The 288,358-nt window shown below is 41.5% G+C and overlaps 3 protein-coding genes and 1 long non-coding RNA gene across 10 annotated transcripts; 2 read left to right on the forward strand and 2 right to left on the reverse strand.

Moving 5' to 3' along the window:
* On the reverse strand, positions 10,966-117,591 carry LOC100624094 (spermatogenesis- and oogenesis-specific basic helix-loop-helix-containing protein 2). The gene is given in 20 exon segments (XM_021065387.1): positions 10,966-11,869; positions 13,278-13,534; positions 16,803-16,924; positions 17,568-17,659; positions 17,822-17,969; positions 40,416-40,526; positions 42,507-42,615; positions 44,172-44,276; positions 44,357-44,418; positions 53,617-53,831; positions 63,156-63,361; positions 63,431-63,555; positions 76,056-76,151; positions 83,583-83,659; positions 89,279-89,332; positions 89,822-89,920; positions 106,025-106,065; positions 106,173-106,283; positions 114,735-114,814; positions 117,355-117,591. Coding segments are annotated over 20 exon segments (2,214 nt in total). The 5' UTR covers positions 117,438-117,591; the 3' UTR covers positions 10,966-11,848.
* SPG20 (spastic paraplegia 20 (Troyer syndrome)) lies at positions 121,077-154,092 on the reverse strand. The gene is given in 11 exon segments (XM_021065568.1): positions 121,077-122,513; positions 122,516-122,685; positions 131,081-131,138; positions 131,141-131,170; positions 131,248-131,406; positions 132,419-132,613; positions 137,650-137,773; positions 139,900-140,064; positions 140,875-141,072; positions 145,636-146,447; positions 153,914-154,092. Coding segments are annotated over 11 exon segments (2,019 nt in total). The 5' UTR covers positions 153,921-154,092; the 3' UTR covers positions 121,077-122,412.
* On the forward strand, positions 151,426-169,503 carry LOC110255803. 4 transcript variants are annotated; one of them, XR_002336655.1, is made up of 6 exons: positions 151,426-153,181; positions 154,967-155,262; positions 158,482-158,541; positions 158,718-158,782; positions 163,745-163,893; positions 164,292-169,503. It is a non-coding gene; the product is annotated as an uncharacterized LOC110255803 (long non-coding RNA). The 4 variants fall into 4 exon arrangements; XR_002336657.1 differs by having other exon boundaries at positions 151,427-153,181; positions 154,967-155,037; XR_002336656.1 differs by lacking the exon at positions 158,718-158,782.
* Positions 204,015-213,223, forward strand: CCNA1 (cyclin A1). 4 transcript variants are annotated; one of them, XM_005668339.3, is made up of 9 exons: positions 204,015-204,191; positions 204,647-204,835; positions 207,690-207,936; positions 208,123-208,247; positions 208,700-208,923; positions 210,448-210,652; positions 211,552-211,665; positions 212,510-212,643; positions 212,957-213,223. In XM_005668339.3, exons 2-9 carry the CDS (start codon positions 204,671-204,673, stop codon positions 213,006-213,008), a joined length of 1,266 nt encoding a protein of 421 aa, XP_005668396.1. In that variant the 5' UTR covers positions 204,015-204,191; positions 204,647-204,670; the 3' UTR covers positions 213,009-213,223. The 4 variants fall into 4 exon arrangements, with proteins under 4 accessions (XP_005668396.1, XP_013835904.1, XP_005668398.1 ...); XM_013980450.2 differs by having other exon boundaries at positions 204,041-204,191; positions 204,650-204,835; XM_005668341.3 differs by having other exon boundaries at positions 204,043-204,355.

Here is a 288,358-nt window from a genome sequence, read left to right on the forward strand (position 1 = left end):
TCCCTTAGCAACATGACTGAAGCTACTCCCTTATCTGGCCATTGGAAAGAATCTTACGGAAACAATTCAGATACAATGTATGCCAATGTATTTGTTTTCTGGGAAGTTCCAACGTATGGGATTCTCAGTGGCTGAGGAGGCTGGATAAAGGCCTTGGTGTGGTTACTGATGTATGTGTCCTTCATCAATGGCCTTGCATAATCACAGGTTACTTTTCCACAAATGAGAAAGCATTCTTGTCATGACACCAGTAACAGCACTCTCCATGCCCACCATCCCGAGTCGCCCCTCTCTAGCCCTACATCTGCTCTTACCCCCACCTTTGTCCTGTCTCTCTGCTCTACCTGGTGCTTTAATGCCAACAATTTCCTAACCACAGGACCAAGACCTCGATCTACGGATCCCCCGGACTGTGCCCTCCCTGCCCTCCTTCTAGCCAAGATTCTCTGATTCTTTGTTAGAACGACTCCCTTGCACATTCCCTGGACGCTTCAGCCCCGACCTTCCATGTCGAAAGTGCTCAGGGCAACTCCAATGAACTCTCTGCCACCTCGAACTGGCATCCAGGCAGCTGAATCTGACTGGAGAAAAACACACACGCACATGCTGGCTGGTCTCACTTTAGATTCATGACCATGTTCTCCAAGGGAGCTCTCGCGTGCCCAGCAAGCCCACACTGCCAGGGCTTCTTCCTCTCCTGTGCGCCTAGAAAATCACCTTAAACTTCCTCCTCTTTCTCCAGCCTCCCATAACTCCCACTCTCACATGGGGCATCTCCCACGGGGCTGCACGCTCTCATCTGACAACCCGCTGGCTTCCAGGAACAGCTGCTCCAGCGAGCACCCCCTGTTTCTTTGCAGTGTACGTCTCTCCTCCTTCACAGGACTCTCCCCTATCATAAACCTCCCTCTCCTAACTCCGCATATCCCCAGCAACCGCTCCATGCCTCGACACCCCCTTCATTGCAAAACCCCGGCAAGAGCTGATGTCCTCGCTGTCTCTCCATCTTCTCCCATTTTCTCATGGACCCTCCAATGAGGCTTGTATCCTCACCAGGCCTCCAAAACCATGATTTTCAATAGCTCCTTTCACCAACCCAAATAAGGCACCATCATCCATTGCCTAGATTGCTTACAGGGCGTTCTGACGGATCTACTTCTGCTCCTGTCCCCAGTCTCTGCTCTGCCCTTTCAAAATGCATGTTGGGTCTGAGATTCCTCTCCCTTCATCAGGAAGAACCTAAGTCCTAACGGTGGCCTCCGCTGCTCCCCATCCTCCCCCCACCCCACACCAAGCCCAGTGGCCGCCTGGCCGCTCTTCACACACGCCGAGCTCATTCCCACCTACAGCCTTTGCGAGTCCTTGCCTCTTACCTGGAACACTCTCTGCCCAGGTCACGGAACAGCCTGCTCTCATTTTGGTCAATCTTCTTCCAAGTTCCCACTTCCCAGAGAACCTCTCCAGACCTCCGTGTCTAAAATAGCTTCCCAGCACCACCCCGTTTCTGCTTCCTTCCTCCCTTCGGGGATTTATCACGGCTCACGGCCAGCTGATACAGAATTTTTAGTTATTTTATGTACTCCCCCCTTAAACCTAAGCTCCTTGAACTTAGGGAGTTTGCTAGAACAGTGCCTGTTACATTGAGGGTAGCCAATAATCTTGTCGGCTGAATGTATCACGCAGATATATTTTCACGACTCTTCAAAGGTACAAGTGGTATTTACTGTAGTGTTGTTTATAAAAATAAAAAATGGAAAAAAATCCCTAAACCTATGTCATTGGGAAATTACTTAAATGTATTTTGAGGTAGTCTTAAAAAATAAAATACAATGTCAGCTATTACAGAAGGATGAGGTCTTGACATCCTGATGTGGAAAGTGTCCATACATGAATTAAGTGTGTGTGTGTGTGGGGGGGAATACGTGCAGAACAGTAGACTATGATCCCAAAGCTGTAGGAAGTTTAAATGTCTCTCCGTGTGCAGGGCTGCTGTTTTTGCCTGCATAAACCCAGAAAGAAACTCACCCATTTGTTAAGAGTGGTTACCTCCAAAGAGCAAGATTTCAAGGGAAGGGAGAGAGAGTTTTACTTTATACAATTTTGTTTTGTTTAAATTGTATAAACCCATATCACTGTAATATTACAAATTAAAATATCTTCCAAAATATGCCCATGATGAATGTTTGTTGATGGCATCTTGGCAAGAGAGGCAGGAAAGCGAAGGTTGTGGGGGTGGTGATGGGTGGATGCTGCCTGCTTTTAGCAAAGCGGGGATGGAGCAAAGCTCGTGCAGAAGGGCGGGAGCAAGGACGGTGAACAGTGTGTTCACTGGGCTCCCGCCATAGGAAAGGTGCTATCCTTCATGACACATCGTGTGCGTTCTCTCAAATCCTCAGAACGAACTTGCAAGTTGGATATTAGCTCTGCAAATGAGAACAATGAGGCCCAGAGAAACTGATTTCTCAAGAGCGCTGAGTAAAGCCCAGAAGCACTGGGGACGGGGTTCACATCTACGCTGTCTCACTCGGACGAGCCCCTGTGCCTGGGGTGTGAGGGCAGAGTCACCAACCTGGGAGTGGGCTCCTTGGCAACCCCGGCAGCACATGGAGAAGCCACACTTTTCCTCCCTCCCTGCGCCAGAAATGCTTCCACCGACGCGGGTGGCAAGAGGAAGCTCAAGGCAGGCGCTCTGCACTGTGGGGTGGAGAGTCGGCTCCACCACTCACGTCAGGGGCTAGCGAGCCCCGGCACCCTCACTCTTCAGCATCCGACACAACCGGAAAGCGGGCCAGGCATGATGCCACCCCCGCCTGGGGGGGGGGCGGGTAGACAGTGTCGCGGTCAGCAGAGGCTGCAGGAGAGGGGGCAGCACGCTCATTGCAGGTACCTTACGGGGAGGGTCTACTGCGGGCCAGGGCTCTTATAAACCCGATCTTCAATCCTCAGAACCGCAAGAAGTAAATGAATAAGGTGACCTCCGTTTTACGGCAGAGGAAGCAGGTGTAAGGGGGGAATAATAATAAGCATATTCGGCTGATAAGCGTCGGAACTAAGATGGAAGCTTCTGGCCTCTAACCTCATGCTCTTTCCCAGACACTGAGGCTGCATCTCCCGGGGGCAGAGGGCCCACGTGTAAGGTTCGCAGTGCCCAGAGCTGAAGGGTGAGTGGAGCCTCCAGGCTCTGAGGAGGAGGAGAGGAGGAGGTAAAGGCTTGGGGAACCTAAGAGTGAATAGCCTGCGAGGACACAGTCGCCGGGGGCTTCGCCCTGCCTTTGTGTAGGTGGTAGCAGAATACCCATGTGTAGACAGTGAAAAATATTTTTCAGCTGGAAGCCTGCTGTGACGGGCTTGGCTTGGCCAGTGGGATCTGATTAGTATTCTTGAACTTTCATTAGCATTTGAAGAAAAGACCCAAATGACACAAAGCTAATCCTAGTAGCTGAGACATTTTAACTCCATTTCTCTGTCGCAGTTTTCGCAAACCACTTTGGGCCTCAATAAGCAAACCATTTATACAAGCACCTCACAGCCACCCCACTGAAACCCGGCCAGAAGACGTGGCTCTTTGTCGAGGGAATTTACATCGCTGGCTGCAGGGCTGGAGGAGTGGGCGTCTTTTTCCCAGCCTTGGCTGGACCAGGGCCAAAGGTATAAGTGCAAATCTCTTAACATGATCTCCCTGGAACTGCCTCCCGGGCTGACACGGCCCTGCCCCGAGAGCAGCATTTTACTGCATCCTTTGTTGTAGATTTTCCATTTTAGGGAGAACTGATAGCAAGACCAAGAATAAACACATTCTCTGCCAGGCAGATTCTGGGGCGAGGGTTTTTTTTCAAGGGACCTGGCCAGCAATAATATTTATATTGAAACTCAGCCCTTGCTTCACAGGGCGAGGGCACTGATGGTCAAGGAAGGCATTCCCTTCTCATATACAATTCTTCTCACGTGTCTCGGGAAAGCAGAGGATGTGTGGAGCTCAGACTAGACCCGGAGTTAGTTTCTCGGTTGCCAAAGATTAGAATTAACCCTTGAAAAAGTCTTTTTCTGCCAAGACAATATGTTCATATTTGAATTTTTCAAAACTCTATGTTTTTGCTTCTAAAGAAAATACAATTATTTAATTGCTATCTCACCTCTTTCTCTTTCCCTTAACTTCCATCAAAGGCTTAGAGGATTTTGTCCATGTCCTGACTCACGAACCCTATAAAAGAGTTTAACTTCTTGTTACACTGGAAAGAAACAAACAAAACTGAAACAAACAACATACCCTAGCAGTCTGAAGTGTTTCCTTTTTTTTTTTTTTTTCGTCTTTTGTCTTTTAGGGCCGCACCTGCGGCATATGGAGGTTCCCAGGCTAGGGGTCTAATAGGAGCTGTTGCTGCCAGCCTACGCCAGAGCCACAGCAATGCCAGATCTGAGCCGAGTCCATGACCTACACCACAGCTCACAGCATGCCTGGATCCTCAACCCACTGAGAAAGGCCAGGGATCGAACCCGCAACCCCATGGTTCCTAGTCGGATTCGTTCCCTCTGCGCCACAACGGGAACTCCTGAAATGTCTCCTTTAACAAGATATTTTAAATTATTATTTTACCAGCTACATGGCATAAAGGGTAGTTCAGTAACAGTGCTCCAGTAGGAGAAAAAATCAATGCTTCACCACGTTGGTCTTCTCTTTTATCATAATAAACAAAATCTAAGAATATTAAAGATAACAAGTAATCCTGCAGGGAAATGAATCCTATGGGTTTTCCCACTAACTTATTGCTTTAGAAACAACAGATGCAGGAATAGTAGAATAACACAACGCGAGACAACTAGTATTAGTCCAAAGCAGTAGGGGGAAAAAAATCAGTGAATAAACTTTGTTTCTTTGCCCCTATCCTAACGTACACATGGCCAAAAGTCCACATACCAAGTAGGAGCGGGTTTACGTTGTCAAGGTGGGGAACGCTCAACTCGGCAACACGGTGCCAGTTTCTGCGGTCTGGTCATGGTTCTCTTTCCTCGCAAATTAACAACATCTAAAATGAAATTTTATTTGCCTTAGCATATAATCCAGCTAATGTTCAAGTTTTGAGATACACATGGCTATGGGAGAGATTTTCTACTTCCCAACAGTTTCCAGTTCCAACACTGGGATTAACTCCAGGTCTATGGGGAAAACCACCTGTGAGTTTTCACAGGGCTGGAAAAGTTGAGACCTGCTATTGGGGGTTTAAAAGTGGCATGGATAAAAATTAAATTGCATGGAGTCTCATAAATCCTAAGCCACAGAATTATTTGGAAAAAAAGCTGGCCATTATTTTGAAGAACATCAGAAAATAGCCTGAAACAGGATGCAGCAGGAAGAGGGCAGTGTTTTAGAAAACACACCACTCCCAACACCCTCACTTCGCTTACCTGGGAAAGAAAGAAGCGGGCAGGAACACCTGTCTGCAAGAACTTCTTGGGACAGATGGTGAGCAGGCCCCTTCTCAGAACAAGTTCATCTGTGCACTTTAGAAGTCCATTTTCCTGCACCACTCAAGCCTATCTAGTTTACAATCTGACGTCTAGAAATTCTTGCTTTGAGCAAAAATGAAAAATATTTTTTTTCTAGAGTCTGTTGAGTAAAATTGAGCAGCATACAACACACTGTGTAACGTAATTGTTTATGTACGCGTATCTTCCTATTTTGTTGTTGTTTTCAGAAAGGATGTTATTCTGGGATGTTAAAATCCACCTTGAAAAACAGAGAGATGAGAGCTTTCTCTGTCTTCCCTAGGGGTGTCATGTTTCCATGGTGATGAAAGCAGCCCTTGATATCCTATTAACCCAGGAGATTCCCTGGCTTCCTGCTTCCTCATTCCATGTAACAGGGAGACGGAGACAGGCAGGCAGAAAGGGAAAACCAACCGAGTGCCAGAAAGTTGGAGAGAAAATGGCTCAGAGGCTCAGGTTTGGTCTTAAGATTTTGTTGATGACAAGGACTCAGAGAAATGACATGTTTTCTGTTGGTTGTTATATTGCAAAAGTGGCTTCTGGCTTTTAACAATCCCTGTAATTTAACAAACAGGAAAATTTGCTAAGTGTGAGAAAGCGTCTCTTGCCATACAGGCAGTTTTTACTGCCACCCACAGAAACAAAAGTGAGTCAAGCAGCCCCCCCCCCACCCCTGACTTCACTCTTCTGAGCTATTCCTTCTGGAAACTCCCTGGGTCCTGTCCTACTTCTCAGTTTCCCCACAGCCCTGCTCTGGTTGGGCCTAGGAATGTTTTCAGCTAATCCTCTTGCTTACCAAAGTAGTTTCTGAAATTCACCTCCTTGGCCAAACCCTTCTCAGCCGGCGGGCGGGTGGGCGGGCGGCCCGTGGGGCAGCAGTGATCCTCGCCTGCGGCTGCGCTCCTCCTGCATCAGCTCCTGGCTAATCACTCTCAAAATACTAGTGATGGATGAGCACGTTACATGTCTAACGGCAGCTCCCAACCTGGCTGCACATCAGAATCATTCTCTGCAGGCTGCAGGGCCCTGTTCTAGAATTATAAAGTCAGAACCTCTGAGATAGGAGCCCTGAAGGCCCCTAAATCTACAAGCGCTTCAGGTCAGTGACATACGGTTTGAGTTTGCGTCTATTCTGTCTTTGTGTTCCCTCTGGGCATCTGCATCTATTTATGTGCTGGGTGTTTTTTAAGGAGGATAATCAGATGCCTGCAATGCCTCGGGCAGTGTTTGTTAAAATGTGGATTCCTGGGTACCGGCTCCCACCAAGCCTTCCAATATGACCCTGAGGGGCACGGCCTGGGAATCTGCATTTCAACACATTGCCACTTTCCATCCGCAAGTGACTCGTGCCTAGTGGACAAACTGGAACACCTAAGGGGACCAGGCAAGTCATTTCAATGGAGGAGGCAAGCTGGGTGGGCCGTCACCAGGGGGACACACATAAAGAACTCGGTACTGCTTACCTGAGCCGTGGGTTGCTCTTTTGCTGCAGCAGAAAGAGAGCCAGTATTGCCTATGTTTTGAATTTTTCAGAAATTAGAAAGTCAGGGACATTTACTTTCTCACAGGCATTGGGGGAGGGGGAATGGGTTGAAGGTGGTTTAAAAAGGTAAAACTTCCGGTTACAAGATAACTAAGTACTAGAGATATAACGTACAGCCTGAGTCACAAAATTAACACTGCCGTACGTTATATGTGAACGTTAAGAGAGTAGATCCCAAGACTTGTCATCACACATAAAAACATTGTTCTCTTTTCCTTGATTTTTGTATCTCTGTGAGATGATGGATGCTCCCTAAACGTATCAGGGTCATCACTTCACCACGTCGGAAAGCAAAGTCACCACGCTGCCCACCTTAAACGGATACAGTTCTGCGTATCAATTACATCTCAATAAGACTTGAAGGAAAAAAGGCAGCAGTTCCCACTGTGGCTCAGTGGGTTGAGAACCTGACAAAGTGTCCACGAGGATGTAGGTGAGCCCCGGCCTCACTCCGTGGGTTAAGGATCCGGCGTTGCCACAAGCTGCGGTTGGGTCGAAGATGGAGCTCGGATCTGGCATTGCCATGGCTGTGGTGCAGGCCTGCAGGTGCAGCTCCAATTTGACCCCTGGCCTGGGAACTTCCATATGCTGTAGGTGCGCCCCTAAAAAGAGAAAGAAAAAACACACAAACAAATAACAACAGTAACCAAACACAGCTGCCACTGGCAAGTGTGGCCGCTGCCTTAGAGGGCCCTACCCACAGATCTCAAATCTCTGGTAACTTCCAGTGTCACGTGACACTAGGGGCCTGACCAAGGGACTTCTTACGATGAACCATAATAGAATTGCAGGTCATTCAGGGGTGGGTCATGCAGGCCAATCCCTTTTTCTTTTCTTTTTTTGGGGGGAGTCACCCTGAAGCATGTAGAGTTTCCAGGCCAGGGATCAGATCCGAGCCGTTGTCATGACCTAAGCCACAGCCGGATCCTTAAACACTGCGCTGGGTGGGGGATCAAACCTGTGTCCTAGCACTCCCCAAATGCCGCCCATGCCACTGCGCCCCAGCGGGGCTTCCCCAATCCCATTTTAATAACTGAACCCTCCACTTGAACGTTCCCCCACCCCAGGCCAAAGACTCCCCAAACGCACCCCACTGCCTCGTCCAGTTCCCTCACCTGTGCTGCACCGAGGCGTGTCCTGGCGATCTTCGCGACTAGCATACCCGACAAATACCCGACGACACCATCATCACGCAGCACCATCCTTCCAAATGCTCTTGTGCTCCCTGGGGAGCAGCAGTAGGATCGGTCCGGTCACCGGAGCCAGAAAAACCTGGGTGTGATCCTTACTACTCGGCCCTTCACAACCTCTATGTGGGATCGGCTACCAACTCTTACTAATGTCTCCCCCCTGCACGCGACCAAGTTTTCTCTGCATCACCACGGCCAAGAACCTGTTTCAGGCCACCTCTTGTCTGAATCACTGGAATGACCACGCCTTCTCTGAAGCTGGGTTTAGCCCCCTTCAATTCATTCTGCCTTTAATTCACAGAAACCAGAGCGGTCACCCTACAATGCAAATCTGATTACATCAACACCATGACAGCGGTGAGGTACCTTTTAAAGTTCAAACAGGGCGACATCATATCGTGTGCCCGCCTGCCGCTCGGTGCTCCTGCCTCTCTCCCTCCCCCCACACCGGGACTCTGTGCACAACCACGTGGCACCACCTTCCCTCCTCCAGAGGGCTTCTGCTGTGCTTTCCTTGTTTCCTTTGCAAATGCCGTCTCTCTGCCTGAAAACTCATCCCCTAACCAGTCCCCAAATCTCCACCTCTTGGCTTCCTTTATGCCTACTAGTCCTTAAACTCTCAGTTTAATCGCTGTTGTAATTGTGGTGGTGATGCTGATAACGATAATACCACGTATTAAATGCTTACTACGTGCCAGGCACTGTTCTAAGAGCCTTTACGTGTCTCATTTAACCTTCCCAACAACCTGGAGGCAACTACTGTCGTCACCAGGTTTAGAGTTGAGGGAGGGCAGCAGATGTCACAACCAGAGTCTCCCATGCACCCCCAGAGGGGTGTGCGGGACACTTCTGAGTGCCAGGCGGGCCTTCACATCCGCCCCCTTCATGGCACTCACCAAAGCCCACCGCAGTTCCATCCTACCTGTCTCTCCCTGTAGCTGCTAAGCTCTCAGACAGAGAAAGGAAAAAAAAGATGGTGCTTTACACAGAGCTGTTTTCCTGGCATTCAGGACAGTGCCTCACTATCAAATACTTACTGAATGAATTAAGAAATAACTAAATGGTTCTTGAGTTTTTTAACATTTGCCTGTTTTTCACTGAACACACAACAGTTTGATTATACACATAACCAATTACTGTCATTTCTGCCATGCTGGCAGACCATCCAACTCCTGTATGAGAAAAGCATGTGAGGGACAGGAAACAGGTGTAAAGAGAGTGACACTATCACTAAAAACTGTAACAATAGGGAGTTCCTGCTGTGGCTCAGTGGTAATGACCCTGATGATCACGAGGATGCGGGTATGATCCCCGGCCTTGCTCAGTGAGTTAAGGACCTGGCGTTACTGTGAGCTGTGGTGTAGGCTGGCAACTGTAGCTCCCATTCGACCCCTAGCCTGGGGCCTTCCATACGCCTTGGGTGTGGTCCTTAAAAAACAAAAAACAATAGTCACGGATAGCCAAGTATCCAGTATCTCTCTCTTCCTTCTCTCTTGACTTCCAGTGGGTCCCTAAGTGCTGGAGCACGTCTTCCCCTTTCCTTTCTCACAGGCATCACCCATGTTCAGATGCTTACTTCTTGGTCCCCCATTCCCCCAGGTACCCATCCAAACACCTGCACATCCAGCCAGCCAGCCAGCAAGACGGCTGACACTGAGGGTGGGACAATGAGTCATTTGCTTAGGCCGTGGAAAGGGCTCCATAAATAATTGTTTCTGCCCCCAGTCCCTGCTTGGACAGGGACAGGGACTGGGATCACCACCACTGTGAAACCTGCAAGCTGCCACCTTTCCTAGACAATCTCTTTACACCCTTTTCATTGTGAAAACAACTGCAACTGTCTCGTGACCAGCCAACCTGCTTTTTGAAGGAAAAATCCTGTTCTCTTCTATGGGCTGAGGCCCAACTAACCTTTCCTTCCTGGCTGAGAGCTAAACTGACTTGGAAGAGTATAGTTTATTAAAAACTAAATTCTAGTATTAGAAATGAATTTGGGAGTTCCCACTGTGGCTCAGCAGATTAAGAACCCAAAATAGTGTCCGTAAGGATGCAAGTTTGATCCCTGGTCTCACTCGGTGGGGTAAGAACCTGGCAGCGGCATAGGTTGCAGATGTCGCTCAGATCCGGTGTTGCTGTGGCTGTGGTGTAGGCCGGCAGCTGCAGCTCTGATTCGACCCATAGCCTGGGAACTTCCATATGCTGCAGGAGTGGCCCTAAAAAGAAAAAAAAAGAAAGAAAAGAATCTGGACACTTGCATGAAGTTCAGGATCATGGGAACCAGCGGTGGAAAAAAGATGGATCCGGCAGCCTCCTCTTCATGTTGAAAGCACAAAGGGGATGCTAAGAGTGAGCAGAAAGGACCCCTGGGTCACCTCTCCAGGCTGAATTCCCACAGGCTGTCTCTCGTGGTCCACGTGTGGGTTTAGGGAAATGCTGATGCAAAGAAAAAGTCCCGGGAGAAATCAAGGCCAACTGTGAACACAGAAAACACCTCAACAGGTTCTCCAACAAATGTCAACGCAGTTTCTCCTACCAAAGGCAAGGGTCAAAGGCACATTTATAATGAGCATAGCATCTTACTCGGAAACTTCCAGTTCCTTGAAAGAGTTTGTCAGAATCTACAAATTCCATCATCATGGCATCCTCAGAGAAAAATTACACAATTTGACATGAAAATCAGGCTATGCCCAAAGTAATTTTGAAACTTTTCAATCAGGTAAAATTAAACTCCCTGCATGACACTACTAAAAGAGGGAACACATATTTATTAAGCAGAACAAAAATGGGTTAACATTTTCAGAGTCAAAATTGTTTTTTTTAACAATAAACTTATACATAAGAACATTTCAGTGAAATATAAAACAAATATTTTCCTCCCTTTATCTTCATCTTTTCTAATATCTATAGGGAGATTATAAGGAGACAAAAAACAAAAAAGGACCTGCTAATCTGTAACTAAAGATCCAGAAAGAAAGATCTATTAGCTATTAAAGATCCAGAAAGAAAGACCTATTAGTTATTATTTCACTCAAGGGATGGTGAAATACAAAAACCAACACATCAATTTATTCATTGTAGTCAAGTGAGGATGTCAACACCTCTTTCAAACTAAGCTTTTTTAGTTTGAATGGTGCATAATGAAGGGAGCTCTCTAAAATGTCAAATCTAGAAAAGATATTACCTAGACGTAAGCGGCAATAATTCACAGTGATACTAAATGCCAGAATCAAGTTGCAATACCTGTACTCAGTGATGCCAGCGCATCGATGCACTTTATCAAGCCCGTGCCAATCTTCCTTAGAGGGGACTTTTTGCATAATCTGTGGAATACTTTTTAAGAACAAGTGTCTAGGTCACCTAGGCCATTTGTCCTTTTGGCGCCCTGGCTGCGGGAAATGCACGTGTGTGTGTATATACGTGTGAGGATGAGCGAACGCCGAGGCCTGCGCTTTCGCTGCCTGTCTTTCTATCTGCAGAGGCTTTTAGCACATTTATCAGAAGTCACACAATGCGAACTCTTTTGATAGTAGGTCTCTGGGTGTAGCTTTCAAGATCATCCTTTGTTCCATTCCTCCTGTATTGTCAAACGGCACCCACCAGGGGGTCTAGAGGGTGAATTTCAAACGTGCTATTAATACGCCCAAAAGTGTTGCTGCAAAGGTGAAAAAAAAAGCATGAATCGAATAATCCTGGTCCGTTCTTAACATTTTCTCTGTCCTAAAGCAATAGGACATGATTTGTAAATCATGTGAAATCTTTAGGTGAATACACCTACAGGTTTTAAAGTAGGTGTGATTTATGGCTATTAAAAGTAACAATTCTCCAACAAAAACCATATACAGTACGTGCAGGTCACACACACACACACACACACACACAAATGCTACAATCTCCCCCCTCCCCGCCCCTTGTCACCTGGCTTCCTGTTGCTGCTATACCCATGATTTCCAGCAACAGCATTATATCTGTAGACATGTCATGTTTTAAAATTTCCTTCTAATTCTTTTTAGAATATTTTTCTCATCAGCGTTTTTTTGGGAAAGTCACTATCATTCTCATTTCACAGAGGCCACGTAGAAGTAAGAGTACCGACCTCAAAGGACTGTGTCGAGGTCATTCGATTCACCACATCGAGTACACAGGGTGTCGAGCCCGTTATTTACTGAGGGCTCAAAACACCTTAACTGTTAGTAACATGCAAAGCACCGGTGATCACAAAGAAGCTGCCTGCTTCTTCCATCTGAGCAGGCCGAGCTGCTGTGAGTCTCCCTCCGGAACTGGGCAGGTCTTCCCCAAAATGAAGACTGTGATGTCTACATACGCCGAGCCTTCTGCCTGGAAGGCCTTTCCCGCCTCACCTCCCAACTTCTAACCACTCTTCTGGGCTAACTCTTTCCTTCACATCTCAGCTTAGATGCACTTCTTCCAGTGTAAGCAGGCCCCAATCTCGCCCTAATACATCTGCATTACCCTCTACACTCTGGGGTACTCGTCTTAGGCGCCCCAGGGCATGTCACACCTGCCTGCTTCCTGGGAGACTCGGCTTCATGAGGGCAGGGAGCAAGGTCTACCTTTAGATACCGCATCCTAAGTGATCAGCACAAAGCTAGAACACAGGTGCTCAGTAAATATCTCGTAGGAGGACATCTGGGATCTGAAAGCAGCCTGTTTGGTGCTGGAAGAACAGGGTTTCATACAGTGCAAGGGACGGCTGCCAGCCTAAGAGACAGAGCCGCAGCCGGCCACGGGGCCAGGGCAGGGGGAGGCTGCTGGGATGGGATGTGGCAGCTTGGACATGGAAGGGCCGCCTGGGGGGAGTCCGGGGGAGATTAAGTTCCACTGGGTCACTTCCGGCCATAGCAGCAGAGCCACACCCAGACCCCATCTCTGGACATCTCAAGAGCAGTCCTGCAGCACTGGGAACGCGAGCCTGGGCTGACTCCCCTGGTCCCAGTCCAAGAGATTTCGAACCAGAGGACCAACCACAAAGGGCAGGCCAGGGACCCCAGCCGGCTGGGATGGAAGAGCCTGATCTGACCCACAGAGCCCAGAAGACTTACCAGGCAGTTGGGATGTGCTGTGCATGTCTGGCCCAACACAGAATTGCAGTGCTGAGGAAGGAACTTGGAGACTTTGGGCACAGCTGTTGGAAAATGAACAGGAGTGTTCTGATTTGCCACGGCAGCGGCATCATAGGAAGGGATGACTTTAGAATAATATGTGACAGCATGGAAGGAATTGAGAGCAAGCGCCGTGCTGGGAACTCGAGCCTTGCACCCGTCACCCAGAGCACCCTCTGACGTGGAGCCAGACTGACCTTCAGGAACAAAGAAAGCAAATGTCCGTCAGTATCCGCGAACTGAAAACTTTGTGTCTAAAATAAATTGCCTTCTATTCCATTTCCTCACAGTGCAAACCTACGCTACTGCTACACTCAAATGCTGATGAAACACGAGGTGAACTTTCTGGTGGTGACATTTAGTGCCATCCACACCCTACAAATCAGTGTTCACATGTCATTAAAAGAGATTTTAGAGAAGCATCAGATCTGTTTGGTCCTTGCGTAGCCTTCATTGTAATAAAGCCTGTGACTGTCCCTATGAAACAAGGAAGAATGTTGGGAAGAACTCCATTCAGCCACAAATAAAGTCTGCTCATTGATTTTCTATCAGTAAAGTGGGCTATATTGTTATATAGCTATATTCTGTACAGTAACTAGAAGGCGGAAAAAAAATTTTAATATATAAAGAATGTTAATGTAATCTCAACTGTGAATACCTATTTACTTCCTTCTGAAGGTAATTAAAGTAAAATAACTCTTTTTTTTTTTTTTTTTTTTGGTCTTTTTAGGCTGAAACTGCAGCATATGGAGGTTCCCAGAGTAGGGGTCAATTCGGAGATGCAGCCGCCAGCCTACACTCCAGCCATAGCAACTCGGGATCTGAGCCGCATCTGCAACCTACACCACAGCTCACGGCAGTGCCGGATCTTTAACCCACTGAGCAAGGCTAGGGATCCAACCTGCATCCTCATAGAAGCTAGTCAGATTAATTTCCTCTGAGTCATGACGGGAACTCCCAAAGTAACACATTTTTATATCTACTTTAAAATACAAAGGTGTCTGGAATATGTGTGAAAAATTATTTCAGCAAAACTGTACAGTGAGGAGTTCCCACTGTGGCACAGCAGAAACGAATCTGACTAGAATCCAGGAGGATGCAGGTTCAATTTCTGGCCTTGCTCAGTGGGTCGGGGATCTGGTGTTGCGGTGAGCTGTGATGTAGGTCGCAGACGTGGCTTGGATCTGACGCTGTGGCTGTGGTGTAGGCTGGCAGCTGCAGCTCCAATTGGACCCCTAGCCTGGGAACCTCCATGTGCCATGAGTGCAGCCCTAAAATGCAAAAAAAAAAAAAAAAAAAAGTGTACAGAGAGTTATGGGAAAGGGCGGGTAAGGGCAGCTTAATGACGTCCACACGCTGAACGAGATCAGCACTCCTGGGGTGCAGATCAGATTCAGCACAGAAACCAGGAGACCACAGGAGGCCACTTAACTTCTCCAGCCTTCGATTTACTGGCAATGTACTGGCCGAGGTGGTGAAAGTGAAATCTGAAAGACTTATTAACTGATTTCAACTGTTCCAATCCCCTTTCAAAAAACCATTTGGCAACATGCATTGCCAACTACATGTGTGCTCACGGCCTCAAACTCATTCATCACACACTTCCAGGCAACCAGCCCAAGGAAAAGTCCAAAACAGAGGAAAATCTATACGTGGCGACATATTTCCTATCATATTATATATAGAATCACTCTCCCCACAAAACTGGAAACACTAAATGTAGCTAAGAAACCCCCCAAAAAACCTATTCTCTAAATCATTTGATAAACTACTAATACCATTAAAATGGTGATGAGGGTGGCATAATACAAAATTAAAGTATATGGGACAGAATGTTCAATAAAAAAGCCTGAGGCAAAAATCAGAGGTCCAATATGATTACAGCTATATTATTACCACAGAAAACTATGTATAGAAAAAGACTTGAAGGAAATACAGTAAAAATGAGGACAGCTATTATTTTAATTGGGTTTTAGCACAAGACAAATACTGCTTTTCAAATGGAAAAATGTATATAAAAAAATAAAATTAAAATGGGGGTTTTGGCTCAATGACCTTCAGCCTCTCTACTCTGAACCTGCCTTAAGACTATGGCCCCCGTGTATTTGTTTCTTCCCAACAACAGCAGTCACTGGGTCACCCAGTCACTCTGGGTGATGCAAAACCAAGACACCCTGGGCACAAAAAGGCCTAAACTCACAACCCCGCAGACAAGAGTCTGTAGGATACAATAGTGAGAATGCGGAATTAAGTACCGTGCAGAAAGAAGTAACCCTGACAGGAGTTCCCATTGTGGCGCAGTGGTTAACGAATCCGACTAGGAACCATGAGGTTGGGGGTTTGGTCCCTGCCCTTGCTCAGTGGGTTAAGGATTCAGCATAGCCATGAGCTGTGGTGCGGGTCGCAGACACAGCTTGGATCCTGTGTTGGTGTGGGCGTGGGCGGTGGCTACAGCTCCGATTAGAACTCTAGCCTGGGAACTCCATGTGCTAAGGGAGCAGCCCTAGAAAAGGCAAAAAGACCAAAAAAAAAAAAAAAAAAAAAAAAAAGTAACACTGACAAGCTTGTGCCTGTGGCCTGATCTCTGATTTAATCTGGGCTGATTTAATCATTCTTTGTGACATTCAGCCACAGCTACTTTAAGTAGATTAACCATGGCTCCTGGCTACTTTTTATCTATTCTCCTCCCCTCTCCCTTAAGTCAGGGGAAAAGTCTGAATTGACTAATAAACACCCTGAGGCTGATTTGATGACCTGAAGGAAGAAGGTAATGTCCTACTTGGGGCCCCTTTCTCTTTTGACTTTAGACACCAACCCCAGAGATCGTGTTTGTTCCATGGTTTCTACTAGGTCCCCATAACACGCAGGGTACCTCGACAGCTTCAGATGACACAGGAATCACGATGGTTGGCATTTTATAGCAGTAAAGTCTTTTTTTAATTAAAGTACGTATATTGGTTTTTTGGACATAATGCTACCGCACACTTAATGGGCTATGGTACGTATAACATAACTTTTACATTCACTGGGAAACCAAAAAATGTGTATGACTTGCTTTACTGTGCTATTTGCCTTGCTGCAGTGGTCCGGAGCAGAACTCACATCTCTGAGATGTGCCTGTTCGTTGTTAGTACTGAATTAATATGAATACGTCCCTTCCCTCTAGATGCTTTTCACGTAACACACAACGTCACCCGTGTGCCATCATCTGTCAGGAAGATGAGTTTTCTGGTAATGATAGTCGATTTTGAGCCCCGTTTCTGAGATCACACCATTTAAATGCAGGTGGGCAGCTGTGTACTTCCCGTAGACAGCCCCAGAGGACCCAGGTGCCATCTCCCATCTAGTCTCCCTCCCCTGGTTAGAGCAGTGACTGCACAGGAGCCGGCGAGGCAGGGTGAGCAGGACAGGCCCCGGGCGCAGGCACACATCCGCCGCACACATGTGGCGGCAGCCAGAGCTCACCTCTCACGGCTTCATCCGAGCAGCCCCCGGAGGCAGGGACAGAGTACACGTTCAAGCACTTATTAGCCAGGAACCTGATGCCTCTCGTAGGTGAGTAGGTGCTTGTCAACACGCTGCTTTCCCTTAAAAGGACAGAAAACATTCTTCAGGCATTTCTCAAGGAAGACCACAGGAACACTGCTGAGCTGAACTGCTCTTCCGTCATTCAAGTTCTGAAAAGCACAGACAGAGCCTACACTCTGGATTATATATAAGAACAAGCTGCAGAACAGGACTCATGATGGTTCTTGAGAATGTGGACGAATGATTTACTTTGCCTTTAGGGTCTTTCTTGGTTTAACACATTCTAATAAATTTGAATGAGGAAGCATTCATTTAACACATCACCTTTTATATAGCAATTGCTTTAAGGGCTCCCAACGGACAGGGGCTGGACCGCTCCAGGGCCCATGACCTCAGTGAATACTAGGTCCATCGGCCTGGGCCCTGGGTGCGCGGCCACAGTCACAACAGGCCCTTGCAAAGCCCCTTTTTAAGATCCTCAGAAACACCAGAAGAAGGAAGAGAGTCAAATGGTCAAAGGAGCACAGGCCTGAGACTATTACATATTTTATCACTGCAATTAAATGATACACATCAGCAATGGGAAAAGGTCACTGCTTCTTATGAAATTAATGGGTGATTTCAGCGCCAGTCGCGTTTTCAGCATTAGCATCAGAGGAAAATAACAAGCTGACTTCAGATTCACAAGGGCCCTTGTCATACCTCTGTGCCCTGATGGTGCCTGGGATGGACAGCTGGATGGGCATTTGCTGTTTCTTACAAAACCTCCCATTGCTCTGAAGCGCTTCTGTTATCTGAGAGAGAGAGAGAGAGAGAGCGCACTACTTAGATTGTGTGAGATGTTTTTTCACATATACAAACATATATTTTCAACTGTAAAAACCGGAAAGAAACAAAACTGTAGCATTCGAGCGCCGTCTATGAGGATAAAGCTCAAGGGCCCGACGGCTGACTACCTGGCTCAGGACGGCGGGAGGGATCTTCTCGCGGACGAACTTCACGTAATCAACCGTCGCTTCGAGAACCGAGGCCGCGTCATTCTTTCTCCCCTTGACGTAGGGCAGCAGGGCGCGCAGCTGCTCACAGCAATACTTGATCCGTTCTCTGAGCGAAGAATCATAACAAATAAGGAGCAGTTGGTCTGTTTTCTTCCTTGCGCACGAGGACAAACAATCCTTCCTCCTGGGTTTGACCATAAAGGAACTGCCCCTCCCTTCCCGGCCCCCATTTCAGAGGAAGGCCGAGGCCCTGGAATCACAGCTTCCTGGCAATCACGCTGCTGCCAAGGGTCTTGCCGACGGTGGCCCGGCTCACCGGCCCGGCAAGTGTGCAGGTTACCCAGACCCGGAGCAGCCCCGCAGCCAGGGAGAGACTCAGACGCTGTTTACAGAAGTCCTTCTGTGATGCACCTAGAGACTCAGGATGCGCCTGTCACTGTGACCTGCACCACGTCCAGCAACACACCCATTAGCATCTTGTGATACACGGGCTCTACCTGTGACTCCACATTCTGAGCCAGAGGAAAATCAGAAGCTCGCTTCCTTTGCATGAGACAGAACAAATAAACCAATATGCAAATGAGAACATCACCATCCAGGTTCGTATCCCTCGGTTCTGAAGGGAAATGCGCAGGGAACGAAAGCCTAAACTGCTCCAAGCCCCGAGGACCTTCCTTATCCACGTGTCCGCTTGATAAACGCTGTGAGATACCTGCTTTTCACCCAGCACTGCCTTGACAGTCAAGGGGCGGCTCTGCCAATTACTAACGGGACCTTCGGCAAGTTACTCGACCTCTGAACCTTAGAGTGACAAAAATAAATGGACTTTAAAAACCTACTTTAACATATAGCCAGAGAATAACTCAAATATTCCAGATCAGTGGGTGGTATTTTAATTGGACTTTGAGATGCTCTGGGGGTTCTGTGGAAACGTCTCAGGGATCATTCTGTAGAAGGGATGCAAGAGTCAATAATTTGACATGTGTATGAGGGGCTTTGAAACTTCATACACCCTCTGCCATGGTATTCTCACTCACGAGGATCTCAAACACAGCACAAACTTTCTGTAAAATGATAGCCATGATAGCAGTCTATCAGTAAAATATGAAAAATAATCGAAACACACAAAATAAGTGGATGCTTAATTGAACTCTAGCATAATAGTTCAGCAGAATGTTACCTGGCAGTGGAAATGAACTGTTATAAAGCTTACTGGGAAAAAGTAGGATATTTCTACAGGATACAACTATAAGACAACATATAAAATATGATGACAAGTATTTAGACGAAACTAAGGCAAAAAAAAAAAAAAGACTGAATGTAAAAATGCCCAGTAATCACTATTTTTGCATGGTTGGACTATAGAAAGTATTATTTTGTCCTTTTACTTTCTACATTTTCCAAATATCTTTGTGGGGCATATATTAATTTCACGACAAATCCTATTAAACATTTTTCTAACTTTCATTAGGAGAATCTTTAAACATATAGGAAGACTGACAGCATTAAGAATTCTTAAACCTTGGAGTTCCCGTTGGGGTGCAGCGGAAATGAATCAGACTAGGAACCATGAGGTCGCGGGTTCGATCCCTCGCCTTGCTCAGTGGGTTAAGAACCCGGCATTGCCGTGAGCTGTGGTGTAGGTCGCAGACGTGGCTCTGATCCCATGTTGCTGTGGCTGTGGTGTAGGCCGACAGCAACAGTTCCAATTAGACCCCTACCCTGGGAACCCCCATATGCCGCAGGTGCAGCCCTAAAAAGACAAAAAGACAAACAAACAAACAAACCCAAAGAATTCTTAAACCTTAAAAGTTGAAAGAATTAAGAATTTGTGCAGGGAACACGACGTGGGTCTATAATAAGCATTCCCTGTCCTTGCTTTGTCACATATGAATCAACCTATAGCCACACTGTCAATCCACTGAAGTATTTCAAAGTGCGTTGCTGACTTCAGTATATTAACTCCCTAAAGATAACAGCATTAGTTATGGCTCAAATTATTTTATTTTTAGGTGAAAGTTAGAAAGAATCAAATGTGCAAATCTAAGGGTACCACTTTTTGAGTTCTGACAAATGCACAAAAGCATGTTGTGTATTTGTCAACATTCTCACAACCCCAGAAAGTTTCTTATCTTCCGTCTTGGTCAATCTCATCCTCCGTAAGAGGCAACCACCTTCCTGATAGTTTTCCATCTCCCACTGCTTTTGCCCCACCTGAACTTGACAGGAATCACATCTTACATGTGCCCTTTTAGGGAAGGTGTCTTCCAACTGCATTCTGTTTTTGAGATGTATCCATGGGGCTTATGTAAGTTATTTGTTCCTTTTTTATTAATAGTATTCTGAAGTATAAATATCCACAGCGTATTTATCCATTCTTTCACTGATTAGCAGATTGGCTGTTTCCAATTTTTGGTCATTATGAACAAAACTGCTAGACCTTGTGTATATCTTTTTGTGAATGCATGTGTTTATTTCTCTGAGGTAAATACCTAGGAATATAATTGTAATGGCTTGTTTTAAAAAATTTAGAAGGAACTGGCAGAACTTTCCCCAAAATAGCATCATTTTACACTCCAACCACTGACTTATGAGAATTCTTGTTGTTCCAAATGTTTGATGACATTTAATATTGTCAGTTTCAATGTTAAGACGTTGGCCTTTCTTTTTTCTTTTTTTTTCCCCGCCGTTTCTAGGGCCGCTCCTGCGGCATTTGGAGGTTCCCAGGCTAGGGGTTCAATCGGAGCTGTAGCCACTGGCCTACGCCAGAGCCACAGCAACGTGGGATCTGAGCCATGTCTGCAACCTACACCACAGCTCACGGCAACACTGGATCCTTAACCCACTGAGCAAGGGCAGGGACCGAACCCTCAACCTCATGGTTCCTAGTTGGATTCGTTAACCACTGTGCCACGACAGGAACTCCATGACGTTGGCCTTTCTGAGGTGGATGTGGTGGTGTCTCATGCTTTAATTTGCATTTCTATGATAAGTTATGTTGAGCACTTGTTCTGCTGCTTACTGGGTACTTGTATATCTTCCTTTGTGAGGTGTCTGTTCAAGGACTTTACCTACATTTTAACTGCACTTTATTAGTGTTGAACTTTAGGAGTTGTTTAGGCATCCTTAATGCCAGTATTTTGTCAGTATGTTTCTTTTGCAGGTACTTTCTCCCAGTCTGTATTTTGCCTGTTTTTCTTCTGCTTAGTCATGTCTTATGTAAACAAAAGTTGCAAATTTTGATGAGTCTAATTCACCTACTCCTTTTATGGTTAGCGCTTTCTGTGGCCTAAGGAATAGCTGCCTACTTCATTCAGCTTGTGAAAACTGTTTCTTCTAGAACTGCAGTGTTCAGTGCAGTAGCCACTGGCCATGAGTTTATTGAAATAAACTTCATTAAAAATTAAATAAAAATTTAAACTTATTTCCTAACTTGCAACAGTCATGTTTCAAACACTCAATATATGACTAGCAGCTACCTTACCGCATGATGAGATACAGGCCATTTCTAACAGTGCTGCAAGTTAGACTGAATCATCCTTTCCTAGAAGCTTTAGAGTATAGCCCTGTCTATGCTCCACACTGAATTATTTTTTATATGGTATGAGTAAGGGGTCAAAGTTTCATGCTTTTTTTTCTATATGGATATCCAGTTATTCCAGCACCATTTACAGAACACATTTTTTTTTTTTTGCCCAAGTTGTTTGCTCTGGTGATTTGTTGAAAATTAAGTGACCATACTATGTGTGTCCAGTACTGGGCTACCATGTTCTATCACCTATTGCTCAACCTCCCTGTTAGTAATTCACTGATTATTGTAGCTGTGTACTAAGTTCTAAAGTCAGACAGTGTAAGTCCCCAACTTTGTTGTACTTTTTCCAAGTCTGCTTTATTCTAAATCCTTTTTGGAGTTCCCGTAGTGACTCAGTGGAAATGAATCTGACTAGTATCCATGAGGATGCAGGTTTGATTCCTGGCCTCGCTCAGCGGGTTAAGGATCAGGCATTGCCATGAGCTGTGGTGTAGGTTGCAGATGCGGCTCGGATTTGGTGTGACTGTGGCGTAGGCCAGCAGCTACAGCTCTGATTCGACCCTTAGCCTGGGAACTTCCATATGCTGTGGGTGAGGCCCTAAAAAAAAAAAAAATACTTTTATATTCTCAGTCCTTTCCAGTTTTCAATTAGACTGTCATTTTTTACAAAAAAAAAAAAAAAGCCTATAAAGTATTATTATTTAAATTTGAATAAAGTTATCTTTCAATTTAGTAAGAACTGACATCTTAACAGTTTCAATCTTTCAATTCATAATTGTGACATAATGCATGATTTAGGTTTTCTTTAGTTTATCACAGTAATATTTTGAGTGACCACTATATAGACATTTTGTATCTTTTTACATTTTTGTCCCTAAGTATTCTAAGTTTTTTTCACTGTTAATATAATTATTTTCAAATTTTCATTTTCTAATTGTTTGCTGCTAATATAGAAAAATACAAGTGACATTTGTATATTAGCTTTATATCCTGCAACTTTGCTATATTCACCTTTTGGTTCTAGGATTTATTTTGTAGGTATCCTAGAACTTTATACATAAACAATCATGCCATCTATAAATAAAAGTTGTACTTTTTCTTTCTAAATTGTATGTTTTTTATCTCTTCTTCTTTACATAATTGCAATGGCTAGGACAGCTTTTCAATGATGAATACAAGTGGTAAAACAGGCACCCTGACTTTGTTTCACATAGTTTTTAGGAACAAATGGTCAAAATCTCACCATTCAGTAGAGTGTTAGCTATAGGTTTTCATAACTGCCCCTTACTCAATTTAGGAGGCCCTTTTCTATACCTATTCTGCTGAAAGATTGTTTTGTTTGTTTTTTAAGGATCAACTGCATGTTGTGAAATAATATTCAGAATCTGTTCATCTGTGCTTTTTTCTCTTTTATTCTATTTAATGTAGTGAATCATATTTATTGATTGATTTTTTTTTTTTTTTTTTTTTTTTTGCTTTTTAGGGCCACACCTGGGGCAAATGGAGGTTTCCAGGCGAGGGGTTGAATCGGAGCTACAGCTGCTGGCCTACACCACAGTCACAGCAATGCAGGATCTGAGCCAATACAGGATCTGAGCCGCATCTACAACCTACACCACAGCTCCCGGCAACACCGGATCCTTAGTCAACTGAGTGAGGCCAGGGATCGAACCTGCAACCTCATGTTCCTAGTAGGATTCCTTTCTGCTGCACCACAACAGGAACTCCCATACTGATTGATTTTTGAATGCTGCATCAGCTTTCTAGGATAATCCTGGTGTGGTCATGATATATTAGAGCTTTATTATTTACTTGATTTGATTTGTTAATTTTTTTTTTTTGTCTTTTGTCTTTTTAGGGTTGCATCTGTGGCATATGGAGGTTCTAAGGCTAGTGGTTTAATTGGAGCTGTAGCTGCTGGCCACAGCCACAGCAATGCAAGATCTGAGCCGCATCTGCAAACCTACACCACAGCTCAGAGCATCGCTGGATCCCTAACCCACTGAGCAAGGCCAGGCATCAAACCCAAAACCTCATGGTTCCTAGTCGGATTCGTTAACCACTGCGCCACGACGGGAACTCTGCATTTCACAAATTTTTAAATGCTCTATTTTCATAATCATTCAATTTGCAATATTTTCTAATTTTTCTTGTGATTTTTTTTTACCAATGGATTATTTAGAAGTATGTTTTTAAATTCCCAGATAGTTGAGGTTTTCCTTTAATTGAGTTCTTATGGATTTGAAATTTAATTGTAGACAGGAAACACACTCCTTGTGAATTCAACTCTTTTTGTACTGCATCCCCCAGCATACAGTTTATGGAAGTGAATGTACCACATGACTCTGAAGAGCCTAGATAGCCTGCCACGGTGGCGGGTAGAGTGTTCTGTAGATGTCTGAGTCAAGGTGACCAATACTGGTCACAGCTTCTACGGTCTACTGACGTCGTGAGTCCAGCTGCTGTATCGATTGTGAAGAGAGGGATGTGAAATCTCTAACAATGCTTGTCAGAATCTGTCCCTTTAATTCTGTGAATCTGTACCTCAAATACGTAGTCATGGACTATTCGTGACTGTCACATCATTCTGATAAGCTGACACTTTCATCATTATGAATTGCGCTCTTTACCTCGAGCCATACTGTTTGTCTTAAAGTCTATTTATTTATTTAATCTCATTTTTGTCTTTTTAGGGCTGCACCCCCGCATATGGAGATTCACAGGCTGGGGGTCGAATCGGAGCTTCAGTCACTAGCCTACTCGAGAGCCACAGCAACGAGGGATCAGAGCCGTGTCTGCGACCCACACCACAGCTCATGGCAATGCCGGATCCTTAACCCACTGAGCAAGGCCAGGGATCGAACCCGTATCCTCATGGATGCTAGTTGGGTTCACTGAGCCACAATAGGAGCTCCTTAAAGTCTGTTTAGTAGTAACATAGCCAGTGTAGTCATCTTATATGTACTGTTTCATGGTATACACCTTTCTACTAATTTACCTTACTGTGTCTATTTACAGTTGGTTTCTTACAGACACCAGACAGAGGGTATTGTTTTTTTGTCATTACCCATTCTGATAATATCTTTCTGTAAGCTGGATAAAGATACACCATTTTACTATGTTTTCCTGTAGTCTCTTTGGCTTGTTTTTCTATTCTTCCTTTCTTGACTTCTTTGTGAATAAATTTTTAAATCCAATTTTAATGTGTCTATTGGCTTCATAGCTATGCCTTTTGTAACATCTCTGTAGAGCTGCTCTATGTATATGTATAAACATACATATGTATTATGTATACATATTATAATATATATGTACCCATAACTGCTCAATATGCATCTTCAACTAGTCTATTTGCACTTAATTTTTTTTATTTATTTTTTTATTTTTTTGTCATTTTGCTATTTCTTGGGCTGCTCCCGTGGTATATGGAGGTTCCCAGGCTAGGGGTCGAATCGGAGCTGTACCCGCCAGCCTACGCCTGAGCCACAGCAACGCGGGATCCGAGCCGCGTCTGCAACCTACACCACAGCTCACGGCAATGCCAGATTGTTAACCCACTGAGCAAGGGCAGGGACTGAACTCGCAACCTCATCGTTCCTCATTAGTCGGAATCGTTAACCACTGCGCCACGATGGGAACTCCTGCAGTTAATCTTTTATGACATCACATAAAACATATTAACGCCGCAATCACATAAGTACATTTTTCTCACTCATTCTTCATGCCGCAGTTGTCATATGTACTACATTTACATGTATGCTACAAATCACAATTTCATAGCACAATGCTATAATTTTTATGTATAAACAGTCTGTATTATTTTAAATAAATGAAGAGGTAAAATATTTGTTTTCTAGTATTTACTCACCTTATCTACACTTCTGATGTTATTTCGTCCTTCCTGGAGACCCGAGTTTCCACTTGTTATCATTTCCCTCCAGCTAAAGAATTTCTTCTAGGGAGTTCCCATTGTGGCTGAGCAGGTTAAGAACCTGACTAATATCCACAAGGACCCAGGTTTGATCCCTGGCCTCTCTCAGTGGGTTAAGGATCCGGCATGGCCATGAGCTGTGGTGTAGGTCACGGACATAGCTCAGATCTCACGTTGCTGTGGCTGTGGTGCAGGCCAGCAGCTACAGCTCTGATTCAACCCCTAGCATGGGAATTTCACATGTTGTAGGCATGACCCTAAATTTCTTCTAGACTGCTTATCCTGCAGGTCTGCTGTGGTCAAAATCTCTAAAAGTGGCTTCCTTTCACTATTTGCTGCTGGGAAATAATACCTAATAGAATATGATTTATACAAAAAAGTGAAGAATGTCAGACATGACAAATATGGTGGCATACATAAGAGACTAACTTTCCAATTTATTAACATTTTAAATACCAAAAGTATGCATTTCTTTGACAGACTTGGAATGGTATGTCTGCTGCTAAGGTTTTTGCTACAGATGCAAGAGCAAAGAGTTCTTGTACTTTCCACCTGTCTGATGATAGCAATCACGGATGGGAGAACACAAGAGAAAAGCATGGTAATACAGAGAAAACATGGAGAGAGAATTTTTACAACCTAAAAGTAGCTTTGTAAATAGCAAAGGGCCTGTTTTTCTAAATAAATAAAAACAAAAAACAAAACAAAACAACACCCTTAAAATTTGAGTTAAAGAAAGCCCACCGGGAGTTCCTGTCACGGGTCAGTGGTTAATGAACCTTGAGCTACGGTATAGGTCACAGATGTGGCTCAGATACCGCGTTGCTGTGGCATAGGCCGGCAGCTACAGCTCTGATTCACTCCTAGCCTGGGAACTTCCACGTGCTGTGGGTGTGGCCCTAAAAAGACAAAAGACAGAAAAACAAACAAAAAAAGTAGTTACAGATATTTTAATCTGATATTTTCACCTAGTTTTAGACTAGAATTACTTATCATTTCTCTAATAAAGATAAAGGTCTATCCTCTCCTTGAATCTCTGACAGCCTGTACCTGCTTTAACCAAATGCTATCTGGAGAAGAATCCACAACAGTTCTGGGAACAGTGTTTAAGAAGACATAGCTTGTTAATCCCAAACTCCAAATTTATCTCCACACACCTGTCCCCCCGACTCCACTGCTATCCCCTTTGGTAACCACGAGTTTATTTTCTATGCCTGTGAGCCTATTTTTGATTTGCAATTAAGCTCATTTGTATCATTTTTTAGATTCCACATAAAAATGATACCATACGGTATTTGTCTTTCTCTGTCTGGTCTACCTCACTTCATATGAGAATCTCTAGTTGCATCCATGTTGCTGCAAGTAGAATTATTTTCTTCTTTTTTATGGCCAAGTAGCACTGTGTGTACACATACACACACACACACACACACACACACATCTTTATCCGTTCATTGTCGATGGACATTTAGGTTGCTTCCATGCCTCGGCTATTGTGAATAGTGCTGCAATGTACATTGGGTTCATGAATCTTTTCAAATTAGAGTCCTCTCTGTATATAAGCCCAGGATTAGTGTTGCAGGATCATGTAGTAACTCCATTTTTAGTTGTTTTAAGGAATCTATCCATACTGTTCTGCATCAGCTTACACTTCTAAGAACAGTGTACGAAGGTCCCTTTTTCTCTACACACGCGCCAGCATTTATTATTTGTAGATTTTTTTAATGACAGCCATTCCTCATTGTAGTTTGACTCGCACTGAGTATTTTTTCTTGTGCCTTTTGGCCATCTGAATGTCTTCTTTGGAGAAATGTCTATTTAGATTATTGGTCTCTTTTTTGATTGGGTTGGTTGACTGTTTGATATATTAAGCTATATGAGCTGTTTGAGTATTTTGGAAATTAATCCCTTGTAGGTAGCATCATTTGCAAATATTTTTTCAGTCCATAGGTTGTCTTTTCATTTTGTTTATGGTTTTGTTTACAGTATCTTTTGCTGTTCAAAAGCTTTTAGGTTTAATTATATACCATTTGTTTACTTTTCAAAAAATTTCTTCTACTCTAAGAGATGGATCCAAAAAAGTACTGGTGTGGTTTATGTCAGAGAGCATTCTGCCTACCTTTTCCTACAGGAGTTTTATGGTATCCAGTCTTACATTTAGGCCTTTAATCCATTAATCCATTCTGAATTTATTTTTGCATATGATGTTGGAAAATCTTCTAATTTCATTCTTTTACACGGCGCTGTCGAGTTTTCCCAGCACCACTTACTGAAGAGATTGTCGTTTCTCTATTGCATATTCTTGCCTCCTTTGTCTTAGATTAATTGACTACAGGTGTGTGGGATTATTTCTGGGCTTTCTATCCTGTTCCATTGATCTATATGCCTGTTTTTGTGCCAGTACCATACTTCTTTTTTGGTCTTTTTTTAGGGCTACACCTGTGGCATATGAAAGTTCCCTGGCTAGGGGTAGAATGAGAGCTATAGCGACCAAACTACACCACAGCTGCAGCAACGCCAGATCCGGACTGCATGTGTGACCTACTCCACAGCTCATGGCAATACTGGAACCTTAAGCCACTGAGAGAGACCAGGGATCAAACCCATGTCCTCATGGATACTAGTTGGGTTCATTACTGCTGAGCCATGACAGGAACTCCATGTATCATACTGTTTTGATTTCTGTAGCTATAAACACACTACTATGTATAAAATAGATAAACAACCCAGACCTAGTGTATAGCACGGTATTCAATATCTTTTAAAAACCTATAATGGAAAAGAATCTGAAAGGAATAGTAGATAGACAGACATAGAACTCAATCACTTTGCTATATACCTGAAACTAACACAACATTGTAATGTAACAACACTTTGATTTTAAAAAATGGTTTGAAAGAAGAAGACATGGCTTAGACGCTGGTCTCATGAAAACCTAAGTGGTCTTATAAGACGTCTGTCTAGCTTGCTGAAGAGACCGTGTAGAGAGGTGGAGACCAAAGGGAAGGAGAGTAGCCCATAGAGCACAACCTTCCACTGTCTCCACCAAGAGACCATCTGAATGCAAGACGCTACACTGGGCCCTCCAGACAGGCCCTTTGCCAGCTGAACATCATGGAGAAGCCACCGTAAAGGCCACATGGAGAAGAATTACAGAGTCAATTATTGAGGACCCATAAAATTATGAGATGTGATAGATAGGTTCTTATTGTAAGCCACTAAATTTTGGAATAATGTGTTACATAGCAATAGATAACTGAAACAAGAGCTCACTGTTTAAAGCAGAAATAGCAACAATGGGAGTTCCTATTGTGGCGCAGTGGTTAACGAATCTGACTAGGAACCATGAGGTTGCGGGGTCGGTCCCTGCCCTTGCTCAGTGGGTTAATGATCCGGCGTTGCGGTGAGCTGTGGTGTAGGTTGCAGACTCGGCTCAGATCCCGCATTGCTGTGGCTCTGGTGTAGGCCGGGGGCTACAGCTCCGATTTGACCCCTAGCCTGGGAACCTCCATATGCCACAGGAGCGGCCCGAGAAATAGCAAAAAAAAGACAAAAAAAAAAAAAAAAAGGAAAAGAAAAGAAATACTAACAATGTGGGAATGATAATGTGAAAGTAAAATGACAGCACTAACAAAAAATAGGAGAGGCTAAGTAGAAATACACAGTTGTTTGTTAAGCAGCATAACAGCAATGTGAGGTAGGCTATAATAAGTTACAACCCAAGAGCAACCACCTTCAAAAAGTTTCAGCTGAAAAGCCAATAGAGGAGATGAAAAGGAGTGTTAAAACATACTTGATCAGTCCAAAAGAAGGCAGGCAACAAGGAAAAAACAAGGAAAAGAAAGTTGTGGCCTAAAAATCCAGCTTGACAGTAATTATATTATATGATATGTAAATACACTAAGCACTCTAAATGAAGAGATTGTCAGAATAGAAAAATAAAAAGATTCAACTACGTGCTGTTTATAAGAGGTAATCTTTAGATATAAAGACGTATGTAGATTACAAGAAAACCATGCAAACATTAATCACAAGAAAGCTATATGAGTAGCAAACCAGATTTTAAGACAAGAAGTATTAGTATTGATAAATGGTCACTTCATAAAGAAAAAACACTTAACAACAAGTTTTGAAATACAAGAAGCCAACACTGAAAGGAATAAAGTGCAAAACAGACCAATCTATAATCATCACTGAAGAGTTTCACCATCCAAAAAACCAGTAAGGATACAGAATATAGGAAAAACACTGCCAATCAACTCTACCCAATTAATATTTATAGAACACTATACCCCTAAACAGCAGAACTGACATTCTTTTCTAGTACACACGGACTACTCATCAAGGGAGACCATACTTTGGGTCACAAAACAGAAAATATCAGAGGACAGAAAGCTCACAGAGTTCTCAGATGACAGCTATAATTAAATTATAAGTCACCATAATTAAATTAAATTACTGGAAAATCTCCAAACATTTGGAAATGAAGCCATACATTTCTAAATAATCATTGGTCGAAGAAAAAAAAATCACAATGAACTGTTAGAAAAATTTATAGCTTTAAATGCTTATATTAGAAAAAGGGAGGAATCCCTTGTGACACCGCAGGTTAAATCTCCAACACAGTTACTGCAGTGGCCCAGGTTCCATCCCTGGCTCAGGAACTTCCACATGTCACAGGTGTGGCCCAAAAAAGGAAAAGAAAAGGAGAAAAGGTTAAAAATGATGATCTAAGTCACCACCTAAGAAGAAAGAAAAAAGAGTAAAGTACTGAAAAAGGGCAATGACAAAGAACAGAAATGAATGAAATAAGAAAATGGGCAAATAAGAGAGAAAATTCAATAAATAAAAATGTGGTTCATTGAAAAAAAATCAGTGAAACTGATAAATACCTTGCTGAATTGATCAAGGAAAAAAGAGAGAAAACACAAATTATCAGTATAGGAATGAAAGAGGAAACATCATCAGAAACTTACGGACGTAAGAAGAGAATATCATGAACCTAAAGCTGTTCAAAACATCTGACAACTTGGATTAAATGGACACATTTCTTGAAGACATAAATTAAACCAAACTGACATAGGAAAAACATAGAAAATATAATCCTATAATCGTGAAAGAAACTGAATTTTTTTTTTTTTAAGGCTGCACTCAGAGCATATGGAAGTTCCCAGGCTAGGGGTGGGAACTTCCATAGCTGACAGCCTGCATCACAGCCACACCAGATCCGAGCTGCGTCTGTGGTCTACACCACAGCTCACATCCACTCCAGATCCTTAACCCACTGAACCAGGCCAGGGAGCAAGCCCAAGTCCTCATGGATGCTCGTCGGGTTTGTTACCACTGAGCCACAATGGGAACTACCGAAAGAAATTGAATTTGTCATTAAAACCCTCTCACTGAGAAAAAAATTTCAAGCCTAGATGACTTCACTGTTGAATTCTATCGAATGTAGCAATCTTAAATAAACTCGTTCAGAAAATAAAAGAAAGCCTTTAATTTTATGAGGTCAGCATTTCACTGATCCCAAAATCCAATAAAAACATTATAGGAAATCTACAGACCAATATATTTCATGAACACAGATGAAAAAATTTTAAACAAAATATTAGCAAATCTAATCCAGCAATAAATAAAAAGGGTAATATGTAAGTAGGGGATAGCATTCTAAAAAAATAATAATAAAAGTAATTACTGCATTAACAGAAAAAGGGAGAAAAATCATATACCATCTTAACAGACACAGAAAACATACTGACAAAATTTTATATCCATTCATAATAAATACCTGAACTAGGAATAAAAGAAAACTTTCTTAAGCTAATTAAAGACATGTATAAAACTTAGTTTATTTCCAATGTAATGATAAGACTTTCCCTCTAAAATTGGAAACAAGGCAAGATTATATACCATCACCTCTAATTAAAAATTTTTACTGGTGCACCTATCCAGGATGTTAAGGCAAGAAACAGCAATAAAAGCCATAAAGGAATAAAGGCCACAAACGTTGTAAAGGAAAATGTAAGTTGTTTTTATTCAGAGACGACATACTTGTATAGGTAGAAAATCCTCAGGAATCTGTAACAAATGACCAGAAGAAGAACAGATACAGCAAGGTCACAGGATGCGAGGCCAACATACGAAATAAATTTAATTCTGAGTTCTAGTAATGAAAATTTCAGGACTACTAATGGAGAAGAATATTGTTTACCAAAAAACATTTCAAAACCCACAAAACATTCAGGAACAAACTCAACTACAAAATACTGCTGAAATTAAAGAAGACCTTTAAAAACGGAGAGACTGACCAGAAGCATCGATATTGCTCACTATCAAGTTTCTGCCAAACTGACCCACTGATTCAACACAATCCTAGTCACTATCGCAGCAGGGATTTTTAAAAGAAGAAACTGATACGCTTATTCAAAAACTTACATGAGAAGTTAAAGGACCTTTACCATCCAAAGCAATTTGAAAACGGAGAACAAAGTTGGAGGACTGTATCTAATTTCAAGACTTACTGTAAACCTACAGCGATCACAGTGTACTATTTGAGGGAACAGGACAGATAAACAGATCAACAGATCACTGGAACAGAATAAGGAGTCCATGAATATAGCGATAACTTAACATGATTGACTTTTAGGGAAGTATCAAGCAATTCACCAGAGAATGGAAAATGTTTTCAGCAAAATCTTGAAAATATACATCTGGAAAAAAAAGCAAAGAAACACCTCAACACCTAGGTCATGACAAACCCATTGAGAAGAATAAAACAGTCGCAGAAGCTATAAAACTTCTTGTAGACAACACAGGGACAGACTGTGACTGGCTGGTAGGCAATAATTTCTAATACAGGGTAGGAAAAGCATGTGACATATTTTTAAGTATTGATATGTCAGAATTCATCAAACTGTTAACAACAACGAAAAAACCTGCTCATCAGGAGACACTGCAACAAAAATGAACAATGATCCATAGACCAGAAGAAACAGCTCAAGACATAAATCTAACAAAGGATTTGAATCTAGAATATTAGGGAGCTCATCAAACTCACTAATAAAAACATGAGTAGCCAACTTTTTTAATGGGCAAAAGACTTGAACAGACTGTTCATAAAAGAAGACATAAAAATGGCCAAAAGTGAGGCATTCCCACTGCGGCTCTCGGCAGAAACGAATCTGACCAGCATCCATGAGGATGCAAGTTCTATCCTGGCCTTGCTCAGTGAGTTAAGGATCTGGTGTTGCTGTGAGCTGTAGTGTAGGTTGCAGACGTGGTTTGGATCCTGTGTTGCTGTGGCTGTGGTGTAGGCTGGCACCTGTAGCTCTGATTTGATTCCTAGCCTGGGAACTTCCATATGCTGTGGGTATGGCCCTAGAAAGACGAAAAAAAGAAAAAAAGAAGAAGAAAAAAGGCCAAAAGGCCAGTTAAAATGAAAAGGACTCATACCACCAAATGCTGGTGAGAACATGGAACAGCTAGTACTCAGATTGCTGGTGGGGCTACAAAATGGTGCTACTGTTTTGGAGATCTGCTTGTAAGTTTCCTAAAAAGAGAAACCTACACCCATCTTCTGATGTGCAAATTCTATTTCTTGGTATGTACTCAAGAGAATGGAAATCTAGGTTTACAAAACATACATAAAAGAAAGTTTACAGCAGCTTTATTTCGAATAGAGGAAACCCAGGGAAGGAATAACCAAAACATGGTATGTTTATGCAGTGGAATTCTCAACAATAAAAAGGAACAAACTATTGATACGTATAACATAAATGAATCTCAAAGCATTTGCTGGGCGAAAGAAAGCAGATATAAGTGTACATGATTGATGGATCCATTTATATAAAGTTCTAGAACAAGCAAAACAAATCTATGGTAGTAGAAATCAGAACAGTAGCTGACTCTGGGGGATGGGAGAGGCTAGACCAGGAGACAGAACAGTGCGACTTAAACTGTGGATTTTATTACCATTCAGAAACGGCGAGGCCAAGAGATTAGGAGACAGATGACTGCCATTAAAAGATAGTTTGTTACTCACTCACAGTTCTGAGAGGAGGGGCACAGCATGCCATGCAGGATCTCCTGGGGAAGCACCAGCGGCGGTTAGGCCGAAGGAATGAGAGAAAACGTGGGCGAGAGCCGTTATTGTGGCTTTGAGGGGAGGAATGGGCAAGGAGGGTGAGCAGGCCTAGGCTTGTCTAGCTGAGTAACTTCAGCAGGCTCTGGGGTCCAGGGGCTGTCCCAAGTTGTCCGAGGTGGTTAGGACAGGGGACTATTGGCTTGGAATATAAAAGCTAACAGAGGGCAGAGTGGGGTAGTACCTAGATGTGTTGGTTTGCATATGAAAGGTGTGCTCACAGGTAAATCTTTTACTACATCCAGAAACCGGCCAGCCCTGGGAGTGCCAGTCTCCCCAAGGTCAGGAAGATCCCCGAGGTCAAAACATCGGAATAAAAAGACATGCTTAATATACAAGGGAACAGGCTAATAGGCCGGAACTGTGGTTGACGGGTAAAAGCATCTGTCTGCCTCCTGACCTGCACCGGTTCCTCCTGTGGCCCTGAGTGTCGTGGTCCAACTCCACACCCCCTCCCTGGGAACTGAGTGACAAACCATCTTTTCAAAACTCATCAATCCATACACTTAGACACGTGTCATTTATCTCTTACAAACACTAATTTAATCTTATGATATCTACTAAGAGTAACTCTTTTCCCTAAAGTCTCCAATATTCCTGAATCTCTGAAGTGTATTTGCAAACACTACAGATCTAGACTCATTCACTGCTTCTCAAATCTTTCTGGTTCCCACATCAGGGTTAGGAACTTGAGGCCGGGACATGGCTGGGCAATATGCGACCTGTATCCTTAAGTGAAAGTGGACAAATACTTAAGTTTCATCCTTTGGGGCATAACCCAAAGTGACCTCCTCAGAGCAGAATTTCATTCAAGTTTTACGTATTGGCTTTAAATAGGTATATGTCAACACAAGCTCTGAGAGAAGGTATCTGCAATATGGACATTTGGCCAAGGGCTAGTTTCTAGAAAATACAATGAACTTCTAAAAATCAATAGAGGAAAAAAAAAAAAAAAACCTATAAAAAAATCCAGTAAAAGGGTAGACAAAAAATGATCACTTAACCAAAGAGATTTCTTTTATTTATTTATTTTTGCCATTTCTTGGACCACAACCACAGCATATGGAAGATTTCCAGGCTAGGGGTCAAATCAGAGCCATAGCCGCTGGCCTACGCCAGAGCCACAGCAACGTGGGATCCAAGCCACGTCTGCAACCTACACCACAGCTCACGGCAACGCCGAATCCTTAACCCACTGAGCAAGGCCAGGGATCGAACCCACAACCTCATGGTTCCTAGTCGGATTCGTTAACCACTAAGCTACGACGGGAACTCCTACCAAAGAGATTTTAAAAACCATACATTTAAGACTTCACTATATGTTAATGTCATTGCATGTTAATTACGCCACAATTTTAAAAACAAACAGAAACAAGAAACAACGAGAAGGAAATATTGCGAAACTTTGTGAAGGATGTTAATGTTGGCTCCAAAAAGTAGGATCCGTAGCTCAGGGACCTCAGAGGAGGCTGTCATTTTCATTTTCCTTTGTATGTGGAAGCAGCAAAAGGCAACAAGAGGCCAAAGAACATGTTTTGTTTTTGTCATGTACCACAGGAGCCAGCTTGGTTATGACCCAGTCCAAAGAAATCAGGGGAAGAACCAGTCTGGTTTCATTCTTCTTCAGTTAAAAGTGATTCTGAGAGACTGAATGGCATCTGACGACAAAGGTCTCCTCAGTCCAAACTACGTCCTTGGTCTCCCCTCTATGTGACTGTGTCTCCAGCAGACAGGAATCCATGGATAAAATCACAACCACAGTGCACTACCACCTCACACGGGTCAGAATGGCCCTCTTTAACAAGCCGACAAATAACAAGTGCTGGAGGGGGTGTGGAGAAAAGGGAACCCTCCTGCACCGCTGGTGGGAACGTAAACTGGTACAACCACTATGGAAAACAGTATGGAGGTACCTCAGAAAAATAAATATAGAACCATGATAGGACCCAGCAGTCCCTCTCCTGGGCATAAATCCATACAAAACTTTCACTGAAAAAGATAAAAGCACTATTCACAATAGCTAAGACATGGAAACAGCCTAAATGTCCACTGACAAAGGAATGGATTAAGAAGATGTTGTACACACACACAATGGAAATACTACTCAGCTATACAGAAAAAAAAAAAAAAATGGCATTTGCAGCAACATAGATGGAACTAGAGACTCTTCTACTATGTGAAGTAAACCAGAAAGAGAAAGGCAAATACCATATATCAGTTATATCTGGAATCTAATACATGGCACAAACAAACCTATCTACAGAAAAGAAACGAACTCATGGACTTGGAAAACAGACCCATGATTGCCAAGGGGATGGGGGAGGGAATGGGATGGACGGGGAGTTTGGGGTTAATAGATGTAAACTATTGCACTTGGAGTGGATAAGCACTGACATCCTGCTGTAGAGCACAGGGAACTATATCCAGTCATTTGTGATGGAATATGACAGAGGAGAATGTGAGAAAAAGAATGTGTGTGTGTGTGTGCACGCATGTGTATAATGTGAGAAAAAGAACGTGTGTGTGTGTGTGTGTGTGTGTGTGTGTATGACTGGTTCACTTTGCTGTACAGCAGAAATTGACAGACATTGAAAACCAACTATAATAGAAAAATAAAATGGAAAAAAAATTCATAGAGAGAGAGATCTCTGGGCTTCATATAACTTAAGGCTCTCTGAAAACTTACTATTCAACCTTCTTTGAAATTCTAAGACTTGACCAGCCCTGGAAAAGCCTTTTGCTGTGCAATATTGCAGCAAAACTGACTTTCACTTCTTCTCAAATGAGTGAAATCCTGAAAATGATTAAACCACCATTTTGGACTCACAGATACAGAAACAAAATGAGGGTATCATGTTGAAAAGTACACACCTTATCAAGATAAAGACATTTATATATTGAAAACATGAATAGTAAAAGGGAATTAACTAAGAATATAAGAATTAGGGAGTTCTGTTGTGGCACAGTGGTTAACAAATCGGACTAGGAACCATGAGGTTGCAGGTTCGGTCCCTGCCCTTGCTCAGTGGGTTAACGATCTGGTGTTGCCATGAGCTGTGGTGTAGGTTACAGACGCGGCTTGGATTCTGCGTTGCTGTGGCGTAGGCTGGAGGCTACAGCTCTGATTGGACCCCCTAGCCTGGGAACCTCCATATGCCACGGGAGCGGCCCAAGAAAAGGCAAGACGAGAAAAAAAAAAAAAAGAATTAGCTAATTTTTATTAATCTGTTCTAATAAAGAAACCAGAGATGTTAGAGGAGTTTATAAAAAAAGAAATTCCAAATACAAATATTCAAAACCATCAGGTGGGATCATTATTTCCTCACATTAGCAAATACGTTACTCTATGCAGCTCAAAACCAAAAAGAAAGACAAAACCATATGTAAAGCAGCTGATTGAGAGAAGGAGGTGAAGGAGGAAGCGAAATAGACTAGAAACACTTATTTTAAGATTCAGGCATAATCAGAGGGGTCAAGAGGAGAAAACAGCAAAAAATAATTAGGGATGGATTGTTACTTTCTAGTATCTCCTAAGCAAAGTCTAAGTGGGGGTGAGGGTGGGGGTGAGGAGCTGCGTTTCTGGTTACAGCTTTTCTTTTTGGGAAACAAAGATTTCTAAGTCCCCAAAATATCCTTGTAATTCTCTAGATTAGCGGTTCTCAGATTTTCATTTTCATCAACCGCTAGCATTAAATAAGGGAAACAACAGAACTTTGGAGGACCGATAAAGGATTGCTAGCATTCACAATGGCCATGAAAAATAATGTAAGAAAGGTACCATCTCCCAATAACAATTTGTTGTAACCATTTACTAGTATCAGCATGATTTTAACACTAAATAAAGGAAGACATAATCTTAGCATGTGTTATAAAACCTATAGCTTTACAAATAGTCATGGCACTGTATTTTTCTCATTTCGCTACAGGTCAGCGATGTATAGAACAGCCTGGCAGCAGGCCCCGCGTCTTCACGTGGCCAGAGCAGCAGACCTGTGAGTAAAGGCCTTTTGGACCCACTAGCCCATCGACCAGCCCATCTCATCCAGTCCCAAACCCCACGATTTTCCCACTCATCTTCAGCAGACAATGAAGCCCACCCGGCAGAACTCAGTCACGTTTCTCCTCCTTTCCAGCCCCATCAACAGATTCATCTTCATCCGTTTAGCTCCCTCTCTCCATTTCCAGTAGGAGAAGTTCTTGATCCATAGCCTTCTGCCCCCGGAGAGACGCTAACGCTATCACCAGTGTCCCTTCCCACCCGAACGGGACTAAAATCCTTTGGCAGCCCTCCCACTAAGAGAAGAAGTCTACATACTCCTCCCTCAAACCCTGGTAGGCTCTGTGACTGCTGCAACGCACAGCATGTGGTAGAAGCGGCACCAGGCCGGTTTCTGGGCCCAGGCCCCCGGAGATCGGCAGCTTCCTCCCCATCCCCGGGACCTGCGTTGCCGTGAAGAAGTCCGACAGCTCTGAGAGGGCCACGCTGGGGAGCCCCAGCTGCGCTCAACCTTCCACTCACCCCTGCAAAGGCTCTGGACCCTCCGGACCAGACCACCCTCCAGCTCAACGCTACTAAGTGACCCCATGATGTCATATGGGCAGAACAGCAGCCCCGCTGAGCCCTGCTCAGACTGCTAACCCACAAACCAGGTATCAAGTCAATTCGTTTTGGTTTCATGTCCGAACAGCCAGAGGTAACTGAAACACGAGTGTCTTCAAGACCTCTGGCTCTCTTCTGGCTGTTTTCTTTTTGAAGGTAAATATGAACAGATTCAAGTCCAACCCGGCCTTATCAAAATTTTTCATTTCCCCTAAATGTCCTTTTACATCTCATCTGTGTTCCTGCCTTTCCTTTTCCATCTTTCCGTGATGGCACTTCTTCCCTAATTCTTCTTGGCCGATTTTTGCCAAGATCAGTGACTTCTGCTAAATACCAATAGTCCATCGTCAGCTCCTAGCTTTCTTGATCTCAGGGTCACAGGACCCTCCTGCACGCTGACTCCTTCAGGAAACTCTCTTCTCCCCCGTCTCCTCTTTCCCACTCCCTCCTGGTTTTCATCTCTTCCTAGGAACTCTGTATCCCTGATCTTTTCTCACCCGCCTGGGCCTTAAATACTGAGATTTTCCCCAAGGTTCTCTTCTCCACTTGTCTCTTCCCGACATGATTTTCAAAGCCGTCATATCCACCTCCATCCGCTGCTTCAAACAGATGCTGTGTCCTGATAGCTCTTAGCCTCTACTTCCAGCCTAGCTCTTCGCTAGAACCAAAGGGCCAGCTGCTTTGGGAAGCGCCAGTCAAACTCAGCAAGAGCAAAAACCACTGCCCCCTAACCCCCCGCCAGCCTGCCATCTACCATCTACTTGGAAGGCACACCTGACTTCTCCTTCATCCACGCTCACAACCAGTTCTCCGCCTTTGCTATTTTTCCCTATCCCAGGTCTAACGCCATGGTTCAGGATTTCATCCCTTCTGATTACAGACTGCCCTGGGCTCCAGATTCAGTCCACTCTCTAACATCCTGCTAGTGTGTTCATTCTAAGGAACAGATACTACCATTTTACTCCTGTGCTAAACTCCTTAAGTGTCTCCACAGCAGTTCAGGAGGAATCTCAAATTCCTTAACGCCCTTACCCACTACCTCTCATCTCTTGCCCCCACCCCCTGTGCCCTTTTGGCCAACTCTATGAGAACACCTGCAGTTCTGCAAATCCAGTGTACTTTCTTTTCTTTTCTTTTTTTTTTTTGTCTTTTTGTCATTTCTTGGGCCGCTCCCATGGCATATGGAGATTCCCAGGCTAGGGGTCGAATCGGAGCCATAGCCGCCAGCCTACACCAGAGCCACCCAATGAGGGATCTGAGCCGCATCTGAAACCTACACCACAGCTCACAGCAATGCTGGATCACCAAACCACTGTGCAAGGCCAGGGATCGAACCCGCAACCTCATGGTTCCTAGTCGGAGTCGTTAACCACTGAGCCACAACGGGAACTCCCCACTGTACTTTCTTACACCCCCGGCCTTCTACACCTGCTGCTCCTGCCACATGAACATCCTTCCCTGATTTCTATGCCAAATTGATAGTAACTTTTTGTTTAAAGCTCGATTTAGCTATCATCTCCTCAAGAAAGCCTCCCTTGCCCCTTGTTTGGTCTTAGTAACTTTCTTAGGGGGCTCTGTGTTCTCTTCTATCATGATGGTTATGAAAACATAATTTCCTACTTCGTAGTCTACATAGAAGTCTGTCTGAGCACTGGACTAAGACCTCCTTGAAGGCAAAAATTCATTTATTTACTTTTACTTTTTTTGTTGTTTTCATTTTCTTGGCCATCGTGTGGCATACTGAGTTCCTGGGCCAGGGATCAGATCTGAGCCACAGCTGTGGCAACACCAGATCCTTTAACTGTTGGGCTGGGGATTGAACCTGCGTCCTGGTGCTATAGAGATGCCGCCAATTCCATTGCACTACAGCAGGAACTCCAAATTAGTGATTTATTTTTGCTTTTTCAGGCTGTACCCATGGCATATGGAGGTTCCTAGGCCAGGGGTCGAATTGGAGGTACAGCTGCCGGCCTATGCACAGTCACGGCCTGGATCCGAGCCGAGTCTGTGACCTACACCACAGCTCACAGCAATGTGGGATCCCTGACCCATTGAGCAAGGCCAGGGATCGAACACGCATCCTTGTAGATACTATTTGGATTCCGTTTCCGCTGCGCCACGATGGGAACTCCTCCAATTTATTTTTTATCTTGATTTTCCAATCATATTCTGGCACATAAGACACCTGTCTATTTGTTGAATGACTGAATGAATGAGTAGCATATACACAGTTGCCAGACTTACTAGTTTCACATTGACTTTTTATAATACTATAAAAAATTATGAAATTCATGATAGTAAATTCTCCCTACAAAGAAATAATACTAACATGGCTGTATCAAAATTTACCTTCTCAGCTTTTCCTTGCTTGAATGAAGAAGAGAGATCCTTTTGCTTCTCTCGAAATCTGACAATGAAGCCTTTAATTCAAGTCCAATGTCATTTCTTAGCGATTCAGAACTAGAAAAAAGAGAAAATCATACTATATATTTAAAAAGAGGAAAACTGTTAGGCAATCAAAAACAATAAGCACCAATACATGAATCAAAGGATGCTTCTTTCTCTATGTCCCTAGCTTTAGATAAAAGTGCAGTAAATATCAAAGTATTTTACCTTATGCATTTGGTGCAGAATATTTTATTTCAAATTTCCAAAAGGGTGTATTATCAAGATCATCATAAATTAAATGACTGATCAAAATTCTAAAATATACTAATAAAGAATAACAGATACAAGCAGGATTAAAATACTCTAACCTTTCTGATTATGAGTATTCCAAATTACGACTCTATCTAAAGGTACATTACAACACACACACACACACACACACACACACACACACACACACACACACAAAGGATTAGAGGGCCAAGATATACTGTCCAGCTTGATCAGCAAATGGCAGTTTCCTTCCATGTAAAAATTTGTCATTTAATGGACATTTTCTAGCTCTACCATTTTTCTAGAACGTCTTCAAGGCATTCTGACTGCTTTTTTTAAAAAAAAATTTCCATAAGAAATTTATAAATTAATATTATTTCCTTTATCCCAAGGGATATAACTTGTCTTAAAAATTTTATTTATAGTTGTAGGATTCTGAATAAAAGCAAGATACAAGATGAGTAGGGCTCAAAAAGAGGTTGCATGTAACACAAGAAAATCACAGAGCTTTTCACAATCCTTCCTAACCTCATATCCTAGATAAAGCTTAATACAGTAAACTTCTTTGAGGTTAAAATGTTTAATAAGATGAAGACAGCTGTTTCTGTCTCTGCTACTTAAGTAAGTGCATCTTTGGTTTAATCATGCTTATTGGCCGTCAAGTCTCTTCCTTGTTCAAAACAGTAGATGGTCACATTTCTATGAAGAGCTAACGGTCACATTCTACAAATTCTGGAAGTAATTGACTCAAAATTCTCACCATCATCACCTATGTCCTCAGCACTTATGTCCATTCTTTATAGCTCTATGCTCTATTTAAAATCTCCTTGGAACTCGGCTTAAAATGAAACAAAGAAATTCACAAAAACAGAATTTTACAAGCATACAATGTTAGAATTGAAAGAGTCTGAATGACCCGCAGTTCAATGGCCCATCCAATGCGGGTCAGAATACCAATTCTAATATCTGAGAGACAGACAGAGATAAAGAGGTCATTTTTCAAGGGATGTTTTCAATAATTTGGGGGGATAAGTTCATGAGTCACAGAAGACATCAGGGAGTTCCCATCGTGGCACAGTGGAAACAAATCCGACTAGGAACCATGAGGTTGCAGGTTTGATCGCTGGCCTCACTCAGTGGGTTAAGGATCTGGTGTTGCCATGAGCTGTGGTGTAGGTCATGGATGCGGCTTGGATCCTGCGTTGCTATGGCTGTGGCACAGGCCAGCAGCTATAGCTCTGATTTGACCCCTTGGCTGGGAACCTCCATATGTCATGGGTGTGGCCCTAAAAAAAAAAAAAAGACATCAGGGGGAAGCTTAGTGGCAAATGGGTAACAACTGAGGATGCTTCTATCTGTTAAATATTGGGGTTACATGTACAATTTTTGTGTGAAGGAAAGATTCCATTGTTTTAAAAATCTGAACACCACTTCTTGTATCTAACCCAGAATCTACTTTAACATGTCCAGTGATGGGTAACTTCCTTCCTTACATTCAACCGGCTCCATTGTGAATAACTGTGACTGCTATGACTTCCTTGCACTGACTCGAATCCTTCCCTAATGTGGACTCACAGTGCCAGCTCAGGATTCTGAAATACACAACAAGCTACATCCCTTTGCCACAAAACAGCTATTTTCTTTTGCATCACCCCCCGCACCTGAGCTGGTAGTGTTCCACAACCGATAAGTCCTTCAGAAAAAAACTGTCAGAAAATGAACAGAGTAAAAACTGCTATTATTAAAAACAGAAGAAGAAGAAGAAGAAGAAGAACTAACCAAGCAAATAGATCAGTAGAAAAATATCCCAGGTGTTCACTGCAGGACTTCTGCAGGGGCAATTCAGGTTCTTCGGACTTCACAGAAATTTCATTCTTAACTGCAAGTGCTGAAAGGAGAGCATTTTAATTCTAAAATCATCACACATAACAAGCACTAATCAAAAGCAATTGTCATGTTTCACCCAACAGATCTTACAAAGCAGTATTTTGTAAATAAAAAGCAATGTATAGGTTTCAGTCTGGAAAGGCTGAAACTACCCAGGTGAGAAAGCAAAATTAAAATACTACATCCAATTCACTTCAGGACATCCTTTTTCAACCAGATTCTACCAACTTAGGGACAGGTATGCTTAAAATGCACTCAACTGAGTTTTTTACAAAGTTATTTATAGGGAAATGTCAGAGACAGAAAATGAGTATGAGTCTTCAGCAAGCAGCTGCACTGTCAAAATAACGCATCTGATGGTTGTGCTGGGTTTTGGTGTTTGGTTTTTCTTTTTTTTTTTCTTCTCAGCTGCTCATCCGCAGAGCTGAGATGGCTGGATGAGATGTGGTTATGACTAACAGGAAGGGTGCCAGACAGGTGGTGATGAGCAGCTGCTCTGTTCCCACTGAGGGACAAAATGGGAAGAGGTTGCAAAAGGACTCTGGTCAAGATGGTTGGTTATCTACTTCATTTCCAGGAGGAACTCTGAAACATGCAGGGCTGGGAGCCACTGGAATGTCACAAAACATACTCGCATACTCGCTCATCTTCCCTAAATACCGGAAAAGAACATTTAAAAAAAAAAGGAAGAGTGTGCTGTAATCCTGTATCTTCTGGAGTTATGAGCCTTATACATGATAATCTCAACAGTGTTTTGCAGGCCTGATTTAAGAAAAATCACGTAATTTTCAAAGATTTCCTACTAGTAACCCAGGCCTAGAAAAATCATAAGTGGTCACTGACCAACAATGATTTCCAGTAGAATTTAATTTCAGAGATTGGAATCTGTCCTTTTACAAGCCAGATTAAAGCTAATTTAATTATCTCAAGTGTTTAGAGGCAGGCAATACACATAATACAATATAGGTGAAGAGTTTAGAAATGGGAGGTCTCACTGAGGCACTGACACTAATTATCTGGGTCTAAAAGTCGAAAAGAGAGAGGATAGCCACTCTACTAACGGAAGCAAAATAATTTATACGCAAGTGCTTTGCAAAGCCCAAGGATTCAAGGTTAATGGCCCTAGCTTTTAGACAATCACACAATGACAAAGCAGGAATAATTCCATTTAAATGACTAAGAAATGGGGGTAGTAGTTTAGGCTACAAAAAAACAAAAACAAAACAAAACAAAAAAACAAACAACAACCAAAAACAACAACAACAATCCTGGGCTTAGCCAAAACTTTGTATGTGTCCTGTGCGATGCATTTTAAACCTTTGTAGACCAACTCTTTCTCCACAAGCAGAGAACACATCTGTCCCTTTATTTTATTCATACCTGCTTCACACTCTATTTCCCACTGAGATTAACAGAGACTTACAGTATACAGCATACAGCTAATCCTTCATAGATAAAAGGCCTAAGTGGAAAATCGACTTAAAAATGTACAAATACAGTTTTCATAGAATTTTAATTAGAATTTTTCAAACCTTTGGAAATTTGTTTTTCACTCACCAGTATTTGAGAAATATGTTTTCCAGTATTTGACCACAACACTCATTTTTTCCATTGTCAGCGGCTCAGTTAAAGTAATATCAGCTCCGTGCCCTGAAATACAACCTAAGAATCTTTGTATTAAATATTGACCTTATGATTTCTGTTTGGAGAAAAAACAAATAATATATCCAACAGGCATATACCTTTAAAATTCTCAGGGATTATAAAAACAAATAGCAAATGTGTATTTTTTTTCTTGCCAAATCTGAAAAGGAAAAAAAAAATGTTAAAATGAAGCAAAATCATCATTTGAAAAACTGGGATTCAGAAATTTAGCTTACTAGGAACTAAATGCACTAGAGAGATTTTCTTCACTTCATTTGAATTTTAAGTGGTGGTATTAATGTGGAAACTTAGTGACAACAGCTGCTCAAATCAGTTAGGGAAAAGAGTGATCCATTTTTTTTTAAACAATTTATAATTGTATTTTTATTTCATGCAATTGCAAGGAGAAGATTCTGAAGTGTGTGGCTGGGGTGGACAGTACAGTTACAGATTCTCTGAAAAATACAATGGAAGGGGATACTCTCCTGAAACTAACATTTACTCTCTTTACAGCTTTATCTATAATAAATGCTTCAGCTTCTTTGTCTCCACTTAATGGGCAAAAAAATCCAAATTCTGAGTCTTGAGTCAAACCCCTGGCTTTTCTGAGCAGGAGTTCATTCCATTAATAAGAATAGTCTTTTAGGGGTTCCCGTCTCGGCTCAGTGGTTATCAAATCTGACTAAGAACCATGGTTGCGGATTTGATCCCTGGCCTTGCTCAGTGGTTAAGGATCCTGCGTTGCCACGAGCTGTGGTGTAGGTCGCAGACGCGGCTCAGATCCCACATTGCTGTGGCTGTGGTGTAGGCCGGCAGCTACAGCTCTGATTGTACCCCTAGCCTGGGAACCTCCATATGCCGCAGGTACGGCTCTAAAAAGACCAAAAAAAAAGAAAAATAAAAAAGAATAGTCTTTTAATGATTCACTGCTATGGCAACCACTAATGTGTACTCTTTACAACTGGGGAAGGGGTAAGGGAGAGAATAGATGACTTTTTAAAAATAAACTTTTAATTTTAGAATAATTTTGTATTTACAGAAAAATATATGAGCATTGCAGAGTTCCCATATATCCCAAACCCAGTTCCTTGTATTGCTAGCATCTTCTATTAGTTTGGCAAATTTCTTACAACTAGTGAGCCAATACTGAAACATTATAATTAATTTAAGTTCATTCTTTATTCTAATATCCTTAGTTTTTCTTAACGGACCTTTTTGCTATGTCAGGATCCCATCCAGGATCCTACTATTATATTCAGCCATTACATCTCCCTTAGGCTCCTCTTCGTTGTAACATTTTTTACTGATTTTTTGCTGATTTTGACAATTTTGGAATACTGCTCAGGTACTAGAATGTATGATGAACCACTTTTATTCTGACTTTTTAAAAAATGAGTCCAAATTTTATCAAGAATAACCACAAATTCACAAAAAAATTAAGGAAAAGAGGAATATTTTAAAGAATGTTATGAGGATGAAATCAGTAAAATCCAGAATGTGGGAATTTCTATAAGACAAATGACCCCTTTGTAAAACCTATAAGAACAAGACCAAAAAAAAAAAAAAAAATCAAAATCAAAGGGCAGGGAAACAATTCTAATTGGCATAAACTCACAGTTCAAAGAAGAAATCCTGACATAAACAAGAGAAATCTGAACACTGATGGGATATTTGATAATATTAAGGGATTGCTATTAATTTTTAGGTGCCATATTGGTATTGTGGTTATCTTTTGAAGACTCCTTATGTTAAAGAGGGACTTACTCAAGTAAATTAGGAATAAAAGGAAATGATGTTTTAGATTTGCTTTAAAATAATGCACAGAGAGCAGGGGTGGAAGAGAGGAAACCGGGCGTGGGAGAGGGTAAAGATGAAATGAGATCAGCCACCTGTTGTTAACTATTCAAGCTGCATTATGGGCACATGGAAGGAAGTTCATTATGCTCTTCTCTCAACCTTCATACGCTTGAACATTCCCAGACTAAAAATGTCCAGTTCAGTAAGTTGGAAATTCTCATAGTTTGATGGATACTGAACTAATATTAGCTCCAGTATGACGTTAGCTACAAGAAAATGTTTTTCCAAGGAGAACAGCTAAACCTGCCTAAGACAAGCAAACTATTTTATACATTAAGCATCATTTATTAGTATGTGGTCATATATACAGGTATTATTTATTCTGTAAAAAAAGACGTGAACCCCCACTACATAATATTGTTCAGTTATCTTATACACGCATGTGAAAGTAAATACACCTGAGCCTATATTCCAAATGACATAATTAATGTCATGACATAATTAATAGACATAATTAATCGACCTGAGTCATACATACTGAGGACTTGCCATGGGCCAGACTCTACTGGGCTCTGCAGGATATCATGAACAGACAGAAAGACAAGTCCTTACTATCACAGAGTCAACACTTTGTTCAGGAGGACAGACCCTAAACCAACTAATGAGGATGAGTAAGTCAGTGGCCGACTCTGTGCCCCAGTGTGGTGAAGGAAAGCCGTGGAGCCCAAGGCGGGCACCTGCCTGGGCACCAGCCAGCTCTGCAGCCTCAGGGAGGCTCCCAGGCAGAAGTGCCCCAGCCGCTGGCTGGGAGGTACCCTGTGAAAGGCAAGGGCGGGGGGGGGGGGGGGGGAGACAGGAAGCAGACAAACAGCAAGGTGCATTCTGGGCAAAGGGAACTGCAGGTGTCCAGGCTTTGGGTTGCAGTGAACAGGTGAGTTCAAGAAAGCAAGAGAAGTCCAAAATGGCTTTAGCACTGAGCACTGATGAGAGACACCCAAGGGGAGGCTGTAGAGTAGGCAGGGCTGGAGTCTGACTACATCTGGCCTTTTAGGCCAAGTTAATGATGTGGTATTTCATGAAAACAGGCCATGGGAAAGCTTGCGATAATACGGTTATATCTGCATTCTAGAAAGACCTCTCTGCCTATGATGGGATGGAATGACAGAAGGTGGCTAAGGGGACCTTTGAGAGATGGTGGAGAAAAGCAGACATGCCGGAGAACTTTCTTTAAAAAATCAATGATTTAGAACATAAAGTTAATTATGTCAAACAAGCAAGATCTTGCTAAGATGTGACATTCATCCAAATGAAGTCGTCAGGCTTGATTCTGGCTCTACGAACTCTGAAAGATAATTTGGGCTGAAAGCAACGAAAGGAAAGAACGTATGGTATCTATGAGGAAAGGAGAAACGCAGGCAGCAATGCGACCATCAAAACAGGTGCAAGCGGGAGGGAGGATGGGCTCCGACCGGCAGACTGATGCGGTGGGAAGGAGGCCCACGAGCACAGGGCGGGGTGGACGGCGGGAGTGGACAGGGAGAAGGACACCGGCCCCAATGCCAGCATTTATTCCACATCTACCTTGTAAGCGATACACAAGTGCGGTGTATGACGGTGGAGGGGCAACAGGAGGAGGAAACAGAGTTGGGAGGGACAAACAGACTGAACGGAGAGAAACGTACTGGCTCATTCAGTCCAACTTTTGAGATAAAAAAAAATAATTTGTGGATTCACGAAATATCATAAGTTAAAATAGTCTAGGAGTTCCCGTCATGGCTCAGTGGTTACCCAATCCGACTAGGAGCCATGAGGTGGCAGGTTCGATCCCTGGCCTTGCTCAGTGGGTTAAGGATCCAGCGTTGCCATGAGCTGTGGTGTAGGTGGCAGATGTGGCTCGGATCCCGCATTGCTGTGGCTGTGGCGCAGGCTGGTGGCTACAGCTCCGATTCGACCCCTAGCCTGGGAACCTCCATATGCTGCAGGTGCGGCCCTAGAAAAAAAAAAAAGACACAAAAATAAAATAAAATATTCTAGAATTAAAGAATTGAAAAAAACCAGATTCTTTACTTTTGGAAATAATCTTGCATCTATTTTTTAAAATTTTATAAATTGACTGTACCACCAAGAAAATAGATTTGATTTGGATATGTGGATTTTTAGACTCTGATGACTTTCAAATTTCAGGCTTTACACCAGACAGAGTTGGAATTTCTGGATTTTTATCATTAGTACAGAACCAATCGCCAACCCAAACACGTCTCTTGCTAGCGAAACCCTCACTGTGCAGGAACTCCAGCAATCAATAGAGTTCCCAGAATCCAACCCCCTGGTCTAGAGCTCCCTTCTCATTCACATCTGGTACAATCAATAAGCTAAAAGTTTCTAGTTTCCAGGATCACCAAAAAAGATCCTCTAATGAATGAATACTCCTTCAAACACAACTAAGCAACACTAAAACACCACAAAATTTTCCTTTATCCACCCCAACCGATCCCACCTCTTTCATGTACCAAAACCCCAAACTGCAGGTTCTGAGACCTTATGAGCACGTGCTCAGCTGAGGTCTCCTGGGTGTAAAAATTCACAGTTCTCTGGGGAGCAATTTATTTCTCCTCACATTTTACAGAATACACTGTTTAAAGGCCATGATGGTTCCTGAGACTATACTTCACACATGAGACTGGATAATGAAATTCCTACATCTTTCTCCATGTGCTCCAGCACTGGAGGCTGCCCTAAGCTCAAATGGCAGCAGTGCCCATCCCTAGCCCTGCCCCATCCCCTAGTCTGGTCCCTGGTAGCTGGGGTGGGGGGTGGGGGGGACAAAAGAGCATACAAAAGTGCTTTGAGATGAGTTGTACACTCTGATGATCAAAGAACCTCAGGAAAGCCCTGGCTGGCCTCTGAAATCTACCATCTAATAAGAGGACCAAAAGGTTCTTAAAAGTCCCTATGAAGCCAGGGGAATTTCTAAATACACTTCCTTTATACCACAAGGATTTCAAAGGACAGGAGCTGGTGTCATCTGGGGATTTCAGCCTTCCTGAGTACTGTTACCCATTATGCTACCTGTGAGCCCAACAGAGCCAGACTAAGCTGGTGTGCGTTATTTGGGACTGGCAGCAAATAATATCCTTTATTAATTACTTAATTAATTACAAACTTTTTTCTTTTAGTGAGAAAATTGAGTTTTACTATAAATATGAAAACAGTAAATTCATCTGCTACTAACAGTGCACCTGTGGAGTTCCCGAGTGGCTCAGCAGGTTAAGTATCCAGCACGGTCACTGCAGTGGCTTGGGTCACTGCTGTGGTGCCGGTTGCATCCCTGGCCCTGGAACTTCCACATGCTCTGGGGGCAGCCACAAAAATAAACAAATAAATAAGGCACCTGCGATAAAATGCAGCAATTGTGAATTTATTCTGGTCGATAGTGAAGGTTGGTGTGCCCTGCCTCCACCCCGTTTTTTGTTAGAAGAGTTTCGAGCATGACCCTCCCAAGTCAGGTTCTCCACGTGACGCGATGCTAGGAAGGATAAACGTCTTGGTCCTCAGTTCCTGTTTACTGAACGATGTTTTCAGTAAGACCACTGGGACGTTTTGCTGTTATAGCGTTTACTGTCAAGTGTTCCAGTCATGCAAACTGGCTAATCAGATGTACTGAGCTGCAGAGTGAAGCCAAGGATGTTGTGGAATTGGGGACATAACAGGACAACATGTTAGATCCCTGTGGCTCACGAGATTGGGTTTTTTTCTTTTTGTTTTAATGGCCTCACCCATGGCACATGGAAATTCTCAGCCTAGGGATCAAACCCAAACCTCTACAGTGACCCAAGCCACTGCAGTCAGATTCTTTGGTTTGTTTGTCTTTTTAGGGCTGCAACCGCAGCATATGGAGGTCCACTGCCCTTGCTCAGTGGGTTAACGATCCAGCGTTGCCGTGAGCTGTGGTGTAGGTTGCAGACGCGGCTCGGATCCCGTGTTGCTGTGGCTCTGGCGTAGGCCAGCGGCTATAGCTCCGATTCAACCCCTAGCCTGGGAACCTCCATATGCCGCGGGAGCGGCCCAAGAAATAGCAACAACAACAACAACAAAAGACCAAAAAAAAAAAAAAGAGAGAGAGAATCACAATGCCAGACAGGGTCTGTACACTGTGGATGAGTTTGAAACGCACTCTAATGTTCTGTATGACGAAGTGTCAAGATGCATCTGAACTATAAGTATCTGCCCTTTGACTGTGGCTCAGTTCTGAGAACTGATCTAAGCCAAGGGTCAAATACTCCTGGAATTCTTGCACCAAGCATATGAATCCTAAAACCATCTTAAAATATTTTACCACTGGGTGGTATGTGAGTTTGTCTGGCTCAATAAAAATGTATTCATGAAATTATATCAAATTAGGGAGTTCTACCAGCGATGTCAACCTATAATGGAGACATGCCGTAATTCTCAACAACATCAGGCTATAAAGTATCATTATTTTTACGAATGCCTAAAACTGATTAATGATAAGCTCTAATCTGAAACCACAGTTTTTTTGAAAGAATAAATTTTAAAATCTTTTTTAAGGAGATTGCTTACATTTTACCCTAAAAGAAGCTTAGTATAACTAGCAGACTATACTTCATTCTTCTTTTCTTTTCTTTTTTTTTTTTTTTTTTTTTTTGGTCTTTTCATCTTTTCTAGGGCTGCTCCCGCGGCATATGGAGGTTCCCAGCCTAGGGGTCTGCAACTTTATGGTTCCTAGTCGGATTCGTTAACCACTGCGCCACGACAGGAACTCCTCATTCTTATTTTCAATAGAAATTCACTATATTTACATAAAATCAAGTGCTCTGATACTGAAAATAAATGTGGACCTCTTTTACTCTATAGTAAGTTCTTCATTCACTGGCAGGACACATAAATTCCACAAAGAGAGAAGAGTAAGGTAAATACTTGTATATTTTCCTGAACCTATCCAGATTTTGAGATATTACAAAACCACAGCAAAGATCTAAGAGGGGAAAATCTAAAATACAACATACAAAACTAAGGCAAGATTCTTCATCTTGACTTAGTCATTAAATGTTAGCCAAAACTCAAAATATAGACTGCTCTAGGAAAGGTAAAGGTTTAAAATGCCTCATAAATGGGTAGTGTTTTTATGACTCATTGTACTAAGAAAAATCATAGCCTCAAAATATAAACATGCTCCACAGGGTTTAAATAATTCATAAGGCATAAACTCATAACAGCTTGAAGGCAAGAAAGGGAATTTTAGCCTCTGAGGCCAGCATCACAAAAGGCAACGCTTCTACAGAGAAAGCTTTGTCACTTTCGCAGGAACACAGAAGCTAGAACACACCATCGGCCCTAGAACGGCATTTCTCCCACTGGTCTGCTCTCACCCGCCCACACCTAGAGCAAGGGATTGAATACCTGCTGTTCTCCAAGACTGATACTGGACACTGGAAACTGTAATGAGATCAAAAAAGGAAAGAAAGAAAAGAGAACCACATCCAGGTGTATTCCACAAATTATCCTTTTTCTCTTTTCTAACAAATGCTTTCTACAGCAAAACAACCGAAGCCCCGTATGCGTGTGTGAACGTGTAGTTTCTTCCTCTACCGTGTGTCTGCCAGCTCAGCTTAAGCCACGTTATTCCGAGCAAGAGGGGCAGCTGTGGGGAGAATCCAGAGGCGAGTGGATCAGACGGAGGTTCTCACCTCCATCCTCCCCGCTTTTCCTAACTGCGACTGGACCGAAAGCGTGTTACCGAACAAGACCCCAGTCGTCTCCTGTTCAAGACCTGGCCTCGATCAGGAGCAAACACAAAGGCTTTACCACATCTGGAGAAGCTCGGCTGTGATTCTACTCTCGCAGTAGAGAGAGATCAGGCACACGGGCTTGCTCAGGGTTCTTACAAAACGACGTGGTGAGTTTATGCTAAGGTTGCCGTCTATGGGATCTCGGAGGTGTAAAAAGGGCTTCGATACAGACGCCAAATAGTTACAGGCCGTTAGAAAGACCACAAAGAGAAGGGTAAAGAGGTCTAGTCCGAGTTTTGTGAAAACAAGCCCCGTGGTCTCAGGCAAGTCACTTGGGCCTCAGGTTTGTGACCTGCCGAGCAGGGAGGACGAAGGCCTGCTCTACCGCCCTCATGTGGCTGCTGCCAAATGTAACCACTCCATATATGAGACCTTATTAGGAGCCTGCACCGAGAGGCACCCTACAGGAGTTTTTCAAGAGAGGATTACTAAAACAGGCGCATCTTCAGAGGGGAGACAGTTCACAACATATTTTAGAAGTGAAATCCACTTGCAGTAGTTTTCCTGGTTTGTCTAGAGTTCATATTCCCAGGAGAAACCCAAAGAAATGCAGAAGACCAAATGTCCTAAGCGGCGTACTGCCTGCCTGTCTGTCTGTCTGTCTTGGACAAGGAGCGCAGCAGCTCCGGCTTCTTCCCAGTCCCACCTTTACCTTCCCCTGACGTAATACGCTTGCTCTTTTTATTCTGGGATCACAATATTGCTCTGAACTTCCTCCTTTCATCTAGAAAGCCCTTCCACAATTATAAGAAGTCTGTCTTCTTTTCTTTTTTTGTCTTTTTGTCTTTGAGGACTGCACCCTTGGCACACGGAGGTTCCCAGGTTAGGTGTTGAATTGGAGCTGTAGCCGCCAGCCTACACCACAGCCACAAAAACACCAGACCCGAGCCACATCTGTGACCTACACCAAAGCTCATGGTAACACCAGATCCTCAAGCCACTGAGTGAGGCCAGGGATCGAACCTGAGTCCTCATGGATGCTAGTCGGGTCCGTGAACCACTGAGCCACAACGGGAACTCCCATAAAAAGTCTTTCTATATTCCAATATTATCTACAATTACCCTTCATCAAGTCCTTTTATAGAAGGGAAATACATTTGATCTCCCCTAGCCCTGTCTAAAATCATCCTAAATGGCTCAAAACCCTATATTAATCAGGCAAGAAAGAACCTACTTCCACTACTAGACTCAAGATCTCCAGAGCTGAGGGGCTCAAATAGAAGTAGAGCTTCTGTGGAACTACTGGATGGAACAAGAACCATGGATGGGCAGTGACCAGGTCTCAGCGGGTCCAGAGAGCCTCGTGGCTCCTTCACACGAGGACGTCTCTTAAAACAGACCCGTTCAGCCCACAGCTATCATGACACAGACCTACGAGCGCTCACCAGCTTCAGCATCAGCTGTAACAATGAATGAGCTCTGAAAAGACAGGCCATTGTAATGAGATGGTTATTAAAAAAGGAGTCTCCATGGAATTAAGGGAAGCATCACATACCAAATACATTTCTATGACCAATTAATTCTTATATCCTCACCCACAACCTCTTACTTTTTAAGTTAAAATGATTATTCTTATAACCGTATGTCAAACTGGCAGTAAAAACAAAGACATAGATGGAGATTCTGCCCTTGAACACATTCCTCATCTTAAACATGGAAGTAGAAAGAGTATCATTTTTTTAAGGATTTTTAAAAGTAGGCTTTAATAAAAACTCTTCTAAAGGTAAAGTGTCGAGATTTTTGGAGGTTACCTAATTAGTCTGACAGCTTCCAGCTCTTCGGCAGTTGGTAAAGCAGTTAACTTCAGGAAAACCATGTTGAACGTGCAATTATCCACCAGCGCTGCTGCCTTCTGCACATCGCTGATGGTGACGGTGACTTTGGCGATGCTTGAAAAGAATTTCTGTACGATGCTAGCCAGGCACTGAACAGCGACATCGCCAACTAATAAGAGGTCTATCTTTGCCTGAAAGAGAAGGAAAGAAGCAGAAGCACCACACACTTAACATCTGGGCATAGGGAACATGCCATGTGTGAGAAGATGAAATAAATAAAAGTTAGAAATGACCAATGTTGACCGCACAGTCGGACGGAACGGTCAACTATAAACGCACCTCAAGGGCAGGAACCATTCATCTCATGTCCTCAGAACCCAAGGGAGTGAATGGATCTGAAAGTGATGCTTTTTTCTTTTTTTTTAAGTTTTACCTACTGCAGTTTCCCTGCAAGTTTCTTTCTCATTCTATGAACAGTAGGTAGGATGCTTATGGTTTCCGAATCACCCACCCTGCTGGTCAACCAACCTGTTCCCTGATGAGAGCACCAAGCTGAGACCTCTCCCACACGATTTATTTTGATGAAACACACATTCCAGAGCACTGTGAAAGATTATGTCCCCTGATCCTAGGAAATAATCAAATCAAGTCCTTTCTTTGAACACACGTTATTCAAATCCCAACATCAGGAACCAAAAGACCCTTTATTTCCATTTGGGGATACTTTTAAGCACATTCGATGACAACAAACATATAACTTCCATTTGCCTCTTTTGTTTTGTTTCCTTCAGCGATTGAACACAGTCCACTGAAAATGCCAAAGGATAGCATTATTGAACAAGCTAAACTTCTCTTAGTAGTTTCAAACGCCATATATATGTATGCATGGATGGATGGATGGGTGTCAGCATGGGGGTTTCACTCTGCTCTATTTGCTCTACTCCTGGTTAACAGCACTGTAATTACTAGCTCTTTATCTTTTATATTTGCTAGGGCATATGGTTCCTTCCCTTGCCTTTTTTTTTTGTCTTTCTAGGGCCTCACCTGCAGCATATGGAGGTTCCTAGGCTAGGGGTCAAATCGGAGCTATAGCTGCCCGCCTAACACCACATCAGAGCAAAGCCAGATCCAAGCCGCATGTGTGACCTACATCACAGCTCACGGCAACACCGGATCCTTAACCCACTAAACGTGGCCAGGGACTGAACCTGTGTCCTCATGGATACTAGTCAGATTCATTTCTGCTGAGCCACAAAAGGAACTCCGCCTCCTTGCTATTTTTCAGTTTGGTTCTTAGATATTTTCCCACGCTGACGCTTCTGATAGAATTTTATCATCAGCTTGTCAAGTTCCACAATGAACCCTGTTAAAACTCTGATTATGGTTGCATTTATTTTAAAGATTAATTAGGGAATATCACCATGGTATTAAATCTCCCTATTTATGAAGTATGACTCCGAAAAATCAGATCTTTTCATGTCATTAAGTTTTATAGTTACCTTCATATAAATGTTGCTTGTGTCTTCACACATTGAGTCCTAGATTTTTCAAAATTTCAAGATTTTGTGAAGGGGATATCTTTTCTCACTACATTTTCTGATTGATTATAACTGACATAGAGAAGCGCTATTGATTTCTGTACCAGGAATGTGCTTCAAGTATTTTATGGCACTCTTCATTTAGTTCCAATACTTTTTAATTGATTCTTCTGCATTTACTAAATAGGTAATCATACAGTTTTCAAAAATGACATTTTTGCCCCGAATTTATGCCTTTCACTCACTAATCTTAAAGCACTGCCCAGGACAGTCAAAACAATGGTAAATGTGAAATGAAATTCTTGCCTTGTTCCTGACTTTAGTGGGAATATTTCAAATGTTTTTAGCACTGCATATGAAACTGAAGGCTTCTGGTCAATACCTCTTATTGAGTTAAAGACGTTTCTCTCTATATGGAGGCCAAGAATTTTAACTCAGATATGGGTGTTAAAATTTACCAAATGTTTTTTAGTGTCAACATGGTCTATTTTCCCTTTTCTTTAGTCTGGTCAGGAGTGAATTACATTGATAAATTTCCTAATGTCAGGCTATCACTGCATTACTAGGATAAGCCTATACGAATAGATTCAGTTTTATTTTATTTTATTTTGGATTCAATGTTGCTTTACTGTACTGTCTTACCTGGTTTGGGTATCAGGGTTATGATAGCTTTAAAGAAATAGAAAAGTTTCAAGGTTATTCTATGGTCTTATATATTTTATAAAATAAATTATCGGCTTTTTGAAGTTCAGGCAAAACTTATCCGAAATCTGGGCCTAGAACCATCTATAGAGGTAGGTTTAAAACTAATTTTTACAGTTCTGTAATGCTTACTAGTAAATTTAATTGTTCTACCTTCCCTTAAGTAAATTTTGTTCACATATATTTTAAAAAACCCATTTATCTTTTCCTTTTCTTTAAATTTTTGTTATTATTATTTTTTGTCTTTCTCTCTTTTTAGGACCACACCCACAGCACCCACCAGGTCTCTCAGGCTGGAGGTCCAATCGGAGCTGTAGCCTCCAGCCTACACCAGGGCCACACCATCGCGGGATCTGAGCCACATCTACGACCTAGACCACAGCTCATGGCAACACCGGATCCTTAACCCACTGAGCGAGGCCAGGGATGGAACCTGCGTCCTCATGGATGCCAATCAGGTTCCTTAACCACTGAGCCATGATGGGAACTCCCCATTTATCTTTTCCAGTGTATTAATTTTTAAATGTATATAATATTTATTACAATATTGATTTCATCTTGCTTTCTAATTAGAAGTCAACTTATAATTAATTTTTTTCTATCTTCTTTTTCTGGTAATGCTTTACTAGAGACTATAGAAATGTGTGGTCTAAAATGCGGTCATTTAAATTTATGTTAATTAACATTAAAGTGTGGGAGTTCCCACGGAGACTCAGTGGTAACAAACCCGATGCGTCCATGAGGACGCGGGTTCCATCCCTGGCCCAGCTCTGTGGTTAAGGATCCAGCATAGCTGTGAGCTCTGGCGTAGGTCGCAGACGCAGCTCAGATCCTGCGTTGCTGTGGCTGTGGTGTAGGCCAGTGGCTACAGCTCCAATTCGACCCTTAGCTTGGGAATTTCCATATGCCTCAGGGGCGGTTCTGAAAAGACAAAAAAAAAAAAATTAAAGTGTGAAATTCAGTTCAGTTACGCTAGCCATATTTTAAGTGCTCACAATCCACATATGGCAAGTGGCTACCATTTCAGCATGATTATAGAGCATTTTCATCATTGCAGATAGTTCCACTGAATGTAGAAGTCAGATTCGTTTTCGCTGTGCCACGATGGGAACTCTGAAAAGTAACGACATCTTTTCTTAGATGTTTAATGTAAGCTTTAGGTTAAAATGGAAATATATAAACTGAAATTATATTGTGAAGGAACATGAACACAATGCATATCAAAATCTGTAGGGTACAAGTCCCATTTGGATGATTAAAAAAAAAGACAAAAAAAGGCAAAAAACAAGATGTTACTTTTCAAGAGAATACTGGGGCTTTTTTGGCTCTTGATTAGTTGTTCATTTCTTACTTCAGTGCATTGTCAACAGTGGGTGTGCCCTACACAACTTCTACTTTTTAGAATCGGTTGATATTTTCTTTGTGGCTTAACATAGTCAATTTTTAATGTTCCATAGATAACTTGAAAAGAATGTGTATTTTCCATTGGGCATATATTCTCCATGCAGCTTTTAGACTGAACTTGTTCACTGCTTTCTTACTTGCTTTAAGCCTACTTCATCTTTCATTTTATGAGACAGATGTGTTAAAAATATTCACTAATTATGGTTTGTCAATTTATCAATTTCTCTAACTATAGACTCTATTTCTGACTATGGATTAGGTATATAAAGTTTCATGACAATTACACCTATTCATATAAATACATAACTGTAATATTTAATATATGCTATATCATGATCTATATGTTTCTACAGTATATATTAATATCATATATTGATAACAATATAGAAAGGAAACTTTATATATAAAATATACCTCTGTCCTTTTTAAAGCTTTTCATCTGAATTTTTTTCAGATATAGAGCACTTAGTTTTTTATATCCTTTTGAAATTTTCTGTATCATTTTGATTTTGTATGTATGAATTTTGTAAATAACACATACTTGAATTTTTAGGGTTTTTTCCCACAATCTGATATTTCAGTCTTCAATGCAGAAATTTAAGTAATTAATTACGTTAATGGCATGACCTAATGAACATTAACGCATATCATCAATGTAATTAATTAACCAGTAGTAATTATGAAACAAAAGGGCAGTAGTCTTATTCCCTTCATTACTGTGTTTCTTTTTTCCCATGCCTCTGTTAGGGTAATCAAATCTTCCTTTTTCCTTCCTGCTGCTCCTACACTTTGGGAAGTAAACCCTTTATGTATGTTCTTTAAGCAACACTAGGGCTCACAATTCAGTGCTAGTTTTATGGTCAAAATACTCGACAGTCAAAATTTCTTTGTCTCTGAACTTTGACGATATTGGGCCATTTTCTTCTCTCCTGCTTTGTTCTTCTTTTGGTGCTTTTCTCTCAGGCTGTGGATTCTGATAGTTTCCTAGGACGTGTCTGGGAATGGATCTCGGCCTACCTGGCACTCAGTGGACCTTCGGCCTGGGAAATTTCCTTCTATTATTTATTTGATTATTTCCTCCTCTCTGGTCTATTTGTCTGTCCTTGAAAATCTTCTATTAGATGCTGGACATCCTAAATTAATCCTTTACGTTCTCCAGTTCTAAGAGACTTCTTGAAGTTTATTGTTCATGTCACTAGCCAGGCTTCAGCCCTAAAGATTTTTACAATGCATTAACTTAATGCGAATTGCTCATTTCTAAGATTTTTTTTCCCTCTCTTTTGGTAATTTATCATAACCCACTATTTTTAGGATGACATCCTCTCTGAAGATACCAATTAGAAATTTCAAAAATTATTTCTATCCCCTTAATAATCTGTCCCTGGAATAGGTGGCTGGCGATCCTGTTATCCAAACATAAGAATGAATAAAGGACTAAGTCAAAGCATGTGAGCAGTTTCCCCTGAAGCTGGGGTGGTCTGCTCTTTCAGTCGCTGTTTCTTTTAAAGGGATCACAATCTATGGGTTTGGTGTGGGAGCCGGGGGGACTGTGCAAGCAAAGGCTGGAGAGCAAAGAGGCTGGGACTAGCTACTTGTCAAAAAAAAAAAAAAAAGGCAGACTTTACTCTGCAAACCATGTGCTTTGGTGCATTTCCCTCCTGGGCAGAGCTGCCCTCCCTTTAATTCTTGTCGGATGTCGAGGTCTGGAAATCACCACTTCCAGGAGCCCGGCTTCCAAGTACAGCTCTTTTTCTTTGGAAAGAACAGCTCCTGGACTGACCCCTCGGTGAAAACCTGGTTGCTCTGGCTGTAGTAGCCATGAGCTGGGAGAGTCCGGGGGTAAAGCAACCCAGGGCTGCGCTGGCCCAGGCACTGCGTGGGCAGCTAAGGCTTTAGCAGGGGCGCCCTCAGGTCCGGTTCAGCTTTGTTTCCACTAACATTCTGCCTGGACTATCGCCAGAATTTTTGTATCTCCGCATTTCTTCTCCATGTTTTTTAAGCTGTGTTTTTTCTCCTTTAGTTTTACTGGCAATTTGACCCCATCTGCTTTCTAACTTTCAAGCTTTCCCGGGGATTTATTTTGTAATATTCAGAGAGAGCTGCTTTGTTCAAAGCCAGATCCCATTAAGGACTACGTACTGTACTCGGTTGTAACATGTCTCCTTGGACTTTTAATTTAGAATACCCTTTTCTTCTTTTCAATAATATTTACTTGCCGAAGGTTAAGAATCTCCTGCCACGGAAACAGGGGTGGCTGGAGCGCTGACAGGTGTGCCTACTCATCACCACGTGCCAACCCCACTCACCGGGCCCGCCCCATTTTAAACAGAATTCTAACTCCTCAGCATGGCTTCTCTCATGGCCTAAGAGCCACCCTGTCACCAGCCTCATCTCCTTCCACATTCTAAGAAGACCTTGTAACACTCTGAAATGAGCTTTTGAAATCGGGAATTTCTGCAGTCGAGAGGATCAGGTCCCTTCGAAAGTGTTTCCTTTTCATTCTCAGTGGTACCTTGGGAGCAGGTGGGACTCTAAGCCTTCGTGATGCTCTGGAGGGAAGGCCGTTTGGGAATCTCCACTAGGGCACAGGATTTCTTCTGTACCATTACATTCCCTTGGGAGCCAAACACCAGGCACTGAAACAGTCATTAACAAGTGGCCGTAAAAGGACTGAGTCTATTTTTGCTTTGTAAAACCAGGTTAACTGAAGCAACCTATGCATGTCCAAAAATAACCTACCTGCTACAGATGGGGTGATCATTTAATTTCCCTTCCAAACTGAAACACTTGAGAATGATAGGGGTATAATAATTCATAACAGTATTAATTATTAATATTTAGTATTAGTAATACTAAAAAACCACATATAAACCGGGATGTCCTGGACTTTGAGTCATTTGTGGACCTTTCTACCAGAAAGGTTTATTTTCTTTTTCCTTTAAAACCCAGCACGTTTGTGCATCTGTTTAAATATGCTTGATGTTAACGCGCTGTCCTCTCCACCACACATATTCCCCTGGGACCCTCCCTCCCCAGGGCAGACGGTGCTGGGAATTCAAAGTGCACAGACAAGCTCCCTGCCCTCAGGGGGCTTACATGCTTACATTTTAGGAACCTTTTTTTTTTTTTCTTTTTTGGCTGATAAGAAAGCATGGCTTTCAATCCTTGGAGCACAGGGAAAACAGTGTAGGAGCCTCAGTCATACCAAAGCTCCTGCTGATCCTTTTTTTTAACAGCTTGGCGCAGTGGGAAGAGGCCAAAGGCTTTTGAGGTGCGTGGGACAGCTTCTGCGGCCTCCTTCAGCCACTTATTTCTGTGATCCTCATCTGGGGAGTAATAATACTTATATCCCAAGACCATACACTGCCCTGTAGGTGGTCGTTATTGCCACGTGTAGGCAGAACTGGAAGGACCATGTGTCCACGCCAGGCAGGGAACCCGCCCTAAGCCAGAGTGCTCCCTGCATTACCAAGCTGCCCTCCAGGCCTGGGGAAACAGGGCCTACTGAGGAGCAAAGGAAAGTTATGAACAACAGGCATCAGCTGCTAACTCGAACCCTTGCCTAGCTGGCACCTGGCGCCTCTATTCCCCGCAGAGGCCTAGTTCCCAAATTCTCCCAAGTCTCACAGATAGTGTCCTGGAGCAAATCAAGAGCTGGGCTCGGAGGGGAGAATTCAGGTTCTGGGGAGTGGGGTGAAACTGAAAGGAGGTGGAAGGAGACCCAGAGGGGCGTGGGGATGCGGCAGGGCAGCAGCACTGCGTCTAAAGCCTCCAGTGCTTGAAACCAGACACAGGGCTCAGGGCAGAAACGAGGCAGCTCTCGAAAGAACCGATTTGCTCTCCTGCCAAAGGCTTCCTTCCCTGTCCTACAAAATCAGCACCAGAGCACACCAGGAGTGCTCCTAATCAGACAATCAGAACACCGCCCTAGTCCACCATCCCCAACTCCAATTAACTGAATAGCTTCTAATCAACCTAAATTTGAATATTTATACAGTTAAAAATATCTTGTTGATGGTGTGACATGAGCACAGGTGATGAGAAGGAGCCACTCATAAGAATAAAAGGAAAACGGCTAAAACTCTCCAGCACAGTCACCTCTGGAAAGCTGCGTTTAAGTCCCTCGAAGATTTTCACCTGTGATCATCTCGACTTGAATCTATGCTAGACTACATTTGGTGGAAATTCTTTCCTATCTGAATGGCTTACTGCACCTTTAAAAAAAAATAAATAAAACCAATTTCATCGTGAGAGACTGGAAAATTCAAAAACTCTAAAGAGAAAGTAAAAGGCATCTGTAATTCCACCACTCAGGGATAAACACTACTACCTACAGCTTGCTGGGGATCTGTTGAGTGTGGACAGTTTTTACCAGGCGATGTCATTGTCACCAAGGCTCTTTAGCCACCCCGCTGGATTTCTGAGGTCAAAAATCTCAGGTAACACGCAGGGCGCTCCTGTCTCTGCCATTTTTTCAACACCGGATTTCCATTTGCAATCTGTGGCGGGCTAAACCCTTAATTAGTAACGGCAGGTGCTGCTGCGCTTGAAGCAAATCCCTCCTTCAGTTTAGTGAGCTGTTATTTACGTCACTCTTATCACCGGGAGCAGTGCTGACAATCACGGCAGCAGCTGCACAGGCTGATGCCCTCACTGGGCGTTGCTGCCTCCAGTTTCCCCAGGAGTCAGGGGCTTTAAGCAGCTCTATCTGGAGAAACTGAGCAAGCTGCTCTTCTGCTGCAAACAAAAGGTTCTGCTGGGGCTTCAGACTCTCGAGGGTGGGACGCCGTAATTATTGACGTACTACTCAATCACGAGACATTTTATTCAGCTGTTCCATTTTGTACAGCTTTGCCTAATCCTACAGCACAAATGACTGTTTTTTCCTTGGAGTTTAAATGAGGGCCACCATTTTGAAATAATTATAAAGCCTTTTAAATAAACTTCGTCCACGTTAGTGGTAGTGATTGGTTCAGACAGCTTGTGAGTGAGGCGATGTAAGTATACATTCTCAGGGGCACCGTCTCACCCTTCCTAGGGAACTACTCAGTAAGGAGAAAGCCAACACCAGCTTGTCTTTCTGGGGTTGATGGGCTTTAGGGTTCCTTCCTAGTGGGCTGCTAACATCTTTTCATTTTTATCTAAAACGGTCACAAAAAGGACTCTGTGCTTCTGTCAACAGGTTGATAAGTCAGCTGTCTCCAAAAGAGGCCAGTGGCCTTTCTGATTCCAAGGCGGGTGGGACGAGGTGTAAAGAGGGCGCACCGGCTTTCCCGCCAAAGGGCGACGGTTTTCGACACGCGTCTGCCCGCTCTGCTGTCAGGGCGGGAAGGGCCGTGCCAGGACCCTGTGGGAAATAAGGTCGCCAGGCCAGTTCGCAAAGTGAAGAAACGAACGCCGAATTGTGCCGACAAGAAAGCGGACGATCAACTTTCCCACATGCAGACTAAAACCAACATTGTCATCCCGCTTTACCAGGCTACCAGCCCGCAAACCGAACCCACGACGTCTCGCTCCGAGGTCGCCCCACCAAGGTTCGGGGGTGGGAAGATGAGCCTGGGTGAGGCGAGCGTCAAGAGCTGGAGGGGCTGACTTGACACAGTCCAGTCCCCTTCCCTGCTGGGCCTGGGCCCCTGGGGTGCCTAGCGCGTCCCCCACCTCGACCCCGGCAGGCGCCCAGCGGGGGCCCCCAGGAGCGCGGCGGGGCGCCCGGGCGGCAGCAGGGCTGGCTCGCGCCCCGCAGTGGCCCCAGGCGGTGCCTGCGCCGAGCAGGTGAGCGCCCGGCCCGCCCCCGCCTCCCGACCGGGTCCCCGCGCCGCCCGCGCCGTTATAAACGCAGCTGCCTCCGTTTCCTCCTCCGCCGCCTCTTACCTGCCCAGGAGTTAGGCCGAGGTTCGGGCAGACAATTGAGGCCGCCATGGCCCGTTGCCCACGTGCGGGTCCCGGGGCAGCCGTGCCGCGGGAGGAGCTCGGCAGCCCACCCGCCGCGTCCGCGGTCCGCCCGGCGCGAATGGCTCCCAGCCCGCAGCGGAGGGGCGCGCACCCCCGGCCCGCCCTTAAAGTGGCCCTGCCGCCTGCTGCTCAGAGGGTCTCTGTAGGACCCGGGCCGGGGGAGGAGAGGGGGACTTCCGGGGGAGGGTACCCGCGGGAAAGAGATGGGCCGCCCACGGTGCCCTGCAGGTCCTTGGGGGAGACCCCGTCATTGGCACGCTGCCCAACCAAAGTTCCAGTCTGTGCGCAGCCCAGATCGCGTCTAGAACTGACACACCGCCTGCAAAGAGGGCTTGTCTAAAAAGTCTTCAGAGTGTCTTTTGGGCATGCTTTCAAGTTTAAATATTAGAAATTAGCTAATTAGCTTTTTTTGCTTTTTGGGTTTTTTTTTTCAAAGACAAACTTGAAAGAATAGGGAAGGCGAGGGCTGTTAAGGTGCTTCCCTTCCGAACTACTAAGAAATTAAAAATTTTATAAGGGTTTCATTTTGTTCTGTGAGTCCATCAATACTGTCCATTTTCTCATGCGAAAAAGTCAGCAGGTGGCTGCTGCTGTGTAACCCACTTTGTTCAGTTTGCTATTATTTCTTTGCCATCTAACGCGTGCCAGGGTCTGTAGGGGATCCTTCCTGCTTTACTACTGTTCTTGATTCCTTCGGTTGCCGAAAGATGTTGGGGCGAGGGGGTGATGGTATCTTATGGTATTTGTCACTTTGGATTTGCCTAGACTCTTGATCTTACTTGAACACATAATAAATACATGCTCTACTTGAACCACCATCTCTGATCTCTGGGCAAGCCTCCTGTTTCCTGAGCAGGTGGCAGCGGGTTGATTTAGATCATGACAGCATGCAAAAATATTACTGGTTGTCTAAGCTTTTCATGGGAAGAAAAGCGAAAATAAATTTCTGGTGTGCTTATTCTGCATTATCTTCAGAAGTAAATGCACACATTTTAACAGATATGAATTTTGGCTCTTTATCGCTTTTCCATCTAATCAGGAGCTGAGTGTCTGGCTAAATGTCTGTGAAGCAGTTAAGTTTTGCTCAACAATATCAGCAGAGGTGAAGTCACAGCCAGGCGCAGGGGTGGGTGTGAATTGAGGCAGTTTAGAGTATTTCCCCTATATGGTAATCAGGTTTGCATTGACCTAAAGGCCTAGATTAGCAAGTCTGATGCGGATAGTGACAAAGACATTGTGGAAACTGACAGACTCATTGCTTTTAAATTTGAGTGGATCATGCCCCTAATTTTATGTGAGAGGAAGTAATTCCTGTGTTAGAGGAAGCAGGAAGATAATAGAGCTCTTCAGTATTGAGCATATAAGATTCCAAGCTCCATAAGAATCAAATTAGGTATCTGAAGAGTTCCCAATCTCCTGAAAGAAAAAGAAAGCTTGCTTTGTAAACGAACAGGCATCTACTATAAACTCTCACTAGGGGTGATTTTTGTCCCCAAGAGACATTTGCCAATGTCTGAAGACATTTTTTTCATCATCACAACTGGCATCTAGAGCGTAGAGGTCAAGGATGCTGCCAAACATCATACAATGCACAGGACAGCCTCCCACGACAGAGAATTAATTATCTGTTCCAAATGTCATTAGTGCTGAGGTTGAGAAGCTCTACTATAAACCTTCTGAATTATAATATAGAATTATTAACCATTTAATTTCTTTATCCACCTTTGACACTCTTAAATCGTGCTCATTTTTTTTTTTAAATTGCAGACAAATGGACAGATGGACTCTTTCTGTGGTTCCCAAGAGTAACAATATGTTGCTTGAGCTTTTGATGGAAAACTGAATACTAAGAATTATAAACTATGGCAAGAATATATTTAAAAAATGGCAAATTTGAATTTAAAAATTCAAACTGCCTCTTAGAAAATAGTTCTCCAGTAATTTAAAATCATTAGCATTCATAGATATGCTTTATATTTTTCCCCAAATTAAATTATAATTATGTATTTTTCACAATACACAAATTACAAATAGGTTGATAAGTAACACAGTACACATGGGCTCTTCAAATGAACTCGGAATCTAAGTTTAAAATGTTTGGAAATTTTCCACCCACCTATTTTAACGGAACTGTCCTATATAAGCTATGTCCAGTATTGCTGGTTACCTGGCTTGTTCTCAGAATCACAGAAATTGATTATTCAATTTCTAATTATCCTTTCCTTCCAAAGCTGTTCATTATTCTTAGCATAATTATTCTTTCCTTTCAAAGCTGCTGAGGCCCGAAGAATGTTATTGTAGTAGGTAGGACTATAACCATGGAAGTTAAAAGCCAGAGAATTAAGAGAGTTCAATCATATTTACTAACAACTTTTTACAATTCCTAATGCACTAAATTACCTTTAAAGTACATATACTTTTAAACGCCGTGATTGCAATGTTTTTGGAATATTAAATCCAAGCGTTTACTATAGCTTGACTCTGCTTAACAAATTATGCTCTCGTGCAGTGTGGCAGTAGGGTCCACAGTATCTCGCCCCTATCTGGCTTTCTAGATTCAGGTTTTATCAAGTCAGCTAGATCAGACTAAATCGAGTCAACAGGATTCCCTGATAGTGTCCTGGATTCTCCCCAGCAGTCCCCGGTGCAGGATCCCCATAACCAGACGGAGGAACCTCCTTCTTGGGACTGTAGTGCTGAGGGGATGAATTGCCTGCAGCCTGGAGAAGTGCAGAGCGACCTTCAAAGGCTAGGATAAAACCGGCCAGCAACTCCCTGTGAGCACAGTTCATTGATTTGGAAACTGCCCTGGATATTTCCTCTGATCCTCCCCAGCTGCCAGCTCACTTATCCCTTGGTCTTCGTTGGTTCTGATTTCAGCCTGAAAACGTTTCCTGTCCTGTCGTCTCTGCATCAAGGAGGATAGGACCCTGCCAACCCCCCTCCCCATTCACATGCCTCCTTTCTGACTCTGGCTCAGTTCTAACATGGCTGTTCAGCTCTGACAACTGCATAATGTGAGGTTCAGCACATTTACTCCTGAACATTCTTATTCATCCCGGCTTGGGGCCTCTCCCACACTACCCTCTGACTTACACTTTCCTTTTGTGGTTAATGTGGAAAGACAACAGGAAAATTCCCAAGGTAGTCTCAATTCCATTTCACATCTCTGCTTCAACAATTAGAATTCACTTTAAGTAGCATGGTAAGGCAGAGACTGTCTTAACTATGCTTCATATCCCAGGTTCCCGCATATAGAGGATGAGCAATAAATATGTTTTCCCCAGTGAGTTAGGAACCACTGCCCTTGGGCAACGATGAAAGTCAAGGAATGGCTCCAACTTCTAATGATGCCCTGCAGCCAAGTACACTAAGATGTGACAGTTTTCTCATCATCCAATACAGCAATTCACTTTCAACAACAGGGTTTAGTTCTACTGAATTACAATGAGGCAGATCTGCCTCATTTTAACCATAAGTCTTTACTCGGAAATGTGGAGCTAAGCCAAAGTGACACTAGAACTGCAGATGAGGGGGGCTGTGTCACTCAAGGGAAGCGAGGCCAGGTGCTGCCACGTTGATCAATTCCGAGGGCATCCTCCCAGGTGACCACAGAGCAGAACCCTTAGAAGCAGCTCCCCTGGAGTCATTGATTCTGGCGCCACTGCCAGAGGAGGTCAGTAGTTACAAAGTCACCCATTCTCCTTAAGCCGCAAGGACTGCCCACTGGAGGTCAGATGAAATTTCTACATCACCATCAAGTCAGACCCTCTTAAAAGAAAGAAGGCTCTTCTCTGTGAAGGCGGAGGATGAGGTGAAGGAGAAAAAACGATGTTCACATTTTCCTTGTAAATACTTAGATATCTATTTACTACCACGATTTAAAAGTCAGCTAGAGAAATTTTTATTTTTTCATTATGAAAAATTTTATACCTATGCAAGAGTATATACATAATAGATGTACATTATGAAGTATATGTGTCTAGGCACCCAGCCTAACAGACACTACCGATTTTTAAAGTATTTTATGGGCCTCTGCCATTCCCAGTCTCTCTCCTTTCTCTTTTAAGATATAAAGGTTACTTATCCTTTTTTTTCTTTCTTTTTTTTTTTTTTTTTTTTTTTTTTTTTTAGGGCTGCACTTGCGGCATATGGAAGTTCCCAGGCTAGGTGTTGAAGCTGAGCTGCATTTGCTGGCTTATGCCACAGTCATAGCAAAGCTGGATCTGAGCCCTGTCTGCGACCCACACCACAGCTCATGGCAACACCAGATCCTTAACTCCCTGCGTGGGTGGCCAGGGATCAAACCTGCATCCTCATGGATACTAGTCAGGTTTGTTACTGCTGAGCCACAATGGGAATTCCTGGAGTTGTTTCTAATAGTCATGATGCAGATGTTGGTAACCTGAGTTAGGTGCTGAATTAACAAAATACTAAAACAAGTGGCATGGTGTTAACATAGTAGGTCTGCAGTGGGAGCAGTGGGAGGCAGGGACACAGGTGTGAAGGTGGAAGCCTGGAGATTCCTATTATGCCATAGCAGACCAAGAGCTCACCAAAGCTGTGGGACAAAGAAAAGATGCCCCCCAAAAAACCCATAATAATAATAATGTCAGCTTAATGTTACTGGCTGCCTTAGACAAGGCAGAAGAAGAAAATGAGCTTGGGATATAATCAGCCAGTTTGCAAGGAAAAAGGAATACGGAGAGTGAGTCTAAGGGAGAATCAAGAAATTTGGGGCATCGGTGGGCATGAAAGGGTTGGAAAGGCCAACTGCTTCTAGGCCCAAAAAGCAAGAGATAAGACCAAGAAGGATACTGAGCAAGAAGAGACCCACTAAGACAGCCTTGTGGCAAAGATCAGATTATGAGTATTAACTTTATACCCTAACCTATTATTGCAGATAGCTGCAAGGTAGCTGCCATTAGGTAGAAACAGATACAGGCCAAAGAAATAAATGACACTCTAAAATTATCATTATTATACATGGAATTGACTACCACTTTGATGGAGTTACATTATCCAAGAAACCATAAACTTGGTCCAAAATGCTATCGATGGTTTGAACTATGAAGCCATCACCTGTGGGAACCCAAGTTTGTTCAAACAGAAAATGAGTTATAAAAGCTGTGCATCCCCAAAGGAGGGCCTAACCTTCAATGCCCACTTCGAATATGAGCAAGAAGACTGAAACGAAAGAAACTCCCAGGGAGTAGAATTAGAAACCGTTGAGAAAAATAAACAAGAACCTTCCCACCAGGAAGCAGAATCAGAGCTTGACCCACCCCATTCCCAGGAAAGAGGGCTTCCACCAGGTCTGCCCAATGGGACTCCATAAACACTGTGGACCAGCGGTGCTGTGCGGTCTTCCTTTTCCGGGTAAGTGATTACGGGGATCCTCCCCTCTCAGACACAGATTGGTACCATGGTTGTTTGGGCCCAGCCTGTATTTGGCTCAGACTATACAGCATTCGCACAAGGCTTTAAAGAGTAGTATCCTAGAAACACACTGATGAAAAATCAAGAGGTTCTGTTTCGTTATATATATAATGAATATATTCTGGTTATGTTCAGCAGACCAGAAAATACACTGAGTTAGAAGCACTTTAAAAATATCAATTGAAATTCTAGATTCTGACTCAATGAGGCAGGCAGGCCAGGGGCCATCACTGTCAACGAACAGCTGAATTTCTCTCTCCGTAGTTTCAAAGAAGGATAGCATTATCTACTGAACACAATATCCAAAGATTTGTAAGCCTTACTAAAAATATTATTTGATACTATAGAGTGAGCATAGGCTGCTTCAACAAATAAAACACAAATGTCAGTAATTTAACACACACCCACTCATAAAAAACTTACTTTTCACATACACCACAATCAAATGAGGGCTAGCAAGGGAAGAGAAATGGGTCTGCTATATATGCAATGATTCAGATACCTAAGTTCCTTCCATCTTGTGGCTCTTCTCTCCCCTGGGGCACTGGCAATTACTTCTAGACCCTCCACTCATCAACTGAGACTGAAAAAGAGGAGACCCAAGAAGGATCACCTGGGAGATGTTTATGGGCCAGTCACAGAAATGCCATACATCATGTCTGCCTGTATTGTATTGACCTGAGGTCAGGCACAGGCCCACACCTAGCTGCATGGTGTTTCACAAATAAACCTCTAAACGCCATAGCATACATCCCACACACTACTAACCAGTGTTTCACACATAGATACCACCCAACAAAGTAGTGTGTGCACCATGCACTGTTAAAATATATCACACATGGAAACTGTAGCCTAGGTTTGCATCTCATAAAAAAAAGAGTCTGGTAGGCATAAAGAAGTCTGCCACAGTCCATCAAATTTGTTCACCAAATATCCTTTTGCTCCTTTCTTGCCAAAATATACTTACCAGCCCCACCAAGGAAAACAAGACAAAGCTGTGTCCATTCATTTTGTTCATGCAAATCTGAGCAATTAAGTTGAGAAAAATATATTTGGGTCATATAAAGAAAATGTTACAGACTCAAAGTAAAATCAATTTTTATATTGAATTTAAAAACATTTTGTTTGCTGTTTTGATGCTTTAAATTTAAATGGATGGACCCTTTGCTCTTGGCCTTCATAGAGTATCAGGGTGAGATATACCCTCTTGCCTGAAGAAACAGAAAATTGGACAAAAATATACAAAACACTTGTTTGCAGACATTGAGAAACATGCACCGTGAGAATGTGATCCATAAGAGAAATAAAGTGAGCCCTGCTCTTTCTCACATTTCTGTCTTGAGGTACATTCCAGGCCTCAGGGCAGGGAGGGGACCCCAGGAAAGCAAAGTAGTTTTAAACAGTGGAGGAGACAGAGACAGAGTTCAGGGAGACAAAAGATGTCGCAGGGCAGAGGAAGAAGTATACGAATCTCAACTCCACGTGGGGGCCTCTGGAGTCTTGGATGGACACTAAGATGCCTAAGTTCAGAGAGAAAGCCTACACGGTGGGGCAGGGTGCTCACACAGGGCTAAGAGGCATCTGAGCTCCAACCAGCGAGAGGTGGGTATCCAGTTGATCACAAAACATGTAACGAAGACCCCAACAGCTATGCCTTAGTAACAGGGCTAAACTCCCTCTAGACCTACCCTAACAAAGGCCCGAAAAGACTGAACTGTGAGTAACTTAACTGCCTATAAGAACAAAGCCCAGTGAAAATCTGTAACCAACAACATAAAATCACCAATGTCTAGTATTGAATAAAAAATTAATAAACAAAAAGCAGGAAATGAGACCCCAACCAGGAAAAAATAAACCAATCACTAGAAACAGACCAAGAAATTACAGATAAAGGAATTAGCAAAAAAGCATGTTAAAATAGCTACCATAATATATATCCAATAATTTAAAGGAAAACATAAAAGAAATAGATATAAAAAGAATCAAAAGGAACAGATAAATGCATCTGTATAACTGATTTACTTTGCTGTTCACCTGAAACTAACACCATTTCCTAAGTCAACTATACTCCAATAAAATTTATTTTTTTAAAAAAAGTAAAGGACCGAGTGGAATGACATCAAGTGGTCTACCTCAGGTTGCAATTAAAGTCTTGAAAAGAGAGAAAGGGATAGAAAAGGAACTTGAAAAAAAATGACCAACATTTTTCCAAACTTGATGAAAATTTAAAATCCAGACATCCAAGAAGTGCATGACGAGGATAAACACAAAATCACACTAGGGCTCATTATTTGTTTAAAATGTTATAAACAATTCCTGAAAACTAGTAATAGAAAATCTTAAAACCAGCCACTTATAAAAGCCACATTATGTACAAAGAAACAAAGAAAACTGCACACTTCTCATCAGAAACTGGATGCCATGAGACACAGGAATGGGATCTTTAATGTACTGAAAAACTAAAAGTGACAACCTAGCATGTTACCTCCTGTTCCAGAAGGATTCTTCCTCTCCCTCTCCTCTGAAGCCTGGAATCATCATTTGGGCCCACTCTTCTTCCCAGTGGAGCTGGCCATTAAACTGAATACGCCAGAGAAAATATGTGTCAAAAATGAAGGTGAAATAAAGACTTCCAGACAAACAAAAGTACAGGAAATTCATTGCCAGCATACTTGCACTTCGAATGATTTTAAGGCAGTTCTTCAAGTGGAAAGAAAATAGTGCCAGATGAAAACTTGGATCCACTTAAAGGACGAAAGAATGTCAGAAATGACAAACATGTGAGTATAAATTAAAATGGATAGACTCCAAAAGGCAAGTTATTGTGGTTTATTAGAATAGTGGGGTCAAAGTTAATCAAAAAAGCGAAAGCAGTAGTACCTCACATTGGATTAGACTTAAGAGTTTACAAGCATTTTCACACAGATCAGTTGATTATGTCCTTACAAAATCCAGACGATAGGTATTTCACTGGATGGATGTGTAGTGAAGAATTAACCTTACCAAAGAGAGGTCTGCCTGACTTTTGCTCTTGGCTGCTGGGAGGTGATCTCCGGGTCCTTAAAACAGTTTGCCTGATACGAGCGTCTTTATTTGCCTGGTGGTTTTGACCACCAGGTAGTCTAACAATGCGATTTTTTTTTTTTTTTTTTTTTTTTTTTAATAATCACACCCTTGGCACATGGAAGTTCCTGGGCCAGGAACTGAATCTAAGCTGCAGCCACAACCTACACCACCGCTGTGGCCAGGACGGATCCTTTAACTCACTGCACTGGACCGGGGATCAAACCCATGCCTCCATAGCAGCCAGAGGTGCTGCAACTGGATTCTTAATCCCACTATCCCACAGCAGGAACTCCCAACAATGTGATTTATGATAGGGGTTTTTGGTCATGTGATATCAGCTCTGTCATGTGGAGACTAAGCATCAGCCTTGTAGGGAGTGTGTGATGGGGAGTTATGTGAACCCCAATAAAAACTCTGAACACCTAGGATCAAGCGAGTTTCCCTAGTTAACAACACGCCATGCATGTTGTCACATATCATGGCTGGAAGAGCTATAACTGGCCAAGACCTAATGAGACGGGGACGATTGGAAGATCCGTGTTCGGAGCCCTCCTGGAGTCTGCCCTATGCGTGTCTCCTCTCAGCTGATTTTAAACTCTCTCTTTTCTGTGTAATAAACAGTAACTACAAGAGTAACAGCTTAAAGAGTTCTATGAACACTTCTAGATTACTGAATGTGTAGGTGGTTATGGCAACCCCCTGAATTTGCAGTTGGTGACCGAAATGAGGCAGTCTTCTGTGTACTACTATCTCCTTTAACTTCGCAGGTGGCTGTAGACACATTAGCAGTCCTTCTCCATACCCACCTTTCAGGCAGCCCTGCCAGCCTTCAGCAACTACTGTTAATCTGCTTTCTGTCTATATGGATTTGCTTATGCTGGACATTTCATATAAATGGAATTATACAGTATGTGATCACTCGTGAACGGCTTGTGTCACTCAGGATAATGTTTTCAAGGTCCATCCATGTTGTAGCCTATGTCAGTACTTTATCTCTTTTTACTGTTGAGTAATATTCCGTTGTTTGTATATACTACAATTTGTTTATCCATTCATCAGTTGATGGATATCTGGGTTGGTTCCACATTTTAGCTATTATGAATAATAGTGCTGTAAACATTTGTGTACATATTTTTATGCGCACCTAGGAGTGGAATTGCTAGGTCACATGGTAACTCGACGTTTAACCTTTTGAGCAATGGACAGACTATTTTCCGAGTGGTGGTGCTGGGGGAAGGGCAGGGGGTTGGGTTCTTTTGTTTCATTTTTGGGTTTTGGGTGTGCCCATGACCTGTGGAAGTTCCTGGGCCTGGGATCAAAACTGAGGCACAGCAGTGACAACAGTGAATCCTTAACTACTAGGCCACCAGGGAACTCCCGTGTGGTACTGTGTTACACCCCACCAGCAGTGTAGGAGGGTTCTAATTTCTCCACATCTGCATTATTTTTTATTTTTAAATTTTTTTTTTTGTCTTTTTGCCATTTCTTGAGCCACTCCCATGGCATATGGATTTTCCCAGGCTAGGAGTCTAATTGGAGCTGCAGCCACCAGCCTATGCCAGAGCCACAGCAACATGGGATCCGAGCTGCGTCTGTGACCTACACCACAGCTCACGGCAACGCTGGATCCTTAACCCACTGAGCAAGGCCAGGGATCGAACCTGCAACCTCATGGTTCCTAGTCGGATGCGCTAACCACTGAGCCACGATGGAAACACCCACATCTGCATTATTACTCATTAATATCTGTCTTTTTTTTTTTTTTTTGCTTTTTAGGGCCGCACCTGTGGCATATGGAGGTTGACAGGCTAGGGGTCCAATTGGAGCTACAGGTGCCAGCCTACATACACCACAACCACAGCAACGCTGGATCTGAGCCACGTCTGCAACCTACACCACAGCTCATGGCAATACTGGATCCTTAACCCACTGAGTGAGGCCAGGGATAGAACCCACAACCTCATGGTTCCTAGTCAGATTCGCTTCCACTGAGGCAGGATGGGAACGCCAATATCTGTCTTTTTTGATTATAGCAACATGTTTTTATAAATGGTACTTTTTATATTTTATAATATATTTGGACATTAAAAAATTTAAATATATTAAATATTCACTGATTTTCTGCTTTATGAATTCTGAACTCTTCAAAACAATCCAAATCCAAATACTGATATTAATACATATTTAAATATTAAACAAAGACCCCAAACTATCACTTTAGCACTAGCTATTTCAATACATAACTGCAACTTCTTATAAAACTTTCCATGAAAAATTGCCTTCAGAGCTTAGAATTTGATACAACTTTTTCTCTACTTGTATATTCCCTCTACAAAAAAAAAAAAAAAAAAAAAGGCTGTATAACTCATTCCTTGTGCTGATTACTAGAAAGCTTAAAGGTGGAGCTTTTCTTAGTTGGGAATCTTGCAAAACTTTAACTTTTATTTTTTATTTTTATTTATTTGCTTTTGAGGGCCACACCTACGGCATATGGAGGTTCCCAGGTTAGGGGTCCAATCGGAGCTAAAGCTGCCGGCCTACACCATAGCCACAGCAAGGCAGGATCCCAGCCATGTCTGCAACCTACACCACAGCTCATGGCAATGCCAGATCCTTAACCCACTGAACAAAGCCAGGGATCGAACCCACAACCTCGTTTTCTAGTTGGATTCATTTCTGCTGTGCCATGAGGGGAACTCCTTTACTTTTATTTTTATCTTTTATCTTCTTGGTATTGTTTTTATAGCTCTATATTTAGTAAAAGATAATACAACCCTCTTTAAAGGGAAATAGGGTATAAAGAAGTAAACAACTAAATAAGTAGTATCTAGTAATTATTTAATAACATGAGTCATGACACCTCATATCTATAATTAACTTAAACAGGGAAAAAGAATTCCAAACAGTTCCCATTTGGAATAATTTATAGGAAGTTACTTTATATTTCTCTGCATTACTTTTTAAAGATGTCACATTAAAATTTAAAATCACACTAAAAATCATTTGTCTATGTGAAATGTATGAATTCTTAAAAAAAGAAAGTGAATATCTGGAGTTCCCATTGTGGCTTATACTGGGTTAAGAACCCGATTAGTATCCACGAGAATGTGGGTCTGCTCCCTGGGCTCACTCAGTGGGTTAAGGATCCAGTGTTGACACAAGCTGCAGTGTAGGTCGTGGATGCAACTTGATCTGGCATTGCTGTGGTGTCGGCCAGCAGCTGCAGCTCCAATTCGACCTCTAGCGAGGGAACGTCTATATGCCGCAAAGGGGACCCTAAAGAGAATTTAAAAAGAAAAAGAAAGAAAGAAAAAGAAAGTAAATATCCCTAAGTACCTACAGAAATGCATTTGACATTCACTACTGATCATTCTGAATAGAATTTAGGTTTTAGTGCCAGATATAAGGTGAGAACACCATAAGCCGGAAACTATACTTACCTCTGAGTGATTTCTATAAAATTAAAGTCCAATAATTTCACTTATTAAGTTGGGATAATAAATCACATGCATCTTCCAAACCTAGCTGACAATTATAAAACAATCTAAACATAAAGAGGAGGACTCGATAAAAATGTTTATGCCTTAAAAGAACATGTCTCTTACCCTCCTTCTAGCTCCACTCTTGACTTGTGAACCCTTGGCAAAGTTTGGTCCAAAGAATTAGGCCATAACTACAAATTAATAAACATCATAAAATGACTAACATTACCAAGTGCTGAGTGGCAGGACCTTGTAGTTGAATAAGTATTGGATTTCTAGAATGGTAAGAAGTCTTAGAAATTGTGTGGTTTGCCTCAGTCATTTTACAGATGTGGGAAATGAAGATGAGGTGAAAGAACTTGCCCCAAGTCTCTTAAGTTGAAAGCAGTGTGAGAACTACACCCAAGCTGATTCCTGATTGAAGGCTGTTTCCACAACACCGTGATAGTTCAAAAGAGCTTAAAATGCATCTGATTTGCAGCTTTGTTTAAACTTTGTGTTTTAAAAAGCCGAACATGACATATCCTAAAATAGCAGTGAGTTCCAATGCACTCTAGCACTGTTACTATCAGAGCAGATAATGGGTATATTATTAAAAGCAAGTGTAATGAAGTGTAAAAATATCTGGGATATTTTTTAAATTGTAAGCGTGCTTTTAAAATCACTTTCATACAGACAAAGGAACAAACTTCTAGAAGAGCTAAAGAGAGGTTTGATAGCTCTATCTTATCTATTTCATTCCCTGGAAAGTGTGTGGAACATTAACGTCACAAGTTAAATATCACAGATGAAAAAGCGGAAGAAATAGTAAGCAATCCTCTTCTAGAATCACAGGTTGCGTCTTGGAAGATGGTTTGATCTTGAAAGCTTTTTTACTGGTCCTCTCATGGCATTCATTGTCTTCTGATTAAGTGAATTACATCTTCCTCTGAAATAAAATAAGTTTCAGTCATGATTGTTCTGTCACTATCGTGTACAACAAAAGCATTGTGTGTTATGTGGGAAGAGCTGTTTATTTCACCTAGTTCCCCCAGCCCTCAGTCCTTCACAAGGAATCTCTTTATGTAATTTTTTTTGCTTACCATATAATGTTATACCACATCATCTCCTCAAGCTAGAGAGGCAGCTAGCTCAAGGACAGATATTCCAAAGGCCTGGAAGCAGCCTGTGAGGTGGTCTAATGTAGAAAGTTTTGTCCAAAGAGCAATGAGATGGGCCATTCTGATATTGCCTGTGGAAATGTGAATTAAAGCTAAGAAAATACATGGAGAGAGGCCATGAGGACAAGAGCAGGGACAAGATGGAAAGAAGGATCAAGTTAAAAATTACAGTAAAATTGAAACTATGATATACCAAAATCTGTGATAGAAAAGTGGTATAGAAAGTGAAGATGGCAGTTGGTAATGAGAAGAAAATGAAGTGGAGAATAAACCAGTGGTCCATTATTCTACAAACGACAGCAGCAACATTTTTATAGTGCATCGTCTATGTCAGGGACTACTCTAAATTTTATTTATTTACTAATATCGACTTCATAAAATACCTATCATGTGGATAAATCATTAGCTCTGTTAGAAGAAAAGAAACAAGGTGATAAAGTTAAAGTATATCTGGAATTGAATACAGGAAGTATGAGTTCAAAGTCTGTGCCTTTAATGACCACTTTACATGGCAAACCACTAAAGCGGTGATGTGTGAACATCTGCTGAGGTCTTTAAAGCTTCCCTGAGTTCTAATTCTAATATCTGTCAGTCCAGTTCCATTGGAATTCCTGTTCTTGCATTACCATGGGATATTCTTTCCCTCATTGACTTATAAATCTTTATAAAACCAACTTCCCCATGTGCTCACTTGATATAGTAAGAGCCAGCTTCAATTCTTTGCAAGAAGCTTTAAAAAATATTTTACTCAGGGAGTGATGTCAGCAAAAATGACAGAAGAGGGGCTCCAACAATTATTTCCTCCATAAAAGCAATGAGAAAATTGGCAAAAATGGTCAGAAGCAACTTTTTCAAAAATATAGAAATTAACCAAAGGCTTGCAGCAATCCTGAAAATTTAATCACACACACACACACACACACACACACACACACACACACACACACACACAGCTGAAACTCAGCAAGAACAATGAGCTCTGCAGCCTTTTAACTTGCCCTACCCTGCTTTCCCCAGCTCTGTGGTATTCCTGTGAAGAAACTGGACAAATTAGTCCTGAGGTTCATAGGGAAAATAAAAGAACTGTGAAAAACCAAAACAATCTTGTAAAAAAGAAGAATAAAGTTGAAGGACTCTCACACTTACTGATTTCAAAACTTTCTGAAGAGCTATAGTCACCAAGACAGCATGGTACTGGTATAAGGACCGACTTATAGATCAAAGGAATAGAAGTGAGAGTCTAGAAATAAGCTCATATGTTTACAGTTAATTTTTAAAAGGGTGCCAAGGTAATTCAACTGAGGAAGAACAGTCTCTTCAGCAAATGGCGCTAGGACAACTGAATAAACACGTGCAAAAGACTGAAACTGGACACTTATACCATATACAAAAATTAACTTACAATGGATCAAAAAGGAACTAAAATTATAAAACTCTTAGAAGGAAGCATGTGTAAATCCTTGTGTTCTTGGATTAGTCAATGATTACTTAGATCTGATACCCAAATTACAAGTAACTGAGGAGAAAAAAAATTCTAGGAAGCCAAGATCTACTGGAGTTCATCAAAATCAAACTTTTATGCTTCAAAGAATATAATCAAGAAAGAAAAAATGGGAGAAATATTTGCAAATCATATATCTGATAAGGTCTGGTAACCAGAATATATAAACACAACAAAAATTAGACAAACAAAATAGTTAAAAATGGGCAAAGGACTTGAATAGATATTTCGCTGAAAATGATATACAAATGGCCAGCAAATACATGAAAAGAAGCTCAACATCATTAGTCCTTAGGGAAGTGCAAATCAAAACTACAATGAGATACCACTTCACATCCACTAGGATGGATAAAAAACACCCGAACAATAACATTGACAAGTATGTGGAGAAACTGGAACCCTCACACATTCCTACTGGGAATATAAAATGGTACAGCCACTTAGGTAAAAAGTTTAGCAGTTCCTTAAAAAGATAAACAGTTACCAATCGACCAACAATTCCATTCCCTACCATGTACCCAATAGAACTGAAAACACACATGCACAAAAACTTGTGCACGAATGTTCATGGCAGCATTATTCATAGTAGTCAAAACATGCAAATGACTCAAAGGTCCATCAACTGATAAATGGATAAATGAAATGTGGTATATCCAAAACTGAAATTTTTATTCAGCCCCTCAAAAAAAGAATAAAGTACTAATACACACCCCCTACAAGGATGAGCCTTGAAAACATTACGCTGAGTGACAAAGTCAGACACATAAGACCACATATCATTTGCTTCCATTTATATGAAATAACAAGAATAGATAAATCCACAGAGACAGAAGGTAGATTAGTGATTGCCAGGGGCTGGGGGGAGAGAGGGATGGAGAGTTACTGCTGATGGGTGCAGGGCTTTTACTTTTTGGTGCAATAAAAATGTTCTGGAACTATATAGTAGTAATTGCACAGCCTTGTGAATACACTAAAAATCAACAAGTTGCACACTTCAAAAGGGTAAATTTTTAATGTGAATTATATATCATTATTATAATTTAAAAATGTACTTTTGGAATAAACTATTTCCTATGTTAAGTTTTTAAAATTCAAATCATGTTTTAGTATAAATTTCATCTTCTAGTATAATATGGAATTAACCATAAAAATTCAATTATATCATATTTAATAGTTCCTAAATGTGAACTATTGCTATAAGATCCAACTTACCAATCATCAAAGTGAAATGCATCACTCTAAGAACACGTTTAATCTCCTAGACATCTTTTAGAGTAATGCTTTTCGAGATGAAGAAGGCAACTCAACTCAGTGGACTGATTCAGTGAATTACATCAGTATAAAAACGAAGCAGAACAGGAAACACCAGCACGCATACGCACAGTAAGGGTAAATACTGCTTCATAATTCAGTTGTACTTTAATATGTATGTGGGTATACTGGGCCACAACAGGGTCTAACTTATGGTCAGCAAAGTTTAGAAACCATTTTACAGTCCTAAGTATTGCAAGATTATGTCACATATCACTGCTGTGGATGTGCCACTTGCTGTTTCTAATTATTGTCATGTGTCCTACTCTCTTCCTAAAAATCACCTTTATTACTTTGCTGATTCCTTATAGTCAACAAAGTACCATACACTGAAGAAGAGGCGCTAACAATTATTGATTTTTCAACAATCTTTAATTCTCCTACTAACCATTCAGTTTGGGTTTCATCATCATTTTTATAGGTAAGCCTGAAAAAGTTACTTATATGAAGTCATGTTCAATAATAAGTGGCAGAAGCAAAATAGATTCAAGTTTATCTGCTTCTAAGGCAGTGTCAATTTCCATTTACCACCTTTGTTCTTAACTATTTTTTTAAAAAAATACTGTACTGTGTTTACAGTGTTATTTTGACTTGAGAATTTCCTTAGTCTACCTAATACGTATACATCTTTTGAACTTCTCCTTTAATAAAGTTATTAAAATGAGTACAAAGTATATATATTCTCCTAGAAAATACTAAAAAGTGCTAATAGAAATCATCTGACCAGGGCCCAGACCCTCGGATGTAAGGGCCTGGTCACTTCATCAGAGGAAAAGCGATGAACCAACCACACGTGGTTCACTGCTGAACCGGCTTGGCCTGTGTGACGGCAGCTGCACTGTGGTCCTCCTCCCTCTGCCCCAGCTGCTGCCTTCCCTTCCCTCTAGCGGCACTGAGTCCGAGTGCTCATGGGTAAACTGCCTGCGTGCTCTTTTCCACCTCAGGGGCTCCTCTTGAGAGCTCCGACCTATGTCTGTGTTCAAGGAAAAACCAAACTGCCCTCGGAGACCTACAGTCTAATAATATTTATGTGTATGTGTGTTAATATAGGATTAGAATAAAGAAGCTTTTTTTATTTCAAAATATTTCTCCCTCCAGTATTTAAATAAATCTTAACAAGAGAGGTGAAGAAATGTGAACTAGAAGATAAATATACAAATCAAAAATAAATATTTAGGATGATCACAAAAAGAGTTTAACACAGCAGGGCTGAGACTGCTACCTTAGAAAGAGCTGCTTATAAGACTGGAAACTTAGTGGTAAATGGCTTCCTACACTGACATAAAACTTTCCTTAAAGAAGAAGAATGTAGGGTCTGGGGGTAGGGAATTGGAGGAAGGTGGTCAAAGGTATCAATTTCTAGTTATAGCTAAGTAAGTACTAGGGATCCAATGCACACCATGAGGACCACGCTTAACGCTGCTGTAGATACACAGGAGAGTTACTAAAGAGGGTAAATCCCAGCGTTCTCTACTGGCCTAATGGGTTAAGGATCTGGCATTGTCATGACTGGGGCTCAGGTCACTGCTGTGGCTTGGGTTCAATCCCCGGCCTGGGAACTTCTGCATGCTGTGGGCAGTCAAAAAAAATAAAAAAGAGGAAATACTAAGAATTCTCATTACAAGGAGAACATTTTTTTTCTCATTTCTTTCTATTATATCTAACTAAGATGACGGATGTTAGCTGAATTGATCATGGAAATCATTTCATAGTATAAACAAATCAAACCATCATGCTGTGTGCCTTACCTGTCTATCAATTATTTATCAATTAAACTGGAAAAAACCTTTGAGTACTAAGCATCTAATGAGGGTCCCTAGAATAGAAAAGTTCACACATTGTCACAAATCATCGCTGGAGGAACTAAGTATTGTCCTATGCGACTCCACTGGGGGACATTTAGAAGCTTGTACCGGGTTTCCTCCGAACTTCAACTTTTTTTTTTTTTTTCCCACTGTACAGCAAGGGGGTCAGGTTATCCTTACATGTATACATTACAATTACAGTTTTTCCCCCACCCTTTCTTCTGTTGCAACATGAGTATCTAGACATAGTTCTCAATGCTATTCAGCAGGATCTCCTTATAAATCTATTCTAGGTTGTGTCTGATAAGCCCAAGCTCCCGATCCCTCCCACTCCCTCCCCCTCCCATCAGGCAACCACAAGTCTCTTCTCCAAGTCCATGATTTTCTTTTCTGAGGAGATGTTCATTTGTGCTGGATATTAGATTCCAGTTATAAGTGATATCATATGGTATTTGTCTTTGTCTTTCTGGCTCATTTCACTCAGGATGAGATTCTCTAGTTCCATCCATGTTGCTGCAAATGGCATGATGTCATCCTTTTTTATGGCTGAGTAGTATTCCATTGTGTATATATACCACATCTTCTGAATCCAATCATCTGTCGATGGACATTTGGATTGTTTCCATGTCCTAGCTATTGTGAATAGTGCTGCAATGAACATGCAGGTACATGTGTCTCTTTTGAGTAGAGCTTTGTCCGGATAGATGCCCAAGAGTGGGATTTCAGGGTCATATGGAACGAACTTCATCTTATACACCTTTTCCTTGAAGATTTTGCTGCGCATCCTTCTGCTGTAATAAATCTTAGCTGCGTGCACAAATAGATCTGCATCCTGTGAGTTGTTCTGGCGAATCACTGAACATGGGAGTCATCTCGAGGCCCTTCCAACAGAGTTGCAGAGGGAAGGCCTTCTCCAGAATTTACTTTCATGTTTTCACTACATTTTATTTCCACTGATTAAAAAAATACAAAGATAATGAATTATCTTTGTAATGAATTATATTTTAAAGTATTTGACTACTCAAGGAAGAATATGTTTTTATCCATCTAGCCAAATATTGAAGAAAATGTCCCAGGAATTTTCAGAAGAAACCTGCTATATTGCATGCACCCTGAGTGCCTGTATTTGAAAAGGATTCTGATTCATAGCTAAGTTATACCTTCATTTACAACTTTTATACTGTTATGTATGAATATATCCCCTACGTGAAATAAAGTTATAAAAGACAAGGATTAGAGATGGCTACAACATTGTAAATCAACTATCCAAAAAAGAAAAAAAGACAAAGATTGCCTGAATAATTCTTTTATACTTAATGGAGGATCAAGAAAAATCATGTGTAGATATAGCTTCCGAGACTCATAAAATATTCCTCTGGGTTGGTTTTTTTTTTCCATTTTTTTTTATTACTCAAATGAATTTATCGCATCCGTAGTTGTATAATGATCATAACAATCTGACTTCACAGGATTTCCATCCCACAGCCCAGGCACATCCCCCCACCCCCCAAACTGTCTCCTCCGGAGACCAGAAGTTTTTCAATGTCTGTGAGTAAGCATCTGTTCTGCAAAGAAGTTCCGTCTGTCCTTTTTTCAGATTCCACATGTCAGTGAAAGCACTGGATTGTAAATTGGTGCAACCACTGTGGAAAGCAGTATGGAGGTTCCTCAGAAAACTAAACAGAGAACTACCATTTGATCCAGCAATCCCACTCCTGGGCATCTACCCAGAGAAAACCACAACTCACAAAGACACACGTACTCCAGTGTTCACTGCAGCACTATTTGCAATAGCCAAGACATGGAAACAACCTAAATGTCCATGGACAGAGGAGTGGATCAAGAAGAGGTGGTACATATACACAATGGAATATTACTCAGCCATTAAAAAGAACACAATACCAGCATTTTTTGCAACATGGATGGACCTAGAAACTATCATGCTAAGTGAAGTCAGCCATACAATGAGACTCCTCTGGGTTTTTTTGTTTTGTTTTGTTTTGTGTTTGGCCACCCTGAGGATATGGAGTTCCAGGCCAGAGATCAGATCTGAGCCACAGTTGTGACCTCAGGGATGGAACCTGCATCCCAGCGCTGCAGAGGTGCCATGGTTTCTGTTGTGCCACAGCAGGAACTCCTATTCCTGTTCTTTATTCATCCTAAATGTTTTTTGTTGTTGTTTTTGTTTACACAGGAAAACATGATTTAAACTGCACTGTCATCTATGTTTATTTCAGTGTCCATATTTCCTCATTAAAAAGGTCAAGACTGATATATTGCTTGCATTTATATTGTTGTTAATGATGGAGTTTTAAGCTTTCCTTGGAAACAATAGTATTTTAGCATTAAAAAATAAGATCTTACCATGTTTGAGGAAGAAATATATTCCTGGGACCTAAAGAATGTATTTAAATAATGAATGGAGAGTACAAACTTCTTTAAGTTCTCTTACCATCTGCTATTTTATATTATTGCTATAAAATCTAGAAGTTCAACTTCCAAAATTAGGGGACACCTGTTTTGTCAGTACCAGTCACATGTGCATATAATTAATTAGAAAGGAAAGCTATAGTTAGGCTTACGTTTTCACTAGATTCTCTTTCATCCTAGGCAGTTAATCCATCTGTTGCCTTTTAGAAACTTGGTTTGAGCCAGAGACCTGAAATACAAAAAGTTGAGCATTTACCCTCTTATTTCATGACTGACTTCAGAGATAAGAAATAAGTTAACTTTCAGAGATAAGTTACTTCCCAATTAACTCTTTCCTAACCAGACCCTTCTGTAGCATATATAAGAGAAGCTGAAGAATAATGTGAAATGCCGGACTTCTCCAGTATTAACAGGTTTCTAAAGATGCTGGAAACCCCTCTATCTCAATCCCACAGTCCATGGTGATTTTTTTTCTTCTTTTTAGGGCCGTGCCTATGGCATATGGAGGTTCCCAGGCTAGGGGTCAAATCGGAGCTGCAGCTCTGGGCCTACGCCACAGCCACAGCCACAGCAACGTGGGATCCAAGCCATGTCTGTAACCTATACCACGGCTCATGGCAACGCTGGATCCTTAACCCACTGAGCAAGGCCGGGGGTCAAATCCACATCCTCATGGATAATGGTTAGGTTCTTAACCTGCTGAGCAATGATGGGAACTCCAGTCCATGTGCTTTTTAACATAAATATAGAAGAAATTACGAAAATCATATCATTCATGTGATACAGACGATTAAAAGTTTTTATAGATACTAAATATTAATAATATATAAACTCTGCCATTAAGGTAGACAAAACAATAGAAGCTGTAGCTGTCTTGAAATGAAGAGACAAGATCATATTTTCATTTATGTCTATTTTAAAATTTCTCCAAGATACAAAAGTGGACACTTCTGTGGGTGGTGTGAATACAGTCTGCAATACAGGAAAAACTGAAGCTGATGTTCTTAGTGATGGCGACTGCAGCCAGGAGAAAATGAGACCATTTGTTAAGAGTAGCTAGAGAAGTAAGAGAGTTGCTGATATAAACTTTGAAAAGCAACTTTTAAGGGATAGGAGAATCGCTAAAGATAGAGCCTCCATTTAAATAATTGGAAGGAGTTCCCGTTGTGGCGCAGTGGTTAACGAATCCAACCAAGAACCATGAGGTTGCAGGTTCGATCCCTGGCCTTGCTCAGCGGGTTAAGGATCTGGCGTTGCTGTGAGCTGTGGTGTAGGCCGGAGATGAGGCTCGGATCCCGAGTTGCTGTGGCTGTGGTACAGGCTGGCGGCTACAGCTCTGATTGGACCCCTAGCCTGGGAACCTCCATATGCCAAGGGAGCGGCCCAAGAAAAGACAAAAATAAATAAATAAATGGAAAACCTAGAAAAATATATGGTCATATGTGTTGAGGGGGTTAGTCTTAAAAAGTGAGCATAGTTAGCAGTATGAAATGCCTCAGAGATGCCTATTACCAGGAGGCTTGAATTTGGTTTATTGTAGTCATTATATTTGGTTTATTGAGAAACAAATTGTGGCCGAGCCCAGTGCAGGGGCAGAAGGCAGCCGAAAGAGGTCCCGGAGTAAACAGCAAAGGCAGTGAGTGTATTCACTCCTTCAGGAAGTTTGGCTGAGGAAAAGAAAACTAAGGTAGCAGTTTTATGAAGATGCAGCATAACAGGCCAAATAAAGGTGGTTTTTGTAGAAGAGATGAGCATGTCACAGACACAGGACACGGCACAGCCAGTGGAAGACAGGTAGGAATTACAAAATAAGTCTTAGATGCAACAGACAGACTTGGGAAGAAGTATGGGATCCTTTTTCTTCAAGGCAGGAGGAGGAACAGGAAAGGTGGATAAAGATGTGACTACATCTGAAGGTAAAGGGATGACAGTTGGACTTCACACCTGATGAATTCTTTGCTTTGTGAAGCAGTATGTTAGAGCATTTCCTGAAAGTGGCAACTGTGGGCATGTTGGATCAGCAGACGGAATCCACTCATTTATTCACTCAGGAAACGTTACTGAGCATCTTCTGTGTGCCACGGCCAGATCAGGCCCTGGAGTACAAAGCTAAGTCACGGTTCTTACAAGCTACTGGGGAAACAGCAAAATAAATAGACTGTATAATGTGCTGCCTCGGCAGAGGCTTACATAGGTGCTTTGCAAGCATACAGAAGACACGACTAATTCAGGCTGTAGTGGGAGCCACACAGAAGGGTAGTCAGTTAAGAACCAGAGAAAGGACATTGTAGGTAGAGGGAACAGCACAGGCATAAAAGTATAAAGCAGAGGAGTTCCTGCTGTGGCGCAATAGGTTAAGGATCTGGCATGGCTGCATAGGTCACAACTGTGGCTAGGATTTGATCCCTGGCCCAGAAAATTCCATAGGCCACGGGTGCCGGCAGTTGTGGGGAGTATAGAGCAGATGAAACCACTGAGCAGCTTTGCTGAAATCCTTTGGAACGCAAAGTCGCTGAAGATGCTACACTGGGAACACCACCATATCTATATTTCAGAATGATGACTCCGAAAGCAGAGAAGAAAAATAAGTATGGTGGGGACAAGACTTTAAGAGCTGTGCTGCTGGGATTCTCTCTCAAGTCTAGATTTAAACCTGGGGAGTTCTATCTTTAAAGAAGCATTAATAAAATAGAGTTGTCCAAAAAGGCAACAGAAATAGCCGAATAGTCTGGCACCTATGTCATAAGAAATGGCTAATACAACTTAATATTTTAGCTTAAGGAAAAAAAAATTATGAGAAGATCGAGAGCTGTTTTCAAGTCTTTGGAAAGCTGTTACATAGGAAAAGTATAGACTTTCTCTTCAGAGGATGGAATTAAAACCAATGGGTTTTAAGGAATTTTCAAGGAAAAAGAAGGAGCAGAGGTTTCAAGGAAGAAAAATAAGGAGTTGACACATGAATAAGACTAACTATTAGAATTGCCTTACAATCAGAATGGCAAGCCATGAGGTCCCACTGTACATACAGCACAGCGGACTATATCCACCCTCTTAGGCGAGAACACGACGGAAGACAGGATGAGGAAAAGAATGTATATGTATACGTACATAATGTGTGTGTGTGAGAGAGAGAAGAGAGAGACTGGGCCTCTATGCTGTACAGTAGAAACTGGCACAACACTGTAAATCAACTATAATAAAAATAGAATTAAAAAACTTATTTGTAAATCCAAACTAAAAAAATGTCCCAGGCAAGAGAGAAGATACATGCAAATTAACTGATGTTTTTGGATCTCTCCAAAAGAGTGTTTTGCTCTTGCCTGTATCCTTTGAATTATTAGTAGAAAAAACAAAATTTAAAAGAAAAATAAGAAGGGAATGGCCTCAGGTTCCTTGTCTGTAAAGCAAAGCATTATATTCAACAATTCTCAGATCCATTGCTAGAATTCTGTTTGTAGGAATAGAAGTTAGGTTTACCATATGTTGCAACAAGCTCCAGTCAGTCTTTTTGCCTGACTTTTTAAAGCTTTTCTAAATGTTTTATTAAAGTAGAGTTGATTTACAATATTGTGCTTTTAATTTAAAAAAATTTTAATTACAGTATTCTGCCTGACTCTTAACTGAAGTATAGCTGATATACAATATTCTATAAGTTACAGGCATACAACAGAGTGACTGATGATTTTTAAAGGTTACATTTCATTTATAGTTATTATAAAATATTGGCTATAATGCCTGTAGAATCTTAAAAAGCAATGTCCGTACTACTCATACACTGTAAATCAGAAGAATCCTGAGATGTGGAAACTCAGTTTAAGTCTAAACAGTGAAGCCAGCAGAAATATAAAGAGCAGACTCAGCAAATAGCTCTGGTTATCTATGAAAGAATCAATTATTTATGTATTCAGCAGGGAAAGAACAGCAAATCGTTAACCGACCTTTCCAGTCACCACAGTATCCACGTGGTCAGAACCATCTTTAACTACAACGATTAACAATTTACTCTAGAGTGAAAATCCTTATTAACATTTATACAGGCAAACAGGATTAGCATCTTCCTGGGAAGCTGTTAAAACAGGCTTTGATTGTATGTTCAGTGAGCCTGTATAATGAGAGTCGGAACCACTCTACCGAAATGATTTATTTTTAGATAAACAAGGATAAAGGAGGAAAGCTAAGACAAGCAGAAATTCTGATGCCCCGTCACAGGAGAGGGGCGAGCGAGATCAGGAAGGAAAAACAGGAAAACAGTGTTCCCCAGAAAATCTACTGGAATTTAGAACCAATTATGTGCCAGGCATTTCACTCAGCACTTTACATGCATTGTATCTCTAAAGCACGTGAATCCCATGCAAAATACTGCAGCTATTTCCCTTTCCCAGAGGAAAGAAATGAAGGCCCCCAAAGGTCGCGCCCCAGTAGGTACAAATCTGCGATTCAAATCCAAATTTGCAATGATTTCGAAGTCTGTGGTCTTTCATCACATCACGGCCTCACAGAGGAGGCAGCAGTTTGCTACACCTTGAGGGAAGCAGCCCCGGCATGTAAGGGAAGCAGCGTGTTCCAAGCAGAGCACACGGTCTGGGGAAAGGCGTGTGGGTGCCGGTGCTGCGGGAGGAAGCAGTGCTTCCAGCCCAGGCTCCAGGCCCCAGTTTGCACTGGCTGTCCACGTCGCAGGTAAGAGCGACAGGCAGTGAAGCCACGCGGTCTCGGTCTCCTACTTACCTCAGTTGGCACGAGGAGTCAGGCCCCCTTTTCCCACGGCTGCCCTGACGTTCCTCCGCCGGTTGTTCTCTGGATACCCCCTGATGGGCGCCAGTCCTCCCACTGACCCTCCGAGACTCCAGATCAGTGATTAGCTGATGACCTTTACGTCAAAACCAGCCCTCAGGTGCTCCACCTGCTTGCCTCGCCTACTGTGTCCTGGGCACTCCAACCCTCCACCTGGCCCTTCTTCCCTTGACCGCTACTGCTACAGCTCTGCAGAGCTATACCTTAGACTGTCTCTTCTTGCCCTGTGTATCCTCCCTGGTGCATTTCATTTGTTCACATGATGCATTTACTCTCCATATGCTACTAAAAGTTCTAAACCCTTATCTTCAATCCTGATCTTTTTTTTTTTTTTTTTCCCTGAGATTCATATACTCAACTGCTTTTTGGACATTTCCATCTGGATAATGCACATCCAAAAGTGAATTCATATATTCATATCTTAACCTTAAAACATATGCCAAAATAAAGTTAATAAGGATTAAACATTTAAATGTCCAATACTAAGCCATATAAGTACTAAAAAGAACTATGACATAAGAAGAAGTCATACATAAAAGATAGCTCTGACAACACCAAAACCAAAACTCTCTAATGCCAACAACTTCATAAACAAACTGGTAAGGCAAATGAAAAACCGTGGAAAACATGGGCACCGTCTTTCCGAATTCACTGAACACTTTCCTACCCTGTCATTTGTGAGCACACCCTTTCCACCAATAGAAATGCTGGGTCCCTTAGACCTCACCATGCATAACTGTGCCTTGAACTTCACAACAGCACGGGGATAAGTGCTTATTTGTTTGGAGTTTAGCAATTATAAGTCAAACTAAAAGGACAAATGAGGAAGCAACTACGCAAAACACTCTCTTAATTTGGGAAACTTTTACCTCTGTTTTACCTTTTTATAAATGTTACATATTTTCCTCTTCATGGACCCTCTATAGAAACTTGGTACCTTGTCTCCCCTAAGTCCAACATCTGTTTCTCCACCAAACCAAACTAATCGAAAAGTGAAAAACATAGTTTATAGTAAGAGAAAACTCTTAGAACTTGGAAGTGAAAAAGCAAAAGTTACCTGAGACGTTTCGGCTAGGTATGTACGGCGCTCATTGCTGGTCTTATGGTAAGCCTGGACAAGACCAGAGAGAATCTGATGTCAGAGAAGACTGGCAACACTAACGAGACTATTGCTAAGTCGAGTCTGTCTCTGCTTTTTTAATAGTGTAGAAAATAGTTTTGTAAATATTTTGTGATAATTACGTAGTAGTAGGTTTGTAGATAACATACCAGAAGTCATGGCAGCTCCAAAGGAATTTCTTAGTACAGAATAAAAACAAAACTTTGATTCATTTCTTTTTTCTTTTTTTCTTTTTGCCTTTTCTAGGGCCGCTTCCGTGGCATATGGAGGTTCCCAGGCTGGGGGTCTAATCGGAGCTGTAGCCGCTGGCCTACACCGGAGCCACAGCAACTCGGGATCCGAGCCGCGTCTGCGACCTACACCACAGCTCACAGCAACACCGAATCCTTAACCCACTGAGAAAGGGCAGGGACCGAACCCGCAACTTCATGGTTCCTAGTCGGATTCTTTAATCACTGTGCCATGACGGAAACTCCAAACCTTTGATTCTTGTTCCAGTCTCAGTGCATAATCTTTCACTTGACTTTCCAGACTCCTTTTTTCTTTCTCTAGTTGCTTAAGTACTGCATTTAAGGATTCCTGAAAGTATAAACAGTAAATGTTTACATGTGCTCACATTCTAAACAACAATAAATATGACCATCAATTTCTTCACTGGCAAATTCCTTCTATCCCAAATCATTTGTGATTTCAAAATTCTATAAAATGTACCTTTTCAGTAACGGTAATAATAATAGTTTCAATACTGGAGTTCCTGCTGCGGCACAAAGGGATCAGTGGCAACGCTGGAGCCCTGGGATGCAAGTTCAATTCCCTGCCTGACAGAGGGGGTTAAGGGCCTGGCATTGCTGCTGCTGCGGCATAGGTAGCAACTGTAGCTCCAATGTGATCCCTGGCCTGGGAACTCCATATGCTGTGGGACAACCAAAAAAGAAAAGAAAAAACTTACAGTGTTTATTGAACCTTAACAATATGCCATGTACTGTGCTAAGTGCTTTTCACAGATTATTCCTTTCATCCTTATTTTAGCCATGGAGATGCTAATATATTTATTTCCATTTTACTGTAGAGAAAATTGCACCCCAAAGAAGTTAGATAACTTGCCCAAAGGCCCGTGGTTAATAAATGGTAGAGCTGGAATGAGAACACAAGTAATCTGACTCCAAAAAGACACACGCTAAACAATTATTATATGTGTATTCATAGATTGCTACAGGGGTAACAAAAGTAGAGTATTAGAACAGGCAACAGGTTGATAGCAGGGGAACTGTGAGACTACTGTAGAGGAGGACAGTTCTGGAAACTAACACGTCAATCCAGACACCCCTCATGGCAAATAGCTGAAGTCAAGGAGAAGAGAAGGTGAGCCAAGTGCCAGAGCAAATTGGATTAAAATTTTAATTCCTAAAATAATAACTGATCTTTTTTCAGTATCTCCAATTATTTCCCATATTCTTACACATTAAATTTTAAAATCTTCAAGTCAAAGTCTACACAACTTTTGTTGGTCATTATCTAGGTCACTGAGTCTATTAAAAGAAACATTCAACTAAAAATGGAAGCAGCTGATTTAAATCTCCACAAAACAAAACTGCAAGAAATTTTAGAGTTCATATCTTCCTCCTGAAATATAGCTCATTCTCTAAAAACTTTATTTATTCTTTCTTAAATATCTGTTAATAATTATGAGAAGTGTAAAAATTGTATTGTAGGAATCGTTAGGTCAGCTGGAACAGCAAGTACTAGTCTCTAAAAATGACAGCAGTGATCAAACAAACTTTGCAAGTGGCAGCTCTCCACTGTGTATATTTGCTGAACATCCCTGTTGAACCTCAGTCAGTGATATTTCTCAGGCAGGCATTATTTGTCTTTAAAAAGTATGCACTGGCATCCTAAACGGTTTTCAACCCCCGTCCTCCAAATATAAACTTGCTCCAGAAGAAAATCAATGAAAGCCCTATAAACAGAGGAGGATAAACTGAGTTCTCTACAGAAAACCAAACCCTTACAAAATAAACCACTGCTCAAGTATGAGAGTTTCTGAAGGGACAATCAGGGTAGTGATGAATGTAGTTTAAAATTTTGCTGTATACACCCTTGCTCCAAGGATTCCAAGCTCAGCCTTCCACGGTAAAATGGTTCACCTGCATCATTGTTGAATACATTTTTTTTGGCCACGCCTGTGGCATGTGAAAATTCTCAGGCCAGGGATTGAACCCACATCACAGCAGTGACCAGAGTGACAGCAGTAACAACGCTGGATCTTTAACCTGCTGTGCCACGAGGGAACTCCTAAAGACATTTTTATAGATGTGCAAGAGAATCTAACCATTTTTAACATGGTGTCAGTGGGAAAACACATTCCAAATGCCAGAAATAAACCCTGACACCTATGGTCAATTAATCTTTGACAAAGGAGGCAAGAATATAAAATGGGAAAAAGACAGTCTATTCAGCAAGAATTGCTGGGAAACCTCGACAGCTGCATGCAAATCAATGAAACTAGAACACACCCTCACACCATGCACCAAAATAAACTCAAAATGGCTGAAAGATTTAGATATAAGACACGACACCATCAAACTCCTGGAAGAGAACATAGGCAAAACACTCTCTGACATCAACCTTACAAATGTTTTCTCGGGTCAGTCTCCGAAAACAACAGAATATAAAAGCAAAAATAAACCAATGGGATCTAATCAAACTGACAAGCTTTTACACAGCAAAGGAAACCAAAAAGAACACAAAAAGACAACTTACAGAATGGGAGAAAATAGTTTCAAACGATGCAACTGACAAGGGCTTAATCTCTAAAATATACAAACAACCTATACAACTCATCAGCAAAAAAGCCAACCACCCAAATGAAAAATGGGCAGAAGACCTGAACAGACAGTTCTCCAAGGAAGATGTGCAGATGGCCAACAAGCACATGAAAAAATGCTCAACATCCCTGACTATTAGAGAAATGCAAAACAAAACTACCATGAGATACCACCTCACACCACTCAGAATGGCCATCATTAATAAGCCCACAAATAACAAATGCTGGAGGGGGTGTGGAGAAAAGGGAACCCTCCTGCACTGTTGGTGAGAATGTAAGCTGGTACAACCACTATGGAGAACAGTATGCAGGTACCTTAGAAATCTATACATAGAACTACCATATGACCCAGCAATCCCACTCTTGGGCATACATCCGGACAAAACATTCCTTAAAAAAGACACATGCACCTGCATGTTCATCGCAGCTTTATTCACAATAGCCAAATTCTAAAAGAAATTGATTTATAAACAGCTGGAATACAAATTATTTTTGTATTAAAGATGACCTGAATGTGCTATTGTCCAAAACTCTAGGAGCTTATACTAGAAGTGCAGATGGGAAATAGGTAAATTCAAGAGCTGAAACAAAATGTGTGAGCAATAAAGAGGCAAGGGAAGATGACTAAGGGAGGCCCTGGCTGGAGAAGGATTAGAATGCTGCTCTCAGGAGTCAAAACATTGGGAGCTACTGGAAGTTATGAAAGACGGTGAGGGCAGGGTAGGAATATTAATCAAAGACAGTTTCTATGACAAAGGGATAATTTCTTTTTGTGGTATGGATATGCAGTTTTAACCTTTAAACATTTTTAATACACCTTCCTTGGGTTAGACTGTATCTTGCTGCTACTCCAAATACATGCTGACTGGATTCCATGCCTTGTGTCCTAATTTTACAATCCACTTTTTCAAAAAAAATATTCAAGCACCTACTACGTGCCCAGCATTGTGCTTGGGATGCCACAGTGAGAACTACAAACCCAGACCCTGCCTTCGCAAAGCTCAGAGCCTAACGCCGTGCCCAGAACGTGGTTTATGTTGATGAATATTACACATAAGCTTAAGAAGAATCTTTATTCTGCTGTTGTTGGATGGAATATTCTATGGAGTCAAAGATGGAGCTGATGTATAGTTCAGGTCGACTATATCTTTACTGTTTTTTCTGATTTTTTGATCTCCCGACTATTGACGGGGGGTGGGTGTTAAGTCTCCAACTTTAATAAAGGATTTGCCTATTCTTCCTCCAGTAATTCATCAAAATTACCATCTAAGTGCTCCTATCAGTTTGTGTTTGCAGCAGCTTCTCTGTTCCAGGTTAAGCAGATCTCAATGATTATCTGGATTTGTCTGTTTATACAGATGTCAGGGTGGGAATTCGTCCTGCAAATTCAGTTTGCCAGTGAGTCAGGAAGAGTCATCAATTTTCAGGTTATCCGCTTCTTGTTGTTACTGTAACGACAAGACTGATGACTTCCAAGCACTGTGTATTCATTGGAGCTGAAACCAGACATCACAACCTGTGCATGATGCTCTTTTCTAACTGGAATGAAAAGAGCTCACTCTCCACAGCAATGGCTGCACACCCTCCACTGCAGACTCACTAGTTGGCTCTAGCAGTGACACCACATCTGGCAACACAGTTGGGTTCCTAAGTGGCTCAGTCTGCAGTAGCCTACAATTGTTCTCCAAGATACATCCAGGCTGTGCAGGGGCCGGACTGGCAAGTTAAACAGAGCCATGTCAGGCCTTCTGTTGTCCTCCCTGGGATAATAAATTGCTTTTCTTTGACAATGTTGGCTCTGGATGGGGAAAGCGCATTTTGCAACATTTCCATTCGGCTTTCTGCACCGTGACAGCTCTTACTTCAGAGATGAGGGCCCAATGTGGGGTCAACCTCAGTTACGTCAACTTGAGTCAGGCACCCAGGGGGTTGGGGAATGATCCCTGCAGGGGCAGGGGATTCTGTGCCCAGGTGGGGCCCAGCATGATCTGTGCTTTAGGCATAGGTTCTCATTCTCAGAGCTCAAAGTGTCTGGTTACTTCCTTCCCCACAGCATGCGGTCCCCATAAGTGGAGGTCTCTTTAGGGGAAGACTGGAAATATTGTCATGATATATACACTTGGACTGATATTGCAGGGTCCTTCCTTCTAGGAACCCAACCACCTCTTTGGTCAGTGATTTCTGGGTCTGAAAATTGGTTCAGGTCTGGGAAATAAGCAAAGAATTATGCTTTCTATGAGGTCAGCAGTCCTCAGCCTCTGCTCCCCCTTCTCAGTTTTTGCTAAATTATAAAGTTGAACAGCATTCTCATCCGTTGGCTTGGCAGCCAGGAGAGAAGGTGGGGCAGCTCCTGAGGGCGACACTGGCTGCCTTGTCGGAGAGAGGCCCGTGCAGGAGCTTCAGGACAGTGAGTGCTCTAGCTCCCACTCAAGCTACAGGTCAGCCGCCTCTGCCCACCCAGGGGGTCAGCACAGTTGTAAACATCATCACCAGCATCCGTCCAGATCCCCTGTCAGTTTTAGGACGGCGGGTTATCGCTGTCAGGCCCTGCCCTTCACATAACAGCCTGGCCTGGAATGGTAACCCCCACAATCGGATCTTCAGCCTCGCTTTTCTACTGTGGCTGCCCTTTCTACTGGAAAAGATGGCCTCTTTAGAGGCTACACCAAGGCTCTTTGATCTTCACTCTTAGATTTAAGTGCTTGCTAACTATTCTCAGCCTCTCACCATCCTTATGCAGGATGACAATACCGCTTAGCAATAATCCCATATTTTCCATATGCCTGCATTGCGGCTTCTTCCACAGTATTCCCTCCACGAGAACACTTTGCAGGGTCACCACAGTGGAGTCTTTCACAACTGAACCACCACACTGAGCCACAATCTACTGGAGCCACATCTGCTATCAAGGCACCGCGCCTGCCATGCAGTGAGTGAGCCAGTCCCAAATCCCATCTTACCTCCTGTTCTCCTACATCGCTCCCAGTACCTCTAGCTGTAGATGTGATCCTCTGAGAAGCAGACACCACGATGGGATGAAAAGTGAAAAGACCGTGTTATTAGAAATGCCTCCGTGAAGGGAAATCGGGAAGGAGCAGGAGAAGGCTGGAAAATCGTCCATTACAATGCAGATCTGACCCCCAGTGAAGGGGAGAGGCAGAGAAGCTTGGGTGGAAGCGGGAAGCATCCCAGGCTGGCCTGCAGCCTGAGGACAGTTTGGCAAAGTCATTAGGGAATCTTTAAGCCAAGGTCACCATCAACGGAGTCCCATGTACAGGTCTGCTTTAGTATCCGCACTGCACCTGACCATGGGCGCAGTATAGCCCATAGGCGGTGCAGTGCAGTCTTGATACAAAAGCAGTGATGGATTTTGAAGCCCAACACAGAGTGTCCTCAATTAACCTCTCTGTCCTGGGACATCTGTGACATGCATTCTCCAGGTGGCCCCACTGACTGCTCTTAAGAGCATTTCAGTTTTTTAAGTGAAGAACCTCCAATTTCCTACTCTGAGAGGTTTACTCCTGGCTGCTGGTTTTTTGGGAGTAGGGCAAGAGGGGATGGCGGGGGGTGGGGGGGAGAGCTGGGAGATTGTGCAGACTGCATGTGTTCATTTAATTCCATCATTTTTAGACCTGTATCTCACTCTTACCCCCTCTCTATTCCTGAAGGCCAAAGTTCAGACCTATTGCAGCTTAATTTTTCCAGAAAATAGGCGACTGACTGAAGGAGAGAATCCTGACTACGTGGGGTGGCCGAGGGGTCCCAGCAGCCAACTGCTCCACGGATACATGTTCGACTAACCTCCCAGCTTCCGCCTCCTTCCCCACCTCCAGCTCCTTCAGTACCTGGTGCTGCCAAGTCCTAAGGAGTAAGCAGGTCTGGAGAGTGACTGCTTTGTTTTGACTGATATTCCTCTCGGCAGGCACTTTGCTATTGCCTCCTCAACTCTCAAGTCAGTGACTATTCCTTCAACTGAGGGTTTTCCAAAACATTTATACATTTGACCAAGTCCACAGAATGTACAACACCAAGAGTGAACCTTAGGGTAAACTATGGCCTTTGGGTGATTATGATGTGTCAGTGTAGGTTCATTCTGATGAGTGATGCTGGTAAGGGGATTGCATGTGTGGGAAATCTCTGTACCTTCCTCTCAATTTTGTTGTGAATCTAAGACTGCTCAAAAAAAAAATTGATTCATTAATTAACTTTAAAAATTGCCTTGAGAGAAAATGAGAACACATTTTTAATTTTGTGAAAACTGTATTAGTCATTAAATACCCTGGACTATTAAAAGCAAGATATTTGTGATTTCATTTATAAGTTATTATACACATCAGAAATCCTTTAAAATTATAAAATCACACTTCAATAACTTTAAGGTTCATTTTAGATTTGGATTATTTATTTTACTGAACTAGTAAAATAGTAATGTAGAATTAGTAAATAAACTAGTATTTTATTTTATGCCTTTTTTTTTTTTTTTTTTTTTAGGTCTGCACCCACAGCATATGGAGGTTCCCAGGCTAGGGGTCTAATCGGAACTATAGCTGCCAGCCTGTACCACAGCCACAGCAACGTCAGATCCCAGCAGTGTCTGCAATCTACACCACAGCTCATGGCAACACCAGATCCTTAACCCACTGGGTGAGGCCAGGGATCGAACCTGCAACCTCATGGTTCCTAGTTGGATTTGTTTCCGCTGGGCCACTACTCCAGAACTAGTATTTTAAAGATGATTTTATCAAAGGCACAAAGTCTCTCATTCCATTACTTCCAATTCATTGGGAGACCCACAACTTAAAGTTCTTGGTCTTCCCAAGGAGCTGGTTTTATCTGATTATATACTCAGTGGTCACATACTAGAAAAGTGCAGCCTGGACAGATGTACCAAAATCTAGAGCTAAATGAAAGACTCAACAGGAAATTAAACCTCAAAAAAAATTACATACACAAAATTAATTCTTCCACTATCACAGAAGAGTTGTTTTTGAAACTATTCAGTTCTTCACATTTCAAGCTGTAGCATACTTCACATATGCTTATGTCTTTTTGTCCCTTTTTTTTTTTTTTTTTTTCCCTTTCTAGGGCCGCTCCCTCAGCATATGGAGGTTCCCAGGCTAGGGGGTCTAATCAGAGCTGTTGCTGCTGGCCTTACACCAGAGCCACCGCAACGCAGGATCTGAGCCGTGTCTGCGACCTACACCACAGCTCGTGGCAACACTGGATCCTTAACACTGAGCAAGGCCAGGGATCAAACCTGCAACCTCATGGTAGTCGGATTCGTTAACCACTGAGCCACGACGGGAACTCCACATATGTTTATGTCTTAATTGTAAAAAGTCACCTTCCAACAGGAGATTGAAACAAAAGGATAAGAATAAGAAATTTCAGGATAATATTTACATAGCTAAAATCAAATATACTTTTTTTTTAAAGCCCCTTTCCTTTATTCCAAGTAGAAAGTAAGCTCTATTACCATCTATTTTTTAAAACAATGGTAATTGCTATACTAAAGAACACATAAAATCTACAAGTTAAAAAACCCTTCTATTGAATGCTTACAAGAGAAAAACCGAGAATGTAATTAATCACAGCTCCCGGATATGTGGTACTTCTCAGTGAAGGCAGTTGGAACAATGAATGAGCGCAGCCTTCTGCAGGCTTAAATGCCGGGTACCCCCTTGTGGACACCACTATTATTACATTTATATACAAAATGTGTTCACTTTTCTCTGAGTTGAGCCTATATCTATCTCCAAATTAACCATTCTGATCTTTGGGGAGAACACACATCCGGTGATACTTATGACAGAATACCTCATATTGATTCAACAGACTTAGTTTTTAACAAATTGAACCTTCCTTTGAACGCCTTAGGATTATATTTATAAGCACGCATTAAAGGATTTAGATGTCGGCAAATTGGCTTTCTATGAATTAATTTTCTACAAATTGACCAGGAGTCTTGCAGAGGACATTTGAGGTGAGACTAAAAATCTTCCTAAAGAATGTCTTTCTGTTTCTACACCTCCTCTCTCATGCCTCCCACCACCGGCTAGTCTTGTTGGTTTTAGAAGGATCTACGCTCTAACTGTCTGATGGACAGAACATGGGTGCTGGTGAGAGGTTTCCTTGAAGGGCCAAGCTGTCTGGGTGTGGAGGAAAACAGCAGAGAGTGCACTGACAGGAAAATGAGACGCAGAGAGGAACAGGAGTGCTATGGTCTGAATTTTAGTGTCTCCCTCCACCCCTAAGTTCATACACTGAAATCCCAATGCCTGATGTCATGGCCTCGGGAGACGAGGCCTTTGGGAGATGCTTAGGTCATGCGAGCGGAGCCCTCATGAGCAGGATTGATGTTCTTACAAGACAGACCCCACACAGCCCTTCACACCTTCCCCCACGCGTGGACACAGCAAAAGGCACTGTCTCCGAACCAGAAAGCCCTCACAAAACACTGAATCCACTGGCATCATAATCCTGGACATCTCAGCCTCTAGAACTGTGACAAATACATTTCTGTTGTTTACAAGCCACCCAGTCTGTGTTTTTGGTTTTTGTTTTTTGTTTTTGTTTTTGTTTTTTTTCATAGCAGCCCAAACAGACTGAGATAAGGGATAATTTTTTTTTTTTTTATCATTCCAGCTGACTCAAGGCCCAGGATTTCCACTTTGCGATAGAGTTGAACACAGGGAAATGGTGGAACTTAATGATAAAAGACTTTATACTAACACTTGTCATAAGAAAGGCTCTCTTGCACATCATTCTCTGGGGGTATAAATTCTCTAAATTTTTTTCCCCCCAAAATGTGCTCTGTAATAGAACCTACTTATTTTTTAATTTTTTGTCTTTTTGCCTTTTCTAGGGCCACTTCTCGTGGCATATGGAGGTTTCCAGGCTAGGGGTCTAATCAGAGCTGTTGCTTCTGGCCTTACACCAGAGCCACCGCAACGCAGGATCCGAGCCTCGTCCGCGACCTACACCACAGCTCACGGCAACGCCAGATCCTTAACCCACTGAGCAAGGCCAAGGATCGAACCCACAAACTCATGGTTCCTAGTCGGATTCGTTAACCACTGCACCACGACAGGAACTCCAATAGAACCTATTTAGATGCCTGCTAACATTATCAATCTCCAGGCTTTACCCTACTGATGAAGCAAGCCCAGAATGTACACTTTCAATAAATTATCACTTGATTCTTATAGAGTTTGAAAATTAAAGAACCAAAACTTGACAGACTGACCAGCAACTAAGGATGTGGCAGGGCTGGACAGCTGGGAAACTGGAAAGCAGAGGTGCTAATCATCTTTCCTGCTTGTGTCAAAGGTACTAAGGTTGACTTGGCCTAAACACGCTCATCTAGGAAAGGAGACAGGCTAGTGTTAGGAGTAACAGGAAAGCTCGGGACGCTGACTCAGAATATTGCTGGGCTGCACAGTGGGAGCCACCACGCTGATAAAGAACTCAGCATCCTTAGCGCCTTCACCCAACTACCTGACTGGAGATTAATGAAGAGGCCAAAGGAACAGGTCAGAACCTGAGAAACAGCTATTGCTCATCGGAGATGAAACAGTCTAATTAGCCTTAACTTTTAATTATCTGGAACCTTAAAACAGTTAAACAGTTCTCATCTTCCAGGGCAGCACACACCTGGAAATTCTTAGAACATTGGGGAGGCTCTAGGTTCTTTTTCTGGGGGACACAAACAGAAGGGCTAGAAGCAACTGTACACCCAGATAGCTCATTTTTATTTATTTATTTATTTTTATTTATTTATTTATCTTGTTTGTTTGTTTATTTTGGTGTAACCACCAGCATATGGAGGTTCTGGGGCCAGAGATCAAACCTGTGCCACCACTGTGACCTGAGCCACAGCTGTGACAATGCCAGATCCTTAAACCACTGAGCCACCAGGGAACTCCAAAGGTTCTGTGCTTTTTATCAAAAGATTAAAACCCTGTGGAAGCCCCTGCTTTCTGGGTGGGGTATGAAGAAACACAAAATTCTACGATAGCTTTAAGAAAGTACAAGAAGATTCACAACTTGTGTAACAGCAGAGGTCAATAATTCAGACTGCACATTTCTGGGCCTCGCCTTTGCCCTTAGTCCTTCCAAATGGATTAAGGTTAATTTCACAACAGACTTGTTTTAGTGAAATTTTACTTCTTTATCAGGTGAAGGAAGGGAACGAGCATGCATGCTGCTCGCTCTGTCAGGCACTATGCTGGTTGCTTTACTCATCTTTAGCAGTTTTCATGGCAACCTTTCCTCATTTTACAGATGAGGAAATTAAGCCTCAGAGACGAAATAACTTCCTTCACGTCCCACAGTCTGAATCTGAACCAGAACAGTCTAACTCCAAAAGCCCGGTTTCCAGGGTTTCCAGGGAAAAGAGGTTACACTGGATCCATTTTCTCCCCCCCCCCACACCACTTTTTCTCCCAGCATCCTCTCTTCTGCTCAGCACCTGCTTCCTTCCTTTGTTTGTGAATAACGGGCCGTGTGCTTCACCCACACTGCACGGGCAGCGCAGGCAGCTTCCTGGAGAACACGCCTCTGCGGGCGCGCGCAGCCCTTCTTCCCCTCGGCTCCTGGGAGGCCACTCTTGCCTGGTCTCCCCCTCATCCTTTTTTGATAGTTTTCCTCTGTGACTTATCTTCAATCGCAGTATTCCCCAGGGTTCAAGGCTCCGTCCTATTTGTCAGACTCGATATTTTTGCCTGAGCAATCTCTTACACTTTCACGACTTCAAGCAACACTGATGACTCCACGGTCTCCATTTTCAGAGAGACAATGTTCTATAGTCTAAAACTGTTTCCAGCTGCTTAGTGACCACTGTTATCTGCGTAACACACACAACACTGAAGTTTTCCTAATAGCCCCACTAGTTCTGATTTCTAGAGTCCTGCTCATTGTAATCCATAGTTATTCAAGCCTGACTGTCCTTAAATCCTCTCCCACTCTCACCCCAGTATCCAAATATTCATGGAATCCCCATTCCTAAATATCTCTTCAATCTGTTCTGTCCCTAAATACCACCCTCCAAGCTGAAAAACACCTTCCCTTACTTCCGTTAGTACAAGGGCATCCTACTTGGTTTCCCCACCTCAGGTTTCACCCACCCTTGGGGAATCCTGGGGTGTGGGGTAGGGGAGGACTTTGAATTCTCTATAAAATCTATCAATAGCTTCCCATCACATACAAAAGGTCACACCCCCTAACATGGATCAAAATCCTTTGTTAGCTTGTCATATATTTCCAGGCTCATCTCCCATCACTTCTGTTTCCAGACATACTGAGCTGGGGTGTCTTTGGTACGATTAATCCAGACTTTATTTTCTTTCTTTTTTTTTTTTTTTTGTCTTTTTGCTATTTCTTGGGCTGCTCCCGCAGCATATGGAAGTTTCCAGGCTAGGGGTCTAATCGGAGCCATAGCCACCAGCCTATGCCAGAGCCACAGCAACGCAGGATCTGAGCCGCGTCTGCAACCTACACCACAGCTCACGGCAACGCCAGATCGTTAACCCACTGAGCAAGGGCAGGGACCAAACCTGCAACCTCATGGTTCCCAGTCAGATTCGTTAACCACTGCGCCACGACGGGAACTCCCAGACTTTATTTTCATTTGAACATGTGCATTTCGCATGATCTAAAACCTCTCCTATAAGTGTGCTAGAGCAGCACTCAAACTTTGGTGTGTATTTGAGTTTCCCGAGAGTTGTTACAGACCACAGAGGTGGCAAGCTGGATAACGGATGGGGCTGGACTTGGTATTTTTATGAAGTTCTCGAGGTGATTCTGTTACCTCCCAAAGTTTAAGGGCTATTGCCCTAAAATCAGTGCCAGCCAACTACAGCCTGGAGACCAAATCCAGCCGCAGGCTGTTTTTGTAAGGGAAGATGTGTTTGAACACAGGCCCACTTATCTTTTCGGTATTGTCTATGGATCCACAACAGCGAGCTGAGTAGTTGCAGGGAAGATCGGTGACCTGTAAGGCTGAAATTATCTACTCTTTAGCCCCTGGAGCAAAGTGAGCCAAGCCCAGAGGACCCTCTGTACCAGAAGACATTTATGAGGATGTTTACCTTGGCAATGCTTGTCACCCCAAGATTTTGAAAAATTTCCAATGTATTGAAATAGGTGAATACACAAATAAATTAGGATATATATATATATATAAAACGGAACATTTATAGCAGATAAAATTTACTAGATCTTTAGGTATTAACAACAATAGAATAAAAAAAATAGAAGAATGTTATGTAGTATGTTATTTTTATATGAATTTTTTTTAGACACAATATATGTAGAAAAGCATTTAAAAATAAACTGGAATGGCTTATATCAAATCCATGATAGCCTTGCCCAGACTATATAAATTATTATCATTAAAACATCTAAAGCCGAACAGCGACAAAAATCTGAAAATTTGAAAACAGTAGAACATATTTTTACCATACTATCCGCTGTGGGTTTTGTTGTATTCAAAACTGAAACCAGAGATAACCTAACCTGTTAAACTACAGGGGAAAGCAAATGAACATTGGAATATAGTATAGCCCTTAAAAATGTACATGAAGAAAATATAATATAAAAAATAATTGATTTGTCTGTGATTAATATAAAATAGATGGGAGTTCTTTGGTGACCTAGCAGTTAAAGGATCCAGCATTGTCACTGCTGTGGCATGGGCTTGATCCCTGGTCCAGGAACTTCTGCATGCTATGGATGTGGCCAAAAAAAGAGAGAGAGAGAATACAAAATTGCCCTTGAAATAAGGTTACAATTATATATATATTATATATATATATATAATTTATATATATATATATATTTTTTAAGTGTAGTCTTTTTTTTGTTCCTTTCTTTTTTCTTTTTTGCTGTTTTATTTATTGAATTTGTTTTGTTTTGGTTTGGTTTGGTTTTGGCTGTGTCTGCATACATTCCCAGGCCAGGGATGGAACTTGAGCCACATAGTAACAATACTAAATCCTTCACTGCCAGGCCACCAGGGAACTCCTTGAGCTGTCCTTCTTAGTCAATATATATACATACAAAAACTACTAAGAAGACAACAGTAGTCATGTTTGTAATATTTTTCTTCCTTTTTTACTTTCCAAGTAATAATAAATAAACATATATTACTTTAAAATGAAATGTGGAAGACAGTTTGTGTGGTGGATAGAGTTAATTGCACACCCAGTATCCATTCTCCCCTTTGTCCCATGATGCTCAGTTAAAACACTACATCTCCCAGGCTTTCTTGGAAATATGGTTGCCGTCTGATACAGTTCTACCCAATGAGATAGAAAGCGAAATTGCTCGCTGCTGCTCTTTAATAGAAAGCTGACTTGACTGGCCTTCACCTTCGCCCTTTTCCCTTCACCTACATCTCTCCTTGAATGAAAATGTGAAGCAGGCGAGACGCCCTCTTGTGAGCAGGGGGACAAAGCCACACACTAAAGGATGGCAGAGTGAAAGCCAGGAGGCATCCGGATTGCTGAAGGCGTGAGAACCACCACACCAACCCTGCACCGCATACCTTCAACACTTCCTGTTACATGAGGAAAAAGCCCCCAAATACCTTACTCTTTTAAGCTCATAAGCAAACCTGCAATTCAAAGTTACTTAAAATTAGTATTCAAGCTAATCAGTTTCTTACATATATGTGTTACTCCTAAAGACTGAGCAATCTATAGCAAGGATACAGAATCAGTCAATTTACAAACAGTGTTTGAATTCATACTCTAGCTCATAGAAACAACTAATTTAAACCCTTTTCCCTAATTATCAACCTAACAGAAAGTCAAAAATGTTTGCATTACACAAAACAAGGCATGTCTGAATCTCGCAAATATTGTTTTTATATAAAGAAGAAGACTACCTCTTTTGTGCTTAGATAAGAGCGATTTCTTGACTGGTCATAGGATTGCTGGATCCCAGTGCTTTTTGGTCAGTAGTTGGCTACTTTCATCACTAACTCTCTGGCTAGATCCCTCATCCCTGCTCTGAAAACTCTTCCCAGATTCCGCAGTGTAAGAAAAACCCCCAATACTCAGGGCATCTGCCCAGAGAATACAGAGGACCAGTTCCTTAGACTCTGAAATCTCAGTATCTTTCGCTATTTTCCCCATATGTTAGTATGTAGCCCCACTTTTGGTTCTTCTAATATTTCTTTTCTCCTTTACTGAAGAGACATATAATTCTCTGCCTCCAGATCTAAACCTCTTAGAGAATCACATTTTGTTCAAGGGGAATAAGTGTATTTTTTTTTTGTTAACATGAACATATTACAGAGTCTGAGGCAGCAGGGAGAAAGCTGATTAAATGCATCTTAGAGGCGCCATAAAGTCTTTTCTTATGTCACAGAAGCACTTGTTGCTGGTCTTCATGAGACTAGATGGCCCAAGTTTTGAGCTGGGATCAGGGATGGGTTATCAAGAAGCAGGAAGCCAGAGTATTATATATTCTGTAGGTAGTAGTAAAATTCTACCTACAGTTAAGAAACACCTAGCTTCAAACAACCCTTAGCTTGCAGTAATTTCTAAACACCACAAGATGGTGACATGACTCCATGGCAGAAGAAAAAAACTACTACTTTTGCAATTAAAAACAAACACATGTTATTTTCCTGACTTTCCAAGACATACACATTTCTGGGTTACAAATAACAGAGAGGTATGCAAAACAGTTTATTTCTCCTCAGTTCATTAACAAAAATACAAGATTTTTTGGTATCTTTCACTAAAGGTTTGCCGTGATTCAAAGAGCACACTCTGTAAATGCTCAGGTCTTCTGTGAGCACCACAGGCAGCTCAGTGCTCTACTTGCAGCTACTAAGAAAACATCATTTCTGATCAGCGGTACCAAAGGGCTGTTGGTGAGGCAGAGTTAAAGGGCACAGGTTTAAGAGGGAGAGAATCTGACTCCACATTTCCACACCGTGTGAAATTGATAAACCAACTCCATCTCTTTCAGCTTAGAATTACATGTATTGAAAGGAATAATATTAAATTTTAAGTTTTATGTCATGGGATTGTTTCAGGATTGAAATAACATACATGAAATTAATTTGTATTGATATATATGTTTAATGAAGGACAAGTTATTATTAGCAGTAGTATAATGTTAAGTCCCGCCAATTCAGCTGAGTATTGAGTTTTTATTTCTATACATAATACTCTAAATTTTTTTTACAAGATTTCCATGTTTTTCTGGGTATTTTTGAAATAAAAATCCAGTAAGAGTTCAGCATAAGTCATAATTTGGGCCTCTTCTACATTTTAAAGGACAAATATTTGAATGGATGAAAAAAAAATCAAAGTGCTTTGTAAAGTATAAAACATAAATGTATCTATTAGATTAAAACTGACTAGCAGGTAAAGCAGCCCAGGCAGTTTTACAGGTTCTCTGCTGCTAAGATTTTTACACATATTATGTGTGTGCATGAATGCAGGTGAACGTGTGTCTATCTGTGCCTGCGTGTGTGTATATACCAGAGGAACTAGAAAGGAACTGTTTTAGAGATGGGTCTGAGAGAGGTATTTCTGGGTTAAAGAGGCTCCTTAAGGGTGCAAGGACACGCTCAGGTCTCCTCCAAGCTGGACCACTGAGATCCTTTTACCTGTGTGTTGTTGGTATAGACAGAATCCCTGCCCGGCTTTATAAAGAAGACACCTGGCTGAAGGCCTCGTTGATGGGATTCCTTACATCCTAGGAACAGCTCCCCTGAACAAAGTATTTTATTTGGACCTTGCCACAGTCTTCAAACTTCTGTTTAGAATCAGTGGGGAAATATATATATATATATATAATTTCCTTCAATTATTCCTTTTGTTTAACCATCTTTTACTCACCACTGGCATCTGTTCATAGACTTGAATAGAAGACAATCTGTCTATAATAAAGCAAATATAAGCAATTAAGGTTTTATCAGGTTTTTTTTTTTTTTGGTTTTATCAGTTTTAACTCAAATTATAAACATATATACAGTTGCTTCTGTACCTGAAGGAGTTCCACAGATTTTCTCCAATTTCTCTTTGAGGGAAACAATTTGCTTTTCTAGTTGATCATTCAGTTCAAGCTGTGTCTCGTAACGGGTTTTCCATTCACCACCTGAGTGAAGGGGGGCGGGGATCAAGATCACCTGACCACCTTTCAATTATTCATGAAAACAACACGAATCAGCTCAGCCCTGCTCTGTTACTATGCTGGACTTCATCACTAACACAAGAACCAGAGTGTTAGTGAGAAAGTCACTGACCTAATGCCTCTGTTAGGGTCTCTGCAGACACCAGACTCACAGATTTCCACCCAGTGCAACCTCAGTGTCACTACTGTGATGCCTGGTCTTCTCCCTCCCCACCTTCTTCTCTTGTGTATCCTTATCAGCAATTTCATTAGAGGAAATTTCAGGAATACATTTCTTTCCTCAGAACTTGAATTATCCATATACTACAGCCTAAGCAGTATTAGCCTCCCATCCAATGTCACATCCATTTTTTTCCCTTTGCAAAAGAATTCCAAAGTCCATTTAACAACTACCAATTATGTGTCTGCTATGTTAAAAGGACACAACGCCTTAATATACTAACTAATTTAATCCTTATTTACAAAAACTTAGTTACCCATTTTACAGATGAGGAAACCAAGGCTCAGAGATGTCAAATAACATTATTAACATGACAAAGGTAATAAATGGGGAACTGGGATTTCAAGCTAGTTTGTTCCAGACTTGTAAGTGTGTCCCTTTTTTTTTTGGCTGTCCCGTGGCATATGGAACTCCTGGGCCAGGGATCCGATCCAAGCCACAGCCATGAACTAAGCTGCAGCTGCAGCAATGTTGGATTCTAACCCACTGTGCCAGGGCTGGGATCGAACCAATGTCCCAGTGCTCCCAAGAGGCCACTGATCCTGTTGCACCAGGAGCTCCAAAAGCGTTCCCCTTAACTGCTGTGCTATGGTGACACTGTTTACATTTGGCCACCTAGTCAAGCATCTTCTCTTACCCATAAGCAGTTTTCTTTCACCAAGTCCCTTGGCTATGGGGTCAACATATCTGTCTAATTGCTCTGGGAAAGGGGGAAGGACACAGCTTAGAATTAAGACCTCCTTTTAAGGCCCAAAGCTACATTTTTTATTTTGTATTTATGTATTTATTTAGAGTCTTCAAAGTCACACTTTGTAGAGAGAAAAAAGGTGGCGTATTTCTAAACTTTAAATGCTCTTTACAAATATGGGACAATATCTGCTATGTAACAGCTGATGGAGGAGTCTAAGCAGAAAGACTTATTAGCTCACACCATTCCAACCACCTCAACCCTGCCCTCCCTCTCATCTCTAAGCAAACATAGTCTCCCAAAGAGAGGGAGAGGAATGCCTTCCCAAACTCAAGTCCAAAGTCATTAGTCCAAATGCTTAACAAGTAGATGGAGGCTCACAAAACTGGAGATTAATAAAATTTTTGTTTCCATGTAATAGTATTGGTTCCCCCAAATCTGGTCAACTTCCTACTTATCAACTGTTTTCTTTTTCTAGAAAAGGACCACACTGAGTTTTACTGTCCCTACCACACTTTGTTCTGTGATAAACCAAAAGTACTGAAAATACTCAAGTTTGCAATTTTGGCAAAAATTAAAAAAAAAAGTTTTATCTGTCTTTAAATGTAATAATGTTTATATTATGCTTTCAACTAGGAATAAGACTGGCAGTTGAAAATAGCAAGCTTCTGGAATAATCTTGATGCTGAGGGATGGTCAGAGCCATCTGAAACCAGCCAAAGTGACAGATGTGGTGCTGTCATTAGAGGGCCACAGAAAGGTGACACCAAAGAAGATGATCACAACCGTCGACCTATAAAGGACTAAGACGTACTTATAACAAACCTTTATTATTACGAGGATAAAAATTTAGCAGACACATTTGTGTCTCTCGGGGGAAAAAATTACCCTGAGCAGTAACTCCATGAAACCACTGCTTGTGCAACACCTCTAGACACAAACCAAAAAACCAAGCACTGACTTTCAAAAGGAAAAAAAACCAAACTGCTTTGCAGTCTCAAAGTGGGACCTTGGCTAGAACCACTATAATGCAAAGCAAACCAAAAATCGAAAAATTTGGAGATCCCGTTATGGCTCAGTGGAAATGAATCTGACCAGCAGCATCCACGAGGATGCAGGTTCAATCCCTGGCCTTGCTCAGTGGGTTAAGGATCCAGCGTTGCTGTGAGTTGTGGTGTAGTTTGCAGACACGGTTAGCATCCTAGAATCCTGCGTTGCTGTGGCTGTGGTGTAGGCCGGTGGCTGCAGCTCTAATTCAACCCTCCTAGCCTGGGAACCTCCATGTGCTATGGGTGTGGCCCTAAAAAGACAGAAAAAAAAAAAAAGAAAGAAAGAAAGAAAGAAAAAGCAAAATTCTAGAAATTTGATTCATTGTCAATTTTGTGAGTTGACCTTCAAAGAGGAAGCAAGACAATATTATTTAGATGCACGCCTATCTTTCAGATATGGATTTTTTTTTCCAAAAAGAGGTGGATAGCATGTTCACAAAATCAAAACAAATCCCAACTAAAACTATACCAAATAATAATTTAAAGGTGTTAAAAAGAACAGTTGAATTGACTGACTCTTGACCCTACATGGACTTTCATGTTTGCACTGTTTGCATGGTTCACTGTATTTATAACGATCCTCAGTGATGGGATTACATTAACCTGAAAAGACGTTGTAAAATGACTATATATATATATATTTTTTTTTTTTCATGGCCACATCTGTGGCATATGGAGATTCCCAGGCTAGTGGTCAAATCTGAGCTGCAGCTGCCAACCTACATCACAGCCACAGTGTGGGATCTGAGCCACCTGCAACCTATACCACAGCTCACAGAAATGCTGGATCCTTAACTCACTGAGGCCAGGGAACGAAGAACCCTCGTCCTCATGGATACTAGTCAGATTCATTAACATGCTGAGCCACGATGGGAACTCCAAAATAAGAGAATATTAACGAGCCCAGCCCAAGCATACTAAAGCAATGATCATTTGGTACTTTCCTATTTTGTATGGTGCAGTTTTTATAATAACCTGTTTCCTACAAGTTTCATAAATAAAATGGTTTCTTCCTTTTTTCACAGATAGCTGAAAGACTACCTGACAAAAAAAGATTAATTAACTTCATAAGCTGGACCTGAATTTCACGGTATTATAATGATTTCACAAACTAGAATTTGTTTCTGTTCTGTTGTGGGCTAAACTATGTCCCCTCCTGCCTCTCCCCACATTCATATGTTGAAGTCCTAAAACGCCCCTCTCCGTACTCATATGTGACTGTCTTCAGAGACAGGACATTTAAAGAAGTCATTAAGGTTGAATGAGGTCCCATAATTGGCCCTAATCCAACATGACTGAGCTCCTTACAAGAAGAGATTAGGGAACAAGCAGGTCCAGAGGGAAGACCACGTGGAGACACAGAAGAAAAGGGCCATCTACAAGCCAAGAAGAACCGCCCTCGCCAACATCATGATCTGGGACTTCTAGTCTCCAGAACTGTGAGAGAATAAATTTCTGTGGTTTAACCCAGGCTGCCTTTGGTGCCTTGTTTGAAAGCTCTAGCAAACGAATGCACTATCTTCTGTTCCGCTGATTTGTTTCATGTTTTAATGATAGTTTTCTTACATCTTGGAGGAATCCCCTGACCTCCACGGTTTCTTATCAGTAATCCCTGTTTATTCATCCAGTTAACTTTAGAGTCAGTTACTGAAGTCAAGGGAAAGAAAGCTCTGTGTTTTAATAAATATTACATATCAGTAAATTAATTACATGAGGATGAGCACATGTATAACATCCAGTTCTCCTATATAGGAAAAGTCTATGTCCCGCTTATAAAGCCTATTAATAAATTTCCCAATTTCACTTTCTTTGAGGGTTTTTCTCCAAAACGAAATCCCCTATGTTGAACAAGGCGAGAAGTCTGGCTTTACGGTTATTACTCCCTTATAGTCTTCTGCTATATCTTCATATGTGTCAATATTTCTTATCAAGGATATTCAGATATTTTAAGACTTAGGATAGAACTGTTGGTGCAATCGTTAAAAACACTACTTTCTAATTGATTACTGCTGAAATTTTTTTAAATAGAAATTTCTTCCAGTACTGTATCCAATCATTTTCTAATTTTTCGCTAATAAACTCATTTTACAATTGATCCCCTGGAAAGTTCTGGATATCAAATTATAAAAGTTGCAAAATATAATTTTATTTCTTCCTATCTAACTGCTATAGCTCTTAGTTATATTTCATGTTATATTGCTTAATTGGAATGTTCAAAACAATATTAAATTTTAATGGTGGCAGGAGGCATCTTTGCTTTTTTCCAGGAATGGGAATGCTTCCAATGTTTCATCATTAAGTATTACACAAGTTTGAGATAATTAGAACTTTTTTTTAAATAGGCAAACAAATTGAATTTTATCGAAACATTTTTCAGCATTTACTAAGATGAGTTTTTAAAAACTATTTGATCTATTAATAAATTACTTAACAGCCAAAGAGTTTTGAACTAGAAACCAGCCTACAAATGAAGACTCAAAAGGAGCTCAAAGGAGAGGGCGGGACGGAGATGGAAGTCTGGGTAAGGTCAGTATGCAATGGTGCTTCATACCTTGTGACCAGAGGAGACCCCCATAAGCAGTGGGTGCATGCATCACAGAAGAGTCGGAGGGCTGAGCCCTGGGGCACTCCAAGTTTTTAGAACTCCTGAAGATGAAGAGAAATGAGGAGTGGCCAGTAGGTACGAAGAATACCAAGAGAGTGCAGTGTCCCAGAAGCCAAGCAAACAGTTTCAAGGATGAGGGTGACCAACTGCAGTGATGCTGCTGATAAGTCAAGATGAAGACTGAGACGTGACACCGGATTTTGGAAATTCATAGTCATCACTAGTGACCCTGACAAGAGAAGTTTCAGTTGATTGTACGTAATTTTTTTTTTTTTTTAAGGCCACATCTGAGGCATATCGAAGTTCCCAGAGCTATGGGGTCAAATCAGAGCTGTACATGCCAGCCTACACCACAGCCACGCGGGATCTGAGCCACATCTGCGTCTGCAACCTACAGCACAGTTCATGGCAACACCAGATCCTTGACCCACTGAGCAAGGCCAGAGATTGAACCTGCATCCTCATGAATCCTAGTCAGGTTCACTACCACTAAGCCACGATGGAAACTCGGTAAAACTTCTGATTAAAGTGAGTCCAAGTCCGTGCTTGTGCTGGGCAAATGCGGCCCATTTCTAGGTGTAGATGAGCAACACTCCAGAGCCTCAGAAAACCAAGGTTCTCTTCTTTAGATGAAAAAGCTTGAGCAGCAAACTTAGGACACTAAAGTGGAAAGAAGGAGAGGCTAACAGTGTGGGATCTGATGCCAAAATGCCTGAATACAAACTGCAGAACCCTCCCCACCTCTGAAGCCTTCAGAAAGACATTTAGAATCCCCGAATCTCAGTTTTTCATCTGTAAGAAGTAATACTTTTTTTCAAAGAGTAGCTGTGAGGTTTGAATTTTTAAAAATGTACTTCAAGCTCTATACCAACACTGACTCTTCTTACTCAGAAAGCCACTTGGATATTTTCTTTCCTGTTCTTTGTCTTGTCACTGAGCTTTAAGAGAGCGAAATTCAGATTCACTTAAAACATAAACCACTCTGTCTGTTTATGGTTTCCTATGAATCCTAAAAGACTTCAAAAGGCCACTACAGGAATGTGAAGCCCTCTGAAATTGGTTGTGTTGCTGTTTTGCCTAAAAATTAATCCAGTAACAAATCAGGTCCTGTTCTTATTAAACAGGAATAAAGATAGAGTGGAAGTAGAAAATTGCTCTTTTGAAGAGTTTTGCTGAACACAGAGGAGTGAAAGTTGCAAGAGGATAGCAGCAGAAGGGGAAATGTGAGACCAAAGGAGGTTTGCCATTCGTTTTTTAGATAAAATAAATCTGGCGTGTTTGAATGCCATTGGGGATGATCCAGTAGAACCAGGAACACAGCTGGTGCAGGAAAGAGAGAGGACAGTGAATCACTGGAGTGATGTTGCTGAGGAGGTGAGAGCAGGTGGGATCTACTGCACAAGGCGAAGGATTAGCCTTGGGTGAGAGTAAGGACAGAGCGTGCAGAGAAACAGGAGAGAGGGAAGAGGATGTGCAAACATGCAGGCAACTGGGGGCTGACTGGATAGAAACATGTGGAAATCCTCTTCAGATTGCTCCCCACTTCTCTTTGAAAGAGGAAGGTAAGCTCATGAGCTGAGAGTGAGAATGGGGAGGAGAGAATGGAAAGTGTGAAAGAATTACCAAAAGAGGTGTATCCATAGTTGTCACTTGTGCATCTTTTTTATAATACTAAACAGTAGTGAATTTATTTTTAAAAATCTTCAATAAAACCCCATTGCCTTCAGGATAAATACAAATTCATTAGCAGCATGTTAAAGACTAGTCTTCATTTGTCTTCTTCATAAAACTTATTAACCTCATCTTCTGTCACATTCTCATTACAATCTAGGCTCCGTTTTATCAGTTACTTAAGAGTCCTCCTCAAAAGGCATTATGTTTAATGCTCCCACATGTTCTGTACTGTGACCTTGAAAAGCAGATTTGACTTCTCCATCCCCTTGAACATGTAAGTTTTGACCAATAGAATATAGGTAAATGGCACTGCCAGTTCTGGAAGTCACCCTTAACTGGCCTGGCAATTTCTGTCACTGTGCCTTTTGGAATGCTTGCTCTTGGGTACCATGCTGTGAGACACAAAAGCTACAAGAGCCAGGTGAAGGCATTTCTGATGGGCAGCCCCAGCTGAGCTCCCAGCCAACACTCAGTATGAGTTGCCCACCATGTGGGTGAGCGATCTGAGAATGTCCAGCTCAGCCGAACCTCCAGATGACTGAGCACCAGACTGTATCTCACTGCAATCACCTAAGACCCCAATTAAGAAGCTCCCTGATGAACCCAGTCAATTACAGACTTGTGAGAGATAATTTGTTATTTACGCCCTTAAATAATAGAGTGGTTGGTTACACATCAGTAGATAGCCAGAACTACTGAGAGCTGATGGGGGTGACAACAGTTGCCATGGTGATGGCGGTAGTGGTAGATGACCTAGGATGAAATCATGGCTCTGTCACTCCCTGGCTATGTGACCTTAGCAACTTATTTAAATTCCTAAATTTCATTTTTCCATAAACAGGATAATAATAAACACCACACCTGACACAGTCCCTGGCCTTAGTTGATGTTGAAAAAGGGATAAACGTTTCTGTCCTTCGCCTTAGGCTTTAGCTTGACCCACTGAGGAAAGAACTTTCTCGCCTACCATTTCACCTGTTCTCTTTATACCCACATACCAGCTCCTCTCTGTGAGAAAGGCTGTGGATAATACAACTTGCTGGGCTCACGCTTTACGAGGGACATAGTTATTGCATTGCGATTGTACCTGTGAGCATGACTGTTTTGTCTAGAGTTAGATTGATGAGGAAATTCCAGCCAGCCTTGCTAGTGCAACTACTTAGTAAGTGTGCTCAGTCTGCCCCAGAGAATCAGTTTTATCAAAGTCATAGACATGAAGATGTAGGAAGCTACTTCAGGCCTGAGGCAATGCAGTGTTCTCCAAAGAAGCTTTAACAGAGCACTTGGTATTATGAACAGTAGCGTTTTATCTGTCAGACGGCTACTAATCCATCTGTTCGTGGCTTCCCCAACAGAAGCAGAGAGAAGTATGAGTTTTTTTTAAGAACCAAAGATCACCCGACAGCCCTAATAAATTCCTACTCTTCTGTAGCATTCAGTTCAAGCACTGCCTCCTTTGCCCTCATCCGAGTTCTGTTATGTTTCCCTTGCCTGAGTTTCCATTTCTCCTAATACAAAACTTACATCACCTCTCACATTCATATTTTAGTTTGACACTTCTTCCCAATAATTAGTGAACCTCTTTAAAAAAGAGAAAAGAAAGGTCTTTCATCCAAAGTGTTAATGTATGACAGGATCTCAGTCAACACTTGTATAATGAATTAATGTCCGGGATACATTATAACTTTTATGGATACACGGGTATGCACCTGTATCTAGGTGAGTGTGATATGTGTGTATGTGTGTGTGTGAAACACTCACCTTCCCATCCCCCAGTCTTCTAACACAAACAGCCAAAACCTAGATAAAAACTTTAACATTATACCCTAAAACTAGCATTTAGCATGAAGAGTATTAACCTCAGTTAACAGAAATCTTGTGGTATTTTATTATCTACTTAGGAAATAATGTGTTGGTCTCATGTAACAAAGGTTTTACTAATTGAAGAGTGAACATTTTGAATTTATAAGTAGATGAATAATTATGAAGTAACAGGTTGGGCACTCCGAAATACCAGTTTTTAAAGCCTCTATATTAAATTATTATTAACGCTGCCAAAGAGCAATACTGAAACATTGGCACTATTATTCCAAATATGCAATTTAACATACTATAGGTATCTTGATAAAATGAACAATAACTACACAAGAGTTACAAATAAAAATATTTAGTTATATACCTTCATCATCAGTACTGAGTTTGGCTTCCAGTTCTGCTACCTTGTGTTCTATTTCAAGCACTGAGAGTTGGACAATATCCCTATTATTAAACACATTTTGTTAATTATTCAATTAAAAATAACATGAAAAGAATAATACATAGTAGCCCACCATTATTTCAAGAAAAACTTATAATGAAACCTACTGAAGTCCTGGTTGAGAATCAGGAGCCAGGCAAGTGCAGGCTTTTGATAACTCGGGTCCAGAAGGACATTAATATGAACTAAAGCTCAAAGCCTCCCACAACTAACCACTAAAAACCCTTTACTCTTAACTTTTACCCCAAGAAGTTGATTATCTAGTTTCTCAAGGCCCAGCAAATGAGCTGCAAATTATTATACAAGGAATAGCGGAGCTCCCATTGTGGCTCAGCGGGTTAAGAATCAACTAGTATCCATGAAAATGTGGGCTGGATCCCTGGCCTTGCTCAGCGGGTTAAGGATCTGGCATTGCTGCAAGTTGCAGTGTAGATCACAGATGCAACTTGGATCCAGGTGTTGCTATGGTGGTGGCGTAGGCCGGAGGCTATGGCTCTGATTCAACCCCTAGCCTGGGACTTTCTATAGGCTGAGGGTGCAGCCCTAAAAAGACACACATACACACACATGGAAAGAAAGAAAGAAAGAAAGAAAGAAAGAAAGAAAGAAAGAAAGAAAGAAAGAAAGAAAGAAAGAAAGAAAGAAAGAAAGGAAGGAAGGAAGGAAGGAAGGAAGGAAGGAAGAAAGGAAGAAAGGAAGAAAGGAAGAAAGAAAGAAAGAAAGAAAGAAAGAAAGAAAAAGAAAGAAAGAAAGGAAGGAAGAAAGAAAGAAAGAAAGAAAGAAAGAAAGGAAGAAAGAAAGAAAGGAAGAAAGGAAGAAAGGAAGAAAGAAAGGAAGAAAGAAAGAAAGAAAGAAAGGAAGAAGGAAGAAAGAAAGGAAGAAAGAAAGAAAGAAAGGAAGAAAGGAAGAAAGGAAGAAAGAAAGAAAGAAAGAAAGAAAGAAAGAAAGGAAGGAAGGAAGAAAGAAAGGAAGAAAGAAAGAAAGAAAGAAAGAAAGAAAGAAAGAAAGGAAGAAAGGAAGAAAGAAAGAAAGAAAGGAAGAAAGAAAGAAAGGAAGAAAGGAAGAAAGAAAGGAAGAAAGAAAGAAAGGAAGGAAGGAAGGAAGAAAGAAAGAAAGAAAGAAAGGAAGAAGGAAAGAAAGAAGGAAGGAAGGAAGGAAGGAAGGAAGGAAAGAAAGAGAAAGAAAGAAAGAAAACAGGAAAGAAATAGGGCAATGGGTAACAACTGATAACCTGAAACAAAGAGGAAAAAAGAAACACTTAAAACGCACACACACACAAATAGCATTCCAGAGATTATCTATTTAGGACATCAGTAAATAGCATATTTGTTATCAAAATATGATGTCAGAGTCATATATTCAATACATATTTTTGAATGTCTATTATGTTAAAAGTATTAAACTAAGGCTGAAGATACTACGGTACACAAACAGATCATCAGCAATAGTAGGAGCTAACTTCCCCTGAATGTTGATTGCAAGCCAATGCTAAGTACTTAACATACATTTCACTTAGTCCTGGCAACAACCCTATGTGTGAGATAATGGTTTCTACACCAAACTTAGACTTAAGAGGTTCATTAACTTGCCCAAGACCATGTAGTTGCTGTGTAATAAGAGCTAGGATTTGAATTTATACAGGATTTCTCTAAAGTATTGGTTCCTATACTCTGTTGCTTCAGGGAATACAGAACCTGGCCTCAGAGTGCTTACAGTTGAGTACCAGATCAAGAAATAACTGAACAGTTAAAAGAGCGTGGTGGGGCTATAATAGAGAAAAAAAGCAAGAAGTCATAGGGACAGAAGAATCTAGCTCTCCTGGAGCCTGATGGTGTGGTTGTGGGCTTCTTTTTAAAAATATTTAAAAGTTTCAAAGACTTAGTAGTAAGTTTTTTTTGTTTGTTTGTTTGTTACTTTGTTTTTTGTCTTTTTTAGGGCCGCACCGGTGGCACATGGAGGTTCCCAGGCTAAGGATCTAACTGGAGCTGCAGCTGCCAGCCTACGCTACCGCCACAGCAACGCGGGATCTGAGCCGCGTCTGCGACCTACACCACAGTTCAGGGCAACGGAGATCCTCCAGTAAAAAGTATTAATACTGAGTATTTTAAGAACTATATATAGTAGGGGCTTCATTTTTACAAAATGTCACCAAATTCTTAAGCTCTTCTAAAGGGATGAAAGAGAAGCATGATATTTCAACCTTTTGAATCTGAAACAGAAACCCTGAAATTAGTGGACCATTAACAGCAAACTGATATTTCAGCATCATGTAGTATATGCACACAGGGCACTCCATTTGGCTTGATCCTGAAGGCAGGACATCCTAGCTCAAAACCTATTCTAATAGCAAATGCAAGAGGTAAAGGAATCTTTGCTATAAAACACTGACTGCTTCTTGATGTCACTACTTTTGCCTAGGTATTAATCACACTGCAGGTGTCACATCAGCCTCAGTGGCTTTGGCCGTGAACCACGGGGCACCAACAGGCGCAGGCGCGGACGTGAACCCTACACCCGACGGGAGTGCGCCCCCCCAACTCACTTCAGGTGGATTTCTTCTAGTAACTCCAATTTAAGGCGGTCGGTGCTCACACCGTCGAAGGTGTCGCTTCGTCCCTCCTCCATAGTGTTAGATCAGAAGCCACCCACACCTTCCCTCGACCGGCTCCCAACGCTAAACCTCAGGGAACACCCAGAAGCTGGGAGAGGCCAAACTTGGTCAGGCCGTTGTCAGGGCGACCTGCCTCACGGTCGCATCCCGGCGCCTCCGGATGACGTCACAGGACGGCGGTGGGGGCGGGACACAGGCTGGGCTGCCCAGAGCGGCTTAAACGCGAGGAGGGCTGCTTGTGCTCGGGACACCTCCAAACTCCTTCGCAAGTCCTGTGGGCCGCGGCGTCCATCCTTCTCCCAAACCCGCGGAGGGGGCAAGCCTTGCCCAAGATGGCAGGGGGAGTGTGCGTGGCCTGCGTGCCTGAGGATAAGGTGTCGAGGGCTGTTGGCCTTGGCTGCTTTGCTTAAACCCCGACACATGTCCGCCGTTCACGTTGTTCATGCCCTCGTTAGGGAAGGGCTGGATCCCAGAACAGCTGTGCCTTTCTTTGCTTAAGTTAACCAAGCCCCCAGGCTTTGGCTCGGAGAGTCTGGGGAGGAGGACTCTAAAGAAGGTACTAGAATTCTGATTGTTTGAGCCTTCAGTTCAGATTGTCTTTGAATTCTGGCAAATCTGGCAGCTGTCTGCGGACCTAGCTGAAAGCTGCCCCAACTGCAACTTGAAATTTCATGATTGTATTTGTAATTGCAAACTTTGCAGTCTACTCTTGGCTTACCTGTGCTTTAGTTCCATCCGTGGCTCCGGTCCAAAGATGCAGCTCACTTTACCTCTGACTTCTCTGGTACATGTTCCATCCGTTGAACAAACTTGAGAAGTGTGAGCAATGGGACCATGTTTTCTAACAGAAATCAGCTCAAGGAGTCTGGTGGAGTTCCTTTGTTCTGTTTACTGCCTTTTTACTGCTGAGAAAAGTGACCCAGAGTGGTCAGTAAATGCTATTGGTCATGTACCTATAAAAGGAAACAAAGATTGGGGGCGGGAGCATAAAAAGCACATTTGAGTATGTGTTATTGCTGCTTACTGGAGATTCCTGGAAAACTGATAATTTATGGGGAAAATGTTAGAAACTGGAATTGAAGAAACCGCATCTAAAACTGGAGTCAGGGCAGGCCTGTAGGAGGAGCTCACACACCCTGCCATAAGTCCTCAGTTGCTCTTAACAGCGAGAAACGTCTGTCTAGGACAGGAAGGTGCCTCTCCTTTAGTATCCTGCAGGAAGAAAACTGAGTCGTCAGCCTAGTCAATGAGAAGCTTTCATACTTTATAAGACTCCCAGCTTCCTCCGCTGGACTCCCTGATTATTGCGACCCTTCTTAACCTCCTCCTTTTCTCTATAAAACAAGTTTCCAGTCCCTGTCCTCTGGATTGTTTCGTGATCCGCCATAGTTCACCTATCTCAAATTGCAGTTCCTCTGGCTATTCCTAATAAGCTTGCTTTTGCTGGTGAAATAACTGGCTATTATATTATTAAAATTGACAAAACTAACCTATGGTTGCTATACTGAACAGTTTGTATCAAATAAACTATAAAATGGTTCGCAAGATAAATGCTGGAGCTAAGGAAGTCTTCAATTAGCACTCGGGCAGTTTGCTCTTAGCTAACGAATTTGTCTTCTGAATTCCAACAGAATAGATTAGGAGGGGGTGGGGATTGGAGAGAGAACACTTTCCCCCACTAGCCACTTCTTCCTCAATGAGTAGTCTCCTGGTTGATCAAACTGTTTCTTTACATATGGCTTTTTTTTTTCACATAGCATACATTTAAAGACATTATTTGGGATTTCTATTTTTCTTCTGATCTGTGTTAATTTTTTAAAAATTCATCTTCCTGGATATACATACATATATATATATATATATATATATATATATTTTTTTTTTTTTTTCCTTTTTAGGCCCACACCTGCGGTATATGCAAGTTCCCAGGCTAGGGATCAAATTGGAGCTACAGCTGCTGGCCTATGCCACAGCCATAGCAGCAAGGGACCCAAGCCACATCTGCGACTTACACCACAGCTCATGGCAACAGTGGACCCCTGACCCACTGAGTGAGGCCCGGGATCGAATCCGCATACTCATGGATACTAGTTGGATTCGTTTCCGATGTGCCACAACAGGAAATCCCATTTGGATCTTTATATTGTGAATAGAAAAAAAATTTTTGAAGAAAAAAAGCTATTCAGAAATCAATAAAATGTTTTCTTTTAAGCATTTCTGTTACTAAAACACAAAATGACGAAATCCATTAGGAAGTCTGTTTAAAAACACCTAGTCTTGATTTTGGCAAGAATAGACCACAGAACTAATTTCCATTTAAGCATAGCATTATTTTGTAGACTTACCTGATAAGCCTACCTTTGCTTAGCTTAGATGTGAAGACAATGAAAAAGACAAAAGTCCACACTATCACCAAAATCTAGGATTGTTGATCTATTCTGCTAGTAACAAGAAATTTTCTACCAACCATCAATCCAATAGAATTGTAATAAAAATTTGATAAGCAGCTGGAACCAGAAGAAATCTGTAAAAACCATTTGTCTTTTCCCATCTACCTGTTTAAGACCGGCCTAGCAGTCACTGTACTATGTAGGTCCCTTCTTGGAGGCATGTGGGTGAGCCCTGCTTTCATACTGTTCCCTTCTATCTTGGAAAAGTTACTTAACATCTCTAGGCCTCAGTCTCCTATTCTGTGAAATAAGGACTAATGGCATATACACCTCCTAAGAATGTTGAGATTAAAACGAGTTCATCTATGAACAGCACTTACACTACTGGTTCACAGTAAGCACTATGTAAACATTAGCCGTCATTATTTCTATAGCAGGGAGGTTCCCAGAGGTGCTGCCAGAAAACTGCCCACTACGGCATGGAGGGTGAGTCTGCAGAGGTGAAGTGAGGATGAACTCTGGTAGCAGTAAATATGGAGACCTGTTTTTCAGGCACTAGATCTGTTTGCATCTCAAAGAGCCACAAGAGACCTAGGTGAAAAGGCCTCTAAAAAATGAAAACTGGGCAAAGAAGCTATGATGGTTAATTTTATTTGTCAGCTTAACTGGGCAACAGGGTGTCCAGATAATTGACCAAATATTCTGGTGTGTCTGTAGGTGTTTGTAGGTGAGATTAACATTTCAATCAGTAGACTGAGTAAAGCAGGTCTCTCCCACTAAGATGGGTAGACCTCACCCAATCAATTGAAAACCTCAATAGAACAAAAGGGCTGAGTAAGAGGGAACTCATTCTGCGTGACTGCTTTAGTTGGTAAACTGGTCTTTTCTGGCCCTCAAACTCAGACTGAAACATAAGCACGCTGGGTCCCAGACCTCTGGGCTTTTCAGACTGGAACACATACCACTGGCTTTCCTGGATCTCAGGCCTTCTTGGGCTAAAACAGCACATCCACTCTACCGGGTCTCCAGCTCACTGACTACAGATCTGGGGACGTCTCCGTTTCCATAACTGTAATTTTATCTAGCTGTTGATCTGAAAAGGCAACCCACAACCAAGGGAACAAAGGTGAATGAGTGAAATGGACAACTAGATTCCTGTGACAAACCCAGTTTTGCTCACCTCTGCTCTAAGGTAATCTTTTAGACTTTGGGCTCCACTATTTGTCATTCCATTTCTTAAATAAAGCAGAGACTGACGGAAGCTACTTATCAATTCAATTTTATTTCCATTTTAACTAGTACATCATCCTTGGCCCTAGGGAAAGGCTCCACCAATTCCGTCTTTCTGAAATACAAACCAGTGAATACGTTTTGAGGCCAAGTAATTCAAAGATAGTTTATTCACAAAGTACATTTTTTAGATAGTTTCAAATAAAGCCTAAGAAGCTACATAGCAATTGGAGGTTCAGAAATATTAGAAGGGACTACACTATGAAAATCAATGCCAATCTTTAAATCAGTAAACAAAAACAAAATGCCATTAGCTATTTATTTATATATTTGTACCTTATAGGTCTGTGAATAGCGTGTCTTCTGCCAAAGTGAACACTTACGCCCACCTTACCATGGATTAAGCCTAAAGTCTTCACATTCTTTTCCTTAATTATGAATAAAATCTTTCTAATAATTTAATCTACTGGCTCCTTAATATGTAAAATTCCAACGACTGAATCCCAAAATAAAAATTACCATCCATAAACTCAACTATTTATATTTTTATTTTATATTTAGGCCAAAAAATTCAGCCTTTCGAAAAAACTTACAGAAGTAGATATGGTAAAAGTGATTATTTTTTGTTCAATTAAAGTGGTAATAATCACTATGAATGCTGATACAATACCAACCATACTCCCAAACTGACATCCCTTACAGATCAACAACAGTCTAAATCTAAAAGACTAAAAAATCTATTTGTATACATTTTAAATCAAAAAGACCATCCTATTTCCTAACAAACAGATAAACTACCAAATGATTTTATAGAACCTCATTTTTCATGATTAGTCTATTCCTTGTTTTGAAAAAGTCTTCTAAGTTTTATGGGATAATTATTTTAGTTTGGGATTACAGTTTTTGTTTAGCTTACATACTGAAAGTTCCAACAAGCATCTATAAAGAAAATCCACAATTAGTGCAAAAACAGACAATATTTTAAGTCATCCCTTTCCAGTAAAAACAGAACGAAATGTGAAATTTTATGTAAATATATAATTTCCTACTCTGCTTTCTGAAAGACAGTAAATACAAAAATATTTTAACATTAGGTTTAATGAGGTTTATAGCACATTATTAGTCTTATTTTAACATCAAAAATATTTTAGCCATTTGGGAAAAAATAAACTCACAAAGAATATATATCTCAAGGCCAGACTCTTCCTTGTAAGTAGAATACATGCCGTAAAGCTCATGGAATAGTCACTCTGTAGGAATGAATACAATTTTAAATCCTGGTTAATCTGCGGGGAATTCCATATTTGCCTATTTTACAAAATCGCATCCATCTGTAAGGCTTTGGTATAGGCAATCCGTAGCACTTCCATCATTTGTCTTTCTTCTTTGCCCCATTCTTCTCTAGCTCCTCTGTCTGCTCACCCTTCTCCTCTTTCACGTTTGCACCTGCTCCTCCTCTTTGATTTCCCCCTTTGACTTATCAATTATTTTATAGTCCTCAAGGAGTGTGTGTCCCGTTTGTTTTGCAGTTTTCTTCACCATTGCTTTGATGCCAATGTTGTCGATATTATAGGCAGTTACACCAACATTGATGGCAGAGTCTACTGCATCGTGTGTAGCTTCTCCAGCAGTATGCCCGTATCTTCAAAAGAAAGATTAGAAACAGTCCAATGAAATTATACATGTAAATTTAGGTCTTCTGATGAGATAGTATTAAATAAGTTACATGACTACTGTGTTATCCTTGACAGCAAAACCAAAGGTTAGGTTTCAATTTCATTAATAAAACACAGTAAAGAATAAAATCACACTGTGACATGGCTGTATTTTCTCCTTTACCAAAAATACTGTGAAGGGAGTTAATAATCCGACTAGTATTCATGAGGCTACAGGTTTGATCCCTGGCCTAGCTCAGTGGGTTAAAGAATCTGGCATTGCCGTAAGCTGTGGTGTGGGCTGCAGATGTGGCTCAGATCTGGCATTGCTGTGGCTGTGGCATAGGCTGGCAGCTGCAGCTTTGATTGGCCCCTTAGCCTGGGAACTTCCATATGCCACAGCATTTGATGATGTTGCAGAGGGCATGGCGCCTTCTCACAGTCAACCAAGACCCAGCCACAAATGCTATCAGGTGGCAATGACTAAGGCTCAATGAGAAGAAGAGGCTGGTGGCAGTTTCAGCCCTGGCAGTGTGCCCGTGACTCCTCGTTGAGCAGGACTCCTTCAAGCTTCTCTCTTTTCATTGCTGGAAGTGAAGTGACAACTTAAGAATGTGGCCATATTAGTGATCCTGAGTATAGGAAATCCTCCAGATTCATAAACTTCCACTTCTGAGCATCTGCAACGTTGATACCTCTAACTGCACTCACAATATTCCTATAGGCAACGCCACTCTAAAGATTGCGTTATTTCTAATAATATACTGGGGGAAAAAGTTCTGTGTTGGTACCCTGATGATTTTTCTTGTTCTTCTGAGTTGTTTCACTTCAGTGGCAACTCCTATTAATTTAGAGAAAAGTACCAAACTGCGAGTTGGAAAACTAGATTCTAACACCAACTATGTCAACAACTAGCCAAGTGACCCTGGTGAAGTCAACCTCTTGGCACCTCATCAATTTCCTCTCTTTATCTTATAAATGAGATGTGTACATTAAAGCCCTTTGAGAATTCCATAAAATTGTTATTTTTTTAAGGATACTGTAAAACAGCTTTTTAGCAGTTTATTTATTTTTTTTTAATATATCCTCACCAGAGTTCCTATCATAGCTTAGCAGAAACGAATCTGACCAGCATCCATGAGGACGCAGATTCAATCCCTGGACTTGCTTAGTGGGTTAAGGATCCAGTGTTGCCATAAACTGTGGTGTAGGCCCCAGATGCGGCTCAGATCCTATGTTGCTGTGGCTGTGGTGTAGGCCGGTGGCTACAACTTGGATTTGACCCCTAGCCTGGTAACCTCCCATATGCAATAGGAGCAGTCATAAAAAGATAAATAAACATATATATATAAAATATACATATATATATAAAAAAAAAAAAAAAAAAAAAAAAAAAATATAAAAATATAAAATATATACATATAATATACATATAAAATATACATATACATATATATAAAATATACATATACACATACATATACATATATATATATAATATACATATATACATACACACACACACAATATATATATATATATAAAGATATCCTCACCTACCACCTCTGCTTCCCAATATGCCCGAAAGCCAGTATTCCTGGCAGGTATCTATTCTCTTCTCTTACTTGATAAGTAACCATTCAGTTCTTTTCTTTATTCAAACTACTAGAAAGCCTATCTCTGGCAAAAATAAATAAATAAGTAACGCTTTTTAAATTTCTTTTAAAAAGTAGATCTTATTAAATTAGATTTTGTATAGTGAGTAACATTACCAATTGAAGAATAATAAAAATATGAATATAAAGACTTCTCTAAGTCAATACGATTCAATTTTCTATGTGAATGAGACTCTTCAGAAATTTTTCCAGGGCACTCAGTAAGGTATACCAAAACACACTAGTCATGATTCCAAATTTCACTAATTATAGCAAATTTCAGTCACAACTCTCTAGCAAATCTGCCTAAAATCCTATTTATTTATTTATTTAGTCTTTTTAGGGCTGCACCAGCAGCATATGGACGTTCCCACGCTAGGGGTCTAATCGGAGCTATAGCTGCCGGCCTATACCACAGCCACAGCAACGTGGGATCCAAGCCAAGTCTGTGACCTACACCACAGGTCACGGCAACACCAGATCCTTAACCCATTCAGCGGAGGCCAGGGATCGAACCCGAAACCTCATGGTTCCTAGTTGGATTCGTTTCCGCTGCGCCACGATGGGAACTCCCTAAAATCCAATTTATATGCAACCTTCAAAACTACTCTCAGAAATATTAGTCTTAAATATTTAAAACAAATAGTTCTTTATTAGGCTATTCATCTAAGGCAGGTGGGTTGTGGCCAATTTATGAAGCTGAGGAGTTTAAACTTATCTTGAAATCAATGAGGAGAGCATGACCAAATTTGTGTTTTAGAAAGCTCTAATGAAGGTTGCATTAAGAACTGTAAGGGCTTAAGATGGAGACAGAGGTACCAGTTATGAAACAACTTGTGAGTGGGTGAAAAACAATGAAAATCTATTCTAAGGTAGTGGTAATGAGGCTGGAGTGCAAAGGATGAATGTAAAAAACAAAAAGGATGGGTGACTGAAACTGAATGGCCGTAGTGCTATGTAGCTAGATGTATGAGCCTGAAGATTAAAAGTTACGAAGAGGGCGTTCCCGTCGTGGCACAGTGGTTAACGAATCTGGCTAGGAACCATGAGGCTGCGGGTTCGATCCCTGGCCTTGCTCAGTGGTCACAGACATGGCTTGGATCCCGCGTTGCTGTGGCTGTGACGTAGGCCAGTGGCTACAGCTCTGAGTGGACCCCTAGCCTGGGAACCTCCATATGCCATGAGACAAAAAAAGAAAAAAAAAAAAAAAAGTTAAGAAGACATACAGATTTGAAAGCTGCTGAAACACAGGAGGTAACTGTAGCCACAGGTGTAGATGATATCCACAAAGAACAGAAAAGGGAACACAGAATAAAATCTTAGAACCAATATTTAACAAATGGGTATAGCAGACCACGAGCCTGAGAAGTGTCTGGTGAGACAAAACTGAAAGGTGACAAATGACAATACTGTTAGGAGATCTGCTATCAACTGTTCAAAAAGAAGGCAAAGCTCCAGATTTTAAACAAAAGATTCATTTAAAAACAAAACAAAACCCAAGTTTGATATGGGTCAATAAAGTAACAGCTACTAAAAGGACATGTTCTTTGTCTTGTGTGCCATTTTCATCACTCGCTAAATATGACCAAACCAAGGGAGGCAAATCACACTGTGTTTTATCTGGTCACTACACCTCTGGAATATTAGGTTTCATGCTGAGTCCTGCACTTTGAGAACAATACTGGTGAAGGAAGGATCTGGAAACCATACTATATATGGAATTGTTAAGCTGGCAGTATTTAAAAACAAGAAAAAATAACCAAAAGACAAAATAATGTTTAAATATTTGTATAGTTACCATACTAAAAAGATAACACTGACCCTATACATACATAATAATTATACACATGTAGAATTCCTGGGTAGATGTTATGCAGAATTAGTTTTGGGTAATATGACATCTGCCAAAGGAGATACCCTCAAATTTGAATTTTTCCCTTTACCCAGTGCAAACTTAAGGGGAATTTTAATTAAAATTCACTAAATAAACCAATAAAATACCATACCTTAAAAGAGTATATATTCCTTATAGGAAAATATTTTTACTAAGCTTATTCCTCACAAAAATGTGTTCTAAAATAAAGTATTACTGAAAGGAAAACAAAAATACACCTAACTTACTAAAGTTATTTTCCTCTAAACAATTTAAAGTGGAAAAAAGAAGCCTAAAGGTGAAATTTAGAAGCTATGTACAAGAGTAATGAATTATTTAATAGATAGTAAACTGCAATTAAGTATAGCAGGTTTAAAGTTACTTTTTGCTTTCAGTTGTTCCTGTAGGCATTCATGTTCCTAAATCTTAAAAGAGGACAAAAGTATTGGTGTAACTGAGAGAAATAAAATCTTAATATTTCTTATGCGTTTACCCAAAACATTTAGGAGTATAATTAATTACACAGATCCTTAGGTAAATCATTCATAATCAATGAACATAGTCCTAAATCATAATCAAAACCATAAAAGGCATGGAGTAAATACTCCTCTAACAGAATCTGCCTTTAAATATGCCTAAATGAAAAAAATAAGCCTCTGTACTGGCTTATACCACCAGAAGTCAGATAAATACGTTTATATAATACCTATGTTTTTCTCCTAGGTATAATGCATATAATTAAGGCAGATATGAAACAACTACATAGGGGAATAATTTCTCATAGGCAATAAGAACACAAATTTTCAAAAAAAATAAATTTTTTATGATATTAGTTGGATTAGAGAAAACATAAATGTTCACTCTATCAAATACTTTTCATAAATAAATGTAAATTCATAAATGTAAGTTAATGTAAATTTGTGTAAATTACTGAGAACTAAATTAATAAAAGAATAATTAGCTTTTCTAATTCTTCAGTGACAATACCATTGAGTTATTACTGGCTTAATACTTGCAGTTTCTTCTCCTAAAAGGCAATTTCTACTTTTGTGCCACATTATTCATAAATAAGAAAACAGAACAAAATCTGTTATTCCCCACTGCCCCTCCCATCTTTCCAGGTTTCCAAGTAAGTTACTACTGAGACTAAAGTATCCTAATAGGAATACAAACCCATTTAAATTCTCACCTGCTTTTTTTTCATTTCATGAATCTTTGGAGGAAAGGATAAAAATAGCAATATATACCCTAATAGAAATAAATTAGTTCAGAACCACTGTTAAAACACCCTATTCATCATATTAAGTTCTTCTAAGGTCTAGAAATATAAAATCTACAGCAAAAACTTGTACTTCATACTTATGTGAATCTTAAACATTTGAATAAAAGATTCTACTTAATTGTACTTAGGTAAACTTTATTTTTTCATTAAAGTAGAAAATGGACAAAACCCAGTAGGATACTTCCTAGTTACCAATATGACTGCCTAATTATCTGTGCTAACATAGAAGAATCTAATCAATGAAACTAGAACACACCCTCACACCATGCACCAAAATAAACTCAAAATGGCTGAAAGATTTAGATATAAGACACGACACCATCAAACTCTTGGAAGATAATATAGGCAAAACACTCTCTGACATCAACCTTACAAATGTTTTCTAGGGTCAGTCTCTCAAAACAACAGAATATAAAAGCAAAAATAAACCAATGGGGCCTAATCAAACTGACAAGCTTTTGCACAGCAAAGGAAACCAAAAAGAACACAAAAAAGACAACTTAAGGAACTGGAGGAAATAGTTTCAAATGATGCATCTGACAAGGGCTTAATCTCTAAAATATACAAGCAACTTACACAACTCAACAGCAAAAAAGCCAACCACCCAAATGAAAAATGGGCAGAAGACCTGAACAGACAGTTCTCCAAAGAAGATGTACAGATGGCCAACAAACACATGAAAAAAGGCTCGACATCCCTGATTATGAGAGAAATGCAAATCAAAACTACCGTGAGATACCACCTCACACCAGTATGAATGGCCATCATTAACAAGGCCACAAATAACAAATGCTGGAGAGGGTGTGGCGAAAAGGGAACCTTCCTGCACTGTTGGTGGGAATGTAAGCTGGTACAACCACTATGGAGAACAGTATGCAGGTACTTTAGAAATCTATACATAGAACTACCATAGGACCTGGCAATCCGATTCTTGGGCATATATCTGGACAAAACTTTCCTTAAAAAAGACACATGCACCCACATGTTCATTACAGCACTATTCACAATAGCCAAGATATGGAATCAACCCAAAAGTCCATCGACAGATGATTGGATTAGGAAGATGTGGTATATATACACAGTGGAATACCACTCAGCCATAAAAAGAACAAAATAATGCCATTTGCAGCAACATGGATGGAAGCAGAGACTCTCATCCTGAGTGAAGTAAGCCAGAAAGAGAAAGACAAATACTGTATGATATCACTTGTATCTGGAATCTAATATACAGCACAAATGAACCTTTCCACAGAAAAGAAAATCATGGACTTGGAGAATAGACTTACTTGTAGTTGCCAAGGGGGAGGGGGAGGGAATGGGATGGACTGAGAGCTTAGGGTTAGTAATTGCGGACTTTTGCCTTCAGAATGGATTAGCAATGAGATCCTGCTGTGTAGCACTGGGAACCATGTCTAGTCACTTATAATGGAACACGATAATGTGAGAAAAAAGAATGTGTATACATATATGTGTAACTAGGTCACCATGCGGTACAGTAAAAAAGAAAAAAAAAAAGTGAAAAAAAATCCCTTTTGGTCTAAAAACACCTTCAACTTTCTCCTGCTCTTGCAACAGATTTTCTAATTACAACTGAAAAGCTTAGCAAAAAGAGTGTGTACTAGAGGTCATTGGCAAGAGCAGAAGTGAGATGGGAGACTACATTTCTATCAAAATTTCAGATCTATTCTGTATTTTCTTTTCCAAATTTTTTGGTAAAACTGACTCTCCAAGATGATACATCACACTGCTTTGATTCAAAGGTATGCACACCTCAGACTGAGGAGATCAAATCAACTTAGGCTGGAAATCAGATCAGTATTTCCTAAAGCAAAGGTAATTTACGGGGGGGGGGGGGGGGCGGTATCTAAACACATGTTAGGTAGTGGTGCAAAGTAACTCTCCAAACTAAAGTTGCACGGATATCCTGTCATGGACAATGGTGGCCCATCACTGTCCCCTGATCCTGCATGACAGGAAAATCTGCCTTACATCTCAGTTCTACCACATAGTATGGAGTACAATTATTATTATTATTTTAGCCCTACCTGTGGCATACGGAAGTTCCCAGCCCAAAGATGGAACCCGAGCCACAGCAGTAACCAGAGCCACTGCACTGACAATTCTGGATCCTTCACTCACTGCTCCACAAGGGAAATCCTGCAGTATAATTCTTAACAAGATATTTAACACACTATGCTTTTGGTTTCTTCATCTGTGAAGTGGTGATAATACTTAAAGATTAAACAATACAGATGGAAAGCACTTCATACAACGTGCAATATTTAAGTATGATGCAAGTGCTGCCACTGAGTAAATAATTAACACATATAACCAAGAATTGAGAATGCCATTAATATTACTTTTTACTTCTAAATAAGCATTAAATATTAAAACCTAAACTAATTCAAAGCTACTAAATTTAATTTTTAGCCCTCCAGTACTTTTTTTTTTATTATTTTACTCTATTTTATTCTATTTTATTTTTTTGGTCTTTTCGCCTTTTCTAGGGCCGCTCCTGTGGCATATGGAGGTTCCCAGCTAGGGGTCTAATAGGAGCTGTAGCCACAGGACTACACCAGAGCCACAGCAACGTGGGAATCGTGCCGTGTCTGTGACGTACACCACAGCTCACAACAACGCCGGATCCTTAACCCACTGAGCAAGGCCAGGGATCGAACCTGCAACTTTATGGTTCCTAGTCAGATTCGCTAACCACTGCACCACAATGGGAACTCCATTTTTTTTGTCTTTTGTCTTTTTTTAAGGGCCACATGTGCGGCATATGGAGCTTCCCAGGCTAGGGGTCCAATCGCAGGTGTAGCCGCTGGCCTACACCAGAGCCACAGCAACACCAGATCTGAGCCGCATCTGCGACCTACACCACAGTTCACGGCAACACCGGATCCTTAACCCACTGAGCGAGTCCAGGGATCGAACCCGCAACCTCATGGTTCCTAGTCAGATTCGTTAACCACTCAACCATGACGGGAACTCCAAGCCCTCCAGTACTTTTAAAGACAAAATAAAGAGCTAAAATCAGAAGATCCTATTTTAAAGTCATATCTTTAATACCATTTATCAGATAAGCTTGGATTCATCATTCATTTCTGTTTGTCCATTTCTTAATGGTATGTCTTCTCAAACCATCTGTCTATTATAATGCTAATGCACAGTGGTAGATTCAAATAAGGTGTGCAAATTTAACATTCTTTGTATATAGAAGGGGCTAGTTTTAACAAACTGTAATAGTTTAATTATAATTCATGTTTTTCCCATTAAGAACTTGCAGGTAAATAAGGCAGACAGACACTCCAGGCATTTAAAAAAAATAAATCTATTCTTTTTCATTAATGATGAACAAATTACTTACAACAATTAGTAATATAAAGCAAAGTCATAGTAATTCTATTAATTTGCCTAAAATTTTACTCTTCTCCCTACTTAAAAATAACAAGTGAAAAAATTATTTTATCGGTTACTTAAAAATAACTACATAATCACTTCAACTGTTCTGGAGTTTTCCAAATAGTACAAGAGATTTAAAGTTATTAAAACAATAGATTTCAACTTACTTGTATCTGACAGTTTGCACCGTTTCTGCTGAAACATTGTTGACAATGCATTTAGCGCACATTCCAGTCCTTGCCAGACAGTTGAAAATCCTGCAAATACATTTAAAAGTAAGTAAAACTATTCCTAAGCAAACAGAACTTCCTAAATTTCTCGACCTTTATGTTACCTTGAACACTACTTGCTGCCACAACCATAGCACCATCCAGGGCAGACTTCCCATTTCGGTCTTTTTTAAGAGATTCTGGAACAAGCTTGCTTCCATGCTTCTTGACGTGTGGAGCTAGTTCCTTGCCAACACAACTTGCTACTGTGCAAACTCCATCAACTAATATAACCACAAAAGAAAAAGACAGTTAGGAAAAAACGTATTCCTCCCCTGATTTTACCACTCTTATTTACCAAAGTTCTTCCATGATCATCCCAAGTTGTTTTACTGTATAATATTACCATTCTTATTTAAGGATGAAAATAGGACTGGTTTTTTTTTTTCACACAAAAGCTCCTATTTGATTTAAGGAAGTGTTTGCCAAGCTTACTGCCTCTTGAATATAATGATATACTTTGGCAATTTGCTCAGAAGAGAACCGTCCACCTTTTTTATTCACTGTTGCAATGCAAGACTGGTAGGTCCACCCATCATGTTTTCCAGCTAAGCATATCTGTACTTTTTCTATCAGCAAACATTCACTTAAATTAAAAAGTATTTAAGTCTACATAAAAGTAAACAAACAAAAATGTGAAAAAGAAACAAATACCAAAAAAGATAACGTTACTAAATGTAATGACAATCCACGAAGGAGCTACTGACCATCTCAAAATACTAAGCTTTAGAGCCGTGATTCTCAAAGGTTAGAAGCGTCTTACTACGGAAGGCTAACACCAGAATCACCAAATCAGCTTTATTCAAGACATCACATCCCTCCCTCTTGACTCTGAACTGCCAGGCAGTGAGCTGTCCTTGAAAATGTGTCATATTCAAGGACAGCAAATACATTCAACAATTACATTCTTTTTCAAAGGCACAGATACTTTCTTCTCAAACATATCAAACCAAACCTTAACCAGTGTTTCTCTGACTTTAACATGCAAATAAGAATCACCAGAGATGTTGTAAAAATGGAGATTCTGAATCAGTAAGTGTGCCAAGTGCCTGAAATGATTTCCAAGACTTTCAGGTTAACGATGCTGGTCTACAGATCCTATGAGCAGAGCAGAGCAGAAACGCTTTGTCCTAATTCTTCACCCTTGAGATTAAATCATCTAAGTAAGATTTAATTAAGATGGACTAAGATTATTTTTAATATAACCGAAAAGTAAGTCATCTAAAGTTACTTTACCGAGGAACTGACTGACTTTGGCTGCTCCTCCAGTAGCCTGCTTTGCTATATGAAGTCCCTTGGTCACAGCTGGACTAACTTCCACAGGTTTTTCTTCCGGTTGAATCCGTTCTCGGAGTTTAGAAGCGCCTTTTTGGATGGCTTTGCCGGTAAATTCAGCACCTTTGACTAACCCCCAACTCACCCAAGAGGCACCTTTTTTGAAAGGAAAATGTTTAATTGCATAAAATTAGGGCTAATTATACCTTTAAACCCTTAAACAAATAACCGAACACCAGAGAATTCAATGTTCAAATCCCAAACATGCTATTAGTTTTCAAGCCAACTTTGCACTTAGTGTTCTGCCCAGAATACATGCTTTCTCATTAATTTCACCTTCCAATACTTAGGTCATGTATCACTCAATAACAGCTCTGTATTACTCTATGCTGCCACTACCACTGGTAGGCATCTCTATCTATTACCACAGTATATACTATTTTTAGGGACTAATTTTGGGTTTTGGTGCCACTAAGATGATTTAGCTAGAGGACCCAGGTATCCTTGTTCTTTTTGCCTTAGTCCAGGTACCACTTTCTCCACTAAGTCTTCAGGGAGATAAACACAAACTAGCAACCAGCAACCTGTATCTCAAACACTGAGGCAGAACTCTTGCTTGTTTGCTTTAGGCAAAAGGCATAAGGCAGGGATACTATTCCGCCTCAATCCCAAATCATGATCTCAGCCTTTTAATCTGCAACTTAAACCTGAATGAAAAGACATGAGAACTCCCATACAACCCAGGAGAAGAAAAAATCTGAGAGAAGAAAATCTGAGAGGCCTAGACAGTTGAGACATCCAAATTATGAGACAGGTCCTAGCCCTTTATTTTGCTCATGCTTCTTGCAACAAGAATGAAAGGAGAGACTGAGAGAAAGTAGGGTGACAGAGACTTCTCAAGAGAAAAGGCCCTGAGCCAGAGGACATGTGGGGAAAAGAGCAGAGGGAGACAGGAAATCAGGAAAAGCAAGACAAGAACAGTTTCCCTTCAAGGAGAAGGTAAATGCTACCATGCCGTGGGGGAGCTATAATTTAAGTATCTCCTTTTTGGCTCTGCCCTAAAACAAGTTTTTAAAAATATTTGGGTATGCTCTCCCAAGATCTGTGTCATGGTTCTTACATAATTACTTCAGCCCAAGAGTAAGCAGGCATTCAATGACGTAAAAAATCATACCTGTTTATTTTTAAATGCTAATAAAAAGTGCCAAGTAGTAACTGATTAGAACAATTGATGCGTTTCTCTTTTTTACAGATAACATGTCCACCTCCAGCTTCAACCCAATCCTCATCATGCTACCCTTGGGTGAGAATCGAGTCTCAAAGCCAGGCAAACAGGTTCCAGCCAGAGTTCCTACAGCAATAAAGGGATTGATGATGTCTAGTCAAGAAGAAAATTATGTGTTTCCAGAGTTAACTGATAGATTGAAAAGTGTTAGGTAAAAAACAGCTGAACCTGAAGTTCAAGGAAGACTAATTAATCATAAAATAAATGACAATCAACAAAGGAGAGTTCAAGTAAACTATACTCCTACAATGAGACTATATCAAACGAGAGATGGAGTCCATCAATGACTTCCAGAAAACTAAAGGGCAACGAGATAAATGAAAAGTCACAGGACTAATAAAGAGGAAAAACTAGATGCAAATTGTAAACAAGCTAGCACCACGGAAAAGCATAAGAGAGTAATACGTCAAAACTGTAGAGTCTGGAGTTTCCACTGTGGTGCAATGGCTTAAGAATCTGACTTTACTGGCTCAAGTTGTTGTGGAGTTGCAGGTTCAATCTCTAGCCTAGCAGGGTGGGTTAAAGGACCTGATGTAGCTGCAGCTGTGGTGTAGGTCACAGCTGCACCTTGGATTGAGTTCCTGGCCTGGGAACTTCGATATGCTGCAGGTGCAGGGGGGGGGGGGGGGGGGGGGGGGGGGGGGGGGGGGGGGGGGGGGGGGGGGGGGGGGGCGGTGCAGCCGTAGTTTAAAAAAAAAAAAAAAAAAAAAAAAAAAAAAAAAAGGAAAAACTGCAGAGGTTCCAACAGAAGATATGGAAATAAAGTACTTCATTGGTAGCTATTAAGATCTTTTACATGGCATGCATTAATGTCAGACAGATTTATTCTATCCATGTCTGCATCCTATACACCCAGTTAATGTGAGATACAGCAGGCAATGAGTGAATGCTAACAAACAAGAAACTGGCAGATGACTTAAAATGACCTAACTCAAACCTAACCCAATGGGGGCTCTACTCAGCCTGCTGTCACCAATCCTCTACCTCCTCCCAAATGAGCTTACTAGACTCTACTCCATCCAAAATGTTTGGCAGCTGCATTCTTAGCGTCTAAGTCTAGGCTTCTCAAGCCAATACCCTAAATGTAAATTTTAAGCAGTTATATTACTTTTTAGCTTTTCCATTCGTAAAGTGTAAGACTATAAGCTTTTACTGATCTTTACTCACCTTGGGCTAAGGTGAATGAGCTCAGTTTAGATCCCTGGTTACACATTTTTGTACAGAGCCTACATGAGTCTGGTGGAAACAGATTCTTGACAGGTCAGATAGTTTTCCCTGAAGTAAATCTTTGATATTTCTTGCACCTTTCTTTGTTAGCTATCCCTTGCGTATTTGGTGAGCTAGTTGTTTTTCATTCTAACTATTAAAAAGCATATAAGGAGACAGGTATTCTGAATGGTAGTCAAATGGCTTTAATGTTATCATTAGCGCTACTATGCTAGCCATGAGGGTACAGGATGAGAAGGAAAAGAGTTACTTACAAGCCTGAAGACACTGAAGTCACAACGAGTAAAGAAGGTTACCAGTGTTTTTGCTCATTTTCAAATGATGCACTGCTGAGAGTTCTTTGGAAATCTCTGAAGAGATCTCTCCTTAGGATTAGGTGGCTCTCAGGGTATTCTAACTCTCTGAATTGAACCAATGTGTGGGAGTTCCCGTCATGGCTCAGTGGTTAACGAATCCAACTAGGAACCATGAGGTTGTGGGTTCGATCCCTGGCCTCGCTCAGTGGGTTAAGGATCCAGCATTGCCGTGAGCTGTGGTGTGGGTTGCAGACACAGCTTGGATCCCGAGTTGCTGTAGCTCTGGCTTAGGCTGATGGCTATGGCTCCGATTGACCCCTAGCCTGGGAACCTCCATATGCCTCGAGAGCAGCCCAAGAAATGGCAAAAAGACCAAAAAAAAAAAAAAAAAAAAAAAGCAAAACAAAAAAAAACAACAAAAAACAAAGAATCAATGTATGGAAGCTGTATGGCTCCAGGAGCCTAAGATTCTGTGGCAAGTGCTATTTTCCAAAGATGCCCCAAATCATCATCTCCTGTTCCACGCGTTCTTTCAACATGATCTTGACATTCCTCTCATTGAGAAGTGGGGTCTACGTCATATCCCCCTGAATCTGGGTAGGTGTGTTACTTTCTTATAATGAATGATGCTGGAAATTTCCAAGAGTATGTGAGAAAGGGTAAAGCAGCTTCTGCTGCCTCGTGCCTCATTCACACTTGAACGCTCAGCTACCATGAAGAAGCCAGATTAGCTAAAGGCCGCCATGCTGTGAGAAAGTCAACAGGCTACGTGTAGGCAATCCTAGATTTTGAGCTCTCCCAACCCAGATGTCAGATGTGTGACTGAAGGAGACTTCAGATGATTCCAGCCCCCAGCTACTGAGTCACTAGTCAGTCTTCAAGTCTTCCTACCGGAGGCTCCAATATCATGAAGTAGACACAAGCTGTCCCTGCTATGATCTTTTAGAATACCTGGCCTCAGAATTCCTAAGCATAAACAAATGTTTGCTGTTTCATGCCATTAAGTTTGAGATGGCTTTTTACACATGGATAGTATATAATCTTGTAGCAGTATAAACTCGAAATTTTTACTTACCTTTGAATTTAGTTATCTACATACATGCAGATAAGGACAAGTTTTCTGAATACTGAACTAATAAATAGCTTAGTAGCCTATAAAACTAAGGGGCAAAGTAGTATGAGTGGAGCTTTTTCTTTACAACTTCTTAAAAAATCTCTTTCAAAGGTCTTTTTTTTTTTTTTTTTTTTTTTTTGCTTTTTAGGGCCAAACCTGCAGCATATGAAAATTTCCAGGCTAGGGGTCACATCAGAGCTACAGCTGCTGGCCTACATCACAGCCACAGCAATGCCAGATATGAGCTGTGACTGCAACTTACACCACAACTCAAGGCAATGCTGGATCCTTAACCCACTGAGCAAGGCCAGGGATCCAGCCCACATCCTCAGGGATACTAGTTGGGTTCATTACTGCTGAGCCACAACAGGAATTCCCCAAGGGTCAGTTTTAACTGTTACACATACATATGGAAATTTAGCTTTATCTTTTCTACTCCTCTCAAGCAGCCCTTTGACACTGGGGGAAGTATTTTGTTTGCTCCTAGGCACTTAATCATTTTTTGCTTATTTTATGTTGGTTTTTCATATTGAAGATTTCCTCTGCTTTAGACACTTTTATTATTTTAATGAGTTTTGAGTAGAGAGACTATTGACAGACTTTTAAAACTGGCCGAGATCCCTTACTTGGGTCATGAATCTGATCTAATGACAACTGGCAATGTTTTTAAAAAACAAAATTGAAGGTCTCAATCTGAGAGCTACTAGAGTTGAAAAGTTAAAATGTTAGCCAAGTAAAATATAAATGCATGTGTCAGTAATGCGCATTCTGGTTTTAAGATAAATGATCTGAAGCCTTTTCTAACCATAATTAAATAGGAGGGCCTACTTCCCAAACTGCCTGGCTATAATTCTCAGATCTTCTCATGCCTGCACTGCTGTGTGGTAGGGGAGTGCTGCTTTGCTTCCAAAATTGTGATTACTTCTGGTGGAGAAGGAAAGGGGAAGAGAGAGAAAGGGAGAAAAAAAGATTAAGGGCTAATTTCAAAGGGGAAGGGGAAGTAACTAATTTTACGTTCAGAGAAATTCTTAAAGTTTGGGGATTCTTAAAGCTTTTCACTACCAATTTTCCTAAGAGTAAAACGGAAAAATAAGTTTCCCAAGAAGAACTTACAACTATATGACAACACGTGATATTCAAAGAGACTAGTTCCTTCAACTTTTAACTGTTCATAAACTGATCGTTTAGAATCAAAATATAAAATCATCTAAGTATTCTCTAATGGGATCCAAACATTTCACACTATAAGGGAAAAGTTTTACTATAATACCTGACAAAATGTTTTGAGCCACTTTCTCACTCCATTCAGGTAATTCCTTTGCTTTTTCTTCTGAAACTGGCTCATACGGCACAATGTGACTCAGATTAACTTCCTCACTGGAAGAACCTTTGGCCTAAATAGTAAAAATATTTCAAAATGTGAAATAATAAACACTAATGGGGGAAAAGTCATAAGCATTTTGTAATAAAATACTGAGCCAACAAGTACTACTTAGTGAAGATATTTACAATCAACCTAATTATCAGTACATTTTATTACAAAAATAAGCACATTACCATAACTACTATGAAGTTGAAAACTGTTCCGGTCTTATGTGAGGTCCACTGGTAAGTAAGATTTAAATACCAACATATCTCCAATACAGTATTTATCAAAGCATATTTAAATTGATTTTTTCCTTTCTTTGACTAGATTGAGTTCCTTCATATAGCTAACATTGTCTAGATATTAGTAATGCACACAGTACTTAGTAAGGTTAAAAGATTTCTGCCAAATAACTCAATTGGTAAGGATATATCAAACTGGTTTTGACAGAAATCAAGTACAAGTAAAAATATATAAACAGACTGTGCCATTCCATTTGACTGGAAATGGGAAACACAGAAATAAGTGTACTTTGATAATTTAACAGCTAGGGCCAACACTCAAAATCTCAAAGTTATATTTATTTTCATTTTAAAAAATTAGGAGTAGGCTAACTCAGACCTCATAATGTTATAAAATAACTTGAAATGCCAACTGCCCAACAGAAATACAGTTTCACTTAAAATATTAAACAACATTAAAAACAAAAACTTCTACATGTAGGGAAAAGCCACATAAATAAAACCTAAAGACAAACTGAACAAAATATCTGCAATTTCTATCTTTGACAATGGGCCAACGTCCCTAATACATAAAGAGTTCTAGGAATTGAGAAGAAAAGGACTAGCAATCTGGTAATAAAAATAAAAATGGACAAGGATAACAACATCACACAGGAAACAAAATTCAAGTTACCCTTAGGCACTGGCTCAACTTCACTCATAATGAAATCACTATGAATCTATTCCAATACACTATTTCTCAGCAACAGACTCCCAAAATACAGAAAGAGTGACCGCCCACTCTGTTGAGCAGGCTATGCGGAGACAGGTACTCTCACACACTACTGGTGGAGTGCTGAATAGTATAATGCTTAGGGAAGGCAACTTAGCAAAATCTATCAAAATTACAAATGCACTTATCTGTTTATAGACGTACTTTGATCTAATGAACACACTGGGTAGAAATTATCTCTTTGATAATCTGTCCTCCAAACTAGATGACAAATCCTTTGAACTGAGAAATTTAATCTTTTCTCCACTGTGCTCAGCTTTCTAGCACTCAATAAATATTTATTGAACTCTAATATAAAATTACCATTTAGAACATATTACATACTCAGAATCTAAGAAATGAAAGAAGAAACTAAATATATTTTTAAAAATCCATTTTTCTCGGTCCTGTTGACTATTTATAGAGAAAGAAGGAATGAATAAAAATGGCAGTGTAAAGAAAAGCATGCCTAGCCCCAAGATCTAGGTGGAGAATAACACAAAACAAAACAAAAAAATATATCATTAATGTAAATATATACAGATGGACAAACAGCACGTGGTTAGTCATCAGGGAAATGTGCTTATCGCCACAATGAGATATCACCACACACCCACAGGTATGGCTAAGCTTCAGAAAAAAAGAAACCGAAAAAAATTGGCAAGGATGTAGAAAAAATTCATATTTTGTGGGTGGAAATGCAAAGTGGGAAAGCCATTTTGAAAAACTGCTTGGCAATGTCTTATAAAATTAAACACATACCTACTTGATTTTTTTGTATTTACTTATTCCTAATTAAAGTATAGTTGATTTACAATGTTGTGCCTTTTTTATTTTTTCCATATCCCTACTCTATGACCCACTCCTATTTACTCAAGAGAAATAAAAATGTGTCTACACACACACACAAATCTTGCAAGTAGTTAAAAAAAAAAATCTATTCCCCAAAGCACAGAGTATCTTTTAAATAGTTTACACAACAAATACTTGAAAAGGGAAACATTAGAGATGACTCTGATTATCTTTACCAGTGATCACGCTGTGAATGTGGAAGCTGCTTTGCTGGAGTAAATGGGAAGAAGATCTTATAAATCATTTAAACTGGTGAGAGGCACCATTAGAGGAGAACACACACTCATACCCTGACGAACTTTCACTTACTTTACTTTCTTTTTTGCCTCGTTTTCCCTTATGACGCACATCCTTACTGCCCTGGTCCAGCTGTCTCACATCAGTGCCACTGGCTTCCCTCAACTGGTCAGAGGGACATCTTGATCTTCCCGGGATTTGGAATTCATTTTCTCCTTCTGCCCGGTCCCAGTTGGCCTAGGGAGTAAAGGTCTAAGTGTAGCTCAATTCACGTTTCCTCTAAGCTGTGGTATACCACACTCTAATAACAGACTTATTCAAACGGCAGTGTTTTACAATGACTTTTGTTGGTCTTTCTTTATACTTTTCTTTGGCCATGCTTGTGGCATATGCAAGTTCCCAGGCCAGGGATCAAATCCACGTATAGCAGCTGCCCAAGCCACAGTAGTGACAATGCCAGGTCCTTAACCCACTGAGCCACAAGGGAACTCCTTTCTATACTATCACCAACCTTTGAGTTCTTTGGTTCACAGGATAGCCTAAAGCAAATCCCAAAGACAAAGTATGAGAGATAAACTTATAGCAGTTGTCAGTATAAGTGATAGTTAAATCACATGCCACTATATTTGAATTTAGTTAAACAATAAATACTAAATTATAGGAAACAAGACTAAATGAGTTTAAAAGCAATTAGCAAACCTCATGTACAGTTAACTACTCTGCATTGTTGGAAGGTTGATTTTATTTTTTCATTTTCACACTTAACACTAAAGGTAATCTGCTTGCATACATTTTGCTGAATGGATGCTTAAGAGTAAGGACAAGTCAAAATTTCAGCTAGTAAACTAACTTCCTCTGTGACTCCAGAGCCCACAATCTTAATCACTATTTACAACCAATTCCCAGATTGTATTCATGAACACACAAAGCAAATTATATACTCTGTTTCCTAACTCTCATCACATTAGAGCTTATTACAACCTCTTTAAAAGCAGAAATGCTTATGTTAAAGTAGGTTTTCATCCTGAAGGTGATCACACAAGTTACCTGGAGCCGAAGGTCAGACATTTGTCTTAACAGATCCTCAAAGAGTTCTCTGTCATCTTCCGGTAATTCAGAAGACAAGACGACCCCCACGAAGCACCCTGATGCTTGTAACATAGTATCAGGAAACATGTAGGCCCCTACAGTACACTTAAGAACTGGAGATCTATCAGGAACTAGAGGATACAACCAGTCACAGACCTGAAAAGATTAAAACAAATCAATACATAGAACTAGGTTTCCATTGACGTTTTAAATATCATTATAGCAGCAAATAAACGTTATAATATTTGAATATATTTTACAAGCCTTTCTGGAATCATCAACATTGATAAACCCTCCATAAAAATCAGCCATTTGCTACTCTGATCTCTCTGCAAAACACTCACAGAACTGTGCTAAAAGTGTTACTGTTCTAGTAATTACACAGTATTAAAACTGGTGTCCTTAGGCAGTTCACCATTAACCAAGAATGGGTCTAGCTTTAAATAAATGGTGGTCAAAATAAATTTAGGTTTTCTTTACTATTCATCCTTTGTGGAAATAAAACCAAACCGTCTCCAAGTACTCCACATGTTATATGATTTAATCCTCACAACAATTCCATGAAGTTGGTTAGTGCTGTTATTTTATGTACAAGAAAACTGAGGCATAGAGAAGTTAATCAAGTTGCTTAGAGTCAACAACCAAGAAGTGAAGCTAGGGTTTAAACACACATTATCTTCCACCAGAGAAGCTAAACAATTATTTTAACTAGAAACCCAACATTGACATTTTTTGTTTTATTTTTTATTTTTATTTATTTTTAATTTTTAAAAATTTTATTTCCCCAATACATTATTTTTTTCCTACTGTACAGCATGGTGACCCAGTTACACACGCATGTAAACATTCTTTTTTCTCACATTATCATGCTCCATCATAAGTCACTAGACATAGTTCCCAGTGCTACATAGCAGGATCTCATTGCTAATCCATTCCAAAGGCAATAGTCTGCATCTATTAACCCCAAACTCCCAAGTCCACCCCACTTCCTTCCCCTCCCCCTTGGCAACCACAAGTCTATTCTCCAACTCCATGAGTTTCTTTTGTGGAAAGGTTCACTAGTACCGTATATTAGATTCCAGATATAAGTGATATCATATGGTATTTGTCTTTCTCTTTCTGACTTACTTCACTCAGGATGAGAGTCTCTACTTACATCCACGTTGCTGCAAATCAACCTTACAAATGTTTTCTCAGATCAGTCCCCCAAAGCAATAGAAATTTTTTTTTTTTTCCCCTAATGAACCCAACCTGATCTGATGGAGCTAGAACATTAAGTTACATTCATGGATTCACTGTCTATTGTAAAGTTAAATCAAAATGACAAGAGCTGCCCTTCAATATCATCTAGAGAGGTGAGACTGTCACACTAAGACTTAATTAAGCTTGACTCCTGGAGCTTTAAATTCAGAAGAAACTAGGTTATTTTAATTTATTTTTAGGGTTGTACCTGTGGCATATGAAATTCCCAGGTTAGGGGTCGAATCAGAGCTCAAGGCAATGTCGGATCCTTAACCCACTGAGCAAGGGCAGGTGTCGAATCCACATCCTCATGGATGCTGGTTGGATTCTTAACCCAATGAGGTACAAGGGGAACGCCTCAACTAGGCTTACATCAGAATATCCAATGTATTCACTTCCACTGAGATGCATTCTTTGAGTGACCAGAATATAACTGTGTCCCTCACCTGGGATACTCTCTTCCTAAAATTAAGATACTTGGAAAAACAATCCATTATCAAAATACTGTCAGAGACAAAAGATTTCATATAAATTATGGAAAATTCTGACATACTACCAACATTCCAGACCTACAGAAGGCAAAAGTGCAGGGCTCAAGCATTCAAGCCTGATTCTTTCCTAGAACATGCTTAATAAATACTTACCAAAAAACAAAAAAATATTTTTTGGGGGGACTTTTTAGGGCCGTACCTGCAGCATATGAAGGAGTCAAATCAGAGATATAGCTGCTGGCCTACACCATAGCCACATCAACACAGGATCTGAGCCAAGTCTGCAACCTACACCACAGCTCACAGCAACACCAGATTCTTAACCCAATGAGCAAGGCCAGGGATCAAACCCACGTCCTCATGGATACTAGTTGGTTCGTGACCACTGAGGTACAACGGGAACTCCACCAAAAAACAGTTTTAATGGATTCTTTTTCAGTCATCTCAAAAAGCCACTCTCCACCTTTTATAAAAGTCAAACTTCAGACAAGTTACAATAAGACTGATGACTGTATTTTCCTAAGTAGGATATATAACCATCTGTTATGTAAAATGACTTTGAATAACATGCAAACTACTTAAACTTGATTAGTTATGTATTTTAAGATGTATAGTGGAAAAACACAACATCATTCCCTCAATTTCACAGTTGTTTTTGTTTAGGATAAAATTAACAAACGAGACATTTAAATAAAAATATTAATAACAGAAATGATGGGTCTGACAACTTAAATGACTAAAGTTTGGGAAAGGTTTCTTTTACAGTGCCGTGATTTCTCCAAGATTAACGACATTCTGGTCACCTTGATTGAAATGGAGTATCCTTAAATCTTCTCAAGTAAAACTTTATAGACCTTTCTCAGGGTAGAGTATTATAGATTGGTGAGCTCATCCACCACAGGCTGACTTCTCCCAGGTTCACTGTCAGAGGGCAATCTCATGCCCAAGTTCTATATGAACTTGCTACAAATTTAACAGGTTTAAAAAGCTTATTAAACCTAAAGCCAAAAGAAAAATAGTTTTTAGAAGCCACAGCATTCTATTCTGCCTAAAGTCAAATTAATTTCTAATTCCCTAAATAAAGCAATAGTGATTTTTCATAGCATAAGAATTTATGTCTAACTTCTAAAACTTAGTTGTTTTAGCGTTTGTTTTTTAGAACAAAAACATCCAGTAAATACATGTAACTCCCTTTTAGGACACTATTACACATGTCTTAATAGATGTAAATGAGAGCCCCTTAAAAAGATTCAAACTTTGGATACAATTTTACTTTTTATTTAGTACCCAAAATAGGAGATAGTGGAAAATTATAAACAAAATTAAAAGCACTAAGCAGGGCAACATTTATGCTAGAGAATAAGTCATTTTAATGGTCGAGCTCATTTCACCAGCAGAGGCTTTCTAATGTTCACTTTCCGAACCTCCAGTAGCCCAGGCCCCATAGGTTTTTTTTTTTTTTTTTTTTTTTTTGCCATTTCTTGCGCCACTCCCGCGGCATATAGAGGTTCCCAGGCTAGGGGTCTAATCGGAGCTGTAGCTGCCAGCCTACGCCAGAGCCACAGCAACGCAGGATCTGAGCCGCGTCTGCGACCTACACCACACTTCATGGCAACGCCGGATCGCTAACCCACTGAACAAGGGCAGGGATCGAATCCCCAACCTCATGGTTCCTAGTCGGATTCGTTAACCACTGTGCCACGACGGGAACTCCTTTTTTTTTCCCCCATAGATTTTTTAAATTCCACTCTTACAATGAAATTCTATTACCAGATCAGCAGAAAGCATTACATCTTTTATCCGCTCCATCACAATCCCAATCAATAAAACCTACTCTTTGTAACTTCAGGGCTTCTTTTTCAAAACAACTTATGAAATTCTCACCATTCTTCCTATCCAATAAAGTCTTCCTTTTAATAAGGGCCCAAATTATCTCCTTCATACATCCTTAGTAAATCTCCAACTATCTTTAAACAACTTTTAAGTTGACTCTATGTAGAAGCTGCATAAATTAAGTATACAAAAAGAGAAGATAAATCTAGATAACTAATACTATAACCAACCACATCATCTGGACTGTGGATAAAAGCACCTGCCTTGCTCAAACAGTCATCTCCCTTCCATGCCAACCCCTGTATTATACCTAATGTGTAATGAACCATTATTTCTAGAATCCATGTCCTTGTACCCATGTCCAATCTTAAAAACAGATTGATACTGGACCATCAACTTCAGAATACCTCATTAATTTCACAACAGTATCCTAACAACAAACTTTATTCGGCACTAGTCTTTGCTCCTGAACCACGGGCATCCTGGTAAATTTAGTACTTTGGAAGTCAGAATTGCATCTTAAATGATCATCCCAGTCTCTGCTTGTAGACCAGGGTTTCTCAATTTGACATGACTAATATTTTCAGTTTATTTCTTTATTTACGGGAGCTATCCTGTTTAGACGTTTAGCAGTATATCTGGCTAGTAGCAGTAGCACACTCCCCACTCCCAGTTGTGACAACCAAAAATGTCCCCAACTACTGCTAAAATGTCGCAGGGCAGGCAGATTGTGGGGTTCCCACTAGATAAGAACCACTGTTTCAGATACTGGGCTGCAAGTAGTCCAGTTTAGCCCCTCAGCTGGGACTTGACAACATTTGTGGAAATTTACAGTTATAACATTCATACATGAGTTATACAAATCCCTTTTCAAGGTAAAATTATTAGGTTTCTTCTTCAGATAAAAAGTTATAAAATTAAGGATGAATATTCCAATCTCAAGTCCTGTCATCACAAATTTAATACTGAGACTTTAAAGCAAAGAGAAAAGAAACGCTATCAAACATGACATCTATTTTAAAAGAAACTAAGACTTTTAATTATCTTTTTGCACTTACTATCTTACGACACATTATAATGTTTATAAACATTAACAAAAAATAATGTATCTGTTCATATTTTAAATTATGCTTATATTTTTTCTTTGGCTTACCTGAAGAAACCCAGGAGGACGGTTTAGAACTGCATCAAGGGAATTATCCAAGAACCTCACGATTCGAAGGTAACCAGGATAGGAAGGTGCACTAACCTCCCCTGCAGGATTTACAAAAAAAATCTGTACTCCATTTGGTATCAAAATCAACTCATCTGCATCTAGCCCTAAGGTCTCAAGAGGAGGAGGCTGAGAATGATTCCTGTAAAAGTTCTCCCCTACTGATGAGAACTCCCCAGATTCTGTTCCATAGGATACAGTGTAGTGACCCTCAGCAGCCTGAGGAGTATAAGCAGGAGGTGCTTCTGATGGATGACTTTGAGATGAAAAGGATAAAGTATTCGGTATAGAAACTGACTGTGTACTTGCAGCTGAAGCATTTCCGTTTACTTCACTGTGCTGAGGAGGTGAACCAAAGGACTGAGGCTCCGGTGATTTTTCTGACATGTCTTTAGGTGGAAACTCTGGATATAACTTGGGTACCTCCTGGAGGTCGTTCCGTAGAGAAGTGGCAAGACCCTTCTCTAGAATTTCCAACCTGGTACGCACATTCTGCAGCGTCTCTTTCATTTTCTGCTGCATCTGTCTAGCAGATTCCCACTCGGGACCTACACACTCAGGATCTGTTGATGAAATGCTGATTCCTCTGAGCAGGTGTCCTATTCCTTGCCTATAGTAGTTCTTTGCTTCTTCCTTCTGACCTAATTCATCTGTATTTAGTCCTTTATTAACAAATAAAAAGGCCTTCTTGTATGCTTCCTTGATGATTTTAATTTCAGCAGGTTCTTCATTTTGTGGCTCTTGCTCCATTTCTGCAAAACAGAACATATATCTTTAATTATCTTAGTTATTTGTTTACTTATTATCAAGTTCTCCACAAACTGAATGTATTTCAGAAGATAGGAGTCACAATTGCTGTCTTATTCACTGATGTCTAAGTCTCTCAAACCTCACAAAGAGAAAACAGTATGTATTTGTTGAATGGATAAATAATTCTTGGCCTGAATTATCTTTTTATTAGTTTATTAAAATACAGTTGACTTACAATGTTGTGCCAATTTCTGCTATACAGCAAAGGGACACAGTCATATATATATAAATGCGTGTGCGTGTATGTATATCACATTCTTTTTTAAAAATGTATTATTTTCCATCATGGTCTATACCAGGAGATTGGATTGAGTTAACTATGCTATACAGTAGGACCTCAATGCTTATCCATTCTAATGTAATAGTTTGCATCTGTTAACCTGCAACTGCCCATCCATCCCACTCCTTCCCCCTTAGCAACCATGTCTATTCTCTATGTCTGAGAGTCTCTGTTTTGTAGACAGGTTCATTTGTGCCATATTTCAGATTCCACATATAAGTGACACCATATGGTATTTGTACTGCTCTTTCTGACTCAGTACAATAATCTCTAGTTGCATTTGTGTTGCTGTAAATGGTATTATTTCATAATTTTTTTAGTAATTTTTATATTGGGTACCTGGTGAAATAATACTTTGGACCTAGTAATTAATTTTTTTAATTCTTATTACTTTTTAAAAATTAATTACTAATGAGACAGTTTACCTTATTTTTTGGCCTTAAGGTTTTGAAACTAGTGTGTATTTTACACTTGAAGCATATCTTAATTCCAACTATCTTAATCTCAGAGAACACTCAATAACGGCATGGGCCTACTGTTACTGGACACTGCAATAGATTCTCCTCCTGCGATCTCATTAAAACCTATAATGATAGGATAATTAAAAGGATTTAAGGCTGTTTTAGCAACAGTATACATCATCGAGGCTTCACAGAAACTGGCCTAGCCACACTTTCTCACCTGAAAAATAAACAAACCAATGGTCACCTGCACCACGCAGAAACTTCACGGCAGTCGAGAGAATATATTCAGTCTCCAATTTAGAAAATACACTCTACAACTGGAGCTCCCCTGGAGGCTCAGTGATGGTGAACCCGACTAATATCCATGAGGACGAGGGTTTAATCCCTGGCCTTGCTCGGTGGGTTAAGGATCTGGCATTGCTCTGGTGTAGGCCAGCAGCTGAAACTCTGATTTCACACCCTAGCCCTGGAACCTCCATGTGCTGTGGGTGTGGCCCTAAAAAGCAAAAACAAAAACAAAAAACAAACAAAAAAAACCCTACAAACAAACAAAACATAATATGCAATTGACAAAAATCAGACCTTACTTGCTTTACTGCAAATCCTCTTTCAAAAGAGAACCCTTTTCCCTGGAATTCATCTTTAGAATATGTCAATAGAAGGCTTCCCTTTTTCATAGATCCCTTCCCTTTCTTCCCTCAGAAACCATGGGATAGGAATTCTGTACTCCACCTTCCTCAGGCTACAAGGAGGCTCACAGCTCAGAGAGCAGGACAACGAAATAAACAGACTTTTGCAAGCTGAACTAGGAATTTAAACAGCATTCCTGTTTGTCCAATTGATTTGACAGGGTCTTAAACAACTGTGACTTGGCAACCATTTTTCTGCTACATGCTACAGGGTAGCACTATTACCAAAGCACTACTTACAGTGTTTTTTTTAAAGCCGAATCTGAGGTATATGGGAGTTCCTAGGCTAGGGGTTGAATCAGAGCTGCGGGTGGGACCTAGCCACAGCCACGATGGATCCAAGCCACCTATGTTGCACCTTGTGGCAATGCTGGTTCCTTAACCCACCGAGCCAGACCATGGATCGATCCTGCATCTCGGACACTGTTGGGTCCTTAACCTGCTGAACCACAATGGGAAGTGCTACAGAGTGTTTAATGTGTGCTGGAGACTGTGCCACATGTTCATCTCACCTAATCCTTACAAACAACTCTTGAGGCATTGTGACTAGTACTTTGCAGAGGAAAAAACCTGAGGTTTGAAGGCGGTAACTGTCTTAGATCACATGTTTTTGAAAGACCCTGGAGCTAAGAATTATTTTCACATTTTTAAAGGGTTATAAAAACAAGGATATGCGACAGAGATCATATGTGGGCCACAAGTCTAAAATATTTTACTATCTACTATCTGGTACTTTACAGAAAAAAAAAGTTTACTAACCCACTGCTCTAGATTACAGATTTTTAACAGCCTGATTCCAAAATGAATCCTTTATATCAGGGTTTTTCAACCTCAGTTTGAATGACATTTTGAGCTAGATAATTTCTTGCTATGGGAGGCTGTCCTGATCTCTGCACGATGTTTGGCTCCACTCTGATCTCAAATCTCTCAGATGCCAGAATCAGCAGGCCCCCTCCATCCACCATGTGGCAGATCAAAGATGTCTCCAGACACTGCCGAAAATACCCTGGCAGCAAAATCATTCCTGTTGATAACCACTGCTCAGAGGTTCTCCAAATCGGGGAACATGTACCCCCACAGCACATGAACACCTGCCAAGGAACACATTCCAACAACATACATAATTTTAAGAAAAAGTCTTTGAGATCCTTCTACTTCCATTTAGTATTCTCACTAACACTGATCTGCCTAGAAACATGTCTGAAGTCCAGCTAACATGCTGTTGTTTTCCCTCTTCCAAGTTCCTGTCATGATCTTCCCACTTTACAAAATTAAAGAAAAAAAATACCTCTCTCACTCCTATTTTTACTATGGTGTATTCTCCAGAATGGAAAAGCATGGTAGGGAACAGCCCAAAAAAGTCAGAGGTGTCAAGATCAATTTAGGGCCAGCAAACTCCAAGCTTATGCCCATCTTGCTTGGTTAGGAGGACAATAAATTTCCCACTACAAGACTATCCTACTTCTTGGCATAATTTAATTATTCTTTTTTCAAAATCCATCAGGTTTTATGCTATTCTGATCAACTATTACTACGAGGGGTAATTCAATCTAGAAGAAAAATAACAGTTACAATCACAGGAAATTTTTAAAATTTAGTTTCAATTTATACAAATATTTTTATTAAAGACATGTATCCTTATATCTGGAATCTAATATGTGCCACAAATGAACCTATCTACAGAAAAGAAACAAACTCATGGACATGGAGAATAGACCTGTAGTTGCCTAGGGAGAGGGGGTGGGATGGACTGGGAGTCTGGAGTTAGTAGATGCAAACTATTGCATTTGGAGTGGATAAGCAATGAGATCCTGCTGTATGGCACAGGGAACTATATCTAGTCACTTGTGGTAGGACATTATGAAGGATGACGTGAGAAAAAGAATACATATATATGTATATATATGTACGACTGGATCACTTCGCTGTACAGCAGAAACTGACAGAACATTATAAATCAACTACAATAAAAAATTAAAAAACATAATGAGAAAAAAGACATGTACGACAGAATAAGAAGCTTTCAAGCATAAATAAATTACATTAAGATAATATTCAATGGAGCTGGGTAAAAATCAAAGTACAATTTCAAGAAAAAAGAACTGTGTAAAATACTATGTATTTTTAAAATCAATGGTGAGAGGTATAAAAGTGCAATATTATACTCTTTGATGAGAGAGTTAAGAGTGATGTACCATGGCACAACATTGTAAACCAACTATAATTAAAAAAAAAGAGTGATGCACCAATTTCACATTACAATGTCAGTGGCTATACGATGTGGGAAACTGCATCCTTTTCAACTTCCTAAAACTATGGTGTAAAACGTTATAAATCAACCTAAACATGTACAAGAGGGATAAATGTACAAAAATTATTTTAAGAGTTCACAAGCAAATTAAAAGCTCTGCTTTAGGAATCCCCGTCACGGCACAGTGGAAATGAATCTGACTAGAAACCATGAAGTTGCCGGTTCGATTCCTGGCCTCGCTCAGTGGCTTAAGGATCTGGTGTTGGAACCAGACCCCTAGCCTGGGAACCTCCATATATGGCCGGTGCGGCCCTAAAAGGACAAAAGACAAAATAAATAAGTAAATAAAATACTGTTCTAAAACCACTCACTAGTATGTTATATTGCAAACATAGAAGGCAACATGAGGAGTTCCCATTGTGGCTCAGCAGATTAGGAACTAGACATAGCGTCCATGAAGATGAGAGTTTGATCCCTGGCCTCAATTAGTGGGTTAAGAATCTGGAGTTGCTGCAAGCTGTGGCACAGGTCACAGATGTAGCTAGGATCCGGTGTTACTGTGGCCGTGGCATGGGCCAGCAGCTGAAGCTCCAATTCCATCTCTAGCTTGGGAACTTCCATATCCTGCAAGTAAAGCTGTAAAAGGGCGGGGGGCGGGGGGGGGAGAGTGGGGAGTGGGGAGGAGACACAACAGACACATGATCTGTGGCCTTAGAAGCACCATAATTTACTAGCTTTTATTAAGCTCTTTGGATGTGCTTGGCATTGTTTCATGCTCCACTTAATTCTCCTATCCTTGGAGGTTAATATCTGATTTAGAAAATGTTTTACCAACATTGAGCAACTTGCTCAAGGACTAATAAATGAAACTAAAATGGAACAGACAGATTCAAACAGTCAGGTGCAAGAGATATTTGCTAAGAAAATGAAATGTCTGATTTCAAAACTAAACCTCATGTTGTGCTTAACAGTCAGCAGAGGGAGGTGTGAACAGAATCTGGAGTGTTTCTTGGCATAAAGACTTCTGGCTTGAGGGGTTCCCACTGTGGCTCAGCGGGCTAAGAATCTGATTAGTATCTATGAGGATGCATGAGGGTTTGATCCCTGGCCTCGCTCAGTGGGTTAAGGATCTGATGTTGCCACAAGCTGCAGCGTAGGTGTCAGATGTGGAATGGATCTGGTGTTGCTGGGGCAGTGGTGGAGGCTGATAGCTATAGCTCTGATTTGATCCCTAGCTTGGCTATGGCCCTAAAAATAAATTAAAAAAAAAAAAAAAGAGCAAAGACTTCTGGCTTAAGGCTTAAAATGATAGCATTTGAAGGCAGAAAGAGGACATGATAAAGGAACCCTAGGTAGAAGCAGTATTACCTCGCATATGTCTTTATTTCAAAGCCTATTTCACAAAGTGTGCTCAAAGATTTCCTAAACATCACCTAACTAACTGGAGGAGTCTGGCAGGCTATTCAAGGCAAAGGTAGGGGGTGCACTGCCCACATGGGCATTGGGGGATGGGGTGTAATCCCCACGGTTAGCTGCTGAACAGCCTTCCTTGTTGGGCATCTGGACTTCACAAAGACAGAAAAAATTAGCAGGGAGAAGAGCTTGCTTGGGTAATCAGGTGAAATGCAGTTGGGAATCTTAGCACAAAAAGGAAAGAGTTCATAACAAAATATATTTCAATTTTGTGATTGTTCTGGGGTTTGCTTTATTCTGAGAAGATGCATTTCACAGGGATAGGGATAAGAGGATGGTGACTTAAAAACAAAGAAAAAACCCACAATATCTATCTTATCCTAACCATAATAAAGTGTTTATCAAATATCTTGTAAAGATAGTAACCATTATTACATGATTTCACGCTTTAATTTTTAAAGTTGACAACAGAAAGTCTTTGAAATGACAATTTGAAGTATTAAAAAGTACCTACACCACTATAATCACCTTAAATCACAAAAACCTGATTCCAGATACCAAACGCACAGTTTTTAAACGTTCTAATAAAAGAAGTAAAATGTATTTGTTTCAAACATAACCGTGTGTGCGTGCGAACGCACTTTAAAAAATACTGAGCAAAGGTAAAATTCTGAACCAAACACTTGGCAACTTAGTTCAATACCATAAATAATAACAATCATGCTACCGGGCATTATCATAAGTAGTTTTTAACAACACAGACTTTTATCATCCTAGAAGGAGGAGCAAAAGGTATTCTAAAGCCCGCCTATCTGGCCCTTTACAAAAAAAAAAAAAAAAAAAAAAAGAAAGAAAAAGCAAAAGCAAGAGGTAATTTCCCTCCAACACCTCTATGTAACTGTCACTGCCTCCCGTAGCATCCCACCCTATTCTGGCTTGCTAGAGGAACTATGCACAGTGACATTTCAGAAAACCCCAGAGGTAAGAGACAACACCTGTAAGAGAAAAGCTTCCTGTTTCAAACAGGTTTCATATAAAGTTACCAAACGAGGTCCGTTACTGTAAAAGAGAGAGAATCAAAAAATAGCTCCATTTATAATCGGGGACATTCTTAAGGTGCCCTTTCGCCTTTCCGTTTGTTCTGCTTTTGAAAATTTCAAAGAAAACTGTTGAATTCCTAAGTACCTAGGGCCCGTATTTCACAGGCAACAACAATCTGGACGGCACACTCATTCAATTAACAACACAATAAAGCGAATACCGAGTGACCTCCAGACAAAGAGTAAAGCAGTTAATTACAACTACAGAGCGGAAAACTGGGCCAATCCTAGAGTAACGCAATAATGCCGAGTCACGAAACTGCGCACTCCCAGCGAAACTTTTCCTAGACACAGAGTAAATCGGAGGCAACCTCTGCAGTGCTCAGCCCCTAACAAACGTGAACGACCGTATTCGAAAGAGTAAAATCGCGCGCTATCCATTCCCGAAGTTGTTGACCTTTCTGTAACGAAAGGCTGCCGAACTTCCACGAAAGCTGGAAGCGCTAGGAGAGGCTGAATAATCGCTGCGGTTTTCCAAGGTAGGGAAAACAGCGGGGGCAGAACAGCAGAAAGGGTCAACACAGAAGCTCAGGTAGGAGGACGCAGATCCACGGGGAAGGCAGCGCTCTCCATCCCAACAGTAAATAGGAAGCGGGGCGGTGGGGGGGGGGGCGTCCTACGGAGCTGACGGTTCCGTAAATACAGAAGCTGGGGGCTGACAACGAACAGCTTAAACTAGTCTCTCCCACAGTAGCTCCCTTCCACGAAAGTTTCATCTGAGACTTGGATGAGGTCCCGCAGCCTTCTCCGCCCTTCTGGGCCCTCCAGCCCGCGGGCCCTGGGCGCTCCCGCCACCCGCCCGCCTTGGGGTCCCGCTCAGCGGCGACTTCCTCCCGCCGGCCGCCGCCCACCTGTGCCTGACAGGCCTCGGGCGCCTCGGCGCCGCCAGCAGAGTTCCCCGCCTGGCGGCCGCAGCCCACGGCCCTCTCCCTCCGACGCGGCGCGGCCGCCAAGCGATCTGCGGAGTTGCCCAAAGTTCTCGGCGCCCCGCAGGCGCGCGCCCGCACGCCCGCACTGACAAAGCGTTCGGAGCCGCGCGCTGCGGAGCGCGCCACGTCACGCGCCCGCGCCGCCCCGCCCGCCGGCTCCCGCGTGACCTGAGCGCGAGCGCACGGCCCCCGCAGCTGGGCCTTCACGTGACGCCCACTGGGGCCTCTGCCCCTGGGGCCTGTCACCGCGTGCCCCCGCCCCCAAGTTCTGTCCACTCTGACCTTCCATGTGGTCTCTGGGGAGACGTCAGTCCACCTCGAACCCCAGAGTCACTGTAAAACTCCGAGAGGAGAAAAGAGCGAGGGCAGCAGGCCCGGGGAGAACCACGTGAGCCAGCGGGCTCAGCGCGGACCCCAACCAGGGTCTCCCGGCCACGTCGACAGCCCTCGCGCTTGCGCAATGTCTTTCCTTCCCCGACCCCAGGCTGCAGGAGGGACAGGGCGAGAGTGGTGGGCGGAGAGCGCTGTGGCGGCTAGGGGGAGCCTTGAGGGCCGGAAGGCTAAAAAATATTAAATTCCTGACGCCTAAGGATAAATAGCAAGTGGCTAATACCATTTATGATTATGGGAAGCTAAAAGGGGAAAATCAAAGTGTACATATTCTCCGTTTCTTCTAAAGTTATTTGAAATTAGTAAAATACTATAGATGTGTGGACAGGCATGTAGCCTGCTTTTCCAGTTCTGCAAGAATCAAGCCAGCGCCCACAAGAGCCCGGAGAGGATCCAGTTCAGAACGGAGAAAAACGCAAAGTGGTTTGCGCTTTGGCTACTGGCCCTAGGTAGTTAATATGCATAGCTAAGGAATAATGAGCTCAGACTCATCTATCATCTCATACATAGAAAAGCACTAACATCAGAAACTTTAAATGTCTTTTCTTTGTGCTTAGCAGTAATCTTTTGATATTCTATTGTTTTTAAATTAAAAACAAAAACAAACAAAAAAAACAAGCTCAGGAGTTCCATTGTGGCTCAGTGGAAACCAATCTGACTAGCATCCATGAGGACGCAGGTTTGATACCTCGTCTTGCTCAGTGGGTTAAGGATCCTGTGTTGCCATGACCTTCAGAGTAGGTCGCAGATGTGCCTTGGATCTGTATTGCTGTGGCTGTGGTGTAGGCTGGCAGCTGCAGCTCCGATTCAACTCCTAGCCTAGGAACTTCCATATGCCACCAGATATAGCCCGAAAAAGACCAAAAAAAAAAAAAAAAAAAGAAAATACAACCTACAGACTATGAGAATGTATTTTCAAATCACCACATTTTACTTGTATTTCAGATATATAAAGAACAGGAGTTCTTGCTGTGGCACAAAGGGATCAACTGCGGCTTGGGAGCCCTGAAATGCAGGTGTGATCCTGGTGCAGCACAGTAGGTTAAAAATCCAGTGTTGCCACAGCTGCGGCTTAAGTTGCACCTGTGGCTCCCATCTGATCCCTGGCCCAGGAACTCCATATGCTGTGGGGTGGCCAAAAAGAAGAAGGAAAACAAAACAGCAACAACAACAACTATATGTGTGTGTGTGTGTGTGTGTGTGTGTGTGTGTGTATCCCTTAAAACCTAATAATTAACAAGGTAATTAATCTAATTTTATATTAATTATAATATAATAATTATAGTATATATACAGGCAAAGAATTTGAAAAGACATTTCTCCAAAAATATAATAATGGTTCAGAAAGCAGATGAAAAGATTCTCAATGTCATCAGTCTTTAGAGAAGTTCAAATAAACACAATGAGATATCATTACCCTCTAGAAAGGTTGCAATAAAAAGACACTAACAAGTGTTGTACAAGAATGTGGAGAGGTGCTGGGGTTAAGGATCTGACGTTGTCACTGCAGTTGCTTGAGTAACAGCTGTGGCTCAGGTTCACTCCCTGGCCCGGGAAATTCCACATGCCAAGGGTGAGGCCAAAAAAAAGGAAGTTATTCACAGATGAATTATATGATGCAGTTGGATTGTGTAGACATGTTTTCATTTCACTTGGTTCAAAAAAATCATATGATGCTGCTGTTATAAAACCTTTTCCTATTTAGTTAGTTTATTTAGGTGGATAGAATTTCTCAGTTTTCATATCTATAAATATTAAAATTGAAATAGAATGGATGCTGAATTCTCTCTTGTTCTGAAATAGAATACATAGAATACAAGTACTTGTACACACATACAAAGTGTACAAGTATACTTGACAGAAATATTCATAGCAACATTATTTAAAATAGCCAAAAAGTAAAAACAACCTATATATCAATCAACCTTGATATATAGGAACTTTGAAAATGTGGTATGTCCATACAATGGAATATAATTCTATACCAAAAACTAATGAAATACTGATATATACCACAACACGGATGAACCTCAAAATCATGCTCAATGAAAGAAGCCAGAAGTGAACATATTTCTATTTCAATGAATTTTTTTTTTTTTTTGTCTTTTATCTTTTCTAGAGCCACTCCCGTGGCACATGGAGGTTCCCAGGCTAGGGGTCCAGTCAGAGCTACAGCTGCCAGCCTACACCACAGCTCACAGCAACACTGGATCCTTAACCCACTGAGTGAGGCCATGGATCCGACCCCAACCTCATGGTTCCTAGTCGGATTCGTTAACCACTGAGCCAGGATGGGAACTCCATTCAATGAATTTTTTTGAAAGGCAAATATACAGAGATAGAAAGCAGATTATTGGTTGCCTCATGCTGAGGTTGATAATGGAATTGAGGAGTTCCTGCTGTGGCATGATGGGATCAGCAGCATCTCTGCAGTGCTGGGACTCAGGTTCCAACCCTGGCCCAGCACAGTGGGTTAAGGATCCGGCATTGCCACAGCTGTGGCATAGGTCGCAATTGCGGCTCTGGTCTGATCCCTGGCCAGGGAATTCCATATGCACAAGGTTAACCTCCATTTAACCTTGTGTAAATGGGCACAGGATTTTACTTTTTAGGGTGATGAAAATGTTCTAAAATTAGATTGTGATGATGGTTGTACAGCTCTGTAAATATAATAAAATTCACTGATGCACATTTAAAATGAGTGAGCTCATGGTCTATAAATTATATTTAAACCAGTTTAATAATAGTGACTATTAAAATTATTTATATGTATTCTGCATTTGGATAAACATTTATTGAAAAAGAATATAGGTTTATTGAATATATCTTGATGAGGTGAAGGGGATTTTTTTCAATTAATTCATTTATTTGTGGATGATTATTATTTATTTCTAGAATGGGACAAGATTCAGCATCAAGCCTATTCTAATTTTAATATTTAAAAGTGTAAAGCCTGAGAAACTCTCTCCATACAAATGAAACAAAATTAACAGAAGGAATTTTATAACAGCATTGTCACTTAGTTCGTTTGAATTACTTCCAAATCATATGCCCTGAGTCACTTTGAGATATATCATCCAAATTTGTCTTTTAGTCCAATAGATCCTTTTCTGCACTCTTTTAAATTAAAAAATTGGAAATCACTTGACTGCGAAAGTATTTGTCACCAGGTGGTTATAGTCATTCGCTTCCTCAATTTCTGGGAAGAATGCACAGACAGCTAGTTGTGGGGTGAGGGAGCCCCGAGCTCTTGGCCACACCAATCTGGAGAGGAGTTTCTGCCCCACTGAGCTGGGAGGGCAGAGGGAGGAAGTGGCTCTTGATTCAAATACCATTAACTCTCACTGTTCTTATTGAGTCTTACATTTTGGGGGAGTGGTCTGCAGGGCGCCTCATGTTGTCAAGCCAGCAGTGAAACTCTCCGTAAGCTGGGACTGATGGATTGGAGTTCCCAAGCCAGGGATCAGATCTGAGCCACCACTGCGACCCACGCTGCAGCTGGCAATGCCGGATCCTTAACCCGCGGTACTGGGCCAGGGATAGAACCTCCATCCCAGCGCTCCAGAAACGCTGCTGCTCCTGTCGTGCCACAGCAGTAACTCCTCAGTAAGCTGGGTTGTAACAGCTTTCCTGAAAATGCACCGAAATCTAAAATCACGTTAAAGTTTTCCATCTGTCTTTTACCCTGTATAATTTGATTACTTTGGTAGACCTAGAAAAACACTACTTCTGTATTTTAAATGATCACCATAATGTGTGTTACTTGGTTAACTATCAGGCCCCCTTACTTGCACAGGCTCCTTCTACGGCAGTCCTTGAAATGTGCTTACATATATGTTTGAGTGAAATTCACAGAAAGGAAAAAGATTTTTAGCCACAATCAGTTAAGAGCACTGATTCTTTACACTTGACTTCCCTTCCTGTCCTTGGCGTTGACATGGCTGTAGCACTTTTGGTATCTGGGTAAGGGGGAGTTGAGTTGGTTGTACATTTAACTAGGAGATATGTTTATAGCTGCTTCTGTGTATGATTGAGTGATTGCTGGCCATAGCGCTGTAGCATCAACTTCCAGGACTATTTCTACTCTGCTGGCTTACCTGGTACCCAAACATAAAAATGCCAGCCAAGGGTCATATTGCTTTGTGAATACGTCCTACAGCACACAGCATCAAAAGGCTGCTGGAGGAAATACAGCGTTTGAAATACACACGGCCAGGGTAATGTATTTAAAATTATTTCAGTCATCAGACTTGTAAAAGTATTAAGCAAATAATTTGGTTCCCATTAATGCTTAGTCAAAAACCTATATGAGTTGTTCTTATAAGTTTGACAATAGTTGTAAAATTTTATATGACAGTATCAGTATTGAATTGCAAAGCCGAAATAAACTTTACTATATTTTTAAAACTAATCTTAATAAACCATGCTACAGGAACACTAAATTCTCTATTTTTTTTAAGGAATATATTACAAAATCATTTTCATTTTGAAGAAGTAATCAGAATATAGAGCCAAGAAAGGTAAGAAAAAAGTTATCATGGAATATAGTAAATACCTAATTAATAGAAGATTTGCATACTTTTCTTGATTTTATGATATCTGTACTATTTGTTAGCTTTTCAAAATTTGTAATTTTGGTGATTTATTTTTCATTCTTAATATTCACTTTTGTTCCTAATTTTGCTTTTCCTTACAGAAGTCTACCCCCAAAAGAGCAAGCACCACAAAACTGGATCTTCCCCTGTTCCTTAGGCTGAAGTGGTACTTGAGATTAGCAGAAAATAATTGCCTATATTAAAACACGTAAAGGAGTTCCCATCGTGGCGCAGTGGTTAACAAATCCGACTAGGAACCATGAGGTTTTGGGTTCGATCCCTGGCCTTGGTCAATGGGTTGAGGATCCGGCGTTGCCGTGAGCTATGGTGTAGTTTGCAGACGAAGCTTGGATCCCGCGTTGCTGTGGCTGTGGCTACAGCTCCGATTTGACCCCTAGCCTGGGACCCTCCATATGCCGTGGGAGCGGCTCAAGAAAAAGGCAAAACGGCAAAGCAAAACAAACAAAAACAAAACAAAACAAAACATGTAAAAAACCATTTTAACAATTTTAAACACTTATTATATCTAGCTGAGATTTTAAAGAAGGGTCAAATAGTCAAAATAGACAAGAATCAGAGCTCTTATCCATTATTAAACTTTACTAATAATTTAAAAGAATACAAATGACTGTGAGACACAAGAAAATAATGGAGATATCTGAAACCACCAACCCAGTTCCCCAGGTTTCCCACAAAGGAATACACTATAGGGCATAGATCTAGCATTTGAGGTCATCAGGTAAGGTATGCCAGGTATCACACAAACAGAACTATCTCCAGAGTATACTTAGATAATTACATGGCTGACACTGACATTGCCCAGTGGGCCATTCCACGTACAGCCATAAATTCCAAGTTTACTTATCTTAAACCATCTGGCCAGAAACATTTCAAAGGTGGAACCCTCCACTTTCTTTCTTGCTTGACTTTTTTTTTTTTTGCTTTTTAGGGCTGCACATAGAAGTTCCCAGGCTAGGGGTCCAACTGGAGCTGCGGCTGCCAGCCTACACCACAGCTCATGGCAACACTGGATCCTTTAACCCACTGAGCAAGGCCAGGGATCGAACCTGCATCCTCATGGCTACCAGTCGGGTTCATAACTTCTGAGCCATGACAGGAACTCCTCTACTATCTTTCCATCACTTTATACTTTGGCCCAATTTGCATGTTTGCAAAGAGATGTGATTTGGTCATTTCCACCTAGGCATCCATAGCTAGCAGTAATTGGTTATAGACCAGATGGTAATATGTAACTTCCAATTTATTTCCCCTGTCTTTTGTTCTCACCAGATTCTTCTCAAAAGCAATACATTCTCAGAGTTCCCACTGTGGCTCAGAGGAAACGAATCTGACTAGTATCCATGAGGACGCAGGTTCTATCCCTGGCCTTGCTCAGTGGGAGAAGGATCCGGCATTGCTGTGAGCTGTGGTGTAGGTTGCAGATGCGGCTTGGATCCCACATTGCTGTGGCTGTGGTGTAGGCCATCGGCTACAGCTCTGATTTGACCCCTAGCCTGGGAACCTCCATATGCCCTTTACCTGAAATGCAGATGCGTAAGACAGGGAAAGACAGGAGGTCCTAAGATTGATTTATGATGGTATAAAGGAAATTTCTCCTCAAAGAGTATTTTGAATTGTTTTTTTTTGGCAATCTCAAGATTTTTACACCCTGGGCAGTGCACAGACTAGGATTTGGGGAGGTGAGATCTGTGTGTTTTCTTGATATAGAAGTTTGTTTTATTTTGTTAAGAAGTTTTAACAGGAATGTTTGATATGAAAGTAGGAAAAGAGATTCTAGGAAATATCACATAAGAAATTAAAATTTGGGGAGTTCCTATTGTGGCTCAGTGGGTTAAGGATCTGCCATTGCCGAAAGCTGTGGCATAGGTTTCAGATGTGGCTCAGATTCAGTGTTGCTGTGGCTGTGGTGCAGCCTGCAGCTGCAGCTCTGATTTAACCCCTAACCCAGGAACTTCCATATGCTGCAGGTGCAGCCATTAAGAAGAGGAAGGAAGGAAGGAAGGAAGGAAGGAAGGAAGAAGAAAGAAAGAAAGAAAGAAAGAAAGAAAGAAAGAAAAAGAAAGAAAGAAAGAAAGAAAGAAAAAGGAGAGAAAGGAAGAGGGAAAGAGAAAGAAAAGAAACTAAAATCTTAGAGTTCCCCTGTGGCACAGTGGGTTGAGGATCCAGCTGTCATTGCAGTGACTTGAGTTGCTGTGGTGGAGCAGGTTCAATCCTGGGGAACTTCCACATGCTGCATGAACAGCCAAACAACAAAGCAACAACAAAAGAAATTAAAATTTGGAAATCATTTGGAGATTCCTTTACCCTTGAAAAGTCTCTGTGTGCCTCCAATAGTATGTGCCCCACTTTCAAGAGGTTAATATATGTCACATACCTATAGAGCAGAATGCCTAAGACCACTAGTTCTGGAATCCAAGTGCCTGGGTTGGAAGCCACCTTCATCTCACAGCTGCTGTTACTGAACCACTCTGAGCCTGTTTTCGCATCTGTAATATGGAGGTATGATAAGAGGATTTACATCACGGGGTAGTTATCTAAAGTAACTGAAATAACTCATTTATAGTTGGTGCTCAATAAATATTAGTCATGGCATTGCTTATTCTTTTTTTTTTTTTTTTTGTCTTTTTGCTATTTCTTGGGCCGCTCCTGCGGCATATGGAGGTTCCCAGGCTAGGGGTCGAATCCGAGCTGTAGCCACCGGCCTACGCCAGACCCACAGCAACGAGGGATCCGAGCCGCGTCTGAGACCTACACCACAGCTCATGGCAACACCGGATCCTTAACCCACTGAGCAAGGGCAGGGACTGAACCCGCAACCTCGTGGTTCCTAGTCGGATTTGTTAACCACTGCGCCACGACGGGAACTCCGTTTTTTTTTTTTTTTTTTTTATTCTTTTCTGGTTAAAATTCTTTAATGATTAGCCAAAAGTGGTTTTATTTTAAGCAAATCTGAATTTCTTCTTCTGCTTTTTTTGAGGGCCGAACCTGCGGCATGTGGAGGTTCCCCGGCTAGGGGTCAAATCAGAGCTGTAGCCACCAGCCTACGCCACAGGCACTGCAACTCAGGATCTGAACTACGTCTGCAACCTACACCACAATCACGGCAACTCCGGATCCTTAACCCACTGAGTGAGGACAGGGATTGAACCCGTATCCTCATGGATCCTAGTCAGGTTCATTAACCACTAAGCCACTAAGGGAACTCCCTGAATAATTTTTTTAAAATATAATTTTGTCTTCATTGGGAGTGATGAAGTTATCTTCTTATTCCCTTTTTTTTGGGGGGGGGCTGGCACCCATGGCTTACGGAAAAACCTGCACCACAGCAGGGACTCGTGCCACTGCAGTGACAATGTCAGATCCTTAACAGGCTGAGGCACATGGGACCTCCTTCTTTTAATCTCAAATTTGCTTCACAGCACCAAAAAAAAAAAGCAAATGTGAATACTATTTTAACCCTGTCACAGTGCCACTAATAAAAACAATATTATATAGAGCTATTTTAATAATAGAGATGTTGTCAGAAGTGTTCTCTACTTGTTAGTGAATTTTAGGAAGGATATATGCCTATTTAAGTATTTAAGCATGTGATAACCACATGGGTGGTTCCCAAGGGTGGTTTGTTATCATTCCTGAGTGATAACGTTAAAGACTTGAGTAGAAGCCAGCATTTTAGTGAGGTGAATGTACTAAAATTTTATAAATTACTCTAGATTCAGCTTCATCCAGGTTGCCCAGCTTGTTTTATCCACATGCTAAAAATATATTGTATTTTTTCTCTTCATCTATTATGTGATATTGTCAAAGGGGGCGTTAGAACACCCAGAGAGTGTATCACATAATTATGAATATAATTAAAATGAAAAGTCCAGATTACCGTAGACATGAAGTGAGTTTGACGTTAGCGCATCCACCTCATGAAGGGATCCAGGTTACCTAATTGGTCCAAGCTCATGCTGAAGTCAATAGGATGACTCAGTGTAAAATAAAACTCCTGGAAAATGCATTATGCTGAGGGCTAATGTAATAATACTATTCTCGGAGTTCTACATGAGACTAGGTTTATGAGCTCATTATATTTCCCTTCCTTAAACTGCTCATATATGAATATATGAAAAGCATGATAAAAGATCAATAACTGTGATGGTCTTAGAACTGTATAATTTTCCTTTTGCAGACCAAATAGTGGGTGATAGACAAATACACCATTTAAAAAATTGATGGATAAATACAGCATTTTATTTTATTTTTTATTTTTTTTTGTCTTTTTGCTATTTCTTGGGCCGCTCCCGTGGCATATGGAGGTTCCCAGGCTAGGGGGTCCAATTGGAGCTGTAGCCACCGGCCCAGGCCAGAGCCACAGCAACGCGGGATCCGAGCCGCATCTGCAACCTACACCACAGCTCATGCCAACGCCGGATCGCCAACCCACTGAGCAAGCGCAGGGACCGAACCCGCAACCTCATGGTTCCTAGTCGGATTCGTTAACCACTGCGCCACGACGGGAACTCCCAATACAGCATTTTAAAAATTGAATAATAAATAGAAAAAAGTAATTTCTTACCATAGAGTTGAAGATATATATGTAGGATTTGTAGGATTTGTAAATTCCATCTTCCCATATAAAGTATTCAGTCTATTCAAGACAGAAGTAGATCTTGAGAATGCCTAAAGAGCCAGTTCTGCCATTCAGAAATTTTCTTTAGTTTAATTGACATACAGACAAGTCCCTGTAGTGTCAGATCACAGCAGAGCTGAGCACTACTGAACTGTATTTAGTTGCAAGGCTTGATTGTAACAGCGGGGTGCTTCTTATGCAGCTCTGAAGTGACAGAAATTAAAATGCTAACAAAATCAAGTATTAAACAGCCCACAGAAAACTATGTACATGTTAAATCTGCTCTCGGAATCTATAAATTACTCCATCAGAGTAAGTAAGGACTTTTGGAATCTGATTAACTCTTTTAGATGAAAACAGTCTCCATTAAATTTCCTGAAAAAATAAATTTAGGGCGGTAGTAATAAATAATCTTGTTTTTTGAAGGCCATTCTGTGGAAGGTCCTCTACTGACCCTTTTATCTCCTCATTTTACTTCGGCTCCTCCAGGAACTGATAAGGAAGCAATCGTCAGATAATGAAAGGGAAGCTCAGAAGGTTTATATAATATATTCTGAGCTTCACAGCAAGTACCTGACAAAGCCAAGATTCCCAAAAATTGTTTTCAGGATGATCTGCTGAAATTAACATCTTGTTGCGTAAGTCTACTGTATGCCCATTGTGAGTCATTTCCTTATATCATCTTTGAATCCCCCTGCCCCAAAACCTTATGGGATGAGGTTTATAACATTCAGTAACATGATCAACATCTCATGGCTAGTCAGTAATAGATCTGTAATTTAAACTGGCGTCTTTCTTGGACTTTAAAACGTTTATCACTTCCTACTATAACACAGTGTCCTGCTAGTTACCAGTTCTCGTTGGAGGAATCTGAAATAGCCCAGTAAAGAAAATTTTGCCAAGACTAGAAATTTGGTGGTTTCTTGGGTTTAGCTCCGAAAATAAACATATACTTAGAGTCATGGACTATCAAGTGGATTCATGTTTGAATCCTACCAGTCTTACCTACATAAACTTGGTTGATTTCCCTTCAAAGCTTCAGTCCTCACCTCTGTATAACGGGGATACCAGTGACGACGTCAGAGGGCTGTGCGAGCCTCAGTAGGATGATGTGTGCCACACTCCCTTCCTACCAAGAGGCCAGTGCTTGGAGCGGTTAAGGAAGAGCACAGACCCAAAACTAGCGCCTGCGTTCCGATTCTAAGTCTGCCTTGTTGGCTTTCTGATCCTAGACAAATTTCCTTTAGCCATCTCCACCACATTTCCTCACTGGTAAAATGCGGTATTGCTCGTAACTACTTTTTGACTTAGTATGTAAAGTGCTTAGGGAAAAAAAAAAAACTTTTCCCTTAAATCCAGTGTGCTTGGCACATGGTAAGCACTATAGAAAAGGTAGTTAAATTTTAAAAATACTTTGAACATAGTAGATGCTAAATAAATGGTAGCTATTGTACACTGATTTTAAATATTATATGTGTGTGTGTGTGTGTGTATTAGAAGGAACATTTCTGATCTTTGGTGAAAATTCATTTACTGCCAGTCATTATAGGCGCCCAGAATGCTAAGGCTTGTAGCTACCATAATAAGTTCCCTGGAGTTGGGGAGTGGGGAGAAGAGGTGGGAGGAAAGGGGGTAACAGTGTTTTTCAGATTTGGGGGTTAAACAACTAGATGTGCCTCTAAGGTGCTGTTTACTGAGATGGGAGACACCGGAGTAGGACTGCACATAAAAGAGAAGGAGGAGAAAGAGAACTAACAATTGTTTAGTGTCTTCCAGGTACCAAGCCTTGTGCTAGGCACTTTGTATTCAAATGACATCATTTCACTCTCAGAACCACCCTACAGGTTCTACCATGGTAACTATAAGATTGGTTTTGAAATCTGTGAGTGTCTTTCTGTTTTATAATTAAGTTCTTTTGTGTCACTTTTTATTGCATGAGAACAGCATATGCACACTACTGCATAAAACAGATGATTAAGGAGAACCTACTGTATAGCATAGGAAAATCTACTCAATAGTTTGTAATAACCCATATGGTTAAAAAGAATGGATATATTTACATGTATGACTGAATCACTTTGCTGTACACTTGAAACTACTACAACATTGTAAGTCAACAATACTCCAATAAAATTTTTAAAACTCTCCTTCTGGGTATTTCTCTCTGTTTCACAGATCTGTGAAAATCTTTGAAGAAGTGTGTTATGCCATATAAGCAAGTAAATCGACTTGTCAAATAAAAAAAATTTTTTTAAACAAAAAAGTTGTAAGAGTTATTCCCTCTACTCCTTCCCCCTGCCCTTAAGTTCTGAAATTTCACATCAACAGTTAGCTTGGTGTATTAGAGTAGTCTGTACCTTCAGCTAAAAGCAACCCTTTCCTATTATTCCCTGTAGCTTTATATTTAATGCCTCCATAGACAAAGAACTTTCTGAGGTGCCATGCAGGCTGGAAAAGTTCAGTAATAACTTGGACATCTGTAGTTAGATCACTCTGCCCAGAAATAGCATGGGAGTTGCTGCATTTCTCTAATACTTACGCTAGGCACAGACATACTAACATGGAACTAAAATTCATGGTATAACAATATCGTACATTCACTTAGGAATGTTGCCTGTATCAATTTCAACATTAATATAATGTAATTGGTTCCAACTCCTCAATCTTCTGAATAATGCATGGCATCTGTACTACCTCAAACTTTTGGAAACTAAATACATTAAACTAGGCAGAACCTCAGATGGCCAAAAGAATTTGTGTTTTTAATGGTGATACTTAACTTTCTAACCAAAAAAACAAAAACAAAACCAAACCCCAAAAAACAAGTTCCAAATCATAGAACCCTTGATGTTTCAAACAAAAGCACTACTAAGGGAAAGTGTCATTGGTTTTTTAAATTTACTATAGGGCAAATATTAGGTAGAACTATATGAAAGTGCTGGTATCATAAAGAGCAGAGTTCATAAATCTCAGGGAACATTAACTACCATAGTTATTTTCTAACCCCCCGCATTTTTCAAAAATCCTTTCATTCTGTTGGGAAACCCAAACCAAGAGCTTTCTAAACTTTACTAAGCATGTATTGCTACTATTTCCTTTTTAAATTATATCACAACTTTCTTATAATCAACCTATACACACACACACACACATATAAAACAGAGACACAAAAATCAATATTTTTGCTCTTGAGTTTTAAAGTCGGTTCTTGATATTGTGACTATCAATAGCATATACATTTTATGCTTGCATGATGCTGCATGGTTGTCAGCATGCTTGTGCACATATCACTCTGGGCAGTCTCTATGACCCTATTTTAGTCCCTGTTTTAGCCAGGCATTATTGTTACTCCAGCCCTCACACCAGGCACCTGGCAAATATTAGTCACACATTATGGGAGAAGAAACAGAGGCTCAGTGAGGGGACCTGCCCTGAAGGGGCTTGGCTAACACATAGCTGAGTGCAAGGTATTCACTATGTCTCAGTTAAGTGAATGGTCCAACAGTGCCTCAGTTATTTGGGGGGGAAAGTGCATTCCAATACCCCACTGTGAAGGAGGCTCTACTGTCAGCCAGGAACATATATCAGGACGTAGAATCCCTGCCTCTCTCACCTCTGGGCTCTCCTGTACGCCAGCCGCTCTCAGGCAGCCTCCACACCAAAGTAAAGAGGAAACTCATGGCCATGGCTGCAGAGGCCAGAGCCCTCCCCTCACCCACAGGGGTTTCTTGGTGCCTGAGAAACCCCCACAGGCTGCTGCCGCTCAGCTGCTAACCCCAAATCAGCAGCAAGAAAGCAGACCCCAATGTGGAAGAGGAAAGACTTTTTGAAAATGTGATTTTGTTCCTAGGGAATTTAAAAATTAATCTCATCCCACTGCTCTTTTTGGGTAGGTGAGGTTATTTTCCCACGTGCTGGCAGGAAGGATCCTCTTTATTAATGTTCTGTTGATGATCACGAATGTGGGGAAAGGGCAGGATGGCCTGGCCCAGGGCTTTGCATTCCGCAACATGCATGCACACCTCTGAATGCTTTAAAAGCAGATTCAAATTTCATAGGTCTGAGTGGGGCCTCAGACTCTGCATTTCTGGCAAGCTGCCGAGGATTGCCGATGTTGCTGATCCAAAGACCATATTTTGAGTAGCGAGGAACTAAATCACTAGAAACGGTCCTTATAGCCCCAAGGATTTATGAGACTAGGACACAGCTAAAGATTATTCATGATTTTTATTTTTCCTGAAAGCAACAACCAAAAAGAAAAACTAGCTGATTTTACCTTTCCTTTGTTAATTTTTTTTTAATGGAAATGAGTGTCTGAATGAAATAGACTTCTGTTTCCTAGTGTCTGAGAATAAACTAGACGCCGGGTTGAACAGGTGTTTCTCTCTCTCTCTCTTAGAGCCCCAGAGCCACAGAGAAATGTGGGGCTGCTCGCTTCTGGTTCATCCCCTTCCATAATTTTCCCTTCTAGTCATCTCTGCCTCTGCCTGATTCTTTTCTTTTTGTTCCTATAAAGATTTAGGGTTGTTATTAACTGGAGACAGATTGTAGCAGGAATGCCACAGTTGTTTTAGCCTCTGCAGTTGGCTGCATTCTTTTGAAATTAGCCTGAAATTAGATCGTGGCTCAAGAGAACCATAGGATAACATCAGCATACAATTTTCCAGCAACTTTGGATCAGCCCTATCTAGACGGGCATGTCAAGGCTATCCACAGTGATTCTTCTGCAGCCTGTTTTGTTTTTGTTTTTTAACTTTTAATTTTTTAGGCAAAGAAGAAGATGCCAAAACAGTGGTTTCATGGACTTCACCCAGCTCTCTCTAATAGTACATTATCAAAAATAGGAAATTTACACTGGTATAGTTCTTAATAGAACTATGTTAACATGTTAAGATGTTAATAGAACTGTGTTAATACAGAGACCATACTTGGATTTCACTAGTTGTTACATGCATCCTTTTTTGGGGGGTGTGGGGGGAGAGTGTATAATACTATGAAATTATATAGATGAATCACATTATACACAATCTGACTGTTAAAAATTGGCCCCGGATTCTGGTCCAAGCTCTTTTCAGTTTTCATTTGTCACATGCTCCATGGACTTTCATCCATAATTGTAATGTTAATTACCTTTTGCATTTGGGTAATTTTCAAATTGATAGCCCTACCTCTCTCTTGAGCTCTTCACCTAAGCATTTCATGGCCTACTTCCAGACACTCCCTGAATATTTTATCTGCACTTTAAACTTAAACATATTGGAAACTAAACTAGTACAATGCCTGCAATAGATTAGGTGGTTGATGGATATTTGTGGGATAAATGAGTGGACTAAAGACACATCACATCACTTCAGAGCGCACAGTGTGTTGGCGGTAAGGTCTCATGTTCTGATTTCCTAACTCCTTCTTAAACAGAACCAACAGTCAAATCCTGTGAATTCTACCTGCTTTAATCCACCCACCACCGCCGCCCTGGTTCAGGCTGTTGTCATTTCTTACTAGGAATTTCGCAATAGCCTCCTCTCTCTGATCCCTAACCCAAGTCATTCTCCGTCTATGACCAGAGTTTTCTAAAGCACAATTTGCTTCACTTCACTCTTCTGCTCGAAACCTTTAATTATTTCACATTGCCTGGAGAACAAATCTAAACTCTTTAGAAAGGCACTCAAGACCTTCCATAAAATCTGGTCTGACTTTCCATTGCAGCCTCAGCCCTTTCTTCTCTTAATATCTTCGGTGTTCCAGCCACATGGCACTTTCGGCTGTTCTGGAACAGACTCTGCATTCCACAGTTCTTTGCTTTCTAAATCTATTTCAAAGGTCAAAGATTCCACCGAAGGTTATCACATCCCTCCCCCAAAATTATCACACCGTGATCACCACCGTCAGCACCACGAGTACCCTTGCCTTGCCCCCCCTGCAGAAGTCTCTACATGTCCTCATTAGTTCAAAGGTAATTTTATGTATCTCTCCCCATTCTGACGTCCTGCCTACATGGGGATTCTGAATCCAGCAGTTTTAAAGAATCATTCAAACATCTTAGTATCTGTTATGCACAAAATGAGGACTCCATTTACGATACTCAACTCTGTTTCTGGCTGAAAATGTGAAGGTCGCTGAGTTCTGAAACTATATTAGTTATAAAAGCTGAGAACCCACACACACTTTTTTGTGTGTTTTAACATAGTGTAGGAGTTCCTGTCATGGCTCAGTGGTAACAAAACCAACTAGTATACAGGAAGACTCGGGTTTGATCCCTGGCCTTGCTCAGTGGATTAATGAGCTGGCGTTGCTGTGAGCTGTAGTGTAGGCTGGCAGCTGCAGGCTCAGATCCAGCATTGCTGTGGCTGCGGTGTAGGCTGGCAGCTGCAGCTCTGATTCGACCTCTGGCCCAGGAACTTCCAAATGCCCCAGGTGTGGCCCTAAAAATACAAAAAATAAAAAATAAAAATTAAAAATGAAAAAAGAAAGTGTAACCTGAGCTCCTCTTAGATCATGGGATCTCAGAGCAAAGAGGAAGGTGGATAGTATATGCTCAGCTTTGTTACCTAAGCAAAGGAGATGCTTCTACTTCCCTGGCGACATCTTCACCCTCACAGCGTGATGATTAGTCATCAGGTACAGGGGTCTATCCAGCTAAAAATGTCCTAAAGAATTTTTGGTCCAAACATAACAATAGGCACAACTACTAATATTTTTATTAAGATTTTTAAAAATAATAATTATCTAAATAAGGATGAAAAATCATCTGCCTCTGCAAATTTACTGTATATAATGTGTGTATTCCTTATTCTTGTTAAAACATGGTTTACATCTAAATATTACAAATAAGAAAAAGATTCAATACTGATTCACAAACCCCAACCACTAGTGAATGACCATGGCTATAAAACTTTAAGGCTAGCTGCTTTTCTTTTAAGGAAATGACCAGTCAAGGATATTGTAAACATGTCAACCAAAAAATTCTTTCTTTTCTTCCTTCCTTCCTTTCTCCAACTTTCATTCTGCCAACATGTGTTAGGCACTACATTAGCTGCTGAGGATACAGGAATAAGCCATATAGACACATCCCCTGCCCTCAATGGACTTACATGAGCTTCCAAATAAACGAAAACCAATCTGGAAATCAAAGAAGAAGAAAGGCCATCCCAAAAAGGAGCAGAGAGAATTTTAGCATTCAGATCATGTTTATCAATCCCTGAAACAGAATGTGACCGAGCACAGGCTTGTGTGCCCACGGTGCAGAAACCCTCTGACACTGGGTATTTGCAGCAAAGTAAGGGTTTATCTGCAGGGCACCAAGCAAGGAGAATGGGCAGCTCATGCTCAAAAGATTGGAATCCCAGATGGCTTTCAGGAAGAGTTTTTAAAGACAGCGAAGCGGGGAGGGTCCTAGGAGGCACGATTAGCCCCCTGGGTTGGTGGTGAGGCCACACGCATGTAGTCATGCAGTCATCACCTCCATCCACCTGGATGGGGGTCTCAGTTTCTCCAAAACTACTCAGAGTAGGCATCAGATCCCTTCAGGACCAACGAGGAGGCCCGTGACTCTATAAGTCACGTACTGGTCTTTATTAAGAACGGAACGTTTGGGAAGCTAAAGCCTTTTTTCCACAAACAAGAAACAGGGGACACTCAGAGGCTTTTGAACCTGGGAAGGCCCTAAAGGGTCCCACTGGGTTTCAGTCTCCTTTGATACTCTTCAGTCGAGAGGGGAACAGAGGTGGGACAAGAAAGAGAGGTCACTCGTAAACCCAGCAAGGGAGCTGAGTTTTAGGAGGACTTGGTTTCAAGAATGTTACGTCCTCACAAGCGCCATGATACTCAGCCAAGATATATTTGTTTTTCTTACTTTGAAAAATTTGCCCATAGGAAGTTCCTTCTTCCTTCCTTCCTCCCTCCCTCCCTCCACCCCCACTTTCTTTCTCTCTTTCTTTCTTTGCCAGGCCTGCAGCACATGGAAGTTCTGGGGCCAGGGACTGAAATTGGCAACACTGGATCCTTAACCTGCTGTACCACAAGGGAACAGCCTAAGAGGTTATTTCTTTTCTTTTTTTTTTTTTTTTTTTGTTTTTTTGCTATTTCTTTGGGCCGCTCCCACGGCATATGGAGGTTCCCAGGCTAGGGGTCTAATCAGAGCTGTAGCGCTGGCCTACACCAGAGCCACAGCAACAGGGATCGAGCCGCATCTGCAACCTACACCACAGCTCACGGCAACGCCGGATCGTTAACCCACTGAGCAAGGGCAGGGATCTAACCCGAAACCTCATGGTTCCTAGTCGGATTCGTTAACCACTGCGCCACGACAGGAACTCCAAGAGGTTATTTCTAATATGTTACTTATATGTCTTTCCTAATAGGTATGCAGACCAAAGTATTAGAACTAAAACATCTTGTAGAGTTAAATCAGTTGGTTACTATCTAACAAACGTAATGTTTAGAGAAGTCAAACTATCAATGTATTATAGATATTTGTTTTACATTTTCCAATCAGTTATTACCAAAGCTAAAATTTTAAATCTTAATACAGTGCACACAAATTTTTCAGCACAAATGTAATGATTAAAAATAAATTATAGAGTTTTTTCTTTAAATACTTCTATTTTTTTCTAAATTAAATCAGCTATTGATTTGCTTCCAAAGTCATTTGTCTTCCATCTTTTTTTCTCCCAGTGGTGAATATCTTGTCCATGTCACTGTTTATCAATATTTTAAATGGGAAGAAGCCCAGGCAGAATGAGAAAAAATTTATATTCATTCATTTAGTCACTTGAATGAAAGCTATTACAGAAGCTGTAGTAGGAATAATAATAATGGAATCATTAGGAGTACTGCAATGGAGAGTTTATCTGACACTTGTGTTTTATGCTCCTCAGGATAATCGGTACTGAGCTGCCACAGTATTAGCAGACGCCTTAGTTATATGATGGCACATAACATAATTTGTCTCCAAGTGCTACTGTGATTTCACCATAGCTAGTTTCTGTCAGCTCTGAGTTTTCATTTTCAGTCGGAACCACAACTCATCCCAGTTGTGAAGATTTCCTGGACTCTGACTTGGAACATTTCCAAACTCAAGTCACTTTCCTCCAAGAAATATGGAAGCTCTCTTTGCCCAGAGGTGGAGACATAAGGATCTAGTCTAGCACGCTTTATTTCAGGATGATCCTACCATGCCTCTGTGCTCTTACTATCCCTGCTTCTAAAGGCAGAGTAGAAAGCAAAGGATTCAGCTCTTAGGAACTACCTCTCTCCTCTGGGAAATGACTCCCTGTTCTCCCACTGTCCATTTTCCTCATGCCTCTCTCACCTTCGCTCAGTAACTCACCAGACATTCACAGACCCCTTACTGTGTGCAAGGCAGTGAACTCAGCGCTGGGGAAGAGCTGAGACACGGGTCCAGGTCTGACCCTCCATCCTCCTGCTTTGTGAAGATGTTGAGTCCTGGAAGAGCACGGCACAGGTACTCAGCCCTTAAAACCAAAGCCCCTGCCCCCTTAAATGCCTTCTTTCAGAAGGAGGATACCGTACAGAAACACATTAATAGTGATTAATAACTTTAATCAAGTCTACTGCTGTACTCACTCAAGAGTAATCCTCCCTGGGCAGGATGCTTAGGATCTCCTTCCAGAATTGAAGAAAGCAGCCACAGAAGGAAGGTGGGGGCCGCCGCTGGGGCAGTGCCTGGCGTGGGGGAGGGAAGAAGCAGGGGTGAAAAGGCTCTTTCATTCCCCCGGCAAAGGCAGCCTTGCAGCTGGGGCCACGGTCTGCTCTGCTGAGCCATGGCCTCCAGAGACAGCATGTGTTCCTCTAAAGATACGAGTCTTAGCCGCCAGCCTCTGGCAGCAGCTAGGTGATGGGAAGACAGTTAAATGCATCATTTAATTTCATAAAATGCAGGTAAATATTTTATTTTTCTTCCAAATCAAGAATATCAACTCAAAAATTTTACCTGTGATCCTTCTTCCTCAGAAGCCGGACGGTGAATTTCTGTTAACTGGCGTGTCAGTAGCTCCTCACCCCATCAGGTTCCTCATCTGTAAAATGAGAAGGTAACAGATGTTCCCAAGTTCTTTCCAAATGAAAATAAATATGATTTTTAAATCAATAGAATTTCAAGGGACTTACACCTGACTATTAAGAAAAAGACTATAAGAACTGAGAGTTTGGGGTTAGTAGATGCAAAGTATTGCTTTTGGAGTGGAGAGGCAATGAGATCCTGCTGTCTAGCACAGGGAATTACTTGCGATGAAGCCTGATGGATCATGATGGAGGATAATGTGAGAAAAAGAATGTATATGTGTATACAGCAGAAACCGACAGAACATTGTAAATCTCCTATAATAAAAATTAAAAAAAGAAAAAAGAATATAAAAAAACAATTTGTAGAGTTCCCAGTGTGGCTCAGCAGTAATGAACCAGACTAGTATCCATGAGGACACAGGTTCTATCCCGATCCTCAGGGGTTAAGGATCCAGCGTTGCTGTGAACTTAGGTGTAGGTTGTAGATGCGCGGCTCAGATCCTGCGTTGCTGTGGCACAGGCTGTGAGCTGCAGCTCTGATTCAGTCTCTAGTCTGGGAATTTCCATACGCCTTAGGTTCGGCCCTAAAATAAGTAAATGACAAAAACAAAAACCAAACCAAAACAAAAAAACCACCCCACAAAACAGACAAGCCAAAAGCTACTCCATGACATCCTTGACACTTCACATTTCCAGAAACACCATATCTTACTAAAGAGATTCCAATATCACACAAAACTTACTCAGCACATCACCCTGACTCTAGTGGCTGTGTTGTAAATTATTACTGTGGTAGGAAGATACAGAATTACCCCACAACTTCTATCAGTATCAATTGACCTAAACATTTATTTTTTCCAGATTTCTTACATTTTATGTTATTCTTTAATTAGGAGGCACAAGAGTGGCCATTCCTTTTGCAGGTGTGAATATCCTCATTTTTATTGCCGTTCGTAATGCCAAGATTGATACTTCCCATTTATTTACTCTGGCCGGGGCTATTATTTATTTAAAGAGCTGATAATGTTATATGACTCTTGTGAACTGATCTGTATCAGGGTTTTGCTGTTGTTCTAAATTTTGCTTTCCATTTAATTGCAACCTTAAGCTAATACAGATATTGCTTGTTTTTAGCTTTTCCTCTAGGTATTCAGGTCAAGAAGATAACAGATCTGTTTAAATGCTGTGAGAAAGCAGACTCCTCTGAAGAGCTTCGAAGAATAGATCCCTTCAAGGCTGAAACTGCTGTTCTCATCGGATTGGTAAATCTAGATTTGACGTTTTCGTGATTTGTGCTGGAGTTGTGTACATGTACTGCGGAGTGGCTGAGGCAATAAACATTAAGAACTGGCCCTCGAAGGTATGACTGCCAGAAGGGCTGGGGAGAGAACAGCTGTCAACTCCCGCTTATGAGAAAAGACAGCCTTCTCCAGTTGCCTCCCTTCTCCCCAGAGATTACGTGAGTCCCACTGCCCACAAGCCCAGACCTATACTTAGGTTTCTAGAGACCGATGCTTCATGACCAATGCACCCCAAAGAGCGGTAGCCCCGGGCACATAAGAAGACCAGAGGAAGAACTTGGTACAATTCTTTTGAAAGGGAGTCAAACCAATGTTAACCTGAGCAGTCCCTCTAAACAGAAAACCATTTAGTTATGAAAATGATTTTACCCCGTCATCCTGTGATCTCCAGTCTATGAATAAATACTGACATAATGATGATGGCGGTGGTGGAGACATAATTCTTACACGTCTAGGGGTCCACATGGCTTATTTTCAGAACAAAGCCACATCCTAAGGCGAATTTAGAAGCAAGGAAATTTTAAAATGTGACTACACTCTTTGCTTTTATTCACTGAAGAACATTAGCAGGGTGGCTCTTAGCGAAAGCCCCCTTCTCCTCTCTCCAATTTTCCTGGGCTACAGGATCTCTTCCGATGTCAATGCTCTAAAACTATCCCTCCAGCTCTGCCTTACATTTACTTCTTCTCTTTTTCCCGTTCTTATTTTAATACTCTGGCTTCTATTCTAGCAATCAAAAAAAGGTCTTATTTATTTAAAGAGAAGAGGGAAGGGGACAAGTGGGCATGTGTTATTTTTACTGAATGACTGGCTGGGCTAGAAGTGCAGGCTCAGGGAAGGCATCCGACTTAGTAATTTTGATAGTTAATAAATTTTGCTGCAGCACAACAGCTAGCCCTCGATTATGCTAGTACCACACTGCAAGCCCAGGTTAGATGCTGTACTTGTGTTGTATCATTTAAGTCTTAGCAGCCCCATTATAAAGGAGAGACATCTGAGCTGCTGAGAGGATAGTTGATATTCCCACAGACACATTGTGTAACAGTGGGTATATCAGGATTGAATTCAAGTCTTTCTTCTTCCAAAGTTTGTGCATCTGCCACTGGTCACTATGCTTATTATCCTAAAATTCAAAGGGAAACAACTAAATCATTAATATACATCATTTGGATTAAATACTGGTCAAAGCATCAAGGCACAAAAATGTGATTATTATGCAGCAACTTAATAGGCCTACATAGCCATTGAAATTTATAAATAATGATTGAAAAAATATTAAATGGAGTTTAGTATACATATAATTATAATCATTCAAAACTAAGTGTACACATAATTAAAATTCATAGAAGTCATAAAGATGCAAAACATGTCTATCAAGGGGAAGGGAAGGGGGTTACATTTTTCTCCACAAACATTTAAACTTTTCATGACTGTCTTTTTTGAGAGACTGTCATTCCTAGACTGTACAGATTCTGTTGATCACAAGCTTTGCAAACTCAAATTCAAGCCAGCATAGCTAAACTCCCATTATTTTGGGAGATGGAGACAATTCATATTTCTCATCTCCTTACCCTGTTTCTACCAAAATAGTACTTGACAGTAGCATAACCTAAAACAAAATCAACCCGAATCCCTGCTCTCCTGCCCTGCAGGGGGCACTGTGGGCTTGTTTATAACAAAGACTGGCGGTGCCAGCTCCAAGCACAGGGATAAATTGGCGAAGTCTGCTGCTCCGCCTGCCTTCAGGCCCATTTCTCTGATATCAGACACCCAGCCGGCCAGACTCTGGCCCTCCCTGCTCCGCCTGACCACTGTGATAGTCATCCTATATAAAAGACTGGGGTCATTTCAGGTGTGACTTCTCTTGGGAAGACTTGGGTCAGATCTTGCAGCCTCGCTGTCTGAGGGAAGCGGAGACCCTAAGCTAAAGGGACCGAGGCATTGCTGAGAAGGCAGGAAAGACACACTTCAAGCCAGGCTCACTCTTGCTGCCCAATGCTGCACACCTTTTTTGCTGGTGGTAAGATGGCCTTCCTAAGGGTTGTATCCTTAGAGGAAAATGTTCTTTTTTTCTTTTTCATTGCAATTCTGCTGTTTATAACTTTCATGAAAGAGTGATGTTTGAAAGGGAGACCTTTGGGAGTTTCTGTCCTGACTCAGTGGTTAATGAATCCAACTAGAAACCATGAGGTTGCGGGTTCGATCCCTGGCCTCGATCAGTGGGTTAAGGATTTGATGTTGCTGTGAGCTGTGGTGTAGGCTAGTGGCTACAGCACTGATTAGACCTCTAGCCTGGGAACCTCCATATGCTGTGGGTGCAGCCGTAGAAAAGACAAAAAGATTTTAAAAAAAGAAAAGAAAAAAAGACTTTTGAGACTTTTGAGAGTATATAAAATAGCTTTCTGTGCTCATATGTCAATTCATGCATTTTCTCTATAGGAGTACCCCTTTTTCCTAGACATCTGGTGTGAAAGTTCAAGATTCAATAAAACCACCATTCTCTTGAGCATATTTACTTTAAATCCAGTTTTTTTTTTTTTTTTATAATTCATCATAGGATGTTTCACTTTGCTCCAGATGTCAGGCTGTGTTCAGACTCCGAGCTCCTAGCAGGCAAGACATTCTGTGTCCCGGGCAAGAACTTGTGGTTGATGACGTATGATTCAAGAAGGGATTTCCTAAGCATAAACACTTCATCTTATGCTCTCTCTGTACTTAGTGCCTTTTTATGCCCATTGTATTCAGGAAGTTGCCTAATATCAAAGAGCCGACAGTTCCATTCTCCCATCCCGTTGCTTACAGCGTCTGCATCATGTCATGTGCAGGGCCCTGTACCCCGGATCCAGGTTTACATCGTGTACCAATGAGCAGAGACATTTTTTTAAAATGAAGAACAACGATCTATAGTTCAGAACGCCCGACTACACATATGGAATTTAAATTTAAGTTTTTTAAACGCCTATTAAATCTGGAAGATGACACGAATCATATTTTACTCTCCTTATTCTCAGCATGACATTGTTTGAGAACAAACTACAATGAGTTAGTCTTCTATAAGAAGATGATCTATTAAGAATGGCTCTTTGACTTCCTGTGTTTCTGGTGCAGCCCAAACTCCCACTTCCAGGCAGGCTGCTATGGTCTGGGCAGAACTTTTCACTGGGCTTCTGGAGAAACAGAATGGAGCTCCCCTCTGGAACTCATCAGCTATGGACCAGGATTAATTCGACTCTTCACATGCCCCACATCGTGTGACCGGCCATATGGAGCGGAGGGTGTTTCCCTACGCGGGCCGGGCCCTCCAGCCCTCTTCCCTCTTGCCGCTTCTCCTTCTTCAGTGTGCAAATTCCTGGATTCTTATAAGCCTGATAGACTCATACTACTCTTTCAGGAACCAGTTCAGAAATGTCACCTTCTCTGTGACATCTTACTCAGTTTTTTCCCAGACAGACCTCTTCCCTCTTCTTAGTTCATGTTCTGTGGCTGGCACTATTAAATATGTAAAATATCCAGAAACAGCAAAATTGAAACCACCAGATCAGTAAAACAGGATTTAGTGAGAAATCAGTGCGCCTATAAGAGTAGTTTGAGAACTGGGAGTAGAATGAGGCTTAGAGGTTTATTGTTATAAGACAGCTCATACAGTAAAAATGCAGAGGCTGTTTATTCTTTATCTGCCATTCTCATACCAGCTTGAGACGGTTTGTTATATAATTTGTCATATTGAATTACAGATCCTTGTTTCCATGTCTTTATCCTCCAGCTGCAGCTCTGTCCTCCTCACCTGGCCTAGTACCTGGCAACCAGTATATTCTCAGTAATTGTTCACTGAAATGAGAAGCAGGACCACATGAAATTCAATTGCATCTAGAATCCTTCCAGACATCAGGGCCCCAATTGGTGATCTCATTAATGATATGGCCAGTTCTTTTTCTCATCTAATTGACTTTTCAGCACAACTGACACAACTGAGCACTGTCTTCTTGAAACATTTTCTCTCTTTGGTTTTCAGGACATCACATTCCCATCTCCACTTAATCCTAAATATTGAAGCACATGAGGCCTCTGTATATGCCACGTTTTCTTTATCCATTCATCCACTGATGCACACTTAGTTTGTTTCCGTATTTTGGCTATTGAAAATAATGCTACAGGGAACATGGAGGTACATATATCTTTTTGAAAGATTATTAAAAAAAAAAAAAAAAACCCAGAAGTAGAATTGCTGGATCATAGGGTAGTGCTATTTTTAATTTTTTTTTTTTTTTGGCTTTTTGCTATTTCTTTGGGCCGTTCCCGCGGCATATGGAGGTTCCCAGGCTAGGGGTTGAATCGGAGCTGTAGCCGCCAGCCTGCGCCAGAGCCACAGCAACGTGGGATCCAAGCCGAGTCTGCAACCTACACCACAGCTCACGGCAACGTCAGATCCTTAACCCACTGAGCAAGGGCAGGGACCGAACCCGCAACCTCATGGTTCCTAGTCGGATTCGTTAACCACTGCGCCACGACGGGAACTCCTATTTTTAATTTTTTGAGGACTCTCTACATTGTTTTCCATAGTGGCTACACAAATTTATGTTCCCAGCAAGGCTTCCCTTTCTCCACGTCTTTGCCAATACTTATCATTTTTCTCATTTTGATGCTAGCCACTCTAGCAAGTGTGATGTTCTGTCTTTCATGTGGGTTGTTTTTTGTTTTTGTTTTTTTGTTTTTTTTTGGTCTTTTTGTATTTTTCTAGGGCTGTACTCGCGGCATATGGAGGGTCCCAGGCTAGGGGTCCAACCTGAGCTGTAGCTGCTGCCCTACACCAGAGCCACAGCAATGGGGGATCTGAGCTGCGTCTTTGGCCTTCACCACAGCTCAAGGCAATGCCAGATCCTTAACCCACTGAGCAAAGCCAGGAATAGAACCTTCATGCTCATGGATACTGGTTGGGTTTGTTACCACTGAGCCATGACAGGAATTCCCTCTTCTGTTCATTTTTTTAATCAGACTTTTTTTCCTATGGAGTTGTATGAGGGTTTTAAAAAATATGTATTTATTATAGTAACCCTTTATCAGATATATGGTCTGCAAATATTTTCTCCCACTTGGTAGGTGGCTTTTTGATTTTGTTACTGGTTTCCTCTGCTGTGCAGAAGCTTTTTAGTTTGATATAGTCCCACTTGTATAATTTCGTTTTTGATGCCTTTGTTTTTAGGTCACTGCGAATGTTCTTAATGCCGGTGTATTTTATACTTAAAATAGTTACAATAGTAAATGTTACGTTCTGCCTGTTTTAACACACACACACACAATTATAGAAACAAGCTTAACATTGTGTCTTCCTGTAGGTCAGCTTGCCATTTCCACACCTAAAATGCCCTTTCTGATATTTGCTGTCAACTTTCTTGCCTCTGTTTTGAACTCTCCATACCCACTTTGACCACGCATGAGCCAGGATCACACTTGCCCCCATAGCTGCCTGGCCATCAGGCTCCCTTGCTTCTCATCTGGCTTTACCCAGGTCCCTGGAATGTTACCTTGCCTGATACTTGCACCTCCATCAATGTCCCTAACGTTTCCTCTGCTTGTGATTGGGGGATTGACTGTGTATCATGCTCTATTCTTTCCCTCTGGTTTAGATCTCCTTCCTACAGGGGCTCAACGTTGCTACCTTCTTTGTTCACTGTCAGCACAGACAGCTGACAGAACAGATGTGTGTGCAACACACTTCCTCTGCCTTATTACTCTCCCCAGATCCCAGCACACATTTGTTACATCTGTGAGCTCAGGCTGAGGGTGTTGCTTGAGACAGTATTCTTTTTTTTTTCAACAGATTGAGACTTTTACAGAAACACTGACACCTAAAATTTAGAAGCTGCATATTTACTATCGTCGTCATCTATATCCACTGCTAATTAAAAATTTCAACTCATTTATGATAATGAGCACTACATGACATATATTGGTTGGAGATAACTACATCCCCATGCTGGTGACACATCTCTACAGCATCGTTGGATCCAAACTGTCTCCCCTTCTAGACCACTGAGTTTACAATGCAGCCTCAAAACAAGTGGTTATTATGAAATTTAGTAACGGGATTCTTCGTTACTAACGAACTACAAATTATTGTATGCTCAGTTGGAGACGGAAAATCTTTTGATGATGAAAGTATCCGTGGCTTGATAATATTTGTTAGATTGAGTGGGACTCCACAAGGAGTGAAGAAGCTTGGTGCTATTTGGATATGTCACTAGTTATTAGAAAACTATTCGGGGAAGCAACCCCTTTCATAGTCGCTCACTCGTGCACTCATGCATGCATCCCCCGGATGCTACTGAGAGTCTACCATGGGTTAAGCGCTGTTCTAGGAGCTAGGGTTATAGTGGCAAACACATGACGGTGAGTCTCAGGTTCTCTTTCTTTCCTTTTTATTCTTGGATTTTTAGTCTTTGATTTCCATTTGAGTTATTTTTGATCCCAGGCCCTCTGAAAACTTTAATTTTCTGGAAGTTGTTTGAGGATCGCCAACCAGGACAGACACAATGAGAACCCTCCCCCATCCTCAGGGCAAACAGTTCTACTTCTCTTTCGTAGGCAGTTTCTCTGACTTTCTGACTTCCCATGTCTGCCCCAAACAATGTCCATAGGTAAAGCCTTGTGAAAAAAGTCACCTCCTTTAAATTGACTGTAATACAACATGTTTGCCCCTAAAATAGAGTTGGCTGCTCTTTTCTCTTTCTGAAACTCTCTCTCTGGAAACCTAAGTATTCACTAGAATTCTGAAATTTGAATATGTGTAATCATTTAACTTTGGCTTATGTGACTCATAAAGCATTAGGGAAATTAGCTTTACAATCTTCCTTGCAGAAGAAAAAATCCAATTTTCTTTTGGTCTCAGCCTTATAAATTGGAAATTGGCTGAAGGGATTTTAGCAAAAGGCAAATCTATCATTATCACATTAGGATTTATTAGAGGTGAAAATGGGGCCATTAGTTAGAATCTACAACACAGACTGTATTTTTGGTGGCTGTTTACACTTTCAGTGAAACTGTGTAAAACAAGATAATCCCCTGCTGGAAATAAGATTTTAGAGTACCAGGATAATTTCAGGATCTATTGAGTCCATCCCAGTTGAGGTGTTTTAAAAAAATAATTTTTATGAAATTCTAATCATCATTCACATGGGAATGCTAATGAGTCAAGGAATAATTAAAAATTTGTTCAAGTCCAAAGAGATTGCCTAGCTGGCAACTGAAAAGGGAGAAATTTCCCTTTGAAGCTATGAATTCTGAAAGAAAATTTCTAAGCCATTTCCTTTGCAAAAATGTCTTGTATTCTCTTCAGTAAGAGACTGGGACTTGATATAAAATCTTCTGGATGATGTAAACATTTTGAGATTTTTCAGCAAGACAATAATCATACAAGCCCCATGAACCCGGAGGAACAGGCACATCAATCCTACTCTAGCACCGAAAACTCCAAGCAAGAGCATTTCCTAGGTATGTAAGTGATCTTGCTGCTGCTACAACACCACCAACACAGTGGTTGAAAACAGCACACTTGATTCCCCCACAGCTCTGGAGCTCAGAAGGCACCAATGATGTTTATAGGGCTGAAATCAAGGTCCACAGGGGACAATTTGTTCCTTGCACTCTTCCAAATTTTAGAGGCTCCCTGCATTCCTTGGTTCCTAACCACTTCCTTCTAACCACTCAAGTCTTTTTCTTTCCACCTCACCTTCTGGTCTCTCTTGTAAGGACTCCTGTGATTCCACTGGGCCCACCCAGATAATCCAGGATAATCTCTCTGTCTCAAAATCTTTACCTTAATCACATCCATGAAGTTCCTTTAACCATCCCCAGGTTCCAGGGATTAGGGAGTGGACATCTTTGGGGCAGCAGCATTCGGACAACCACAACCTCGGGCTTGCAGTTATTTAACGTCTGCAAATAAAGAGTGAAATAAAGAAGGTATGTTGGAAATGCAGAAGGATGAAACCCATATTATTACGTTCATGCCATTTCTAGTTCTGGGGATCTATGACACTCTCACCCCAGTTTGAAGAGCTGCATTGCTCTCTCCTATTTCAGCTTTACTGAAATAGAACGGACAATAAATTGTACATATTTAAAATGTACAACATGATTCTTTGACATACGTATATTTTGTGAGATGATTACCAAATCAGGTTAATTTACACAACTATTGCCTCAGATAACTCTCTTTTTCTTTCCTTTTCTTTTCCTTTTCCTTCCCCTTCTTCTTCTTTTGGTGAGAATGCTTAAGTAATAGTCTCTTAGCAAAGTTCCACTACACAATACAGCGTGATTAAGCAAAGCCACCATGCTGTACCTTTGCTCCCCAGGGCTTATTCATTTTGTAACTGAAGCCCTGTACCATCTCCCCATGTCCCTAACTCCTCAGCTCCTAGTAACTGATAGGTTCCCAGGAGGATGGAGACAGAGCCCCCACCCCTACCCCCAAATGTGGCTGTTCACCTGGAACCGGCTGTGGACACCCTCTCCCGGAATGTGGATGCTCACGTTGGGCAGCAAGAAACAATGGACGTGTGGAAAACAACTGCCCGCATGGATAAACCTCCTATAAAGATCAACTACCCTCTGTCAGGGGACTCAACCCCCTGCCCCTCTTAATCTTCCCTTCTTCCTTCTTCATTGTTCCTGCCACAGGTTCCTGCCATGAACTCCAGCCGCAGATCCTTCATTATAAGCCTAGCTCCTCCCACCTTGAGCTCAGCCCGTCCCCCTCTGATGCCTTAATAAATCTCTTGCTTACCAACGTGGCCTTGCACGTTCCGCCCTCGGCAAACTTAACAGTAACGACCAGCCTACTAACTGCTTCTGTGAGTTCAACTTTTTTTTTTTTTTTTTTTTTTTTTTTAGATTCCTTGTATAAGCAAGATCGGATGACCTTTGTCTTTCTCTGTCTGGCTAATTTCATTTAGCATGATGTCCTCTAGATTTATGCATGTCGTTGCAAATGGCAGACACCGCCTGCGCAGCAACGCCTCAGCTGGAGAGTCTCTGCAACTCTTTTCAGTTATAACCAAGGACGTGAGGGCAGTGGGGTGGGTCTGTGCTTGATCTGCCCGTCATGTCTGGACAAGCTGTATCTCTACCCCAGCTGTGGGGTTCAATAAATGCTTACAGTTGAATGGAACTGCACACTTGCAAATTCGTACCATTGACTTGTATATCATCTTCAGTTTCTCTACAGCCAAGCCCTGTCCTATGGGGGAGTCAAAGTAGCAGGGCTGAGTAAGAAACCACCAGGATTATAAGATGTGGTTGGAGCAGGAGGAACGTTCTTTCACTTCTACTTAAACTACAACACGTTCAGATATTCCAGAGAAGAAATTTTTGTTCTCAACTCTGCAATAGGCTAACAGTTCTAAAATTAGCAGCCGTCGATCCAGTTGGAAATAGGAGGGTGAAGGTAACAGAATGGAACAAAGGGACATGCAGGTAAGGGAGTGAGTATTGAAAATGGTGTGTGGGTTGGAGAAGGAATGAAAGGACAATGAGGTACTGATCAACTATGCAGCTGGTATTTGCTGGTTGACAGCATCGCTGTGAAACAAAAAATAAAAAATGTATTAGCAAGTTAGAGATTACCTCAGTATGAAAGACTTATTAGTACAATAGTTATTTGTTTGAAAGTATTGGTTTTTACAGAATATCTTACTCATTAGCAACTTCAAAAAGTGACAAGATTCAGGCACAGTCCAAAGCTGGTAATTAATTGATATTATAAATATCTTACAATGCAACTAAAAAGAAATGTGGGTTTAGCTATGGAACTGTAACTACAGATAAAGGTTGCAACTTCTTTTGAGAGGCTGATTGGTGGTGTTTTAAATGCTTCCAATTATTTTAAAAAATCTGTTTTTTGGTTATGACACATTTGAGGAAATTTAAAAGTAATATTGAGTTTTTGAAAGTGTAAGTCAATGGAAATTCTAAAACTGCTTCAAAAATATTAACATCCGTGGAATGCTAATGTATTGTAGCAGTCTATTATTTTAAAGCCCTCAACTCCCAAGCCCATAGATCCAAAACACGTTTCTGTGAACATCTCCCAGTATGTTATACAACGTCACCATGGGCTCCTCGGGTGAAAGGCAACTCGCTGTTCAACCTGACAAAACTTGAGCACAGTACTTGAGGGACAGAAATGCAGAGATCCACCTCTTTCCGGTTTTCTTTATGCTTCAGAGTTGGATATCGCCTGGAGGATCTCAGAGGAGGGTGGATGTTTCTTCGGACATTAGGTGACCATACTACTAGTGTAATAGCAACATCGCCAAGGAGAAACTTGCATGCAGGTGAGAATGATCTTGGATGAAGCCACAGTCCTCATCTTTGTTAGGCTGAGAAAAATAAATGTTACCAGTGGGTTTGAGGTTGATGGAATTCTGGGGGTTGATTTATTCAAAACAAAAGGAAGACTTATAAACCTGAAAGTTCTTAGCTTATAATGGGAGCAATAACTGGCAGGATAATTTGGTGCCTCCATTTGCTAAGGCACTCTGTCCTCGAATCCATTCAGCGGAGTGAATCCGAGGCTAAGCACGCAGGTGGAATAAGGGCATGAGGGTTCACCAACAGTGAATGCTCTTTGCTGCTCTGGAGACATTTCTATCCAGATATCAGCTCCTCTTCATTAACCTGTTGTTAATCAGGTAGCTAAAGGCCTCTCTCTAGCAAGTTCATTTGGCTCACGAAATATATTTAAAATGTTTTGAGGTTCACTGATCTCTTCCACATTTTGTTAGTTCTCTCTGTTTTTCATGTTGGATGGCCATAGTTTCTGATCTGATCCCTGATTTTTTAGATGTTTTTTTTGGTACTGCTCTACAGACGTGTTCATTTGTATCTCACTGTTTAATTGGAAATCCCATTTTAGGATTGACCTGCCACATGGATGGCATAAGATAAATCTAAAAGGCAAATCTAACTATGTAACTTTCCAGCTTAAAACCCTTCAGTCATTTTCTGCTGTCTATGTACTAGGAAATGCAGCAGCCCAAGTACCTCCTGAGCGGACCCCTGCCTTTCTCTCCAGCCCTGTCTTTAGCTGTGGCCCCAGCCCCTCTTCTCTCAGGCTAAGGCCATGTGAGACTGAGGTTCCCCTAACATGTCTTACGATTTCACACCTGTCCTCTCTGCACACATATACGTCCTTCTACCTGGAATGCCCTCGATGCCCCTCCTGGCTTGGACATACTTTTTCTGTGAAGTCTTTTCCAGTCTCCAACATTAAGAAGTCTAGGGTCGGAGTTCCCGTCGTGGCTCAGTGGTTAACGAATCCGACTAGGAACCATGAGGTCGTGGGTTCGATCCCTGCCCTTGCTCAGTGGGTTAAGGACCTGGCGTTGCCATGAGCTGTGGTGAAGGTTGCAGATGCAGCTTGTATCCTGTGTTGCTGTGGCTCTAGCGTAGGCCCGTGGCTACAGCTCCGATTCAACCCCTAGCCTGGGAACCTCCATATGCCGCGGGAGCGGCCCAAAGAAATAGCAAAAAGACAAAAAAAAAAAAAAAAAAAAAAAAAAAAAAGAAGTCTAGGGTCAACAACTCCTTTGTCCTCCTAAGTGTCCGGAATATTTCGATCACAGCATCTCTAGCATCGTATTTCCTGTGCTTATTCATATATCTGTCTAGGCAACAAGCTGTTCTGTATCTTTAGTTCTTGGCACAATCGCTGGCACATAGCAATCACGCAATGAATGTTTGCTGAAAACATGAATAAAAGTCTTAAAGTTATGAATTTGCAGCCTACAGTACTGCAGGACACAAAAGAAAAAGGGGGAGAAAGTGGCAGACTACATGTTCTAATTCTGAATGAAGCTAAGGACTGCTCACATAGGAAGATTCCCACGGCAGGAGAAAAGAAAGTGGTGGAGGAAAATTTTCTGAAGCAGATTGAATGCTTCGATAATCCTGCCAAATTTTATCCCCCGAATTATGATGCTATATTATTTTTGTACAGATTTATCCATATTTGCAAATGTTTTCCCTAGGGCCGCACTTCCAGCAACATCGAATCCTTAACACACTAAGTAAAGCCAGGGTTCAAACCCTCATCCTTATGGATACTAGTTGGGTTCTTAACCCCCTGAGCCATGATAGAAACTCCCATATTTGCAAATTTCTTTGTTTACTATTCCTTTTTAATCTCAGTTCTTCCCTGTGGAGTAATTTTACTTTTTTCTGAAGCATATCCTCAGGAAAATGTCTTTCTTTCACTCATATTCCTGAGTTACAATTTAGCTAGGTAAATAGTCTGCTTTTTTTTTTTTTTTTTTTTTTTGTCCTTTTGTCTATTTTCTAGGGCCACACTTATGGCATATGGAGGTTCCCAGGCTAGGGGTCTAATTGGACCTGTAGCTGTGGCCACAGCAATGCCAGATCTGAGCCGCATCTGCAACCTACACCACAGCTTATGGCAATGCCAGATCTTTAACCCACTGAACGAGCCCAGTGATCGAACCCGCAACCGCATGGTTCCTACTCGGATTCCTTAACCACTGAGCCACTTGGGAACTCCTAGTCTGCTTAATGTTATTGTCTCTCAGCATCTTGAGGATATTACCTTTTTCACCCTATTCTGACTTCATTGTTATTTTAAGAGGTCAATTTTAAGACTGTCAATGCTTCAGAGATAATCTGTTTTTCTCTCTAATGGTACACTTCTTTTTACTTACCCTACTTGGGATTTATTGTGCTTTCTGAATCTGCTATACATATATGTGTGTGTATATGTATTTATATATACATATACACACACATATATTTTAAGATATGTATTACATATATTCTTTATATATGTAACATACACAAGAATCCTAATATGTGTTAAGAAATCCGTATTGAAATAATTTATCGGGATGAAATTCATGTAGCAAAACCATCTGAAAGTGAACAATCCTGTGTTCTAATTCCCATATGTTAGAATACTGTCTCTGCCTTAGTCCGTGTATTCTCTCTCAGGAATGCCACGTTGCATTTGCCTTTTTAACCCTGTCCTCTAAGAGTCTGATCTCCCTTTTATGTACTATATGTAATTTCTTCAGTTCTATCTTTGACTTCGATAAATCTCTCTAGCTGTCACTGTCCTGTTGTTGGTAATACTTGTGATGAGAACTTTTAAAATCTCCTCTCTTGGCAACTTCCAAATACATGGCACAGTGTTGGTAACTATTTTCACCATGCTGTACGTTACATTCTCGTCACTTATTTACCTTATGCCCAGAGTTTGTACCTTTTGACCCCTTAACCCATTTTGCCTACCCGCCCCCTCACTCTGTTTCTGGCAATGACCAATCTGTTCTCTGTATCGATGAGTTCTTTTTTTTTAAAGATTCCACATATAAGTGAGATCATATAATATCTGTCTTTCTCTGTCTGACTTACTTCACTTAGCACAATGCCCTCAAGTTCCTTCCATGTTAACTTGGAAGAAAAGGCAAGATTTCCTTTTTCACGGTTGAATGACATATTCATCCATCCTTGGACACTTAGGTTGCTTCTATCAGATGATATTTTAATTTTATTTTTATTCAAAAAATTTATTTTTGGCCATGCCCATGGGATGCAGAAGTTCCCGGGCTAGGGATCGAACTCACACCATGGCAGTGACCTGAGTTGATGCAGTGACACCAAATCCTTAACCTGCTAGGCCACTAAGGAATTGTAATGATATTTTTTAATTTTAGAAGTTATATTTAATTCTTGTCCTGATCATTTATGACTCTCTGCTCTTCTTCACTTATATATATATGTGTGTGTGTATATGTGTATATGTATATATATATATATGTATATATATCTTTTTTTTTTTTGCTTTTTAGGGCCACACCCACTGCATGTGGAGATTCCCAGGCTAGGGGTTGAATCAGAGCTACAGCTGCCGGCCTATGCCACAGCCACGGCAACGCCGGATCTGAGCCATGTCTGTGACCTACACCACAGCTCATGGCAATGCCGGATCCTTGACCCAATGAGCAAGGCCAGGAATCGAATCCACAACCTCATGGTTCCTAGTTGGATTTGTTTCCGCTGTGCCACAATGGGAACTCCTGCTTGTATTTTTGATACCTGTAGAGGACCACATTGAAACTGATTGCTGGCCTCTAGAAACATTTATTTTAAATTATCCATGTGTTAATTTCAATATCCAAAACACTTTGGTATCTTATTCAGCCATTTTTAGTTTTTGATGACGTTTTTGTTCATGGTGTTTCATTTCGTCATGTTTTTTTGTCATTTAATATTGGTGCCACTAGCAAAGCCTATTAACAATTCCTGGGAAATGAAAATAGAATCTGGGTAATAAACTAATGTCTAACCTTATTTTCCTTTGTTCATAGTCTAGCATCACTGGCGCATAGGGTGTTCAGACCTGTGTTCTGGTGTGAAGGTTGCACCAACACCTCAGCTCTGTGGGCAGAAGCACCACACATGACACTCAGTCCAAGATGGCAGCACGGGGGCTGAGAGCAGAGAGGCCGTACAGGGCACTGGATCTGAAGCAAAAGGGGCACAGCTGGGCCACCCCCGAGAACCCTGCCCCTCCTCGAGTTCCTAGAAAGCAGTCCTGGCCGTGGCCTAGCAGGAAAGGTGTGTCCTCTAGAGCCTGAGCTTGAGCTTCTGCATTCATTGATCAAAGAACAGAATTTTCCATCCTGGTTTATCCCAATGGATATGATTTCCTGTGCTATACGGTGGGACCTTGTGGTCTATCCATTCTAAATGGAAGAGTTTGCATTTACTAGCCCCAAACTCCGTAACATAAGGGAATATATAAATGAGACTGTATATATGCATATAACTAAGTCACTTTGCTGTATAGCAGAAATGAGCACAATATTATACATCAACTCTACTTTAATACCTTTTTTTTTTTTTTAAAGAACAGAGCTTTTCTTTGCTTCTGACCCAAACTCGGTCTTATTCTATTGGCTCCAACAACACTGGGCAGGAGGACCAGAGTTGGGGACAGACTTGGGAGGGTCAGTAACATTGGGAGCTCACATATGGCTGATTTGGGGAATCCTAAGTTCTGAGTTCAGGGTACATTCTTCAGAGAAGACCTGTATTTGCTAACACCAGAGGCTTCAAGACATTGCCAACCTGACACCTCTTGACATGTTTGATGTTTCCTGGATGCTGTAGGTAGTAGGATTTGAAACCCGTATCCAAGTGAAAGGGTCATAGTTAAAACTTCTCAGGTTGAGAGTTCCTAGTTTTTATATTACTGTTCTACCCAAAACAGGAGTCAGAATACAAAGTTTCCTGGTTTTCTTCCTTTTACCAGGAGTGATTTTTTTTTCCCCCTTCTACTTCACCGTTTTAATGAGGGTGTGGTCTTCTGAGTGCACCGGTGTCTGCTGGGGCCTGGGTTCCAGTTCCGCTTTGCTCAGGTTTAAGGCCTTCCTTATTCCAAACGGTCATTACCACCCAAGGTTCTTTTCACTACATTTTAGATTTTTTTTGGGGGGGGGATAGTTAATGCTGCAGTATGTACTATATCATTGAAAGGAACTAAAGTCTTTGACAGTGGATTTAGCTCCTGGACCATTTCATATTAAATATGTAAAGAAACCAGGAATTATGACTTAAGAACCATATAAAGTGTGGTAATAATTTTCCTGGCATTTTTTTGATAAAGAACAAAAATACAAGATAGATTCTGTCGTGGCAGTGGTTAACGAATCGATAGAACCATGAGGTGCGGTTCGTCCTGCCTTGTCAGTGGTTAACGATCCGGCGTTGCGTAAGCTGTGTGTAGGTTGCAGACGCGGCTCGGATCTGCGTTGCTGTGGCTCTGCGTAGGCAGGGCTACAGCTCAATTCGACCTAGCTGGAACTCCATATGCGCGGGAGCGGCCAAAGAAATAGCAAAAAGACAAAAAAAAAAAAAAAAAATACAAGATAGTTGATGTATGATAAAAATTGATGTATATAACGAAATTCTGAGAAGAGTCATATTTTAGGATAATACAGTTATAATATTTATTCTAACATAATAGCTGCAAGACAAATAGTGCAACTTGGTACTTACTAATGAATATCATCACTCAGATTGAAGTGTTCAGTTAGCACCCTAAAAAATGTATTTTTCTAATATACTGTTAAAGGAAATTGGCTTTGGTCCATGTGTGTGTATGTCTATATTGAGAGTAATTCGTAGTAGAACTGTTTAAACCATGTGAAGCCAACACACATCTTCCTTGAAAAGAATTCCACAAAAAAGGAGCTGACTGCCCCTTAAAAGTCATTTAGTACAAGCTCCATTTAACATCAAATTTGTGGTGTTTCATATTAATTCCATCCTTACCAACAGGTAAAGCGTACGGTACTTTTTAGATGGTAACCTTATTTTTTGCAGATTGCTAAGAAATGGAGGAAAAACAGCCACGTTTAATGTAAATGTTCTAGGCGTGCTCCATCATTCCTAGGATAGAGTCCAGCAGTAGATTAATCAGAACATCTCCTAAAGATACCTAGTTTAGATTTACTTTGGGGAACCACAAACTCATTCATACTGAGCCAAAGGGAAACTGGGAACAGACAGTCCCAGGAGCCAGCTTCTCTATTTCAGTATTTGTAGATCCCCCCCGGGGGTTATGGGGAATCCTAACACAGTCTGGGGAAAAGCTCCTTCTTGGTAAACATGAAAGCTGAAACACATGTAGACTTTCGAAGTGCTTATTAATAAACGAATGCTAGGGAATTATAATAACGATAGTGGTCCTTAAAGAAACAAGATCTAGGAGTTCTGTGGCTCAGGCAGCGTTGTCACTGCAGTGACTTGGGTCACTGGGTTTGTGGGTTTGATCCCTGGCCCCGGAACTTCCATGTGCCACCAGAATGGCCAAAAAAGAAGAAAGAAAGGAAGGAAGGAAGGAAGGAAGGAGGAAAGGAAGGAAGGAAGGAAAAAGAAAGAAGGGTGTAGTTTCCTGCTATTCAGATACTTTGAGGTCAGGCAGGCCTTGTAGCTAATCTGAATTTTTACATATTAGCCTCTTCTTTACGTAAGATCCTTAGGTATTCTCTTACTTTTGTGTGATTTCGGGTACACATTTTAAGTAATTTTTTTTTTAAGTGAAATTTATCTGGCATCTAGGTGTTCTGAGCATAAGGATTTAAAAATACCTATCTTCCCTCTTGTTAGAAGTACACTATTTTAGCTATCTTGTATCCCTTATTTTTGATTCTTAGTAGGTAACTGTGATGTTTTTGTTAAATGAATTAATAAGCACATCCATCAAATCACTAGAACAACGAAAGTGAGAGAGATATTATCAGCTTTGTTTCTGAGCAATAATTTATCTCAAATATGTGTGTTTTATCAGCTGATCTTTTTGTTCATTGTATGAATTGGAATTTCAAAAAAAAAACAACATAAGAGAAAACAGTTCCATGTGCCCTTTTAATTTTCTTTCCAAGGCAAACTTAGATAATGTAATTACCTAATGTGTTTGTAACTTGGTCCTTTTTCCAGAGGGCTTTTCTTTGCCTTAGCAAACAAATAACAACAGCAACAAAAAACCCTCTAAACCCTCTAAATCCTCTATTTTTTCCCAGAGCTTCTATGATATATCTGCAGGCTAAGTAAATATGAAAAGCTTTGCAGATAAACGTTTGAAAATGAACTTTATATCATTTCTAAAATCTGGCAAGGGAAATTATCTCCAAATGTATCAGTCTCATTGACTTGGCAGTTTTATTAAACTTAAACACCTTTTCAATATTTTCATTGCTGAGGAGTGCATATTACCATAAGGTAAAGACTCAGCCATCCAGAGCTTGACAGATAAATATATAATTTTCATAAAGGTCTTGTAGTCCTTAGACACTGGTTGAGCAAAAACACAGAATTAAATAGCACTGTCAGCATGAATCTATCAGTGACAAGGAGAATTAACAGCTGGTGACGTGCTCTGGAGGGAGGAGCTTGGGCCCTTATGCAAGAGCAAAGGATATTTTAAAATTACACTGTTTTAAATCTAGAGTTTAATATAGAATTTAAAACTATTGGTAGGATTGATTCCCCGCCACTCCTAGAAAAGTAGGGAATAGATTATTCTGAGAAAAGAACCCTTGTCTTTTTTTGTGTTCTGTTGCGTTCCTAGTACCTAAGGAATTCCTGGCACATAGTAGGTGCCCAATATGTGTTTGCTGAAAAATGATGGGATGAATACACAAATGGGACAGGACAATGAAGCTATCATAGCTCTACATACAGTTCTGATTCTCAGCCAAGAGCCTTTCTGTGAGTCCAAACTCTGCTTACTTATAGCTTAACAGAAGTCTGAGAGTCTGTCAGAGAAAAAATAACAATCATGTCACTTTCATTCCAAATATGTTCTTAAAAAATACTTATATAGATACCCAGAATAGATAAATGTTAGGTTAATTAAAAAAATCAGATATGAAAATGTAACGTAAAAGGTTTGGTAATATTTATTATTTTCTAAAAAATCCTAACAACTGCAATGGCACGATCAACTTGTAAATTGCCATTCAAACTTATCATGGTAAGTAAGGCACAGTAGGAAACAATATATTCATTCAAAATTTTTAAAAGTCCTACACATAAATTAAATGAATCAAAGATAGTAGTAGAGGCCAGAGTTTAGGGTATTTTAGAGGCACATCCAGAAAGTATTAAGGAAATCAGAATTTGGGGGTTATGTTTATTTCTGTTCTGAAAACAGTATTTCATAACAGTAAAATAATTACTATTTATTTTATATAGAATGAGATGAATTTAAATTCTTTTTTTGTTTGTTTGTTTGTCTTTTTGTCTTTTAGGGCTGCACCTGCAGCATATGGAGGTTCCCAGGCTAGGGGGCCAATCGGAGCAGTAGCTGCCAGCTTACGCCACAGCCACAGCAACAAGGGATCTGAGCCTGGTCTGCGACCTACACCACAGCTCACGGCAACACCAGATCCTTAACCCACTGAGTGAGGCCAGGGATCGAACCTGCGTCCTCATGATGAGGGCTTAAATTAGAAGCTTTTCCCAAAGATAACGTGCAGTGTACGTTCTGTCCCCAAAGGAAGATAACAATGTTCAGGAAAAAACAAAACAAAACAAAACAAAACAAACCGGCATACAATTTTGTTTAACATAATTCAGATCTCTATCACTCCCCCAAAGTGTACTTTCAAAGTGGAAAATGAAGACGGGGCTGACATATGGCTTACAAGAAAAAATGATTAGACAAAGTCTTTTTGATGAATGATTTAAATCAAAATTTAAACAGATATGTTTAAATCATTTCCACCCTGAAACACCCTAAGAATACATTGCTATTCAATGTATTCAAATGGTTTAGATTTTGGATTTTACCACCTAGAAATCACTGCCGTTTTTGAGCCGACATATGGTTAATCCTCAACAGACTGCTATTTATTAGAAGGAAAGAGGGACATGACACCCCAGCACACCTGGGGGACATGCCCAGCCCTGTACCTCCAGCTTCAGAAGCTTTCTCCTTTATTTCTCCTGACGGGATTCAATTCTTGTGCAGTGTCTCTTCCTCACTACTGTCCTGGCCTGTGCTTGAAATCAGTAGAAACTTTAATCTGAATGTCAGAGCCTTTCACATTGTTCGTTCCTCTCCACTTACCAACAAAACTTTCTCCCCTGCCCTCCTATTTCCTCTGTAAAAGAACCCAAAGCCAGCTTCCTACAAAACAGATGACTTAAAATGGTTCCATTCTAGTGCGGTAAAACATTGCCTGTTAATTCCAAGTAAACAAACAGAAACAAAGAAAATATCTATTAGTGTAATCACTTCGGATGTTGCTCAGAGGATTCCCTTATTTCCAGATCCCTTTTATAAAGTACACATTACTTCATCACTGTTGATTTGAGCTTGCTATTAGTAACTGGGTAAATCCGTTTCCTGATTCTTTTCCCCAAGGACTGGCACAGCAACACTTCCTTAGACTCAGCTTTCCAGCTACCTGACTTCCTTTCTCTCCCTCCAGTCTGAATTATAAACTCTCCATTTCTCTTCTTTTTTATACATGTTTCTATCATCTTCGGTAAAAATTACTAATTTGTTGTAAATGAATTCTTTTGGATTTGAAAGCCAAAATAACTCACAAGTCTAGCTGTATATCTTATATATTTATTGTAATTGTAAAGATTTCTCTCAGAAAATTCCTGCTTGAAAAGCTTATCATCTTCATACTGTTCCTAACGTTACACCAAGCACAGGTCTAGAATTTTTAATCACTATGGTATTCTTGCTTTATCAAGCAAATTAATAAATGAAGGAAAGTGTTATGAAATCTATTAAAAATAATCTTACTCAATTAAGGAAACTAGTGAGAGAAATGATTTGTTTCCATTAATATCTAGAAGCAGAATTATGAGCACACTGCTGCATAAATTAACTGTCCTTATCTTCTGCCAAGCAGAAGTTCATTCCTACAGATAAAGTGTCTTCTCAGTTGGAAGCAAGAGACAGAACAATAGATCCCAAAGAAGGATGAATCTTTGGTGCTGATGAAATATTGGTGGTGAGATGAAAATTCCACAAACACTGCTATCAGTCTGAGAGGGAGTTCTCAAATTAGGGAAGGAGAGTACGCATTTGGTCACAGAATTCAACATACAATTTTAGTAGAAAAAACAAAGCTTAAGCTGCAATTCGTATTAACTATTACATAAGTCCAGGAGTTTCTACTGTGGCTCACAAACTTCCATATGCCACAGATACGGCGCTAAAAAGCAAAAACCAAAACAAAAGCAAAAATCAAAACCAAACCAAAACAAACAAACAAAAAACCCATTTCATAGGTCCAGCATTCATCGAGTACAAGTAAATAGCATAATCTATAAAATTAAATGGCAAAATTTTAATTAAATGACCAGATAAACAAAATCCAAACTTGATCGTTTGTCTGTTCTGGTTCTATCTCTGGATTATTTCCTGATTGGGGAAAATGATGAACTTTTCATTTTAACAAGGAAAAATGTCATTTCTGGATAAATTCTCCTTGTTCTCTATAGTGAAGTCAATGCTTCTCATAGAACCTACACTGGATAGATTGTTTTGTGTCAGTATCTATTGGTACGTTTTATCCCAAATTATGGTTTAAGAATAATTTAGGAGGAAGCTAGTCAAGATCAACATTCACACTTGCTTACACAGTAGAAGCAGACTGTCCATGAGGCTTCAGTGTCCTGTGACTCTTCTCAGCCACCATATATTCTAATCTTGCACAGACCAATATGGTAGCCACTAGACAGACATGACTGTGTAAAGTACATTAAATTAAAAATTGAGTTTTCCCGTTGAACTGGCTGCATTTCAAATGCTCAGTAGCTACACTTGGTCACTCTTTACTGCACTGGACAGTGAACATATAGAACGTTTCTTTACGGAAAGTTCTTTTTTTTTTTTGTCTTTTGTCTTTTGTTGTTGTTGTTGTTGCTATTTCTTGGGCCGCTCCCGCGGTATATGGAGGTTCCCAGGCTAGGGTTGAATCGGAGCTGTAGCCACCGGCCTACGCCAGAGCCACAGCAACGCGGGATCCGAGCCGCTTCTGCAACCTACACCACAGCTCACGGCAACGCCGGATCGTTAACCCACTGAGCAAGGGCAGGGACCGAACCCGCAACCTCATGGTTCCTAGTCGGATTCGTTAATCACTGCGCCACGATGGGAACTCCTCTTTACGGAAAGTTCTATTGGGACAGTGCTGTTGGTGTGATCCTCTAATTTGCTATGGTAATTTGCTTCATTAACAATAATTTTTAAAAAATTAATCAGTTATGGAGTTCCTGGTGTGGTGCAGTGGAAACGAATCTGACTAGGAACCATGAGGTTGGGACCTCGCTCAGTGGGTTGAGGCTCCGGCATTGCTGTGAGCTGTGGTGTAGGTCGCAGACATGGCTCGGATCTGGCGTTGCTGTGGCTTTGGTGTAGGCTGGCAGCTGTAGCTCCGATTAGACCCCTAGCCTGGGAACCTCCACACGCCACGGGTGAGGCCCTAAAAATACAAAAAAAACCCAAATCAATTATTTATTATAGGAAATTCAGCAACTATAAATATGCCAAATGAATTCAGTTATAATCAGCTAATCCTATGATGCACAGATAACTACTTAATATTTGGTGTTTATTGTTGGTGATTTTTCTAAGCACATAAAAAATTTTTTAAAAATGCGTTATACTAAACACTATTTTAGCTCATAAATTATGAACATTTCTGTACGTTATTTTAAAATCTGTATTATTTTACATGTCGGCATAATAGTTATGCAGACTGCTGCTGTCTTTGAAGCTGTTTATGATCACTCTCTTAGGATAAATCCTGGAGTTAGAAGTCATGGGTGCTAATTTATTTCTAAAACTTCACTTTCAGGAGATGAATTTTCAAAGACAGAGAGATGTTGGAATCCAAGTGTCCTCACATGTATAAAACAAGATTAAATGAAATAACCTTCAAGTTCAATATTATAATTCATGTATACACGGGAATGGAGATGGAGGGAAAAGTTGGTGGTCCTGGACAGGTATTAGAAAATACTTCCGTTATGAAGTCCAACGTTAAAATTGCTCTTCCTTTTTCCTCTGAATCCAGGTAATCTGGCATTTCTACTTCTGTCAACCATACTATTGCTCCATCAAACCTGACCTAGAAGTTGCAGAATTATGTTTGCCTCCATCTTCACCTTCAAACCAGACATACAGTCATTTGCTAAGCTATGTAGCTTCCATGGCCGTAAAGACTTTACTGAGCTCCTCTCTTGTCTCTATGCCGACAGCGTGGTCCTGGGTTTGGACTTCGTTTCCTGTAGCAATTGTTTTCTAACACGCCGCCTGCTCCCAAATCCTGGGCTATTCATTGCTCTTAGATTACTCTTCTGTAAATGCAGTTCTAATGCTGTCAGTCCCCTGTTCAAAAGTCTCCCAGCACATTCCTTACTCTGGCACTTAGGACCCCACCTGCTGTTATCCCAAGGTTCCTGATTGTTGTCTGCTGTCACCAATCTGTATCCTTTATTATAACCTCAGGTGCCACAGAGCATCAGCATTCACCAGAATGTGTTTCCTTCTCAGTGTCTTTACTCATGCAATATTCTCCCCTAAAATAATCTAACCAAATTCTGCTTATCAAAATCAGATCTAAATTTCAAGGCTAAACACAGAATAGTCACCTTTAACAACCTTTCCTGATTTTCTTAATTAACTGAATACTTACCTGGACTTTAACCAGAGCTTTCTTTGGACTTAGAAAACAGCCTCACTCTACCTTGTGGGTAATCATTTGTGTACTTGTTTTCTTTCTCTGTAAGACTGAACTTTGAGTAAGACTCTTTATTATTCACTTATATACTCCTATATCTAGCACAACAATTAAAATGTGTTGCACTCACTCCTCATATACAGAACACAGTGCACTTCATGTGGGCACAGTGGTTTCGACTGACTGTTGACCAGGCCAAAGTTTCGTTAGTGATAAAAATAATCCCGGTAATATGGACAAAAACACTAAGCTGCCTCACTTAGTTATAAAATATATTAGGTGCCTAAAAAACATATATACATGCAGATAATTTCATGACTCGTTATTGTTACAGGGAAAAGCTATTTGTGTCTGAGATATTTTTTTATTTAGATAGAATTTTCACAAGTGAGGACTATATAAGTTCTTTAGGCTAGAAAGTTCTGATAGTAATAAAAAAGGCATAATAAGTCTCCAACAAGACATGGAGGTTTTTTTTTTTTTTTTCCTTGGCCTTTGTCATGAAAAACTTAATTTTTCTAAAAATCTAAGTTTAGGTATCATTTATTTGTTATGACCACTATTGATATTTACAGATGAGCAATAAAAGGATTGAGGCAATTCAAAACATATTTTACAAATATTCTCTGATTTACTGGCAGTAGGAGTTGATTAACAAAAATATTTATATGCAGAAAATATTAGTTAAGAGTTGCTAAAGTTAACAGGATGTAAGCCTGTCCTCAGGTATGGTACTCTTCCAGACAACCTGAATCACAGGCAGGTGATGTGAAGATTCTACCACATTTTCAGTTAGAGATCGAGATAATTAGAGATAAATGTGTAACACAGGAAATCTATTTTATAGAATTAACTGTATCATAGAACTGATGGTACAATAATTGATTTTCACAGAAAAACTGGTTTAAGGAGGACTACAAGTAAAAAAAAAAAATAGCCAATAAGTGACCAGCTAACTTTAATGATGCAATGACCTCATCAATATATGAGTCATCTGACAAATTTTAGACAAGGGAAGACTGGATAAAATCCACATTTTTGACTTCCTCTAATAATAGACTGATTTTCAGTAAAGATCTGGCAACTCAAACATTTTCAGTGTTTAAACCATAATGGCGCTATTGTCCCAGTGAAACTTTCTTTAATTTATTTCCCCAATAGATTTTTTTTTTTCCCCTACTGTACAGCCTGGTGACCCAGTTACACATACATGTATACATTCTTTTTTCTCACATTATCAGGCTCCATCATAAGTGACTAGACATAGTTCCCAGTGCTACACAGCAGGATGTCATTGCTAATCCATTCCAAAGGCAAAATACAGCACAAACGAACCTTTCCACAGAAAAGAAAATCAAGACCTGGAGAAGAGACCTGTGGTTGCCAAGGGGGAGGAGGAGGGAGTGGGATGGATTTGGAGCTTGGGGAAACCTACTTTTTTAAAAATTTTATTAAGGTACATTGATTTATAATGTTGTGTTAATTTCTGCTGCACTGCAACATGATTTAGTTACACATAAACACATTTCTATTCCCATATAGGTTATCACAAAATGTTGACTGCAGTGGCCTCAAATCTGCAGTGACGGGGTCTAATTTTAACAGGGCATGTCTAAGTGAGCCTATGACTGGGGACCCACTCATGGCAACTAAAGCCACCAGAACCGTCTTCTTCTCACCCAAGTTTGTGGGAGGGTGACTGGTTCATGAGATAGTTGCTGTGGAGTCTGCCTAGAACCAGGAGAGAAAGTTTTGAGGGATATTTTGAGACATCATGGTTTACTGCTCTCCCTTTCGAGATTTTGGATTAAACATTGCCAGAAATTCTTGAGCTTTGGGTCTCTCCTTTCTAGGATAAATATAGATTATACCATTTGTCCTGCCAATTTTTTTTTTTTTTAAACTCTAACCACCTTTCTTATTAGGTCTGGATACTGCTTCCCAATCTCCACAGCAATATGGAGTCTTCTTTTTTTAAGTTCTAACTGGTACCTGTTTATACATCTGTGCCCTCATGATGAAAGAAACACTAATTACGCTGCAGCGTCATAACAGTCTCCTTGCCTGAACAAAGAGCTTGTTGAGAGCAAGGATCCTTTTGCATTATTGTCCCATATCCAGCTGCTCTCTGGTATAAGACGGAAGCTCAAAAATATCGGGGAGGTCCCTTTGGCACAGCAGGCTAAGGATCTGGTGGTGTCACTGGAGTGGGTCGGGTCGCTGCTGTGGCGTAGGTTCAATCCCTGAAACTTCCATGTGCCAGCGGCACAGCCAAAGAAAAACTCAGTAAAATGAGTGAATAGTAGACTTTGACTACCCTCATGTATGTATTCAAGCTATTTTCATTCACAGAAAGTGCCTTTAGAAATCTGAATGAAAACTTATTTCACCCGTCACCTACAAAGGACTCCACCTTGCAGCACCGGAGGATATATGATTCCTAAGGAGGGAAATTTTGGCTGCTTCTCAAACTGGACTCACTTGGTTCTTCAGTCACCTTCCCTGGAGCTATTTGTGACATTGTAATAACGTTGTAATGTCACAAATCACTCACTACCCCCAACATCTGTCCCTCATCTTATCACATAGCTGTATTCTATTTTTTTTTTTGTCTTTTTGTCTTTTTTGTTGTTGTTGTTTTGTTGTTGTTGTTGTTGTTGCTATTTCTTGGGCCGCTCCCGCGGCATATGGAGGTTCCCAGGCTAGGGGTTGAATCGGAGCTGTAGCCACCGGCCTACGCCAGAGCCACAGCAACGCGGGATCCGAGCCGCGTCTGCAACCTACACCACAGCTCACGGCAACGCCGGATCGTTAACCCACTGAGCAAGGGCAGGGACCGAACCCGCAACCTCATGGTTCCTAGTCGGATTCGTTAACCACTGCGCCACGACGGGAACTCCACATAGCTGTATTCTAAATGTAAATGTATACTGAGAACGGCAAAGGCATGACCATGCGCAGGCAAAATGTGTCCCTTAAAAGGACTTCTGTCCTTTAAAAACAAAACAAAACAAAACAAAACGAAACTGAATTTTCTACTTTTTCAGCCCTATGCTGAAAATCAACTTGATTTCATACCAATTAATGAAAACGTAAATGTCTGAACAGGAGGTTAATTACTAGCTACAATGAGCAAACGGAATAGAAGTAATAACAGCTTCTGAACCAGGTAATTGCTGGCAAACAGAAAAGATTCTCTTTGAATTGAAATTTGGATGGGGGAGGAGTCAGTTTTAATAAGACTTTTGGGTTTTAAAAACCCCTAGTAAAGAATTCAGCTGTTATCCTTATTATGAAAATTAATCTCAGCATCAAAACTAGCTAGGCACCAAATATCAGGAGAAGTGCTGATCAAGTAATTTAAGCTAAGAAAGTGTTATATTAGCATATAAGTTATACCCAGTATTTTAGACATCAAAGATGTATCTATAATAAGACGTACTGTTCGCTTCTCAATATATTAACAAATACTTTATGTAAAACATGCAGACATTGAAAGTCTACTCAGCTTTGAGTTCTAATCCTGAGTTTGCTCTAGCAGCAAAACTATGAATCTCACTAAAACTGCATAATTTGTGAGAAAGTCCTTTCTATTCTCTGCTTCTATTTTTTCTAATTATAAGGCCAGGTTTTCCCTGAAATTTTTAATAAAAAGCAAGCATCTATTTATTAGGTGAGTTTGTTTTTAGGACGTGAATCATTACTTGTTCAAATATTTAGTGAAGATCTTTTTTTAAAACTCAGGAAAGCCATAAGTATTGCACAAGTAATACAAATACCTGAATTTATATGTGCACACACATAAAGATACATAAATATCAGTTCACCTAAATCACTCTCCAATTTAAGATCTGACCAGAGGACTACAATGATTTAATACGGAATTTTATGGCAGCACAACAATACAATCATAGGCCATCTATCATTTCCTTTTGCCAAGTTGAACAAAGTGGATGGAGAGAGAAGATGGTAACATGTAATAACAATAATGACAATATCCGAATTAAGGCTGGATCAGGCTGCAGCTGTTCACATGAGGGAGGAAGGGGAAAATAGGTATGAAATTCTCCAAGGGTCCCATCTAGCTTAGAATTATCTTGGTGAGACTTGCTCCTGGTCCCTAACAGAGTTCACTGCTAAGGTATTCAACATCCTCAGAAATCACAAGTGTCCCCAAATGAGGGAGGGCTCTGGGGAAGACTTCCAAAAGGGGCACAAGGCGAGAACGAGGCAGAAAGGCTCTTTTTCTTCACCAGATAGCGGCAGCTTGCAAAGCCAGGCCCTTGGTGCCTACATCCATTACCACAAATTGCTGGAGCTCCCCTGTTGCCTTCATATTCAAAGGCCTAGGGATTTCAGGGTGCAAAGGGATTGCTGCTTGCCAGTGAATCAAAGTTGGTGGTAAACAGGTAGAAGCTAGTTTCATACTGAACAAAATCCTTTTCTGTGCCCCTTCTGCATCCATACCCATTTCCAAAAAGCTTCCCAACTTCCTCTTACATCTGATTTGAACAGTCACTTTCATACTCATTTTCAGTAGAATACTTCAATTTTCTCATTAAAGTAATGCATACACAGTTTGCTGGGTGAACACATTAAGATAGAACAGAGGAGTGGTTTTCTTGGGGGTAATATTAACAATTACTTCCATTCAAAATAAGGAAGGTGGTAACTAATCATTTCTTTCTTTCTTTTTTGCTTTTTAGGGCTGCACTAGCGGCATATGGAGGTTCCCAGGCTAGGGGTCGAATAGGAGCTGTAGCTGCAGGCCTATACCACAGCCACATCAGATTCAAGCCCCGTCTTCCATCTACACCAGCAGCTCATGGCAACGCTGGATCCTTAACCCAAAGAGCGGAGGCCAGGGATCAAACCGCAATTTCCTGGTTCCTAGTCGGATTCCTTTCCGCTGCACCACGAGGGGAACTTTGATAACTGATCAGCTAATCATTTCTTAAAATGCTCATTTAAATGGTTTTGGTGGTCTGCTTAGGGATGAGCATTTAAAAAAATAAAAGCAGACAAAAGCAGCAACGTTTTATATGCAATGTGTATATGTGTGTGCACACAGATACACACACATGTGCACACAAATATTTTCCAAAAAATCACAACGTTAAAGACTCTTTTACCTGCCTTGCCAGTTAACTTCTGCGGGTGGACCCCCATCCAAGGATTTTCCTCCCCACGTGGCGAGGCCACCTGCCCCGAACCCAGTTCCGAGCCTCATTACGTTCTCCCTCAACGTCCCAAGCCCCATCGCTGCCACCCGCGTTCCTTCCTCTTCCTGGGCCACTATCTCGGCGTTCCTGGACCCGCCTCAGGCCGTGACTGCCGGAACCCGCCAGGGAAGACCTCTCGTGGGGACTGTCCGCACCACGTGCGACCCTAAAACCCCAGATCTCCTCTCCCACCCTGCCGGGCCAAATGCACCAGAACCCGGGCCGACCAGGAGCAACCTCTGGTGCGCAAGGACTCAAAATGAGCGAGGACACGCCGCCACCACGGATTAGGAAGCCCCAGCCCAAACCAGGGGCCAACCCGCAGCTATGTGGCCTCTCTCTGGGAGAAGGTGTAGGTGTGTGGGCCAGCGAAGGGGATCTAGCCGCGCTCTGGGGCGGGCGCGGTCAAGGCGCCACGGCCTGCGCAGCCCCGAGGGCCCCGCGTCGCTCTCCCGAGCCAAGGTTCTCAGGAGCGGGCCGAGGAAAAGACGTTGGCGGGAGGAGTTAGTGGCTGTTGGGAGAACGGGTTCAAGGAAACAGTCCCTTCCAAACCCTGGCCATCGCGGGGTGGGCCTTCTTCCTCCCTGCCAGACCCGGGAGGCCAGCCAGAAAGGGCGCGGGTGCCCGCGGCGACCCGCTCGCCCGGGCACGCCCGGGCAGGGCAGCGCAGGAAGAGCCCGGGGCGGCTGCCGGTTGGTCCCTCCCAGCCCTGAACGCCCAGGGGTCGCGGTGCGTCCGCCCCGAGCGTGTCAGGTGAGGAGGTCGCCATAGCGATGCGACCCGGATCGCGCACGCCGGCCGCGGTTGGCATGGAAACGGCCCCCCCGTGAGGCCCGAGAGCGCCGCTGATTGGCCGATTCAACAGACGCGGGGGGCGGGGGAGTTGAAAATAATTAGAGCTGAGGAGCTGGCAGCCCAGGCTGAGATCCCGGCGCCAAGGCTGGAATCTATTAACACCTCGGTCCCCTTCCGCCTCGCCCCGCCCCGCCCCCGCCCCCTTAGGCTGCCCCTCATTCCCAATCCTGGTGTGCACTTGCCAATTGTTCGAGACATATATAAAGACATAAAGCTGAGACGAGCGAGGCCCGCTGTGGGCTTCAAGCAGGTTTTGGGGTCTTATGTCTTGCGGGAGGAGGGCCGCGGAAGAGCACGCTTCTTGTCACTTGGGAAGGGGATATATTTTCCCACAGTGATGTATCCTGGGTCGACTGCAGGCAGAGGGATGGTGGGGTGATGGATAAGTCTCATAGCCGGAAAAGACATAGACCTGTAGGTTTGGACTCCCAATTAACCTGGGGCTTAGTGTCCGGCCGTGGAGGTCTGCCTTCCTCCTTCCAGCCGTCAGCCTGGTTTGGGAAGAAAGCCTGGAGAGATTCAAATCCCTGTTTTGGTTCAAAGTAGCTTTGATCGCTTGCACCGTGGCTCAGGCCTTTTCAACCCTAATAACTGCAGTGAAGATCATATGTTTCAGTGCTCTCTCTTCTGGGGATTTGCTGCATTCTGGAGCCCGTGCTGGAAGAGGTTGACTAACCAGCATGTCTGTTTCTCCTTCCCTGATAGCAGTAGCCTGTGGAGACTGAGGCTATGCATCTCAGTAGCTCCAAGAGCGGGAGAGTGCTGGCTCCAGTGTCCGGAGGTCCTGATGCCTGTCAGATGATGTCCAGAGCCCAGCTCAGCCAGGATCCACCACAAAGAACAGTACTAGGGGTGCTAACCGAGAATGGGCAATACAGGAGGACCTGTGGCCAGGTAACGACTGAGAAGAGCTGGGACGGTTACCTGTTGAGAAGGGCTCTCATGTCATGGTGAGAGGTGGGTTTCTCTGGCAGTTTTACCTACAGACGTCCCCTGAGTATTTCAACCCTGGAATCTGGACTAGAGGGACCTTGATTTATTAAAGATTTCTTTCTTGGGTCCTTTTTCTAGCTAGAAATATTGAATACTTTTCTGTTATTTTTCCGATATCAAGGAAAGAAACCTAGGAACTGTTTAGAGTAAGTATGCGTAAAGTCATTTAAGTTCTGGGCTAAAAGGAAATGAGAATGCTCCAAAATAAACTGTGGAACTGGGGTTCCCACAGATTGGAGCGGTATCCACACTGATCTCGGCTGTGCCTGAGGCATCCTGGGTAACTTTTAAGTTCATTGGTGATGGTGTAGAATCAGGATTGGATCAGCCTATCCTAGATTACTTCAAAATGCGTGCTTTGAAAGTAGACTTCTCTCCAGGACTGACTAAGGACAGTTGGGCAAACAGCTCATGGGCCATCTGACATTAGTTGCTTGCACTTAACGGATCAGAGATACTTCCTTTAACTGATTGTAAACAAATTCAGAGACTTATAATGTAAAAGAGGAGTTTGGATCCTTAAGAATGAATTTTGAGATTAAACAAAAAAAATCTAAGTCTGTTATTAGACAAAGCTTCTCATAACCATGCCTTAAGTCTGTAGTGTACATATGTAGTGGAATGACATTGGCAACCATACAGTGACATAGGTGGGCAGGTGTTCTTTCCATTTTATATGTGAGCAAATTTGAGAGGTTTAAAAAAGACCAAAAAAGAAAAGAAATTCATGATGGAGACCAGATCAGAAGCCTCTCCTCATCTACAGACTATTCAAGTCATCTGTTTTGGTGACATCTGATTAGTGAGAGAAAAATACCCAAAGTAATGTTTCAAGCGTTGGAAAAAACAGAGTAAAGGTGGTTTTAACAAACTTAATGTGCTTAGTGGTGTTTACTTCTTTAAACTTGAAGTTGAAAACCTCTTACGAATTGGCAGTTACACCTACGCTGACTGAGCTCACTTTAAATTCACAACTGTCAATTAAGCTCTGTGTTGCCTGGCGATACCTCTACATTTCCCGACTCTATTCCTCTGCACCCTTCTTATAGAAACCTCCTATTTTATACATTCCCTTCTCTTTTTATCCTTGAAAGCCTCCATCTCCATCCTTACTCTCAGTTAATAACTATATCCTATTTTCCTAAAAATATAGATGTAACCGGAAGAGAATTTCCACATGGTCCCGTGTACCTACCATATACTCTGCCACCCCCTTCCCGCTACGTAACCCATGTGTCCCTGCTCTTATGCAAGGGGAACGCCCCGTGTGTGCAGCACACCTTATGCCCTTTTGCCTTTTTAAGGATATCATTCCATCACCTTGTCTTTCTCTTTTCCACTGGATCAAACCCAGAAGCATGAAAATATACTGTGATTTTTTTTTTTTTTCATTCCTAAAAACCTTGCAACTACAAAGCTCTTTGCAGCAACTGTCCCATTTATGGCAGTATTTCTTGAGGGTTTGTCTATGTAAATTCCATCAGGATGAGGGTTTGGGACATTGGGTTTACTGCTGTACTTCCAGTGTTTAGAACAGTGCCTGGCCAGGGTAGCATGCGAGGATTTATTGAACAAATACTGTGTCTCAGATTCTTCTCTTGTTCTCTTTGACTCAATTCTTAATCAGTTCTCAAGCCTTTCCTTACTTGACCAGTTGGCAGCATTTGACATTGTTGATCATTCTTCACTCCTTGAAATAGTTTCTTCTCACGCAGTCTGGAGAACAGGGCCTGGTTTCCAACCTAGCTCACTGGCTGTACCTCCTCGGTGGTCCTTCCTCATCCGCTCGCTAAAAGTTAGAGTGTGCCAGGGCTTCGTATTTGAGCTGAATCTCCACTCACTCCCATAGCAATCTCTTCCAGTCTCCTGGCATTAAATACCATCTCTCTGTTGATGACTCATTCTTTTAGCTCCTGTCTGGACCTCTTAGCCATGTTGCAGGCTTATACAGTCAGCTGCCTCTTTGATGTCTCCACTTACATCATATGGTAGGCATCTCAAACTTATGTGAAATCAAACGCCATCCCTGGTCTCAACCTGTTCTTCTCAGAGTCTGCCTCACTGCAGCAAATGGAATATCCACCTTTCCTGTTATTCAACCCTAAAACCTTGGTCATGCTTGACTCTTCTTCTCCCACCCCACATCTGATTTGCTGAGAAAATACTATTAGCTATACTTTTTACAGTCTCTAGAATCTCATTATGTCCTATAATAAGGTTCTATGGCTTGTAAGAGAATTTATGTATATACCTTTCTAAAATCATCACATCTCTAAATAATCAGATATAAATGGGAATTTTACAGAAGCTTGTTGACTAAAAGTTAACTATTTAAGGACAATAGGAACTCAGTAACTATGTGGCAGGAACCTTGCTGGGTTGGTATAAAAGCCTGTGATGCTATAAGCATGAAACTGATTTACATTTCCCCCCCCCCCGCCATATGTGGTACCTATTTCACTTCAGAGGAGAGCTATAGTTTTTCTTTTTTGTTCTATAATCTTGTGTTCTCTTTGATAAATACTGTGAGGAAGATGACAAATTTTAGGTAGCTCCTTTCCCAAATGTCAAATGTAGACAAATGGCAAAGTCATTCTTCAGCAGCTTCATTTTCTGAAGTTCAGTGGCTGACACAGATACTTCAATTTAAGATTCCTCTCATCTTCCCAGACTACCAGTTTGAATTGCACAAGTTCTTAACACCTATTTGGTCTATGGGATGGCCTCTAACAAAAAAACCTTAACCCTTTTCTAGGAGATCACAGCACTCAGGTGTTTCTCTGGATCCGAAAATGTCCTCCCTCCAGCCGGAAAGAAGGTGCTCTCTGACAGCGGGGTTCAGGCACCAGCCAAGCAAGGATTTGACATCTACATGGATGAGCCCGAGCAGGGGGACAGAGACAGCTGCGCAGGGAGAGAGGGGATGGCATTTGAGGATGCCTATGAAGTAGACACCAGCACATTCAAGTCAGACCTTCACTTCCTGTTGGACTTTAACACAGGTAATCTGACGCACCTATGGCTGACAGTACCCTGGGTTTGTAATCGCCGGCAGTGTTCACTAGCATATGGCAAGCAAAAGATAACCACCAAGTAGTAATGGTTTCCACAACTGCCTATGGAGGGTTAGTGGATGGAACTAGTTTTTAAATTAAATGTCTTACCTGACAATGTTGAACCCCCTGCAGTTTCCCCTATGCTGGTAGATTCATCTCTCTACTCCCAGTCTGAAGATGCATCAGATTTTGGTACAGATGTGATAAATGTGACTGAATATGCTGAAGAAATTCATCAGTACCTTAGAGAAGCTGAAGTGAGTCCTCCCAACTTCTCCTTCCATTCCCAGCACCCCAAGCACTTCATGTTGAGATAGGTATAAACTCTCGGCCATAACCACTAGTGAGTGGCATTCTTGTAACATGTAAACACTACGAACATGTATGAAAAATAATAGTTGGGAGGTGAATAGCAATTACTTGGACTATTTATCTAAGACTCAAAGGGTTAGTATATTAAGTATTTCACTCTTGAAATGAGCATTATCGCCCCCCTGCCCCGTTTAAGTTCCTTGTTAATGAATGACATTACAGAACCAGAATTTCGTACTTTCTTCCATATCATCATCGAGATTTATTTGGCTCTTGATTGAGTTTCCTCCTAGCCTTTGCTCATGGGGTTTTTAAAAGTAGCAACTGTGCTGTGGAGTGATCAGTGATCTTTCCATCATAGCAACTATTTAAGTATCAAAATTCTCTCCCCAAGCAGATGAGATACCGGCCTAAAGCGCACTACATGAGGAAACAACCAGATATCACAGAAGGCATGCGAACGATTCTGGTGGACTGGCTGGTTGAGGTTGGAGAAGAATATAAGCTTCGGGCAGAGACCCTCTACCTGGCCGTCAACTTCCTGGACAGGTTTCTCTCGTGCATGTCTGTTCTGAGAGGGAAGCTGCAGCTTGTAGGAACAGCAGCTATTCTCCTGGCTTCGTAAGTGTTTTTCAGCTCAGATAATGTGATACTTCAGCCTGTCAAAACACTTGATTTCGACTTATTTATTGAAGAAATGCAGCCCTTAATAGTAAAACTTATGCATGCCTCCTTTGATGAAATATCATCATTTTTACAGTGTTTACTGAGAAACTGCATCTCACCACATGTTCACTCTTCACTTTAGATGTTTAAGATCCTCTTAAACACAAGTTCAGTATGACTAAGACAGTCATCAGCTCAGATTCAGTATCCAACTTAACGATTTTGTTGTGAATTCTTTTGGTTCTATTCTAGTACAAGTAAAAGTTCTTTAATGCCTCTGTAGCGTGCCAATCCCCTGAGATTAGATAGAACGTTCCCAATCCGATTAAACTGGTTTGGGGGCAATCAGAAATTTGGGCCATTCGTATTTGCAGCAATGAATAATTAAGAGTTTAAAGTCATTTATAAAGACGAAACTACAAAGATTTTGTTATATAAAAGCCTTCTTCATGATCTAGCAAGTGACCCGTAATAACACAGGTTATCTGGTTACAGAGAATAAACTATTTTAGCTGGTTCCTATTATTCTCAGTCAATCATAACAATACTAATTGCGTGGAAAAAGGGCTGGGTTGTGGCTAAGCTTCTTTTAAATAAGTGACCTACTGATAAGTGATAGTCTCCTTTCCATTCTTCTGGTCTCCGACATTATACTTATTATTAATGCCAAAAAATTTGCAAAAATTTCCCTACAGAAAGACAAAAGAAAAGTAAAAGCAAGCATTGGTAACAGTGACACTGTATCATCATCTTTCTCTTGGGTGTACAGCATCTTTTGCTACTTCAATAGAGAAAGCTGAACATGATCTTTAAAAAAAAATCTAAACCCACAGTTCCCGCTGTGTCTCAGCAGTAACAAATCCAACTACTACCCATGAGGATGCGGGCTCTATCCCTGGCCTCACTCAGTGGGTTAAGGATCTGGCGTCGCTGTGAGCTGTGGTGTAGGTCACAGATGGCACTCAGATCCAGCATTGCTGTGGCTGTGGCATGGGCTGGCAGCTGCAGCTCCAATTTGACCCGTAGCCTGGAAACTTCCATATGCCACACATGCAGCCCTAAAAAGCAAAATAAATAAATAAATAAATAAATATCTAAACCCTAAGGAATTTTTTTTCTACCATTGTGTTCAACATAACATTGTTTTTCACAAAACAGTTTAAAGTCTATAGAATTAAGAGGGATTTTACCCATACGTCTGACATTCAGAACTTTTCAGATATCAGAGGCCAAAACCTAAATTCCCAGTTTGAAATTGTTTCTTGACTACTCCTGGCAGTAGGTACGACGTGTCCTTATAATAGTCATAGTCTTGTCCTGGAAACAAACTCCTCTTATTTTCACAGTCCTGAACCATGCAGTGATTTTTAAGTGATATTTAAGTCCCCGAGGGCCACATAACAAGCACGGTTGAGACAGCACAAGAGGGAGAGGCACAAGGTTCACGATTTACCTCCCCAAACTCTTTCCCTTTCATAGGAAATATGAGGAAATATATCCACCTGAAGTAGACGAGTTTGTCTACATAACTGATGACACTTACACAAAACGACAGCTGCTGAGAATGGAACACCTGCTCCTGAAGGTCCTGGCTTTCAATCTGACGGCACCAACCACTAACCAGTTTCTCCTTCAGTACCTAAGAAGACAGGGTGTGTGTGTCAGGACTGAGAACCTGGCCAAGGTACGTGGCGCGACTTCCAAGTACTCTGGTTAAAAAGGGAGACTCCTTCAGTTTTCCTTCCTTTTCAGTTCCTTGCCTTGGACCCTTCTAGAAAAGCTTTCTAGCAACTGGAAGAGAGCAAACTTTAAGACATGACTTCTGCTGACAAGACATCACTATTGATCGCATTTGGCAGACACACGTTGTCTAATCACCCAACTCTTAACAGATTTAAGCTTGGAAACTGTTCCCTGTGTACAGACCACATGCAAGCAATACCTCTTTGGTTTACAGAATAGGAACACGATAAATGTAGTTTGATTTGGCTCTGATGTCATCCTGACATGTTAAGTAATGGAACACGATTTGGTCATTTGGAGTCCTGGAACTTTAGTTAAAGGCACTAAAGCATTGGTTTGGAAGACTTGGTTTCCATCTATAATGATCTACTATATATGGTATTTATATGCTATTTAAAGATGTTCATATACACTTCCCAATATGTTTCTTTAAATCTGGTAAGTTCCTGCTGGTACTGTTCTAATCTCTGAACTGCATTCATTTGCCTGATAAATTAATAGCTTTAACATGGACATATTTTTGCCTTTGGTTGAAGGCTCTAGTCCACTCCAGGAGCCAGGGCAATGCTACTTGACCAGCATAAACTTGCACTACTAGGATAAGTAACCCATCACATCTGCTGTACTGGTAGGCCAAACACTTGCATGTTGAAATTTATTATAAATGTTATTCTGGTTGTGGAGAGGCATAACAATTATTAACCCAGTGAATAATTTTGAGCATCTGTTTCTGTGCTCATCACTAGATGCACATTGAACAAAGATGCCACATTTTCTAGGTTTACTTGTAACCTTACTCATATTCCTAATTCCCATGAGATTTTTCTCTCTTGTGCTTAGTACGTAGCAGAATTGAGTCTCCTTGAAGCTGACCCGTTCTTGAAATATCTTCCTTCACTGATAGCTGCAGCTGCTTATTGTCTGGCAAATTATACTGTGAACAGGCACTTCTGGGTAAGGTTCTAACTGCTTCTTTCTAGATGAATTTCAAGGCCTATCTAAAATCTGTTCAGTTCCTCTCAAGGCTTATAATGGGCTTGCCTCCCAAGGGGGAGAGTTCCTTATTAAACTAAGATTACAATATGCTGGTGAGTGTTGCAGGTCAGCCTGCAGGGCTTTGACTCAGTAACTTAGCTCAATGGGGAGCAGAGGTTGCAGAAAGTCCAAGAGATGCGGTGGCTCATTCAATGGAAGCAGGCCCGGAGAACCCTTGTAGTGTAAGCATTGAGCACTTCAAGGCAAAAGATGCTGCCTTGTCCCCTCTGGTAAAACAACCTGGCTTTAATTAGGATGGCCAGAAGGTTGTATCAAGCTTTCAAGGGAACAGAGAAGTTAGCATTGCTTCTTGGCCTGTGACAGTTGGCAAGATTAGAAACAGGCCCCTAATATTTGATTTTGAAGGCTCATTTTTGTGCTAAAAGAGGGGGGCATCTACTTTTATTTACTGGAATTCTTATTTCTTATTCTGTATTTGGCTAAGAATCTTTCTTATTACATGCAAATAGAGTATTCAGGTAAGTGGAGGCTCTTTAGGGGCCAGTAAAAATCCTGCTCATGAGAGAATAAACTATCCAAGGTTGAGCATTATAATTGTATAATATGAGCAGATCTAGAACTCTGCCTGTTCGTCCTAATATCTTATTTCTACAGTCTCTGAAAGAGGATTATGGGTTCTTTTGAGATGAATAGGGATACTTACTGATTCCTTCCCTTTTTTTCACGGTTTGATCTCCAGATTTCTGATAGCTCATAAAGCTATATGATGCAGTTTTTTTCTTTTGTCTTTTGTCTTGATTAGCCAGAAGCCCTTGCTACGTTCACAGGCTATTCACTGAGTGAAATTGTGCCTTGCCTGAGTGAGCTGCATAAAGCCTGCCTTGGTATACCCCACCGACCTCAACAAGCAATTAGGGAGAAGTATAAGGCTTCAAAGTAAGTTCCTGAAAATCTCTTATCTGGGCTCAACTATGTAAAGCTTTAATAGGTGATGGTAATTTCAGAATTAAAAACAGAACAAGTTGGCTATCTGGTGCTAGGCTGGACAAGTAGGATAGCATGTCAAATTAAGAAAATCGTTTTTGAGGGTTTATAATCGTTTAGGTTTATAATTGGTCAGCTTGCAGTCCATCTCGCCAGCCAGCTCCTTCCTTTCTGTTAAAACCACTAGAAAGTTTTTGGCCTTTGTGAGGTTTTGCGAAACCAATGTCCTTGGCTCGTGCTGAACTTGCTTTGGGTCTCGTTTCAGGTACATGCATGTGTCTCTCATGGAACCACCCGCAGTCCTTCCTCTACAATAAGTTTCGGAACTGAAGCACTTTCAGAACTTAACCACCAGATCCACAGAATTGGTTTCATGTTTTCTAGCACTCTGCAGCTCGGGTCAACTAGTGTTGCTTTGTTATAGATGGCATTCATTTTTTAGATGTACATGTATTTAGGTTCTTTTAGATATTAGTAGCTTATAATATGTCTCACATTTTCTAAAGAATAAACAGCTTGCCTTCTGACCACATGTTAAGCATATTTACTGATGACTATGCCTGGAATTTTGGTTGGGAGTATTACAAATGTCATCTCTACTTCAAGAATGCTTCTCTGTAGGTTTAAGTTAATTTAATTATTTATTTATTTAATGGTTGCGCCCACAGCCTTTGAAAGTTTCCAGGCCAGGGACTGAATCTGAGCTGCAACTGTGACCTGCACCACAGCTGCGGCAACACCAGATCCTTTAACCTACTGTGCCAGGCTGGGGATTGGACCTGCACCTCCGCAGTGACCCGCTGCAGCTGGATTCTTAACCTGTTGTGCCACAATAGGCGCTTCCCTATGCTTTTAGACATCTGGCAGACTATTAGGATTAAGTGTCCTGAGGAATCCGGAGATTTTTATGTTTAGTACATGGCTACCTGAGATTTATTTCCTTCCTACTTTTCACTTCTCATACAGCAGTCCATAAATTGGCAAAGTGTGAAGGCCAAGCCTAGGCAGGTTAGTGAAAGGATGTGAAACAACACCATCTCTTTGAGCTTTCCTACTGGACCCTCGGGAGTAAAGACCGTGGGTTGAGGACTAGATGTGGCCAAGTACCTCTGAGGGGTCATTTACATTTAATTCTAAGTCAGGGGTAGGATGCTCCTTTGGTGAAGGGATATTTTTATGCCAAAGTCCAGGTTTGGTTTAGTCATCCATTAAGCACATATTTCAGCCTTAGAAGATGCTCAGAGAGGTAGAAAAAAAAATTTCCCATAGGATGGGACTTGAGAATAATTAGGCCAGTGCCTCATGTTCATCCCTTGGGAAATATCCATGCTAAGCACAGCTCAAGCTCTGACTCTTCAGGATCCTACAGTTCAGCCACTACACATTCATATGGGCCCTTTCAGCAGCAATTACATAGTAGATGAGGAAAATGGAAACAAAAACACACTTGTTTTTACTTTCTTTAAAGATTGGAAGGAAAATCAAGAGTAGACTTGGCCTGGAGGGAGAGTGATAGTTACTGGGGATTGAATAGAAATTCTGCTAATCTCCAGATCTGCAGCCCTGGACCAGTAGGACACAGGAGCCTTGTGGCTGTGTGTGTCCTGCCGGGGGTCTGCCCCGGGGCTCAGCCCGATGGCTCCGCAGAGGCAAGGACAACAGATTTCCTTTGCATAGAAAATATTAGACTCAGGTAGGTTTGGCAAAATGGAAGGAGATGAAATATAACTCCAAATTTTATGTTTGTTTTGAGCGCTAATGAAATTATAAATGTAAAAATACAGCCATAGTTTACATATTTTATGAAGGCTTTTTTTTTTTTTTTTTTTTTTTTTAAGTTCCCACAAGCTCTCAAAAGATTTTGGCATTGCTTTTTTTTTTCCTCCTGCAAATAAACATTCCCAAGCTGTCTCCATTTCTGGTTCCACTGAAGAAATCAACATTTCCCTAAGTGTTTTGCAGTTTATTACATAAGCTTCACAAAGAGGATACAGGACCTGTATTGATACTGAATTCTGTTTTTATGTTAGGCAATTAGCAATTTGTAGTCTCAAATCCTCACTTATGACTGGGTATGTTTCTGTTCACTGCCCATAGATGCCTCTCCTTTTTGCACTTGGCAATGCAGCAAGTATGCTGTGTGTTTACCACAAAATTGCCCTTCCCACGAGGGGGTAGTGGAAGAGGGCAATTCTGGCTAAGACTCTGAGGGTAGAAGTGCTGTGTTTGTCCCGTTTGAGCCATAAAGATTTGAAGGACTTGACCCAGGGAAGCATCCTCTCATCCTCTGCCAGTGGACTAATCACCTCTGTGTGAAACGTGCCTGTCTGGAACTGCAACACTTTGGATCACGACACATTTTCTCTCATTAGTAATGTTGTTTTAGAAAGTTTTGCTTCTGCCAGACGGGACCTTGTAGAAATAGGTCCTTCATCATGAATTATTTTGCAAAGGAGGCTTTTGTTTCTAAACCTGGATCTAACATTTAACCTTGACTTTTGGTCACAACACCATGCTACAGGACATAGAGTCCAAAACCCTAACTCTCGTGTTCTAGGGACCAGTGATTGGCACACAACCTGTGCCCACCCTGCAACACACTGATTGCAAAGAGCAGTTCCTCAGCTTTGATGTCCTTTTCTTACTCTTTTTTTTTGTGTCCCCGAGGTCCCCTGTTACTGTTTTATACTTTGGGGAGGTCTTCCCTTCACTCTCACAGGATGTGTATGAGCTTACTTTAGGCAGCGGGTTGTTTATTTCTAATATGTCTTTGATTAGTGATTGATGATTTTCTTAAACAATGGAATGGCCCATGCTGAGTTAGCTAGTGTGATGATGCAGGAGGCAAGGGGAAAAGCATAGGGAGAGGAAACGTGGGAAGAAGGTCATGGGAACTCGGATCAGTTAAAATTGGGTCAGTGGATGGAGTGTCCATCATGAAGATGAAGTTTTCTGAGGCAAGTAAGTTGAGTGGCGGTGCTTATGGTCCTTTGCTTCCTGGGGCAGGTGTGCAACCAGGCTCCACATGCTCACTGTTCCTTCACTGTCGCTTTCCTATCACGCTGACTGGCTTTCCTGCAGAGCATCTATAAGTATTTACATATATCAATCAAGATGTTATTATTTGCATGAATTTATTATCTATAAACTTGATTGACTAGATAACTGGTGTGGCTGTTCCCGGGTTGCATATTGGTGGAATATTGGCTGGTTATTTTGTAGTTTCAGCCATACACTGCAAATACATAAATATTCTCAACTGATTCAGAATCACATTAACTAAATGTCTCCCCCACTCTCCCATGTTTGATCTTCACTTTGGTTGCTCTTTCCCTGCAGCATAAGAGGAAGTGTAGGAATAGGGGCTTGTCTCCATTGCTGACATCCATCCTTATGCTACCACATGCAAAGACAATACCAACTGTTCTCCCCTTGGTAGGTGAGCAAAGGGAGAGGGGGATGCCAAGGGCCACAATCCCAGCACGAAATCTGCAGCTGGGTGCAGTTGTTGTATATATGCCCTCTCTCTCCCCTCTGCCAAGTGGCCAATACCGGAGTTAAAGACCCAAGAATAAAAGAAAACTATTATTAGGGTGTCTGCTCTGCTGCCCCAGCATCAAACTGAACTGGAGATTAGAGGTCAGGTGAATGTTTGGATCGGGTGCTGGGGAGAGAACAGGATCAACTGGGGAGAATTGTCTTTCCTCAGTTTAGTCTACAATGAAAGAACTGCAGTCAGATATCAACTTGTGGGGTTGGAGTATCTCAATCTTCAGAGTACTGGTTTCAAACGTGTGTCATCTAAAATGTGCTTCCTGCTACAAGATTACCATGACAGAAATTGGTGCACTTCTTTACACTAACAATGACATAGCAGAAATGGAATGTTAAAAACAAACAAACAAACAACCTTCCAAAACAACCAAAACCTTTTAAAGTTGCATCCAAAAAAAAAAAAAAAAAGGGCCAAGAAGGGGAAAGACCTAAGAACTATAAAAGACTAATGAAGGAAATTAAAGAGGATTCAAAGAAATGGAAAGATATCCCATACTCCTAGATTGGAAGAATTAATATCGTTAAAAATGGCAATACTACCCAAAGCAATCAACAGATTTAATGCAATTCCCATCAAATTATCCATGACATTTTTCACGGAATTAGAACAAATAAGCCTAAAATTTAACAGAACCATAAAAGACCCAGAATTGCCAAAGCAATCTTGGCAGGGAGGGAGGAAGAAGCAGGAGGCCTAACTCTCCAAGACTTTAGAAAATTCTACAAAGCTACAGTAATCGAAACAGTGTGATACTGGCACAAAAACAGACTATTGATCAGTGGAACAGAATAGAGAGCCCAGAAAGAAACCCAGACACCTGAGGTTCATTAATCTTTGACAAAGGAGGCAAGACTATAAAATGGGAATAGTCTCTTCAGCAAGTGGTGCTGGGAAAGTTGGAGAGCTTCACGTAAATCAATGAAGTTAGAACACACCCTCACACCATACCTCAAAATAAACTCAAAATGGCTTAAAGACAAACATGAGACTAAAATATAAGATATCATAAAACCCCCAGAAGATATCACAGGCAAAACATTCTCTGACATAAATCATACCAGTGTTTCCTTAGTTCAGTCTCCCAAGGCAACAGAAATAAAAACAAAAACAGACTGGGCCTAATCAAACTTACAAGCTTTTGCACAGCAAAGGAAATCATAAAAAAAGCAAAAAGACAACCTCTGGAATGGGAGAAAATGTTTGCAAACACTGTGGCTGAGAAGGGCTAATTTCCAAAATATATAAACAGCTCGTAGAACTCAACAACAACAACAAAATAACCCAATCAAAAATAGGCAGAAGACCTAAATATGCATTTCTACAAAGAAGACATACAGATGGTCAATAGGCACGTGAAAATATGCTCACCATAACTAATTATTAGACAAATGCAAATCAGAACTACAACGAGGTACTACCTCAAATGAATCAGAATGGTCATCATTAATAAGCGTACAAATAACAAATGCTGGAGAGGGTGTGGATGTAAGTTGGTGTAGCCGCTATGGAAAACAGTAGGGAGGCTGCTCAGAAAACTAAATATAGAACTACCATGTGATCCAGTAATCCCACTGCTGGGCATATATCTGGACAAAACTATAATTCAAAAAGATACAGCGCCCTTATGTTCATAGCAGCACTATCAACAATAGCCCAAGACATGGAAACAACCTAAATGTCCACCCTACAGATGAATGGATAAGAAGGTGTGGTACACATACACAATGGAATACTACTCAGCCATAAAAAAGAACCAATAAGCCATTTGCAGCAACACAGATGCAACTAGAGATTCTCATACTAAGTGAAGTAAGTTAGAAAGAGGGAGGCAATACCATGATATCACTTATATGTGGAATCTAAAATATGGCACAAATGAGCCTATCTATAAAATAGAAACAGATTCACAGACATAGAGAACAGCCAGAACAGTTGCCAAGAGGAAGAGGAGTTAGGAGAGGGATGAATTGGGAGTGTGGGGTTAGTAGATGCAAACTATTCCATTTAGAATGGATAAGCAATGAGGTCCTGCTGTATAGCACAGGGAACTATATCCAATCACTTATGATTGAACATAATAGGAGATACTATGAGAAAAAGAATATATATGTGTGTATGTATGTATGTATGACTGGATCACTTTGCTGTACAGTAGAAATTGACAGAACATTATAAATCAACTATAATAAAAATAACATATATGTGGATAACTGAGTCTCTTTTCTGTACAGCAGAAATTAACACAGCATTGTAAGTCAACTATAATTCAATAAAAAATTGTAAAAATGTACTTCCTGCAATTTTGGTGATTCTCAGCAGCTGGTTCTTTTATGGGAATTGAAATGAGAGGCAAATGCCAACACTGCCTTTCTCTTTTCACCCAGGAATGTATCCTTAACAAAGATCCTTAGCTAGGAGATCAGAGTCTTTATTCCAACTGGCTATTAACTAGTTGGATGCTGGTTGTATTTGGGTAATCTGATTGCTTTAACCACCCCAAATCTCTGTGACTCACCCTATAAAGATTTCTCTCTTAGAACACTGTAAACCTGCTATAGTGAAAAAAAAATCATTATTAAAAAAAAGGATTTGTCTCTTATGTCACTCTGCAATGTGTATTAGGAAAAGAGAGTTTGTCTCCACATGACCATCCTTCCCTATGGGTCCCCCACTGGATTCCTGATTGCGGCAGGTGAAAAAAGAGAAAGAACATAGAGAAAGTAACATTCTTACTGCAAGGGGCTGGAGGAGTAACTGAGCTGTAAGCTGTGTGTGGGGAGAGGGATTCAGTGTGAAAAAACAACCAGTCTTGGCCCCAGGGCATCTCACTTAGTGCCCTCACTTCAGTCACATCATGAACGGTGAGTTTGATTGGATCAGTGTTGGCCAAGTTTGAATTCCTTATTTGCTTTTACTATTTCTGTCATAGCTAGATATCCCCTTTAGAATGACTGACTTTTTAAACCTAACCTCTTCCGAGCAGTAATATTCCAGAAATAATGGATGTGATTTGCTATATTTTCTGACACACATTAAAATCCTTAAATATTGAATGTGAGTGGCCTAAAATATTGTGGTCCACCAGACGTGTGTGTTAGCCCTTCGGAAACACCAGCTACAATGATGTGAGATGCTGTCCAGTTTTGTGGAAAATTTGTAATTCTTGAAGAAGTAATGACGACAAGAATTCACCTTTTTATGTGTCCTATACCTGAGGGTGCTTGGACAGGAATTTTGAAGGTAAGTCATGAACTGCAGCCTCTATTGAGAATGGCACAGTCTTAAGACAATGAGGGACCACAGACAGAGGTGGTATGGATTTAGGTCTTAAAAATAATGGGATGGTATCTCATTTCAGCCTTGTTTTGCCTTACTGTCTCTCCCCACAACCCCAAGCACTAAAAGAAAGATCCAGGGGAGCAGGAAGACTGATGGACGTATGCTTGGAATGGACAATGTGACACTGAGGGCAAGGCAGGGCTGGGAAAGGGGTATAATGTTGAGATGATACGTCAAACTAGAGTGTCTCCTAGAAATAAAACATAATAGGGGTTCTTTTCCTGATGCCGAATCCACCCACGTCCTCATGTGCCTGCTGTCACTGCCTTGGCTTAGCCCCTGTCATTTCTCATGTACATCCATCCCTCTAGCAACCTCCTAATGCCTCTTTAGCTTCCTTTTCCCTGTTTCCAGCATTTTCTGAAACGAAGTTGATGCTATCTATTCCTTGTGTCTCATTCTTCAAGGCCACATCACCACTGGGATAAGTTAGGGGGCATGCAGGCTCTTGATGAGCCATTCCCTGCCCACCCTGGGCTAACAGCTTCTGCTTTAGTTCATCCTGCTGAGTCCTTCTGAATTCCCTGATGGGCCTTCTTCTCCCTTCCTTTATTCCCTACCCCACACTGCTCTTCTTGAAGCATCTCCCATTTCCCTCTTCCACTTAGCACCCTCCAAAGTGATTCTTCAGACCTAGTCTTTGGCCTCACCTCCCCATCAGCCTCAGGGTAAGTGCCTCTCACCACACCTGACTGTTACTTTGCTGTCGCCCCTCCTAGAGCACTCATTTCACCCTCGGCCTCCTAGAGTCTGGCTCAATATTATTTTCTTGAATGAATGAATGGATAACACTTTTTATAGAAATCACTAGCTCTCAGTTTAATCAAATACAAAGTGATCTTGCTGGGACGCATAAAGGTTTTCAAAATACATTTGGATCCAATGAGTTTAAAAGGAAAAATCGCCGTCGGAGGTAAGCGTGTATGATACCCATGCATTTTCGAAGTTCATTCTCTTTGTAATTCTTACATTCATTTTAGTATAAGAAAATGAGACAATAAAGGAAGACTTGCATTAGGGGGTTGAAACAAAAGAGATTTCTTAGCACAGAAAGGGGACCACAGTGGCTTTGGAGAGGCACCTCCAAAGCTCTGCTGTCTTTATAAATATCTCCATCTGTCTCAGAGGATTCGCAAGAGAAGCCTTCCTCTGGGCTCCCACTTAATGAACAACAGCTTTACTTCACATGTGCTCCGATGTATCATAAATCTTACTTGCTTTTACAGTGCATACATAGAAATCCTTTTAGCAGAATGATCTATGCTTTGATTCCCTAAAAAAGAAATCACTTCCTGATGACATAAAGGCCCAAAGTTTGAGCACTGCGGCCGAATGGTAGAGGGACCCTTTCATCAAGGCTCACCAGAAACAGAAGGGCTAATTCAAGGTTACTTGTGCTCATGGAGCAGTGAGCATAGAGTTCCAGTTTGCAAGATGAAAAGGTTCTCGAGATTAGTTGCACAACGACCACGACACTTATCGTCACGGAACCGTACACTTGTAAATGGTTAAGACAGTCAACGTTATGTCTATTTCCACACAATTTGAAAAATATAAACTGAGAAGTTTCACACTGGTATTTTTAAGCATTAATATAAATTTACTCCCTCTTGTGGGAAAATACAAGCTCCTTAAAAGCCGAAATACTATTTTATCATTTTTTTTTTCATCCTCTACGGCTTTGCTGCTCAAAGTGTGGTTCCTGGGCCAGCAACGTCAGCGCCATTTGGGAGCTTGTTAGAAATGTACAACCTTGGGCCCCACGGCAGACTTATGGGATCCAAATCTGAATTTTAATAAGACAGTCAGGTGATTCACATGCACCTTAAAGCTTGAGAGGCGCTGCCCTACAGATGGAGCTCAGAAATAAAAGAGTTCAATAAAGTTTGGCTGTTTTGCAGATGAGACACTTTAAGATTCGAAAAATGCGGAGTTCCTGTTGTGGCACAGCAGAAACAAATCTGCCTAGTAACCATGAAGTTTTGGGTTCAATCCCTGTCCCCGCTCAGTGGGTTAAGGATCCAGCGTTGCTGTGAGCTGTGGTGTAGGTTGCAGATGTGGCTTGGATTTGGCGTTGTTGTGGCTGAGGTGTAAATTGGTGGCTACAGCTCTCATTAGACCCCTAACCTGGGAAATTCCATATGCCGCGAGTGCAGCCCTAAAAAGGAAAAAAAAAAAAAAAAATTGAAAAATGCTTTCAACTTTTTTGCTCAACGGGATGCTGTCAGCTCTAGACCTCACCATTACACATCTGCTAGAAATAAGCAGTGAGCTAAGATTTATACACATGTAAAGTCGGATTTTTAAAAAGTAACATTCTAGGGAGTTCCCGCCATGGCGCAGTGGAAACAAATCCAACTAGGAACCATGGGGTTTCGGGTTTGATCCCTGGCCTTGCTCAGTGGGTTGGGGATCCGGCATTGCTGTGAGCTGTGGTGTAGGTCGCAGACACGGCTCGGATCTGGCGTTGCTGGGGCTGTGGTGTAGGCTGGCAGTTGTAGCTCCAATTGGACCTCTGGCTTGGGAACTTCCATGTGCCACGGGTGCAGCCCTAAAAAAAGACGACAATTAAAAGTAGCATTCTATTTGATTCTCCCTCCTGCATTTGGAATAAATACTGAACTTGAAGATAAGAGCCACCTCTGTCACCCTCCCTCTTTCTTTTGAGCACTCACTGACCTCTATGTGGCAGTATAACTCTGAGAAATGTACAGAAAGTCAGCATTTAGTCTCTAGATACCATTCCTTTGTTCAGAAATGTCCATCCCACAACCACTTAGCAGAAAAACACCGTGGGTGAGGACTTTGCCTGTCAAGCTTTTCTCTCTCCTTCCCTTCCTTCCTCTCATTAACTCAAGAAGCCAAGCATTCCCCCAGCCTGAACATAGCACAGTACTATATACTGTCCATCTCCCACCCCCACCCCCACTCAACCTAGGATGCTTAATGAGAAAGGAACTCCAAAAACTGTGGAAACTCAAGTTCAGGATCCAGGAGTTCCCATAGCTTCTCATCCCAGAGCATGACTGGGTTTGGTCCAAGGGAGCTGGTGGATAGCCTGGCCTCAGATGGAAATCTCCAGCACGTCTTCTTGAACAAGAGCTCTCGGTGCACCCTGGGACCAACACGAGGTCCAGGTATCACGCCTGGATTGAGAGGGGAGGGTATAGGCAAAAATGGCTTGTGTTCATGGAGATGTGTTGGAGACGTCAATAATTAGGATATTCTCTGGATGCTGAACATGCGAACCTGTCAGGCAGAGCTTTTGCAGCTCTGGGCTGCAGAGACTCATCACTGCACATGCTAACAGGGTGATAGGGCATGGTAACTTAATGCTACACGGGCTGGAAAAAGAATTCGTATCTTGCATTTTTATTGGATATACGCTTTTCAAAGCACTTTCAACGACAGTCATCTCATTTGATCTTCACGAGACTTCACGAGGTTATACAGGACAGGCATTGTTAGCCCCATTTTATAGAAACCTCACCCAAGCCTTGGCAGGTTTAGAGTTAGAATGCCACGGTGGTTGACGGCAAGGGCTCAAATCCACTCATTTCACTCATTCCTTGACCTCAAGCAAGTAAAGTAACTTAATGTCTCTGGGATGCAATTTTCTTACGTGTAAACAGGAATGAAAATAATTGAGTCAAAACCAAAAGAGAGATGATACATGTGAGGTCTATAGCTTAGTGCCTTCCTGTAAGTAAGAGGTGATACCTGTTAGTGACTATGATTCCTGCCAGAGGTCACACAGCTAATGTGTGATCATGTTAGACCTGGGACTCAAAACCATCTCTTTCTGGTTCTAGGTCCAAAGGTCTTCCCATTATGCATCAGTGTGAGAGATTTTAGACACGTCTCAGACTGCGTCTCCTTCAAGAACTATTTTCTGATCCCATCCTATTCCTGGCCACATGCCCCACCTCTCTTTCCGAGTTGCATCCTGTGTATCACTAGCTCACATGCTGTGTAAAATCCACTAGACTCCACACTCTCTCAGAACTGGGACCGCACCTCATGTGTCTTGGTTATTATCAGGGCTGCATCATTGTCAGCACATCGTAAGCACTATGAATGTGTTGGTTAACTTTCACTCAAGTATGGCTCCCCGAAAGGAATTTTGATAGGAAGTGGTTTCCTGTTCAATCTTGGCTTCCGAGACCGCCCTGTAACCCTCTGCCCGTGTTTCTTTGTTCTGCTTGACCCCCTTCTGTCTTTTATCTCTTCTCCTAGAGATCTATTTATTAGCTATGCCTATAATTCTTCGATTCTCATGCAGCGTTTGAATAAAATCACAGATTAGCTCCAGCTGTGGAGATTTCCACAACCCAATATGAAGCTCTTTCCTGTTGCTAAGAAAACATGCAGATGTGATTTATAATCAGATTTCAGAGGAATGTGGCACGTTGGTTAGGTCTCACTTCTGGCCAAACAGGAGGGAGGAACTGAAAATGGGGCTGCTAGAACAAGATGAAACTGTCAGGTGCTTGGAAAACTCAGCCCCTGGACAACTAGAGGATGCCATCATGGCCTTTTGTTGCGGTGGTGCTTGTTTTGTCTTTATCTGTCTGATTCAAGAAAAGTGAGCTGTACTTGAACAGAATAAATCCATCATAGATTATACATATATGAATGCATATCTATAAATATATAGAGATACGCACACATAGGTGGATGTACATGTACATATATCTTTGTTTTTTGGAATTAGAAATTTCCTATATAGCAAAACCTTGACATACAAGCTCATCTTCTTAATTAATCAGTGTTATTAATATAAATAAGTTACTAGATGTTTACTATAATATAACAAAACCCATAAGCATAGTCTAATGTCACTCATTAGCTACTGCTCTTGTATACAATATATTGAATGACTGGGACTGTTAGCTATTTACTAAGTGGAACTCCATTCTAATAAATTAAACACTTTTAAGGAGGAATTTCATAAGCTTAGGGGAACATTTCAAGGCAAAAATTCATTAACTAAATATAATCTACCTGTAGCTTTCATATTAGACTCTTATTGCTTTGGACAATATATTGGAAAAACAGTTTTTTGCTATTTTTGCAAGTTGTACATGAGAAGGAAAGCAGTGGTTGCTTAATTGCCAAACTTCCAAAGGACGTCATATAATATTTAGAGCTACTTGAAAAAATGAAAAACAAATAAGGGCTCTCTGAATTGGTATAATTTTTTTTTTTTGGTCTTTTCTAGGGCTGCGCCTGCAGCACATGGAGGTTCCCAGACTAGGGGTCTAATCGGAGCTGTAGCCACCGGCCTACACCACAACCACAGCAACACAGGATCCGAGCTGCATCTGTGACCTACACCACAGCTCATGGCAACGCCGGATCCTTAACCCACTGAGCAAGGGCAGGGACCGAACCCGCAACCTCATGGTTCCTAGTCGGATTCATTAACCATTGAGCCACGACGGGAACTTCTGGTATGATTATTTTTAAGCCCTTCTATCCTTATGAGAATAACACCTCTGCTTAATTTAAAACATTACACCCCCTATGTTTTCTTGCTTTGAGAAAATATAAGCAGATCTGGCTTTACATTGTTTTGGCAAGAGAATGGTTAGCTGATGAAAGGTGGGATGTGACACGTTTAGTCAACAACAGCCCAAACTAACCAGGAGATTGTCAGGGCAGTTTTAAAATCAACTGGTGACACAGTCCCACAGCAAAGTTGACAGATGATTTTTTTCAGACACCTCATGTTGTAAACAATGTCACGCTATTAATTTTGATCATGATCGTAATTTAAACTGGCTCTCCAGTTATGAAATGATTGCATAAAGCATTGGTTTGATGCCTAAGACACATTTGCTTCGGTGAAATGAGCAGTTTTTAAAGGGGCAGCATACATTTCCTTCGCTTGAGAAAATAGCAAGATAGTACGGTCTTCTCTTAAGAATTCTACCAACCGAAAGCTTTCCGTTACCATACCATCACTTAATTTCTGAGGCTAGGTTAGCAGTGCCATAAGGAAAAAATAATAGTTTATTTTCTGTGAGTAACCCCAACAACCCCAGCCTCAGAAGAAGGAATGCTGAAAACGTGAACGGCTAAATCCTGCTTTCAGGCCTTGAACAGCCCTTCTTCCGCTGCCTGGCGACAGGAGCCTGGCCAGGAGCGAGAAGAGCTCGCAATCCTTTAGTTGTCCTTTACCGACTGTTTGCCCGGGGTCTAGCTTAAACCTGAGTGATGGCTCCCGCGGCCTCTGCTCAGGAAACTGACTGAGGCGAGGGAAAGCAGGGAGAAGCATCCCACCAGGCAGGTTCAGGAGAAGACGTCTAAGCCTTAAGTCCCCAGGGAGATGTTAGAAAACAAAAATGCATCTGAGTAAATGTGAAGATCGAATAGTGTTTATTCAAGGAGTCACGAATCAGGGCGCATACCACTGGGCGAGTAGATACATACTCCCAGGAGCTGTACAGAGTGGGAGGTTTTTATCGGCAGAAGGAGGGTGGGGCAAGGAAATTTACTAAAGAAAAGAGAACGGTTTTAAGCCAGGACTTCTTCTTTGGGGTGGGGGTGGGGAAGGGAATGGCAGGGGTCTTGTAAACTACCTTGCTAGTACTTTTCAGAAATTTCAGACCGATTGTTTATAAAGGGCTTATCCTTTTTTTTATTCATTAAAGTATTGCAGAATTACGATGGTATGCCAATTTCTGCTGTATAGCATAGCGACTCAGTCCTATATATATGACACACACACACATTCTTTCTGTCATACTGTATTTTCTATCATGGTCTATCCCAAGAGAATGGATATAGTTCCCTGTGTTGTACCATAGGACCTCACTGCTCATGCATTCTAATGTTAATAGTTTGCATCTTATTCCTGAAAGAGGTTGAACCTGCAGTTAAGTCTTGGTGTGCTGTTCATGGGGCAAACTCAGGTTTTCAGGTCCTTAAAGATGGCAGGGTAGCTACCAAGAAGTACAAGAATTACCAGGGCTATAGATACATCCCAACATTATTTTCAGAACAAATATTGCTGTTATAACATACTGATATTAATACTAATTTGGGATCCAAGGATTTCTAGAGAAATTCTCCTCTTATCAATAAAGAATGGAGTTGTCGTTGCTGTCTTGTCTACAGGGTAGGTCCATCCCACACATCTCCCTGTCTCTTCCACAGAAGGGCTTATATATCCAAAGAAGGTGAGGTCTTCTGCATGGAAAGAGGAAGACTGTACATCTTTATTACTCAATGTAGGATAAGTAATTTTAGATTCCAGGATGAACCCAAGAGTGATGATGTTGTTTGTTATCTGAGGCTGTTTGAGTATGAATTTCATACACATTATTTGTGTATGAAATTTAATTCTGATCACTTGGGACTGCAGCAGAGTTTTAGGACTTCATTTCTTAATGTCTTTGTGACAGCTGTAAATCTTAAAATAAATACAATCCTTACAAGGAAAGCGTCAGCAGCTGGAGTAATTAAATGCTACTTGCCTTCTGTTATGGGGACTCAGATGAAGCAAAATGTGTGCTCTTCATTACAAGAAAATTCTTTACAGGTAAATGTTCCACAGTAAAAATGTTGCTTTTCTGCCAAAAGAAGCAACTTATCAGGGAGGGTACCATCTCTGGGGTCTTGGGCATCCAAATGGAGATGCTTAAGCTCAAATGCGAAATATAAATAGGACCTGGAATTTTTGGGTTCCTGGGGCCCCACTAATCAGATGATTGGGCACAAAGATGGGTTTTCTCTTCTCAGATTGGAAATGCATTTGCCATGGAAAAGCAACCAAATAATCAACAAACACTTACTGGAGACGAACCATTATCATCATTGTGATATATCGTCACAGACAAACCATTATCATCATGTGATATCATCATCAACTACAAAAACATTTAATGTGTGTGTGTAACACACACATTAACCATGGTGGGGGTGAAAGAACCAAAGGCATGATGAGTCCACAGAGGATCAAACATCTGGACCCTAGTAGGCGAAACCAGATATGATACGAAGACACGAAGACGTAAATTTTGAAGAAAAATATATGGTAAGAGAAAGCCACTTTAGTAAGCATTATTCTAGATTATATTATATTATATATATATATTTGTCTTTTTGCCTTTTCTAGGGCTGGACCCATGGCATATGGAGGTTCCCAGGCTAGGGATCAAATAGGAGCTGTAGCTGCTGGCCTACACCAGAGCCACAGCAACGTGGGATCTGAGTCGTGTCTGCAGACTACACCACAGCTCACGGCAATGCCAGATCCTTAACCCACTGAGCAAGGGCAGGGACCAAACCCGCAACCTCATGGTTCCTACTTGGATTCGTTAACCACTGAGCCATGACAGGAACTCCTAGATTATATGATATATTTAATAAGAAGTGGAAGAAATGATCTCTGTGCTGAGGGAAATCACAGTTTAAGTGATAGGTGAGCTAAACATAAAACAACAAGAAAAAATAATGTATATATGTATGTGTGAATGGGTCACCTTGCTGTATAGTAGAAAACTGACAGAACACTGTAAAGTAGCTATAACGGAAAAAAAAAATCATTTAAAAGGAAAACCCAAGAGGGAATTCCTGTTGTGGCGTAATGGAAACAAATCCGACTAGGTTTTGGGTTTGGGTTTGATCTGTGTGTTTGATCCCTGGCCTTGCTCAGTCGGTTGAAGATCCGGCATTGCTGTGAGCTGTGGTGTAGGTTGCAGGCGCAGGTTGGATCTGGAGTTGCTGTGGCTGTGGTTTAGGCCAGCAGCTGTAGCTCCAATTAGACCCCTAGCCTGGAACCTCCATATGCCACGGGTGCAGCCCTAAAAAAGAAATAAATAAATAAAATAAAAAACACGAACAAACCCAAGAGAATAAGAGGATATTACACTATAAAGAGTTAAGTTTTAAGATGCCAAATGAGGACCTGTGAAGATTGGAAGAAGAGAAGGAGGGCAGGCAATATGGTATAACTAGTCAGGGGTGGATCCCTAGAGTGGAGGAGATGCTTTGTGAGTGTCTGAAAGTCAGGGAGAGTTTGGAGAAGAAAGGGGCGATGAACCTCTGTCCAGGTTCATGGATTCAGGTGGAATCTCCTCAGTTTTGTTAATCTCTGAAACGCTGGTCAGCAAAGATTTATTCAACATCAGCATCCGGATGGAGGGATCAGAGTATTTTGAATGGGGGATGAGGAGCAGGGCATCCTGCCCCTATAACTATAGGTTCTGCTGGTGGGCATGTGTTTGTATTTGGAAAACAGTCTTCTGTTCGTTCCGTAGACACAGACCAAGGGCCTGTTAAGTGCTTATGTTGTGCTGGGGGATAGAACACACAGGTAGAACCAAATACATACATATCAAGGATATGGCGGAGTGAACAGGTTTAATAAATGATCCAACAGCAGTAAATGTGGGGATTCGGACGAACATAGAGAGGAATCCCCCAACTCAGGCTTGGGAAGTTGGGAAGAATTGAGACATGGTGGATCAATAGGAGTTAGTCAGGCAAGGGACTTGGGGTTGGAGAAAGCAGTCGGGGGCATGAATAGTGTGGATAGCAAGCCTACCTGGCTAGGTTTGAGAACCCAAAGTTGTTCTGTTTCCTGGAGCGGAGAGGCGAGGGTTGAGGCTGCTAACATAGGCAGATGGCAAATGGTAAATATTTCTAAGCTGTCTTAAGGAGTTTGGACTTTATCCCGAGGACAGTGGAGAGTCGGTGAATCATTTTAAACCAGAGATCGACATGGCAGCATCTGTTTAGCAGCCTCATCCAGGCTGCAATATGGAGAGTGGACTGGATGGTCCAGGTTCAAAGCTGATGTTACTTACGCCAGCATGTTCGCACCCACACAAACTAAGAAAGGGAAAATGTGTCCTGCCAGTCTCCTCTGTCCAGGCCTATTGTCTACCTCCCGACTCGGGGTGACATATTTTATGCTTAGGACCACGGAATTCTGATCCTCAATATCTGCAGGAAGGTTTTTCTGATTCTACCTGGGTCTACTCCAGCAACAGGTAAATGGCTGCTCAGATTTCTGTCTGCTCAACTTGTAAGCGCACACAACAATTATGATTCAGCACAACTACGTTGTGGAGGGGAAAACACCAGAGAATTATAGTAACTCGATTTAAAGTCTGCTGAAAGCTTTGCTCAAGGCTTATGTGGCTGTTGAGAGAAATGGCATGAGGTGAGAAAGCCATCACCATAGCCACAGAGGAAGAGCTGGGATTGCGACAAAAATTGAAGTGTCCTCTCAGGAAAGCCTCAATCATGCCCTTGAATAACTTCTGCGATCCTGGGGTAAAGGCAAGGGGGGCACGTGCTGAGGAACCATGTGCCGGCTACACCCAGCTCCCGTTCAGCCTGTGTTCTGGGAGCTCCACATTTCCTTTCCTTTCAGCTCAAGCAGCCTAAGAGCAGAAGCGATCTAAGTTCACCAGAGTACTTCTAGTAAAAATTTAAAGTCCTTAAAATGGTATTTTGAAAACGAGATAATAAAACAGGACATCTGTGCATTCTTTTTATTCTAGGATTCTGAAATAGTAAGCAGCCCAGCAGCATTGCAGGTTAACAGAATCTGTGTGTGATTGCAGTTGTTTAATATGCACAATTAAATGCTGATTCCAATCATCATGCTGCCAAATATAAATACTACCTGGGGAGGGTTGTCCTATAAGATGACAAGACTAATAGTGCAAGTGTTGCAACATCATTCAAAGGAGGAAGGAAGCCATTCTGGAGTTTTACTAAAAATAGGATGCTTGTAACTGAGAAGGGAAATTAGAAGTGCATTTTCTATCCACGGAAGTTGACCATCCATTCTATTCCAAACTGTGGCGCTCACTTCCAAACCACTGGCTTTGAGCTAAAAAGAACTTCAAGGGAGGACGAATAAGAGACTGCTAGATCATTTGTTATTTAGACAGTAGATTCTTGCTCTCTTCCCTTCATGCAATTGTACAACTTTAACTGAATAAATAAGAAATTGTGGAACAAATAAATATTAATAAGAGGGCTTCAGTGGAAGAAACAATTATTTCATTTTGCAATATTTAATATGTGTTTTCTAAAACCAACACACACACTTATTTGCGCTCTATGAACAGAGTTTTTTCAGTTGCATTTGGGAATTATATTTATGGTTTTGATCCATTACTTTTAGGTTCTTAGTCCAATTGCATGAAACTAATTAAACCGTTCTGTTTAAATAGTTTCTTTCTATAAACATGATCTTAGAAAGAGAAGATAGTTGGAGTTTAAGTCTGATATTCAGACATAAGAAGAAACATCTTATTGGAGAGCATATCCCACTGAAAAAAGCCTTTTATTTCTGGCATGATAAGTATACTAAACTTCCTCTTTGTTGGCACCTCTAATCCATTTTTTTGGAATCTTTTAGTAATTTTAAAATTCTAATGCTTGAGGCTAAATCCAGACTTGAAACTTTCAGGGGAATAAGAGTGGATAAAGCACTTTGGAAAATTCTGCAGCAATCCAGATGAGAGATGGTGGTGGGAGAAAAAGGAGATGATAAGCAGGCTGACTCAAGTTACATTTAGGAAGACACGGTGCAGAAAAAGAGAGGAATCAAGAATGACTTCTGTTTGAGCAGCTGGATGGTGGCGGTGCTGTTTGAAGAGATGGAAGAGCTGTGGATGGAGAAAGTGAGAGGAGGGTGCAGATAAGATTCTGTCTTGACTTCCCCCCTCCTTCCCTTTCTCGTCTCTCCCTTCTTTTCCCCCTCCCTTCTTTTCTTCTTGCCAAGCAGGGTGGGTGATGAGGCAGCTGGACAGACGATATGGAGCCCACACAGTGAGTATTCTAGGGGTTAGGGGCTTTGTAGGGGCTGGGCCTGCACAAGGTAGTTGTGGAGAGGCAGCCTGGCAGCATCAGGAGATTGGCTACATAAGGGATTAAGCAAATAGTAAATACATCCAGAAACCTGTGGCCTGTTTCTCACTGTTGGGGAAGAAGGTACAATTACGGAAAGGGGGAAAGACAGAAAAAGCCCTGTGGCATTGGAGGAGAACTGGCTCTATCTATGTGAATTCATGGTGTGTTGTGTGCACGCACTTCTATATGCGTACTTATACATATGTGCATACATCATATGGACACACAAATGCATATGCATGTGTATATATATATGTGTGTGTGTGTTTGCATATTTGTACATTAGGGTATATATATTTCATAGATCTATCAAATATCCAAGCTGAAAAACACAAAACAAAAGCTGCACAGTTCCTGTGTAAAGCCATATTTTGTAGTAACTGGAATACTCTGTTCAGAGCAGTGGCAAGAATTAAACAGCACAACTATATACAAAGAAAGAACCTAGTGGAAGTGATGCCTGCAGCGATGAACACATCTGACACTCGGATCTTGCTTTCTCAATAGCACTCTCCATGGAAACACTCAAAGGAGACACTCCTTAAGGAAGTGCTGACTCCAGGGCTGGGCTGGGAAAAGAATAAGATGAGTTGGAAACAACTTTTTGTATCAGAAAATACGGAAATGTTCCAAAAATGATGGGCTATGTCAAGAAGGCACAGAGGCCAACTTGAATGGGCTTTTCCCGGTCAAATATTGGATAATTTGAGCATCAAAATAACTAATTATAGCTATGGATTACAATTCATTGAATAATAAAGGAATACGTGGATACACCCTGATATAAACAAATAACTAAAAGAAGATAAAGCTTTTCTTTACAATAGAATGCCAACAAATAAGTGTAAAAGGAACGATGGAATTAGAAAAAAGCCATTTGTCAACCACCGTAGTGATAACTGATTCAGGCAAAAATCGTTGATGATTCTAAAGCTAGTGAGTGAAAGTGGGATTTTGTCATAGAATCCAAGCATCTCCCTGTGAGATACTTATTGATTACTAAGGGTGACATGTAAATTCACAGTGGAGAAACCTGACCGAAACCTTCTTAATCAATTAATCGAAGCTAAAATTGGAGGAAGCATCAACCAACTTATACTAGAGGACGTTCTGCAAAATGACCTACCATTAACCTTGAAGGCTGTGAGAGTTAGGAAGGACGGAAGAATTGTTCCATCCTAAGAAGACAAGAAATGTGGGTCCTGGCTTAATATGTGACCCTGAATTGGATTATTTTGCTATCAAAGACATCATTGGGCAATTTGGGGAAACCTGAGTGGGATTTCTGATGAAGGGCCTTCAGGACTTCTCTCTATGTACTCCCTGTTCAACTATTCTTTAAATTTGAAATTGTGTCAAAATTTAAAGTTAGAAAGGGTTCTGTTTTGATGGGTATGTTTGAGGTAGGTACCTAATGAGGGACAAATATTTCCTTTCTTTTAAAGAAAGGTTTCATTTCTAGATTTTTAAAATATTTTGCCTTGCGTATTTTGCACAAAGCAACCTAAAACTGGATGGTATCTTCTGAATTGATTTACCCTCAACACCACGAAGTGAGATCTTAAGACCAGAAGCAAGAGCACCACCTGGGTACTTGGGAGAAATTCAAATCCAAGGTCCCCACTCTAGACCTGCTGGCTCAGATTCTCTAAAGAATGATCTCGATCTGTGTTTTATCAAGATCTCTAGATCACTGATGATCACTATAATTTGAGAAGCATTGCTGAACACTGAATAATGACCATTTTTCATTAAAAAAAACACATCGCTTTCTTCCATTATTCTCATTTTTAAACTTTTATTGTTAGAACCTACATACAGAAAAGTGTGCAGATACTAAGGGTATAGCTCAACTAACTCCTTCTTACAAAGTGAGCACATCTGTGCAACTAGGACCTAGATAAGAAACAAGAACACATGACCTGTACCTCTGACTTTCAACACAATTTATTAAGTTACTTGTTTTTGATCTTATGTTAATTATACAGTGAGTATAGCTTCTTAAGCTGGCTTCTTTAGCTAAAAAATTTCCCCCTCAATTTATCAAGTTCTAATTGACAAATAAAAATTGTATATTAAGATGTAAAATATGATGATTTGACATTTGTATTATCACTGTGAAATGATAATCACAATCAAGCTAATAACACACTTATCACACCACATAGTTACCATTTCTTTTTGGTGTGGCGAAAAACACCTAAGATCTACTCTCTTGGAAAATTTCAAGTACAAAAGACAGTATTATTAAGTACAGGAGCCATGCTGTACATCAGGAATACATAAATCCAACACTGACTGTGGCAAGACTTAATGTGAGTTCATTCAACTTTTTGAGAATGGGGATGGGTTGTGAAAAAGAGGTTTACCTTTGGAAGTAAGGCCAATGAGAATATAATTGACCTGTAATTTTAGTACAGGAATTATTACCTATAGAAAACCAATGACAACAAAAAAATCAATGCTCTAGTAAAATTAAAAAGGTGGGAATTTGGTATGGTGTAAAACTTAACTAATTTAATGTGCTCTAATTACTTTGTAAATATAGGAAAGGCTTGGTTCTCTACTTTGTAAGCTATTTAAGGGATCTGAACAATATGGGAGTTAAAATTTGGCTTTTGAAATACAACATAATAACTAAAAAAAAAAGTTTAAACATACTGTAATTGTAACCATTAGTAAGAGAAAATGAAACCACACGTTCTCTTAACCAGTTTCCACTAAAATGACTCACTGGATTAAAAGGTATTCTCCATTTCCTTAGTAAAACACACTCACGGATACCTCTGGTCCATGAATGTACTGATCCCACATGGGTAGACATCAACCTCTAAAAAACTGCTGTTGTTGAAGGAATCATGCTCCCTGACTTCAGACTATACTACAAAGCTACAATAATCAAAACAACATAGTATTGATTCAAAAACAGGCACCTAGATCGGTGGAACAGAATAGAGATCCCAGAAATAAACCTATGCACTATGATCAATCAATGATGAAGGAGGCAATCATATATAATGAAGAAAAGACAACCTCTTCATTAAGTGGTACTGGCAAAATTGGACAGGGATCCAACCTGTGCCACAGCAGTGACCCAAGTCACAGCAGTAACAACACAGAATCCTCAACCACTAGGCCCTCAGGGAACTCCAATGATGAATTTTTTTCATAGTTCTACATATATATTTCTCCTAATATACATCAAAATAAAAGACACATCAACATATCTGCCATTTCACAGATATCATTGATTAAAATGAAACTAATTACTCATTTAAAAAGTGAGTCATTTGAAAATAAAAACATTAGGTGAATAACAGTGTAGATGGTTGAAAGGCAAAGCAAAACATATGAGGATGGCTGACAAATGACAAAAGTTTAGGGGACACCAATCTTGTTTCTCAGGTTAATTGGCTCTTTTCCCACTGAAAAAGGAAAGTATGTAGGGAAGCCAGGATCGTATAGCATAGCAGCGGGCACGAAGGTTGGAGCCATCATGGGGATCCTATTCAGTGCCTGTGTCCCTGAGGCTTGAGAAGACACGTCAGCACAGGGGTCCTAACAGGAGGGACACAGAAGTTAAGGAGGACCACAGAGATGTGACATGGAGAAAAGGATCCCTGTTTCTTCATATATTGTGCAGGGCTGCTTTGGCTCTGGTGAGATGGTGACTGGCAGGCTTCCTTCTTGGTGGTGCATGTCCAGCTTATTGAAAGAGGACTATGTCTGTGTAGATATCTTTGCAATTCTGACAGACACTCATTAGATTGGGATGATTTAGCTACCTGCCTATTGCAAAAGCTGCCCAGACATCCCCGAAGGCACTACAGCTGTGGCAGACTGATAGATGAGAATTCAATGGCAACCAGGGTTGGTGAGCAGGAATTTTATTTTTCTTCAGTACTAGCTTGAGGATTTAGCAGACAATAGCATTTCTTTGGCTGCCATCTTACATCACAAGTGTTCATAACATCTTTGAAAATAAAATGCTCCAAGTTTGTAGAGGAAGCCAGCCTGTACTGAAAGCTATAACAAAGAGTGCCTTTGAAGCCCTGTCTTTTCCAATGCCTTACGATTCCTGGCTCCATGCAAACAAAAGCTTTCATAAAGTTCTGCCCAGCCTCCCTCGAGCTGTCCTTATTACTCAGGGTGCTGAACAATAACCTCAGCTTGGGAAGCAATCTTCTGTTTTGTACCCCCAGGAAATGCCTCAGCTGTGAATGCTTCTGAATTCTGGGCAGGGCAGGTGGCGGGGGGCACCCGACCTTCCAACACAGTGTTCAGAAGGTGTGGATTTAATACAGGAAAAAGAGTGCTCGTGACTTGACTGCTTTAGGCCAGTTGGTTATAAGGTTCGGACATTTTTCCCAATAACAAGTTCTGAAAACCAAAGTTGCTCACTTGCAAGTAAACTACTCCAGTTTGGCTAATGTATAGAACGCCCTTTGGAGGGATGACATTTTTCTACCTCAAGGTCAGCAAAACTGCATAATTAGTTTCGGTCTTGCAAAGAGACCGAGAACTGCCAGGCTGGGTCAGGCACATCCATTAACTAGCCGCGGGCTTTAGGTGGATACTACCCTCTCTGGACCTTGGTTTCATCATTTCTAAGTTAGAGGTTTCAACCAGATAATTGATAACTGTCCTCCCACTGTAACAAGCTGTGTGCCAGCACCTTTCCAAAGGTGATCATCAATTTGTTCTGGGGTGTCAGGTGCGAGAAACTGGGGCGTCAGGTGCAAGAAACTGGGGCTTAGGGAAAAAATGGAGGAGATATTTATTCTTCTCATGTACAGAGGAAGGCTTTGTGCGTGTCTGGCAATAACTGCTCAAGGTCGATCCTGGACAGGGTCATCTGATAGGGTAGGCATTTATCTGAGGGCAACGAATGACTGAATGTTAATAAAATGGAAGAATAACTTTGGGCATTGAAGCAGCCTCTGACAATGGCATGGGTAGATCACTGCAGCTTGTTACCCAAGCATCACTTAGAAGAATAACCTAAAACCTTTTTTTTTCCCTTGGTTTTGTTTTGTTTCTTAAAGCTCCTTGAATCTATCCCTTATATCAGGGAAGACTCAGTCCTTGTCTGCTTGTTTGCTTGTTTACTCTGAGTCAGTCTGTACCCTAAGGAAATGCGAGTTTGGTGTTCATTCTGCTTGAACTCATGGACCTTTTGTGTGAGCCAGACTGCTTGTTTTCATGAGGGGTCAACAGGGTGGCGGTCTTTAAGGTGTCAGGTGCAAGCCCTCTTTTCTTGAAAGAACTACCATCCTGAATAAGAAATACAAATGGCTGTTTCACTAGCTTCAATTTCAAGAACTCAATCCCCTATTGCCCATGATTTTGAAAGTTTCATTCTCTGATTTTAGGTCTACAAATAACATATATTTACTCATCTATTCACTTGTCTGTAAATAACTAAATTCCAGTTTGGTGCCAACCCTTGCGTAGCACCAGGAGTACAAAGGTGACTCTGCCACAGTCCCTGACCTAAGGACTCGCCCTTGAATTTGGGAGACAGCTCACTAAAGAACTCTATTAGTCAGTGGTGGTTGCTAGAGGTAGGGGTTAAGGGTTTGGGGTGGGTGAAATGGGTGAAGGGGGATCAAAAGGTACAAAGTTGCAGTTATAAAATTAAGAAGGCAAGGGGATATAATGCACAGCATGGCGACTGCAGCTGTAACACTGCACTGCATATCTGAAAGCTGCTGAGAATAGATCTTAAAAATCTTCACCGCAAAAAACATTTTTTTGTAACCATGTATGATGATGGATGTTAACTAGACTTACTGTGATAATCATTTTATATGCAGACATTGAAAAAAGAACTGTATTAGTCAGGACTCTTGGTTTGCTCATGACAAAAACTCAGCTTCAAACAGATCAGGGTTATGAGGGCATTTCTAGATCAGGAAGAGGCAGAGGGGTAGCCAACACTCAGAATTTTTTTATATGAAAGTCTAAATTTGGTGTCTTTTTTTTTTTTTTAAATAGGATATTTCAGGAGGAGTTCCCCTCGTGGCACAGTGGTTAATGAATCCGACTAGGAACCATGTGGTTGTTGGTTCGATCCCTGGCCTTGCTCAGTGGGTTAAGGATCTGGCGTTGCCGTGAGCTGTGGTGTAGGTCGCAGACGGGGCTCGGATCCCGTGTTGCTGTGGCTCTGGCGTAGGCTGGTGGCTACAGCTCCAATTAGACCCCTAGCCTGGGAACCTCCATATGCCGCGGGAGCGGCCCTAGAAAAGGCAAAAAGAAAAAAAAAAACAAAAAAAAGGATATTTCAGAAAGATGGGGGGTGCCTCCTAAAAGAAAACCATAAGCTATCGCGAGATTGGGTGCCCTTTTTGTATGACACAAGTGCTTTCTCCTGTGCACCAACCTGCCACCTGCACAGAGTTTGTATATGTAATTCCGATCAGCCCTGGTCACTCATTTGAATTATTAGGCCCTTGGATGAAAAGAAGGTCACAGTGGAGGTGGGAGGACCCGTTGGTAAGGTCCCGCAAACACTGTCTTCAAGGAAATGTGATGGCAAAGCAGATGGAGAGTCAAGAACAGTGGCGAGATATTTTGGTCATGGTGACAGAACTTGGTCAGCAAAGGATTATGTATTTTCACGTCTTCAAAGATATTTTTGAAAGTTTCTACATTTTTCCTTTATGTATTTATCTCACAGTTTATAGAAATCTCTCAGACATTCTGTCTTTTTCTTTCTCAGGGAACAAACCAAGACTGGAGGAAATAAGTCAGGAGAGGCCTGGCTAAGCGTCCACAAGCAGTAAGCTAGTCCAGGCCCAGGCGGGGTCCAGGGAGACCGGCTGCGGGAGGGATGGCAGCTAGCCTCGACTTGGGCAGCAAAGTCTGGAGACTCAGACGTCAGGCAGAGCCGGTCAGAGGCCCAGGGAGAGACCCATGCGCCAAGAATCAGAGGCCTTGGCTTTGAGGGCAATACCAGATCAGAACCCACTGAAGGGCCTGGGTAATAGTCACGGGATGGAAAGTGTGTGTGTGTGTGTGTGTGAGAGAGAGAGAGAGAGAGAGAGAGAGAGAGAGAGAGAGGGAGAGGGAGAGAGAGAGAGAGAGAGAGAAGACCAAGCTGAGCCTCTGGTTGGAGGAATTAGGTGGGAGTGAGGAACTGGGGGGCAAGGCAGTTCCTTCTCCTCTCCGAGGATTCCGCTGATGGCTCCCTCTGAGTGTTACTTCCCCTGCTGCTCTCACGTCATCCCACCTAGAGGCTACAGCCCAGGCCCACTGTCTGATTCTCCCCAAGGCAAGAGGACGAGAGAGGACTCTCTTTCTTTGGGTCCTTTCACTGCATACAGCATTTTTCTATTCACTCTTCACAAGCCACTAAGAACATTGTTTTCTCAGAGATAGAGGCAGGTACCCCATATTTGTTTTCCAGAGATGATCGTCCTGTGACTTTTTGTTCTTGCTGGATTTCAGACCCTGGATTCCCTCTGTCTTCCACGTACTCTGTTTCCCTTGGTACATTGTCACCTGGGAGCTTGGCTGGATCTTGGACCCAGAAGGTTCCTAAAAGTGCATGTGAGCAACCTTGCCTTAAGAGGGCAGAAAAGACTTCACATAGGCTCAGGTGACATATGAGGTGGGCTTTGAAGATGAGAAAGACATTCTGAAAGTAGAGAAAAGGATATTTTAAGGAAAAGTAAAGAAAAAAGTACATGTAAAGGGCAACCAGGTGGACGAACTCCAGGGATGAAGGGAGCTCCCCGAGAGTCTTTATAATTCTTCTGATCTGTTTTCTGACTCTTGCTGGCTAAAAGAGTCTCCTTTCTAATTAATATCTGATTTTAAAAAGATTTTAGGTAGAGTAAAAGAAGTTTCTAAAAATCTTAGGCTGTCCTTTTAAGGGCTTAAATATTTAAAATTTATTTTAAATGTATAGAGAACATTGGGAAGTAACTAAGAGCCCTACTATCTCAGTGTAATTACTAAGATTGTAGAGTATTTCTTTTTCTTTTCTTTCTTTCTTTTTCTTTTTTTGTCTTTTTAGGGCTGCACCCGGGCATATGGAGGTTCCCAGGTTAGGGGTTGAATTGGAGCTGTAGCCGCCTGCCTACACCACAGCCACAGCAACATGGAAGCCGCATCTGCAACCTACAGCACAGCTCACAGCAATGCTGGACCCTTAACCCTCTGAGCTAGGTCAGGGATTGAACCTGTGTTGTCATGGATACTAGTCAGATTCATTTCCGCTGAGCCATAACAGAAACTCCTTTTTTATTTTCATTGTCGAGTATTTCTAGTCTTTTTTTTTTTTTTGTATGCTCAATGAACTAAATTGAAATTATTTTCTATGTGAAATATTTTTATCACTTGCATCCTTACATTTTTAATTATAAGCGATATAATGTAACTATCTGAGGAGAACACTTTGGTTCTACTGTTCTTTTTTTTTTTTTTTTTTTTTCCCTCAAGTATTTGGAAAAAGTACTTGGTCTTTTAAAGTTGGAGATTCTTAGTTCAGACAAATCCTGGGAAATGCAAATATTTCAAGGAGTTTAGAATAAAATATCAATTTTTGTCAATATTGGATTTTTTTTTTTTTTTTTTTTGTCTTTTTGCCATTTCTAGGGCCGCTCCCGTGGCATGTGGAGGTTCCCAGGCTAGGGGTCAAACCGGAGCTGTAGCCACCGGCCTACGCCAGAGCCACAGCAATGCCAGATCCGAGCACGTCTGTGACCTACACCACGGCTCATGGCAACACCGGATCCTTAACCCACTGAGCAAGGCCAGGGATCGAACCCACACCTCATGGTTCCTAGTCAGATTCGTTAACCACTGTGCCACAACGGGAACTCCTTTATTTTTTTATTTATTTATTTTTTGTCAGCTTTCTCATTTTTGAGAGGATAATTTTATTTCAGATACCTTAGAAATTATTCCTTACATGTTTACTGCTATTGCTGACAGTAGTAAAGTCAGAACAAAAATGTGAATCTACTTTTCAGTGAAATGAGATTCAAATATACTCTGAGTGCTAACATTTTAAATAATTTTGTTAAAAATAGATTAAGGTTTTCCTAATGTCTTCCCACTGGGGAGAAATCTCTCACCTCAGTTGACAGGGTCAGAGAATGCTCTCCCTTCCGTTAGCATGCAGGCAAGTCTCCAGCAATCTCATCGACTTTGAAAAGACAAAGAATACTTTCACTTTCTCTCACATTCATATTCCCAGGAAATCAAAGGGAGCGAAATCCAGCACCATCTCTTCATTAAAGCTAGGAACAGGACTCCTTTAACGGAGTTCTTACCTAATGACTCAGAGCTTCAAGGCAACCTGAGAACTTGAATTCTGCAGCTTATTAGCTATGCTAATTAAGACAGAATCATAATTATTTCGTTCTTATATTTCTCCTTTCATCCTTACATTTCAGATCATTTCTCACACCCAAATTATGTTCATTGTTGATTAAATGATAGCGAGCATTTTAAAATTTTATTGTTTTCAAAACTGAGGTATAATTGATCCACATTATATTAGTTTCAGGTGTAGAACATAATGATTTGATACTTGTATGTACTGCAAAATGATCACTGCAAGAAGTCTAGTCAACATCTGTCTTCGCACATAGTTACAGAATTTATGTTTGTGGGAGTTTTGGTCATGGTGCAGTGGAAACTAATCTGAGTAGGAACCATAAGGTTGCGTGTTTGATCCCTGGCCTTGCTCAGTGGGTTGAGGATCTGGCGTTGCCGTGAGCTGTGGTGTAGGTTGCAGATGTGGCTCGGATCTGATGTTGTTGCAGCTGTGGTGTAGGCTGGCAGCTACAGCTCCGATTAGACCCCTAGCCTGGGAACCTCCATATGCCACGGGTGTGGCCCTGGAAAAGACAAAAAAAAAAAAAAAGAATTTATTTGTGTTGAGAACTTTTAAGATCTATTCCCTTAGAAACTTTCAAATATGCAATACAGTATTGTCAATTATGGTCTCCAGGCTGTACATTACATCTCCAGGTCTTATTTATTTTATAATTGGTGTTTGTATTCTTGACTCAATCTACGCCCACCTCTCCCCCACTCTCCTACCTCTGGCAACCACCAATCCATTCTCTGTATCTATGAGCTTGATGAGGGTTTTTTTTTTTTCTTTTCTTTGTTTTGTTTTGTTAAGAGTCCACACATAAATGAGATCATAAGGTATTTTTCTTTCTCTGTCTGATTTAACTTAATGCCCTCATCCATGTTGTCACAAATGGCAAGATTTCATTTTCTTTTATGGCTAAAAAATATCGTGTTATATTTGTATTCATGTTTCCTTTATCTACGCATCCACTGATGGACACTTAGGTTGTTTTCATATCTTGGCTATTGCAAATAATGCTCCAGTGAATATGAGGATCCATATATCTTTTCAAGACAGTGTTGATTTTCTTCAAATCAATACCGAAATGAGAAGCAGGACCACATGAAACTTGACCGCATCCAGCATCGTTCTAGACATCAAGGCCCCTACTGGTGATCTCATCAATGATACGGCCAGTTCTTTTCCTTATCTAATTGACTTTTCAGCACATTTGACACAATGGACCACCACCTCCTTGAAACACCTTCTCTCTTTGGTTTTCGGGACACCATATTCCATTTCTGCTTAATCTCTAAATACATCAGAAAATATGCCACATTTTCTTTATCCATTGATGGACACTTAGCTTGTTTTCATACCTTGGCCATTGTAAATAATGCTACAGGGAACATGGGGGTGCATATATCTTTTTGAGATAGTGTTTTAATTTTCTTCACATAAATACCAGAAGTGAAGTTTCTGGATCATATGGTAGTTCTATTTTTAATTTTTGAGGAACCTCCATAACTTTTTTCATAATGGCTATGCCAGTTTACATTCCTACAAACAGTGCATGGGAGTTCCCTTTTGTCCACATCTTGGCCAACACTTGTTATCTTGTCTTTTTGATAATAACTATTCGAACAGGTATGAGGTGACATCTCATTGTGGCTTTAATTTGCATGTTCAGTGATGTTGAGCATCTGTTTATGTACCTGTTGGCTATCTGCATGTCTTCTCTGGAAAGATGTCTATTCAGAACATTTTTAAAATTGGATTTCTTTTTTTTTTTTTTTTTTGCTATTGAGTTGTAAGAGTTCTTTATATATTTTGGAAATTAACCATATATTGGATATATGATTTATATTTTTTTTCTCCCATTAATTAGGTGGCCTTTTCCTTTCTTGTTTTGTTTTGTTTTTAGCTGAGCCTGCAGCATCCAGAAGTCCCTGAGCCAGGGACGGAACTGAGCCACAGTAGTGACAATGCCAAGTCCCTAACCACTAGGAATTGGGGAACTCCAGCTTTTCATTCCTTGATTGTTTACTTTACTAGAAGCTTTTTTAGTTTGGTGTAGTCCCAAGACTGAGCTTTTTTAATGAGAAGCACATATGAAAGCTAGAGGTATAATTTATCCCTCCTTCATTCCCACGGGATTACTGATTTAACTCTTGGGTTGATGACTGGGTTCAGAGTGAGGTCATGGTAACGGTAAACAGCAGTGATTTGGGTTCTAAAAGTGCCAATGTCCCTTCCATACGTGGATACAATAAGATGTCTGCCGCCAGGAAGACAGCCCTCATCTGACCATTCTGGCACCCTCATCTTAGACTTGCAGCCTCTAGCACTGTGAGGCCCCTTCGAAATGAAAGTCATAAGAGCTCTACACTGATTTATGAAGAGAATCAAAGACAATTTACAGGAAGAGAATTTCTGAGATTCATCCTTCTTGATAATCAGCAGAGAAATCACCAAGAGCTCCTTGAATAAGACTTAATGTGTCCAAACCTGCCCATCACACCTGAGCTGTTTCTTCTAGTGTCTTTCTCCACTCAACTAATGGCAACTCCATTCTTGCAGTTCCTCAGACCCAAAACTCTGATGTGGCCTCAGTTCTCTCTTTCTCTCACATCTCACTTTCAGTATGTCAGCCAATTCTGTTGTCAATTAATTTAAACTAGGTCCAAAATTGATACATTATCAATATTCATACTAATTACTTCATCCAGATCATTGTCACCTCTTATCAGTTTGCAACCCCAGCCCTAAAATCTTAAGCAGAATAAATCTACTTGCATAAAATGCAGCAATATCGTTTTATATCTTCCTCCTGGAGTAATGAAAATAAAAACAAAAATAAACAAATGGGAACTAATTAAACTTAAAAGCTTTTGCACAGCAAAGGAAACCATAAACAAAACAAAAAGACAACCTACAGAATGGCAGAAAATATTTGCAAATGAAGTGACCAAATAGGGACCAAACAATTCATGAAGATCAATATAAAAAAAAAAAACCCCAATCAAAAAATGGGCAAAGGATCTAAATAGACATTTCTCCAAAGAAGTCGGACAGATGGCCAAAAAAATACATGAAAAGATGATCAATTTCTAGAGAAATGCAAATCAAAACTACATGAGGTACCACCTTACACCAGCTAGAATGGCCATCATCCAAAAGTCTACAAACAATAAATGGTGGAGAGGGTGCAGAGAAAGTGGAACCCTCTTATACTGTTGGTGGGAACGTAAACTGGTATAACTACTCTGGAAAACAGAAAGGAGGTTCCTCAAAAAACTAAAAATAGAGCTACAATATGATCTAGCAATATCCCTCCTGGGCATCTATCCAGAGAAAATCATAATTCAAAAAGATACATGCACCCCAAAGTTCACTGCAGCACTATGTACAATACCCATGACATGGAAGCAACCTAAACGTCCATGACAGAGGAATGGATAAAGAAGGTGTGGTACATATATACCATGGAATGTTACTCAGCCATAAAAAAGAAGGAAATAATGCCATTTGCAGCAACATGGATGGGTACAGAGATTATCATACTAAGTGAATAAGTCAGCCCAAGAAAGACAAATATCACATGACATCATCTATATGTGGAATCTTTAAAAACGATACAAAGGGGAAAGGAGAGAGAGAAGAATGGATTGGAAGCTTGGATTGGCATATGCACACTACTGTAAATGGAGTGGATGATTAATGGTGGCCTTCTGTATATACAAGCAAATCTACTCAATATTCTGTGATAACCTATGTGGAAATGTGTATTGGCATAACCGAATCACTTTGCTGTACAGCAGAAATTAACACAGCCCTGTAAATCAACTGTACTTCAATAAAATTAAAAAAAAAATAAAAGTGCTAATGTTCAGGAAGAAGGCTGCCTTCTGAGAGGGAATCAATAAGTAAGTTTAAATGACTATACCCTAATGAGAATATATACCTCTCAAACAATAGCACTAGTGAGACCTCAAATAGCATTGTTTCACTGAAACTTTCCAGGGTTGGGTGTTGGGAAAAAAAAAAAACATTTGCCAAACTTTATGAAAAGGCCATTGTTATTTCTGATAATATTGTTAGTTCTAAAATCTATTTTGATATTAATGTAGTTACCCTAGATTTCTTTTAGTTAGTATTAGAATAATATTTATTTATCCTTTTTTTAAATTTTAACCTATTTGTGACTTTTCGTTTACATGTTTTGTTTTGTTTTTTTTTTTTTTTTTGTAGACAGCATGTATTTGGGTCTTGCCTCTTTTATACATCCTGATAATCTCTGTATTTTAACTGGGAAGTTAGGTGTACATGTATCATCTTGATATTTACTAGCCGTTTGTTCTGTTCTTTGTATCTTTATTTCCCTTGTTGGATTAATTGTATTTTTAAAAATTATTTTATTTTTCTCCCTTGTTGTCTTATCAGTAATAACTCACTGATTTGTATTTAGAGCCACGAATTTGTGGTCTATAGTACACATTTTAACTTGTCACATTCTAACCTCAACGGAGACTATAGGACTTATCACTAATAAGAGCAACTTACAGCACAGACTTTCTTTCCTCCCCTCCCATTCTTTATGCTACTGTTGTCACACATCTTCACTTTATACATATTATAGACCTCACACTGTCATATTACTATTTTTATTTATAAAGTTGATTATCTATAAAGACACTTAAATAGTAAGAAAAAAACTTATACATTTATCACTGTAGTTATCATTTCTAGTGCTCTTCATTTCTTTGTATAGAATTATATTTTTACCAGGTATTATTTTCTTTCTGCCTGAAGAATTTGCTTTAACATTCCCTCCATTTATATTTCTAATAGTCTGGGTATGCTGATGATGAATTCATTCAACTTTTGTAAGTTTGAAAAAGACTTCATTTTGTCTTCATTTTTGAAAGGAACTTTTGCTAGGTACAGAATTCTATGCTGGTTACTTTTTTCTTTCAATGCTTTGAACTTGTTGCTTTAATGTATTCTCCCTTAAACTTTCCAGTGTCTTCAAAAACTTTGTTTCATACATTTTGTCCATTTTATGTTTGCTTCAAGTGAGATGATACATCCTTCCTCTTGCTATTGCATGTTGGCTGGACACATGAGTATGGAACTACATTTTTATTTTAAATTAACCTAAATTATTTCAAATTTAAATAGTCACATGTGCCTTGTGGCTCCCATATGGATCAGGACAATCTAGGGAATGAGAGGAAGTGAACTGCCTGAGCTGGAACGAGCCTGGGATTTCGTTTCACGAGAGGTACTGAAAAATGGTACATTGGACAGCTCCCTGAGACTGGCTCTCTTGGTCACTGACTTTGAGACTAGTGAGATCCTGCTGTGCAGCACTGGGAACTATGTCTAGTCACTTATGATGGAGCATGACAATGTGAGAAAAAAAGAATGTATACCTGTATGTGTAACTGGGTCACCATGCTGTACAGTAGAAAAAAGATGTATTGGGGAAATAACAACTGATTACAATAAAATAATAATAATAATAATATTTTTTTAAAAAAGGAGAGTTTCATGCCTGACAGTGACTGCCTGACAATGACTGCTTGATGAGGAAATGAAGCCCACTACTCCTTCTTCATGGCTCTCTGCTAGACTGAGAGCATGAATTTGCAGAAATCTGGCTTCCTTTCTCTCTTCAAAGATGTATCTAATTATTATTCTGTTATGACCCTGGGGCAAATGCCCAACATGGGAACACTCAAAAGGTGCTGCCAATTGACTGACAGGGCAATGCAATGTTTCTGTGATTTATGTTTTTAAAGTGAAAGCTCATCTCTTTCCATTTGTGGAGTTAAAACTGACACTAGTAAATGTGACACTGAGCATTTTTCCATTCACAAAGAGTATTAACCCTAGACAACCTAAAACCTTTAAAAAAGCAACTTTTGCTTTGCTTTTTAAAATTAATCAGTCTCTTGTTAGGGATGCAAGCAGCACTTGCCTGCTTAATTTATTTCAGTTAACATAGTCAGAGGTTGTTTGCAGATTTATGGTGTTGAGTCTCAGACTGTTGTCTAGTAATACAAGTATTATGTGCTTTGACATGGTAATTTCTCTAGACCCTAAGTTTAGTAACAGACTTTCAGTACAATTGAGTTTACTGGAAGGAATATTTCTACTTTTTGGTTCCTCCATCAAAAAAGTAGACATGATCGAAAGTGATTTATTTATCTCCAAACTATCTATTATAAACTATGTTCTAGATACTGGAGACAAAAGAATGAACAAAACAAGCAAAAATCCCTCACATCATAGATATTATATGCTAATCAGAGGAAACTGTCAATAAACAAATAATACGAGTAAAATATTTAGAATGTGAGATGGTAATAAGTGCTATGAAGTTGAATAAAGCAGGAGGGGGAGTAAGGAGTTCCAGCACAGCTGCAATTTTAGGTAGGATGATCTAGAAAGCCCATTGAGAAGATGTTTGAACAGAGAACTGAAGGAGTGCAGGAGGAAGCCACTCAGGTATTTGCGGAAGAACTTTTCCAGTAGAAGGAATAGCAACTGCAAATACCCTTAGGTAAGAATGTGCATGGCAAGTGCCTGGGCAAGCAACAGCGAGGGAGCATTTCAGATGTGGGGATATAGCTTGGATTTTCCAGCTGTGCAACAGACTCTGCCAACCTCATCATCCATCCTCTTTCTTTTCTTTTCTTTTTTTTTTTGTTTTTTGTTTTTTGTCTTTTGTCTTTCGAGGGCCACACCTGCGGCATATGGAGCTTCCCAGGCTAGGGGTCTAATTGGAGCTGTAGCTGCCGGCCTACGCCAGAGCCACAGCAAATGCCAGATCCGAGCCGCATCTGTGACCTACACCACAGCTCACAGCAATGCCAGATCCTTAACCCACTAAGAGAGGCCAGGGATGGAATCCGCCACCTCATGGTTCCTAGACGGATTCGTTAACCACCGCGCCACGATGGGAACTCCCCATATCCTCTTTCTATTATCATAAATGCACTGTCCTGTCTTTGACTAAGGTATAACTTTATGTAGGTATAAATTTATTTTTTATACTCTGTTATTCTAAAAATATTTTTGATAACTTGTAACTAGACCTTTATCTTCTCTTTTCCCTTGAATTCAACTATTAGTTTTCCTAAAACATCATTTGATTCATGTTTCTCTCTTTCTCAGACACCAGAAACTGCATATTTAATCAACTTCAAAATTTTGACTTTGCTGTTTGAAGTATTCTGTCTAGTGATATAATTTCCCTTTATACACTCCATATTGCCTCTCTGTATGTCATGTTTATTCACACCCATGCATGAGATATCGTGCTGGTTCCCTTGCCTTGAGTTCCCCCCATTTCTCACTGCCAATTCATTTTATACGTATCTTTCAAATCAAAACCTACATCTACCTCACTTATTTATTCAACAAAGCATTTATTATCCTCTGTGCCTAGAACAACTTGAAACCTGATGTGATTAACATTAGCCTTGAACGACTGATTGCTTTTCCCCTGAATTCCTACAGCAATCTAAGCTATACGGCAGGATGTTCTGTTTCATGAAATATTGTTATGTTTCTATTTTCAGTACATCTTTTCTCCAGGGGTAAGTTACACATCTTTTGAGGGCAGCAGCTTTGTCTTTTGTGACTTTGCATTTTCCACAAATGCCTAGTATATTAGAAGCAAATTAAATACTTGTTGATAGACTGATTTAATTCTAAAGGGTTTTTAGAAGCTGTCACAGCAATCCTCTGAAGATCTTCTTTTTAAATGATATTTAATTACCCCCCCCTTATTGATTAAGTAAATATGACACTATGATAAATGGAGAGCATTTCGTTGGCCAGAGGCATCAGTCAGTCTCTTATAACAATGCATGAAAGATGTACCATCCACTTTCTCCTTCCAGTGCATGGCATTTTGATCTGAACAGAAACTCCAGGGCACTGATGGCTCTCACAGTGACAGAGGTGGTCCAAAGCATATACTGTTGAGTGCTGTGCTTATGATGAACGCATCCATCATGGGTCCCACTCCGTGCGAGAGTGAACAAATCCCGAGGTCCCCGGAGCTCACGATGGAACAAGACACATCCTCTCCTTTCCTAGTGCAGTAAGACAGCTGTTTAAACTTCTTTGGCATCTTTAAGGCATCCGTGGAACAATGACTTATAAGATGATTATATTCGGCAATGAGGCCCCAGCCACACTGGGCTCCTATCTCTTCCTCAACTATGTCAAGCCCTTTCCTATCCTCATGCCTTCTACACTTGCTGTACTCCCTGTCCAGAATGCCCTTTTCTCATGCTTGCAAAGGTTCGTTTTCCTTCTTCAGGTTTCAGCTCAAATATTGTCCTTCAGGCAGTCTTACGATGTCCTTCCCCATCCCTGCTAACTCTCCCTTCTGTTAGGTGACCTTTATATTTCTTTTATAGCATGTATCCCTGACCTAGGCTGAGCAGAGATCTGGTGCTTGGTAGGCCCTGAGTAAGAATCTGTTAAGTAAAAGAAGAATTGAGCTCTTGTAAAAACAGCCACACGTAGTTTATCAGCATTATTGATCATCGCATGATCCACAGGAAGAGCAATGTACACAAGCTACCTGTGCTGTTCTTAACTCTCTAACTTACAGCTTTAATAGTTATTATTGTGCTTATCTGTACAAAAGGAGGAAAAAATTAGAATGACAGATGCCTTTTAGATCCATATCATTACGCTGTCCTGTTTTTTGTTCCCTAAATAGCCTTAGCTTCTTCTAATAACCTTCTGGTTATCTCTTAGCTGTATAGCTTCAACTCTAATTAAACTCGGTTAATCTTTCTCTCAACCACAGGGCAATGCTAATGTGAATCAGAATCCTTCACTTGTGTGTGCTTTACTGCACAGAAAACATTTGCATCTTTTTCTAAGAAAGAATTACAGATGGGCAAAGGGAAGCTCCTGCTCCATTTGGAGGTGTGCTGTTCACGGCGCTCTGAAGATCTTATTGTTAGTGTCTTTCTGGATGGTGACAGTGAGAACAGACCATGAGAACAGCAGGCCCTCACCTGTGGGAAGGACATCATCTTCGCCCTCCACTCTTGTCAGGATGGCAGAATTGGTGGTTAGTTCAGAAAAGCAGACCTATTTCCATGCTCTCAGCCACGTCTATTTGGTTTTGTATCCTTCACTGGCTGCCCTCTTTTTGTCAGTTAGCTTGCATTTATCTTAAGTTAATCTGGGCATGCTGCCATCAGCCTAATCTGGGCATGCTGCCATCAGCCTAACTTTCTGGATGTTCTTTTCTTATTAATTTAAGAGTACATAACATGATACCAAGAGATGTTTTTGATATGGAAACAAAATTTGACTTTTAAAGAAGATACTCTCAAATTACAATTTTCCTAAACAAGGTTTTTGACACTTTTTCTAAGAAAGAATTACCTGGGCTGGGGGAGAGGTCTAAAAGCACATCCTAGTAGAAATAAAATTTTTTATCTAGCTCGCTGGAAGGGTAATATATATCTGATTGCATGGACATGCATGTTTTATTGTTCTGGTCTGTAGATATCAACGCTGGGGTATTAAGGAGAGGACCTTGAGTAGGATTGAAAGAAATGACCTGAGACAGCCCGCAGAGCCTGCCGGGAAAGGGATGTTTCAGCTTCTTTAATGCCTGCCTGAAACTGCTGGAGGGCGCAGGGGAGTTCGGCCTCTCAGGCTCTCAAGTCCCATGAGTGGTGATTAGCCCAACCTCTTCATGGGCTGGGGTCTTGAGTCAGCTACCTGTCTAGGTCTCAGTTTCCTCTTCTTTGCGATAGTTGTGGGGGTCAAGTGGAAAACATGCAAAACAGAAAGCTGGCATCCAAAGAAATTTGCACAGGAAGAGGCTTTCTTTGTGTTATTAATGCAGAGATAGACTTGCTCCTTGCTAGTTCTGCTAGGACACATGACTTCAGTGTGTCCCTTTGGTATTTCTTTAGCTCTGCCTTGCAATGGTCATTTCGTTTCAGCTCAGGATATGGAAGCTGCTTAAGGATCCGGCTCATATCTGTGCCTTTCTGTGTCTAGACTGGCAAGGCAGATTTGCATTAAATATAATTTTGGGGCCAGCAGGCAAGCTGCTCTCGAGGATATCATGGAATGTGACCTTACACTGCCTACAGATGTTAAAGCCTGCTTGCAGGTGACCCAGAAATTCTGTCCATGTCTCCAGTCTGCATACTAACTCTCTCCATCAATCAGAAACAAGCATGGAGGGTAATCTATTTTGCTGACAGTCACATAGGAATTGGTTGCTATTGCTGACATGAGAAAAAGGCAAAAATGAAAGGGCAATTTATATTTCTAGGCTTTTTGCAAAGTAGCAGATGTTTCCTGTGCAAGAGTAACATCAAAGCAGCATGTTATATTTGCATAGTATCATATGCTTTAAAAAAAAACAAATGTTGTTTTAATAATTATACAAGGAATCATGAATATATTCTCCTTTAAAAAATTCAAACATAGACATTGTAGAGGCAACGGTTTCCTCTGGGAAAAGAGAACTTCAGGTGATATGGGAAATGTTGGTTAAAGGAGATTCTTCATTTTTGACTTATATTGAAACTTAGGATGAGTTCTTTCATAATTTTTTTACAAGCATTTGAATATATATAAGTAGAGATAAATGTACATAAAGAAAATTTTCTTCACATAAATGGAATTATACTAAACATGTTGTTCAGCAATTTTTTTTACCTGCTATGACTTGAAGAATTATCTAAGTCATTACAAAATTGATTTGCTCCATTAAAAATGCATCGCTAATATAAAAGAGATAAATAGCAAGGTACTTCTGTATAGTGCGGGGAACTATATTCAATATCTTCTAATAGTCTAATAAGGAAAATAAGGTGAAAAATAATTTATATATATAAATAATTTATATATATATATATATATATATATATATATATATATATAAAATACACAAACACACAGCTAAATGGCATTCCTAGTACATGCCATAATTTAATCACTTCCTTACATAGGAAGATTTCATTTTTGGATTTTTTGACATAACAATGTTTCCATAACTATCCTTGTGCATACATCTTTTTTCACAAGTACCAGTATTTCTTTCAGTAGGATAGAAAACTGGAAGTGAAACTGCTGAGTCAAACTTTAGGTAAATTAACTCTCAGAGACTCAGTTTCCTTTTCTGTAAAACTGGTTTGCTATAACCTACACCTCGACGGTATTTTGAGGATTAAAAAATAAGTTAAATGTTCAAAGTATAAATGCAGGTTCTTTTTAAAAATAATTTAAAATTCTTTTTTCCCTTGCTTTTCTCAGAATCATCTTATTCCTCTCTATCTGTTCTATAATAAGATGTTTGATGTGCAGAAGAATAAATCAAACAACTATTTAAGTTCCTCTCCTCCGCCTTCAATTCCGTTCTATTCCTCTTGAGAAGGTGTAGCGTCCCCTGAAATATGCTGCAGTTCTGCAATAGTCTGCACGCTCGTCCCCACCTTTGGTTTCTTCTTTCCTTTACTGGCTTTGTCTTTGCTTCCCTTCCTTTCTTTTCCTAAGCAACATGGAGGCAGCCAGCAGGGTAACTGTCTGAAGAGGGTGGAGGAAGCAGAAGGTAAGGGGTGGAGCTGCTGGGGTGTAAAGATGCAGAGACAAGCTGAGAGCTGGGGCTGGACCAGAGCTGAATCTAGGTGGTAGGAAGGAGGGCTGGCATGGATGCCAAATGAATCTGTTGGGCGGGTCCACTACCAGCTTCTCAAGATGTAGTGGAGCAGGCCCAGAGGGTATAGAGGGGCCGGGCAGAGCAAGGGGGTGCGCTGAGGTCTGGAAGCCCCAGGAAAAGCCTGGAGCTGGGGCTTGCTCTCTCACCTGGCTGCCTCCATCCCTGGTGTGCAGAGTCCTCTGGGGGCTAAGCCTGGCCAAAGTCAAGTAGAGGAGAAGGATGACTTTCCAGTTCTTGTATGTTTTTCATTCTGCTATGTTAACCTGTTTAAATTCCCTATGAAATGTGAGCATATATGACATAGATTTCCCCCTGAAGTCCTTTTCTCTCCCTTGAAATTCATCATTTCTGAGCATTATATATATATATGTTTTGAAGGGACAGGCTAAAGCAAGGTTGCAGCCTGTAGGCTCAGGCTGCTTGCGATTGAATGAGAACACCCCCGAAGATGTTATAACCAGAAGTGTGGGGTTTGATATAGGTCAGAAAGCTGACCTCTCTTTCCAGAGTTGGCAGGGGGCCTGAAGCAGTGTTGGTCAGGCAGGATAAAATAGGTCCTTGTGGATCTCACTGCTCTACATAACGATGCCCATTAGCTGCCGAGAAGGTGATGAAGCAGGGGTCTCTCTGAAAACATTAATGAAAGGCGATGTTAGCCACAGCCAAGGGCTTTAGACGCTAGCGCCACTCAGCCTGTGTCTTCCTGTCCCTGCACAATTTCCTCTCCACTAATCTGTTCTATTCCCAGAGGAGGCCAGCGTCATCCACACAGGCTGGAAGTCCAGAAGGGACTTCACGGGGTCAGTTTGCCTTGTCCTGACTCTAACCAGCACTTGCTGTGTTTAGTAAACACTCCCTGAGACAAACAGAAGAAGAGGAAACACGGCACATCCAGGCTGAGCTTTGCGATGTCTGTTCTTCCTTCAGAAACTCTGCAAGTGAATCTGTACTGTTCATTACGCTCCCCCAAGGAACACGATGAGCTGTTCTCTGGGGCCAGATTTTCAACCTACGATTCTCTGAGAATAGTTCCCATATTGTGGAAGAGATGAGTATCTGTCCAATGAGTCAAGAGGGATAAAAGCACAATCTATTTGAAAAAAAAGACATGGTTTAGTGGCTAAAGAATGGGAATCCAGCTTTTATCCTGTATATGACATTTAACTCAGAATTTCAGGCATGCCATTTTATTTTCTGTTACAGAAAACGTAGGAAATGTTACAGCTGCCTAGGTCCTGGGTTGCTCCCAAGATTTATGCCTTCAATATGCTTTAGATTTTAATGCAAAGTATGGAATAACATAGCCATAAAATGCTGATGTAAGTCTTTGGTTTCTCAGTTGAATTTAGGAAACTTGGGACTTTCTCAAATTTCTTTTCTCTGTTATCCTTGAAAAACCACATGCTAATACTCTGCATCTCATTCTGATCACACAAAGAATTCTCTCAACATTATCTTTGACTCTTCTGCTTCTTTTATCCCAGGAAAACAAAGCTTTGAATCTCTTCTGTTCCTGTCTCCTTTTTATATTATTTCAATATCTGTTTTCCCACCAGTCTTTATAACTAGAAAATTCTCCCACATTTTTTCCCCAGTAATAACTCTTCTTACCTCTAGCCTTCCTATTTTATTCCACTTTTAAATTTCCTTTGCTCATTTAAAATCATTAAATTTTTTTTTCATTTATGGACTTGGGCATAATTTTTTTCATCAATCATGACAAAAATATCCCACTTAGCTTTTAGCACCTAGCACAGTGCCCACCATATGCTATGTGGTCCATAAGTTCTTTTGAAAAAATGAATGAATATCTGTCCCTCCTGAAAAAGTCCTTGATTATAACCTGTGAAGTGTGAATGACACATGCTTATTTATTGGCATAATAATGATATGATGTCAAAGCTGCACTGGACTCTCTACAAGAAACACATCGTGGCCTCTGCCTGGAATGCCCTCTGCTCCACTCCAGGGCTCCCCACTTCCTCACTCCAACCTCTTTCTACTGGTCCTTTAGGACGTGGTGTATGGAGACTTGGTTTACGAGGACTCTTCCTTTGTGCTTCCGGAGCATCCTCTGCATATCTCTATTTTGCTCTTATCTCAGGGACTGGCATTTCCTCCTGTCTCTTTCCTCTCATCCCAGTAGGCTGAGTTATTCTTCACTGGTTCCCTGTGCCTCTCAAGGGTCCTGAAATACCAACAGTCACCAGTGCATGTTTGTGGAATGGATCAGTGAAGCCTGTTTGGACTTCTGAGATATGTGAGTGAGTAAGAAGGAGATTGGAAGGCTTTTAGAAGGACAAAGAGACTAGGACATGCTCTTGTTTTTATTTTTTGTTTTGTTTGTTTGATTTTACTTCTAGGGCTGCACCTGCGGCAGAAAAAGAAGGGGTCAAATGGGAGCTGCAGTTGTCGGCCTACTCCACAGCTACAGCAATGCAGGATCTAAGCTGTGTCTGCAACCTATACCACAGCTCATGGCAACACCGGATCCTTAACCTCGTGAGTGAGGCCAGGGATAGAACCCACATCCTATCATGACCAAAGTATGGATACCAGTCAGGTTCGTTATGGCTGAGCCACAGTGGAAACTCCTCTAGGACATGCTTTTAAAGAATGGGAGTAAGACCCTAGCTCAGGGCTTCATGAATTTTCGAGAAATGAGGGGGGCTCTCTCAAGTTCAGAGACTGAGGGGTGAGGGCTGAAAAGAGCACAGCCCATATCTCTAGGTAACTCTGACAGAGACCATCTTGGTGCTTCTTCTCTACTGCGTTTTCTGTCCGCCCCACATGTGGCGGCATGGAATCACCTTCTCTTTTCTCGTTTGTAAGTGCTCCATGGCATCTCCAGATCCTTCGGGCAGAAAAGAACAAAAACAACTCCAGGGTTGCTTTCTGTGTGATTCTGTGGGTCAAGTGCTTAGTAGAAACCAGCTCTCTCCTTGACCAGTGTTCCCTGGTGGCTTTCCTCAGGGATGGGGGCACAAGTATTTTTCTGGCAAATGTTGTTCCAGTTATGCTTGCCATGGATCTACAGTCCTGTTCTCTACTTGGTACCATTTCAGGATGGTAGGGCTTACATCTAGACCGGGCTGCCCCTGACTTGTTTCTTTCACTCTTTTTTTTTTTTTTTTTTTTTTTTTTTTTTTTGTCTTTTGCCATTTATTGGGCCGCTCCCTCGGCATATGGAGGTTCCCAGGCTGGGGGTCTAATCGGAGCTGTTGACACCAGCCTACGCCAGAGCCACAGCAAAGCGGGATCCGAGCCGCGTCTGTGACCTACACCACAGCTCACAGCAACGCCGGATCCTTAACCCACTGAGCAAGGGCAGGGATCGAACCCGCAACCTCATGGTTCCTAGTCGGATTCGTTAACCACTGCGCCACGACGGGAACTCCCTTTCTTTCACTCTTATTTCTTTCTTTACATGTCAAAGTGCTAAGAACCCCCAGCAGCTGCTCAGGACCAAGGATGCTGTTAGGTGTTCACACTGGCTTCTCAAGATATTGCCTCATACATCAGGGAGAGAGGCTATATTTGGCCACACCGGAAATTCCGTCACGTCAATATTCAGAGCGTACCTTCCTTTGAATTAATGAATAATTCAAAATTTTCATCTCATCTGTATATTAACTACCTGCCTGTTTTCAAAAGCTTTAAATGACACCAGCTACAGCATCCTGTGTTCCATGGCTGGTCTCGGAAAGAGGGTATGTAAAAAAAAAATACACTTTGTTTGGAGCCTCATTGATTTTTCTGACGTTTCATAAAACATCAAATTTTCTTCTTTTCAGGGAACTTAAAATGCTAAAAGCAGATGCTCAGAGACACACTGACTATTGCACTTAAAATTTTAAAAGGCACTCCAAAGCTCCCAAGAGGCAAATCTGGCTTTTGGAGCAGATGATTCTTCCTTTCCTAAACCACGTATCCAGTCTCAGGTCCCCGTCAAAAATAATTTGTATTAAAAAATACAAAGTCAAACATGAAATCATGAACGTAATCAATTCCCTTTCAACATGCCTTCTTCTCCCCATGCAAGACCCTGGTTGTATCCTAGCACTGCACCAGTCGCTGTGGTCTTGACTAACTCAGAATGAACAGTTCTCTGGGGCTTACCTCTACAACCCTGAGTAGTTACACCTTGAGAAGCCAACGGGGCAGAACGTCTGAGTTTGCATTTCCTGACTTTACTGCCAAGTAGAGAATTTGTATTGTGGACCTCGATTTGGATCCGTTTACATCAGCAATTCCCCTTAAGGCTCATGAAGGTGGCTTTGTGTGTGTGTGTGTGTGTGTGAGTGTGTGTGTGTTTAGGGCGTGGTCTGGTACTAGCCTTATTTTCAAGTCTTCAAAGAGACTGATGTAATCAGCTTATTTGTGTGAAATCAAATAATACAGTCTAACTAAACAATGTCTCCTTGACTGAGGGCCCAAATTCCACTGGGGGATGGAGAGTAAAATTTTATTTTATTACAGAGTGTAGAAAGGATGGATTCATTTTAAAGCCAGAAAGATGTGGGTTCATCTTGTAACTCTGTTATTTTCCCACTGGGTGATCTTATGCAAGTTATTAATTCTGCTGATTCCAGGTTTCCTCCTTGGGAAAAATACCTACCAGACTGGATTGTTGTGAGATTCTATTTGTAGAGTGTCCAGTACACAGTAATCATGAAATCAGTGGGAGTTGTGACACTTTTGATAACCATTGTTCTAAATGATACACTAATCCATCCTGTTCTGATCAGAAGCCTCGATAGCTTATAGCTCCACCTTTAATAGTTGGCTTTGTGCCAAGTCCCATTTGAGGGATTTTCATAAATGACCTCATTTAATCCTCAAACAACTCCACAAAATAGGCACTACTGCACTACTATTATCTCCATGTTCTAGGAGGAAAAAAAACAGAGGCTGGGAATATTTTTAATTTTCGTAATCACAGTGGTAACAGATAGTGGAGTCAATATTCAAATCCAGCTGATCTGATGTCATAACTTACCTCACTATTTTAATTGATTAATTATTTTCTATTCTTTTCTTTTTCTTTTTTTTTAATGGCTGCACCTGAGGCATATGGAAATTCCTGGGCTAAGGGCTGAATTGGAGTAGCAGCTGCCAGCCTATGCCACAGTCATGCCACACCAGATCAGAGTGGCACCTGCAACCTACACTGTAGCTTATGGCAATGTCAGATCCTTAACCCACTGAGTGAGGACAGGGATCAAACCTGCATCCTCACAGAGACTATGTTAGGTTCTTAACCTGCTGAGCCACAATGAGAACTCCTAAACCCTCACTCTTAACCAGTGTGATTCACTGAGGTCCAGTCCTTTTTGTCTTTATAAAATTATTCCAAGTAGGGGGAAGGCAGCTCTTGTTTCTTAAGATCTATAGTTTGCTATTTAAATTCTTTTCATTTTTTTTCTTTTTAGGGTCACACCTGCAGCATATGGAAGTTCCCAGGCTAGGGGTTGAATTGGAGCTGCACCTGCCAGCCTACGCCATAGCCATAGGAATGTCAGATCTGAGCTGCATCTGTGACCTACACCACAGCTTGTGGCAATGCCAGATTCTTAACCTAGTGAGGGAGGCCAGGGATAGAACCCGCATCCTCATGGATACTAGTTGGGTTCTTAACCGCTGAGCCCCAACAGGAACTCCTAAATTCTTTTAAAACATGGGGGCTACAAGGGAAAAAAAAATCATGAAATGGGTCTTAGGCTCTGAAAAGGCTATGAATGGCTTCTTCAGATAAAGCAGAACAGACTGAAAGAGAATAGTGGAAATAGTGTGAAAAGAAAGCCCAAGACTGTAAAGTGGTTCAGATCAAGTTTTTGAAGAAGAGACCAGCAAAAGCAGCAGAGCCTCCAGTATGTTTTATGTTTCTAGGAGATAACCTAAGTCTTGGAGGAGCTTGATGTACCCAAGCTCCAGAATGTGGAAAGTGGGATAGCTCCTAAAAACTGAAGCCGAGGATGTGCACTTACAGTGGTCAATCGTCAGCCGGGCAGTTAACCACATGTGGCACACATCACATCACTAGATGTGAAAGAAGTATAAGGGAAGTATCACTTACTAAATACGTCACAGCTTGAAATGTGCGTGTAGTTGATCCACATATAGCTAAACATTTGGAAAAAGGAATAACTAACATGGACTTCAAGGTCATTTGGGTCTCTCCATGTGACAGGGACCGTTCCAGCCTATTGCTTTATTGCAGATCTACAACATTAGGTCATCATAACTGAAAGGCAAAGAAGTGGGTGCCATTATTTATTTTAATTAATTAATTTATTTATTTATTGTCTTTTTGCCTTTTCTAGGGCCACACCCGTGGCATATGGAGGTTCCCAGGCCAGGGGTCCAATCGGAGCTGTAGCCACCGGCCTTACGCCACAGCCACAGCCACAGCCACACCAGATCTGAGCCACGTCTGTGACCTACACCACAGCTCACGGCAACGCAGGATCCTTAACCCACTGAGCAAGGCCAGGGACCGAACCTGCAACTTCATGGTTCCTAGTCGGATTCGTTAACCACTGCGCCGCAAAGGGCACTCCACTATTATTTATTTTAAATCAGATTTACTGAGGTGAATGAAAGGTGAATGAAGGAGGAGGAAAGCAAGATGTTGTTGTGTTTAATGTACATAACCTAGCGTCCAAAGCTACACACCATCACTTCTGTTGAATTCTATTAGAATGAGAAGCGAATCTCTAAAGCCAGACCATTTTCCAAGGAAGAGGAACTAATTTACACCTTTTAATGGAGGCATGTCAAAGAATTTGTGAACATGTTAGGAAATACCACATGAAGTAAGGTTCAAAGTTCATTTCTTTCCCATATGGATATCCAACTGTTCTATCAGCATTTGTTTAAGATTTTCCTTTCCATTATTAGTTCTATTTCCAGATGAATAGCACTAATTATTATATTTCAAAAGCAAACTCATTTTTTAAAAAAGTCAAGTCTCTGGCAAAACTGATTAAAAATAAAGTTACATAGATATATAAAAATAAAAATTCAAATGATGATATTAATTCCTAATAATGCACTTTCTGCAAGTTTGCGTTTTCTTTTTTCTTTTTCTTTCTTTTTTTGGTCTTTTTAAGGCCGCACCCGTGGTATATGGAAGTTCCCAGGCTAGGGGTTAAATCGGATCTATAGCTGCTGGCCTGCACCACAGCAACGCAGGATCTACACCACAGCTCACAGCAAGGCCAGATCCTTAACCCACTGAGCACAGCCAGGGATTGAACCAGCGTCCTCACAGATACTAGCTGGGTTCATTTCCGCTGAGCCATGATGGGAACTCCCTGTAAGTTTGCATTTTCAATTGCACTAGTTAATACAATCTTGGGACATCAATGCTAGAGGAAATCTGAGACATTGACTAATTTATCTCAGTGTTTTACAAATATAGAAATACAGGTGCTGAGAGATGAAATGAATGGCTCAGGACCTAAGGAAAGATGGAGTCAGACCTAGGAATATTAGCTATTTTATCTCCTGACCTAGTCATCTTCCTCATTTATCAGAAGGCGAAAAGCCTTTTTTGCCTTTTCTAGGGCCGCTCCAGCGGCATATGGAGTTTCCCAGGCTAGGGGTCCAATCAGAGCTGTGGCCGCTGGACTACTCCAGAGTCACAGCAACACAGGATCCGAGCCGCATCTGCCGCCTATACCACAGCTCACCGCAACGCTGGATCCTTAACCCACTGAGCAAGGCCGGGCACTGAACCCAGCACCTCCTGGTTCCTAGTCGGATTCGTTAACCACTGTGCCACAACCGGGACTCCAGAAGGCGAAAAGCCTTTGACATGAAAAGTCTTGGCCCTAAAACAATGACTAAAATCCCTAAGAGGCATGTTTGATCTCATCTCATTATTTACATTTTTACTTGTTTTCTCTATTCCTTCCCTTATTCCCTGATTCATTCTGTTCTATCCAACACTTAAGTATTGTTTAACTCACAAATATTTATTGAATGTCTTCTATGAGCCAACCACTGGTCCAATTGCTCAGAATCCAAGTACTGAAAGAACCTGAGCTTCACCCTCAAAGAGCACAGGGTCTACCTTCCCCCTATAAGCACCAACATATCATTTCTCTGATATGACCCAAAGCCATCTGTCTCTCAGGTCATCACCCAATGTCCGCTCAGGCTGCCACAACAAACATCATAGACTACGTGGCTGAAACAACGGAAACTTATTTTCCCCCATGTCTAGAGTCTGAAAGTCTGAGATCTGGGTGCCTCACAGTCAAGTGCTGTTGATGTGCTTCTTTCTGGCTTGTAAATGACAGCCTTCTTGCTGCAGCCTCACATGGGGGAGAGAGGGATTTCCTCTCTTATAAAGCCACTAATTCCAACATGAGGGCTTCCTCCCTAACCTAATTTAATCCTAATTACCCCCAAAGACCCTTTCTCTAAATACCGTCATATCTGGGGTTAGGGCTTCAACATAGGAATTTTGGGAGAGGGAGGGACATGATCATTTAGTCATAACATCGCCAAAACAAAACCTCTGAGAAAAACAGCATTTCCTAAAACTATGGGTATTGCAAGGATTTATCAATACTCCATGTCAAGGAACTACAGAGAAACCGAGGGCTTCTGACACCAGAGTGGATTGTTTCCCCTAACTTTTCTCAAACTTCTTAAAAAAAGTCTGCAGAAGAAAATGCTAGGACGTTGGGGGATTAGTCACAGAACACTTCACTTTTAGCTTTCTTAACTGGGGTCAGTGTCATATGTGTTGTGCGCTTGAGTGTTAGATATTCGAGTTGCAAATGGGCAGTTCATTCTGGCCCTGGATTTAAGGGGCTTCAGTGGGATGTGAGCACAAAAAGCACTTCTATTCCTTGAAGGGTTGCTGCCCCAGGAGAACTATACTGCATAAAGCTTTATTTCATGCCTTTTATGATCCAAACATCATCAAATCACGGAAGAAGAAAGGCTTTGAGATTCGCCATGTCTTCTCTGCTTCCCGCACCTCACCACTGAGGCTGCCTCCAGCTGTACTGTGCTCCAGAGGGGCGTTCACTAACAGAACCTCAGGATGCAGTCAGACTTGGTTCAAGCGAACAGAGTGTTTGAGTAAATCACACCCGTCGTTTTAGAAGAGAGGTCTGTTTCTCCAGTTGTTGCTGTCCAGTCAGGGTGTAAAGCCCACCCACTGCTTTGATGGAGGGATAAATACCAGGGGCAGCTCAACACAGGGCATAGAGGCAGAGACTGCTGGGGGTGGCTGTGGGTGGAGGATAAAAATCCAAAGTTAATTGGCCAGACTGTCTGTCCATAGGACTGGAATGAAGAAGGGAAACGAGGCGAATGGAAATAAGAAGTTTCAAATCTCCTCTCTGGACTTGTATCAAAGGCCTGGGGAATATATAACCCTCATTCCAAAAGAGGCGACTTTTCCTCTGAGAATAGTTGTGACATCTTCTGTGAAAGGACAAGAAGGTTCTTAGTTATCAACACAGAGACTGATGCTAAAAAGGAATTTATCAAATGGGTACTGTGTGTTCACAGAATCACTGAGAGACTCAGGCTTGAGGCTCTGTAGCATGAACGAGACACAGGGTCACCTTGGGGAACAAGCTATGTGGGACCACTGCTCTGGAACTGCCAGGCATTGGATGGGGCAGCCCCCTGCCTGCTGTCCCTGGCCCTGGACTCTGGACACCTACTACCACTGTCACCAGAAGAGTCCCAGAGTCTTTTCTCCTTTGACTTAATGCCTCCCAAGTCAAAGGCTAGGAGGGCAGGGCTGACTGGTGCTTAGGTCACCTGACCATGTCTAGCTGCAAGGGAGGCCGGAAAGTGAGAATCTGGCCTTTTCATCTTCCAAGTGGGAAGTAAGCCCTGATGCTTACATATAGGGTTTGGGGAGGATCCACCAAATCTAGGAGCAGAGTTCAGAAACTGCACAACTCCATTTAGAAAGATGTCATATTAGTTTGAAAAGTTCTAGTTTGTTTGTTTGTTTGTTTCTTTCTTTCTTTTTTTTTTTTTTTTTGGTCTTTTTGCCTTTTCTAGGCCCACACCCGTGGCATATGGAGGTTCCCAGGCTAGGGGTCAAATCAGAGCTGTAGCTGCTGGCCTACACCAGAGCCATAGCAATGCTGGATCTGAGCCGTGTCTGTGACCTACACCACAGCCCATGGCAACACCAGATCCTTAACCCACTGAGCAAGGCCAGGGATCGAACCCACCACCTCATGGTTCCTCGTCGGATTCATTAACCACTGAGCCATGACGGGAACTCCAGTTCTAGTTTCTGATGAAGGAAGAAGAGATGATGAGTAGTGGTGTTTTTAAGTGTAGCTAGCTGATGACTCGGGGTACTGATAACGAGAAAGTTCTCTGCTACTGAAAAGGATCTGGGAAGGACAGATTCTCAGTGAGTCTCAGCCTTGGCTTCAATTAGGATCACCTGGGGAGCTTCCAAAAACTGCTATTGCTGGGACTCCATAAGAGACAGATTAAGTCAAAGTTTCTGGAAGTGAAGTATGTGTTAAAATCTCCCTAGTGATTTGAATGTGTGATTAGGTCTGAAAACCACTGAATTACACCTAAGGTACCAGAGAAGAGAAACAGGTGGGCTCTAGGGACCACGGTGAGCAGGTACTAGGAGGTGGCATCGAGCCATTGCTCCTTTCAGCATGTTTGGTATTTTTCTGATCAGGGCTGCTGAGGACAGCAGGAATCATTTCGTAACTCATTGCCATTCTTCAAGGCCTAACATGATGCAGATATGTGAAGCTTTTTCAAACCTGAAGAAACATTGTTGCATGATTGAGAAAAGCAGGCAGTGGAGGAAGGGAGAGGAGGGAGAGCGGCATAGGTCAAGTCCCAGCTCTAGGGAGCCATGGGCTTGGAAACCAGAGGCAGAGCCCACCACCTAAACTCCCTCTCATACGACTCCCTTTCATAACTCATTCTACTCCCATGAGCTGCGTGGGAGGAAAGTGAGCACAGCTTAAGTCTGGGCCTTAGAAGAGAAGCCTCAGTGTGCTCAGCTGGGCAAATGTTCTAAAGAGCCCAGGTAGCCTGTTCAGGAAACTCAGGGTGGGGCAGCAGCAGCAGGAGCGATTTCCAGGCTGCATGCCTTTGTGTATCACACAGCCTTCCTGGCCCAGTGCAGTCTTTGGAAAGATCTGAAACTCTGAATGCCTTTGGGTGTATTTAAGAACATGACCTGGCAAAGAGGGAGATTTGGAATTAAAGTGAATTTCCATAGTACTAAATTTTACTCCCTAATTTCTGACTAGCCGGAAGATGAAGGGAAATCATTTAGCAGAAAATGTGTATCAAGGAGCCAAGCATTTAATGAAAAAACCACTGGCAGCAAGTATCAATATTTGCCTTCCAAAGCAAACACCTCAGAGGAAATGTCTGGAGCAGGACAGGAGGGGCGCGGAGCGCAGCAGGCAGCCTTTGAGCAGCAGCCCGTCCCCACCACCCCTAGCTGCGGCCCAGCACTTTCATCTGTCTCTATTTGCTGGTTAGCGACGTGATGGATGAAGCCACCGACAGCAAAGACACTACCTCTGCCCTTTGTGCTGCCCCATTAAGGTGGTTTGGATGTAACCTCGGAGGGTAGATTTTAAAGGGCATTGTGCTGATCGATGCTTCCATTTCAACTCTGTGACAGTTACCGGCAGTGAAACCACACAACTGCTCACATGTCCCTCTCTGCTTCCATCCTCTTTTGCAATGTAAGAAAGTGGGGCTGGAATTAATAATGATGACACGAGCTTTCTGAGTGTTGCTGTATGTTTTTTGGAGCAAATTATTGGTTGTAAGAGCAGTTTGGCGGGGGGGAGAGACTATTAAGAGGATTGACGGAAAAGCATGATAATAATTAGGCTGCTGTGGTACAGGACACTGAGAACTGCTGGCCCTTTGAAACTCCTCTTACTTGTACTGGAAATTAAGTAATTTCATCAATTGGTGTAGGAGAAATGGGCCTTCAGAAGATGAGTGATTTTCTTTAATATTGATAATGGTAAGGTGTGTGTTTGGCACATAATTTAACAAGTATTTATGGATTTTTTACTAGGCTATTGGTTTACGTTAAACACTTTAAAGTCCTCATTCTTGCAAAACTGATATTTTAATGGGAAAGAGAACTTTAAGTAGTTAATTTCCATCAAAGAGAATTAGTGACGACAGGATTGAGGTAAGTGCTGATGGGGGCTGTGAGATCTGGGAGGGGCAGATGATGCTGAAGCTGGAGTCTAACCTGATACCTTCTTTGAAGGAAGGAAATGGCATTCTAGTGTGTGTGTGTGTGTGTGTGTGTGTGTGTGTACGTGTTCGTGCAGTGTATGGGGGGTGGGTGGACCTCAAGCAGTTTTTTTGTTTTTTTTGTTTTTGTCTTTTTGTCTTTTTAGGGCCGCACCCACGGCATACAGAGGGGTCCAGTCGGAGCTGTAACCTTTGGCCTACACCACAGCCACAGCAACCCCAGCTAGATCCGTGCTGCATCTGCAGCCTATACCACAGCTCAGCAATCCCGAATCCTTAACCTACTGAGCAAGGCCAAGGATCGAACCTGCAACCTCATGGTTCCTAGTTGGATTCGCTTCCACTGCGCCACGACGGGAACCGCTCAAGCAGTTTGTTTTTTGAAGAAGGAAATGGCATTCTAGTGTGTGTGTATGTGTGTGTTCGTGCATGTGTGTGTATGTGTGCGCGTGCACGTGTGTGTGTGTGCGGTGTATGGGAGTGGGTGGACCTCAAACAGTTTGTTATTTATGCAGCCTAAGTGAAATTCAGGAAGTGGTGGGATTTGGAGACAAAGACCCAAGAAGGGGCATGTCTCTGCAGGCTGCCCATGCCAAGCTAGGCAGTTTGGACCCTTCTCAGTACATCAGAAGACCTTGAAATTCATTTGCATTAGAATAACTTAGAAACCCACACACATTACCTCAGCCAGGTGAGCAAGATCAACATCAACAGAGACAAATCATCCTTGGCAGGATGTGAAGAAAGCGGCACGTTGCCTCTGGGGTCTTCCTCCCCTAAGCCCGAAACACCAGGCTCACCATGAGAAAACAGCAAACAGATAGGAACTGAAGGACCTTCTACACCTGACTGGTACTCCTCAAAACTCTCAAGATCATCATAATCATGGAAAAAATCATTTAGGATTTTGCCACGTGAAGTATGGTCCCCAGACCCACTCTCTGGGGAACTGCAGCTGCTTTTTTCATGTTAATGAATCGGTCAGCAAATCTGTGCTTTCCAACAGAGCACGGAGCACGCTGCCCGTGCTGGTGTAGTGCCCTGGTTCTCAAAGTCTAGTGTGCATCAGAGTCACCTGACAGCTCGTTAAACCACTGCTGGGCTTCACCCCCTACAATATCTGATTCAGAAGAATGAGAGGGGCTGAGAATCTGCATTTCTCTCAATTCCCAAGATGCTGCTGCTGCTGCTGGGGACTACACCTGAGGATCACTGGTGTAGTGGGGACTGTTCTGCACTGCTCTGCCCAGATGCCCTGGGCACTGAAGGACTTACCTTTCCTGCCTATGCGAATGCTGGTGGCTATAGCTGTTGTCCCTCAGCTGTCAGCCACTCTGGGAATTGCCCACAGCTGAAGAGAGCTTCTGGGTCTAAGGTCCTGCACCTTCCCTTGGACAGCCGGCGTGCATAAGTTGATGGCTAAAGGGGTGGAAAGGGACTCCCTCACCCCAGCGAAGACTGAGCAGGGCCATCTCAGGATCACAGTCCCTGCAGGGTCACGACTTTACTGCATCTTAGCTTTCCCCTCAGCTTATGTTTTGGCCACTTAGGAGCTCCCTTATGACCACCAGCAGTAAAGGACAAACGCTGACCTTGGTTCATGGATAGGCTTGTTTTGATGGGAGGGAGCAAGACAAAAATCAAACATGGCTGCAGGAATCCTATCTAGGAGTTACCCTGAAGCACAGTGCTGGGGGGTCGGATATCTGCCCAGGGGCCAGATCCACTGACAAGAGCAAATCATACACCAAGCTCCAAGTCAGTGAGGCTGGGCTATAGATTGCTTCTATGGGAGACACTCAAAGCTGCCCAGCAAAGGAAACAGATGCACGATTCTATTACAGAAGAGTAGTGAAAAACTGGGAACAATAATTCAGTCTATCAGAGGTTGGATGGACAGTACAGGAATGTAAACATTTTTTTTGTCTTTACATATGGAGGTTCCCAGGCTGGGAGTCAAATTGGACCTGTAGACGCTGGCCTACACTGCAGCCACAGCAACACCAGATCCGAGCCATGTCTGCAATCTACATCACAACTCAGGGCAACGCTGATCCTTAACCCACTGAGTGAGGCCAGGGATGGAACCTGCATCCTCATGGATACTAGTCAGATTCGTTTCAGCTGTACCACGACAGGAACTCCCAGAATATAAACATTTTAATACAGTCTGGAAAGTGTGGTGATGCAGATTTGAGAGAGTATTGACTGATGGAGGGAAAGGACATTTACCCCCGTCTACAGTATATAGCAGGAAAAGGAAACATTGTGAAGTCACATCTGAAAGAAAAGAACAGGGTAACTCCAGGCACATCGAGGTGGAGGATGAAGATCTGGGGTGTGTCAGAGATGAAGTGAGAAAAACAGGGAGATGACTGGTGCTGTATCTCGAAGGTCAGGAAAAGCAGTCGAACATTTATTTGAAGACCCTGGGGAGCTACTGAGGGATGTTAAGTGAGGTTCATGACCAGATACAGGTTTAAAAATACTCTGGCAGCAGGTGGAGGATGAAGAGCAAAGACTGGTGAGGAAACACAGAAATGAATTTGCAATGGTCCAGGCAAGAGAGGGTGAGAACAGCAATTTGGCACCCTTAGGAACTCAGGCTTCCTGAGTCAGGCAGACTGAACCCTGGTTCTGCCATCAAGGCTGGGGGACCGTGGATAAGATAACGAGCTTTGCTAAACCTCAACTTTCTCATCCGTAAAATGACTATAATAACAGCACCTCCTGATAGGGTATTTATGAGGGTTGAAAAAGAAAACGCCTAGAAGGGGATTAGCTCAGTATGTGGAACTAATAAGCACTCAAGTGTTAGCTGCCACTCTTCTTCCCGGAGAGTGTGAACTGGCATAGAAGTAGGAAGGCCTGAGAGGAAGGAAGCTGCCACCTGCCATGAAGGAAGATGAAGTCATGAGAAAGGAGGGGAGAGGATCACCTGGGGCACAAGTGCAGAGCGGGGGCTGGGTCAGGCCTCTAACCTGGCTCTGCTGCTGGGAGCATCCCTCTCTGGACTCAGTAACTATTTCCTGAGCGCTGACTCCACGCCAAGCAGTGGGATCTAGCCTTGACCCACACAGGAACACAAGACTCTTTTTTTTTTTTTTTTTTTTGTCTTTTTGCCATTTCTTGGGCCGCTTCCACGGCATATGGAGGTTCCCAGGCTAGGGGTCAAATCGGAGCTGCAGCCACCGGCCTACGCCAGAGCCACAGCAACGTGGGATCCGAGCCGCGTCTGCAACCTACACCACAGCTTACGGCAACGCCGGATCGTTAACCCACTGAGCGAGGGCAGGGACCGAACCCGCAACCTCATGGTTCCTAGTCGGATTCGTTAACCACTGCGCCACAATGGGAACTCCGAGACTCTTGGTGCTAAGTGGTCTCCCCTTAGGAGATGCGATGTGAAATCACTCCAGGCTGAAAGCACTTACTTGGTCATGTCTCCCTCTCCCTCCTGTGTGAGCTTTACTATCCCAATTCCTGACTTCATGACAGTTAATAGAGAAAAGTTAAGAGAAATCAATATACTCCATCCTCCTTTAAAAATCGGCTGAGGGCAGGTGTAATGATCCAAGGATGTAAAGGTGTTGTTTGAAATTCAAAGCCTTTTAGCTGTTTGAGAGGTTCTTCAAATCTTAAAAGCAGACATGGAAGTAGCTGCAAGTAAGTGGCCTGCTATTGGTCTACATGCATTTGCAAAGCTCAGTTATTTTGCATTCTTCCCTGCAGCTCAATATAATTCCGTCTGATTTTTGCTTTCTGTACATGCAAGTGGATTGCTGTTTCTTAGCTGTTGGGACTAAAAGAAAATAAAGAGGTTGATGTGCTCTACAGAAAAGCATTAGTTGTGTTGGGAGAGTTTCTTTTTATACACCTGCATGTTTGGTGCTGTAATCTTTCCTCACGGGCCAAGCACTGCCTTCTCTGGCGATGTAAGAATGGGCTGCTTTACCTGCACTACAGGAATCCATGGGATGTTCGTGATAACCAATTTAATTGTGCTCCTGAAAACCCTTCCGTTATCATGTCACTTGCCTGTGACACTATATTGTCGTAAAAATAATGCTGTACCCCAGTACGCTGGCAGGAAATGTGTAAAGTGGATTGTATCCCAACACGGTCCCAGCTTTCCTTCCCCATGCGGAAGAGGCGAAGGGCGCACAGGACCCTCTTTCACCGCTGCACACACCACTCCCTCTCTGCACACTCAGCGCAGCCTCCCACCCAGCTTTTTGAATCGTGTTTACCCTCAAAGCACAGATCAGGTTCCATCATCGCTGTGCAGATTTCTGTGCTTCAGCCTCTTCCCACGATACTGTCTGCTAGACTGCCTCTGTGCTCAAGAGGGGAGGGTGTGGAGCCAGGATGGGAGGCAGGTGTGAAATAAACCAAGACCAACTGAATCAGAACAGGCAATGGGCGTTTGTTCAGAGCTTGCTGTAGCAAGGCAGTGGACCACATCACCTGTGTTTCAGCAGAGACCCAAAGGTAGGTAGAGGAGTAGGGAAGCTTTTTAGTGGAAAATGGGGAAGGTTCCAGTGTGCCCTGACTGGAGGCTATCAGCCTGGGGAAGCTGTAGGCAGGGCAACTAGAAGCTGGGCATTTTATGTGGTTGGTTAGCTATGTATTTGACTTCCTCTGGTTGGTTCTAAGTTGGAAGTAGGGACAAAAATTAGGGAAGCTATCAGTTACTAATCAAGCCCTGGAGGTTTGGGGCCAGTTGTTACAGAAGTTTTTGTTAGGCTTCCTAGACTGTGTGGCCTGACTTCCTACAAGTCTGACTTACATATAGCAGGCTGGCATTCTGGGCTGGTTTCTGTAGATCATGGGTTGACATCCTAGACCGGGTGCTTCAGACTGTGGGCCAGAATTCTGTTTTTCACATGCGGTTTGGCAATTGTTCATTTGTATATTCAGGATGAAGCTCACATAATGGCCAAGTGAATTACTGACATCAGTGGGAATGGAGAAGAAGGAATTAAAAGGACAGGATTTGGCAACAGGTGGCGGTGAGGAAGTCTTCACAGACCAGAAGAGTGGTGAAAACTCTTTTGCTACCAGACTGCCTGCAGGTAAATCTCAGCTCTGCTACTCACCTGCTGAACATGAGGATAATAACAGTACCTCCTTCATGATGAACTATTAGTATTAAGTGTAAATTAAGTTAGTTCTTAGAATGAAATGATGAGAACAGTTCCTGAGCCAAAGTCCTTGTGAGCTATTCTTGTTCCCCTGGGATAAGGGTGATGTCATTAGCTGACAGCCTGACAAGAAGAGAGGAGGCTTTGAAGCAAATTTGGTTTTGCCCTCTATCTTGTATACTTCCAAGGCCACCACGGTGTGTGTACTTGCTAGGGATTGAATGTTTCCGTCCCTCAAAATTCATATGTTGAAGCCTTCATCCTCAATGTGATGTATTTGGAGGGAGGGCCTTTGGGAGGCAATGGGGCTTGGGTGAAGTCATGAGGGTGGGGTTGGTGCCCTTACAGAGGAGACCAGAGAGCTCGCTTTCTCTCTCCAGTATACCGGCCGAGGAAAGGCCGTATGAAGACCCAAGGAGAAGACGGCCACCTGCAAACCAGGGAGTGGGTTCTCACCTGACACGGGACTTGGCCAGCGCCTTCATTTTTTGACTTCCCAGCTTCTAGGACTGTGAGAAATAGGTGTTTGTGGTTTAGGTCACCCAGTCTATGGTGTTTTATTACAGCAGCCTGGATGAAGATGGTTCTTCCTCCTGTTTTGGTTAAGGCAACTCCTTTAATTTATAATGCTTACTGTAGGATTTGATTTTTCCTCCCCAAGGAATTAGCAAACATCATTACTGGTCTGAAAAATTAAATCACCAGCTTGATGAGTAAAATGTAAAATGAGTAAAAAAATGAAAAGATGCACAATTATAGTCATAAAGATATTTTACCTGTGTTTAGTGCCTTATAGCTTAAATATGATTTTTTTGTTGATAGTGATTTCAGGCAACTAGAAATAATTATTTTTGACTGTTAAGGAAGGCGGGATGTGGATGCTAAATTACAAATTCATTCAACCCTCTCTAATACCTAGTTTTCAGTTAATTAGCATCCTAGCACTGGTATTTTTGACTGCCATTTCTAGCTAGAAAATAATTTAGTTTTCAAGTATGACTCATAAGCATATATTACTGTTAATGAGTCACTTACTAACTTTGAATCTTATGAAAACACTTGTCTAACCTATATTTATTTGTTTATATAAGATCTACTTTAAAGTCTTTCCATTGATGAAGAATCTGCTGGTAACCACCAGACACTTGCTCAAAACTCATCAACCTCTCCCTTGAACAGGAACTAACATATTTAAGTCACAGCATCTGGACACAAAGAAAGAAGCTATATGAAAGGAAAAGCAAAAACCAAATAGAACCAGCTGAAACCAAGATGGTGATGAATCTGACCTCCAGCAGACCCTGAGTCTTGTTCTACGCTGCTTTTACTCCGGTTGTGTGCTAAATGACACATCTATGGGCGGCCATGGCCAGAGACTACACACCAAAAAGAGACACCAAGGGGTGGTACCCCATTTCCAGGAAAGCCCTGATTTTTCCCCAGGAAACTAATTCATATGCCTCCCCATCAGTATTCTTACTCCTCTCCCCGTAATCCTTACTCCTTCAAAGCAAATCCCTCCTCAGGACTATGACCCAACTGGGGGTCAGCGCAACCTACGTGGGTCACATTATCTTCCATCCTTCGGTTATTTTACTGCGGAAAAAGAAAGCAAGGATGTGGTAAAATTCAAAGAGCATCTTAAAAACAAAACGCCCTTTCACCCCAGTGAATTGCAGTCTTTTATTTAAAAGAAATTCAAGAAGCCTGATAATTTATTCCACACGCATATGGATGAATTGTCATCCATAGTATTGATAGCCCTGCTCAGAAAATAAACACACATTAAATGCTAGCTGAACTGTCATTAATCTTCCCAGCAGTCATAAACATACATTAAAGACGTAATGAGCAGGAATTTGTTTTACCATCATTATGTAAAACAAGAAAGATGGACCACTTAAAAGAGGAGTTTAAATACCTACTAAATAAAGGCCAAAATGCTCTGCTTTTCCCCTCGAATTTCTGTTAGGCTAAAGAACATACAGCAAACTAACCATTCAATTTGCTGACAAAAGGGAAGCAATCAAAATTCTAAAATCGTGGTGATTTAATACATTTGCAGAAATGTATTACATTCTTATATTTCTTAAAAAATAATTCAATGTGCCCATAGTTTGAAAGTGCCATATTTCCCAGAAGTTTAGCCAATAATGCAGTCAATCTGCCAGGCCATTTCACCAGGGAGTTCTGGTCCCTTATATCTCTGGACTCTTACCTAACCATTTGAAGCTGCTGCTCCTGTGATTAAAAGCGTTTGGCAAAGACGTTTTTCTAATTAAAAAGACATTTCCTAGCAATTAAGTTCTTCTCTTTTCATGTATAAAAATGACAAAATTCTTGGATGTTGGCCTACACATGCAGGTATCTTAATAGCAGGGCAAATAAATACTGGTTGAATTGCCAGTTGATTAAAAGAAACTGTCTCCATTGCTCTGCTCCTTTCACGGCCGCCAGTGAAATTAGCTAATTTCTAGATGGACTTAAATTTCCAACCATATCATCTTCAGGGTGGTTTTCTTAGCAATAAGAAAAACACTAATTTTGATGGAGTTGCTAACCCTGGATAAAAGGAATAGCTTAGCTTTGTACCCTTTGGTATTTTGCCCCAAATGTTGAATGGTGTCCCTTTTACTTCAAAAGATGATTTATTTTTCTCAAAGTTGATTAAACTTCATGGATATTGGCAGTTTCCAAGGATTCACAACACTTTCTTCTCCATGTGTTTGCAGACTTAGTTCTTCGCTTTCTTGTGAACTTTCTTCTGCATCTGTCCTTTGGCCCACAGTGGAAGACAGGAGAAAGAAGTGGACGTAAGACTCAGGCAAACCAATTTTGTGAGTTGCTATGAACGGAGTATTTGTGTCCCTCCAAGATGTGTACGTTGAAATCCTCGCCACCCAGGTGAGGGTTTTAGGAGACGAGCCGCTGGGAGGTGATCGGGTGGGGAGAGTAGAGCCCTCATGAACGGGATGAGTGTCCTTACAGAAGGAGCCCCCAGAAAGGCCCTTCCTCCCTTCCTGCGGTCCCTCCTTCCAGGTTACAGTGAAAAGATGGGCTCTCTCTGGACAACAAATTGGCCGAATTTGCGAGCAACTGGGACTTGGACCTCCCAGCTTCCAAACTGAGAAATGAGTTTCCAGGGTTAGCATGCCACCCAGTCTCTGGCAGTTGGCTACATCGGCCTGGAGAGACGAGGCGTTGAGAAGAGCTCTGGGGCAGACATGATGGAGGCGGTGAACGCCACTGTCACTGCTAAGTTTCCTGGGCTCCCGGAGTCCTGCATTCCCGGTCCCTCCAGCCTACACACAGGGAGTCCCACATGGGGACAGTGGAGTCCAGTAAGGGCCACGGCTTCAACAGACTTTCTATGACACGGTGTCAGCCAAGCTTGACTTCAAGAGCAGGAGTTTCTGACATAGTCTGATTGCCCGTTGAAATTCAGAAGAAAGTTTAAGCATTGTGAAAGCGATGGCATATGACCTGATTCCACAAAATAAATACTAACACCTGACAGTTGCTCTGACTATTAAATTGTGTGTGTCATGGAGCTGAGCTCCTGTCTAAGTGTATTTTTTAATTTACTTTGGCTGTTATTTTACATTATATGTATATGCTTATAAATATGATCCATCAGAATAATATTCAACCTCATCAAGAGTTCTTTAGCTTTATCAGAAAGGGGTAAAAACAGTCAGTAACCTGGGTAAATGACAGGAGATTAGAGATCAATATTTTATTCTTCCATATCAATGCACAAAAGCTCAATGTGAATGCCTTTCTCTTCCTGCCAGAAGAGGTGGCCTGCTCAGGTGACAAACAATAACCCAGACCCTGTGACAGGATGACAAAGAGGTGACACAAGCTCTATGCACAGCAGACCAGGGTTTGAATCCCACCCCAGCCTCACAGGACCCATGGGTCCTTTGGCCAGCAACCTAAACTTGCCATACTTTAGTTTTCTCATCTGGAAAACAAGGATATGAAAATACCTTCTTCAGGATGTCTTGAGTATTAAATGAGATGGTACTGCAACAGAAAAAGCAACCAACAGATATTTGGATATTTGTTTTTTAAAAGTGGATTCCAATCCTTATCTTCTAGAAAACACCTCCCAGAAATAGTTTATAATTTTCACATCTTCTCATGACTGGCAGTCTGGGTTGGAGGGTGCCTCATACTTGCTACAAGGGCGGGGGGGGGGGGATGAGAGCCCTAGTGGAGGATTGGAATTTGGATAGTGAACACTATTCATGCGTGAACATAATTTCCCAGGGAGCTACAGGCAGCAGCTGGCTGATTCCTTAGCTTTCCTGGAAAGGGGGAAAAGTACAAAGGGTCAGTGTCTTGGCAGGAGGGTCTTACCAGGAATCTCACAGACATGGAGAATCAAACTGATCAAACCCCAGTAAAACTGTAGGCCACCCAATTTTCTTCCAGTTGCCTTGTCAACCCATTCATAATTAACCAGTCCAACCAATAATACGTCTCCCTTCTTGAGTTGCAAAATAGATGCAAACAAAGGAAAGGGGGAAAGCACATTTCAGGCTCTTCAACCTGCAGCAGCTTTTACAGCTTTCCAAATACTTTAAAAATGTTAATTGGCTAACTGCTTTTATTTATATCTTTCCAAGCAGCCAGAAGTGATAGCAAAGATGTACTCCTTTCATCTAATATAGGTAGACACAGAAATAGCACAATCAGAGTAAATTTGTGGCAGAGAGAAGATTAAGGTTTTTTTCCTTGTCTTTTCTGGTAAGCACCAAAGACTCTGCTTCTCCTGAGAACAGACCATATTTAATCACATATTTTGGTCAATAAGAAGATTGCACTTAGGCCATCTGATAACAGTGCTTTCAACACACACACATACACACTCACTCACTCCCGCTTGCCACTTTGGCTCTGGAGACTCATAACTCATCTGGACAATTTGCTCTTGGAGAAAACTAAGCACAGAAAGACAGGGGACGTACCCAGGGATATGGATAAATACACCTAATTATAGACTGAGCAATTAGCATGACATGAATTGCTGTTTCTGAAAATGAGCTGACAGCCAGCAACATCTCCCGTCACCGGCCTGGCCTGTGTGTTATCGAGCAGGGCCCTGCAAAGAGCAGTCACTGCTGTGATGTTGTGTGGCTCAGTTCTGTGGGTCCAGTTCTTCATGGCCTCCCCCTTGCTTTGCTCATGAAAAGGAATTCTGTATTTCAAACCACTTCTCTTTTTTCAGCGACTGAACACAGCTATTGGCACCCACATACTTTCCGGGGTATTGCTGATGTTTCTGTTTACTCATCAACAGCTAAACCCAGGTGGACCCAGCTGAAGGCGGACCGCATTAGTCTGAAGGCCCTGACTCTCCCCGACAGAGAACTGAAAGCACCTCCTGCCGTAGGGAGGCTCCCCCCCCCCATTCTTTATTCCTTTGATCTTCATCATTCATTTAGATCAAATCAAACACTTGTTTATGCCAGACTCCCTGTGTTTGGTGAATGCGAAGGGAAGAGTGATCTGTCTTCTCTTTGGTTTTCATGTTGTAGCATCATGACCAACAATGAGATTTCCCCTTTCTAGTTACACTGCACCCAATCCTGTGCAGAAAATAAAGGATTTTGGTGCTTGGGCTGGGACCTGGCTTGCAGGGTGGATGTACATGGCAAACAGGATTTTTCGTGAATGAGAAATGGGTGCTCAGCCTCTGGTGGAGTTTATTTCAGAAAGAGGCTCTCTTAAAATATTTAGAGACTCTTTTGGAAACAAATGCAGACCACAGGGAATGGGGCGTGACCAGGGGTTACATCTGTAAAGGGACAGTGTTTAAACATCATTAATGTACTTTCCTTTAGCCTGCTTGAGATCTTCACCTCGGTCTCCGGTGGCCCAAGGTATCTATCTCTATGCAGGGATGGGGAAAGCTTTGAGAATTATTATAGAAAGATTACAGGGAGAAAGCTGGAGATAATATTTAACAGCTCCCATGCAAACTGGCACTTTGCAGCAGAGCAATAGCCCTGACAACCAGGTGGCTGTTGTGACGGAGAATTTGCCGAATGCCTTTATGCATTTACTCCCACCCACTTTTAGTTCGTCTACAGCCATGCCTCAAAGACTCCTACTACCCGCTTTTCCTCTCCTCAGATAACCTTTCTATCTCTGATAGCAGAGCTAGGAGCCCTGATAGCCAACAAGATAACACCTTCTTAGGGTTTAGGCGTAGAGAGGCAGGGCGTTTCTTCTCCCCAGCAACTGAGAAAGGACTAAGAGCCCCCCTTACACACACGTGGACTTGACTCTACGGAGAGAAGCAGGGACAGGGGGAGGGGGAGGGCTACTGAAATGACTACGTGTTTTGTTTTGTTTTTTTCCTAAAGTGCCTAAACGTCAGCTGAAGGGATGCATAGATACACAACAGATCAGATTACATTTAAACTGGACTGGACATTTAGTTAACTGTGTTCTTGCTAACTAGAGGGTTGAGACTTGGGAGAAAGGCTGGTCAGAGGCTTGCTAAAGGGTTTGGTAATCAGGCAGATTTACATTCCTCATTTGTAAAAAGAGATGCCCACTATCTTTGGGACATGAAGAGACGTTTGTTCTTCCCCTTTGCCAAATTCTAGTACCTCTGAGAGGGACTTGTTTTTTGTTTGTTTTTCACTCTTTCTTTTTTTATTTATTTTTAAACTGAATTTCTTTTCTTTTCTTTTTTCCCCCCAAGTTATCTATTCTTTTTAAAATTTATTTATTTAGGACACGCCTGTAGCATGTGGTGTTTCCTGGGGCAGGGACGGAAACTATGCTATAGCAGTGACCTGAGCCATAGCAGTGACAACGTGACATCCTTAAGTACTAGGTCACCAAGGAACTCCCTTATTTCTTTATTTTTAAAGACTTAGCCTGCATCTCTTCGAGGAAAGTGAAAGCTCATATTAAGCCAAATAAAAACTACACTATAAATAACCCAGACGCTCTACCAAGTTAGACATGCGCTTGTGGTCATTCAGGCTGTCAACTGGTTTTGCTCAGAAGAAGCTTCTGGCTGAGTTTATAGGAAAGAGGCTCTCTTGAAACTTCTAGGGACAATTTTGGAATGAATATGGAACATGTGAAAAGGAGGTTCACTTACAAAGCTTCCTTCTGCAAACAATCTCATGTCGTTTATGGGAAGAGGACAGTGTCATGTTTCTCCGATACCTTTGAGCTAGGTTGTGGGGTCCTGTGGATCCTGGTTCTTAGACACTCCTTCCCCTTGGAACGAGGCAGTTCCTCAGTTCAGGGTCAAAGACACCTGGGTTTGATGAGCAGCCCCCCGCCATCTCACTGCAACAACATCGCTGGACGAAACAACGCACCTCGACTAAACCTTCAACAAATTACTGAAGCTATTACTGTGAGCTTCACTTATTATGTGGTACCTGAGTACTAAACCAAGGCAATTTGAGTTTTCTTCAAACAGCAAATGTTGAAACAAGCAAATTTCTCAAGCCAACTTGCTTATAAACATCCATCCTGTCCTAGGGTGCTCTTAGGGAAGCAGACTCAGAAGTTCAGGAAAAGGCAGATTTCCTGTTCATGGTAAGACAAGGACAGAAAGTCATAATTGCTAGCATTTACTGAGTGCTCGGCATGTGTGGGACCATGTCAGAGCACTTTGTAAAAACCATCTCATTTAATCTTCAGAGTGACCCTCTGAGTCAGGAACTATTTATCGTTCTTTCTAATCATAGATTAGAAAACAGACCTTGGAGATATCAAGTAATTGCTCAGGATCAGCAGCCAGCAAGTGGGAACGCTGCACGAAAAGTTAGGAGATAAAAGTCAGGTGATCACTGAGCCTAATACCTAAGCAGAGAACAACCCCAGGGAAGTTAAGACACAGTCTTCTGTCTCATGCCTGGTGGAAGCCTGTTGTTATCCTATCTCCCTGTGCACAACAGGACCCCAGACTGAACTCTGCTACAGATTAGAGGTGCAGAGAAAATACAGTGTCTTTTGTGTCTGTAACTGGGTCTTTCCACTGGTGAGCAAGGACACAAAGAATTAAGGGCTCCGTCCAGAAAAGCTATGACAACTAAGATGTAGACTGGGCAGAAGGACAGGAGAAAGTAGGCTTGGGAGGGTCCACTCGGGGGACAGGAGGACTTCCGAGCTGCCAGAGAAATGCCTATGAATCCTATATACTTGTGGAGAAGGACAGAGCCATACAGAATGGAGGGAGGGCTAGAGGGAGAAGTGACAGACAGAAGAAAAGCTTCTCTCATGTAATCTGGGGATGCCTGCATATACCTTCTCTGCATAAGGAAAGGCCACGCAATCACAGAGAGAGGAGAGATCCAGGAGGGACTATGTAGGATAGGTTCTCTTATTGCCATAAACAACCCCTCCCATGGCTATCTCTCTTTAAAGCCTAGAATATATTCTTGTATACATCCTCCCCCCAGATACTCCAGCAGTAATTGTTCCAGCCTTAGGTCCTTTTGCATGTGGGCCAGCAGAAAGCAATTAGCCTGACTATGAAACCAAGACAGCATATACTTCATGCTTCAAAGCTAATCATCTCCCAGTAGTTTTATTTGTTCATTTGTTTTTATACAAACGGTTCATTGTAAATAGAACTTGGGGACAACAGGGGTCACAGCATATAAAACTATCCTCGCTGACTTGAAAATGCTGATCCTTGGCCTTTGGGGAGACCTGGCCTGTGCCAGCCCTTCCACATGGGGCCAAAGCTTGTAAGTGAGTCACGAGACGTTCAACCCATCAGTTGTTTTTATCAGGGAAGCACGAATAGACCCCGGTTAAGGACTTTTTCATCTTTCTTCTAGGCTGTTTACAAATTCTAATGGGGTTTGGTCATGGATGGTATTGGGTGGCTGTGACATATGCTATTTTGCCAAGAGTGGGTACAGTTAACCTCTGACTTTGCACACATGGATTACCCAGATGGCGAGGCTCGTGCCTTCCCACCCATCTGCAGAATCACCCCTGAGGTCGGGAATGTGTGCTTCTCCTCCCAGCACGGCCACCCCAACCAGAGGGAAGATTGTCTTTGGCCTTTGGTCACCCACTAAAAGGCTTCCTTCTTCAGGAATTCACTGCTCACATCAAGCAGTCCCCACCCCACCCCGACCCCCAGCTCCTATCAGATAGATGACAAGACAATAAAAGATGCGAAGCAGTGATGATTATATTGAAAGTCTGAGGGAACAGTATACACAGAGCACGACTTCATTTAAATTGGCAGGTTTCCATTCAAGGCTTCGTTTGCCAAACAATCGTGGATCGAGCTGGCTGCCAGTGAGGCCGACTTCCCGACACGGTTGGCTGGTGGCAGCTACACATCCCCCAGGTGGCTCCAGCTGTGGTTGACTGCAATGCTTCCTGCTGGGGTGGACCACGGCCGACCAGAGAGCCCTTCATGGGACCAATGATACAATGCTCTTTCCCTTTTTGTCCATATTTCCCCATGAGTCCAGTTTTAGAGGTTCTTCCGGCCCCATGCACAACTGTTCTGATTGATGTTTAAAAGCAACACACACTATCTATATGAATGTACATGCATATGTGAATATATATGCATAAATGTATGTATGAGCCACAAAAGCAGTCTCGTCAAAAGTGAGACTATGAGCCTTAGTTAAAATCTCACATTAAAAATTGTTGATGTTTTTATTCTTTTCTGACTCCCGACAAATGAAATATTTGCTCCTCTTACTTTTGCTCATTTCTTGAGCCAATACAGCTCTCCTCCCAGGGGACCAGAAAGACAGCCTGGTAAAATTTTCTCAGAGGAGAGGTAGAGGCACTGCCTGGCACTTCCCAGGGGCTTGGAGGCACGCAATTTCAAAGCCAAACTGTTCATGCAAAATAGTGTGAATTTGTATTGGGAGGGGACAGTAACCGCCAGATCTAAGTTCCTTTATCAGGTATTTCTTCATTCATTCACTCAGTGCACAGAGCTTGTTCTGTACTACTTCTGAGAACAAACAGACACATCAGTGTGAGACCTTTTCCCCAAGAAGCTTATGGTGTTCACGGGGGACAGAATCTCCCTTGTACCACCTTATGTCGTCCACATGGGGCTTTTCAAAACACTTTCATGTCGCTGTCCTGTTTGATCTCACAGAAACAAGCAAGGCTGGCATACTTCTTCTCCTTGACAGGTGAACAGACAAGGTCTGTTTAGGATGTGCTGGCAGTTTTTGGTGGAGCCAGCCCCAGAACCATTCACTGTGTGACTCAGGGCACGTTCTTTGACTGCTCAGAGCCTCAGTTTTCTCATCTGTGAAAAGGGCCTGAATAATATTTGCTAATAGTGTCTGCAAGGTGCTCAGCCCATAACAGGTGCTCAATAAACAGTAGCTATTCTTCAAAATGGTGGCTATTCTAAGGCAGCTTCTTAGTTACCTCTGCTGTTATGAAGATACTGCTATGAAGATGATGGTACCATGTGGGGCTGGCTCTCCTTGGATTTTCTGAAGCAATACCCAGCTTATTTTCAGCCCTGGGAATCATCAATGGGCCTTAGTTGAAAGACAGTAAAGCAGGTTTAGGGCGCTGAATCCTCACCTCGTTTGTGCAGTCCACCCCCTGGCATGCATGCACACGTGTGTGTGTGTGTGTGTGTGTGCGTGCGCGCATACTCAGACTCAGGGCCATCTCTAGCCTCACCATCACTTCAACCCTTCTCAGGCTGTGGTAGAAATGAGGTCAAGTAATCCCAAGGAGAAGGAGGCCTGCAGGAACCTGAGAGATTGCTAGGTTACCACCCCCTGAGGCTGGTGTGCATTCTCTGGCCAGGTGACTCCAGAGATTAAAGCGGTCTCAAAGTCATCTCTGCTGGTCAGCCCGCAGCCCTGAGGTCTTTGCCTTTAAAGCTCCCCAGGAATGTGAACCTGTACCAAAGCAGATCTGCAGCAAAACTGGGAGGCCTTCCTGAACGTGATTCCTGTGGCCGGGCTGACTCTGGGCGGGAGAAGGAAGCCAGCCGGGTGCGGAGGACAGGATGAAGGTCCCTGCTCCTCCCGTTGTTTCCTGGCTCCCTGACAAAGGCTGGAGATCAGCGGGCTGTGCTTTCATGGAAGGAGGAATTTCAGGGCTTTTTAGAGGAAAAGACGCGAGTGCAGAATGGATAAGGGAAGCTGAGGGCCTTTGGCAATAGTTCTGTGAATACAATGGTGATGAATGAGGTTCTGCTCACAGTCAGGGAGCCGGAGAGAGGGTGGGAGAGGATTCTTGACACAGCCTTAGTCGGCTGCTCAACTCAACTAGCAACAATCTTTCATGCTTTTGCTCAGAATTTGGCAAAGCTATTTTCAGTTCCGCTCAAATATTTGGAGAGCACTTATTAATGCCAGACATGGTGCCTGGTATGAGGACAGAGTGGTGAGTGAGGCACACAGCCCTGTCCTCATGGAGCCTATAGTCTAGAGGAAGAGAGAAATTGAACTAGGAATGAAAGTGTGAGTGTTATTAAAGGCAAATATATGGAAACACACACCCAGGAGTAACTTGAGGGTCAGTACGGCCTGGTGTTTAGAGTGTGAGTCCAGGGCCAGACTATCTCCACGTGAACCTCAGCTCTGCTATTTACTAACCATTTACTAATCCTTGCTTAGCCTTATCTGTAAATACATATTTCACAGGGTATGGTGAGAGCCAAGTGAGTGTGTGTGTATGTATAAAACTCTACATTTATGTATGAATAAATAATTAGATCATTATATGACACAACATACTAAATACCCAATTGATGTGAGTTATTACATGAATTTTTCCCTGGTCTAGTGGGTCATTCTTTAAGAATCATATGCGATTAATTCTTTGCAGAGTATTAACTTCAGGAGAAAAGGACAAGCCACTTTCTGTCTCAGCTATAGGTGGTTTAATCCCTGACAATCTTGTTGAGAGTATGGATTTTGGTTGAGGGTTGGAATAAAATTCTAGTTGCTATCTTTTATGCAGAAACAAGACAAAAAAGGTTTAGTTTTCTGTCCACCAAGAAAAAGGTTTGTGAGTACTGTTACTAGGTAGTTACCTAAGGCCAGTCCCCAGTCCTAAGTGCAAATGAAAAACTTGAGAGCCTCATAGGAAGTTATTAAAATGAGCGAATGTGATGGACAAGACTCTAGAAATTGGCACAAATTGTAAGACTGACTAAATCTGGTCCTAAATGTGACTGGAGACATTTTTCAGAGGGAATAAAGGCTAATTAATAAAGATTGGCTATTGTTCTTGGCAATGAGTATTTCAAGGCTCTCACTGGGGGAAAACTAAGTAGTATTGACTCAGCCTTAAAGCCAGATATCGATGGGCCCAGAAGCCATCCGTACAACACAAACACTTTGCTCACTTCCTCATCAACGGAGGGAGCAGAATTCTGCCAACATTATAGTCAAAGATCTCATAAGACTTTAAAGGAGCACATCGGAAATACTGTCTGAGGATGATGTAGCTCCTTAGAACAAGGAGCTTAAGTGCATTTCCCAGTCACTCCCAGAGCTCACAACACCCCAGAGAGCCAGGGCTGAGATTAGAAGCCCAAGTCTCACCCTCTAACTCAAAGGACTTTCTTCTCCTTTTGTTCCCATAAATTAAAAAATATCTGATACTGTCACAGTCCGTTCAAGTCTCTATTAACAAAATACCAGAGACTGGGTGACTTAAACAACAAACATTCATTTCTCACAGTTCTGGAGGCTGGGGAATCCAAAAGCAAGGTGCCAGCAGACACAATATGTGATGAAAGCCTGCTTCCTGGTTCACAGACAGTCATCCTCTCATTGTACCTCACCTGGTGGAGAAAAGAGCAACAAGCTCTCTCATGTCTGTTTTTGTTTGTTTGTTTGTTTTTGTTTTGTTTTTAATGGCTGCACCTGCAACATATGGAAGTTCCTGGACCAGGGATTGAATCCAAGCTGTAGCTGCAACCTATGCTGGATTCTTTAATCTACTGTGCTGGGCTGGGGATCAAACCTGTGTCTTCACAGCAACCAAGATGCTGAAGTTGGATCCTTAACCCACTGTGCCACAGAAGGAATTCCTCTTGTGACTTTTATAAGGGCACCAATCCCAGCCTAATCACCTCCTAAAGGCCTCACCTGCCTATACACTCCCCTTGGGGGTTAGGTTTCAACATATAAATTTTGTGGGGACACAAACATTCAGTCCATAATAGGTGTTTTCTGTTGTTATATAGCTGTAGAGTTTGGAAGGACCTTAGAAATGCCATAATCCAAATCCTTTGTTTTACAGATGAGGCAACTGAAGTCCAGAGAGGGGTGACTTTTTGAGAGCTTCACTGGGTAAAGTCAAGGCAGAAACTAGAATGCAGATATCATTTGTTTTGTCCACACCTACTTCTAACACCTTGGTTATTGTTTGCCATCTGAGGCTGATTCTCTGCCACTGCCAAGCTCTGTTATAAGCAACTGGAAGTCCTGATGATACCATGAGGTGACATTTGCCGTCTATTGATGACTTTGGATTCACAAAGTTAACACTTTCTGGGTGTTTTATTTATTTATTTTGCTTTTTTGGGGGGGCAGCATCTGTGTCATATGTAAGTTCCCTGGCTGAGGGTAGAATTGGGGTTGTAGCTACAGCCTACACCACAGACACAACAACACCAGATCCAAGCCATGTCTGTGAGCTACATCACAGCTCACGGCAACGCTGGATCCTTAACCCACTGGGCGAGGTCAGGGATTGAACCTGTATCTTCATGGATACTAGCTGGGTGCTTAACCTGCTGAGCCACAATGGGAACTCCCGGTTTATTATTTTTTAACCACTTGGTTGCTAATGGTGAGCAATGTCTATGGCTGCATGGTTTTTATAATCAGGCTTTCCTCTGGTAGAGTGTTCCCCCTTCTCATGGCTGCTGCTTCTTCATGTCAAATCAAATGCAAACCCTTCCGAGATGTTCCATCTAAGCAGATCCAATGCTCTTCCCTGGGGGCTCCATCTGCTGTTTAGATCTCTCCCTCAGGAACCATGAATCTTACTATCATTTTTTATTTCCTTGCTCATCTCCCCACTAGATCATATGCTCGCCCCTTTTCATTTTGTTTCCCTGAGATCTAGTCTGTTGGCTGAAGGACAGCTCATCCAGCGGAGCAGGAGGAGAGACAAGGAGCCTGGCCATTGGCTCAGAAAATCAGAGGAGGTGGCAGTAGCACATGGACACTGTCTTCGGGTCTCTTCTGCTCACTCCGTGCAAGAAACAGAAAGCTGTGTCTCCCCCTGAGAGTGAGGACGGGGCAGGAGGAGTTTGGAGATCGGGGGAGAGAAGATGTGAGGTCGTCAGGAAAGTGAGAGAAGGAATGGGATGATCTAGGGGCAAGATGCTTTTCTAGGATATCAGGGGAAGGATGAGAACAGAGGAACGTCAGAGCATCTCTAAGCCACACAAGGCTCCACTCGAGGTGAGGAGTCACGGGTTTCAAGTGAGCCCACAGACGGGGCTGGACGTGCTTTCCAGAAGCAGTCATTTATGCAGATGAAGATCCAGCGCTGACAGAAGATTGACTTTAACAAGGGTCAGAGTTTTGTCAAGCAAGAGCCACAGTGGAGAGAGGCAAGGGTGCAGTGGAGTCACGCCAGGGGGTCACTGTAAGATGGACCGTGCAATCATGGCTGGCTGGGAAGCACAGTGAGAAATGAGGGGGCGAAGACAGCAGCGGGTCCATATGAGGGCCAAACAGTTTGTGAGATCAGCCTGCTGGTGGAGAGAGTGAACAGACACCGGAGGAGAAAAGTTAAGTGGCTGGAGGATTCAATTCATGGAGGCTGACTGACGAGGAAAACTATCCTCCTTTTGAAATACTGTCACCAGAGGCAATACCGATGGTCTGAGGCCATATTTCAGGGAGCATGACTCTCACAGGTTCTTGTCCACAGAGTACAAGATTCTTCCTCTCTCATTCTTTAGTTCACTCTTTTGTTCATTCCATAAATACCTATTGAGATCTAGGAGGTCACGGTCCTGAGACTTGTCAGGGAAGATGAGTCACTGGAGGCAGGGAGGCCATGCTGGGCCAGACGGTGGGGATGCTCACAGAGCCAGGCATGGGTCTGGGTGCTTTCATTCATTCCTCTAAGGTATGTCCTCTAGGGTATTCAGCTTCCTCTAGGATATTAGCCACTCCGTTTACAATAAGGAAACTGGAGATCCAGGAAAGTTACATTACTGGCCAAAGTCCCCCCAGTAAATACATGTGCAGGATGCTTGGACTCATCCTCAGTTCTGTCAGGCTCTATGTGCTACAGAGAATCCGGCCACCACATGGGTATGCCCATCCCATTTGAAAGGGTCCTTGCATTAATCCCATATATATTCCACCAAGTGGGAGAATTTTTTGTGATTTCACAAGATTATGAGAGGGGCGGATCTGGTGAGTTAGAGTGGTGGTTTTCACGAGCTGAGCAATGGCAAATAAGAAAATAAAGAAAATATAACATTCATGTATGTAGGACAGAAAGGACTACTGAGTATGTCCTTTAACTAAATAACACTTCAGCATTAAGATATCCTTTAGCTTAATTCCTTTTTGGTATGAAAACATCCTTCTTCTTTTGATGTGAAGACGAATGGTAGATAGTGGTTTGTGTCCTTGCTTGTTTTGATGTCCACACTAAGCAGAATAAATAACTGGCATGCGATAAGTCCCATCATGTTTTTGGTCACTTTATCAATCCATGAAAATTATAAGTCTGGGAACCACTTGTTTTGAGCAATCAAGGCTCAAGTGCCTGTCCTGAACTGACCTGGAGGAGTCTGCAGGGACTAGTGGGTCTTTGCTTTCTGCTTCTCCGCCTTCCCTGAGCTGATGAAAGTGATGGAGAGACTCCTGGGCTCAAGAACCCTTCATTTCCTTATGGTGTGTACAAATCTGCACCTGAGCTGGCTTTCTATATCATTTATCTTATACACAGATGTGAAGTTAGCCTGCTTTCTCTTTTAGTCTCTGAGAATAAAGTATCCCCATCCTGACATCAGGGTAGAATCTCTCAGGCTGGGACTACCAGGAAAAGTCAAGAAAGAGGCGTGGAAATCAGATCTCCTGGCAGCTGCTCCCTGCTGGGGACAGTGAACGTTGGCCCTCCCTCCCAATCAGAGGTCTGTTTCCTGACAATGCAGCTCTGTACATGCCAGCAAGTGTTTCCTGGGTGCTGTGGTAACCGGCGAGCAGACCCACAGCAACTAGAAGTTGGATAGTGAAGGAAGCAATGTTTCTTGGACTAGCTCTGGAACATTATCTTAGCCTTGCAGACTTGGGCTCTCAGGGACTATCCATAACATCCTAGTGAGTAAAGGTGAAAAGATCAGAGAAGGCTAATGACTTCTGCTCAGAAAAGGCTGCTGAGTAATGGCTGTCATAATGGTTTTCTTAAATCAAGTTGTACCAGGACATACATTACTAATCTTGAAAGAAAAGTCTGTAATAATTGTTTCCATCCTTTGTTTCTCTCACATTCTTTCCTTTGTTAAAATCAATGTCATCTTTACGCACAATGGAATACTACTCAGCGATAAAAAAGAACAAAAGAATGTCACTTGCAGCAACATGGATGGAACTAAAGACTCATAAATGAAGTCAGAAAGAGACAGACAAATACCATATGATATCACTTATATCTGGAATCTAATATATGGCACAAACGAACCTTTCCACAGAAAAGAAACTCATGGACTTGGAGAACAGACTTGTGGTTGCCAAGGGGAGGGGGAGGGGGAGGGAGTGGGATGGACTGGGAATTAGGGGTTAATAGATGCAAACTATTGCCTTTGGAATGGATAAGCAATGAGATCCTGCTGCATAGCACTGGGAACTATATCTGGTCACTTATGATGGAGCATGATAATGTGAGAAAAAAGAATGTATATATATTTGTGTGACTGGGTCACCTTGCTGTACAGTAGAAAATTGACAGAACAGTGTAAACCAGCTATAATGGAAAAAAAATCATTAAAATAAAATAGAGTTATAGAGAAAAGAATTAAATAAAATCAATGTCCTCTCCTTCTTCTTTCTTGTTTATCAACTTCTTTTCATCTAGGCTGTTGATAATACACAGTGTAATGTGGCAGCCCCAAGCATACTATCTGGAGTTCTAGGATTTCACCCTGTCACCAACATATGCCAATATTTTGACCTTAAGCACATTTTTTAAGCTTTAGGAAACATTTTCCCGTCTGGAAAAGGAGATAAGAGCAGCATCCACTTCTCGGGTGCTGATGTGGAATGAGAAAATGCCTTGAAAGCACTACAAGAACCGACACAGAATAGGCATGCAGTAAACATCAGCTATTGTGATTACCTCTGAGAAGTACAGAATATATGAGGAATGGGTTGTACAGACTCATCAGCAAGCACTGATTAAACACTTGGTGTTCGCAGAGTACAGAGGAAGTGCAGAAGGAGTCTTTACTCCCATGCGTCACTATCTATTCCACTGGTTTTGCTCATTGTTTAAGTTATGACTTAATCATTCCTGCCCGAGAATCCTTCCTTTGGGTTGTCAGCGTTGGGGACAATCTCAAGATTACTGTCCTTTTTTGATTTACCATTTTTAACCCCTCAGCCAGGGACATAAATTCAGTAAGGCAAGTTCCTAGTTTTGGCAGCAAATTAGAACTTTAGGGAAATCAGTTTATATCCCCCAAAGTCAAAAAATGCCCAAGTGACCTGAAAAAAAAATGTAGTTTTCAAAACTCTGTATGTTGTTCTAGTGACACAAACAGAAAAGCTAAGTTATTTTTCCTAAAATACTTCAGCCTGTCTTATAGAATAATTTGCTTCTAGCTTAGACCCAGCAGGACTATTTTTCTTGGGATAGAAGTGGTTGTATTTTGAAGGAATGTTGTATTTGCTAAAAAGTAAATCTGTTCTAACTCCAGTAGTATAGGGGGCCTGAGACACGGGAGAATACATATGGTGCTGGCTCTGTGAGGTGTTCAAGGGCTGAGATAAATGCATTTGGAGAGCTGAAGCGTACCGAGTGACCCTGAGCAGACACTGCATTCCTAATGTGTGTCCTCATCAACAGAACTGCTTACTAATTTGGAAAATCACTAGCTCTTTTCTTCTGTTCCATCCTACGAATTTTACCAGGAGAGCTCATGTTGCATTAAAGAAGTAGTTTTTCTCCACTGATTTAAAAACATAACATGTGTTCCCTAAGGCTAAAGGAATCACAATTTTAATTTACCCTCAAATGCTCAGTAACCTGTTCAGCTTTGAATACATTGATTTTAACTTTGATTTAAAGCCAGATGATTTTCTCTCATAAAATCATTGGCCTCTGATCAATAAGCTCTTACCATGAAGAAAGACTTTCATTCCAAAGAGAGTCCAACAGCTTCACTTCAGTGAAATCCCAATGAAACAACCCATTCAACTGATACAAAGTTTAGATAGACGTATTCTTTGATTTAAAAAAAATCTTCACAA

This window comes from Sus scrofa, chromosome 11, assembly GCF_000003025.6.
Source record: "Sus scrofa isolate TJ Tabasco breed Duroc chromosome 11, Sscrofa11.1, whole genome shotgun sequence".
Taxonomy (NCBI): Eukaryota; Metazoa; Chordata; class Mammalia; order Artiodactyla; family Suidae; genus Sus; species Sus scrofa.

What these genes read in the sequence shown, in the direction of transcription:
- CCNA1 (XM_005668339.3), top strand. Translation starts at nt 204,671, where the DNA reads ATGCATCTCAGTAGCTCCAAGAGCGGGAGAGTGCTGGCTCCAGTGTCC. An exon ending in CCTGTTGGACTTTAACACAG is followed by an intron (nt 207,937 to 208,122) that starts GTAATCTGACGC and finishes AACCCCCTGCAG; the next exon opens with TTTCCCCTATGCTGGTAGAT. An exon ending in GAGAAGTATAAGGCTTCAAA is followed by an intron (nt 212,644 to 212,956) that starts GTAAGTTCCTGA and finishes GTCTCGTTTCAG; the next exon opens with GTACATGCATGTGTCTCTCA.